The sequence below is a fragment of the Schistocerca americana genome, chromosome X (assembly GCF_021461395.2).
Source record: "Schistocerca americana isolate TAMUIC-IGC-003095 chromosome X, iqSchAmer2.1, whole genome shotgun sequence".
In the NCBI taxonomy this organism is placed as follows: Eukaryota; Metazoa; Arthropoda; class Insecta; order Orthoptera; family Acrididae; genus Schistocerca; species Schistocerca americana.
This window is the reverse complement of record NC_060130.1, coordinates 810,076,564-810,364,921: the sequence shown is the minus strand read 5'-3', so window position 1 is coordinate 810,364,921 and position 288,358 is coordinate 810,076,564. Positions and strand designations below refer to the sequence as shown.

The 288,358-nt window shown below is 42.4% G+C and overlaps 1 protein-coding gene across 1 annotated transcript; it reads left to right on the top strand.

The window, feature by feature from the left end:
* Nucleotides 1-60,737: 60,737 nt before the first annotated feature.
* Nucleotides 60,738-283,809, top strand: LOC124555488 (mothers against decapentaplegic homolog 3-like). Its single transcript, XM_047129411.1, has 7 exons — nt 60,738-61,388; nt 194,847-195,040; nt 217,675-217,935; nt 224,078-224,236; nt 233,666-233,890; nt 239,335-239,479; nt 280,798-283,809. Exons 1-7 carry the CDS (start codon nt 61,192-61,194, stop codon nt 280,919-280,921), a joined length of 1,305 nt encoding a protein of 434 aa, XP_046985367.1. The 5' UTR covers nt 60,738-61,191; the 3' UTR covers nt 280,922-283,809.
* Nucleotides 283,810-288,358: the final 4,549 nt, after the last annotated feature.

Genomic DNA, 288,358 nt, shown 5'->3' with positions numbered 1-288,358 from the left:
TTCTCACGCCAAAATCACCACTTTTGACTTTTTGAACCACTCAAAACACTGTGTTTTCCCAAGAGTTTGTTCTCTGAAGGCTTCGACAATCGTTCGAAGCGATTCTGCAGCACCTGCTGCTTCTTCAAATGTTCATGAAAACCTTTTTCATATTACTGACATCTTTAGGTTCATCAATTGTTACCATTTATAAACTCGCTGGAAATACTAGATGACGATGTATAACGTAAAGCACTTACATTTTATGAGAAGAATCACTTAAAATCATTCCTACATGCAATGCTAACATGTACATTAGATTACTGTTGGTTTATCAGACGATGATTGGAGTCTAAAAGTTCATCCTCATCGTTATCGAATTTCATCACACCATGGCATACCTACAGCAAAAATCACTGTTACTGTCATGTATCAAAAAGAACTGCGATCATTTCAGTACAGCTACATGAAAATGTATGGTATGACTCTGCTACTGCTACTAATATTACTACAGATAGTTGGGAACCTGTTTGAATCTATAGTATGAATCTACTGCTACTACCATACAGAATGAACTTTGGCACCTACTGTTGAAGTCATGGAATTAATGTGCTTCTACAAGTACCAGTAGTGCTCTTTCAGCTGCGCCATATGGACCACATATCTTCATGAACTATTATAGTGCACTTTTCTGCACAAGCACCATTACAATTGACTGGTTTAAGATTCAAATCATGTTACAGTGGTTTCAGGAACACTCAAGTTAATGTCTTAGCCATCAGATTCATCTGATGTGAATGGATCTGGGACATTACTCTATGACAGCTCTACACCTGAAGTTTACGGGAGTTATATGTAAACATACAATGTCAGATACCTCCAAAAACCTAGAAAAATCTGTTGTAGCCTGTTCGATCTACTAGTAGTCTTAAACCGCCACACGTAGTGCAGTGTAAGTCGTAACAGCAGACCCTCACATTCGTGAGCGTTCATAATCTTGCCCAGGAAAATACTTACCACGCAAACAGCCTGGCTGAAGGAAGCCAGCTGTATTTGAAATGATTTAGGAAACGTGTGCGAAGATTCCTAGTCGACAGCACACTTATAGATGTCTACACAGCAAACGACTGCAACTAACACCTGTGCCAGGTGTAGAAGTATGAAACCGGAATTTGGTTGTAATAATTACACATCTGTTGTTTGAAACTGATAAACAATATTTTATTCAAAATAATCTCCATTGTTATTTATACATTTCTCCCACCTCTTCAGCAAACTATGAATGCCACGCCAATAAAACAATTCTTCTTTTGAGGAAAACCGGTCAACGAGCCATTTTCGTACAATCTGAAGCTTTGCTCAGCGAGAGCGTGTCCCAGTGTTTGCAAACAGATGATAATCGGTCGGAGCCAAGTCTGTAGAATAAGCCACATGGCCTAGTATTTCCCAATTGAACGTCTCGGTCGTTTCCCTGATCCGCTTTGCTGTGTATGATGGGGCTTCATCATGGAGCAATATGACTTTGTGCTGTCTTTGTCCATATTCCGGTCGTTTTTCACGCAATGATCGATTTAAATCGATCATTTGCTGTTCGTAGTGATCAATGTTAACTGTTTCACTAGGTTTTAGCAGCTCATATTAGGTGACACCCTTCTGATCCCACCAAACACAGAGCATCGTCTTCTTTCCAAAGCGATTTGGTATTGAAGTGGATGCCGACGGTTTGCCTGGATTCACCCATGATTTACGACGCTTAGGATCCATTTGTCATCACTTGTCACTATTCGATGGAGAAAAGAATTTCTTTCGTACCTGGCGAGCAGCATTTCATATGTGGTCTTTCGAGTTGCTTGCTATCTTTCATTCTGTTCATGTGGAACCAATTTTCCCACTTTCTGCACCTTTCCCATAGCTTTCAGCCGAAGAGAAACGGCTTCCTGCGTCACATTCAATTGTTCCGCGAGTTCTGTTGAGTTTGAGTGTCATCTTCACCTAATAAGGCCTGCAATTCCTTGTCTTCGAACTTTTTTGGTGGTTTCCCGAACTCGTCGTTTCTCACGCTAAAATCACCACTTTTGACTTTTTGAATCACTCAAAACACTGTGTTTTCCCAAGAGCTTGTTCTCCAAAAGCTTCGACAATCATTCGATGCGATTCTGCAGCAGTTTTCTCCAAATGATAACAGAAAACTAATGCCGCAAATCGTAGATCGTAGGCACAATACTCGACATGCTTACAGGTTTGAATCAGATATCGATGGGTAGAACTTGAGTTACTATGTGTTGACTTTCGTCGTCCGCAGTTACAGGAGGAAGATGGCGCTGCAGCCGCGGTCTCACAGGCCCTGCACTAACGGGTAGCACCATCTGTAAGGAAATTCCGGTTTCATGTTTCTACACCTGGTATTTATCAGAAATAATTTATAAATCTCCTGAAAACTTTAAAAGTTTATGTCTGACAATCAACTCATTACACATCTTCTGAGATGCTTCCGAAGGGCATACTGCACTACCATTTATCGTCGATTGTAAACCTGCGATACTTACCACTGTTGGTATATTATAAAGCAAGACAAGACTTTCACCAATCGAAAGGATTAGCCTGCCATGTCTAGAGCTATTTGAAGCGCTTGTGGGTAAAAGACTTTCATAGTACATACTGTATGTTGAGGGTTGTCTTCTAAAGTTTCATTAAGGTGTTTCTGCATTTATTGCAGAGCTTGCTGGGGAATGGCTGGCTTGGCGACAAATTATTCATCTTTTGGATCTTCAGCTCTTGTCTTTCTTTCTATGTTCATAGTTAAATTATTGGATTTAGGTTCTGCCTCTATGTAAACATTACTAAAGAAAATCTACACCTATGAAAAAACAGGAACCTAGAAAACTCTATGGAACTAGTAGAGAATAGGTACATAGACATACCAGACACAGAAAACCTCGTATAATTTGCTGTCGCATCAGAGTACACTTGTATGCCAATAAATGACACAGTCAGCAACACCATACAATGTCTAAAACAACAAGGAGACACACCAGACCCACATATTAGTGAAGTAGCAATAATACTCAAGACCATAACAGCACAAATTTAGAATAGAGTACAAACTTTATCTACTTTCTAATTGTAAGTATACAGAATAATTACAGGTATTTTCTGATTTTAAGTACCAAAAATGATTTAAAAGAATTATGTTCGCAATAAAGTAAAATTAGGAATAAGTATTTACTTAAAGTACTTTTTTAGCATGACGGAATAAAATGTAACATCAGGCACAGTTATTTGTGACAGTTAGTCATAGATTCTTCTACACTGTAATGTAGAGAACAAATTCTTCTGGTTCATAGTTTTAAAATTTTTCACAGATTTTATTTCCCAGGGTTATACCCATATAGTAAGGTGTCCTCTCCAGCAGTTTTAGTCTATGAGTTGGTAACTTATACTGATATTTGTTTCTTATTTCATAATCATGCTTAAACAGATTATCCTCAGAAAGTCGTGGGTTCTGTTTAGAAAACTTAATGTCTCGTAGATATAAAGGCCAGGAACAGTCATAAGATCAAGGGCCTTGAGCAGAGATCTGCACGATTGTCTTTTTTCTGCACCTGCCATGGCTTCAATGACTTTTTTCTGTAGCCTAAAGACTCTCTGTAAGTTTGTTTTCTCTGATTCCCAAAAAATTATACCATATCTAATCACAGATAAAAAATATGCATGATATACAACTTTTTTGACTGTTGTTTCTATTATACTGCTTATAACATTCATTGTAAATATTAGATTATTTAGATGGTGGCACGTGGCATCTACATGGTCTGTCAATGATAAATTCTTGTTCAGCATTACACCTAGAAATTTGGTACAGTTTGTGGTGGCACGGTGATGGTCCTCATCTCATATTTCTAGTATATCCTGTACAGCTTGTTTTTTGGTAAAGTGAATGATTTGTGTCTTTGTTAGATTTAATGCTATCCTATTATTTTTCACCCAGGCCTCAATTTCAGCCAGAGACTACTGAAGATGAGTAATTAAATTTTCACTTTTCTTGCAACAGACTATTGCTGTAGCGTAATCCACATAAAGAATAGTGTCTGATTTTATGTTAGTTGGCAGGTCATTTATATGATACAAGAACAATATTGGCCCAAGAATACATCCTTGTGGCACACCTTGTTCTGTCTTTTCCCAGCTTGAGAAGAATCTCTTACCAGTTTCATCTATTACTATTTTTTTCCTTTTTAATGGGTAAGATGACATCCATCACAGCGAATTTTCACTAAAACGATATGCTTGTAGCTTGAAAAGTATTAGTTTGTGATCTACTGTGTCAAAGGCTTTATTTAGGTCACAAAAGATGCTGGATACAATCATATTTTTATCTAAACTACTACTAATTTTTGTAATAAGTTCATTAATAGCTTGCACAGTGCAGTGTCCTCTTTGGAAACCATGCTGATTTTTCTGGACAATATTATTCAGATTATAATAGTTGACATCTGGTTACATGCAGCTCTTTCAAATATTTTGGAAAATATTGATAACAATGAGATTGGTCGGTAATTACTCACTTCATTGTGTCTGCCTTTTTGTAAATAGGTCGTATTTCAGCATACTTGAGTCTATTGGAAAAAATCCTTCCTTAAAATAATGATTCATTATAAGGGACAGAGGATGTGCATTACTGTGTGTGACTGCCTTTATTATTTTTGTGGGAATTTCATCACAGCCAACAGACTTTAAGTTCTTCAAGGACTTTATGATACCAGCTACTTCAGAACAGAATGTATGGGTGAATTTAAATTTAGTGGGGTTACATAAACTGGAAACAGGGTACACGTTTGGTGGTGAAAGTTCATCAGTTTTACATGGATTTATGAAGTGGCTGTTAAACGCTTCACAGATTTATGTAGGGTCCTGAACAGTCTCACCTTCAACCACCAGTTCAAGTTTCTGTTGTCTGCCTTTTTTAAACCTATTTCATTCTTTACAATGCTCCATATTGCTTTGGAGCTATTTTTAGCGTTTGAAATGTAATTATTATTCGTCAATTTTTTGGCCTGTCTGACAACTTTATCAAAGATTTTCTTATATTGTCTTACATAATTTAAGAATTCTGTGTCTCGATTGACTTTCGCCTCCATATGAAGTTCTCTTTTCCTCATGCTTAAAATCTGAATGCCCTTTGTTACCCATGAACCCTTCTTACGTGTGTCATTTTTTATAGTTATAAAAGGAAAGCAGTCATTGAAACCATCAAGAAGCCTTCCAGAAAGTTATTGAAATTTTCATTTACTGACGACTTAGCAGTAAATGGCTGTGAGACGAGGCTGATTTCATTGACAAACAAAACATTTCTATATTTTCTTGTCTAAAATTTTTGATTTTCTTATTTGTGTGCTTTGACACAGGGTAATGACACTAATAGAGAACTGTGGTCTGAGATCCCTAAGTTTACTATACATTTTTCTGCTACTCTGTAGCTTAAAGTACTAACACTGTTATCTATGTTGGATGCTGACAAAGCAGTTACCCTTGTCATTTCTACAAAATTTAGAGTAAAACCATGTGTACACATCAGCTCCTTCACCTTAAAGGCAAATTTGTCATTTTTTCTCACATCTATATTAAAACAAGCACAAACAACAAATTTTTTACATAACTTTTCAGTTTTGAGTTGGTTGAGTAAATTTTTAAGTTTGATCAGAAAACTGCAGGAGATTGAGTAACCAGGGGTACGATATATGCTGAATATCAACATGTTATAGTCCTTACATTATATGTAACGACTTTCAGATGTACGTTCTTCATTTAAATTATTGAAATTTTGCTTAATTTGGTATTTTACTAATGAATGGACAAGAATACATTAACCACCATACCAATTGTCTCTACAGAAGCTAACTGCTACTTCATAATCTGTAAGTTTGTTCAATAAATTTATATGTTCATCTCCAAGCCGATGTTCACTTTAGCAAATAACCTTTACAGAAAATTTTGTTCTCTCTAGAAATACTTATAAGTCATGAAGCTTACTGATAAGATTACTTAATAAACCTCCAATACTCAAATGCATAATAAGATTATTATTTGCTATTATAATGTGATGTCATCAAAATTATCTACTCTAAACCGGCCAGACACAACTTTTTTAGATTACTTATCTCAATGTTTCTTTCCTCCCAGTTTCTACCAAAAAATCCTTAAGATGGCCTAGTGGTGAAGTTTTTCTCTTGTTATGAGTGGCTCCTATTGATTCTTCTGCTGTTGTTTCTTCTGTTGATGTTGTTGATTCTTCTGTTGTTGCTTCTTTGCATGTTGCTTGTTTATGTGATGATGATAGTCCTGATTTTGGCAATGCTGATGCTACCACTACTTGTGATAGTGGCTCTGTTCTTGTCCCTGATGATGGTAGTTCTGTTGATGATTGAGATGATGCTGCTGCATCTGTAGTTCTTGCCACATCTGATGAGGATTGTCTTGCTTCAGTCGATGCTGGTTTTTCTGCCACTGGTGTGGTCTGTGCTGTATCACCTGATGATGGGGGTTTTGTTTCTGATATTGATAGTGGTTTTTTGTTGCTGTAGTTTTTTATGGTTTCACTGCTGTACTTGGTGGTGGTTGTTGTACTGTTATTTTTTGCTGGCCTGGTAATCTTGGTTCTGCTGTTGCCATCAATGTCTCCATAATTTTAGAGCTGAAAAGTCTCTTTCCATGTCCGTTTAAGTGCATACCATGCCTTGTAAAACTCTCTCTCTCTCTCTCTCTCTCTCTAGGTAGTTAACAGGTAGAAACTGAGCGTTTTCATACATTTTGCATATGTCCTTGAACTGTTTGTTGGCTTTCATGATTTCTTTATTTACACACGAATCGTTTATGAGATCGTGTCTATGCGGAATTCCAGTGATGATCATTGTTTTACTCTAACTGGTATTCAGTATTTCCTTTAAGTTTTCGACGGCATTCGATAATTCATTTTTGCATTCATTTGCATTTGATGAACTTTTTGTGTTTTTTGTAATTTCATGCATAGGTGCCCCTGGTTTCACGTAACTAGATGCGTTTGTACCATGTCCATGACGTAAAATTTTTGCGAGTCCACGCTCATGGCTATCCGAATGTATGTTTACTTTGGAAAATTTCGTTCCTACCTTCTTCATCGCAATTATAGATGCACTTTTAGTTGTGTTTTGATTTACATATAATTCTTCTGGTCTTTCGTCTGTTTCTAAAACACCGAAAATGTTTTTTAATGGCACTTCGAATTTTTTTTCACTTTGTTTTCCACGAGTGAATGGTTCAAACGGCTCTGAGCACTATGGGACTTAACATCTGAGGTCATCAGTCCCCTAGAACTTAGAACTACTTGAAACTAACTAACCTAAGGACATCACACACATCCATGCCCGAGGCAGGATTCGAATTTGCGACCCTAGCGGTCGCGCGGTTCCATACTGAAGCGGCTAGAACCGCTCGACCACAATGACCGGCCACGAGTGAATTGTTTAGGCCTAACAGACTCGGCATAGCTCTTGTTTTACATTACATGCGTCATATTTGCACTTTTACATGACTATAAATATTTCAAGTCTTGTCGTAATTTTATAATATCATCACACATGATGTAAATAATTTTTTGTTTTGTGTTTATTTCACGAAGTATTTCGCCTTTGCTTTTCTGCAAAGGTCCGCATTTTGAGATTTGGTCACTGTCACTTTTACTTAAACAAGGATTTGCTTGTTCTTTTCTTCTAGTGTTTTTGATTAAGATATGATACGGCACACACATATTTTCGTAAACTGCACTATATTTCTCGCACAGCTCACAAATCGTACATCTTCTACGGCCGCCACCTTACTTTATGTCCAACAAAGAATTTTATTCACAACATGAAGGTCAGCCAATGGGATCACCAATTAGTGGCCTCCTAACCAACATATTCTTAAACAACGTTGAGGTCAGATCTTCACACTAATATGACCAAAAAATACAATGTCTTATACCAGTGCCATTATGTCGATGACATAATATGCCTGACTGATAAACCACACACACATATAGAACAGATATACAGTCAAATAAGCAAGTTCCACCCAAAAATTCTCGTCACGTTAGAAACGGAAACAGACAACACACTGAATTTTCTGAACCTCACCATACAAAAAACGTGGCACAGAAGCAAGCAAGTTTCAGATTCACGCTCCACGGATTGAACAGAACACCTGTAAGCAAACAGAATTACATGCAGGAGCTAAATACAGTAAAGCAGATAGCTGAGGTAAATGGTTACAAGCCCATATGACAGATAAATTAGATCAACAAATTTGTAAACAGAAAAGAAATGAACGCACAACACACACATACAAAACCTTACAAAACACGGATCAACACAACATTCAAACAATGATACATCCACACTGGACTCGCATTCGGGAGGACGACGGTTCAATCCCGCGTCCGGCCATCCTGATTTAGGTTTTCCGTGATTTCCCTAAATCGCTCCAGGCAAATGCCGGGATGGTTCCTTTGAAAGGGCACGGCCGACTTCCTTCCCCATCCTCCCCTACTCCAATGAGACCGATGACCTCGCTGTCTGGTCTCCTTCCCCAAAACCAACCAACCAATGATACATCCAAGACACAAGAGTGCAACAACACACACACACACAAAACAAAATGGCACATACACACACAAACACACAAAATTCAAATTCGGTGCCAAACTCTCTCGGGAACAAATGAACCGCGTTTTGCGAAATGAAAAGGCGTTTATAAACAACGAAATTACACAATGTGGATTAATATGTGTTGCAGTGCCCTCAGACCACAAAAGACGAAGGATCAGTCACAACATAACAGTGCAACAACACACACACAAAACAAAATGGCACATACACACACAGACACAGAAAATTCAAATTCGGTGCCAAACTCTCTCGGGAACAAATGATCGCCTATGGGGTTAGGAAACACAACAACATAGTGCTCACCGCGTTTTGCGAAATGAAAAGGCGTTTATAAACAACGAAATTACACAATGTAGATTAATATGTGTTGCAGTGCCCTCAGACCACAAAAGACGAAGGATCAGTCACAACAAAACATGAGTAATGACAAATACATATGCAGTACTGTTACAAAAGCAGAAAGATAGTCTGTATCAGTGGCTTATGAGCGGTAGATAGTATTGTTGTAACGTTAAAAAGTGTTACGAGATAAATGAGGACCACTGGCATTAAAATGAAGGGGATTCTAATATACACAGTCCCGACACATTAAAGTGACCACCGCCTATTTTCGAAATCAATGTGTGATGACCACTACAAACATCTGGTTTCAGCGCTAGCAGTGAAGCGCTTATAAAGCATGTCAGTGGGGACACAGAAGACACTGCAGTCGTTTTCGTAATGTGGAAATGGAGTGATTTACCTGATGTCCAAAAGGGCATTATCTTTGGCTTTCATGTGAAGGGTGGAAGCAGTTGCGAAATGGCTAAGCTTGTAAGCTGTTTGCGAGCTGCCGTGCTTAAAGTGTAATGTGCATGGCAAAATGGCGCTACCTAAAACTGTGGTGCACCTTGGGCCATAAATGACATGGGTAAACGACGGTTGTTGAGATGTGTACGGCCGAATAGACGTGTAACTGTTGAGCAACTAACTGCCCGTTTGAACCAAGGGGTTACCAACTGTGTCCCTTCAATGGCCATCAGCGAACATTGCTGCATATGGGTCTCCACAGCAGGTTCCTAATTCATGGCACTTAGAATTTGTTTTCACTTTGTTTTCCACGAGTGAATGGTTCAAATGGCTCTAAGCGCTGTGGGACTTAACTTCTGAGGTCATCAGTCCCCTAGAACTTAGAAGTACTTAACTCTAACTAACCTAAGGACGTCATACACATCCAGGCTCGAGGCATGTTTGTCAGCGACAAAGGCTGGAATTTGCACTCCGATACCGCAACTGGACGTCCACTGTGTGGCGACAGGTGGAATTTGCAGATGACAATGGCCATTGGCGAGTATGTCAGGAAACATCTGAAAGAAAACACCATGCTGAATCGGCATAAGCATCCAGGCCAGAGGAGGGAGAGTTATGGTTCAGAGAACTCCAAGATGAGTTTGCCATACTCCCCTGGCCAACAAAGTCGCCGGATTTAAACCCAAAGGATCTCTGGGACCATCTCAGTTGGGGCTGTTCACGCTATGAATCCTCAACTGAGAAGTCTAGCGCAGCTGACCACAGTACAGGAGTTGACACGGCTCCGCATCCATGTCGGTACCTTCCAGAACCTTATTGGCCCTCTTCCTCCATGTCTCACAGTAATCCAGGATGCAAATGTGCTTGTTCAGGTTTTTGACGGATGGTCACATTAATGTGATGGAACAGTGTGAAAGTACAGGGTTCTGATGTGAATAGTAAAATGAATGGAATGAAGTCTTAAATAAATGAGTTAAGTTTTGACATTAATAGTCAAATGAATGGACTGACTTCTGGTGTTAACATTTAAATGAATGGACTGTGATATGAACAGAATGGGTTAGTTTCTGAGATTAACCAATGTTTTATTAAGCAGTCAGCAGAATTTGATGCTGAGTTATGGAGTTTTTAAACTGAAATATAAGTGAAAAATGAAATTTCATGTTTAAGAGATTCTATGACAAATGATATGTCACAGTTTAATGATAGCGTGAAAGGAAAAAATCGTCAAATAAAAAATGAATGTAATGGTACTATTGTAACAGTCAACAGTGGCTTAAAAAACCATATAAAGCAAGCTGCTGAAAGGGCAAACAGTTTGTGGGAAAGTTAACTGCTGACTTAAGTATAGCATAGGTACCAGTAAATATGCTGAAAAACAGTGTAATACCGAACATTAAATTTTGGAAAATGAAGTGAAGGAAGAAAAAGATAAATGTGAACTGTGTGCTGTGCAAATGAGCGCAAGAGTTATTAACTTCGAAACTAACTTAACCTAACTTAGTACTACTGTAAGCGATAAATTGCAAGAGCACAATTACCGAGCGAGGTGGCACAGTGGTTAGCACACTGGACTCGCCTTTGGCAGTGCAACAGTTCGAACCCATGTCAGGCCATCTTGATTTAGGTTTTCTGTGATTTCCCTAAATTGTTTCAGGCAAATGCTGGGACGGTTCCTTTGAAAAGGCACAGCCGACTTCCTTCCTCATCCTTCCCTAATCTGATGGGACTGATGACCTCACTGTCTGGTCCCCTCCCTCAAATCAAGCAACCAACTGTGAGCATAATTATAGACTAAAATGAGTAGAACAAAATGTGACTAATGGTTTCATGTCCTAACATAGGACAGAGGTAAAACGAGCTTTCAGATCAGCCTGCAATTCCCGAGCGGTTAGAAGCAATTGCAGAGAGACAAGCTTCCAATCAAGCTGGGTTGTTTTCTTGGATCGTCCCCAAACACTGTCACACGGCACCTACGAGAGGTGTGGATTTTGGAATTCGGTAGGATGCTCGCAGCGGGAGACTCAATGAGCTCAAGTGTCGATTAATGCTATTTCATTACAATCACACTAACTACAACATTGAAGGCTAATTCTAAACATCAGACGCAGCAAATGATGCCCCTGGTTGCACAACAGAAGTCAGTGCCTGACACTGACGGGTGGGAGGTAACAGAAGTGGCAAACACTAACAGCACTGTAAGTACAAAGTTTGACAACAGTACTCCAAGTGAAAAAAAAAAAATAGATTTGTCGGCGCTTACCCAAGTCTGACGACTAACAACACAGAGTTGATGTGCCAAGGGTCTGTTTGAGAACACTGACTGAATACAAAAAACATGGGTTTTTCGAGGCTGTGGCGGTGTACTGTTTCTTCCTATCTGTAGCGGAATATAATTTTCCACCAATCTGCCTGAACTTTACAAGTATCGGCCAATCTGACATGGGGCTCTGGCCAACCACTTTTAGCTCTTTCCCTCCCCCTACTCTGCAGGTGGGAATGTTTCTGGCTTTTACATTAACAAACTCCCAAGTTTGGTGCAACAGCGTTTAGCTGAAAGCTAAACGTCACTACCCTTCCTATTACCGCAAGATACAACAGTGTTTTACGTCGATTGGCCTGGCCTGAGACTTCTCATGACGAGGAACGTTGTCCTAGCAGCTTTACCCATTTCCCATCTCAGTCGAACCTGTGTAAACACACTGAAATTACTGTTCTAAGGAGCAAGTATCAAGTTTGCTGCCAGTGCTAAGACATGCCTGTCTGTGACCATCTTCTACTGTGACGCCTCACAACAGCGTTAGGGGGGTGTAATGAGTAACCAATTAATTCTCTGGCGTGAAATTTCTCCCCTGCATCAGCTACCCAGAGCTTCTGCTATTCACAGGGCTGTAGTGTTACTACTTACATCTAGCAACATAAACACTAACACTTTTGCCTGCTCTCTGTATTGTGACTCTGATTTCCTTTCTTGGAGTGCCCTCTCTGGCTTGTAAAAGCCTTAAGCTTAACAACATACAAGTCAATACATGATCGATAAATGTCATCTCTCACTATAACAAGCCAGGATACTTTGGAATTTCTCGTAATTACGGACGTCTACGATACCATATGGTTTTTATCCATGCTTGCACCTATTTTAGATTTTTGAGTACCTTATTCACGTTTCTGGATATTTACAAAGTTTATTTACACTCTGGCGAAATTTTGGTTTTTACGTGTTTTACCAGTTACAGTACATACCTATAGTTTCATACGCTACCAGCTTGCACGATGAAAATTAGTTTTCCTACAAATGACAATAAGAACTCATAGAACACAGTCCCATTTATTTTTGTTTTCTAAAACTATTTTGACATCATTCATGGGGAATGTCAACTATTTTTATCATCGATTTACCAGTCGATATTTCGAAATGACCTCAAATGAATGACGTGGCACAACATTCGTAATTGAGAGAATGCTGTAAAATGGCGGACGTAGTAGACTAATGTGTTAAATGCGCTCTGTCCTTTTTTTTCCCTTTATTGTGATTTCATTCCTCTACCCAGATGGGCAGGAGAGGGCTGGCAGCCACACAATCCTCCACTCTTCAGCCGAGTCATACATTCAATAAAAAGATGATAACGATACACGTAAAGGGCAATGAAAATGGGGACATAAGAACATAATAATGGGAGTCAGTGGGGTTAAAATGCAGACTTACACTGAGACGTACATCTGGGACAGTTAAAAAACGTCCAAGTGAAGGTAAAAAAACACAGTTCGCAATTCGTGGAGCATGTAAAATACACTGAAGCCTGGGGAGGGAGTGGGGGAGGTGGGGTTAGAGTTTGTAGGAGGGGTAGATATCAGGGCGAAGCTCATCATCTGGGAGGGGTAGGCGTTGGAAGTTGCACTGCGAAAAGAGATTGAGGGTGTGGGGATGGAGGGAGGGCAGGACACCACGGTAAAGGCGCGGCAACAGGCTGGCGGTATGGAGAATAGAAGACACCAGGGGGTGGAGGGATCAAGTCTGTGGATGATGTACAGGTTGCGGATGTGTTTGAGGAAAAGGAGATGATGTGGGAAGCGAATGAGGTTGTGGAGGACCTGTGTGGGGGACAGGAGGTGGAATGAAATACGAGGCGGAGTGCATGGTGTTCAAAGAGTTGGAGGGCTTTGTAGGATCTGGGCAGGGCGGAAATCCAGGCGATGCTGGCATGACCAAGGATGGGACAGATCAAGGATTTGTAGGTGTGACGGATGGTGGAAGGATGCAGTCCTCATGTCTGGCCAGGCAGGGGTTTCAGGAGGTGGAGTCTATTGTGCACTTTATGTTGGATCATAGGGAGAAGGGGAATCTAGTTAAGGTAATGGTCAAGGGTGTGGCCAAGGTATTTCAGGGTAGAGGTGAGAGGGATAGGATAACCATAAATGGTAAGGTAAAAATTGTGGAGCCCAAAGGAGTGGGTTGTATGACCTATGATGATTTCCTGGGTCTTGGAAAGGTTGATGCAAAGGAGCCACTAATTGCACCAGATGATGAACTGGTCTAGGTGGGTTTGAAGGTTATATTGGGACCATTGAAGGGTAGGATAAAGGGCCAGGAAGGTGGTATCATCAGCAAATTGGAGGTGTTGACCAGGTGGGGGAGGTTTGGGCATATCTGCAGTATACAGGAGATAGAGGATAGGGGAAAGGACGGAGCCTTGGGGGCACACTAGTGGTGGGATAGAAAGTTTGGTGGGATAGAAAGTTCAGGAGATGGTATTGTGGATAGTGACATAGGAGGGACGATGGGAGAGGAAGGAAATAACGAGATGGACGAAATTGTTGGGAAGAGTGAAGGTCTGGAGTTTAAAGAGGAGCCGGGATGAGAGACACAGTCATAGGCGTTTTGGAGATCGAGGGAAACAAAGATAGCGGCTCAAAAGGAGTTAAGTTGGAGGGAAAGGAGATTGGTAATGTTAAGGAGCTGGTCGTCAGCTGAGAAGGGAGGCCAGAAGCCATACTGGGTAAAGTGGAGGAAGTGGTGATGGTTAAGGTGGTGATGAATATGGCAGGAGAGGACAGACTCAAAGACTTTACTGAACATGGAGGTGAGGTAGATAGGACCATAGGAAGAGGTATCAGAGGGGGATTTGTTGGATTTAGGGAACAACAAGGCATGGGAAGTCTTCCACAGGTCAGGGTAAAAGCAGGTGGAGAGAAGGACATTATACAGGGTAGCAAGAACGGCCAGAAAAAAGAGGTGGCTTCCTTGAGGTGGTGGGAGGTGACACTGTTGCAACCAGGTGTGGTGTTGCATTTGGAGCGGAGGATGAGTTTGATGTCGTGTGTGGTAATGGGAGTGTTTATGTCTGACGGGGTAGATGATCCAAGTACTGGAAACTGGTGGTGAGTGGTGGGACAGAGGTATTGGAGAGTTCAAGGACTTTGGGGAAGGAGGAGTAATCAAATTGGGGATTGTCAGTAATGGGGAAGACCTCGGAGTGGGTGGAAGCAAAATGGTTAGTCTTACTGAGGTTGTCAGGGAAGGGGCGATTGTCGTGGAGAAGGGAGTAATGCGGGGTGGGACAGTTACCAGTAAGGTGGTGGAAGGCAGACCAATCAGTTGAGGAGTTGACAGGGAGGGCGGAATTGAGGCGTGTACATGTCTGGCGCCAGTCCTGGCGTTTCTTTGCTGTTAGGGGGTTTCAGATGTGGCATTGAAATTGCTGGTGGTGGAGGAGTGTATCCCAGTCATGGTTGCAGAGGAAGGAGCAGTACAGCCTGCGGGATTTACAGAGAAGAAGGACAGCCTGTGGAGGAAGAGTGGGAAGGTGAAAGGGGATACGTTTGGTAGGAATGTGGGCCTTAACGGCATCAGTCATGGTCTTCTGGAGAAAGGACGAGGTACGGGTGATGTCAGCGGGATGGTGAAAGGTAAGTGGGTGGCTTTCGACCTGTGAGGCAATGAATTCCTAGTAGGCATCCGAATCGGTGCAGTGGTAATCATGGATGGACTTCGGAGGGACAGCAGGGCGGTGGGCAGGAGGGGGGAGGGTAATGGGCTGAGGAAATGGTGAGAAGGAGTGGGAAATAATCGCTACCAATGTAGTTGAGGATGTCTGTGGCGATACGACCAAAGGGGCTGGGAGAAGTGAGGACGACATCCAGGGTGGAGATACTTTTGGGATGGCTGTGCTGTGGGAGGGGAACAAGGTCACCATGGAGGGTGGAGAGGAACTGATACCACCGCTGAAGGGTGTCATGGTCACGTCTGTGGATGCTCAGGTCTGCAAAAAGCACATAGGTGGAGAAGACGTGGTCAACATGGGAGATGAAGTCGTAGGGGAGAGGGGCTGTGTGATGGACATAGATAGTGGCACAGGTGTTGGTGTAGGAGGGAAAAAAGCGATGACGATAAGGTGTTCGGTTGGCTCATTGAGCAGGGGCTGTGGCCAGACAGGGATATGCTTGTGGTGGCCAATAGCAACCCCATCTCATGCAAGGGAAGGGGGTTGTTGGTGATGTGACGGAGGTGAGGAGATGTGCAGACAACATGGCGAGGTTGGAGGAAGGTTTTGCTAAGGCTGAAGGAGTCGACCTGGTGCTTGAACAGATTATGCATGGAAAGGTAATCATTGGCAGGGAGGGAGCGAATGTTTAGGTTTAGGAGACATACTATTGGCGCTCCAGGGGGTGGGGGTGGGGGGGAAGGAGCAGAGGGAGGAGGAAATAGGCTTAAGTGAAGGTATCTAGGTGGGTGAAGGTGAAGTGGACCTGGTTTTTGGAGTATGTGGCGTAGGTATTCAAATGGAAGACAGAGCAGGTGGCTAGGGAGATCTGCTGAAGGGTGTGGGGGCGTTGAAAGGAGTAGATATTCCATAGGACGATGGTCAGAAACCTGATGATGTCTTTGGCTGTAGGGAGAGAGTGGAGGGAATTGTTGGAGTGGATGGGCTGATAGATGGGGCAAACAGGGACTGTGAGCTTGGGGTTGGTGGGAGGGGGTTTGGCCTTGTATTCAGAGGGCTATATGGGGTGAGGTTCGTGGCAGGTGTTGCAGGGAGGAGGAGAGGCGAGGTTAGGACACTGTTTGAGGAAGTGGGAGGATTTACGGTGGGGGCTGGTGGGTGTTTTTTGCAGTTTTGGGTGAGGTGGTCATTGCAGAGGAGACAACATTGGGAGCGGTAGGATTGAGGAGGGAAATGGGAGGGGTCAATGGTGTGGTGATGGTTGAAAATCGGGGCTCCCTGAGTCAGGAGGTGATCGATGGAGGAGGCAGACTCTGTGAACACACACATTAGGAAGGTAGGGGCAGAGTTGTGACAGACACATCAGGCAGAGCGGATTTACAGGGTGAGGTGGGCATTCAATTCTGCAAACACCTCTGCCTCCATGAACATATGGCTGAGTTTTGTCATCTCAGCGATGAGGGTTGGCGGACAACCAGGGTGTTGGGGCTGATGGGAAGAGGAGGAGGTAAGGAAAGGTGAGAGACACATGTGGGCCAAAAGCGATGTGGGGAAGTTTCCAAAGATCAGTGTGGAATGAGGGAGAGGGGAATAGGATTCGATGAGGACAGAGTCTATGTGGAGGATAAGATGAGCAATGGTGGCATTAGGGATATACTTGCAGATTTCAAGGGTGAGGGTGTGGGCATCAAGGAATTTAGGATCAGAGTTGGAAAGGAAGAATGTATGCAAGGCAGGAGCTGGAGGAGTAGTGGTGTCCATGGGGGGATCAGAAGGAAGAGGGGCGGTGGTTTTTTGGAGGAGGGAGTGAGGTCGGCACTTGGGCGTTTGGGTTTTTTTTTGGTGGGGGTGGCCTGGGAGGAGGAGTGAGGGATTGGTGGGATAGGGAGGTGGCAGGAGGTAGGCCAATTGTGTGAGATGGAGGCACCTGGATGGGAGGGTGGGTGGTCTGTGGTGGCAACTATGGCGCAGCAGACAGTGACACAGGCGGGAGAAGCAGGGGCGGTCATAGCAGGTTGAGTGAGTAGTGGAAGAAAGTTATCCCAATGGGTGGTAGCAGCAGGAGGGGGGACAGGAGCAGGTGGAGGAGGGGCAGGAGCAAGAGCAGTATACAGGTGGAGATACAGGAGTGGGGAAGAGACAGAATGGAAAGAGGCTGTGAGGAGGGGAGGTGGAGTAGATGGGGGAAGCCCAGAGGAGGTGCTCTAGGAGATAATGGTGGGGGCAGGGGAAGGGAAGGTGTATAGGATAATGGTGGTGGTTGTGCAGGTGGGGGTGTCCATGGTGGACTGTGTGGTCTAAGGGCGACAGCTCTGGCCAAAATAGGGAAGGAGAACAAAGATGGCGCGGCAGCGGCGAGCGCTAGGCGGGGGCGGTGAGCACTGCAGGGCAGTGGTGCAGCGGTGTCGGCGGCGGTGCAGCGGTGTCAGCAGCGGCGGTGACGAGCACTGAGCGGCGGCGTTGGTGAGCATTGGGCGGCAACAGCAGTAAGCGGTAGCGGCGGCGAGTACCGGGCACCAGCGGTGACAGCAGCGCCAGCGGACACCGGACAGCGGTAGTGGCCTTGGTGAACACCGAGTGACAGCAGCGGTGGTAGCGAGCACCGGGCGGCAGCGGCAGTGACAGAGGTGAACACTGAGCCACAGCGGCGAGCACTGAGCAACGGTGGTGGCGAGCACTGAGCACCAGCGGCGGCGAGCACCGGGCGGCGAGCTCCGGGCGGCAGCGGCGGTGGTGAGCTCCGAGCTACAGCCACGCCGAGTCTCGGGAGGTGGATGGATGGACAGAGCAGCAGTGGCTACAGACAGCAGCAGACAGCACGGGGTCTTCCAAAGCTTCCGTTTCGCCATGCACATAGCCCAGGCGGCCTAAATATTCCGATTTGGAAGGTGTGGGACTCTAACCCACAGGATGGTGTGCTCTACAAAGTTGATAAATTTGATGGAATTCGGAGGTTACTTCAAGAAAAAGATGAAAGATGACATCTTAAAAGTGGTGAGTACCTTTAGAGAATGTTCCAATGTTATAAAACTGGTTGTGAGCACGTAAAACGCTAAAAATAAAGACAATGCCGTCTTGGAAAGTGAGGTTAGTAGCCCAGAAACAGATGGAGAGGACTGCAGAGTTGTGGGACAAGTGGCGCTATCAGTTGATCCAATACAAGACTCTGAGAGTGGCAATCGTCACATACCGACACCTATTGGAACAATCTATAACTATGAGAGCCAGTCTCTTGACCATGATGCAATATTAGACGCAAAAATTACTGAAAAATATGCGAAATATATGTCTTATGATGGAAGATTTCACTAACAGTGTAAAGATTTTGATAAAGGAAGGAATTTAAAATACAAGACAAAAGACGCCAAACTGCAAAACCACAACATAGACTGAATCCCATAGAAGAGGGACACAGAAAATTCGTTTTACACAAGTGAAGACAAAACACCTACAACACGAAATATGTCACAAGATCAAGAAATGGAAACAAATGCAAACGAAGAACATTGGATTAAAGCAATTTGTAGAAGGGAGAGGAGACCATTGAAGCAACAAGAGACATTGACTGCTGCTGGACAACAAGACGCAAATCTAAAAGCTGCAGATAAGAGGGCCTGGCTCTACGTAGGACGGCTGAAACCTGAGATAGCACAAGATTCAACAAAACAGTTTTTCAATTGGAAGGGAATCAAAGAAAACGTAAAAGGTGCAAAATTGGCAAACAACAACAATACGAAACTTCCTGGCAGATTGAAACTGTGTGCCCGACCAAGACTCAAACTCAGATGGTAGAGCACTTGCCCGTGAAAGGCAAAGGTCCCGAGTTCGAGTCTCGGTCGGGCACGCAGTTTTAATCTGCCAGGAAGTTTCATATCAGCGCACACTCCGCTGCAGAGTGAAAATCTCATTCTGTGAACAATACGAAATCCTTTAAATTAGGCATTGTGCGAATAAAGCTGAATTCTGGCCAACAGAAATCACTGTCAGACACTTTGGCTTTCCCTGTTCTTTTCGAGAACAGGGAGGGTTGTCCCTTCACTAAGGGACAAGAACACTGCCTAAAAAATGCAAAGAAGTAGAATCAGTAGGAATCTTAAAGGTCCTCTTATGGAGTGTAGAAGGTCTAAAAAGTGTAGTTAATATGGCTCCAAGAGAAGTTCTACAGGGATATGACATAGCAATCCAAACAGAAACATTTTTAACCGAAAACTGGCAACACCTGTAATTTTACTGCGCTTATCTCCAAGCAAAACAAGGCGACAGTGGAACACCCATGGTTGGAATAACTGTCCCCATAAACCGAAATCAGCACCAATGACTAAAACTACTGAACTGCAACATACACTCCTGATTGAAAAAAAAAAACACATTACAATAATATCAGCATACTTCCAACTGAACTAAACAGCTGTTGATATACAATGAAGAGGCAAAAGAACTAGTACACCGGCCTAATATCGTGTAGGGTCCCCACGAGCACGCAGAAGTGCCGTAACACGACGTGGCATGGACTCTACAAATGTCTGAAGTAGTGTTGGAGGGAACTGGCACCACGAATCCTGCAGGGCTGTGCACAAATTGGTAAGAGTACGAGGGGGTGGAGATTTCTTCTGAAGCACACTTTACAAGGCATCCCAAATATGCGCAATAATGTTCATGTCTGGGAAGCCTGGTGGCCAGCGGATGTGTCTACACTCAGAAGAGTTTTCCTGGAGCCATTCTGTAACAATTATGCTGGGTGTCACATTGTCCTGCAGGAACTGCCCAAGTCCATCAGAATGCACACTGTACATGAATGGATACAGGTGATCATGAAGGATGCTTACATACTCATCACCTGCCAGAGTCGTATGTAGACGTATCAGGGGTCCCACATTTATTTATTTATTTATTGTTCTGTGGGACCAAATTAAGGAGAAGTCTCCATGGTCATGGAACGAGTCAATACATGAAATTATAACACGATATTAGAAACAGATAAAATGAAAAATAAAAAAACATATTCAGGTGACAAGTCGTAAGTTTAAATAAAGAAAATCAACAATGTAACACTGGAATTTGCTTAATTTTTTAGCTCTTCCAGGAGCTCCTCGACAGAATAGAAGGAGTGAGCCATGAGGAAACTCTTCAGTTTAGACTTAAAAGAGTTTGGGCTACTGCTAAGATTTTTGAGTTCTTGTGGTAGCTTATTGAAAATGGATGCAGCAGAATACTGCACCCCTATCTGCACAAGAGTCAAGGAAGTGCATTCCACATGCAGATTGGATTTCTGCCTAGTATTAACTGAGTGAAGGCTGCTAACTCTTGGTAATAGGCTAATATTGCTAACAACAAACGACATTAAAGAAAATATATACTGTGAGGGCAATGTCAGAATTCCCAGACTATTGAATAGGGGTCGACAAGAGGTTCTCGAACTTACACCACATATAGCTCGAACAGCCCGTTTTTGAGCCAAAAATGCCCTTTTTGAATCAGAAGAAATACCCCAAAAAATAATACCATAAGACATAAGCATATGAAAATATGCGAAGTAGACTACTTTTCTGTTGAAGTGTCACTTATTTCAGATACTGTTCTAATGGTAAATAAAGCAGCATTTAGTTTCTGAACAAGATCCTGGACATGGGCTTTCCACAACAGCTTACTATCTATCCGAACGCCTAGGAACTTGAACTGTTCCGTCTCTTTTATAATATGCCCATTCTGTCTGATCAAAACATCGGTTCTTGTTGAATTGTGAGTTCGAAACTTTAAAAACTGAGTCTTACTGTGATTTAGCATCAAATTATTTTCCACAAGCCATGAACTTATTTCATGAACTACATTATTTGGTACCATTTCAATATTACCCACAAGATCCTTCACTATCAAGCTGGTGTCATCAGCAAACAGAAATATTTTTGAATCACCTGTAATACTAGAAGGCATATCATTTATAGAAATAAGAAACAGCAGTGGCCCCAGCACTGACCCTTGGGGAATGCCCCACTTAACAGTGCCCCATTGGGACTGAACATCACTACCACTCTCAATATTGCGGAGAATTACCTTCTGCTTTCTTTTCTTAAAGTAAGAGGCGAACCAATTGTAAGCTACTCCCCTTACTCCATAATGGTCCAACTTTTGCAGTAATATTTTGTGGTCAACACAGTCAAAAGCCTTCGTTAAATCAAAGAAAACACCTAGCGTTCTCAACCTCTTATTTAATCCGTCCAAAACCTCACAGAGAAAAGAGAATATAGCACTTTCAGTTGTTAAACCATTTCTAAAACCAAACTGAACATTTTACAGCAAATTATGTCAATTTAAATGCTCCAGTAACCTTGTATATACAACCTTCTCGATAACTTTAGCAAACACCGATGGCATAGAAATAGATCTAAAATTGTCAACATTATCAATGTCTCCCTTTTTATAAAGTGGCTTCACTACCGAGTACTTTAGTCGGTCAGGAAACCGACCACTCCTAAGGGAAAAGTTACAGATATGGCTAAGTACGGGGCTAACATGCATAGAACAATACTTCAGTATTCTGCTAGATACCCCGTCATATCCATGAGAGTTCTTGGTCTTTAGTGATTTAATTATTAACTCAATCTTCCTGTTGTCAGTATCATGGAGGAGCATTTCAGGTAACAGTCTCGGAACACTTTTTTCTAAGAGCGCTATATGATTCCCTGTTGGGACTAGGTTTCTATTTAGTTCACCTGCTATATTCAGAAAGTGATTATTAAATACTGTACATATATGCGACTTATCAGTAACACGGACATTCCCACTACGCACTGATTCTATATCCTCGACCTGTCTCTGCAGACCAGGCACTTCCTTTACGACTGACCATATGGTTTTAATTTTATCCTGAGACTTAGCTATTCTATCTGCATACCACATACTTTTTGCTTTCCTAATAACATTTTTAAGCACCATACAATACTGTTTGTAATGGGCTGCTGCATTTAGATTTTGACTGTTTCTAACGTTTTGATATAATTGCCACTTTGTTCTACAAGATATTCTTATCCCTCTAGTCAGCCACCCAGGATCCCTGTTTGTGTTAGTACCCTGTTTTGAACGTTCTAATGGAAAGCAACTTTCAAAGAGCACGAGAAACGTCTTGAGAAAAGCATTATATTTATCGTCTACTGTTCAGCGCTATAAACATCTTGCCACTCTTGTTTCTTGATAAGGTTTACAAAGGTCTCTACAGCAACTGAATCAGCTTTCCTAAACAGCTGATGACTATATTTAACACTTTCGCTGCACAAAAATCTTTTAGAGTTAAAATTTGTGCATCATGATCTGAAAGGCCATTCACCTTTTTGCTAACAGAATGTCCTTCTAGTAATGAGGAATGAACAAAAATGTTATCTATGGTTGTTCTACTGTTCCCTTGCACTCTCGTTGGAACGAATACGGTTTGCATAAGATTATATGAATTAAGGAGGTCTACCAGAATCCTCTTCCTTGCACAATCACTTATACAATTAATATTGAAGTCATCACATATAACTAACTTTTTGTATTTCCTATAAAGTGAACCAAGAACCTTCTCTAGCTTTAGCAAAAATGTTGTGAAATCGGAGTCTGGGGATCTATAAATAACAACAGTTAGAAGTTTAGCTCCATTAAATTTAACCACACCTGCACAACATTCAAACACCTTTTCAGTGCAGTACTTTGAAACATCAATTGACTCAAATGGGATGCCGTTCTTCACATACATGGCTACTCCCCCACACCGCAAAGAGCTCCTCGAAAAGCTGAGAGCCAACCTGTATCATTCCAACTACACACGCCAAAGAGCCTCCACCAGCTTGAACAGTCCCCTGCTCACATGCAGGGTTCATGGATTCATGAGGTTGTCTCCATACCCGTACACGTCCATCTGCTCGATACAATTTGAAACGACACTCATCTGACCATGCAAAATGTTTCCAGTCATCAACAGTCAATGTCAGTGTTGACGGGCCAAGACGAGGTGTAAAGCTTTGCGTTGTGCAGTCATCAAGGGTACACGAGTGGGCCTTCAGTTCCGAAAGCCCATATCAGTGATGTTTCATTGAATGGTTCGCACACTGACACTCATTGATGACCCAGCATTGAAATCTGCAACAATTTGCGGAAGGATTGCACTTCTGTTACGTTGAACGATTCTCTTCAGTCATCGTCGGCCCATTCTTGCTGGATCTCTTTCTGGCCGCAGTGATGTCAGAGATCTGATATTTTACCGGATTCCTGATATTCATGGTACACTCGTGAAATGGTCATATGGGAGAATCCCCAATTCATCACTACCTCGGAGATGCTGTGTCCCATCGCTCGTGCACCAACTATAACACGATATTCAAACTCACTTAAATCTTGATAATCTGCCATTGTAGCAGTAGTAACTATTATAACAACTGCACCAGACACGTGTTGATTTATATTGATGTTGCTGACCACAGTGCTGTATTCTACCTGTTGACATATCTCTGTAAATGAATGCGCATGCCTATAATAGTTTCTTTGACGCTTCATTGTAATAGATTAAACAGGCCAGCTGATCACCCAGAGTATAATGAACCGCTGATTATTGCCAGAGATTTGTACTACAGAATGGTTATACAAAACTGCAAAGTGAAAGTAATAGTGGAAAAGTAACAGGAAGAAAGCTTTATCCTATTAAACAATTCCAACATACCCACATATATTTCCCAAAATGGCAAAAGCACAATAGACACTGAAATGTAAAACTACACCAGGGGCAATATGACTCCTCTCTGGACTGCAGATCACACACAACTTCTGTTCCAGCGTAACAACAAGCGCCGGCACGAAGATCAAGAACACATGAGCAGAGAGGGCTGTGAAATGACGTCAGACACTGACTACCAGGACGCCACGACTGGAGCGGCATCTACATGAAGAGAATAAAAACGAAATTCCGCCCAGCCACGACCGTACTAGAAGAGAGGCACTAGTAGACCTTCACTAGAAAAGCCACACTAGAAGAGCCGGACTAGAAGACGAGCAGTGACATTAACTTATGAACTTGTGTGATTATCTTACACGGAAATCGTATATTTCGAAAAACACAGATTATTTGCGTGTCGTCAATTGCTTGAAAGTTAAGTATTGTCAATTCCATTAATTGTAATAAACTCAATTAATATGATTTGCTTGTACGTTGTCTAGCTATCCAAGAAAACAGCTTCCTAGGCACACTACGAGAGACGAGTGGGCAGGATCCCACATTGGCGACGAGGGTTTACAAACAGACCTGCGCCTCGTGGCCATGGAATTTTCGTTTATGTTTTGCTGGCGCCTTAACTCTCTCTTGTCTTTTCTTTGCAGGGGCGTTTACTTGGCTTAACAGTCTCTTTTGCTAATCAGTGTTTGCAGATGGGCTTTGCAGACATTTTCTTTGCTTGTGTACTTATTTTTCTTGCTTCCCTTGTCTGTTTGATACATTTGTCTCTTCCAAAATACCCACCCCACCTATCCCGCCCCCTCTCAGGCGCAACAGCCGCCAGTTTCAGATGCAACACAGGTAATTCAGGTGTCAGTTCGAGGCACAGCAAATCTCTACCCTGCTCAACATGGTGCAGAAGCTACTGGCCAACACTCTGCACCCGATGGAACAAGCACCACCTACAGCAACACCTGCAGCAATACTGCCTTTTCGCTAGTTTCGTGAACAAGAAGAGGAAAGACTCGAGTGGTTACAAAAATTCGAAGCCCACATACTAGCCCGCAATGTACCAGGAACTGTGGAACTTCCCTATCTATTATTCACAGTAGGAAATGCAGTCTTCTGATTAACTCAGAAGTTATTTGCTAATGCCAAAAAAAAAAAAAAAAAAAAAAAAAAAAGGGTTCAAATGGCTCTGAGCACTATGGGACTTAACTGCTTAGGTCATCAGTCCCCTAGAACTTAGAACTACTTAAACCTAACTAACCTAAGGACATCACACACATCCATGCCCGACGCAGGATTCAAACCCGCGACCGTAGCGGTCCCGCAGTTCCACACTGTAGCGCCTAGAACCGCACGGCCACACCGGCCGGCTGCTAACGCCACTCCGAATGAACTTCCTTATGAACGGGTTGTAGATTCGCTAACAACTGTTATGACCAACAAGTGAATGTGGTAGCAGCTAGGTATCGATTAAAAAAAAAAAACAACGCTCAGAACATACTTATTGCGAATGGGTAACAGAGTTGCAGGGTATGAAAAGGAAATGCAAATTCAAATGTGCTTGCAGTGCTTTATATTCAAATTTTATGTTGCATGATGCAATTGTGTGCCGGTCGTTGTGGCCAAGGGGTTCTAGGCGCTTCAGTCCGGAACCGCGCTGCTGCTACCGTCGCAGGATCGAATCCTGCCTCGGGCATGGATGTGTGTGATGTCCTTGGGTTGGTTAGGTTTAAGTAGTTCTAAGTCTAGGGGACTGATGACCTCAGATGTTAAGTCCCATAGTGCTCAGAGCCATTTGAACCATTGTTTTTGCAATTGTGTACAGTGTACCTGATGTCCAACTCAGACAACAAATTTTGAAACAGCCCGATCCATCATTTCAGCAGGTAGTGCAAATACTAGATCAGTACAATTCAGGTGCCCTGTCAGCCGATAAATATGAGCAGCCAGCTATTCGTCAGGTGGAGTCCCTTGTTTGCGACTGGCCCATTGAGCGGCGGCTTGCGCTCACCACGCCGAGTAAACAACAATTCACACTGTGTAAGCAGTTCTCTAAAACAGGTGGCTACACAGGCGAACAGAATTAAATCTTGCCTTCAGTGTTATTCACGGCACAAATGCAAAGACTGTCCCTCCCAACAAGCTCAGTGTCACGCTTGTGGTAGAAAAGGACATGTACAATCTGTATGTTTGCAATAGAACTAACATAAGAATTCGGCCCACTCACAAAAGTCTAGTCACAAGGCCCATGTCACTAATGCAGTATATTCCAAGTCTGCAACAGGCATTAGCAAAACTTGCAAGCATGCAGTTTCTTCAGTGATACTCCAGACAAACAAACTTTTTGTTCAATTGCTTATTTGTGGGAAACGTGGTAAATTACAGTTGAACACGGGTGCATCTGTCACATTGCTAAATCGTCACACACATGAACTGTTAGGCTCTCCACACCTGTCTGAAATTAGCACGCAACTGATAGCTTATAATGGACAAGACATCCTGTTCTTGGAAAAAGTACTTTGCCTACCATGTATCGCTTGCATACGCGAACTGTGACTTTTACGGTGCTACAATCACACAATTGTGCGAACATATTTGCTCTTGATTCATTTGGTTTGTTTGGCTTTAACATTCAGGACAATGTGTTGTCAGTGTCTGCATTCCATGCAAAAGGCAGTGTCGCTAGCTTGCTAAAAGGATTCTCGGAACTTTTTTCTGAAGGTTTGGGCGAGGCTAACAATTTTGTTGCACATATTACTCTCAAAGACAATGTTCAGCCGAAATTTTCCTGGGCCAAAACTTCCCACTGCATTACGGAACAAAGTCGCGGCTGAACTTATAGAATTGCAAGATAGCGGAGCTATTGCGCCCATACAAGCTAGTCAATGGGCAATTCCATTAGTTTTGCTCCCCAAACCTTCTGATCGCATTCGCGTCTGTGTTGACTTTAAGTCTACAGTCAACCCGCAAACAGTCATTGATACTTATCCATTGCCACGTCCAGAGGATCTCATGAACAGATTAGGCACTGGACGCTATTTTTCAAAAACTGATTTGCGCGAAGCGTATCTTCAAATACCGCTCTATGAAGAAACTCAAACAGTGTGTGTAGTAAATACTCATTTGGGCTTGTTTCAGTATTTGCGTTTGCCTCGGCAGTGCTTCCGCACCCGCCATTTTCCAACGGTATTTGGAACACCTGACTGCGGAAGTGCCAGACTGTTTAAACTGTTTGGACGATATTATAGTGGCAGGTCGTACACCTGAAGAACGTATTGCAAATTTGCGTTCTTTCTTTCGTGTGTTATCTGATGCAGGATTAAAGCGTAGACTGGACAAGTGTCATTCTTCTAAATCTGAGTTGCAGTATCTTGGTCATGTCTTAAACAGTCAAGGTGTACAACCACTTCAGTCGCATTTGTTAGCCATACGAGATTTGCCAGTTCCTTGCATTGTCACAGAATTGCAGTACGTCTTAGGGAAAATGAACTACACTCCTGGAAATTGAAATAAGAACACCGTGAATTCATTGTCCCAGGAAGGGGAAACTTTATTGACACATTCCTGGTGTCAGATACATCACATGACCACACTGACAGAACCACAGGCACATAGACACAGGCAACAGAGCATGCACAATGTCGGCACTAGTACAGTGTATATCCACCTTTCGCAGCAATGCAGGCTGCTATTCTCCCATGGAGACGATCGTAGAGATGCTGGATGTAGTCCTGTGGAACGGCTTGCCATGCCATTTCCACCTGGCGCCTCAGTTGGACCAGCGTTCGTGCTGGACGTGCAGACCGCGTGAGACGACGCTTCATCCAGTCCCAAACATGCTCAATGGGGGACAGATCCGGAGATCTTGCTGGCCAGGGTAGTTGACTTACACCTTCTAGAGCACGTTGGGTGGCACGAGATACATGCGGACGTGCATTGTCCTGTTGGAACAGCAAGTTCCCTTGCCGGTCTAGGAATGGTAGAACGATGGGTTCGATGACGGTTTGGATGTACCGTGCACTATTCAGTGTCCCCTCGACGATCACCAGTGGTGTACGGCCAGTGTAGGAGATCGCTCCCCACACCATGATGCCGGGTGTTGGCCCTGTGTGCCTCGGTCGTATGCAGTCCTGATTGTGGCGCTCACCTGCACGGCGCCAAACACGCATACGACCATCATTGGCACCAAGGCAGAAGCGACTCTCATCGCTGAAGACGACACGTCTCCATTCGTCCCTCCATTCACGCCTGTCGCGACACCACTGGAGGCGGGCTGCACGATGTTGGGGCGTGAGCGGAAGACGGCCTAACGGTGTGCGGGACCGTAGCCCAGCTTCATGGAGACGGTTGCGAATGGTCCTCGCCGATACCCCAGGAGCAACAGTGTCCCTAATTTGCTGGGAAGTGGCGATGCGGTCCCCTACGGCAATGCGTAGGATCCAACGGTCTTGGCGTGCATCCGTGCGTCGCCGCGGTCCGGTCCCAGGTCGACGGGCACGTGCACCTTCCGCCGACCACTGGCGACAACATCGATGTACTGTGGAGACCTCACGCCCCACGTGTTGAGCAATTCGGCGGTACGTCCACCCGGCCTCCCGCATGGCCACTATACGCCCTCGCTCAAAGTCCGTCAACTGCACATACGGTTCACGTCCACGCTGTCGCGGCATGCTACCAGTGTTAAAGACTGCGATGGAGCTCCGTATGCCACGGCAAACTGGCTGACACTGACGGCGGCGGTGCACAAATGCTGCGCAGCTAGCGCCATTCGACGGCCAACACCGCGGTTCCTGGTGTGTCCGCTGTGCCGTGCGTGTGATCATTGCTTGTACAGCCCTCTCGCAGTGTCCGGAGCAAGTATGGTGGGTCTGACACACCGGTGTCAATGTGTTCTTTTTTCCATTTCCAGGAGTGTATTATATTCGGTTCACACAGAATGCTGCGGAAATAGTGGTTCCATTGCATCGCTTGCGTCGCAACAATGTCTCATTTGTTTGGACAGATGAATGCCAAGTAGCTTTTCAAAAACTTAAAGATGCATTGCTCAGTGATAGATGCTTATTTCACTTCGATCCTGACAAACCAGTTGTATTGCAAGTTGACACTCTCTCTTATGGAATCGGTGCAGTGCTTTCGCACAAAATTGGTGGTAAAGACAGGCCTATCGCTTTCGCATCAAAAGTGTTGTCTAAGGCTCAATGTAACTATTCACACTTTGAGAAAGAGGCTTTGGGTATTGTGTATGGTGTCACCAAATTCCACCACTATCTGTATGGCAGCAAATTCTACTTTGTAACAGATCGCAAACCTTTCCAGTTCTTGTTCCATCCGACGAAACCGGTTCCTTTATGAACTGCCCAAAAATTGCAAAGATGGGCTTTGTTGTTGTCTCAAAACTAGTAAAAGATTGTGTATCGTCAGACAGCTCAACAAAGTAATACGGACGCACTCTCACGTTTTCCAATTGGCCCTGATACAGACTTTGACGCTTCTGCCGCATCTTGTTGTCACATCGATGCTCAGGATTCTTAATTCCTTCAGTCTTTTCCTCTGGACCATAGGATAATTGCTCAGGCCACGGAAGCTGATTCAGATTTGGACATTTTTCTAAAATACATTCTCACATCTAGGCCTCACTCCCTGCATAGCATAACGAACTCTGTAGTGCGCTGGTACTTTGCCCGTCGGCATGGCCTCGCTATATAGAAAAGTGTGATTCCTGTTCAAAATGACAGTGGAAAGTGACGTGCGTTGATCCCTAAAGCTTTGCAAAAATACGTGTTGCAGTTACTTCACCAAGGACACTGGGGAATTGTTCGTACGAAACAGTTTTTTTAGCGCGTCGACACCGCACTTGGTAGGGCATGAACACCCAAAGAGAACAGATGACTTCACAGTGCGGGAAATCAGTCCGCTCCGCCACAAAAATTCTCTGCTTGGCCTAAGTTTCAGCCACCATGGCAACGCGTGCACATAGGGTCCCCTTTTTGGAACACTCGTTGGATGATGGTGGTTGACTCATATAGCAAGCTTCCTTTTGCTATGCCACTGGACTCGACAACGTCACCTAGCACAATTTCGGTGTTGTTCTCTATGTGTTGCCTCGAAGGTTCACCTGAAGTCATAGTGTCAGACAACGGACCTCAGTTCATGGCAAATGAATTTGAAACATTCTGTGAATGCAATGACACACAGCATCTAACTAGTGCTTCGTTCCATCCACAGTCAACCCGCAAAACGGAAGTTTTATCAGAACATTCAAGTAGCAGACGGCCAAATTTCGTTCCGCCCACACCAGAGATCAATCATTACTACTGTTTCTCTCCTCCTATCGCTCGCACCCCCGAGATGGACCATCGCCGGCTGAATTGCTTCGCTGCTCCACCCGCTTCAGCATCTAGCGCCGAAGGAAGGCCGCAACTATCGCTTCGCGCCGCATGATATTGTCTTTTACAGGGTTTTTAGCGGCGGCAGACGGTGGTCACGAGGAAAGATCGAGCGTCCACTTGGCGCTTGCATGTATCTTATTTCAGATCCAGACGGGATGCAGCGCCATCACAATCAGCTTCGCCACTGTCACGTGCACGATGATATTTCAGTGTCTCTTCCTCCAGATTCACGGATAAAGAGGACAGCGTGGCCACAGCAGCTGCCAGAGGTTGTCATCGCGACACCACGGGACGACCCCACGGAGACGGAGCATTCGCCTCCTCTCGTCCTACCGATGGAGCTGGACCCGCCCACACCGCAGCAGTCGTCGCCTTCCACATCTGGTACTTGGCCTCCGGCGGTGGACGCGTACCCTTCTGGTCGCTTTCTGGGGGACATCCCCTGCAGCAACAGCTTCCAGTCCAGCGCAGTGTCCACCCTCCGGCATCCCCCGCCCTTATCGCTCTGTTAAACGACCACGGTCTGTAGCTATGGGGGGAAGAATGTTCCGGCGTAGCGACAAGCGTCGATACGAAGATCAAGAACGCAAGAGCAGAGAGGGCTGTGAGACAACGTCAGCCAATAGTACGCTGACTAGGATTACACCACGACTGGAGTGGCATCTACATGAAGAGAATAAAAGCGACACGCCGCCTAGCCACGGCCGCGCTAGAAGATAGACATTAGTATACCCGCACTACAAGAGCCGGACTAAAACACGAGCAGTGACATGGACGATAGCAGTGACTTATGAACTTGTGTGATCAGCTTGCATCATTCGAAGGACATTGATTATATGCATGTCGTCAATTGCTTCAAAGTTAAGTACTGTCAATTCAATTTATTGTAATAAACTCAATTAATATGATTTGCTTGTATGTTGTTTAGTTATCCGAGAAGACACCTTCCTCTGGCGCCCTATAAGAGACGAGTGGGCAGGATCCCACAACTTCGGGAACATGTTTCTCTAGAAATAAATATCTACGGAAAACGTCGAAAAGCGCAAGAAAACTAATAACTAGCACTTTCTTGAGCAATAGACATCTGAAAAGTGCGAGCAAAATCAGACGATATAAAACAAATCGAAGTGCTAATAGATAATTCGCAATTAGAGGATTTAACAGAAGTGATAGGAGAACTCCTAAGACAGGCCGCCAGTAGCAGGAGCAAATGATTCGACACAGAGTGTTACAGGTTAAGAAAAGATGTGCTGGGAAGCCAACACCAACTAAAACGGTGCACAGATAACCCTACATTTGTCAGCACATACGCCGAAAAACGATATAAGAAAACTCTTAAAGCAAACGAAAGAACATTCTGAGAAAAAAGGAAAGAAACTAGAGGAGGAAACCACGATGCCCCAGAAAAGGAGCAAAACACATTACATCAATATTAAAGAATGGGAGATGCACTTCGATACCATACTGAACAAGGAGAGACCAAAAAGCAGACCAAAGGGCAGACAGGAGGAAAACCACAAACAACTAAAGAACGGGCACCGTTGACTACAGAAAAGGTCAAAAATGCCATTAATAGCATTAGAACAAAAGAGCTGCAGGCCCTAACAGATTGTATAGCGAATATGTAAAAGATACTGCCCAAATACTAACGCCAATGTGGACAAATCTCTACAATAAGTACATAGAAACAGCTTCCATTCCAGAACAGTGGAGATAGTAATAAAAGGGCTATATAAAGGGAAAGGAGACGCCAAGAACCCCAGCAAATACAGAGGCATAGCCCTAGAAAACTTACCTTTCCAAGTACTCACAAAAATAATAATAGAAAAAAATAAACCAAAAAATCGACGAACACCTACCTAAATGCCAAATGGAATTCAGGAAAGGACGATCGACTCTGACTGCACGAGAACTCCTGCTAAAGAGTGTAAGGGGAGCCCTTGAAAAGAGATTAGTTTTGTGTAATATTTATAGATTTCACAAAAGCCTTTGTCTTCATAAACAGAAAGCTAGTGACAAAAAGCTAGAGGAAACCCTAAGTGAAAACAACAAAATGTTCAAATGTGTGTGAAACCTTATGGGACTTAACTGCTAAGGTCATCAGTCCCTAAGCTTACACACTGCTTAACCTAAATCATCCTAAGGACAAATACACACAACCATGCCCGAGGGAGGACTCGAACCTCCACCGGGACCAGCCGCACAGTCCATGACTGATGCGCCTAGACCGCTCGGCTAATCTCGCGCGGCGAAAACAACATACAGACACAAATCATAAGTGTAATATTGTGATGGAACTAAATAAGGATGTCATCCATCCTCTCTCTATCAGAACCTATATATCAATCAAATGGAGTACTTGAGAGTGGCACACTGAATCTTCTGTTATTTATCTTCACAATGAAAGAAACTGTAAGAATATCCCATAGGGAGGGTGTAATCTCGTATGCATACGTAGACAATATTGTAAGAGGCTCAAAGGACATTGAAAAGCTGCAAGAAGCAATAAACGATATGAAAGATTAGAGTGTCGTATACGGCTTCAAAATAAATGGGGCAAAACAGAAATGCTTGTGCACAGAAATCGAGAAAGAAAATTTGTATCAGCTGAAATCTTCATACAGGAGAGAAAACTGAAAATTGTACCAGACTTCAAATGGCTATGGATCACAATACACACAAGCGCAAAATGTTTTACAAAACATTCAACAGAGAAAGCAATGCAAGCAATGATGGCTGTCCATGAAACAAAATGCATTAGATCCATCAGCCTAGAGTCAACAATGGCACTGACGTTTTGGGTTGTTGGGTACCTTGCTGGATATTAGTGTCGTACTTGCACGATATTTCCGTAACGTAGCTCGTAACTTTCATCAGGTGCGACCTGAGACTGCTCCTCTTTTTCTTTTTTTCTTTTTTTTTTTTTTTGTTTTTTTTTTTTTTTTTGTTTTTGCCATCTCTGAGCGGGAACGGTGGGCCTGCAATACCCTTTTCAGCCTTTGTGGATGTAGGATACATTTTATTATTTTAGTACATTTTATTTCTTGCATCAGTGCAAATTTGTCACTGGTGACAATTAATTTTACAATCTTACTTATTCTGTATATTATTCTTATTCTACACTGAAGAAAAAAGAGAAAGAGAAATAAGGGGAGGAAAAGGAAAACAGTGATTGTATTAATTGAAAGTTACATTAATTTGTTTAGGATAATAGATAGTAAATTTAATACAAACATAGCATATTGCATATTGTAACTACGGAACCCTACCCCCATGAACCATGGACCTTGCCGTTGGTGGGGAGACTTGCGTGCCTCAGCGATACAGATGGCCGTACCGTAGGTGCAACCACAATGGAGGGGTATCTGTTGAGAGGCCAGACAAACGTCTGGTTCCTGAAGAGGGGCAGCAGCCTTTTCAGTAGTTGCAGGGGCAACAGTCTGGATGATTGACTGATCTGGCCGTGCAACACTAACCAAAACGGCCTTGCTGTGCTCGTACTGCGAACGGCTGAAAGCAACGGAAAACTACAGCCGTAATTATTCCCGAGGGCATGCAGCTTTACTGTATGGTTAAATGACGATGGCGTCCTCTTGGGTAAAATATTCCGGAGGTAAAATAGCCCCCCATTCGGATCTCCGGGCGGGGACTACTCAAGAGGACGTCGTTATCTGGAGAAAGAAAACTGGCATTCTACGGATCGGAGCGTGGAATGTCAGATCCCTTAATCGGGCAGGTAGGTTAGAAAATTTAAAAAGGGAAATGGATAGGTTGAAGTTAGATATAGTGGGAATTAGTGAAGTTCGGTGGCAGGAGGAACAAGACTTTTGGTCAGGTGAATACAGGGTTATAAATACAAAATCAAATAGAAGTAATGCAAGAGTAGGTTTAATAATGAATATAGAAATAGGAGTGCGGGTAAGCTACTACCAACAGCATAGTGAACGCATTATTGTGGCCAAGATAGACACGAAGCCCATTCCTACTACAGTAGTACAAGTTTATATACCAACTAGCTCTGCATATGATGAAGAAATTGATGAAATGTATGATGAGATAAAAGAAATTATTCAGACGAAAATTTAATAGTCATGGGTGACTGGAATTCTAGAGTAGGAAAAGGGAGAGAAGGAAACATAGTGGGTGAATATGGATTGAGGGAGAGAAATGAAAGAGGAAGCCGTCTGGTAGAATTTTGCACAGAGCATAACTTAATCATAGCTAACACTTGGTTCAAGAATCATAAAAGAAGGTTGTATACATGGAAGAATCCTGGAGATACTAGAAGGTATCAGATAGATTATATAATGGTAAGACAGAGATTTAGGAACCAGGTTTTAAATTGTAAGACATTTCCAGGGGCAGATGAGGACTCTGACCACAATCTATTGGTTATGAACTGTAGATTAAAACTGAAGAAACTGCAAATAGGTGGGAATTTAAGGAGATGGGACCTGGATAAACTGACTAAACCAGAGGTTGTACAGAGTTTCAGGGAGAGCATAAGGGAACAATTGACAGCAATGGAGGAAAGAAATACAGTAGAAGAAGAATGGGTAGCTCTGAGGGATGAAGCAGTGAAGGCAGCAGAGGATCAAGTAGGTAAAAAGACGAAGGCTAGTAGAAATCCTTGGGTAACAGAAGAAATATTGAATTTAATTGATGAAAGGAGAAAATATAAAAACGCAGTAAATGAAGCAGGCAAAAGGGAATACAAACGTCTCAAAAATGAGATCGACAGGAAGTGCGAAATGGCTAAGCAGGGATGGCTAGAGGACAAATGTAAGGATGTAGAGGCTTATCTCACGAGGGGTAAGTAGATACTGCCTACAGGAAAATTAAAGAGACCTTTGGAGAAAGGAGAGCCACTTATATGAATATCAAGAGCTCAAATGGAAACCCAGTTCTAAGCAAAGAAGGGAAAGCAGAAAGGTGTAAGGAGTATGTGGAGGGTCTATACAAGGGCGATGTACTTGAGGACAATATTATGGAAATTGAAGAGGATGTAGACGAGGATCAAATGGGAGATACGATACTGCGTGAAGAGTTTGACAGAGCACTGAAAGACCTGAGTCGAAACAAGGCCCCGGGAGTAGACAACATTCCATTAGAACTACTGACAGCCTTGGGAGAGCCAGTCCTGACAAAACTCTACCATCTGGTGAGCAAGATGTATGAGACAGGCGAAATACCCTCAGACTTCAAGAAGAATATAATAATTCCAATCCCAAAGAGAGCAGGTGTTGAAAGATGTGAAAATTACAGAACTATCAGTTTAATAAGCCACGGCTGCAAAATACTAACGCGAATTCTTTACAGACGAATGGAAAAACTGGTAGAAGCCTACCTCGGCGAAGATCAGTTTGGATTCCGCAGAAATGTTGGAACATGTGAGGCAATACTAACCCTACGACTTATCTTAGAAAATAGATTAAGGAAAGGCAAACCTACATTTCTAGCATTTGTAGACATAGAGAAAGCTTTTGACAATGTTGACTGGAATACTCTCTTTCAAATTCTAAAGGTGGCAGGGGTAAAATACAGGGAGCGAAAGGCCATTTACAATTTGTACAGAAACCAGATGGCAGTTATAACAGTCGAGGGGCATGATAGGGAAACAGCGGTTGGGAAGGGAGTGAGACAGGGTTGTAGCCTGTCCCCGATGTTATTCAATCTATATATTCATCAAGCAGTAAAGGAAACAAAAGAAAAATTTGGAGTAGGTATTAAAGTCCATGGAGAAAAAATAATGACGTTGAGGTTCGCCGATGACATTGTAATTCTGTCAGAGACAGGAAAGGACTTGGAAGAGCAGTTGAACGGAATGGACAGTGTCTTGAAAGGAGGATATAAGATAAACATCAACAAAAGCAAAACGTGGATAATGGAATGTAGTCGAATTAAGTCGGGTGATGCTGAGGGAATTAGATTAGGAAATGAGACACTTAAAGTAGTAAAGGAGTTTTGCAATTTGGGGATAAAAATAACTGATGATGGTCGAAGTAGAGAGGATATAAAATGTAGACTGGCAATGGCAAGGAAAGCGTTTCTGAAGAAGAGAAATTTGTTAACATCACGTATAGATTTAAGTGTCAAGAAGTCGTATCTGAAAGTATTTGTATGGAGTGTAGCCATGTATGGAAGTGAAACATGGACGATAAATAGAGAATAGAAGCTTTCGAAATGTGTTGCTACAGAAGAATGCTGAAGATTAGGTGGGTAGATCACATAACTAATGAGGAGGTATTGAACAGAATTGGGGAGAAGAGGAGTTTGTGGCACAACTTGACAAGAAGAAGGGACCGGTTGGTAGGACATGTTCTGAGGCATCAAGGGATCACAAATTTAGCATTGGAGGGCAGCGTGGAGGGTAAAAATCGTAGAGGGAGACCAAGAGATGAATACACTAAGCAGATTCAGAAGGATGTAGGTTGCACTAAGTACTGGGAGATGAAGAAGCTTGCACAGGATAGAGTAGCATGGAGAGCTGCATCAAACCAGTCTCAGGACTGAAGACAACAACAACAACAACAACAACTATGGAACTTTGAGGTGTGTGTGTCTTTTGGGGACTTAAGTCTTGCGTTGTTTATTTTTTCTGATTGAGCAATTACTGATACACATTAAAATTAAGAGTGATTATAAGGTAAAGTTGGAATTAATGTACTAGAATAACAGAGTTATGGTAGTAAAATAGTTTGGGAGTAGTGGTGGCTATTGCTGACATCTACATCATTTTTTATCATGTCAGATAACTTGGGTCGTCCGGTTGGTCGTGTTCTTGTCGTTAGGATGTCTTCCATGTCTGGCTGTTTCATTAGTATGTGGCTCCTCTAGTTGGCCTGGTCCAGTATTTATGTCTGTGGCCTTCCCCCTCCACCAACAGTTGCAGGCGTTCCCTTTGCGGTCCGCGCCCGATCGCTGCGATCTTCTGCCACGTTGTCGTTCTGTTCTGGGTGTTTCCTCTGCGGTCCATGCCCGTCGGACCCGCTCCTGGACGTTCCATCTTCGGCCTGCTGCTTCTGTCACTCTGTCTGGTGATCGTTTTCCATATACATTCTTCCATTATTCTATTCGTGGACTGCTACAGCCGTCTCTGTTGCTCCTTTAATAATTCCGGAGCAGGAGTCCAGGCTATGCTTACCTCATGTCGCAGTTGATGAGATTGTCAGTCACTTTTAATCTCAATGGATTAACTTGCAATACTGCACCAAATTCTGGGTGTCCCTGCTAGAATCTCGGTTTCCTCATGATCTGGTTCTAGACTGTGTTCAGCAATGGCTGATTCGTCACCTCTCTTAATAAGAGGTGCCTTTGATGTTCTTTGCGCATAATATCCAAGGTATATTATAAATCCCTGGTTTCCGTAACCCCAAGTCGCCTTTAACACACCCCACCAGTCCCCCAATCTTGCTGGATGGACAGAAAACATGCTTGATATTATGTGAGAGCTGATGGCCTGCAAATATAAATCAGTGTGTGTGGGTTTTCGATACACTCTGTGGCCAACTGATCCATCTGCTTCCTTTTGTCTAGTATATCCAGAAACGGCAGCTGGCCATTCTTCTCCAATTCTGTGGTGAACTTGATATTTGGATGACATGAGTTAAGATGCTCAAGAAACTCATTGAGCCTGTCCTTCCCATGAGGGCAGATCATGGAAGTGTCATCCGCATACCTGAAGAAGCATGTGGATTTATATCTCGCTGTCTCTAATGCCGAATCCTCCAATCTCTTCATAAACATGTCAGCAACCACAGGAGACAGTTGGCTGCCCATAGCTACACCTTCAGTTTGCTCATAATATTGGTTCCCATACATGAAATACGTGAATGTCAGTGTATGGCCGAACAGGTCCAACAGAGCGCCGTCAAATTTCTCTGCAATCAGTTCTAGTGAGTCTTTCAGTGGTACCCTAGTGAACAGCGACACCACATCAAAACTGTGCATGATATCTGAATATATGATGTGAAGTTGCTTGAGGCATTGCAGGAAGTCTGAGTTTTGGATGTGGCGAACACATTTCCCCATATATGGAGACAGCAGATTTTTCAAGTACTTGGCTGCTGCATATGAAGGTGCCCCAATATTACTGAAAATTGAGCGTAGAGCCACGCCCTCCTTGTGTATTTTAGTCAGACCACATAGTCTACGTGGTACTGGTACTTTTGCCTGTAGTTGTCTGATGATCTTATCAGGCAGCACTGTTTCCTTCAGGAGAGCCCTGGTCTTCTTGTCCGCAGTGTCAGTGGGGTCACACTCCAAATTTCTGTATGCAAGGTCCCTCAGAAGTTGGTGTACTTTCTCATCATATTCCATCCATTGCAAAATGACTGTAGAGTTCCCTTTGTCTGCTGGTATTACTAGAGTACTGTTGTGTTCCCGGAGCTGCTTTAGTGCAAGCCTCTCCTCATTTGTGAAGTTCGATTTTGGAGGCCTGGCGTTGGTGATAGCCCTGCAAATCTCTCAGCGGATGTATTCTGCCACATTAGGTGGAAGTGTAGCTACAACTTGCTCTACTGTACTGATGAAACCTAAAATGGGCGCATTTATAGGGGTCGTTGCGAAGTTGAGACCCTTGCTGAATACCCTTATGGTTATTTCATCAAACTGTGTGCCACTCAGATTCGTCACAGTGCGAGTCTCCTCCATCTGCAGTGCTTTCTTACACATGCAGTCAAACTTTCCAGATTGGCAAGATGAGGCCACTGGACTCGCATTCGGGAGGACGACGGTTCAATACCGCGTCCGGACATCCTCATTTAGGTTTTCCGTGATTTCCCTAAATCGCTCCAGGCAAATGTCGGGATGCTTCCTTTGAAAGGGCACGGTCGACATCCTTCCCCGTCCTTCCCTAAAAACCGATGAGACCGATGACCTCGCTGTCTGGTCTCCTTGCCCAAAGAGCCTAAAAAAAAGATGAGGCGTTCCTCCTGGCACACTCCATTAAAGACCAGGAGGCACGTTCAACGTTATGAGCAAACTGAAGGTGTAGCTATGGGCAGCCCACTGTCTCCTGTGGTTGCCGACATGTCTATGAAGAGATTGGAGGAGACGGCATTAGAGACAGTCAGATATAAACCCACATACTTGTTCAGGTATGTGGATGACACCTTCGTGATCTGGCCTCATGGGAAGGACAGGCTCAATGAGTTTCTTGAACATCTTAACTCATGTCATCCAAATATCAAGTTCACCATAGAATTGGAGAAGAATGGCCAGCTGCCGTTTCTGGATATACTAGACAAAAGGAAGGCAGATGGATCAGTTGGCCACAGAGTGTATCGAAAACCCACACACACTGATTTATATCTGCAGGCCAGTAGCTGTCACCACCCTGTGCAGAAGAACAGGGTACTTAAGATATAGCTCGACAGAGCATGTTCCCTGTCAGAACGAGAGAGTCTACCGACAGAAACAAAGTATCTTAAAACTGTGTTCTGCAGAAATGGATACACGACCAAACAAACTGAGAGGGCACTCCAACCAGCCATGCTACAGTCGCAGGTTCAAATCCTGCCTCGGGCATGGATGTGTGTGACGTCCTTAGGTTAGTTAGGTTTCAGTAGTTCTAAGTCTAGGGTACTGATGACCTCAGATGTTAAGTCCCATAGTGTTTAGAGCCATTTGAACCAACCAGCCACTACACCACGGGTTCCAGAAGCAGAGGAATATGAAGCAAAGAAGGTGGCGTGTCTGCCCTATGCCGGTTATTTTTCTGCCAGAATCAGTAAGATCCTCCGTAAACATTATATCAAGTGTCTTTTCTGTCGATCCAGCAAGATCAGGGTACTGGTGGGGAGTGTTAAATACGACTTTGGGTTACGGAAACTAGGGATTTATAATATACCTTGCATATTACGTGCAAAGAACATCAGAGGCACACCTTATTAAGAGAGGTGACGAATCAGCCATTGCTGAACACTGTCTAGAACTAGATCATGCCATGTATTACGAGGAAACGGAGATTCTAGCACAGACACCCAGATTTTGGGACAGTGTTGTAAGGGAATCTATTAAAATAAAAGTGACTGACAATCTCAGCAACTGCGACATGGGGTACTAGCTAAGTAGAGCCTGTGCTCCTGCTCTGGATTTGTTAAAGGAGAAACGGGGGCAGCTGCAGTACTTCATAAATAGAAGAATGGAAGGCACGGCTATGGAAAACGATCACCAGACAGAGTGCCAGGAGCGACCGACCGAAGAAGGTACGTCCAGGAGCGGATCCGGACCATAGAGGGAACACCCAGAACCGCAGCTGACGGAAAACGGAACATCAATGTACCAGAAGGTCGCAGCAATCGGGTACGGACCACAGAGGGAACACCTACAACTGATGGTGAAGGGGGAAGGACACAGACATAAATACTGGACCGGGTCCACTCGAGGAGCAGTCTCAGGTCTCACCTGATAAAGGTTTCGAGCTACGTTATCGAAATATTGCGCAAGTACGACGCTGACAACACCCGAGAACCGAAGATGTCATTAGATCACCGGGAGAGCCTGAAGAGTTACAACAACGGCACTTTTCAGAGCCAAAATCTCTCCAGCACTGACATACTGCATAGAAATCATCGGATCACGTCTCACGGTGAAAAATCTAATGGCACTAGAAAGAATAAAGGCAACGTATATAAAGAAAGCAATTGTTGTGTCAAAACAACACGATCCAGCCTTGTATATCTGCTGGCGAGGGAACCCTTCCTCACTGAAGACCTATGGACAAATCTGATACTACTGAACACAAGTGCTTCAGAAAGCCTGCTAAAAACATTGAAAGAAAAAAGGGACGACTTACCTTTAGAATTTTACAGCACAGGCGCCATGGCTGGCTCAACACGGACATAGGTAAACTTCGAGATGAGACGTGATCGCCAGAATGTCAGTCCATTGTTCTCGCCACCTTATTTGCAACAACACGTCATATCATGAACCAAACGCAATGTGTGAGTGTAAAATGTGTCATCGAACATGCAAACGTTACCAGCAACCGATGCTCATACGATGACGAAATCCGATGGATCAACTCTACTTTTAACCGCTTATTGGTGAGGCCACAGGTTACGTTATTACTCAGGAAGACTGCCTGCACTTCGCTGAATCATATGAATGAGTTGTGGGGCCAAAAGGGAGGCTGTCTGACCAGCCACATGTCCAATGCTTGCCGCCACTCCAGCGACAGTAGAAGGCGTCACTGTAGACTTGTTTTTGTGGCCACACTGCCTACAACACCATTCTCCTTCCCCCCCATGGCGACACGTCTCCCACATACACCACCTCAGACGTACAAACTTTACTGTATACTTAATATACAAAACATCCGAGCACAAGAATAATCATAAATATGTTAACAAAATAACTTCTTACACCATCACCACTATGGTGTTCATTTGCTTTATACTTTACCTATACAAACTCACCAATGGATACTTAATACACAATTACATATATGCACAGTACTAATCATAAATAGATGGCAATAAAATAAAGTCTTGCTCTGTCACCACTGTGTGGTTTATCTGCTCTGTACTTCTTCTTTGCTAAATCACCAATGGATACTTAATACACAAATCTGTATATGCACAATAGTAACAGTAAATGCATGAGAAAATAAATAGTCTAGCCCAGGTAAAACACAAGTAGATATTGAACATAAACATTATATCTAACTCTAACTATAAAATAATCAAAGAAGTTTATTTTGGTGGATGTGTTTATCATACTAGGGGGATGTCTCATACAGATCAGATGGAAGCCCCCACTGAGACTAACAGTCTCGCAACAAGATCAAAACAAAGCATGTTTCAAATTTTGCCACCTCTCTTACTTTTCTGTATCAGGTTTACCTTTACCTTAAAGTCAATTATTTGAGATTCATTAGCATAATTCACGACTCTTCAAAACTACTAGTACAAAAACTTTGTTACTTAACATTGACATGGTAAAGAGACATCAGAATACTTTTATTTTCTGAGAATTACTTAACAGCAGTACAAAACTTCATTAGATGTTGAATATTAATTACTTCATTTTATATTCTTAAAATCATTACTGTTTGAATGCCAAAATGTTAAATATTTGCACATGAATGCTATAACTCTATAGAAGAAGAACATTTGGTTGACTTGAACTAAACAGATGTTACTTGTATATGTACTTACTCAGATTTTGATTGTGCCATTAACATATTTCTTTCCATAGCTTCCTTTTAATAAATGTAAATAACTGAAGTGCATTCATACAAAAAAATTGAGTACAACAAAGACAGAGTCCCTAGTGCATTCACTAACAATTATCTCTCTTCATTTGTCAAGTTTCACATTACTTTTTGACGTCTTTTTTGACATCATTATCATGAAAGCTCTCATTATTATTAATTAATCCCCTTCTTTGTCTTCATTAGTCATCAAATTAATTTAAAAGAAAAGCATTCCATAATTACAATCCACTGACACCATTACTTAACAAACAAAACTCCAGTACTGCAAAATTGATAATTCACCGATCATTTAACACTCAATAATGTTAATGTTCAGGCAAACCATTATTCTGAAAAACTTTAAAAACAACATGTTTCAACAAGCAACTATATTTCATTTCAGATAGCACACTGATGACTTTAATAACTTTTCCATATTCTTAGAATTGACACGGAATTCCTCACATGACATAACTTATTACAACTACTGCCATTTGCAAAACTGATGGCTTACAAGACTATGTAAGCGAGTGCTTGTTTAACTATATTTTTAATTTATATTTTTACCCCCAAAGGCTTAGAAGAAATATTTTTTGAACATACAGATTTATTATCCGCATTCACAGTTTTAATCATTACGATGTTTTGAATAATCGGAATAAACATTTCTAATATAACACAATCTTCCATTCTACCACTTCTCAAAATAACAATTCAGGGAATGACACTGTTTATAGAGCAACAAAATTAAATTAATCGACATAATTACTTAAGGACTGTAGAAGACAATTGACTGCACTTGTCAGCTACACAGAACAGTAGACAAGGAAAAGCGAACAGGAAAGGAAGGAAGGCATCATCCAGCTGGAGAGGGAAAAATCGCCATTTGTTGCATCCATTAAAATGGGGTAGATGCCCTGCATACTAATAGGTTCATGACAAATCTGACCCCCATCATACATAATTCTTTTTGCATTATTCTGTGCATAATTGTCATTAATCTTCAAAACACTTTCAGTTCCATTGCAAGACACAATAAAACTTTTAAACTTTTCACTTCCCAGAAACACCTCTTTCTTTAATATAAACCAATTATTAATAATACCTTTTTGCATAATTACATTCAGCTTCACCATCTGCAAATGTGTTTCACACATTTTTTCCTTCAGACAGGTAATATGTCTGCTATGTTTCTGGATTTGTCCAAAGCATTTGACACAATCACCCATACTACACTTATTGAAAAACTTGAAAGCTATAGTATTCGTGGACATGCAGGAAAGTGGATAACATCATACATCAGCAACAGAAAGCAGTATGTAGAAACAGAAACTGGTTGCAGATCTGAAATCAGAAATAGAACAAGAAACAAAGAGACTCATGCAAAACTGTTTTCCATAGTCTAAAAATACTGCCATTTCCATCTCTATACATATACTAAAGAGTAATAACATTAATAAAAGGAAATGCACTACTTGAAAGAAATGCAGGCGTGCATACATATGAAACAAGAAATACAGGCCAGTTGAGTAGCATACAACACTGACTGAGAGTTGCTGATAAATGTCGTCAATACTCAGGTGGCAAACTCATAAAGTGTCTTCCAAAGAGTTTGCAGGACAATGTGAGCAAAAAGACATTCCAAAAACTTTTAAAGGATTATTTAATGGAAAAATAATGTTATGAGAAGGAAAGTTGCTACTCACCACATAGCAAAGATGCTGAGTCACAGATAGGCGCAACAAAATTATAGCTTTCGGCCATTAAGGCCTTCTTCAACAGTAGGTACACACACACACACACACACACACACACACACACACACACACACACACACACACACACACACACACACTCGCAAACGCATCTCACACACACAGCTGCAGTCTCAGGCAACTGAAACCACACTGCAAGCAGCAGCACCACTGCATGATGGGAGTGGCGATTCGGTGGGGGTAAGGAGGAGGCTGGGGCAGGGAGGGGGAGTGATAGTATGGTGGGGGTGACAAACAGTGAAGTGCTGCAGGATAGATGGGGGGCTGGGGCGAGGTGGGGGGGGGGGATGGCGAAAAAGGAGAGAAATAAAAAGAGACTGGGTGTTTTGGTGGAATGATGGCTGTGTAGTGCTGGAATTGGAACAGGGAAGAGGCTGGATAGGTGAGGACAGTAACTAATGAAGGTTAAGGCCAGGAGGGTTACGGGAACATAGGATGTATTGCAGGGAAGGTTCCCACCTGTGCAATGCAGAAGAGCTGGAGTTGGTGGGAAAGATTCATATGGAACAGGCTGTGAAGCAGTCATTGAAATGAAGGATATCATGTTTGGCAACGTGTCCAGCCACAGCGTGGTCCACTTGTTTATTGGGCACAGTTTGTTGGTGGCCACTCATGCAGACAGACAACTTGTTGGTTGTCATGCCAACATAGAATGCATCATAGTGGCTGCAGATTAGCTGGTACATGACATGACTGTTTTCACAGGAAGCCCTGCCTTTGATGGGATAGATGATGTTCATGACCAGACTCCAGTCCTGCCTTTGATGGGATAGGTGATGTTCGTAACTGGACTGTGTGTGCATCCTGACATTCCATGGCTTTGGTCTCCAATTTTTCTTCACAACCTTTTACAATATCCTCATTGTTTAGACAAAACTGGTTATTAATCTGGATTAGTTCAGTGTTTTGAGCCTTCATATTCGCATTTAAATCACGAACTACAGCCATTAAAGTTTCAGTATTTTTGGCCATATAACCATCACCCTCCATACTCCCATTCTGTCAGTTTTATTAAATCACATTACAATATAAATTCTTTTACGTTGGCTGAGTCCTGTTGTTATCTGCAGCTGTCGTTGATTACTGCCAATGAAAGCAGCTGTCATCTGCCACTACTGCTCCTATCTGCCATATTGCACTGCCATGAAGTTCACCCTTGGACACTCTGGGTAGGTTGGCTGATGGCTGAGGAAAATAGTGACAGCTTTCTGCTGTTCCATTGGCCCACACGTTTCTCATTGCATGCCAGTCCGGTACTCAAGATGCCACTACTATGTTCTTGTGTTCTGTTCTTTTCCCATTGCATTTCAGTTAGTCACAATGCAACCACGATGTTCATGTGCTCTAATCACTGTGTATGTCACTTCACTGTACAAAATATTGTTTGCATTCTGCTCTACATAACGTTTTGACGCTTATACAGTTTTAACGCTTTTCTGTCTATTGTTTTATCACCCATAAGTTCACAAATACAGTGTCAGGGTGTAAAAGTATCCTCATACTTTCGTCTGCTCTATGTCACCTTGTCATTCATATTTAAAATTTCTTGAACTGGAACACCGTGCCCAAAACAAGAAGGTGTCCTTACCTGTTCACACAAAATGCCACTTAACTAAACCTACGTATTTTCGTATAAGTCTTCAGTAGCTGCACAGCTTTGCTGGATCACCAGCTGGCTCACCCTACCAGTGTTGACTAGGTTTCTTACAATCTCTAATAATGCTCACAAACAGGTAGTTAGTATGGAAACGTGCAGAGCCTAATAGTTCTTATCTCTTCAGAAGGTAAAAGTCCACACAGTACAAAAGAAATGATCATCAGTTGCTGCACATGCAGTTAAGTACCAAAGGTACAGAACTGTTACTAAAGTCACAAATATTATTCAACTGAACCAACACTCTTACATTTTCATATATACTGGTCGTAACTATAAGATATGTTCTCTCAGCCTGAATTAAATGATCAGCAAAGCAACACAAATGGTTCCCAAGGCTGGGTTAGTTACCTAGACTGAAACTACACTAAATGAAGACTAAGATCAGAATGAATGAAAACTAAAGCAGGCCTGAGGGCAGAATCAGAGAATATTAATAGATTTGGTACCAGTGTTGGCCTTATAAAGATTTGCTCTCTAGTATTAATGAAATTTGTTAATTTAAAATAGTTTATAAATTCTACAGGTTTGACTGCTCATATTTTATCATCTGCCTCTATATTTTGTTTGCATATTATTTATCACAAGTGACCTCTATTAAAATAAGGAGTACTCAGTTGGAATTGTAGGTTTATGACAATTGGAACCAGATTGTATATTAAAATTTATTTATTAAAAATTTAGTAATTTTTAATTAGGGACTCTTGCTCATTAATATTAGTGTAAACTAATTCAGAAAAATAAGGCAATCAAAAGCATATCAACAGATACCAGCAATTTACAGTGGTTTTGCTATTCTTAGGACTCAAGTTTAGACAATTTTAGATCTTTACATGAACTTTCTGCTGAAGCCACAGTGGCTGAATCTCCAGCATCCTGCCACCAGACCTATCAGATAGCAACAATCAACATCAACAACATCGGATCACAGGTGAAAATCCACCTTATGCAGGATATGTTCTGGGCTCCTGAGATTCATTTCGCCCTCCTCCAGGAAGTTCACATGGCCCGTGTCCCAGATATCAATGGCTGTAGTACTCATCCTTCTGCAGGTGATCCCATGGGCCTTGGAATGCCTGTATATGTCTACTAAGGGATTCCTGTCACCAATTCCACTGTCCTTCCATCACCTCAGTGTATGGCAATCACTACCATGGTGACACACTTCATTAACATCTACACCTCACCAGGCACCAACCACTGCCATGAATGGGCCCAGTTTTATTCTAGAGGACATCACCCCCTGTTCTTAGGGCGATATAAACACTAATATCTGGGAGGTGATTTTTGACTGCGTTCTGCACCTGAAAGATAGCAGCCTACTATACTACATGCCAGGAACTACATATAATGATGCAGGATTTCCTGCTCCACAGCGCTATGGAAGAGGGGCAACAGGCAGATTCCCTATTTCTAGATTTCCAGAAGGCATTTGACACAGTACCCCATTGCAGGCAGTTAACAAAGAAAGGAGCATATGGAATAAGTTCACAGATATGAGAGTGGGTTAACAACTTCTTAAGTAATAGAACACAGTACGTTGTCCTCGACAGCCAATGTTCATCAGAGACGAGGGTATCATCAGGAGTTCCCCAGAGAAGTGTGATAGTACCTCTCTTCTTCTCTACATACATAAATGATTTGGCGTACAGGGACGACTATCTGTGGTGGTTTGCTGATGATACTATGATGTACGGTAAGCTGTCGAAGTTGAGCGACTGTAGGAGGACACTACATGATGTAGACAAAATTTCAAGTTGGTGTGATGAATGCCAGCTAACTCCAAATGTGGAAAATTGTAAGTCAATTCAGATGAGTAAGAAGAACAAACTTGTAACGTTCGGATACAGTATTACTAGTGTGCTACCACAGTCAAGACGTTTTAACGTAGTTGTTGTTGTGGACCAAAGACTGGTTTGATGCAGCTCTCCATGCTACTCTATCCTGTGCAAGCGTCTCCCTCTCCAAGTAACTACTGCAACCTACGTCCATCTGAATCTGCTTACTGTATCCATCTTTTGGTCTCCCTCTACGATTTTTACCCCCACCCCCACACTTCCCTCTAGTACTAAATTGGTGATACCTTGATGCTTCAAAATGTGTCACACCAATCGATCCCTTCTTATAGTTAGGTTGTACGACAAATTCCTCTTCTACCAAATTCTATCCAGTACCTCTTCATTAGCTACATCATCTTCCTGTCTAATCTTCAGCATTCTTCTGTAGCACCACATCTCAAAAGCGTCTATTCTCTTCTTGTCTAAACTGTTTATCGTCCCTGTTTCACTTTCATACATGGCTACAATCCACAAAAATACTTTCAGAAAGGACTTCCTGACACTTAAATCTGTATTCAATGTTAACAAATCTCTCTTCTTCAGAAACGCTTTTGTTGCCAGTGCCAGTCTACATTTTACATCCTCCCTACTTCGGCCATCATTAGTTATTCTGCATCCCAAACAGCAAAACCCATCTACTATTTTAAATGTCTCATGTCCTAATCTAATTTTCTCAGCATCACCAGGTTTAGTTCGACTACATTCCATTATCATCGTTTTGCTTTTGTTGATGTTCATCTTATATCCTCCTTTCAAGGCACTGTCCATTCCATTCAACTGCTCTTTCAGGTCCTTTGCTGTCTCTGACAGAATAACAATGTCATCGGCAAATGTCAAAGATTTTGTTTTTTATCCCTGGACTTTAATTCCTACTCCAGTTTTTTCTTTTGTTTCCTTTACTGCTTACTCGTACAGGCTTTTATTTGTTTTGGTTAGTATAGCTTAGTTAGTATAGCTCCAGACGCAAGCGCAAACAAGCAACCGCTCCAAACACTCGCGCGAAACGCAAACTCGGTTGCGACTACAGTGGAGTCATCGCATATCGCATCGCACCACATCACATCGCTCGGCCCAGCCTGCTGTCTAAACGGGCACCGCTCTGTTGCCACTGTTAAACCAAGCCTGCCTATTGTCACGCGATTTCAGCGCCTCATCGCTCCGCTCGGCTCGGCATCGCATCGCATCGCGGGCAGTGTAAATTTAGCCTAACGCACTCATTTTTTCCACGCGCCACTGCCGAACGCTGGCGAGATATAGAACGGCTCGTCATAAAAGAAAAAGAGAAAACGCTGCGCCTGGTTGGCTTCGTGGATTCTGTTGTTGATAGGCTCGTTATCAACGTAGCAGGTTGCACTTCCAGAACTGACATGTATTTCTCGGATTCGGATAAGGAAGGGGCTAAGAGATTACGAGACGACTGACTGTAAGTAATGCCTTAAGTGGCTTCAATAGTTACCTATATGGTGAAATCCTTCAATTCTCTCTTACGCTGCACATAGCTTATGCAGATGAATTTTCATCATTCTTGTTTTTAATTACAATACTAGGTTAGCTAAAAAAAAATAACGTGTTGCGGGTTTCGTCTAGTCGTCTAAGGAGCGTATAGTGGGAGATCTGCAGTGTATTATTTCATCCTGCTTAAAAATTAAATGACATTCGAAGCTGTATTGCTCCTCTGCTCGTCCACTTATACGTGTGAACTGCAGCTGGCCACGTCACTGCAGGCTAGCTGTACCAGCTGACAGGCCAGGCTGCGATTCATTGCCAGAACACTTAGAAGGTGCAACAGGTCTACTAAAGAGACTGCTTACACCACGCTACGCTTGGCCTCCCTATTCTGGACTATTGCTCTGTGGTGTGGGATCCGTATCAGGTGGGAATGACGGATGACATCGAAAAAGTACAAACAAGAGCGGCCCGTTTTGTATTATCACGAAATAGGGAAGATAGTCCCACAGTCATGATACTTGAATTCAAGTGGCAATCATTAAGAAAAAGGCGGTTTTCGTTGCGACAGGATCTTCTCATGAAATTTTAATCACCAAATTTCTCCTCCGATTGCGAAAACATTCTGTTGGCACCCATCTACATAGGGATAAATGATCATCACGATAAAATAAGAGAAATCAGGGCTCGCACAGAAAAATTTAAGTGCTCATTTTTCCAGCGCGCCGTTCGAGAGTGGAATGGTAGAGAGACAGCTTGAAGGTGGTTCATTGAACCCTCCGCCATGCACTTTACTGTGAATAGCAGAGTATACACGTAGATGTAGATGTACATACAGATTGAATAACATCGGGGATAGGCTACAACCCTGTCTCACTCCCTAGTCAACCACTGCTTCCCTTTCATGACCATCGATTCTTATAACTGCCATCTGATTTCAGTACAAATTGAAAATAGCTGTTCACTGTCTGTATTTTACCCCTGCCACCTCTATAATGTGAAAGAAAGTGTTCCAGTCAACATTGTCAAAAGCTTTCTCTAAGTCTACAAAGGCTATAAATGTTGGTTTAACTTTCCTTAAACTATCATCTTTGAGAAGCTGCAGGGTCAGTCTGGCCATAATGTTGCAAAGCAGTATGAAATGAAAGGAGCTTGTGAGAACTGCGATAGGAAAGGCGAATAGTCGACTTCGGTTTACTGAGAGAATTTTAGGAGAGAGTGGTTCACCTGTAATGGAGACCACATTTAGGATGATGGTGCGATCTGTTCTTGAGTATGGCTCGAGTGTTTGGGATCTGCATCAGGTTGGATTGAAGAGAGACACTGAAGCAAATCAGAGGCAGGCTGCTGGATTTGTTACCGGTAGGTTGGAACAACACGTAAGTGTTATAGAGATGCTTCAGGAACTCCGATGGGTATCACAGGAGTGAGGGCGACATTCTTTTCGAGAAACACTATTGGGCAAATTTAGAGAACCGGCATTTGAAGCTGACTGCCTCACGATTCAGCTGCCTCCAACATATATTGCACATAAGGGCCATGAAGATAAGATTCGAGAAATTAGTGCTCATATGGAGGCATATAGACAACAGTTTTTCGAATGGAACAGGAAAGGAAATGATTAGTAGTGGTACAGGGTACCCTCCGCCACGCACCGTAAGGTGGCTTGCTGATTGTCAATGTAGATGTAGATGTAGATGAAGTGCAACATGGCGACTTTTATGGCCATACTTTTCTTACAAGCCATTCTGCAAGCCGTCTAAACAGGATATGTTTCAGAGACTCCAAACGCCAACCGCTGGCTTTTTCCGACCATTGCCCTTAGATCTGCATGGCTCTGCTTCCGGCCCAGCCTCTATGGTGCAGCCGTGGGCTGTGTAAACTGAATACCTCTCACCTGCCCGACCTGACTTGTCACCAGAAAATCACTGCACCTTGGGCAGACAATGCCTTCCCAACTAACGGCGATCCGGAGGGCACTGATGAGATACGCAAAGGACGTGGGCAAATGGCGTCACAACACCCTGAACTTCTACTGTTCGATTCTCTGAGATCTGGACACCTAGCCGCCAACCCCAGACAAGCAGATGGAACCGCACAGAACTAAGACGAGAATAATTGCTCTGGCACACTGCAAATTACAGGAGGTGGTGATATGGATGTGACTCAATGACCAGGCAGGATTGGAAATTCCATTTATGTATCATGTAGTGTCCGACAAACGACGTCGTAGACACCTCATTGACACTCTGGTCATGCCTCGCGATCAGCACGTGGCCAAACATAATGAGATTGTTAGCGCGTTCAGTGCACACTACCTGCGTATTTACAGGGAAGAAGATACTGACGCCAGTGTAGATGGCTCCATCCTGCATTACGTCACGTGCTCCGAATAGTTTAACAGTAGTGGTCACATGAGATGATGTCGACGAAGAAATCGATAAGACTGCAGTGAACAGATTACACGGCACTGGAGGCTTATGGACTGAGTTTTACTGAGCTTTCTGGTGGCTCACAGCAATCTCATGGATGACTATGTTAGAAGAACTGATGCCATCTGACCAAGCAATCCCATCTGCTTTTGCTGAGGCATCATCATTCCAGTCCATAAACCAGCCCATGTTCGATAATCACAAACGCTCACCCTACTCAATGCAGATACATCTTCACCCACTCACTGACAATGTGTCTCTGGACGATACTTCCTCGCGTCCTCTCCCTGGAGCAAACGACGTCTGGGGGACAGGTTGACCTACAGACTGCCATAGGCGAATACTGCGACTTAATTGCGATTACGGCGACTTGCAGACTCCGTGCAGTTGTCGTCGCTACAGATTTCTATAGTGCCTTCCATAAAGTACGCCACTGTTCTCTATTTTTGATGGCAGCCCGCATAGGCATCCCACCTCCGTTCATCGAGATCCTCCAGCACCTTTGCAGTGGTGCCAGTGCACGATTCCAAGTCAATAGACATTTGGCAAGTTCAGTACCCATCAGCCACTTAATTTGGCAAAGGTTTCCCCTCTCTACCCTCCTGGATACTATTGCCATGGAGCCCCTCGTTGAGGGCCTGTCGACCATTGTCTCCGGACTCACCATTCACCATCCCAACTTTCGCTGCCGGGTATATGCTAACGACCTTCTCCTCATCATCATCTCTGGCTCCAAGATACTAGCAGTCCTCGAATTGATTACATATTACAGGGTTGCTGCAGTCAGTCCCATTAACGTGGCCAAATCTTCTGCAATGTACATCTGACCAGGCCTCCAGGAAGGTGAAGTGGCACCCCTGCCACTCGTGACAACATTCCATTACCAGGGCATTATCTTTACCCCCCTATCACATACACAGCTGTGACGAATTTCTGTTTTGCCTGTTACACATCACCTGCAACAACGACCAGCAGAAACTCCTGCATCACCAGGACACACTTTAGTGCACTGAGATCCTTAATCGTTAAGTGGCATCAAAATTTCTCCACTGCACCCCAAGTGCTCTCTCTATCAGCGGTGATTAGGCGCAAGCTGGGGCTATTATCTTATGTCTGGTTCCATGTTTAAAGTTCGTTATAATACTCTTACACTGCATGGGATGGTGACCTCGGACTCATCGACGTCTGGGTGTGAGATGTGGCCTTGTATGAGTACTATGAGGAAACAATGGGCTAGATGGGGCACGTCCCTAACACTCAGTACGCTTGAGGTTCTCTTACTTGCGCCTGCATCACAACCAGTGTCTGTTGGCAACGTCACACCTCCCCTTTATCACTTTTTGGCCTTTTTGTAGATAACAGTTATGCACATACCCGGCTCCCAGACAAGTGTCCACCCAGAAACAAGGATTTTTACAGCCTACTATTGTCCTGTGTTTCCTGTAAAGTTCTGGAGATCAAATATCCTCCCTTTTGTTGCCCTGTAGTGTGGAGTACCATCCACCAGCCCTTCCTCCCTATGGGTGTGTGAGTAATGTGGTGCCACACAGTCAACAGGAAACTTGCCACGAAACAGCGACTGCACAACTTCAGTTTGTCAGATTGTCATCTTTGTCTCCTCTGCCGACAACTTGATACTAATGACCGCCGTATGCCCTGCGGCTCTTCACATGACATCATGCGATTTGTGGAGCAAACGGCTGCCAGCTACATTCGAGTCCCACTGGATGTGATCGAAACGCGAATGTTTCTGTACCCAGAGGACACATATTTTCCTGCCAACAAATATCATGCCTCTATGTGGGTCATGGGGGGTATGTAGTTTCCTGATCCGTGATAACAACCAGATGATTATGTTAGGATTGTCAAAAGAGGTAGAGATGAAAGGAGTTGAAATTCTTAGAATTGATGTAGACTCAAAATTAACTTGGAGAACACACATAAACCATACCTGTGTCCAACTATCTCGAGTTACTTATTTAATGTGGAAACTGAGAGGCGTAGTAACAAAATAATATTTGAAAGTTATTTATTTTGGACTATTTCAGTCACATATAGAGTATGGACTGCCGATATAAGGATATTCTCCTCACGTCAGCGAAATTTAAAAAATTTAAAAGAAGGTGGTATGGGCAATGAGCAATGCAGATAGATTAGAGCCCTGCTGGCCACTTTTCATACAGCTCAAAATATTAACAGAGATTAATCTCCATATCTACGTCTCAGCACTGTATGTAAAAAACGATATAGCGAATTTCGAAATGGGGAAAAACATGCACCACCATAACACTCGATACAAAATAAAATTAGATTCACCTTGTACGGCAAGAAAAAAGGAATAAAAGTGAGATAGTGTTAATACTTTCATCCTTCTTTACTTCCTCTGCATTACTGCAGATGACGTGTCACTGAGCACATTTGTACTGTGCATGCAGTACATGTCAGGTGCCTAGTTGTTTCCACTGCCCTGTGTGGAATACATAAGTTCTTGTACACTTCACTAACCTGCTGTCTTCATGATGATAATGTCCCCAGCGCAGAAAACAGCACGCAGGTCGTGGATTCTTTTTCTTGAGGCTGAAATTAACTTCGCAAGGAACTGCTGCTACGAGTAAACTATAACTCATTTGGGATGCCACTCGCGTTTTTATTGATATAGACACGAGAAACTATTCTTGATCACAACATATTGAACATATCTTTCCAAAGTCATTATATCTGGCTAAAATAACATGAAATACATCCTGCCACAGACAACATGCCTGTCTACTGGAACTGTCAGAACTGGAGAATAAAATTACATGCATCAAATAGTACTATTATAGACAACGTGTCTGTACCTAGCGACGGTCGGAACTGTAGTAAATAAAATTGCATGAAACAAATACTGCTATAACAGACAACATGTCTGTCTACTGGAACGGTCAGAATTGGAGAGCTGGACTGCCCGAGACACTTCGCGCGCCAAGCCAGCAAGGCGTGACCCGAACGCCACCGAAGTGCATCGGCAGTAATATCGTCATTCTTTTGTTTCAGTATTACTTTGATTTTAATAATTTTGAAATGACTGATTGATAGCTGGCTATTGAGAGATGTGTATTTAAAAAAATTAAGTAATTTGGATGACAGGGTTAATTAACAATAGCAACTAAAGTTTAACGTTTTGACGCTCTACTACCGAACACAGCGGCCAATTACAGAGCAGCAGCATCATGCAGGCGGTCTTTCTCACGGGAATGGTACCGAATCTAACATCTGTCACCGGTACCTCATCCCACATTGCGTCATCTCTATGCTTCTTGCATCTCCACTGCCCTGGGAATAGCTTCCTGGAGCCTAATATGATGGCTGAATAAGCCAGAAATATTACACTTGGCACAAGCTGGCAAGAACATGAAATTCCAATCTAATCAATAGCTTAAGAATATTTCATAAATTTCCATTTTCCGCTCAGTCAGCTCAACTAACTAGCTTCAGAAGTAAGTCATTAAACGTGTTAAACAGCCAGTCAGTCAGGAAACAGTAGCCGGCCGCAGTAGCAGCAACAGGGAAGTAACCGATTTTGTGACTTTTACGAGTTCCTAAGCATTAGCGAATTTTATAATATCATCTGTGTGCTTTCATAGTTTAGTTTCTTGAGTTCCTGGTATTTATTTAATATCTAATAGCCACAGTTCTCGCGTTTTCGTTTGCATCGGAAAGTAAACCGATTTTGTGACATTAAAAGTTCCTAATCAGGGACGACTTATTTAGTTTCACCTGAGTGCTTCGGTAGTTAGTTTTTTGAATCTCTGCGTATTAATCTAATTCATTAGACACAGTTCCTGCGTTTTCATCACGGTTTACAGAAGAGTTGAGCGGCACGTGCCAATAGTCTGTTTATCTGCCTAGTTTAGTTTTCCACGGTGTTTAGTATGGACAGAGACTGTGACTGTTGTGTGCGGATGCGAGCCGAGTTGGTGACACTTCGCTCTCAACTGCAGGCTGTGATGGCTTTGGTTGCACAGCTTCAGGCTGTACTGGATAGGCACCACTGTTGTGGGCCAGCCATGGGGATCAAACAGACGTCCAGCATGTCTGAGTCCTCTGATCAGTCCTTACCAGTGGCCAGCTCAGTTACTGCTTGCACTGAGGTTCACCCCTCACCTGTGGTCGAGTGGGAGGTCGCCCAGGGTCATAGCAGGCGGCGAAAGACTTCTCAGGCAGCCACGCATAAGGCCTTCCCTGTTTGTCTGACAAATAGGTTCCAGGTGCTGTCTGTGGCTGACACTGTCACTGAGCCAGATGCTGTCGCCTGTCCTGTTTCAGAGGAAACCTCTCAGCCTGCAAGATCCGGACAATCACAGAGGGTGGGATTATTGATAATTGGGAGCTCCAACGTTAGGTGTGTTATGGGGCCCCTTAGGGACATGGCTGCCAATATGGGAAAGAAAACCAATGTGCACTCCGTGTGCATACCATGTGGAGTCATTCCAGATGAACGGGTCCTCCCACATGCCATAAAGGGCACAGGGTGCAGCCAACTGCAGGTGGTTGATCATGTTGGTACAAATGATGTGTTTCACTTTGGATTGGAAGAGATTCTATCTGGTTTCGAGTGGCTAACAGAAGTATTAAAGGCTGCCAGTCTTGCTTGCAAGATGAAAGCAGAGCTGATCATTTGCAGCATAGTCGACAGGACCGACTGTGGACCCCTGGTAGAGATTCGAGTGGAGGGTCTGAATCAGAAGCTCAGACGGTTCTGCGACACTGTGTAGGCTGCATATTCCTCAAAGGGTGGTTGGGTTTCGGGTTCCGCTGAATAGGTCAGGTGTCCACTATACGAATGAAGTGGCTACAGGGATAGCAGGGGCTGTGTGGCGTGGACTGGGCGTTTTTTCTAGGTTAGAGGGCCTCGGGAAAACACAAGATGGGCTTCAGTCACAAAGTGTGTAGGCCAAACGCAGGAAGAACGTAGATACAGGAACCATCGGTATAACAGTTGTAAATTGTCATAGCTGTGTTGTGAAAGTACCAGAGCTACAAGAGCTAATAGAAAGCACTGATGTTCAAATCATTATAGGCACTGAAAGCTTACTGAAGCCGGAGATAAGCTCAGTCGAAATTTTTACGAAGAACCTAACGGTGTTCCGAAAGGAGAGGCTAAACACGGTTGGTGGTGGCGTGTTTCTTGCTGTTAGAAGTAGTTTATCTTGTCACGTAATTGAAGTACATAGCTCCTGTGAGTTAGTATGGGTAGAGATCGTTGTTGGCAACCGGAATAAAATAATGATTGGATCCTTTTACCGACCTTCCAATTCAGATGTTACAGTTGCAGAAAGGTTCAAAAGAAACTTGAGTTTGATTTCAAACTCATACCCGAGCCATTGTATTGTAGTTGGTGGTCACTTTAATTCACCCTCGATATTCTGGCGAAAATACATGTTTAATTCTGGAGGTACACATAAAACTTCATCCAAAATTGTGCTAAATGCATTCTCTGAAAATTATTTCGAGCAGCATTAGCCCACACGAATAGTAAATGGTTGTTAAAAGACACTTGATCTCTTAGCAACAAATAATCCTGAGTTAATAACGAGCATCAAAACGGATACAGAGATTAGTGAACACAGGTTTGTCATAGCGAGATTGAAAATTGTAACACCCAAGTCTTCCAAAAATAAACGAAAAATGCACCTATTCAATAAAACTTACTGATTTGTCTCTCCCCAAGATTTACAATAAATCTAAGCGCAATGGTAGCTTAACTAAGTTGTTTTAGGAGTTCCAAAATGTGTTTTTCCAATTTTAAATTCTCATGAACACAGGTTTGTCGTAGCGAGATTGAATATTGTAACACCCAAGTCTTCCAAAAATAAACGAAAAATGTACCTATTCAATAAAACTTACTGATTTGTCTCTCCCCAAGATTTACAATGAATCTAAGCACAATGGTGGCTTAACTAGGTTGTTTTAGGAGTTCCAAAATGTGTTTTTCCAATTTTAAATTCTCATAGATATGGACCCAAAGAATTTTTAAGTTTCCACCCTATTTATTAACTCCTCACCATGTGTTACACTTGTCATTGGTGTAGTGCCTGTAGATGTATAGAACTGAATATTTTGTGTCTTTTTATAATTGAGAGTGAGACCATTTTCAGAAAACCAGTCAATGATATTTCTAAGAACTTTGTTTACCATTGCTTCTGTTTCTGTATGTATGCTAGGATTGATTAAAATACGAGTGTCATTTGTAAAAAGAATTACTTCTGCTTCTTGTATACTACACTGAAGATAATTTAATATATGAGGAACAGTAGTGGATCTAAAATTGAGCCTTGGGGAACCCCATATGTGATTTCTCCCTAGTCAGAATTATGTCCCTGAACTATATTGCTTGAATTACTAAGTACAACTTTCTGCTTTCTTTTGGTTAGATATGACATTATCAATTGGTTGGCTGTACCATCAGTTGCATAAAACGTCTACTTATCTGGGAGAATACTGTGATTCACACAGTCAAATGACTTAGAGAAGTCGCATAAAATACCAGCTGGCACTATTTTATTATTTAATGCTTGTAAAATCTAGGGAGAGAAAGTATAAATGGCATTCTCATTAGAGCATCACTCCTGAAACCCAAACTGAGATTTTATATTCATAAATTCAGTTGTATCATAAAAAGGATTAATAAGCAATCATCTACACCTACATCTACATGGTTACTCTGCAAATCGCATTGAAGTGTCTGGCAGAAGGTTCATCGAACCAACTTCACAACTCTCTATTATTCCAATCTTGCATAGTGTGCGGAAAGAACAAACACCTATATCAGGGGTCGGCAAGTAGTTTTCAGTGAGGTACAGATTCGATGTAAAATTTTTTATGGAGGTCCAGAAAAAACTAATAATTAAAAGGTACTGTTTTTTATTGTGTTTTCAAGTCAAGTTAGTTTCCAAGAAAAGGGTAAACCAAGTAAAACAAGAAGTTCTCAGTTAATATTGTAATATATTCAATGTGAGAAATTACATCGATGGTCTTGAGCCAGTTTTTTAAAGATTGATGTATGAGGAGCACAGCAAATTGCAAAGTATGTCTTCGAGGTGGTCATCCGTCAACCTTCACCGATATGTGTTCTTCGAAAAATTCATTTTCAAGAATGACGATTCGCATATATATGTCGAACCAAACATAGTGGCCAGATTGATAGCTACTTTCTTACAATTTTCATATTTTTCAGAAACATGTTTACCCCAAAATTCTTCAGTGGATACAGTTTCATACATTTGCAAAGAAATATCTTCTTGCAAGTCAATTATCTCCACTTGAACTGAAGACTTTGAAATGCTGAACAACTTAGCAGCCACATCAGTCCATTCTTGCGATGCATCAACTTCATAAGGAAATTTTAGGAATTGAGACAGCTTTCCAATTTCCACTGCGCTCTCTTTGACTAAAACGACAGGTTTGGAATGGTTTAACTGTCTGGGTTCTATTGGTCGAGCGTGATTTGTTTTGAACTCCATCAACTTCATGAAGATTCAAAAAATGGTTGGAGGGCACTGTTTTAACAACATTTAAGACTACATCATCTTTGTCAATGTTTGATATAAAATTATCTATACAGGCGTTCTGGCTCTGAGCACTATGGGACTTAACTTCTGAGGTCATCAGTCCCCTAGAACTTAGAACTACTCAAACCTAACTAACCTAAGGACATCACACACATCCATGCCCGAGGCAGCATTCGAACCTGCGATTGTAGCGGTCGCGCGGTTCCAGACTGTAGCCCCTAGAAGCGCTCGGCCACTCTGGCCGGCCAGGCGTTCTGCCTGGTAGGCTTATAGTTAAGGCAATTGTAACTGTATGGATGAGGGTATCTAGCAGTAATCTACTTTTAGAATTTCGCACCATCACATCTATATTAATGTCACCAAATATTAAAATTTTATGATTCTTGTATCTAAGGAAGTACATAAAGAGATTATCTACATGTTTGGCAATAACATTGCACCAGTTTTGGGGACACAGTACATAGATACTACAACAATCTTGCTTTTGGGGAAGTGAACAGCAGCAATTTCAATTTCTCCTTCATGCACTAAATTCTCGAGGTCTATTATCTTAACTGTATGTTTGAGATCACTTTTCATTAGTATCGACACTCCTCCATTTTCCATAACTGATCTAAAACAAGCAGCTAAAAATTTGAAGCCAACAGGAGTATACATCATGGATCCATGTGCTTTAAGTCAGTGGTCATTTAGGCACAGAATATCACAGAGCAAGTCTTCTAGAACTAGTTCAAGTTCATACAGTTTATTTCTCACTGACTGTATGTTTATAAGAAAGAAGAACACATAATCACAGTCTTCTTTTGATTGTAGTACAGGTTTCTCATAATCTAACTTTATAGTTAATGGTAGTGGTGGTTAAGTATTGCACAAACAAAAAATATGTCCGAATGTTAGGCAGACTTTAAGAAATACCTGTATTTCTAGTCGGATGGGGGGTGGGGGAGGATATTTTTTTCTCCGTCGGCATCAGAAGTCCTCTATACCTGTCTGCGTATGCACATAAGAGAATAAGACTAAAACACAGATAGATCTTAGTATTCATATCCTTTACTTAGGGTGTAGCCGAAGCTACAGTAGTGTACTTAAACTATCCTTTGCGGATACTGCTCCGAGAGTTAACCAGTTTTGGAGCTGTTCAGTGAAGAATTATTCACAACATTCAACCTTATATTTTTGATAACGTTTCATAGCCACTAAGTGGGTCTTTTTTTCGTAGTCAATGGATCGCGATAACCGCAAAGCGAGGCAACAATGATTTGTCATACGTCTCTCAAGGTGTATAACGTGACCCATAACGCATTTCTAAATCTGTATGTGAAAACTTCTTTCTTTACGAGGAACTTTAATCACAATGTATTTTTAAATATGGATCATATAACCGAAGTACCGAACTGTTTGTCACAGTGAAAGTTCGTGTTTATGCAAAAACAATTAGGGCCAATTTCAGTTTGTCAATGTTGGCTGTATGTTTTGCTGCCAATCGTCTGTTAGTAAGCTAAGGTAGAAGGTGTAGGCTGTAGTGTATATTTTCGTGTGTTGAGAAGGTGGATGCGTGTTGCTGGAAAAAGAACCAGTGCTGCGAAAGACTTGTTTTTTTTTCTTCTTTTTTTTCGACGGTCGCGTTCACAAGTCGTTTTTGTTGTATCTCTTACGCACTATAAATAAATCACTTGTCGAATTTAGTTTGTGTGACAGTAATGCATTTATTTTATGCAAAAATGTTTCATAAAATAACGTGAATGCAGGATATGCCTGATGACATTTGTTCCGCGGTGTTGATTAGAAACACAAGTTTGGAATTCCGACACCAGGACTGAGTGTGACTATGACGTCTATGCTCCCGTTTACACCTCCAATTGTGAAAAGATTATTAGGGTGGAAGAAAGGGGAAGGCGAGGATAAGTGGAGCGAGAAAGCAGTGAAAAGTTTAGTGAAGAAACTGAAAAAGACAGGAGGATTGGAAGAACTCGAGAAAGCAATTACAACACAAGACATCAATACCAGATGCATCACCATCCCTAGGTAAGTGTAACCGAGAAAGTTTCAGTTACAGAATATGACTTACAAACGACATATAGCTTGTGAAATCTTCAGCAATTGAGAAATTTTCTGTTTTCGGTACTTTTCTCGTCATTTGTTTATAAATGGCAAACAATCTTTCTGAAGCAAAACGTGACTTTTTAACTCCTTCGTCGCCTCTTTGAAGGTACTATTTGATCGCTTGTAGATAGTAAATCTCTAAGCTATCTGCCTCTCAGACTACTTTAAAGGTCCATGTTATTTGTGGACTGTGAAGTGTATTTACAAAATTCACTAGGTGCTGTAAGCCCTCTCCACCCTTACGCTCATAAAACTCGTTGTTTGGACAACATTGTAAAAGAAAAAAAAAAATTATTGATTTTGTTTTATTTTGCAGTTGAACACAATACAGTTTATATTAGTGTTACTACTTGGAACTTGTGCACTATATTATCATGCTGTAACAAAGATCTCTCTAAAATGTTCTTTGACAATTGTACTCAATAACTCTTACTACCGAAAATATCCTTGTATATTAATAGATCCAAGTAAAGAACAGAAGAGCATGCCATCCATAAAGATAGTATAACGTGTATGTATTTGAGTAAACTGTCTATTGTATCATTCAAACACATGTACAATTGTCACAAACGGATTGTAATTACCATGAGGGAAGTGTCATAGGATGTATGCTAGAAATTAGGTAAGCATAATGTACTAATGAAGGTTTTGAATTTTGGTTTAAAAATCTGATATGAGATACTAAAAACTGATCATATGTTGTGTTATTTTGAAATGGAAGATAGCATGTTTCATTGATTACATTAAACACTGTGTTTAGAGAGGCTCCAAAAAGAAATATTCATGCTTTATACATTGTGTCACCTACATGTACTGCATTGGTATCGGAAAGGGATATAGTGATCAATAAGAAATTTATTCTGTTATTGTGCTTCTTAAAATCAAATAAATAATCAAAACTGTGGTAACACAACAAAAATTGTTTGTTTAAGCTTGAACAGTATCTTTATTAAGACATATTTTCCATGTTTGGAAGGATGAAGGAATATCTACTGTATAATAGTGTAGGACCTTTGTGTCTTGTGCATCGTAATGAAGTGTTTATAGTACAGATGCAACAAAGGTTCCATAAATTCATAAACCAGAATTGAGTTTTTGCATACAAGTGTTATGCATCACAAATCTTGTTATACTGGCATGCTGCTATATTACTCTATTTATTTCTAAATGTTTTGTGTTAGTGAATTTCATATTATTTGTTGTTTAAAAACTGAGAGATGTTGCAATTTATTTTATAAAAGGGGCATTTGTGGCTTTGATGTTTTCCGTAAATGTGGTCCTGTAACCTGGAAGACATTTCAAAGTGTAAGACTAAAATAAATTGGTCCAGTAAAGAGTCCCATTATTGCTCATCTATGTCAACTTCAGTGTGGAGTTTTTGAATTGATTGATTATTTATTCATCTTATTGAGTATATCAGTACATTTTTGTACAGTTTGTATGGGATGTGGAAGATGTATCATTGCAAAATAAACATAAATATCAGGGAGAGATCAGCTATTTACAAAATGAACAAACATAACAAAGTTACAATTTGTAATATCTAAAAAATTAGAATGTTTGTAGTCATATGAATTCTGGTTTGTGGGCTACAGCATGCAGACCCTAAATAGCTATGCTTAAGTTACATATACACAAACAAATTATATGAATTTAAAGCATTGGAACTTTGTTTCTAGAAATTCTTTATAGAGTTTATTCATCTTTGAACATTTTACATGATATCGGTGTAAATGTTTACATATAATGCTAAGAGACATAAGGCATGTAAAATTTCATAATATTGACATCAGTGACACATTACTACTGATAATGTGACAATTATGTATGCAGAAACTTTTTAACCAACTATTTGTTACAACTTACTACAACAGTAATTAGTCAGAACTTTGTCACTTAAATGTGATTTCTCATACACTTTTAGCGAGTAGTATGCTTTCTTCGTAAACCACTGCAAAAATAATTTTAAATGTACTGTAGGGGGGTCGACAGAAGCGTCCGATCCCACGCGTCGGCTTTGACCAGTGACGTCATGACGGCGCAGAGTTTGGTTTGAGTGTGGCTGTCTCCAGTTCTGTTTTATCTTACTTTATTTACTTTTCTGATCTGTTCGTTCTATCCCGTGAGATTTTTTTTTTTAAAAGACAAATAACACTAATCAGCTACTGAACCATCTTTATCTTCTATCGGTTGCAGGGGTTACGAACCCTGGGGAAGTGGGTGGGTATTCATGCATGGCTGTCTTCACTTACACATTGTAGCTACGCAAGGCGTCTAAATTTGTTTATATTTAGTTTGCCCCCCACCCCAAACACCCCATTTCCCGTGCTTGTCCCGTTAGTGTCATTAGGCTTCTTGCGGAAAGTGTGTGTGTGTTTGTTTTTGTTTCCGCCATATTTGTGACGTCATGGGTCAAAGCAGACGGGCGGGATCGGACACTTCCCTATTTCCCTGTAGGGAACAGAATGAGCAGCTTTCAGAAGTCTATTGAAAAATCTGGGACCTAGCAAGCAATGGTATAAATAAAGTATTTTTCGATGTAACATTCATTTCTTTCGTTGATCTAATGGAAATCAGGTCTTTTTGGATATAGTTATATGATTTGATATCTGCTTGGTTTTTTTTTTTTGATAATTTTGTTATTGAGTGGGAAGCTCTATAACCAACTTTTGCTTCTTCTGTTATAAAAGTGGCAATTGACATTTTTCTGTAGGAACTCTAAATGATGAATGGTGAAACAAGTTAAGTTGGTGAGACAAGTTGAGACAACTACATATAGGAATGCTTGGGGAATTTTTAAAACTGTTTGAAAAGTAGACTACTATATTAATGTGTGTTTATAAATAAGAATGTTCTCTTTGTTTAATTGTAAGTGACTCAGATCTGTATTCCTAGAAAATCAACAATACCTTATCACAGACTGGGCACACTATATTTGTTACGAGGTGGACAACCTTGTCAAACAATACTCTTAACGAGAATTTTTTTTCTCTTTGGGTGTTGCCAAACAATACCGTTGACAAGAATTTCTTTTCTCTTTGGGTGTTGCCAATCATGTTCATTTCTTGTGGATTGGCTCTAATACAATTAATAAAAAATCACAATTAACTGTTTTTAAAAGCCTGATCTGTCTATTGAGCTGTGTCATAACCTATGCAAGATTCTGTCAATTGCGGTATTGTCTGCACAGTGTGATGGTTAGCGAGTGATATGAAACTAAATTTATGTTGCATATTAGTTCGATTGTGATTTTACACAGAAATTGTAACATTGTTAGGAGTTTCACACAGTGCTTTGTCTATTGAATTTTTGTGCCTCTAAATTGGAATGATCCTTCAAAGCTTAAATCCTTGTACCTATTTTGAACTTCAGTGTTTCTATATTAGGATAGATCTAGAGCAATCGATAAGGTCAGCCATAGTCAAATGTAAGGAAACATACTCTTTATCTGCACCTGTCTTTTCGTGGAGTTCTGTATCAGTTCCATGCTGAATTGTAAATCATGAGATCTGTGACACTGTTCACTCTGCAATCAGATTTTTCTGTTTCCTCCATAGATTATTCATGCTACATTACAATGATTGTTTACAAAAACCACAGCTGCTGATAACACCTTCTTTGAATTCTTGTCAGGTACGAACAGATGGTCAATTTTCAATTCCCTAACAGAGGTAAATAAGAATGTAGAAATAGAAGTGAAAACACTGATGTATATGTAAAATGGCCTCCATTTCCTTGCAACATCAAATTACGATAAAAATTCAAGCTACCAACTATAACCTTTTGAGCTTTGTCAGGATGTTGTCAAAGAAACTGTGTTCTCCAACAATTATGATCGTTGTATCTCTATTACCACCACTGCCAAAACAACAACAACATGAGGTGTTTGTTTTATGTTTCTTTTCTACTGCAAGACTGGATAACTAATGAGGACATATTGAATCAACTTGGAAAGAAAAGAAATTTATGGCACAGCTTGACTGAAGGAAGGGGATTATTCATAGAACATCCTGAGGCATCAAGGGATCACCAGTTTGTCACTAGAAGACAGGATGGAGTTAAAAAAAATGTAGATGGAATCCGAAGCTTGAATACAGCAAGCAGTTGCAAATCGATGTACGCTGCAGCAGGTGCACGAAATGAAGAGACTTGCACAGGAGAGATTAATGATGTGGAGAGCCACATCAGAACAGTCTTAGGACTGAAGACTATGCCAACGGTCAACAACAACAACAACAACATTCTACCAAAGACAATAACTGATCAGGTTTAAAATGGTTCACACCAAATTCAACCTAACCTTAGAAAATACATCTTGTTTAAGTCCACACTACTAGAAGTGAAGAATGGCAGTGTGCTCTAAATGTAGGGAAATGTATGTTAATACAAATAAATTTTGTGTGCTGCACGACACAGTCATGTCGATTAAATATCTGGGCATAGAAAAGGGAATGGGCATACCAGGACAGTTGTAGTGAAAGTGAATGGTTGACTTCAGTTTATTGAGAGAATTTTAGGAAAGTGCAGCTCATCTACATAAGGACCACGTATAGAACGCTAGTGCCACCCATTCTCAGGTACTGCTCTAGTGTGCGGAATCCACACCAGGTTGCATTAAAGGAAGGCATTAAAGCAATTTAGAGGGGTGCTGCTAGATTTGTTACTTGCAGATTCGATCAATGCTTTGTAAAATCACATGGAAGCAGGGACGATGACGCTTGTGTTGTGAGGCACTATTCAGAAAATTTAGATAACTGACATTGAAGCTGACTGCATAACAATTCTACTGCCGCCAATGTAAAGACCCCAAATGTAAGAGAAATTGGCGCTCGTATGGAGGCATATAGACGATGGTTTTTCCTTCCCTCCATTTGCGAGCGGAACAGGAAAGGAAATGACTCGTGGTGGTACAAAATACCTTCTACCATGCACCAGACAGCGGGTTGTGGAGTGTGTATGTAAATGTAGATGATATCCAGGACAGTGACACAAAGAATTTTTGTTGAGAACCTTACGCAATGTCCCTCCTCCATTGCTGGCCAAACACTGGCAGTGAAAATTTCCACCACTAGGATTCTCACTGGCGTACATCAGAGTCAAGTGCCACGGCATGAGTGTGTATTCACGACATCAGCTTTGGAGGTGGGAAGTCGTTACATTACTTGAAAAGCAGCTGAATAACATATTAAGAAAATAAACTTGTTTTTAATAGAGTAGCAGTGTTTCTGTTAATTATGGTACTTTAGGTCACAAATTTGTAAAATTCTTTGATGAGTAAGTTCTTAAATATAGTGTTGTGGTCTTCTTTTGGAAAACTTTTTCTTTTCCAGGATCACAAGGAAGGATAGATTACTGGTTTCAGCCAGTTGTAGGGCCATCTTCAGATCTGAAGAGAAATTAGATTACATTCAGTTCTCATTCTGTAGACCCAAAAATGAGATCATTCTTGTGGGTGTGGAATGTGTCAAAAAGTATAACATAAAAAAGTAGAACATTTGAATATAATATTCACTTCCCTGATCATTTGTTAGCAGCATGTCAAGATACGTGATTACATTACAGTAAACAGGAACTGCTAATATTTACAGAACTAATATACCGACTGAATGAAACATAGTTATGCAGAAGGCTACAGACCAGTGTTCATAAAATGAAGAACAGATAAAATTAATTGTTCCAAAATAGTTGTAAGAGTGCATGCCATGTAATAGAAACCAGTGTCTACATCAGTTAATAGAGCGAAATGCTTTGTCATAGTCATGTTTACAATTCCAAATGGCAAGATAAAATTGAGTAAAGTAGTGGAAATAAACCACAGTCACGGTATATACTAAACAGTTTTGGATACACACGACTCAATGATTGTAGTTACAATATGTATATACACTGTACACCATTTCATTGTGCAGTATAACAGAGTGAATAGTACAAAATTTCTTCCCAATTGTGAATATTTTTGATATCAGCTGTATTAAGTGTGGAAATCATTCCTTGGACATGAACATTTGTGCCAGCACAATTTTTTGTGTATCACCAAAAGGAATTATCTGCATGCCTGATACAGGTTATGTCAAAATTATTTGCAATTGCAGCTAAATTCCATAATATTACTACAGCTGCAGATAGCCACCAGTGTGTGTGCATGTCTGAAAGAACAGAAATTAAGAGTGAATAGTATCGTATGGATAATGGGCCACATATTATTGTACTTCAATTACAAGGTATTAACATAGACATCAAGCTACAAAGAGCATACTTCATAACACAACTTTCTCAGATGGGATCTTCTTAGGTTCAGAATAGGTCCCTCAATGGTTTTACTTTTTTTACGATAAGACTGAAGATTAGATCAGTACTGTAAATTAATATTACACTCCTGGAAATTGAAATAAGAACACCGTGAATTCATTGTCCCGGGAAGGGGAAACTTTATTGACACATTCCTGGGGTCAGATACATCACATGATCACACTGACAGAACCACAGGCACATAGACACAGGCAACAGAGCATGCACAATGTCGGCACTAGTACAGTGTATATCCACCTTTTGCAGCAATGCAGGCTGCTATTCTCCCATGGAGACGATCGTAGAGATGCTGGATGTAGTCCTGTGGAACGGCTTGCCATGCCATTTCCACCTGGCGCCTCAGTTGGACCAGCGTTCGTGCTGGACGTGCAGACCGCGTGAGACGACGCTTCATCCAGTCCCAAACATGCTCAATGGGGGACAGATCCGGAGATCTTGCTGGCCAGGGTAGTTGACTTACACCTTCTAGAGCACGTTGGGTGGCACGGGATACATGCGGACGTGCATTGTCCTGTTGGAACAGCAAGTTCCCTTGCCGGTCTAGGAATGGTAGAACGATGGGTTCGATGACGGTTTGGATGTACCGTGCACTATTCAGTGTCCCCTCGACGATCACCAGTGGTGTACGGCCAGTGTAGGAGATCGCTCCCCACACCATGATGCCGGGCGTTGGCCCTGTGTGCCTCGGTCGTATGCAGTCCTGATTGTGGCGCTCACCTGCACGGCGCCAAACACGCATACGACCATCATTGGCACCAAGGCAGAAGCGACTCTCATCGCTGAAGAAGACACGTCTCTATTCGTCCCTCCATTCACGCCTGTCGCGACACCACTGGAGGCGGGCTGCACGATGTTGGGGTGTGAGCGGAAGACAGCCTAACGGTGTGCGGGACCGTAGCCCAGCTTCATGGAGACGGTTGCGAATGGTCCTCGCCGATACCCCAGGAGCAACAGTGTCCCTAATTTGCTGGGAAGTGGCGGTGCGGTCCCCTACGGCACTGCGTAGGATCCTACGGTCTTGGCGTGCATCCGTGCGTCGCTGCGGTCCGGTCCCAGGTCGACGGGCACGTGCACCTTCCGCCGACCACTGGCGACAACATCGATGTACTGTGGAGACCTCACGCCCCACGTGTTGAGCAATTCGGCGGTACGTCCACCCGGCCTCCCGCATGCCCACTATACGCCCTCGCTCAAAGTCCGTCAACTGCCCATACGGTTCACGTCCACGCTGTCGCGGCATGCTACCAGTGTTAAAGACTGCGATGGAGCTCCGTATGCCACGGCAAACTGGCTGACACTGACGGCGGCGGTGCACAAATGCTGCACAGCTAGCGCCATTCGACGGCCAACACCGCGGTTCCTGGTGTGTCCGCTGTGCCGTGCGTGTGATCATTGCTTGTACAGCCCTCTCGCAGTGTCCGGAGCAAGTATGGTGGGTCTGACACACCGGTGTCAATGTGTTCTTTTTTCCATTTCCGGGAGCGTATATAACCTTTCCATATTTTTTTCACTTAACAGATATCTGCGCCTTGTGTTAATAAATAAATTTTTTGACAATCTCTTAGAATTATGTAGACTCTCGCATTGTGTATGTCCTGAGCATTTGTAATGTGTGGAATTATTGTGGTATACCCATATCTGCCTCCGCCAACATAATAACATAGACTTCGTTCTACGCACACTGTATTATCTGCAACTGTTGTGTTAAATTAGGTTATATTTCTGTTGTTTTGTAAATGGAAAATGTTGTACTTGTAGTGTTTTGACAGCCATTTTTGTTACTTTAATGCATATATACTACATAGAACATGATGGAACACAGCAGTCTCTACATACTGTTCACTTATGTTGCTTTTATCTAAGATGGCACTATAGTTCCCTTCACCTTCTCATTGTACATCTCCACATGTGCTTACGGTACTTGTACCTGGCTACGTAGTGCAGACTTAATAAGAGAACTTCCCCAAATATCATATTTTCAGCCTCAAGATGGGTCTCTCAACCAGTCAACAAGACAGGAGATTAGAACAGTACTTTATAGTAATGAACCCAGCAATGCATCACGATTACTAAATACAAAGGGTATCAGGGAAGTTTTGCAATACAACTTTACGTATTTAATTTTTTCGAAGTAATTTCTGCCACGTTGAATACACCTCTCCATCATCTGAAACCACTGAAAGCTATATTTGTGACAGTCTTTTTTTTGCACCTATTTGTGACTCAGCATCTCCGCTATTTGGCGAGTGGCAACTTCCCTTTTCACAATACTGTTACCTTCCATCCTGGATTTTCCATTGTTTGAAAGGACAAATCTGTGATTTTGATATCTTCAATGGTCAAGGATGATTCAATTGATGTATGTACTGGAGATATAAGGAAACCCAAAATAGCCACTTTTTACAACCAGACAAAAGTTGGTGATGGTCTAGTGGAACAGCTCTGTGTACACTATTCTTTGGTGATGGAGATGGTATGCCGTTATTTTCTTTGATCTTCTGCTGCTGCAGCAGCAAGTCGTATACTCCTAGCTCACTCATTTGTTACATAGTTTAATTCTTAATTTCTTTGCGTGTTTTTGGTACTTGCATTGTTTAATTCATAAATTTCGGGCGTATTATAGTATTTGAGAGTTGTAGCATCGCGTTTTAGTACCTGAATAGTGTAAATTCGCGTAGTCTCCTTCCGCCGCCGAGCAGTGTCAGCAGTGTGCAAGTAGCAGCATTACTGCATTTACTAGGCAATCTTGTATTTTAATAACCATTTAAATTTTGTCGATTTGTTTGCGCTCTCTGTAGATTAGTTCAGACGTTCTTTGCAAAACAGTTTTTAGCATGGATAGGGACTGCAACTGCTGTGTTCGGATGCAGGCTGAATTGGCATCCCTTCGCTCCCAGCTTCAGGCAGTGTTGGCTTCGGTCACACAGCTTGAGGCTGTTGCCAATGGGCATCACTGTGGGGGTCCGGATGGGGGTTTGTCGGGGACGGCCAGCTCGTCCCACGCATCCCCCGATCGGACTACGACTGTGGTTGCCCGGGATACTGCCCGCATTGAGGCTGATCCCTCACCTGTGGTAGAGTGGGAGGTCGTCTCAAGGTGTGGCGAAAGACATTCCGGAGGGCTGAATGGAAGGCCTCTCCAGTTTGTCCGATGAACCGGTTTCAGGCTCTGTCTCAGGCTGATACTGATCTTCGGCCTGACATGGCTGCTTGTCTTGTTCCAGAGGTTGCCCCTCAGTCTGCAAGATCCGGGTGGTCGCAGAGGATGGGCTTACTGGTAGTTGGGAGCTCCAACGTCAGGCGCGTAATGGGGCTCCTTAGGGAAATGGCAGCAAGAGAGGGGAAGAAAACCAATGTGCACTCCGTGTGCATACCGGGGGGAGTCATTCCAGATGTGGAAAGGGTCCTTCCGGATGCCATGAAGGGTACGGGGTGCACCCATCTGCAGGTGGTCGCTCATGTCGGCACCAATGATGTGTGTCGCTATGGATCGGAGGAAATCCTCTCTGGCTTCCGGCGGCTATCTGATTTGGTGAAGACTGCCAGTCTCGCTAGCGGGATGAAAGCAGAGCTCACCATCTGCAGCATCGTCAACAGGACCTTTGGTACAGAGCCGAGTGGAGGGTCTGAATCAGAGGCTGAGACGGTTCTGCGACCGTGTGGGCTGCAGATTCCTCGACTTGCGCCATACGGTGGTGGGGTTTCGGGTTCCGCTGGATAGGTCAGGAGCCCACTACACGCAACAAGCGGCTACACGGGTAGCAGGGGTTGTGTGGTGTGGGCTGGGCGGTTTTTTAGGTTAGATGGCCTTGGGCAAGTACAGAAAGGGCAACAGCCTCAACGGGTGCGGGGCAAAGTCGGGACATGCGGGGACCAAGCAGCAATCAGTATTGTAATTGTCAACTGTCGAAGCTGCGTTGGTAAAGTACCAGAACTTCAAGCGCTGATAGAAAGCACCGAAGCTGAAATCGTTATAGGTACAGGAAGCTGGCTTAAGCCAGAGATAAATTCTTCCAAAATTTTTACAAAGGTACAGACGGTGTTTAGAAAGGATAGATTGCATGCAACCGGTGGTGGAGTGTTCGTTGCTGTTAGTAGTAGTTTATCCTGTAGTGAAGTAGAAGTGGATAGTTCCTGTGAATTATTATGGGTGGAGGTTACACTCAACAACCGAGCTAGGTTAATAATTGGCTCCTTTTACCGACCTCCCGACTCAGCAGCATTAGTGGCAGAACAACTGAGAGAAAACTTGGAATACATTTCATATAAATTTTCTCTGCGTGTTATAGTCTCAGGTGGAGATTTCAATTTACCAGATATAGACTGGGACACTCAGATGTTTAGGACGGGTGGTAGCGACAGAGCATCGAGTGACATTATACTGAGTGCACTATCCGAAAATTACCTCGAGCAATTAAACAGAGAACCGACTCGTGGAGATAACATCTTGGACCTACTGATAACAAACAGACCCGAACTTTTTGACTCTTTAAGTGCAGAACAGGGAATCAGTGATCATAAGGCCCTTGCAGCATCCCTGAATATGGAAGTTAATAGGAATATAAAAAAAGGGAGGAAGGTTTATCTGTTTAGCAAGAGTAATAGAAGGGAGATTTAAGACTACCTAACAGATCAAAACGAAAATTTCTGTTCCGACACTGACAATGTTGAGTGTTTATGGAAAAAGTTCAAGGCAATCGTAAAATGCGTTTTAGACAGGTACGTGCCGAGTAAAACTGTGAGGGACGGGAAAAACCCACCGTGGTACAACAACAAAGTTAGGAAACTACTGCGAAAGCAAAGAGAGCTTCACTCCAAGTTTAAATGCAGCCAAAACCTCTCAGACAAACAGAAGCTAAACGATGTCAAAGTTAGCGTAAGGAGGGCTATGCGTGAAGCGTTCAGTGAATTCGAAAGTAAAATTCTATGTACCGACTTGACAGAAAATCCTAGGAAGTTCTGGTCTTACGTTAAATCAGTAAGTGGCTCGAAACAGCATATCAAGACACTCCGGGATGATGATGGCATTGAAACAGAGGATGATACGCGTAAAGCTGAAATACTAAACACCTTTTTCCAAATCTGTTTCACAGAGGAAGACCGCACTGCAGTTCCTTCTCTAAATCCTCGCACAAACGAAAAAATGGCTGACATCGAAATAAGTGTCCAAGGAATAGAAAAGCAACTGGAATCACTCAATAGAGGAAAGTCCACTGGACCTGACGGGATACCAATTTGATTCTACACAGAGTACGCGAAAGAACTTGCCCCCCTTCTAACAGCCGTGTACCGCAAGTCTCTAGAGGAACGGAGGGTTCCAAATGATTGGAAAAGAGCACAGGTAGTCCCAGTCTTCAAGAAGGGTCATCGAGCAGATGCGCAAAACTATAGACCTATATCTCTGACGTCGATCTGTTGTAGAATTTTATAACAAGTTTTTTGCTCGAGTATCATGTCTTTTTTGGAAACCCAGAATCTACTATGTAGGAATCAACATGGATTCCGGAAACAGCGATTGTGTGAGACCCAACTCGCTTTATTTCTTCATGAGACCCAGAAAATATTAGATACAGGCTCCCAGGTAGATGCTATTTTTCTTGACTTCCGGAAGGCGTTTGATACAGTTCCGCACTGTCGCCTGATAAACAAAGTAAGAGCCTACGGAATATCAGACCAGCTGTGTGGCTGGGTTGAAGAGTTTTTAGCAAACAGAACACAGCATGTTGTTATCAATGGAGAGACGTTAAAGTATCCTCTGGCGTGCCACAGGGGAGTGTTATGGGACCATTGCTTTTCACAATATATATAAATGACCTAGTAGATAGTGTCGGAAGTTCCATGCGGCTTTTCGCGGATGATGCTGTAGTATACAGAGAAGTTGCAGCATTAGAAAATTGTAGCGAAATGCAGGAAGATCTGCAGCGGATAGGCACTTGGTGCAGGGAGTGGCAACTGTCCCTTAACATAGACAAATGTAATGTATTGCGAATACACAGAAAGAAGGATCCTTTATTGTATGATTATATGATAGCGGAACAAACACTGGTAGCAGTTACTTCTGTAAAATATCTGGGAGTATGTGTGCGGAACGATTTGAAGTGGAATGATCATATAAAATTAATTGTTGGTAAGGCGGGTACCAGGTTGAGATTCATTGGGAGAGTGCTTAGAAAATGTAGTCCATCAACAAAAGAGGTGGCTTACAAAACACTCGTTCGACCTATACTTGAGTATTGCTCATCAGTGTGGGATCCGTACCAGATCGGTTTGACGGAGGAGATAGAGAATATCCAAAGAAGAGCGGCGCGTTTCGTCACAGGATTATTTGGTAACCGTGATAGCGTTACGGAGATGTTTAATAAACTCAAGTGGCAGACTCTGCAAGAGAGGCGCTCTGCATCGCTGTGTAGATTGCTCGCGAGGTTTCGAGAGGGTGCGTTTCTGGATGAGATATTGAATATATTGCTCCCCCCTACTTATACCTCCCGAGGAGATCACGAATGTAAAATTAGAGAGATTAGAGCGCGCACGGAGGCTTTCAGACAGTCGTTCTTCCCGCGAACCATACGCGACTGGAACAGGAAAGGGAGGTAATGACAGTGGCACGTAAAGTGCCCTCCGCCACACACCGTTGGGTGGCTTGCGGAGTATAAATGTAGAGGTAGAACTTGTCTGGGATAAGATGCATTGTGCATATACTTAATGAATAGTGGCTATAAAACATTCAAACGAGATAATTTTACACCATCATTTCGATGAGAGCTGGTTTCATCCCAGATTCAAAGGCACATAAAACATTTTAAGGTCACAGTTGAAATTAGGAAAAGCGGTACCCTTATACTCGAGACAGATGTACTAAAATTCAGTCAACCTGAACACTGGCCTGTAGGTTCTAGGGGAAGATGCCAGTTCTGTGGCCAAGTGAAAAACAAAACTACAAGGGAGGTCTTGCTCAAACTGTCTAAAGTGGATATGCTAAGCTCATTGTTTCAATGTGTGGAATGACTGTTTCAAGAGATTGTATTTTCATTTATTAATTTTGTAAAATTCAACTGGTATATCATCAAATTTATGTTTTACTAATATTTTATGTTCCATATCTGTACTCATTTTTATACAAACTAAGATTAATATTTGTTTAACAGTGAAGCATTTTAAGATATAATTTGCTTTTTTTTAAATTACATATTATGGCAGTAGTACAACAATATAAAGATAATAGATTGTAGTCATATAACATTGGAAAAACTCAATGGATGACTATTGTCACGGACATGACCTGTCATGTAACTTTTTAGGCACGACCACTGGAGGGTTAATAATCCCTACCAATTTTCCCATTCATTTTAAATAAGTTCATTATTTCCCAATCAAGGTTTCATGTGCAGTAACAGTAAACAAGGCTCAAGCTCAGAGAGAGAGAGAGAGAGAGAGAGAGAGATGTGAGGAGATGGATGGTGAAAGGGGGAAGAAGAGGAGATGGACAGTGAGTGGGAGGGGGGGGGGGGGGGAGATCAGGGTGTTTATACAATTCCCATAAATACAAAGGGTACTAGGAAAGTTTTGCAATAGGATGCAATTATAAGTCGCAGGAAGCTAATTGCTGTTGTGCTCAGAGAATATTTCATACTTGCGTTGTAGCTGCTGTGCCAAGTCTGTAAGTGCAGTCGTTCACTAGTAGGGTTGGTGTGAAGTGCTTTTTATGGCATCGTCGTCATGAAGTGAGATTCGGGCAGTTTAGCGGTACAACTTTGCGCACGGTCTGAACGTAGACAAGTGCTTTGAAGAAATGACACTTGCACTCGGTGATGTGTTTCCATATTGTACAACTATATTCATGCGGTACACAGAATTCCAAAGAGGAACTTTCACTCTGGAGGATGCCGAGAGGACAGGAAGGCCACAATCATCAGTTACAGAAGAATATGTTGATGCTGTGAGGAAAATGCGAGATGAACACAGGCAAGTGACCTCTAAGCAGATAGAGGATACCTTAGGACTAAATGCACTAGCAATTTGTTCTATGCTGTGTGGTCATTTGCAAGTAAAGAAACTTTGTTGTCTCTGGGTGCTGACATGTGACTTGGTGCCGAGGGATGTTAAAGAAGTTTTCTAGAGGACACTCTTCAGTATGTGTATAACATCATGACAGGTGACGAGACTTGGCTGTACTATTATGATGTGCCGAATAAGACTAAAAAAAAAAGCTTGGGTCTTTGAAGGTGACAACACAGCCAATAACTGCCAGAAAATCATGATCAGTAAAGAAGAAAATGATAACTCTTTTTTTTTTTTTTTTTTCAAATTGAACGGAATTAAGGAACATGTTGTTTTGGACACACAGAACACAGTCATAGCTGAGTGGTACACTGAGCAGTGCCTGCCCAAAGTCATCCAATCTTTGAAGAACCTGCGACTGAAGTCAAGAATGGACATTTGGTTCTTTCATCGTGGTGACGCTTCAGCTCACCACGCCAAAGTGTACACCAAATATTTGTGGGGTAAAGGAATGAAACTTCTTGAACACCTTCCTTACAGTCCAGAACTTGGTCCCTGTAACTTTGCACTATTCCCGCATGTGAAAATGAAGCTGAAAGGATTTGTTCTTCTTTTGGGTTTATGGAGTCTTACTTTTTTGAAGACCAAAAACTGAAGTGTTCAGTAGTTTTTTTTTATTTTGGAAGAAATCTTTTGGCAGTTCCCTCTTATATACATGGTGAAGCAAAATTCACGCACTTGGACTTCCCAGCACGACTCCTCCCATACCAGCTATAAAAAGTCTGCCCCCGGTAGCTGAGTGGACAGCGTGACAGGATGTCAATCCTAATGGCCCAGGTTCGATTCCTGGCTGGGTCGGAGATTTTCTCCGCTTAGGGACTGGCTGTTGTGTTGCCCTAATCATCATCGTCATTTCATCCCCATCGATGCGCAAGTAGCCGAAGTGGCGTCAAATCGAAATATTTGCTTCCGGCGAACGGTCTACCCGATGGGAGGCCCTAGTCACATGACATTTATTTATTTAGCAATAACAAAATTTCTCTCACAAAATTTTGTGTGGCGAGTACATCTGGCAGAAAAAGTATGTTAAAGAGTGGCAATCTGGCAACACTGCACCCACATGTATGGTAACTACCTCTGTCAGCAGGAATTAGTTGGGCTGTACAATTGGCACAGTGGATAAAGTTTTAGGTTGGCATGCAGGAGGTCTGGGGTTCGATCCCAGGTTACACTGCATTTTTTAATTTGCTAATTTCATTCTGACATTTCATACTGTAATGTACACTGTTTCTTAGGTAACATGTATTCTTCATTTACAACATTTTGTAAAGTTGGACGTAACAAATTCTTGGTTAGACAAATAAGAAATAGACAGTTGAAACAAATGACCTGTCATAGGATAGGATAGCTACAAAAACAATATCAGTTTCGAGATGCTAAAGACAGACAGCACAGTACAATAACACACCATCTACTTTTCATTTATACTACATGTAATGTGAGCGCTCAGATGTCGCACATTAGCAGTGAGTGACAATAATAATGTCCCATTTGAATGACAGTATGACCTTCACAACAGATTACGTTGTCCTCAGAACAACAGATGCTCAAAGCGACCTCCCTGCACTTTCAAACATTGCACAATCTGCCAGATCATACAGCTGTATACCTTTTGCAGCAAAGCTGCAAAGTAACAAGAGCAGCACAAACACGTGCTACCAATTCCTCCACAGTCGTCGGCAGAGTAGAGTACATGTGCTCCTTCAGGTGTCCCCACGGGAAGAAATCCAGGGGATTTAGGTCAGGTGAACACGGTAGCCATGCAACTGGACCTCCATGTCCAAGCAATTTCTCTGGAAATGTTCTGTCCAAATACTGTCGCACATTAATTACAGAGTGCAGAGGTGCACCATCATGTTGGAACTGTGTCCTCTGCTGAATGTGTAGTGGAATATCTTCCAGCGCATTGGGCTGATAGTTTTAGAAAAATGCAGGATATCTTTGTGCAGTCAACCGGTCAGGCAACATGTAGGGGCCCTAACACCAGTCGCCCAATATTACGGCCCAGACGTTGATAGCGAAGCGAACGTGATATTCACGGTCGCAGGTGACGTTGTGAGAGTTAACGACACACCAGTGGTGGGCATTGTGCATATTGAAGACACCCTCGTGAGTGAATGCTTCATCCGACCAAATTACGGTGTTCACGTAGTCATCGTTGGCTTCCTGTTGTTGTTGGAACCATTGGATTCTGTCATGGACGTGTTACTCTGCTCGCAACTAGTCCCTGTCTGGTGCGCAGCGAATACAGTATAAACACGCCGTCAATTCTGTGTGCTGTTCCACTTAATGCGCTTTACCCCTCTGACAAATATTGTTCTGAATGATTCATCCCGACACTGCTAACTGTGAAATGTTCGGTTTCGAATTACACTGTTTCCCTAATGGTAACAGACAGGATGTTTCCACAATCCCATCAATAGAATAATAAAAACAATAATCATAATCCATTGAGATACATACCAAACAACATGCAGTTACCCGACTCAGTGCTGAAAGGCGTAATTAGAGGGACCATGGTGATAACACACACAACTAGTAACAGAATTTGGACATTATTCGCAAAGCATGTTGCAAGTCCCACTGGTAACGTAAGGCCCTAGCAAAACATAATGGACCTGAACGAGGCAAGAATAATAATAGTTGGTACTAATCTATGGAACAATTGAAGGAGGGTACAAAGAAAACAGGTTTCGCATCTACATAGTAGATGAAGTGGTGTGAATAAGTTTATGCCCACGACGTGGAAAGGGCTTCTTTCAGAGCTGACCAATCTTCCATTTCTACGATTGTAGGAAGTGAAAATGTTTTCTAGAGGACCCACTGCAATCACTGTTGACGATTAAGATGCCAGATACCATAACACCTGGACTACATTTACCACATAAAAAACATATGCCTCAACCCAGGATCGAGCCATCGACTTCCAGCATGCTAATCCAAAACTCTGTCCACTGCACCAATTGTACAGCAGTACTAACATCTGTGGGCAGAGGTAGTTACCCTACATGTGGTTATAGTGTTGCCAGATTGCCGCTCCTTAACGTCCTTTTTCTGCCGGATGTACCTGCCAGATGAAATTTTGTGAGCGAGATTTTTTTATCGCTGGCATGTGAGAAGTCGCACTGCGAAGCCTGGGTGCATGAATTTTGCTTTACCCTGTATATATTTTTCCAAATAATGCTTTCACCCGAAGAATGCTGGAAAACCAGTTATCACTAGTAATATTCCTATTAGAGCCATAAATTGGTTTTTCAGGGTGAAGGACATCATCTTTTGTGGCTTTGCAGACTAAATTACGTCCAGATTCCTGTTTTCCACAATACACTCAAAATTGATTGAGTACGTCATTTTACATCTACATCTACATCCAAACTCCGCAAGCCACCTGACGGCGTGTGGGGGAGGGTACTTTGAGTACCTCTATCGGTTCTCCCTTCTATTCCAGTCTCGTATTGTTCGTGGAAAGAAAGATTGTTGGTATGCCTCTGTGTGGGCTCTAATCTCTCTGATTTTATCCTCATGGTCTCTTCGCGAGATGTACCTAGGAGGGAGCAATATACTGCTTGACTCCTTGGTGAAGGTATGTTCTCGAAACTTCAACAAAAGCCCATACCAAGCTACTGAGCATCTCTCCTGCAGAGTCTTCCACTGGAGTTTGTGTATCATCTCCGTAACGCTTTTGCGATTACTAAATGATCCTGTAACGAAGCGTGCTGCTCTCCGTTGGATCTTCTCTATCTCATCTATCAACCATATATGGTACGGATTCCACACTGGTGAACAATATTCAAGCAGTGGGCGAACAAGTGTACTGTAATCTACTTCCTTTTTTTTCGGATTGCATTTCCTTAGGATTCTTCCAATGAATCTCAGTCTGGCATCTGCTTTACCGACGATCAACTTTATATGATCATTCCATTTTAAATCACTCCTAATGCCTACTCCCAGATAATTTATGGAATTAACTGCTTCCAGTTGCTGACCTGCTATATTGTAGCTAAATGATAAAGGATCTTTCTTTCTATGTATTCGCAGCACATTACACTTGTCTACATTGAGATTCAATTGCCAGTCCCTGCACCATGCGTCAATTTGTTGCAGATCCTCCTGCATTTCAGTACAATTTTCAATTGTTACAACCTCTCGATATACTACAGCATCATCCACAAAATCCCCCTGCGGGTTCGGGGGTAAGAATAGGCCCGCGGTATTCCTGCCTGTCATAAGAGGCGACTAAAAGGAGTCTCAAACGTTTCGGCCTTCTGTGATGGTCCTCTCTTGGGTTTGACCTCCTTTTTTCCAAATTTCCGTTGTTAGTGCGTGCCATTTGGGGAAGGACACCTTACGTGGTGTTTTTCTATTGGTCCATCATGCACCATCATCTTGCATGTTACCTAATGTTGTGTGGGGGGGATTACACCCAACATCTTCTGGGTTGTCTCCTTCTCGTCTTGTGCGCAATCCTCTTCTTAGCGCCCACGACAACTGTGGACCCTTTCAACACCTAAAATCCAGCACGGTAGCCAGTCCGTTGTGGTGGGGTCATCATGTACCCTCTTGGTGGTAGCCCCCTGACCACGCAGGGATCGCACTACAGATGCCAGAGCTGTTTCCTCCCCATGCATGCCAAGGAGTATGTGCCCGTCTTGTCTAGGGCACGGGGACTCCGGGTAACAGGATATCGGCCAGGTACCTGTTGCTTTGGCTGGGTGGCGCCCTTGGGGAGAGCCTTCGTTCGGAGTAGGTGGCATCTGGGCGGATGTGGCGCAATGAAGCGCAATAAATCACACCAAGCTGGTGGTCGCACGGCCACCAGCGTCTCTAAGCGAGGCAGAGTTGAGTTTGATGCTGCGCAATATGACCCTCAGTCGTTCCCCTCATTGGCTGCGCCATGGGAGGGACGCCGATCTAGTGCCAAGCGGGAGCCTTACGTACCGCAATACCTTGTCTGCAGCAGGACTGATGGTGACTCCTTTCTTACGACGAAGCCTCTGTTTTTTGTGGAACACCTGGAGGATAAGTTTGGGGAAGTGACGGGGTTGTCTAAACTGAGGAATGGGTCCATCCTCCTCAAGACGTCCTCCCCAGCCCAGTCACGAGCGTTGCTCTTGTGTGATAAGCTGGGTGACGTCCCTGTTACCGTCACTCCCCACAGTAGCTTAAATATGGTACAGGGGATTATTTACCATCGTGACCTCTTGTTACAATCCGATGACGAGCTGAGAGCCGACTTGGAACGACGTGGTGTACATTTTGTCCATTGTGTACATAGAGGACCCAAGACTAACAGGGTGGCCACCGGTGCCTTTATCTTGGCCTTCGAGGGTGATGTCGTTCCCGAGAAGGTCAAGGTAATGGTTTACCATTGTGATGTCAAGCCATACGTCCCTCCCCCGATGCGGTGTTTCCAGTGCTGGAAGTTTGGGCACATGTCCTCCCGTTGCCCATCCAGCGCTACATGTCGAGATTGTGGACACCCCTCTCATCCCGATTCTCCATGTGCGCCTCTGCCTTTATGTGTCAACTGTGGGGAGCACCACTCTCCATGCTCGCCGGATTGCCCCGTTCTTCATAAGGAGCGGAAGATAATGGAATTTAAGACCCTGGACCGGCTTACTTATCGAGAAGCAAAACTGAAATATGAAAGGTTGTATCCTGCTTCCATTCGAACATCTTATGCTGCAGCCGCGTTATCGTTGCCCACGTGAGCGACGGTTGTCGCCTCATCTGTGCCGCCTTCAGTGGACCCTCGGGGCCGTGCATCTCTGTCTGCCCCTCTTGTGTCTGGGGGCCAGCCTTCCTCTGTTGCCCCCTTAGCAGTTGGGGGCAAACCCTCTTCTGTCGCTCCCCCCCGCTTACATCGGGAGTGACATCTCCTCCAAAATCGGGGGGCTCGATCCCTCCCCCTCCTTCTCCGCCGGCGTTGCCTCTGCCGGTTCCTCTCTTGCAGAAGGGGTCCCTCGGGGCTCTCCCTTCCTCCGTTACTTCTCCTACCCAGCCGGATGTCAGCCAGTGGCTGAAGGTTCCGCCACCTGCTGGTCGTAGGGCTTCTGCGTCATCGTCAGCCTCCGACGCTCCTTCAAAGAAGCTCTCCCAGCCCTCTTACCCTAAGGGCCGACGTGAGAAGAAGGAACGGAATGTGTCCAAGAAGAAGGACATTCCGGCGGTTTCAGTACCGCCTGCTGTACATAATCCTGGCTCCGGGGATGAGGTGGATATCCTCGCCTCTGCCGCGGATCTCGCCCTCACAGAACCCTCGGGGGCCTTTCCTATGGACACAGCTGACTCTCCCCCGGTGGCGGCAGTTGGCTCTGAGGCGCCGTCTACCTCTTAGTCGCATTCACACCCTCCCTGTCCCTTCCTGCTTCCATTCTCCAGTGGAACTGCGGCGGTTATTTCCGCCACCTGCCTGAGCTCCGGATGCTGCTGAGTGTTTCCCCTGTTCTCTGCATTGCTCTGCAGGAAACTTGGTTTCCAGCAATGCGGACCCCCGCCCTTCGCGGTTATTGGGGATACTATAAGAACCGTGCTGCCTGTCAACGAGCGTCAGATGGGGTTTGCCTCTTTGTTCACCACTCTGTCTGTAGCTCGCCAGTACCCCTTCTGACCCCTTTAGAGGCAGTCGCTGCCAGGGTTGAGCTCTCGGAGGCTATTACTGTTTGCTCTGTTTACATTCCTCCGGATGGGGAGCTCCCCCGACATGTCTTGGCTGCGCTGCTGGCTCAACTCCCGCCACCATTGCTGCTTCTGGGCGATTTCAATGCCCACAACCCTCTATGGGGTGGGTCTGTCTCCGATGACTGCGGTCGGGCCGTGGAGCATGTGTTGGCTCAGCTCGACCTTAGCCTCTTGAATACCGGTGCTCCCACGCATTTCAGTGTGGCCCATGGCTCGTTCTCGGCCATCGATATCTCTTTGCAGCCCCGGACTTGTCCCTTCCCTCCACTGGAGAGTGCATCCTGACCTGTGTGGTAGTGACCATTTTCCCATCTATTTGTCACTGCCCCCGTGTCATTCTTCTGGGCGCCTGCCCCGCAGGGCTCTCAACAGGGCTGACTGGCCGGTGTTTACTTCTGCTGCAACCATTGAGTCTCCCCCGCAGGGTGACATTGATGAGGTGGTCCGTGTCTTAACCACGTCAATCATTTCGGCGGCCGAGGCTGCCATCCCCCGCTCTTCTGGACTCGCTCGGAGGAAGGCTGTACCCTGGTGGTCGCCGGAGATTGCTGAGGCTATTCACGACCGTAGGCGCGCTCTCCAGCGACATAGGCGGCACCCGTCTCTGGAGACCCTCATCGCCTTTAAGAGGCTCTGTGCCTTGGCCCGTCGTCTTATTGCACGGCGTAAGCAGGTGTGCTGGGAGAGGTATGTCTCATCCTTGGGCTCCCGTGTCTCCCCCTCGCTCGTGTGGCCCCGGATCCATCGGATTTATGGATACCAGACCCCTATGGGTGTCCCTGGCATCTCCTTGGATGGCGCTGTCTCCACGGACGCTGCCGCCATTGCTGAACACCTTGCCGCGCACTTTGCTATGAGCTCTGCGACTGCCACTTACCCTCCCCGCCTTTCGCTCTCTAAAGGAGCGAGCCGAGCAGACGCCGTTATCATTCCACACGCGTCGTTCTGAAAAATACAATGCTCCTTTCAGCGAGAGGGAATTCCTCGCTGCCCTCACTGATTGCCCTGATACAGCACCAGGACCGACTGAGCGAGGTGGCGCAGTGGTTAGCACACTGGACTCGCATTCGGGAGGACGACGGTTCAATCCCGTCTCCGGCCATCCTGATTTAGGTTTTCCATGATTTCCCCTAAATCACTTCAGGCAAATGCCGGGATGGTTCCTTTGAAAGGGCACGGCCGTTTTCCTTCCCCATCCTTCCCTTACCCGAGCTTGCGCTCCGTCTCTAATGACCTCGTTGTCGACGGGACGTTAAACACTAATCTCCTCCTCCTCCAGCACCAGGACCGGACTGCATCCACGCGCAGATGCTGAAGCATCTCTCCAGGGACTGCCAGAGACACATCCTCACCATCTTTAACCGCATTTGGAACGAGGGCGTGTTCCCGTCGCAATGGCGAGAGGGTGTTATTGTCCCCATCTTGAAGCCCGGTGCAGACCCACTGGCGGTGGACAGCTATCGTCCCATTACCCTCACCAACGTTTTGTGCAAATTGCTCGAACGTATGGTGGGGCGGCGTTTGTGTTGGGTCCTTGAGTCGCGCGGTCTCCTCATTCCATCCCAGGGTGGCTTCCGTCGGGGCCGGTCTGCAGCGGACAATTTGGTGCGGCTGGAATCTGCTATCCGTATGGCCTTTGCCCCACGTCAGCATCTCGTTGCTGTATTTTTTGATCTGCGGAAGGCGTATGACACCACATGGAGGCATCACATCCTTGCTACGTTGCATGAGTGGGGTGTTCGTGGTCAGCTCCCGGCTTTTCTTCAAACCTTTTTATTGCGCCGCTCTTTCCGGGTGCAAGTCGGTGCCACCTCTAGTTCATCTTATATACAGGAAAATGGGGTCCCGCAGGGCTCGGTGTTGAGCGTCTCCTTATTTCTAGTGGCCATTAATGGTCTGGCTGCAGCCGTGGGGTCGTCGGTGTCTCCTTCTTTGTATGCCGACGACTTCTGCATCTCATTTGGCTCCACGACTACGGGAGTCGCCAAACGCAGGCTGCAAGTAGCCGTTCGCAAGGCAGCATCATGGGCTCTGACTCATGGTTTTCAGTTCTCTGCAGCCAAGACTCGAGTTATGCACTTCTGCAGGCGTCGGACGGTCCACCCTCATCCTGAACTTTACCTCGACGGCCACCTGCTTGAAGTGGTGGACACTTGCCGCTTCTTAGGACTCTTCTTTGATGCCCGGCTCACATGGGTTCCTCATATTACTCAGCTGAAGCAAAAGCGCTGGTGGCACCTCAACGCCCTCAGCTGCCTGAGCCACACATCTTGGGGTGCGGATCGCTGCACGCTGTAGCAATTATACAGGGCCCTTGTGCAGTCCAGGCTTGATTATGGGAGCCTGGCCTATGGGTCTGCATCACCCTCAGTGTTGAAGTTGTTAGACCCCATACACCACTGTGGGGTTCGGCTTGCAACTGGCGCTTTTCGTACGAGCCCCGTGGATAGTCTACTGGTGGAGGCCGGGGTTCCCCCGCTGCGGATTTGCCGCCATTGCCTGCTCGCCGACTATGCTGTCCACGTGCATTGCTCGCCAGGCCATCCCAATTGTCGCCTGCTTTTCCCTGCCATGGTCCTCCATCTGTCCGAACGGCGACCTCGGTCTGGGCTTCCCATAGCTGTCCACGTCCAGTCCCTGCTGTCGGAACTGGGGTCATTCCCTCTTCTGCCTCCCTTCCAGGTCCGTGCACCTACGCCTCCCTGGTGTTTGCCCCAGGCATCCATCCGTCTGGACTTGGCACAGGGACCCAAGGACTCGGTTCCGCCTGTGGCCCTCCGTCGCCGTTTTCTTGCACTCCTCGCCTCATTTTCGGGCTGTGAGGCTGTCTTCACTGATGGTTCCCTGGTTGATGGTCGCACTGCCTACGCTTTTGCTCACGCTGCCCATGTTGAAAAGCGCTCCTTGCCGGCTGGCTGCAGTAGTTTTACTGCAGAGCTGGTGGCCATATTGCGCGCTCTTGAGCATATGCGTTCCTACTCAGGTACGTCCATCGTCATCTGCAGTGACTCCCTGAGCAGCCTCCAGGCCATCGACCACTGCTATCCCTCTTCTCCTGTGGTATCCTCTATTCGGGAGTCTGTTTCCGCCATTACCCGCTCTGGTCGTTCGGTGGTCTTTGTTTGGACGCCAGGTCACGTTGGCATCCCGGGGAACGAACGTGTCGACAAGCTGGCCAAAGGGGCGATCGACGCCCCAGCTTTGGAGATCGACCTCCCAGCTCGGGATCAGCAGTTGGTGTTGCGCCGTAAGGTGCTTGGGATGTGGGCTGCTGAGTGGCGTGGCCTGACATCCCCGAATAAACAGCGGGCTGTCAAGGAGACGACTGATGTGTGGCGCTCCTCCCTGCGGGCTTCTTGCAGGGACTCTGTTATCCTGTGTGGGCTGCGCATCGGCCATACCTACCTGACTCACGGTCATCTTTTGCGTCAGGAGGATCCCCCCCCTGTGTCGGTGTGGGTCCCGGGTGACGGTCGCCCACATTTTCTTGGAGTGTCCCCGACTGCCCACCCTCCGGCAGTCTTTTAATCTCCCGGGCACTTTGCCTTTGATTTTATGTGACGATGCCTCCATAGCTGATGACGTTTTAAATTGTATCCGTGGTAGCCCTTTTTATGGTTCTATTTAGGGAGGTCCTGCACCTTTCCCTTTCTGTGTCTCTTGTCCTCGCGTCTCTCAATATTTGTTGCTGTTTTGGTGTGTCGTCGGATGGTTGACTCTTTCCCTTTTTTTTGTTCTCATGGTCAGTCAACCAGTCTCCGGCCATCTTTTCTTCTTCTGTTTCTTTCTGTCTGGTGTTTATCTGTACTCTTCTTGTCTTTAGTGTTTGTTGCTGCATTTGTGTTCTTTTAGTGCCTGGGGGGGAGTCTCCTCCCCCCTTTGGTTTTTACCTGCTCCGCCGATTTTAGGCTCGCCGGTTTTTGGAATGGGGGACTGATGACCTTCGCTGTTTAGTCCCCCTTAAACATCCCAACAACCACCACCATCCACAAAAAGCCTCACTGAACTTCCGATGTTATCCACAAGGTCATTTATGTATATTGTGAATAGCAACGGTCCTACGACACTCTTACTTCGGAAGACTTCTCTCCATTGAGAATGACATGCTGCATTCTGTTATCTAGGAACTCTTCAATCCAATCACACAATTGGTCTGATAGTCCATATGCTCTTACTTTTTTCATTAAACGACTGTGGGGAACTGTATCGAATGCCTTGCTGAAGTCGAGAAACACGGCATCTACCTGGGAACCCCTGTCTATGGCCCTCTGAGTCTCGTGGACGAATAGCGCGAGCTGGGTTTCACATGATCGTCTTTTTCGAAACCCATGTTGATTCCTACAGAGTAGATTTCTAGTCTCCAGAAAAGTCATTATACTCGAACATATGTGTTCCAAAATTCTACAACTGATCGACGTTAGAGATAGAGGTCTATAGTTCTCCACATCTTTTCGACGTCCGTTCTTGAAAACGGGGATTACCTGTGTCCTTTTCCAATCCTTTGGAATGCTACGCTCTTCTAGAGACCTGCGGTACACCGTTGCAAGAAGGGGGGACAAGTTCCTTCGCATACTCTGTGTAAAATCAAACTGGTATCCCATCAAGTCCAGTGGCCTTTACTCTTTTGAGCAAGTTTAATTGTTTTTCTATTATTATTATTTATTCTATTATTTAATTGTTTTACAATCTATAAGTGCGGATACTTTTACGTTGTATTTTGGAGGTTTGCTTGGAATAAGCTGCCCAAAGGAACACTTCTCCCTAAAAGAAAGCATTGTTCATCAACTGAGAGGCATTCCCTTGGTGTGAAATTGTGCTGAAAATTCTTTATAAATTGTTCCATAATTTACAAATTAGAGCCAGAGTATCTGATTTTCTTCTGTCTGCTGTCTGTCTTGTGCTGTAGTCACCAAAGAAGAGACATCACATCAGAAAACGAGATCTCTTTTCTCTCATTGTTAAGTAGCAAACTTCTATTCCACATCCTTTGGAGTTATCCCACACGTTTTAGCACTTGTACTGCTAAAACAGCAAGAACTGGTAAGAAAAATGAATTGAATCAGGGCGATAATTTCAATTTCAAGTGTCAGATTAGCATTTGTGTGTCTGGAGAAATTATTCTTCATTTTCTGAATATTGATTATTCCATCATCAACAAATAGTCACAGTGTATGTTATTTTTGTTTTAACGTCATTAGCTTTGTCTTTCAGTCTTGGTAAGTAACTTATTATATTATGTGATTGCATTTTCAGATTTTTTTACTCCAATTAGTGGTTCCTTCAATTCCTATGAATTCCTTTAAATCAGTATCCTCACCTTTCTCTTATCATTCACTTGCCCCTATTCTGTCTGAGAGCTATGATTTTCTAATAGTAGATTTTCGCTATCAGTCACTAATGTTATTATCACAGTTGAGAAGTTGTTCTCCTGTATCATATTCCTCTGGCCACTTTATCCAAACATTAGGGTCTGAGCTTCTCTCTGCCGTAATGGAAATTATACATTTTTCTGAAATAAAAAAGAATATAAATAAATAAAATGAAAAACTGATTAATGTATGCATCAAATAGATCCCTCCCAGGGGTCCACAACTCTTTTGTGGATATGTGTGTGATGAACACAGGACCCTGAACTAGTGCCGCTCTCTTTCCTTTCCAGGCTGCATGCCTTCCTTTTCCACATCCCTCCCTATCCCTCCCCCTGTAAACCGAGCGAGGTGGCGCAGTGGTTAGCACACTGGACACACATTCGGGAGGACGACGGTTCAATCCCGTCTACGACCATCCTGATTTAGGTTTTCCGTGATTTCCCTAAATCGCTTCAGGCAAATGCCGGGATGGTTCCTTTGAAAGGGCACGGCCGATTTCCTTCCCCATCTTTCCCTCACCCGAGCTTGCGCACCGTCTCTAATGACCTCGTTGTCGACGGGACGTTAAACACTAATCTCCTCCCTCCTCCCTCCCCCTCCCCCTCCCCCTCCCCTTCCCCCCTGCCCCTATCCCCTAGCAGGTCCGTGTGTTACAAAACGCCCGAGGTATTCCTGCCTGTCATAAGAGGCGACTAAAAGGAGTCTCGCACGTTTTGGCCTTTAAGTGATGGTCCCCTGTTGGGTTTGACCTCCACCCTTCTAAATTTTCCCAAAGAGCAAGCCAACTGGGGAAGGTCGCCTTACATGGTGCATCATGTCCATTGTGCATTGAGATCTTTAGCCCACTTTCTCTTTGTCGCATTGCAGTCCCACTCATTCTCCATCTCTTGGGCAAGGACACCTTCCTGTGTGCTTTTTCCACCATGCACTATGCAGTGTCGCTTTCTGCGCTGACGATGACCATGTACTTCTTAGCACCTCACATCCAGCTTGATAGCCAATCCATTGCGGTGGGGCTGCCATGTACCCTGTTGGTTGTAGCCCCCTGACATCACAGGGATCGCTCTGCTGATGCCTGCGCCACTAACTCCCTAGGTATGCCATGGAGTAGTTGCCCATTGCCCTGGGGCATCGGGACTCCTGGCAATGGCCATTCTGCTAGGTAGCCTTTGCTGAGGCTGAGTGGTGCCCGTTGGAGGGCCCCTGGCCAGAGTGGGTAGCATCAGGGTGGATGACACGCTATAAAGTGTAGTACGTCATCTCTTGCTGGTGGTCTGCCGCCAGCAGTCTCTAAGCGGGCAAAGTCTAACTTCATTGCTAAGAAATATGACCCCAAATCGTTCCCCTCCCTAGCCACACCATGGAAGCAATGCCAGGCTAAGGATGGCAGTGAAGCTTATTCACCCTGGTACCTTTTATGTACGAGAGTTGATGGAAATCTTTCATGTCCACGAAGCATCAATTTTTTGTGGAGCATTTAGAGGACAAGTTAGGGGAGATGGAGTGCTTGTCCAAAATGCGCTCTGCGTCAGTTTTGATAAAAACAGCTTCCCCTGCCCAGTCACGGGCATTACTCACTTATGACAAGTTGGGGAATGTTTCTGTTACCTTCACGCCCCATAAGAGCTTAAATATGGTCCATGGTATTATGTTCCACTGGGACCTTCTTTTGCAGTCTGACAACGAGCTGCGCACCAATTTCGAGTGGTGAGGTGTTCATTTCGTGCGGCGTGCCCATCGGATTCCAAGGGACAATCAGGTTGCCACCGGTACCTTCATCTTGGCCTTCGAGGGTGACACATTGTCCGAGAAGGTCAAGTTCATGGTCTACTGCTGTTATGTCAATCCATATATCCCTCCCCCAGTGCGGTGCTTTAAGTGCTGGAAGTTGGCCATATGTCTTCCCGCTGTACTCCCAGCGTCACGTGTCGAGAATGTAGATGTCCATCACATCCCAATACTGCAAGTGCCCCACCTCCCACCTGTGTCAACTGCGGAGAGCATCGTTCACCTTGCTTGCCAGACTGCAGGATTCTCCAGAAAGAACCTGAACCAACTGACCTACACTGAGGCTAAGAGGAAGTTTTAGCACCTACATCCTGTGGCTTTGACCTTCTCTTACGCCACCGCTCGAGAACAATTGTAGCCCCATCAGTTCCTTGCATTCCTGTCGCCTCTCAGAACCAGAAGACTACACCTTCCCCCTTGATGGTAGGGGGCACTTCCCTCCCTGTTACTCCTGCACCACCTAGTTCTGGAGCAACACCGCCCCAACCATCAGGGATCTCAGTCCCCACTTTTGAGCTGGAGAGCATAACTCTTCTTCGGCTCCTCTCGCCAGGAAGGGGGGCCTTGGGTCCCTCCCTTCCAAGGTTTCTGCTAGTGGGAAAGATGACACCCACCAGGGGCTGAAGAGCCCAAAAAGCAGCTTGTTGTATGGCTTCACTCTCATCCTCAGTCCCGGAGACTGAATCAGTGAAGTCGTCCCAGCCAGGGAAACCCAAGGAGCAGTGGGAGAAATCCAAAAAGAAGATCCCAAAGACCAAGGGAATTGCGGTGGCACCCACACCACTGCTACCTACAAGCTCTGCGTCTGGGAATGAGGTGGAGATTCTGGCGTCCACTGAGGACCTAAATCTCGCCAGACCCTCAGACACAATGGATATAGACTGCTCAGGCAATAAGTCGGTGGCAGCAGGTGACCCTGAGGTGTAAACTGCCTCATTTAGTGTTTCATGCCTTCCCAGTCTCACTGTCACATAATCCTCCGGTGGAATTGCGGCGGTTTTTTCCACCGCCTCTTCAAACCACTCTTGAAGCTGTGGCTGTCAGAATAAGAATGACACAGGAAGTAACTGTCTGCATTGTATATCTTCCTCCAGATGGTGCAGTACCCCTGAATGTATTAACTGCACTGATTGATGAACTCCCTAAACCTTTCCTACTTTTGGGAGATTTTAATGCCCATAACCCTTTGTGGGGTGGCACCGTGCTTACTGGCTGAGGCAGAGATGTCGAAACTTTACTGTCTCAGTTCGACCTCTGCTTCTTAAATACTGGGGCCGCAACACATTTCAGTGTGGCTCATGGAAGTTACTCGGCCATTGATTTATCAATTTGCAGCCCAGAACTTCTCCCATCTATCCACTGGAGAGCACATGACGACCTGTGTGGTGGTGACCGTATCCCCATCTTTCTGTCACTGCCCCCGCATCAGGCACACGGACACCTGCGCAGATAGGCTTTAAACAAGGCGGACTGGGAAACTTTCACCTCTGCTGTCACTGTTGAATCTCCCCCACAAGGGAACATTGATGTGATGGTTGAGCAGGTGACTACAACAATCCTTTCTGTGACAGAAAATGCGATCCCTTGCTCTTTAGGGTGCTCCCGGAGTTAGGCAGTCCCTCTGTGGTCACTGGAAGTTGCTTAGGCAATTAAGGAGCATCGGCGAGCCCTACAGCAGCATAAGCGGCACCCTTCCCTGGAGCACCTCATAGTCTTTAAGCGGCTCTGTGCCCGTGTTCGCCAACTTATCAAACGACGGAAACAGTAGTGTTGGGCAAGGATCAAATGTGTTTTTGGGTACCAGACCCGACAGGTGTTCCTGGTGTTAACGCAAATGGCATGTTTTCTACAGACACAATCGCGGTTGCCAAGCACTTTGCTGACCACTATGCTCGAGCCTCGACATCGGAGAATTACCCCCCAGCCTTTCGCACTCTCAAACAGCGGCTGGAATGGAAAGTCCTCTCGCTCACTAGACTCCACAGTGAATCCTATAATGCCCCATTTACAGAGTGGGAGCTCCTCAGTACCCCTGCACATTGCCGCGACACAGATCTTGGACAAGATCAGATCCAGAGTCAGATGATTAAATATCTCTCATCTGCCTACAAGTGACATCTCCTTGTCGTCTTCAACCGCATCTGGTGCGATGGCGTCTTTCGTCGCAATCACAGGAGAGCGCCATCATTCCAGTGCTCAAACCCGGTAAAAACCCGCTTGATGTGGATAGCTATCATCCCATCAGCCTCACCAACATTCTTTGTAAGCTGCTGGAACATATAGTGTATTGGTGGTTGGGTTTGGTCCTGGAGTCACATGGCCTACTGGCTCCATGTCAGGGCGGCTTCCGCCAGGATCGCTCTACCACTGATAATCTTGTGTCCCTCGAGTCTGCCATCCGAAAGCCTTTTCCAGACTCCAACACCTGGTTGCCGTCTTTTTTGATTTACGAAAAGCGTATGACATGTCCTGGCAACGTCATATCCTTGCCACATTATATGAGTGGCGACTCTGAGGCCCGCTCCTGATTTTTGTCTAAACTTTCCTGTGGCTTCGTACTTTCCATGTCCAAGTTGGTGCCTCCCATAGTTCCCCCCATATACAGGAGAATGGGGTCCCGCAGGGCTCTATATTGAGTGTATCTCTATTTTTAGTGGCCATTAATGGTCTAGCAGCAGCTGTAGGGCCGTCCGTCTCCCCTTCTCCATATGCAGACGACTTCTGCATTTTGTACTGCTCAGCCAGTACTGGTGTTGCTGAGCAGTGCCTACAGGGAGCCATCTAAAAGGCGCAGTCATGGGCTCTAGCCCATGGTTTCCAGTTTTCAGCCGCAAAGTTGTGTGTCATGCATTTGTATCAGCATCGCACCGTTCATCCAGAACCAGAACTTTACCTTATTGATGATCCACTCACTGTAAGTGGATACATATCGATTCTTAGGACTGGTTTTCAACACCTGATTGACTTGGCTTCCTCATCTTCGTCAGCTTAAGCGGAAGTGCTGGCAGTACGTCAATGCCCTCCACTGCCTGAGCAACACCAACTTGGCTGCAGATCGCTCTACACTGGTGCAGCTCTACAGAGCCCTTGTTCAATGCTGCCTTGACTATGGGAGTGTGGTTTATGGTTTGGTGGTGCCCTCAGCATTGCATTTACTCGACCCAGTGCACCACTGTGGCATTCGCCTAGCGACAGGAGCTTTTAGGACGAGCCTGGTGACCAGAGTCCTGGTGGTGGCTGGAGTCCCTCCATTGCAGGTTAGGCATACAGAACTGCTGGCCAGTTACATTGCACATGTTCATAGGTCTCCTACACATCCGAATTACCATCTCCTTTTCTCACCCACGGCAGTTCATCTCCCGCATTGGCGGCCCAGGTCAGGGCTTCCAATTGCAGTTCGTGTCCGATCCCTTCTTTCTAAACTAGAGTCTTTGCCTTTACCACGTATACTTGAGGTCCATTCACGTACACCTCCATGGTGTGCACCTAGGCCGCAGCTTCCTCTGGACCTTTCACATGGCACTAAGGACTCGGTTAACCCCGCAGCTCTCCGCTTCCACTTCCTCTTGATTCTTGACGTGTACCGAGGCCATGAAGTGGTTTACACCAATGGCTCGATGTCTGATGATCACGTTGGCTTCGTGTATGTCCATGGTGGACATATTGAACAGCAGTCCTTGCTCGATGGCTGCAGTGTTTTCACTGCTGAGCTGGTGGTTATATCTCATGCTCTTGAGCACATCCGTTCATGCCCTGGGGAGTCGTTTCTTCTGTGTACCGACTCCTTGAGCAGCCTACAAGCTGTCAACCAGTGCTACCCTCATCACACTTTGGTAGCGACCACCCAGGAGTCCATCTATACCCTGGAATGGTCCGGTCGTTCAATGGTGTTAGTTTGGACCTCAGGTCACGTTGGAATCCCAGACAAGAAACTTGCTGACAGGCTACACAGAAACCGCTTATGGAGATTAGCTTCTCTGCAACTGACCTGCGTTCAGTACTATGCTGCAAGGTTTTGCGGCTTTGGGAGATAGAATGGCATAACCTCAATACGCACAACAAACTGCGTGCCATTAAGGAGACTAAGAATGTGTGGAAGACCTCAACGTGTGCCTCTCGTAGGGATTCTGTGGTTCTCTGTCGGCTCCTCATTGGCCATGCTTGGGTGACACACGCTACCTCCTGCACCATGCTGACTCGTTGCCATAAATTTTAGCTGATAACACCTCATTGGCTAATTTAGTTTTATGTTTTATACGTGATGGTGGGTTTTATCATTCTATATAAGTTTTCGCACATGTCCTTTGTCCCTTTGTGTTCTCCACTCTAATGCTTTTAGGTTGGATGTTTTAATGTGTCGCAGAGTGGCTGGCTTTTCCTTTTTATTCTCGTGGTCGGCCAGCCACGGTCATCTGCTCTCTTGTTTTTATCCTTTCTACCTGTTCCTTGCTTCTCTCTGTGGTTTTCTTTTCCTGTTTCGTCCATAGTAGCATGGTTGTCCTTCCGCCGTTCTTCTGGTTCTTCCATTCTCCTGTTATTGTGTTGTACGTCTCCTTTCTTTTCTTCTTTCCCTTGTGCAATTATTTTACCGCGAACGAAGGACCAGTGACCTCGCAGTTCGGTCCCTTCCTCCTCCCTCCCCCCCCCCCCCCCCTCCTTTAAACCAACCAACCAACCTATGATTATGACTGTAAGATGTAGTTTCTCTTATTTGCTCTCTATGCTGGAAAGTCTGTCCCCACTTTGTCCTTCTCCTTTCCTTTATTCTTCTCTGTGCCTTCTTCTCCGCTGTGGCATTTGAGACCTTTCCTCTTGTTTCCTTTTCTTTCTTCCTCCCTTTCTCTTACTTTCCTCCCTGTGCATGTCTGAAGGTGGACCCAAGCGCTCCCACGTGTAGCCAGTGATGGGGTAACGAGTAATTACCAGCTCTGGGTAGACAAGTAAGACATGTACATACCCCTGGTAAAGGCCAGGCCCAGGGAGGGGTGATTACCCGAGATGGTACCTTCCGAACTTAGTGATTGATCCCTCCGTCCATTTCTCAGGATGTGTGACCTGAGGTGTGGACAATCACCTGTGGCAGGAGTACCCACAGAGAGGGCCCCCACTAGGAAGGAGCACACCGTTGGAGAGGAAGGAGCACATCGTTGGAGATGCCAGTAATCATGTGGGATACTTTTGCAATGGTTTCCTCTACTTCTACAACTTCTACCCACAAGAGAAAGCCAGATGAGTCTCAGCCTCGGACAATTTTTCCATCATTGCCAAAGTTGCTAGTTGTTTCTCAGTCTGACGAAGGTCAAGACTTCTCCACAGTCAACCCTTTCATTATTCAGAAAAGTGTCGACACAATTGCAGGTCCTGTAAAGTCTTGTTCCTGGTTACGAAATTGTACCTTGTTGTTAGAAACAGTCAGTGCCCTCCAGGCACATAAATTGCTTCGAACTACACTATTAAACACCTGTCCGGGTGGAAGCACACTGTACTTTAAATTCGTCATGGGGGGTGGTTTATACATGATCACTTGATGGATTATCCAATGAGGATATCCAAAATTACCTGTCTGACCAGGGCGTAATCGCTGTACATCAAGTCCTGAAAAGGGTTGACAAGAACTTGGTACCAACCCCTACTTTCTTCTTGACGTGTGACAGAGTTCAACTTCCATCGAACATTAAAGCGGGACATTAGATCACTTCAGTTCACCCTTACATCCCAGACCCTATAAGTTGCTGTCATTGTCACGGTTTAATGATACCAGCCAGTCGTGTTCCAATATGGCCAAATGCTTTACATGTGGCAGGGATTCCCGTGAGGGTGATTGTCCACCTCCATCCCCTTGTCGCATCAACTGTGTGGGCGACTATGCTGCTTCCTCTAGAGATTGCCCTATTTTCAAAGATGAACAAATTATTCAGGAAATCCGAGTGAAGGAAAAGGTGTCTACCTTAGTTGCTTGCCAGTAGAAAGCCCTCTGTGCTCCCAGCAGGTAAATATAGCACTGTCCTTGCCTCTCCTCGGCCTACTAAGGAGGTAGCCACGCAGACTTGCGATCTCACCGTTAACATCATGGTCGTCAGATCAGCCATCCTAAAGCTCGCCCATTCAACCTCCACACTATCACCCGCTCACTCAAAGACTCAACGTTCATTGGCTCCTGCTAAATCGCAGGCCCCAAAATCAGATGCCTGGACTTCGAAAAAGAGTCTACTTGCAAAGTTTTTTTATGTACCCCGACCTCACAACCATAGACTCCTCCCTCTTCTCAATGTCCTGCTTGCAAGAAGGTTTGTAAGAAACAAAGTTCCTCTCCCTCTCCGCCATGACATGTCTCATCTACAGTGCCACCCAGTGGCAGCCGCCCTCGGCTGTCTTCCATGTCACCAAGACGCACCACTGGCAGCCGATCAACCGGCCAATCATTGGTGCAGGAGCAGCCCCCGAACATTCTATGGATCAGGATCTTCTGCCTTTGGCTGAATGCCATTCCATGCCATCGGCTGCCGGCTCTCAGCGGTCGTTGAATTGATGGCAACCATCCCTTTTCTGTCCACCCTATGTCAGTTATCCATTGGAATATCTGGGGAATTTGCTCCAGTTTGAATGAATTGTCAATCCTCTTACAATTCTACTCCACACCCATCTTCTTTCTTCAGGAAACAAAGCTACATCCCCATGATCACTTTGTCTTCTCTCATTTCCATTTGGCCCGGTTTGATCTCCCCTCTGTTTATGGCACTCCAGCACATGGGGACTTACAATTCTTCTCCCTGATACTATCCATTATCACCCAATCCCCTTAAACAGTTCCTTCCAAGCTGTCACTGTATATCTTTCGCTTTCTGGATACACCTTCTGTCTTCGTACCATATACATTCCATCATCCACACCAATGGCAAGAGCCGATCTCCCTCATCTCCTTGGCCAGCTCCCACCCTCCCTATTTGCTGATTGGGGACTTCAATGCCCAACGTCTGCTTTGGGGATCTCCACATCCTTGTCCGCGAGGCTCCCTCTTGATTGACCTCTTCCAAGTAGGTCTTGTTTGCCTCAACACTGGTGAACCTACCTTTTTGTCTGTCTCCATGTCAACCTTCTCTCATTTGGACCTTTCGGTTGGTACTGTTCAGCTATCTTGGCGCTTTGAATGGTTCGCTCTTGCTGATACACACTCAAGTGACCATTTTCCATATATCCTTAGATTACAGCCACAACTGCCATATATGCGTCAAAGATGCATTTGGACCTTTCGGTCGGTACTGTTCAGCTATCTTGGCACTTTGAATGGTTCACTCTTGGTGATACACACTCAAGTGACCATTTTCCATATGTCCTTAGATTACAGCCACAACTGCCATATATGCGTCCGAGACGCTGGAAGTTTTCCCAAGCTGATTGGACATTTATCTCCTCTCTAGCAACATTCGATGACCGTCAATGTCTTAGCATCGACGATCGGGTCACTCATGTTATGGAAGTTATTCTTACAGCCGCAGAACATCCAGTACCTTGTACCTCCCCTTCGCCCTGGCGCCCCCCAGTTCCTTGGTGGAACAAGGCATGCCCTGACGCAATACGTGAATGAAGATGTGTTCTTCGCATTTTCCACCACCATCTTAAGTTGGATAACTGTATCCGCTATAAGCAGTTACGTGCACAATTCCATCGCATCAGCTGCAATAGCAAGAAGGCAAACTGGGATTTCTTTACCAGCTCCTTTAACACCTTCACTCCCTCATCTGTAGTTCGGAGTCAAATTTGATGGTTATCCAGCATGTGTAATTTCTCCCTGATCTCTGGGCTAACTGTCGCGCGAGATACCTTAATGGTCTCAGTCACAATTTCTAACTCATAGGGTCAACACTTTGCTGAGATTTTGAGCTCTTCAAATTACCCGCCAGCTTTTCTCCTGAAGAAATGAGCAGCGGAAGTGGGACCTCTTGCTTTCTCCTCTCAAAATCGCGAAAGCTGTAATACCATTTTCTCTATGCGGGAACTCCAACACACACTCTCTTCGTCACGCTCTTCCGCCTCAGGACCATCCTTCGCCTTTATAATCGAATTTGGACCGACAGTGTCTTTCCCAGAACATTGCGGAAAGCTATCATCATTCCTTTTCCGAAACCTGGAAAGGAGAAACATCTCCCCTCTAGCTATCGACCAATCTCTCATACCAGTAGAGTATGTAAGATTTTGGAGTGTGTGGTAAATTGCCGTTTAGGCTGGTGGTTGGAGTCTCGAAACCTTTTAACACCTGCCCAATGCGGTTTCTGAAAGCAGTGTTCTGCAGGTGACCATTGTGTTGCTCTCTCCACTTATATCGTGAACAATTTTCTCAGGAAATGCCAAACGGTAGCAATATTTTTAGATATGGAGAGGGCATACGGAACCTGTTGGAGGACAAGCACTCTCCGCACACTGTTCTCTTGAGGCTTTCAAGGTTGGCTACCCCTTTTCATTCGTGAATTTATGACAGAGCACACATTTAAGGTGCGGGTGAAAACTGCCCTCTCCCATACTTTCTCCGAAGAAAATGGGGTGCCCTACGGCTCCGTGCAGAGTGTTGTACTGTTTGCCATAGCCATAAATCCAATTATGGATTGTCTCCTTCCTGATGTCTCAGGTCCCTCTTTGTCGATGATTTTGCGATCCACTAAAGCTCTCAACGGACCAGCCTTCTTGAACGAAGTCTCCAAGGATGTCTCAATCGCCTCCACTCATGGAGCATCAAAACCGGCTTCTGGTTTTCTCCCAGTAAAACCATCTGTGTAAATATTTGGGGTCCTACGGAGTTTCCTTTGGCTTTCCTACATCTAGGCTCTGTCGATCTTCCGTTTGTAGGCATTGGAAAATTCTTGGGACTTAAGTTTGACAGAAAACTGTGCTGGTCTTCCCACGTTTCATATCTTTCGCCTCGCTCTCTGCAACCCCTGAACACCCCAGAGGGTGTTCAGACTGGTAACTCCTGGGAAGTGGGCTGAGTGGTCCTTATCCCCCTATATCACGTGTTAGTGCGCTCGAATTGGACTATGGAAGCATAATTTACTCCTCTGCATGGCTGTCGATTCTTTGGTGTCTCAACTCTGTCCACGACCGTGGATTGCGTTTAGCATCTGGAGCTTTTGCACCAGCCCTGTGGAGAGACTTTACGCTGAGACTGCTAAACCTCCGCTGTCCAATCGGTGAGCTGTCCTACTGAGTTGTTATGCGAGTCATCTGTCTTCCATCTCATCTGACCTATGCATTTTTTGTCAACGTCTCCTAGGATTTAGGGTTTGCAGGCCACCCTTCCTCTCTACTACCACCAGAAGTCTGCTTCCGTCAACTGCTACATTCCACTTCCTTCCAATTTCCTGAAACTTTCTTGACAAACTGCGATATGGCACCACCTTGGCTTCGCCTCCAGACCTGTATTCTCAATGACCACTGTCAGCTTCACAAGGTTAGTACCCCTCCTATAGTTTATCGACGGGCATTTGTTGCTCTATGTGCACAAATGGAGGATGGCACATTTATTTTACTGATGGATCAAAGACCACATTTGGTGTTGGGAGTGCCTTTATTGTTGGCGACACCCCTATTAGATTTCGGCTTCCCGACCCGGTTTTTACTGTGGAGCTTTACACTGTTCTCCAGGTTGTCCAACACATCTGTTGCCATAAGTGGATACAGTATATTATATACTCTGATTCGCTCAGCTCGCTTCTCAACCTCTAAGCTCTTTATTCCGTCCACCATCTGGTCCACCGGATTCATGACTGCCTCCACTTGCTCGACTTTGGGGCGTCTCTATGGCATTCCCTCCCTGCGGGTCCGGGGTAAGAATAGGCCCGAGGTATTCCTGCCTGTCGTAAGAGGCGACTAAAAGGAGTTTCAACCGTTTCGGCCTTCCATGTACTGGTCCCCCTTGGGGTTTGACCTCCATTTTTCAAAATTCTACAGAAGTACGAGCCTTTTGGGGAAGAACACCTTACGTGGTGTATCACTGGTCCTCCGTGCACTAAGACCGTGGCATTCAGCATTGTAACGGCGTTGTAACCATACCCACTATTCATCAAATTGGGCCTAAATGCCTGATGGGTTGTAAAAGTTACGCCCATAGTGTGTCCCCATCTGCACCTACGATCATGATGGACTTTCCATGGCACCCGAAATCCAGCATGGTAGCCAGCCTGTTGTGGTGGGGTCGTCATGTACCCTCTAGGTTGTAGCCCCCTGACAACACAGGGATCGTACTGCCGATACCTGAGCTGCACCCTCCCCACGTCGGCCAAGGAGTAGATGCCCGTCTCCTTGGGGCATGAGGACTCCCGGCAACGGTCATCCTGCCAGGTGGCCCTTGCTGAGGCTGGGTGGCGCCCGTGGGGAGAGCCCCTGGTCGGAGTGGGTGGTATCGGGGCGGACGTTTCGCAGATGAAACATCAACATGTATCAGTTTGCTCTGTGCCCAAGTCTTTCAAAAATAAAAGTACTGTCTCTGGTTCTGGTTCTCCTGCCCTTTCCCCCTTGGCCACTCCCTGGGAGGAAGGACAGGCCCGCCAGCTTGGGGCGAAGTACTACCCCCGCTATTTGGTCTGTTCTCGGACCGATGGGGGGACGTTTGCCACCTCCAAGCCCATGTGTTTGTTCAGCACATCGAGGACATCTTCGGGGAAATAGAGGCTCTCAGCAAAATGAGTTCGGGGTCCGTTCTTATAAAGACCACCTCCGCCACACAGTCGGCGGCGCTCCAGGTGTGCGACCGACTAGGGGACATCCCAGTGTCCATTGTCCCACATCTGGCACTGAATAGGACGCAGGGGGTTATATTTCATCGGGACCTCCTGCTGCAATCTGATGAGGAGCTCAGGGCCAACCTGGAGCGCCGAGGCGTGCATTTCGTCCGGCGAGTCCAGCGCGGCCCCAAGGACCGTCGCATCGACACCGGGGCCTTTAACCTCGCCTTCGAGGGGGACGTTCGCCCGGAGAAGGTAAAGGTGATGTGCTACCGGTGCGACGTGCGACCTTACGTCCCGCCTCCTATGCGCTGTTTTCGGTGTTTGCGCTTTGGGCACATGTCGTCAGGGTGTGAGGCTGAGCCCCTTTGTGGCGATTGTGGATGTCCTCTTCGTGAGGAACATACATGCACCCCATCACCTTGGTGCGTTAATTGTCCTGGCATCCACTCGCCTAGATCCTTAGACTGCCCCGCGTATCAGAAGGGGAAGAAGATTTGATCGTCTCTCTTATTCTGAGGCCAGGAAGAAGTATGACGGCTCCATCCCGTGCCGTTGACCACTTCGTTTGCCTCAGTCGTGTCCACTCCTTCCACGGTATCCTCATCCCTATCCTGTCCCCCCCTCCACCTCCTCCCCCCATCCGGGGTCTATGCCTCTGCTTCCCAAATCCCTCCCTTCCAAATCCTCCTCCCCGCGGCCCCCGCCCCCTCTGCCCCAGGGGCCACCCTACCTCCTCCTCCCCCCCCGCCTCCTGAGAAGCGATCCTCTTCTCAGGCGTCCATCGGGGAAACGTTCTGGACCCCAGCTTCCGAGGTCCGGCATTGCAAAACGGACCCCGCGCGTGAGGACCTTCTTCGGGTCCAGCCCACCATCCCTGTGCCTCTTCGGACTTCCAAGAAGGCCCCTAAGAAGAAGTCTCTATCCCCCTCTCCACCCCGGCGCGTTTCGTCTGACGCTCCATCCGTGAGTCGCTGCTCCCGGCCATCCTCAGTTTCGCCGGGACACTCTGCTGCCAAGTGCTCAGCTGGCCTCTCGTCGGCAAATGATGCTGCCCCTCCTACACAACCCGGGACAGCGGCTGCAGCTGGCGACGACTCGATGGAACAGGATCTGCTTCCCGCCGGTTGTAGCGTTGTTCCCTCGAAACCTGGCCCTCCGCGGTCGTCGAGGTGACCACCTCTTCCCCCGTCTCGTTCCCCCTCTTTTTTCAATAGCAATGCCCTTTTTACATTGGAACATAAGAGGTATTCGATCTAATCGGGAGGAATTACAACTGCTCCTCTGCCTGCACTGTCCGCTCGTCCTTGGTCTCCAGAAAACCAAGTTGCGCCCGACTGACCGTATTGCCTTTACCCACTATACCTCGGAGCGGTATGACCTCACCCCTGTGGACAGTATCCCAGCTCATGGTGGGGTCATGTTGCTCGTTCGGGGCGATGTCTATTACCGTCCCATCCCATTGACCACCCCACTCCAAGCAATAGCTGTCCGTATTACTCTTTCTGCTTTTACTTTTTCAGTTTGTACCATCTACACTCCATCGTCATCCGCAGTTAGTCGGGCTGACATGATGCACCCGATTGTTCAGCTTCCTCCGCCGTTTTTATTGTTTGGCGACTTCAATGTGCATCATCCCCTTTGGGGCTCTCCTGCATCCTGTCAAAGAGGCTCACTCTTGGCGGATGTCTTCAACCATCTCAATCTTGTCTGCCTCAATACTGACGCCCCGACTTTCCTCTCGGACTCTACTCATACCTACTCCCACTTGGACCTCTTGATCTGTTCTACCACTCTTGCCCGTCGGTTCGAGTGGTATGTCCTTTCTGACACCTATTCGAGTGACCACTTCCCCTGTGTCATTCGTCTCCTGCACCACACCCCATCCCCACGTCCTTTGAGCTGGAACATACCGAAAGCTGACTGGGGACTGTACTCCTCCCTGGCGACCTTTCCGGACCACGATTTTCTCAGTTGTGACAGTCAGGTCGAATACCTCATGGCTGTTATCGTCAATGCTGCCGAACGTTCCATTCCTCATACTACCTCTTCACGTCGCGATTCCGTCCCCTGGTGGAATGAGGCTTGTAGAGACGCTATCCGTGCTCGATGACGTGCTTTACGCACCTTTCGCCGCCATCCTACGTTGGCAAATTGTATTGGATACAAACGACTCCAAGCGCAATGCTGAAGAGTCATCAAAGACAGCAAAAAAGCTTGTTGGGCCTCTTTCACCAGCTCCTTTAACAGTTTTACTCCCTCTTCTGTCGTCTGGGGTGGCCTGCGCCGGCTGTCGGGCATTAAGGCCCACTCCTCGGTACCTGGCCTGACCTCAGGTAATGAGGTCCTTGTTGAACCTGTGGCTGTCTCCAACGCCTTCGGCCGGTTTTTCGCGGAGGTTTCAAGCTCCGCCCATTACCACCCTGCCTTCCTTCCCAGGAAAGAGGCAGAAGAGGCTCGGCGACCTTCCTTCCACTCGCTGAATCTGGAAACTTATAATGCCCCCTTTACTATGCGGGAACTCGAACGTGTGCTTGCACTATCCCGGTCCTCTGCTCCGGGGCCAGATGCCATTCACGTCCAGATGCTGGCACACCTTTCTCCGGCGGGCAAAAGCTTCCTTCTTCGTACCTACAATCGCGTCTGGACCGAAGGTCAGGTCCCCATGCGTTGGCGTGATGCCGTCGTTGTTCCTATACCCAAACCTGGGAAGGATAGACACCTTCCTTCTAGTCACCGCCCCATTTCTCTTACAAGCTGTGTCTGTAAGGTGATGGAGTGCATGGTTAATGCTCGGTTAGTCTGGATTCTTGAATCTCGACGGCTACTTACCAATGTCCAATGCGGCTTTCATCGCCGCCATTCCGCTGTTGACCACCTTGTGACCCTGTCGACATTCATCATGAACAACTTTTTGCGAAGGCGCCAAACGGTAGCCGTGTTCTTCGATTTGGAGAAGGCTTATGATACCTGTTGGAGAGGAGGTATCCTCCGCACTGTGCACAGGTAGGGCCTACGCGGTCGCCTGCCCCTTTTTATTGATTCCTTTTTAACGGATCGAAAGTTTAGGGTACGTGTGGGTTCCGTATTGTCCGGCGTCTTCCTCCAGGAGAACGGAGTGCCTCAGGGCTCCGTCTTGAGCGTAGCTCTTTTTGCCATCGCGATCAATCCAATTATGGATTGCATTCCACCTAATGTCTCAGGCTCTCTCTTTGTCGATGACTTCGCGATCTACTGCAGTGCCCAGAGAACATGCCTCCTGGAGTGCTGCCTTCAGCGTTGTCTAGACAGCCTATACTCATGGAGTGTGGCAAATGGCTTCCGGTTCTCTGAAGAGAAGACGGTTTGTATCAACGTTTGGCGATATAAAGTGTTCCTTCCGCCATCCTTACATCTCGGTCCCGTTGTTCTCCCATTCGTGGAAACAACTAAGTTTCTAGGGCTCACGTTGGACAGGAAACTGTGTTGGTCTCTGCATGTCTCTTATTTGGCGGCCCGTTGTACACGTTCCCTTACTGTCCTCAGAGTTCTTAGTGGTTCATCTTGGGGAGCGGATCGCACTGTCCTGCTTTGCTTGTATCAGTCCATAGTCCGATCGAAGCTGGATTATGGGAGCTTCGTCTACTCGTCTGCTCGGCCATCCCTCTTACGCCGTCTCAACTCCATCCACCATCGGGGGTTACGTCTTGCGACCGGAGCCTTCTACACTAGTCCTGTCGAGAGTCTTTATGCTGAAGCTGCCGAATTACCATTGACCTACCGGCGCGACGTACTGCTGTGTCGGTATGCCTGCCGGCTGTTGTCTATGCCCGACCACCCCTCTTATCAGTCCTCCTTCGCCGATTCTCTCGACCGTCAGTACGGGTTGTATGTGTCTGCCCTGCTGCCCCCCGGAGTCCGCTTCCGTCGCCTGCTTCGACAATTGGATTTTGCCCTCCCTACCACCTTCAGAGAGGGTGAGAGCCTGACACCACCTTGGCTCCAGGCTCCGGTTCATATTTATCTCGACCTCAGCTCACTCCCGAAGGAGGGTACTCCGGCTGCAGTGTATTGCTCACAGTTTGTCGAACTTCGTGCTCGACTTTCCGGTCACACCTTTATTTACACCGATGGCTCCAAAACTGACGATGGTGTCTGCTGTGCCTTTGTCGTCGGGGCCGCCACCTTTAAATACCGGCTCCTCGACCAATGTTCCAGCTTTACGGCCGAGCTTTTTGCTCTCCATCAGGCCGTTCAGCATGCCCCCCGCCACTGCTATTCATCGTATGTACTCTGCTCTGACTCACTCAGTGCTCTTCAGAGCCTTGGAGCTCCCTATCTGGTCCATCCCTTGGTTCAACGGATCCAGCAGTCCCTCCATTCTTTCGCTGATAATGGTTCTCCTGTCAGCTTTCTGTGGGTTCCTGGACATGTAGGAGTGCCTGGGAATGAGGCTGCAGATGCTACAGCCAAGGCTGCAGTCCTCCTGCCTCGGCCAGCCTCCCATTGTGTCCCGTCATCTGATGTTTGTGGGGTTGTTTGTAAGAGGCTTGTGTCGTTGTGGTGGGATGCTTGGTCATCCCTCCAAGGAAACAAGCTCCGGGCAGTAAAACCGCTCCCAACTGCTTGGACAACCTCCTCCCGACCATCTCGGCGAGAAGAGGTCCTTCTGACCAGGTTGCGGATTGGGCATTGCCGGTTTAGCCACCGCTACCTGCTCTCCGGTGACCCAGCCCTGCAGTGCCCTTGTGGTCAGGCATTAACAGTGCGCCATGTTTTATTGTCGTGTCCCCGCTTTAGTCAATCTCGTGTTGTCCTGTCCCTGCCATCTACTTTACCGGATATTTTGGCTGATGACTCTCGAGCAGCTGCTCGTGTTCTGCGTTTTATAACTTTGACTGGCTTGTCCAAAGACATCTAACTTTTTTACTTATTTTATCTGCATCTTTGTCAGGACTTTCTGGTGTCCCCCCCCCCTCCCCTTGAGTTTTACTAGATTCCATGTGCTCTAACAACTGTGACTGGGCGCTAATGACCTCAGTAGTTGAGCACCCTTAAACCCCACCAAAAAAAAAAAAAAAAAAATCTATGGCATTCCTCTGAATCCCAGGGCACGTTGGTATCCGTGGAAACGAGGCAGTAGATATAGCGGCCAAGGCTGCAGTCTCTCTTCTTCGGCCCGCTGTTTGCATAGTTCCCTTTGTCGATCTACAGAGTATTTTATGTCATCGTGTTGCTCCTTAAAGGTGCACACATTAGTCAGCACTTCCTGATAATTAATTACCTGATGTCAAATCTCTTCCCTGTGCGTGGACTTCTTCCTCCCGGCCTTGTCGTAGGGATGAGGTAATTTTAACTAGGGATAGGGCACTGCTTTTGTAGCCATCGATATCTTTTAAGTGGTGATCCTCCCTCACTTTCTCCCCACTGCTCTCAACCGTGGACGGTGAGACATCTTTTATAATTTACATCAGGACTATGTTGGCGGTCCACTACTTTTGTACTGTCCATGGTAAACTATATTGAATTGTAAAAAGTAAACTTTCAGAGTTGGAAATGTCACAATTAATAAAATAATCCATGCTGTTATGCCATGGTCGGATGGCTTTCACGTTAAAGCCCATTTCCTTCCAATCTCCAGAGGACATTTTTAAGGGGTGAGTGTAGCTTCAAGTGTCAAGTTCACACCCTGGCTCACTACTGACTGCAGCAAAATTCTGTTTTACGGGTGCTCCCATGCAGTGGTGTGACGTCACGTGCTTTGAATACCCAAGCACAATTAGCTGTTGTCAGTTGCTGTTGTCCACTATTGCTACCACCTGTGATGGAAGACTAGTACACATCTTCTTCATCAGGGTAGTCTACAGACTCACCCGAAAGATACAGGACCACCTAAAATTATCCAAGGATGCTTGCAAACTGCTGAAAAATGTAGGAATTTATGATTCCTTGCAATTGTAGGGAGGTGTCTGGGTACTATAAAAAGAATGGTCAAAAAACAAGTAGAAGAGCACAAGGGCAACTTGAGATGGGGGAAGATTTGACAGATCAGCTGTTGTGGAACATGCTTTGCATCCAGGAGACCACCACATTCATTTTGATAGGACTCAGGTACTGGCAGCCATAAGCAGTACCATGAAAGGCCATAAAGAGATGCTATAGAGATTGTTAAACATCCCAGAAAGTTTAATAAGAAGGAAGAGGGCATGAAATTGAATATACATCTGGATCCTGGTGCTGAAGATTGTGTACTACTCTCCCATCCTGGGGTGGTAGCAACAGTGGATGACTGCAACCAATAATGGCCAATTGCGCAGGGGTATTCAAAGCATATGCTGTTACACAACTGTGCAGGAGCACACGTAGACAGAATTTTGCTGCAGTCAGTAGCGAGCCAGTGTGTGAATTGGACACTCAAAGTAGCTACGACCACAACACATTGTGTTTTAATGTGAAATCCATCCAACCATGGCATAACAATGAAAGCCAAAGTTTTAAATTTTATGTTTGAGAAATCATTCACACAGGAGAGTCGTACAAACATACCGTATGACCATCGAACAGGCTTCCACATGGACAACATAGTAATAAGCATCGCTGGTATAGAGAAACAACTGAAGGAGTTTGAAAACAAATAAGTCACCAGGTCTGGATGGATTTCCAATTTGGTTTTCGAAAGAGAACTCTACAGTGTTGTCCCCTTACATACCTTGCATTTATCACAAATCTCTCGCCCAGCGCAAAGTCCCTAGCAATGCAAAAAAGTGCAGTTGACTCCTGTGTATAAGAAGGGAAAAAGAACAGATCCTCAAAATTACGGACCAGTATCCCTGACGTCAGTTTGCTGCAGAATCCTTGAACTTATTCTTAGTTTGTACTTTACATGAAATTAACACGTTCACTGTTAAGTTCCTCAAGTTAAATATATGTAACTATTTATGAAATTTAAAAATTGTATTTAAAAAAATAATATATGTACATTTTTCTCAAAAACTGTTAGAGAGATTTTTACAAAATTTTCTCTGTTTAATCTCTTTCCATATAGTAAGCTCCTCTCTTGAGGTTTTTTGAATGTATCAAATAGGTGAATTTTAATATTTTAAAGTTGTAATTCGATAAGCGTAATATAAAATACGTGCAAAATTCCAAGCTTTTTGTCCCATATCTCACCATATGCTCAGAATTTCAAAATTTACTGTTGAAATAACATTTCCTGGCTTCATAGAAATAAGTGTACAAAATTTTATAATTCTAATTTCCTACATTAAAGCTCATTTTCTCTAATACCTTCATCCTCACCTCACTTCTCTCCATAGCTCAGCTCCAGACTCTCAGGACCAGCACATGCATACCCCTCTTTCACCGCAGCCCAGCGAATCCTGCTTTCTGTGTTGCATTCCCATTCTTCCGCCCTTGCCCACCTGTCCACAACCATACAGAATGTTTGGGGCCAGACAGCTTGGGTCCGTAGTACCTACCTTTAGCTGCTGTCACATGCCTTACTGCACTGCTTTCGCCTCCAACTGCCATTAATCAACGGGAAATGTCGCAAACAGCAAACGAGTTTACCTCTTAGTAGTGTTCCGTATTCTGGAGCAGTGTGGTTGTACTCGAGTATTCTTAATGTGATTTTAAAATGAATGAAATAGATTTTTTTACTAAAAATACCCATTAATTTATTGAGTATGAAAGAGAAACTAGAAATCAAGAAGGTAGGCTCTCATCAGCCAAAATATTTCATTATGTCTCAACTTGATGGGAAGAACAGAACTTTTTGCAATACATGTTTCGGCAAAAAGCTGTGGTTAACAGTCTGTGAAGAGAAACAAAAGTTATTTTGTTTCTATTGAGTGTTATTTGGTGGAGAAGGATTATGGACAGCAGCTGGCTGTAAGAATTTAAAGCATTTAAGTGAACGAATTAAGAAATGTGAGAAAAATGGACTATGTTTAGAAAATGTTTGTAAATAAGTGTGTTTGGCATCATTAACATTAGTGCTCAGATTGGTTCAGAATATAAAATGTCAATTCAGAAATATAATTGAGTTAGCTACGAAGAACGGACACATGTTGAACAGAATGGTAGATTGCTTAATGTTTTGTGAAACTCGTGAGGGCTCACAATGAGAAACAGGAGTCGGCAAACCTTGGTGATTTCTTAGATTTGATAACTCTTCTAGGACAGTGTGTTAGCTGACCACAAAAACAGTTCTAGTACTTCTGTCTGTAAATACAGATCACACATTATACAAAACGAATGTATCAAGTTTACATTAAAGAACTGATTAAAGACATTAACGCTGTCACTTTTGTTTCTGTACAGGCAGGCGAAACAACAGATATTACTTGTGAAAGTCAATGTGTCTTTATACTGTGGCATATTAAGGAAAAGAAACCTGTTGTAAGATTCCTCTCTGGCTAAAGTTATGTACTGGATCCCCCCCACCCGAAATCTGGGTTGTGATGATAGACTGATCTGAAGTGGAGCCAGAGGTCTAATTTAGGTTGAAGGTGACAATGTGGTTGTGATTTGGTAAAGCCAGTGAATGTGAAAGCATAAAATATGGTTATGGTAACAAATTGACTGGTACCAAAGCTTAATGTTTACGTCCACACCATATAGAAAAATGCAAGGGGGTCCAATTCGTAAATTTTACCTCCTTTCCTTTGAAAATGTTACTGATAGCACAGCATGTGGATTTAGTGAGGGTCTAAAAAGAAGTTGAAACCTTTTAGTGTTCAAGAAAAACTTGTTGCTCTCGCATACAGTGGTGCCCCAGTAATGAGTGACATTTGTGGTGTACAGTCTCTGATGCAGAGTACTTAGGCATATGCCAAGTACATCACCGTTAGGCACCAAATAAATTTGGTTGCTGGGAAAGCTTGTAGTAAAAACATAAAGGATGTTGGGTTGTTCTTTGCAAATGTTGCTAGATTTAAAATGTTTTTTCTCTTCATCGCCTTAGCAAAGTGATGTGTTAGAACACTCTGCAACAAGGGAATTTCTCTAGTGTTCAAAGTTTACCCTATACGATTGTACATTTGATAATAAGCGTAAGTGTGGTATTGCTGGCCTGTGTGGCCGAGCGCTTCTAGGCGCTTCAGTCTGGAACCGTGCGACCGCAGGTTCGAATCCTGTCTCGGGCATGTTTTTGTGTGATGTCCTTAGGTTAGTTAGGTTTAATTAGTTCTAAGTTCTAGGGGACTGATGACTTCAGATGTTAAGTCCCATAGAGCTCAGAGCCATTTGAACCATAAATGTGGTATTAAGTCAAATGCTTTTCGGAAGTCAAGAAATACTGCGTCTATCTAACTGCCTGATACATGGATTTTGGAATGTCATGCGAAAAGGCTGGGAGTTGAGTTTCACGTGATGAAGGTTTTTAGAATTCATGCTGGTTGGTGTGGGGAGGTCATTTTGTTCTATATCACTCATTACATTTGAGCTCAAAATATGTTCAAAGAATCTACAACAAATGGATGTTAAGGATATTTGATGGTAATTTTGTGAATCACTTCCGCAACCCTTCTTGTTGGCGAGTGTGACCTGTACTTTCTTCTAACAACTAGGCATGGTATTGTGTTCAAGGGATCAGTGGTAGATTATGGTTAAAAGAGGAGCTAGTTCAGCCACAAATTCAGTGTAGAATGTGAAAGGGAGTCCATCGCGCTGTGAAGCTTAGTTCAATTTTAGCAATTTCAGCTTTTTCACAACATTACTGATACTAATATCTATATCAGTTATCATTGCAGTGGTGCGAGAATTAACTTGGGTTCAGTACGCCTACATTGTTAAATATTTTTGCTTTTGCTTTACTCCCTCAATTTTAGTTACTGTTTCGTTCATGAATTTCTGCACACTAACTTTGGTACAAGTAACATTCTAAACATATGACAAGAATTCTTTGGGTTTTTTGAGAGGTCATTCAGTAATACTCTGCTATGGTAGTTACTGAAAGTTTCATGCATTGCCCTCTTGTCAGCCAAAGGCATTTCATTCAGCATCTCCATATCTATAGCCCTATGCTCTGTTTTACACATATTGTGCCATAGACTATGTTTGTTTACGGTGACTGTCCATCCAGGTAGGCCCTTTCCATTATGAACTGCTCTACCTCATGTTTCTCTATCAAGTGCACTGTCAACTATTCTTCTAAATCTAAGTCACAGTTCTACATGCTGTTCTCCAGACCTAAATGTTTTTAAGTTTCCTGTGGAGATACGACAGTACTGCCTCGTTATCTAGTCTACGGAACTTATAAATCTTTCTACTTGTTTTAATTGCTCTTTGTACTTTGGTAATCATTGTTGCTACAATTGTCGTGGTCACATACCGTTTCTATGTGGTGTGGACGTCCTCAAAGAGATCAGATCTGTTTGTTGCTATTATATGTAATTACTTTTTTTTTTTTTAGTGTGTTCTACTACACAAAATTATCAACAAAACTGTGCATCCCCCTCTCCCCACACATGCACACACAAGTTGTAGATCAACCTTTGTATGGCTCCACTCTCTATTGTCGCCAGATTTATTCAAGATGGTGGATCCAAGATGGCGGTGATAGATATGGCAACGTCACTATGACGTCATGGCGAGAAGTTCAAATTTAGGCGGGAAGATAGGTCAATTGGGCTACCTCCACTAACCTAACCCCCTCCCCTCCCCCAGAAAATGGCGGGAAGTTCAAATTCTATCAGGACAATGCAACATGCTATGGCTACCTCCGCAAATCTAAGCAAATGGCAGGAAAATAGGTCACTTGGGCTACCTCCACTAACCTAAGTCATCTGACCACCACCTCTTCATAGGAATTGGTGGGAAAAGGACTCGGCCTCTACTGGATAGGATGGACATAAGTCTTTATTTAAACCATTTGAGGCAGTACCTCCGTCCAGTGTATTCACCGTGGGGTCCAGAGTCCAACTGACAAAGTACACGGTACTACCACCAGAGAGTGCTGTCATCCCTCCCGTGACATAATCCAAGATTGCGGTCTGGGGTGGGAGAAATGGCGGGAACCAATAGGAACCCTCAATCCATTCACGTTTTGGACTTCAGCCAGTAGGATGGCAGTATCTGGTAATGTTAGCAGCTCTGGGACCTCAGTCTTGCTCAGCCAGCCAGCCAGCAAGCCAGCCAGCTGCAGCAGCAACAGAAGAAGAAGAAGAAGAAGAAGAAGAAGAAGAAGAAGAACCATGAAGTGTCAACAGCAGTTGCAATCCAACACAGCCCTGCAGAACAGGAAGAAACAGAAAAGTAAGTATCACATATCACATCTTTCTCTGTGGTTAGCATTATTATTACTATTATTATTATTATTATTGGTTATTTTCGCATCTTGGTTCATATGTAATGCTTCCTCATCTTTGTTCAGCAATTGCCGTCGACGCGTCCAAGCCTGCAGGGTCGAGAGCCAACATTCCAATCTCTGCCGCGTCCAGACCTGTAGCAACCTCAGCTGCCATGTTGTCAAGAACTGCACAGACATCTGGGCTTGCGGCAGCAGCAACCTCCAGCATGTCTCAACCTGTAACGACAACGTGGGATCCTGTAGCGCACATAGCCCACTTGCTGGAGCAGGACAAGGAACTGTGGTTGTCTTTCCCACACATCAATTTGTGTAATGATTTGCTCCCAACACATCAAATGCTGCTGGTGGTCCTAAACAACAGCAAGATGGAGAACAGTACTGGTCACCAACATATGACCCATCCCAGCAGAACATCCCTGTGCTAGTGCAGCCACAGAGTGTAGATGCTGTGGATAAGGAGGCATCGAGTGTACCCATGTTTTTCAGTTCCACACACAATTTAACTCCCAGTGGAACAAAATGTGTAAACGTTGCTATAGAAGCACATCAGGTCTGGGGCTTGCATGCAAGAATAGAAATTGAAAATGCGTTGAAGGGTGTTAAAGTGCTCATTCCAGAGTTCTACTGGGACGAAATATGTCGTGCAGAGCGCTGCATCAATCAGCAGATGACTACAGAGCATTATCCTACCCGTTCTCTCCAAGACATTCGCCTTACTGGTGTGACACTATCTATTACAGTAGTGTATGATGACTGAAATTGGGTGACAACTTTGATTATCTAAGGCACACCTCAGTTATGAAGTTATACGATCTGGATACTATGCTACATCTTGCTTTGGAGAGGTTGAACCGTTGGTTGCCGAGCATAGACTCTGCATACAATGATGATGTAAACTTCCTGTGTGTGCATAGTGTACATGTTGATGGTTTGAAGCAGTGCCTTTGTTTGTACATGAACGCTGAATCGAAAGAGAAACTGTATCGAAAGAGCAACAGATTAAATATACGTGTGAAAAACCTGAGTACTGTGAGGCACCCATTGGCTTGAGGGAGATACGTGCGGAATTTATTGCATGTCAAAAACTTTGTTTGGGAATACTGTTCAGGTGCAAAGAAGAAGATAAAGAAAGAGTCTGATGATTTTCTTGAAATACTGCATCCTATGTATGATAGTTAAATAAATAATGTATGTATATGCAATTTCAAACCGTGTTTGTGTTTTATTCCATATCTCTCTCATTATAGTCAAAGTATTGTGCTTATTAATATCCTTATTTTTTCAATGTTGCACCAGTTATTCACAAAATGAATGATGAAGTTACTCTTCGTGGGTAAAATATGATTTCTCTGTGTAGCCAATATAGCTCAGTCAGTTGAGTGATGGAGCTATAGTTGCTACAAATACTATTACCATCCCTTCAAATGTATCTTCCTATATCTGCCAATTAATTGTCAGTACCTGGCATATTTAGTATCGTGGCAGGGTGGGTAAAACATCCTCATCACAAGGGCTTTGTTGTTAGTGACTGGTCCTGTGAAGATGCAAAAGAAGACTTTAGAAAGAAGAAGAATGGAATTTCCTTCCTGATAATATATGAGCAATTATTGTAAGTCCATCCAATTGTGGAAAGACTAATGTCCTTTTGACCCTGCTTACACATTTAGATGGAGTCCAATTTGAACACGTTTGTATATTCTCAAAAACGCTGTTTCAACCCAAGTATCAGCTATTACATAAGATATTGTGTGGTGTAGATGGTGTTACATACACGACATTCAGTGAAAACGGTGATATCCCCCCACCTGAAAAAGTAAAGCCAAACACTGTCTTCATATTTGACGAAGTTGCTGTGGAAAAGCATGACCAGATTCGAAAATATTTCCATTTTGGTCGTCATATGGGTGCTTACGTATTTTATCTAAACCAAGCATTTTCCAGAGTGCTGAAACAGGTGGTTAGGGATAATTCAAACCTCATTATAGCCTTCAAACAAGACAATCTGAATTAAAAACACATTTACCAGTCACATGTCAGAACTGACATGTCATTCAATGATTTTGTAAAGATATGTGCTGATTGCTGGAATCATTCACAGTATGGGTTTCTCGTTATTGATAAAACAAGAAAACTGAGTGATGGTAGGTACAGGCAAAACTTTCAAGAGTTTCTGCATATATAGCACAGTAAGAGAGGTTAGTACATCAATATACTCTGCACTGTGGACAAATTAGCGCGCATTTCTAGCTCATAACCCGAGATGATGGGTATACACAGACAGAACATTTGCCTGTACATGGATGCGAAAATTCAGGCTATTGTGCATAAAGTTGGAGGTATGCTCAGGGAACTAGGGACGTATTAGCAGACTCTTCTGAGAATGGTGAATGCATTAAATGAGTTAGTTAATGAAGTCAGTAAGAAAATAGTCGACTTAACTGGAAAGGTCGAGGCTATTGAGGGGAAAATAGATGCAGAGTTCATTGTTGTTGAGAAGGGGGAGCAGGCACATAGTAAGAGGACGAAGAAGAAGAAGAAGAGTGGATATGTAAATCCTAACGCTGCGGAGATGTCCGACTAGTATACACCAAGATGTCAACGAAGCAGAAAGTGATTTAAGCACGGAGAGCAGTTTGTGAGAAATTATGGTTGCTGTGGTAAACAAAAATGTCATGTGAGTAGGGCCTCCTGTCGGTTAGACCGTTCGCCGGGTGCAATTCTTTAGATTTGACGCCACTTCGGCAACTTGCGTATCGATGAGGATGAAATGATGATGATTAAGGACAACATAACACCCAGTCCCTGAGCGGAGAAAATCTCTGACGCAGCCAGGAATCGAACCCGGCCCCGTAGGATTGACATTGTCGTGCTGACCACTCAGTTACCAGGGATGAACATGAGGTTAGGGCATATGAATAGGCAGCAAACACTAAGAGAGACGTTTAAGCCAGTTACTGAGTCTCTGACAGCTCTCAGCAAAAACAAAAACATGCTATAACAATGGTGTTGCCTTTGACAAATTCATTATCCGTCACTCTCCCGGTCAGATAGGTAGAACACTGGGCATTAACAGGGGAAGACCGTACATATTACACAATACAGATGGATGATAGGTGATTTTAACACCTAGCTTAATGAATCTTATTTTCTTAAGACCTACCAAAAAACCTACAAATTATTCAGTTCATGATAGGGAAATGTACCGTGAAATACTGCACATGACTGATCTACATAAGATCGGGAAAAGCCTGAGCAACAAGAAATATAAAACCATTGTAAAACCAATACTTAATGGCGAAAACAGCAGCAGCGGTGATGGTATTCACATTGAGCATAAAGCAGTGAACAGTCGAATCCTGCAGTATATATGTTATGACGACACCAACAAGCTAATAGATAGACTATGGGTGCTCATGGCATCAGCTTCTGCAGGTAATACAGCTCATTCGAATGAGGCTGTTTCAATCATCTCTGAGCTTAGAGAGAGAGAGTATGGAGACAGTAGTTTGAGAACTGCACAAACCAGAATGCAAAACATACCCTCGTAGGCATGTTATGATTAAAGGTTTGGGTGCCTTATGGCAAGCTGATCTTGTAGATATGAGGGTATATTCACATGAGAATAAGGGATTCAAATATATTTTAATGGTTATTGATACATACTTCAAATTTGCGTGGGCATTACCTGTTAAAACAAAAACGGGTAGAAATGTCGCAGATGTTTTTGAGCGTTTGCTACAGACAGGGACGAATCGTTGCCTAGACAACCTCCAAACCGATCACAGCAGGGAGTTTTACAATAGGTATTTCAAGACCGTGATGCACCGGTATGGAATACATCACTACTCAACATTCACTCGCCTGAAGGCAAGTATCGTGCAGCATCTGAACAGAACAATAAAAGGTTGAATGTGGGTGTGTTTTAACCTTCGCAGCTCATACAAATGGACAGATATCCTCCCAGAAATAATTGCTCAGTGTAATCGAACCAAACATACCACAATAAAAATGAGACAAATCGACGTTCGTGATAATGGACTCATGGATACGATGTACTATCGCATTAAAATGCTGGATCCACGCAGACAGAAATTTAATGTAGGTGATTTGGTAACTATCTCAAAACACAAGACGGCATTTGAGAATTCATACCTACTGAACTGTTCAACACAGATATTTACAGTTTCAAAGGTGTAAAGAACGAATCGTAGAACTTGTATATTGAAGGATAGTAAAAGTGAAGAAATTGCAGGCTGCTTCTACACTGAGGAGTTGCAGAAAAGCTCAGAACCGGTTGTGTTTCTTGTGGAGAGAGTCATAAGACGTCAGGGAAATAAAGCACTAGTCAAATGGCTTGGTTTTCCTGCTGCACAAAACAGTTGGATTGACGCTAACGATTTGCTATATAACAGGGGCACACAGTCCACAACCACTGTAGTAGCATAACATGCGTACTAGGAGAAGCATTAGAGGAGATGGTGGTATTCTAGTCAAACTGCCAGTGGAATTACACATCCCTGGGTATAACTACTGTGGACTTGGGACACACCTTCAGAAACACTTGGCACAACGTGATACGGGGGTTAATCTGCTCGACGAAGCGTGTATGGAACATCACCGCAAATAAAGATGTATCAAATCGTCACATTGCAGACAGGATTTTAGTTGATAAGGCTAAGGCGATACAGAGAAGAAAGGATATTGGTATAGGTCAGCGCATCGCAGCATTTGCAGTTGATAAAACCGTGCAAGGAAAAATTAAGTTGGGTGTAGGAGTGATGAATTTCAAGCGAGTTATGAATTCTGGACGTTTTGCACTAAACAAGGAGGAGGACAAGGACGGGAAGCAGAGCTGTTTGAAGAACTGTATCCTGACAGCGATGTATGCAGCTAAAACGCACTTAAGCAGAAAGGTGGAGGAAGAAGAAGAGGAGGATCGGTTAAAGCACCTCGAGTTCTACCAATAACCATGACATCTGGCAGTTTTCTTCCATTTCTCATCCCAGCCCTCTCCATGCTCTCGACGGTAGGGTCTCTCGCTGGTGCTGCTGCAGCTGTTACATGAGTGGTTAAGAACGTGCAAAACTACCAAGCGCAGTTAGAAGAGGCAAGAAGGCATAACCATATGACGGAAGCCGCAGCCATCGGAAGAGGACTATTATTGAAACTGTATAGGGAAGGGCTTGGTCTATTCATACATTAAAAAAAGTCCATTTGCGGTCCTACCAGATCGACCACTCACAAATACTGATCTAAAGTGTGTTAGAAACAAATTCAACATTCTGTGGTGTGTTTTTGCAGGATACAGTACTGAAAATTATGCTGAAAACAGGTGAATGTGGCACTGTGAATTTAGATGTTGCTGGAAGCCCCAGCACCCACTGGGTATCATATGTTATGGAGAATGCGGAAACCATCTACTATTTCGACTCATTTGGTGACCTGCAACCACCAGAAGAATTACGACGATACTTCACCTACACAACACTTGTGTTCTATAACTATCAGTGTTATCAGGACTTTAATACGTACCCCTGTAAACATCTATGCATCATGTTTCTCTTGAAATTTACAAAGAAGCAGCAGCATGAGGTTTAAACATTCCTTCATCAGTTCAGGTTCAGATGCAATGTCATACACCTTGACATTAAAAGAACGATCATCTGTATTGCATGCAAATTAGTTCCCGCCAATTGATTTGAGCATTGGTGAATGGAGTATTGCATTGATTGGACTGGAGATCTACAACAGCATCCCAAATATCACTGAGACTAACAACAAACTACATCTGGATATTAATGGTGAGAAAGACATTGTGGAAATAGAACCAGATGCAGGCAATATCGATGATTTAAACGAAGTCTTAAAAAGGTCTGGAAAATGTATTGAGCTACATGCGAACATCAATACACTTAAATCTGAAATAAGGACTGTAAATGCAACGATTGACTTTAACCAGAAAGGTTAAATAGAGCGTCTATTGGGTTTCACAAAAGGGCAGGTTTTGAAGAAGGATCCAAGTAAATTGTACAAGTCAGATAAGACTGTGACATATTTTCCGTCAGCACAATCCGAGTCAAGTGTAACATTGCAACGAACTCCTATCTCAATAATAGTATGATTCATATTATTTACGGATTCTTCTCCTCAGTTGCAACGGGGTATAAGATTCTTGAGACCCCTGCCAGTGCAATATACTTTCCAGTGACAGCTCAGTTATTGGACTATTTGCAGCTGCGTATTGTGGACCAGAGAAATCAGCTTGTCGACTTTCGCGGTGAGGAAATTATTATGCGATTACATCTAAGGCAGGATGGTCGTATGGTATAAAACAAGTGCACGCAGTCCACTGCACGTCACTTCGGTACTGAACCCCAAAGTGATAACACGTGCAAACTACGAGTTTCTTAAATCAGTTAGCTTGGAACCTTGGAATGATGTCTCACTCAATATAACCATTCCAGTAGAGTTTGATGAGAGAATTATATGTCAGGAATACTTCTCTCATAAACCTTATGCTTCAACCACATTTAAAAAGAATGATGAAATTAGCGTTGTCATCCAGCACCAAGACGCACTGATGTTTAGATGCTAGAGTTTCATATATCTAGAGGGGTCATTCAAGAAAACCGACGGCAGCGATACAGTGGGATCCAAGCTAATGCGTAAAGCTTTAGCATTCCTGTTCCAAGAGATAAGCTATGAACTCAGTGGATGTGAAATTGACCGTAAACACAATGTCTGCATAACATCAACCCTGAAAACATATGTCTCTGCATCACCCGCAGATTTGCATAGTTAAGAAAATGTGTGGTGGTTCATTGACGATCAGGAGGATAGAACAGTTGCAGAGTACAAGTGATTTACTGCATGTGTACGTCTAAAAATGCTTATGGGTTATTTTGAGGACATGAGACGGATTATTATGAATACTAAACAGGAACTCGTACATTAAAGGAGCTCAAGAAGAGAATGTGATCACAATTAGCAAGATAATATGGAGAATGCCCCACATCGATGTATCAGATGAGGAACGTTTGAAGCTTTTAAAAGTCCGGATTCTGTTACATTTCTGTCACTGACATTTTGCTCGTGGGAGGTTTTCGAGTACCTAATGTTACTGACTGCTAGCAGACAAACATGGCTATTTAAACCTCCCCACAGCTAGAGACACCTAGATTCATCATACTTTCATTTCAGACTGATAGAAGCAGAAATATAGCAAATCATTCCAGTGTTCAACAATTGCAAGATAACTAATGCCAAAGTCTATGTGAATTCAGACTTCTACCCATATGACATGTATGCAAGGTTACCTGCTTCTTACTATGAAATTGCTGAAGGGGAGGCAGGAGGGTGTCTACTCAGTCCACAGAAGTTCGTGGAGCGTTCACAGATCATCGTAATAGACTGCTTGAAGCAGAATGAGATAATTAAGTCTGGGCCTATAGATGTGAGAATTGAATTTGAATCTTCGACAAATTTCCCAAAGCACACTGCCGTGCATGCTTCAGTTCTACATGACAGTGTGTTCAACTACTGCCTGCTCACCAGTGTTGTACAATGAGCTTTATAAACGAACAGGTGCTGCATCAGCATTTCACAATGGCATCTCAAGGCTTGAACATCATTGCAGACGTGCAGGGTTTCTATGATGGTGAGCGTAGACAGTTCATATTGAAAGATGTTGCATTCGTAGCGTACACACAAGAAGTGGGAATAATAGAGACATTCTCAGGAAACCTAGCATCAATGAGGTCTTTCAAGTATGTGAAGTGTGCTAAGACATGGAAGAGTGTAAACACATTTCTACCATGGAATTCATTGGGAAGATCCTGGCATACCCTATAAAGATATGGTGACGGCACTTAAATTATTCAATCACGAAAAAGATGTTTGAAAATAGTGTTGCTGTGTCTGCTTATAAAAATGTAAAATTACTTTTAAGTTGAATCAGAAATAAATGAATTTTTCAACCCTGTTCTCACTTAAATAGTGTACAGTCTCAACCACATGCTATGTCTGTGGTTTTCTTCAAGCACAAGACATATAATTGTAGACATGTCTGCTATATATCTTTGGAAGTGGACACGATCAAATGCCTCCTGCTTCCATAACCCAATTTGTGCTGCATGATAGGCGTAATTCCCTGCAACCATTCTGTATATTCTGTTATCTTCCATCTTAAACTTCACTTCCAAAATAGCATTCATTTTCAGCAAAACTAATGTCATTTGAGACATGCACAGCCTTTATATACGCGCGTGTGTGTGTGTGTGTGTGTGTGTGTGTGTGTGTGTGGGGTCTTCAGTCCAGAGACTGGTTTGATGCAGCTCTCCATGCTACTGTATCCTGTGCAATCTTCATCTCCCAGTACCTACTGCAACCTACATCCTTCTGAATCTGCTTAGTGTATTCATCTCTTGGTCTCCCTCTACGATTTTTACCTGCCACGCTGCTCTCCAATACTAAATTGGTGATCCCTTGATGTCTCAGAATATGCCCTACCAACTGATCCCTTCTTCTAGTCAAGTTGTGCCACAGATTTCTCTTCTCTCCAATTCTATTCAATACCTCATTAGTTATGTGATCTACGCATCTAATCTTCAGCATTATTCTGTAGCACCACATTTTGAAAGCTCCTATTCTCTGCTTGTCTAAACTCTTTATCATCCACTTTTCACTTCCATACACGGCTACACTATACATATACTTTCAGAAATGACTTCCTGACACTTAAATTTATACTCGATGTTAACAAATTTCTCTTCTTCAGAAACGCTTTCCTTGCCGTTGCCAGTCTACATTTTATATCATCTTTACTTCGACCATCATCAGTTATTTTTCTCCCCAAATAGCAAAACTCATTTACTACTTTAAGCGTCTCATTTTTAAAACTCATTCCGGCAGCATCGCGTGATTTAATTAGACTACATTCAATTATCCTCGTTTTGCTTTTTTGTTGTTCATCTTATATCCTCCTTTCAAGACACTGTCCATTCCGTTCAGCTGCTCTTCCAGGTCCTTTGCTGTCTCTGACAGAATTACAATGTCGTCGGTGAACCTCAAAGTTTTTATTTCTTCTCCATGGATTTTAATTCCTACTCCGAATTTTTCTTTTGTTTCCTTTACTGCTTGCTCATTGTACAGATTGAATAACATCGGTGATAGGCTACAACCCTGTCTCACTCCCTTCCCAACCATTGCTTCCCTTTCATACCCCCACGACTCTTATAACTGCCATCTGGTTTCTGTACAAATTGTAAATAGCCTTTCGCTGCCTGTATTTTGCCCCTGCCACCTTCAGAATTTGAAAGAGAGTATTCCAGTCAACATTGTCAAAAGCTTTCTCTAAGTCTACAAATGCTAGAAACAAAGGTTTGCCTTTCATTAATCTATTTTCTAAGATAAGTCGTAGGGTCAGTATTGCCTCACGTGTTCCAACATTTCTACGGAATCCAAACTGATCTTCCCCGAGGTCAGCGTCTACTAGTTTTTCCATTCGTCTGTAAAGAATTCGTTTTAGTATTTTGCAGCTGTGGCTTATGAGACTGATAGTTTGGTAATTTTCACATCTGTCAACACCTGATTTCTTTGGGATTGGAATTATTATATTCTTCTTGGAGTCTGAGGGTATTTCGCCTGTCTCATACATCTAGCTCACTAGATGGTTTTGTTAGGCCTGGCTCTCCCAAGGCTGTCATTAGTTCTAATGGAATATTGCCTACTCCCGGGGCCTTGTTTCGTCTTAGGTCGTTCAGTGCTCTGTCGAACTCTTCACACAGTATCATGTCTCTTATTTCATCTTCATCTACATCCTCTTCCATTTCCATAATATTGTCCTCAAGAACATCGCCCTTGTATAGACCCTCTATATACTCCTTCCACCTTTCTGCTTTCCCTTCTTTGCTTAGAACTGGGTTTCCATCTTCTGAGCTCTTGATATTCATGCAAGTGGTTCTCTTTTCTCCAAAGGTCTTTTTAATTTTCCTGTAGGCAGTATCTATCTTACCACGAGTGATATGCGCCTCTACATCCTTACATTTGTCCTCTAGCCATCCCTGCTTAGCCATTTTGCACTTCCTGTCGATCTCATTTTTGAGACGTTTGCATTCCTTTCTGCCTGCTTTATTTACTGCATTTTTATATTTTCTCCTTTCATCAATTAAATTCACTATTTCATCTGTTACCCAAGGATTTCTATTAGCCCTCATCTTTTTACCTACTTGATCCTCTGCTACCTTTACTATATCATCTCTCTTCTTTTTCTTCTGTATTTCTTTCCCCCCTTTCTTGTCAATTGTTCCCTTATTCTCTCTCTGAAGCTGTCTACAACCTCTGGTTCTTTAAGATTATCCAGTTCCCATCTTCTCAAATTCCCATCTTTTTGCGGTTTCTTCAGTTTTAATCTACAGTTCATAACCAGTAGATTGTGGTCAGAGTCCACATCTGCCCCTGGAGATCCCTTACAATTTAAAACCTGGTTCCTGAATCTCTACCATTATATAATCTATCTGAGACCTTCCAGTATCTCCACTTCCAGGTATACAACCTTCTTTTATGATTCTTGAACCAAGTGTTAGCTATGATTAAGTTATGCTCTGTGCAGAATTCTACAAGGCGGCTTCCTCTTTCATTCCCTAACCCCATTCCATATTCACCTATTACGTTTCCTTCTCTTCCTTTTCCTACTATTGAGTTCGTCACCCATGACTATGAAATTTTTGTCTCCCTTCACTATCTGAATAATTTCTTTTATCTCATCATACATTTTATCAATCTCTTCGTCATCTGCAGAGCTAGTTGGCATGTAAACATGTACTAGTGTGGTAGGCGTGGGCTTCGTATCTATCTTGGCCACAATAATGCGTTCACTATGCTGTTTGTAGTAGCTTACACGCATTCCTATTTTCCTATTCATTAAGAAACCTACCCCTGCATTACCCCTATTTGATTTTGTATTTATAACCCTGTATTCACCTGACCAGAAGTCTTGTTCCTCCTGCCACCGAACTTCAATAATTCCCACTATATCTAACTTTATGTACATATACATACATAATGCAAGAGGGGATAGGGCTTTTTGTAAATAACAACAACAACGTAGACGTATGGTGAATAATTTTTTCTTTGTTTATTCAGTTCACACAAATACAGTATAGTTCTTGAGGTACAGTAAAATTCTTGAGGTACAATATAGTATTCTTGAGGTATAAATTGACTCTGCTATTCCAATGCAGAAATACTTTTAACTTACTCGCTACAACAGTAACACTGGTAAGCAATTTTTTGTTTATGAATCTACACTAAAAACTAATGCGGAGACACTTTCTTTACTACAACTAAATTCCACAGCCCCCCTAGCATAGCTTTTACGATAATTCTAATGGACCTCGCACGCTTAGAATCTAATTTCAACTGTCCCCAAGAGCATAGGTTTTTACAATAACAATTCTGATTTACTGTGAGCTCATATATATATATATATATATATATATATATATATATATATATATATATATATATATATATATATATGCTACACAAATGTTGTGTATGAACAAATACATCAATGTATAACTTTTTTCTGTTTTTGCTTTTTTTTATACTTTTAAATTGTTCTTTTTCTTCTTATCCGGTCATACTACTACTACTATGCAGACTCTCTCTCTCTCTCTCTCTCTCTCTCTCTCTCTCTCTCTCTGTAACTCAGAGCCCCCACCCCTTCTCTCACTACAAGTGAGTAGTGTGAGTACGGGAGAGTTTCAACCGCATCGTTACAAATGACCTTTTTATCATCATGAGGCGACAGACTGATTTTAGACTGCAGCACAGTGTACACCTTGTGTCCTCTCGGTCAAATACTGGTCTGCTGTACCATGTGCGGTGGCTGCGATAGAGCACCTTGAACACCATTGTACAGACACTACAAGTAGTCTTCAATAGAGAGGGCTCTCACTGCCATATGACACACATCCTTAGCCTGCCTCTGGGTGGCACCTTCCAATGTGCAATACGTGTACAGTTTTGAGCGTAGACCCACAAATTCCAAAATTGACAATCCATTCGTCTCGCCCTTCATAAGACCGGGACCTTCTTGTTCTGTGGAATAATACCGTAAGGATTATCGGCCGTGTATGAGGACATGTCTAATTCATTACCGTGACCCCTCATTACATCATACGGTTCGCAGTTCTTCACCAAATAGATGAAGCTGTCTGTATCCATGTAAGGTAATTTAGGATCTGCGAAATGAATTTTCGCAAACTCATAATGAAAGCAGTACATGTAGAGCTTGGACAGGTTTAGTATGCACATCCCCACATAAATAGGTTTTGTAAACTCTACTGCAGTCTTCGCCATCTCCACAGCAACAAAGTTCAAGGGATGCGTTGAACCTGTCACCCATCTGTGGGTTATTTGCCTTCGCGTGCCTATGGACACATTGACAGAGTCCCCCACAGATCGCTCAGTAATTCAATGCTGCACTTCATTTTCTTGAGCATTGCGTCCCAAGACAAACCAGGTGCCGTATAATAAAAGGCGGGATCCAGAGAATATGTGGTCATGCATATACTCTGGAATTTCTCGAAAACGTCCACAAGCAAGCGCACTTCTGCCGTGCGTATTCTCCTAAAGTTGAAGTATTGAATTACCACCAGACATTCACGGCCTGCTGATACTCTGCATCCATTATGGCATCACCTGTAAGGTTAGTTGAGAATGCAATTATGTGGGGTAGCCTGGTTTCGTTGAGTTTCCCATACTATCTGCATACTTATATGGGGAAAACCCTCTTCCTAGTCACAAGCTGAAACTTTTCCTCGTCGGGAAATGCAGCTCGAGTGATATGCATATCCTCCCGAGGTTGAGTTTCATGAGTGGCACCTGTATAAAATGTAGCGTATCAAGGAAGTGGAGCGTAATTCTTGGCGTCATTCATTTGGAGAATGAAATGTATTTCTTGACACTCTCAGGTAGGACACTGACCTGATTTTTCTCCCAACCGAAATCAGCCAAGTGCTCATCTAGAAAGTGATCGTCATACCCACTTACATTATAAAAGAAAATGGGCATGTGTCGTGGTAGCTGATACTTTAAATTGCGCGCGTTGCGAAATGCGCCACGGAACTTCCCCATAAGATGACAGTGGTCCTGCCAGAACTTTCCGCTTTTCTGTCTAGCGACAGTCCACAAATATGACAATCAACCGCGTTATTATACAAATCTTCATTCTCCTTCGATTTGGTCATGGGCACATTGTTGCCGTAAAGCTTATTAACCTCCCCTGAAAATTTTTATGTCTCAGTGAGCAGCTAAACTGCAGGATTATCCCCGACGTAAGATTTGTAGTGATCCCCGACATAAGATACGTGTTTTTCTCTAAAGGTGGCGTGTGAAGCTGTAGGGTCACCTTCACAACAGGTCACAGGAGCAAGGAGGCATTCAAAGTCAGCGTGCACTACAAACAGGCATCGCTCCTGGTGGTGAGCAGTGTTGAACTTTATGAAATTGTGTTGCTCTGTAGGCATAGTAACATGTAGTGGGTCCTTGGAAGCACAGTTTGCTAGATGCACTGCTAATAAATCGTCTGAGGAGAAATAATTGAGGCACTTTAAGCAAATATGTTTTACACGATGATCAGGTGATAGTTGGGAGGAAAGGAGTCAGGACATGTCTTTGATCCAAACATAGTGATAATTATCACCTTCAGAGAAGAGCAGCACGTTTACATGCAGCTCATGTTTTTTTAGAAATGGAGGGGGCCGACGATAGTATGCTTGCCTTGCTCATTGGACTTGCTTTTCTTCTCCATAAACATGAACTGATATGCCGCTATTCTGCGCCTCAAATTTAGGTATGCCCTGGATCTTGACCCACGAATATTACCACGTACATGGTATGTACTCGGACGCTCAGGATGGTCCCTTCGATCGTACTTTCTTTCGCCAGCCAGGATAGACCACACAAAACAAGCCTGATCGTTTCTTTTTTCTACATTAATGCATACCCTCTTGTCAGCTCTATCTGTTGGACACTTGATATAGCTTGACCCTCCATTTACCGGATCATAGACCTGTGTATGGATGTCCAGGTGTAGTATTCGGCTGAGTGCTTTACCTGCCCCTCTGACCTCCATCTTGGAAAACCGGGCCACTATAGCACTACAGGTGGATTTACGAAACCACTCAGTGATTGACGTGCTCCACGTTATCACGCCATTTTCCCCCCAAATATAATGAAGAGTTGTCTCTTCAACACCAGATTCAACTTTGGGGCAGTGCGATAATTCGATGCAAAGCATCACACTGCATTTAATGGCGGGATATCGTGGATCGTTGACTACCTTGAGGAGCTCTGTTTCCATGACAGGAAGGCACGCCCTTAGAAAACCAACAGGGTTGCGGTACCCTCCTGCCGGCTTCTCGATCCTCATGAACGAGTTTCGCTCCTCAAAAGCGGCTCCAATCACCGAGTATTCTGACTGCGGTATGGTATTGCTGACCTGATGTCCTCCAATTAAAGGACGGGGGATAGAACTGCCACTAGCCACAGGATCACATATAATGCTGTTTTGAATCCACCCCGTTGATGATGGTGTTGGGGAGGGGCAAATCGGTATGCGGTGAGGCACACATACCGTACGTTTACTCCGATTCCAACATGGCTCATACGATGACGACGACGACGATGGAGGAGGATGTTACGGTGCTACCGGGTCAGGCTGCAGCGATGGCTCCAGATGCTGTTGTAGAGCTGACACGGTAACTTGAGGGGTGGTGGTGGTGGTTCGTTGCTCGGCCCACGGACGCCAGAGCGGGGGTACCGGGGCAGCAGCATCCCGCGCAGCGAGTAGCAGTGCCCTTATAGGCGAGGCGCGCCTTACAGGGCGCTTCACATCTTGTTGAGGTTGCTGAGACGCGGCTGCTGTAGAAGAAGAGAGAAAATAAATAATAGTTAAGTACATTGCGTACTGCTGCTGGCACGGTGAAAGAAATAACTCTGACGATCACATGGTTATAAGCAGAGTGAGTAATTACCCTTTTGCGCTCTGGCTCCAGGGCATTAACACTTAATCAGCCAACTCCACTGCACCCTCAAAAAAGTCATCAACAAACAAGATATATAAACCGATTTGTTACAGAAAAAACTTTCTACACTACTACCAGAGACACGTACATACGTAATCTTTTTTTAAGCTTACAAGTATCCTGCTTGGGCATCTCATTATTTACTGGAGGCTGTTCCTGCATCTGCCGTTGAGCAGCCTCCAGCGGCATGTCCAACAAATCTTAACTCCTCTAGAGCTGTTCCTGAAACAGGACGAGACGTAATTTTAGTTATTTTGCATGTCGAATTACACAGAAAGATCACACATGTATATTTTTTCCTATAATTACGTGAGTGTTGTTGCTGGTTATCCACAGCTGCTGCAGTAGATAGATGTTTTCAGCCCCCAACTCTGTCTCCAGCTCAGTTTGCATATGCTTCAAGTGAACTAGAGGAACAAAAGAAAAGTATTAAATAAGAAAATTTTGAATCTCTGCTATACAAGAACAAATTACAATAAAAATTATACTCACACGCCAATTCTGACTGTGAACCCAACACAGGAGGCTGGACTAAGAGTGTCTGCCACGGTCCAGCCCCCTCCTGTTTGTCCTCACACTCCAAGACAAAATCCTGGAGTTGTACTATAACGAGAAGACGGAATTAATAAGGCGAATTTAACATACACACACAAAAATTTATACTCAGACTAGAAATCACTTGGCAATCATGTCTCCAGAACTCTATGCCTCTTGCTGCTACACTCTAAAGCGTTGCTGCAGCTACCTCTCTTCATCTTGCGGAGAGAGAAGAACAAGTACACACATAGAGACGATGGAACGCACACCAAGGCGGTCAGCAGTGGACCGGGGACAATGGAGGTTGGTTGTGGGTTTATATATAGACCAAGGTGACCAATGAGAGAGCTTCATTTGAATGTTCAGCCAATCAGAAGCTATTATCGAACATCACTATTTCTGGAAACGCTCTCTCTCTCTCTCTCTCTCTCTCTCTCTCTCTCTCTCTCTCTCTCGAATTAACAAAAATGATTTTATGATCAACTGTGTTTTCGCAAGCGTGCACGTACATGATGAAGGCTTTTAGTGGTGAGAAGTTTACTGTCTCTGAGACGTATGTTGAAAGCTTGATATTACGATTTCCGGAAAGGGTAACACATGATGCCTCGTTAGGACCATCAGGAAGAATGCAATCGGTGCCATTCTGGACTATTTTCGTTAACAGTTCCTGTTAGGACAAGAATTTCCTTTCAGATAAGCTGAGGCGTCACGAAAGCTACAACAAAAGCGAGGGTTAACTATTTCTGTGAAAGTTTACCAATTCTTAGGAGGGGCTGATAAATAATGGACAGGCTGTACTGTTAGGATCGCAAGGGAGAAAGCAGTTGATGTTATTCTGGGCTGTTTTCGTTAAGAGGTCCTGTTAGGACAAGAATTTACATTCAGACTACCCGAGATGTCACAAAAGCTACAACAAAAGCGACGGTTAACTATTTCTATGACACTTTACCAATTCCGAGAAGGGACTGATAAGTAATGGACGGGGTGTCCCGTTAGGATCGCGAGGGACAAGTAGTCGATGTTATTCTGGGAAGCATTGGAACAGATTTCTATAGCGTGACTTATGACGTCAGTATCCACAGGTAGAGAGGTTTCGCGCCAGCAACAGTAAACATGCACACGCAGCCCAGAGGGTGACTTGGCGCCTATTTACATAGACATACGATGTGAGTATAACTCTCGAAGAACTCTCAGTGTAGTCGCGACTTTCACCTGCCGTCGGCAGCGGTGTGAGAGCGATGGCTCGTGCTCCGGCGCTGGCTTACGTCCGGCTGGTCCTGCAAAGCATGTGCACGCATTGGAACAGTTCGTTGGTATGTTGCGTTTCTTACGCGCACTGAATGTTTGTGCACTGCATTATTTTCGGCTGTTTATGCGTTGTGAGCTTGTCTGCAGAGCGTTTTACATGGAATATTTTGACAATTTACTAGTTCAAAATGTGTTAGATCTTATGGGACTTAACTGCTAAGGTCATCAGCCCCTAAGCTTACACAGTACTTAACCTAAAGTATCGTAAGAACAAACACACCCATGCCCGAGGGAGGACTCAAACCTCCGCCGGGACCAGCCGTACAGTCCATGACTGCAGCCCCTTAGACCGCAATTTACTGGTTGTTTGCTTGTCTGTAGGCTGTGCAATGCATTATTTCGACAGTTTACAATTAGCAAGCATGTTTGCAGAGCGTTATACATGCATTATTTTCGACAATTTGTGAGTTGTTTACGTGTCTCTACATCAGTGTACTGCATTATTTCGGCGATTTACGAGTAGTTTGCGTGTCTGTACATCAGTGTACTGCATTATTTCGACAGTTTACGAGTAGTTTGCCGGTCTGAAGACTATTTACTGTGACCTCTAGCACGTCAGGGCGAGTGTTCTGTATCAGTGTAATAAACTACGTGAAGTTCGTTTCTAAATAAATTGTTCCAAAAATAAATAAAGTACACTTGTTCCTCTCTCCAGCAGCCCAACGCAGGCCTGCCAGTCCACCCCCCCCCCTTCCCCACCCCCGACCGCCATCTTGGTTTACATCATGGGAGGGACGATGGTGCCCTCTGGTCACGCTACTGTGCCCTCTGGTGCCGGTACTGTGTACTAGGTCAGTTGGACTCTGGACCTCGTGGTAAACACACTGGATGAAGGTACTGCCTCTAATTCTTTAAATAAACACTGCCTGCAGAATAAAGACTTATGCACATCCTATCCAGCACAGGCCGAGTCCTTTTCCCACCAATTCCTAGGAACTGGCGGTCGGATGACTTAGGTTTTTGGAGGTAGCCCAATTGACCTTTTTTCCCCGACAAAATTTGAACTTCCCGCCATTTTCTAGGAGAGGGGAGGGGTTAGGTTAGTGGAGGTAGCCCAATTGATCTATCTTCCCACCAAAATTTGAACTTCCCGCCATAACGACATTGCAACCTTGCCATACCTATCGCCACCATCTTGGGTCCACCATATTGAATAAATTTGGCAACAATGGAGAGTGGGGCCATACGAAGGGTGTTGTACTACACACACACACACACACACACACACACACAGAGAGAGAGAGAGAGAGAGAGAGAGAGAGAGAGAGAGAGAGATCTTGATGAGGTTATGTGTGTTTCACAACTGAATGTCCAGTTCTTCACTCCATAGACTCTGATGTTGCTAGCAGGAAATCTTCACTATCGTGATATGCTTGAATCCAGCAATCACTGACGATGTGATGTACAGTCTGGCATGGGGTTCCACAGTCACAGTCTGCATTTGACAGCATGTTCCACTTGTGAACTGCATCTTTGCACATGCCATTGCCCGTTCGGATGCGATTTGGGCAGTCCCAAGTCTTACGTGATAGGTGAGATCCACATGGGAGCTTAGCACGTGTGAATATATTGTGCGGGTGCACATTTGTTACGGTTTCTCGCCGACGTTTCCATTCTTCGAAAGGTTTAAAAGCTCTGGTAAGCGTGTCAAAAGCATCACGCAGAGTAGGTTGTCCTTTTTAAAAGTCCCTCCCTATACATGGATAGAATAGGTTACCTGGAGATCTTGTTGAATTCCCTCATAAGAGCAGTAGATATGTGCAAATCGGGTTGCACAATACCCGTTGGTTGCAGGTGCCAATTAACTGCTCTAGATCTTATAGTTCCACGTGTTATGCACGCAGTGGTAGTATTCAGTTGGGCGTCGACGAGCTTTTTATGATGATAGTTAATTGAAACCCTCAGCTGCCGACAGGTGTTTTTTATATATCTCGATGGGGACATCTGAAAATGTGTGACCCGACCGGGACTCGAACCTGGGATATCCTGCTTACATGCCAGACGCTCTATCCATCTGAGCTACCGAGGACACAGATGAATAGCGCCACTGCAGGGACTTATCCCTTGCACGCTTCCCGTGAGACCCACATTCCCAACTGTCCACAATCCACATACGTAATGTACCTAATAGATATTTGCGTATCCACTCATTACTCGCGCACATTAAGGTGACGATTTTCGTAAGAGTTAGGGCAACCTGTGCGCATTCGCACAGACGAAGGTCAATGGTTGGGTAGCCTTTAACTATATATATGAAGATAGTAACTGTTCTCGAAAGAACAGCTTCTAGAGAAGTTACACGGTCATCAATGGTACCTGTTCTTTCGAGAACAGTTACTATCTTCATATATATAGTTAAAGGCTACCCAACCATTGACCTTCGTCTGTGCGAATCCGCACAGGTTGCCCGAACTCGTACGAAAATCGTCACCTTAGTGTGCGCGAGTAATGAGTGGATGGGCAAATATCTATTAGGTACATTACGTATGTGGATTGTGGATAGTTGGGAATGTGGGTCTCACGGGAAGCGTGCAAGGGAAGTCCCTGCAGTGGCGCTATTCATCTGTGTCCTCGGTAGCTCAGATGGATAGAGCGTCTGGCTTGTAAGCAGAAGATCCCAGGTTCGAGTCCCGGTCGGGTCACACATTTTCAGTTGTCCCCATCGATGTATATAAAAACACCTGTCGGCTGCTGAGGATTTCAATTAGTTATAATTTATTCTAGGGAAGCTGCACGGTCATCAATGGTACCTGCTCTTTCGAGAACAAAAAAAAGAAGAAATGGTTCAAACGGCTCTGAGCACTATGGGACTTAACATGTGAGGTCATCAGTCCCCTAGAACGTAGAACTACTTAGACCTAACTAACCTAAGGACATCACACACATCCATGCCCGAGGCAGGACTCGAATCTGCGACCGTAGCGGTCGCGCGGTTCCAGACTGTAGCGCCTAGAACCGCTCGGCCACTCCGCCCGGCTTTCGAGAACAGTTACTATCTTTATATACACTATGGTCCATTGATTGTGACCGGGCCAAATATCTCACGAAATAAGCATCAAACGAAAAAACTACAAAGAACGAAACTCGTCTAGCTTGAAGGGCGAAACCAGATGGCGCTATGGTTGGCCCGCTAGATGGCGCTGCCATAGGCCAAATGGATATCAACTGCGGTTTTTTAAATAGGAACCCCCATTTTTTATTACATATTATTACAGTATGTAAAGAAATATGAATGTTTTAGTTGGACCACTTTTTCGCTTTGTGATAGATGGCGGTGTAATAGTGACAGACGTATAAGTACGTGGTATCACGTAACATTCCGCCAGTGCGTACGGTATTCGCTTCGTGATACAATACCCGTGTTAAAATTGACCGTTTACCAATTTCGGAAAAGGTCGATATCGTGTTAATGTATGGCTATTGTGATCAGAATGCCCAACGGGCGTGTGCTATGTATGCTGCTCGGTAACCTGGACGACGATATCCAAGTGTCCGGACCGTTCGTCGGATAGTTACGTTATCTAAGGAAACAGGAAGTGTTCAGCCACATGTGAAACGTCAACCACGACCTGCAACAAATGATGATGCCCAAGTAGGTGTTTTAGCTGCTGTCGCCACCGAGCTAGGTGGCGCAGTGGTTAGCACACTGGACTCGCATTTGGGAGGACGACGGTTCAATCCCGTCTCCAGCCACCTGATTTAGGTTTTCCGTGATTTCCCTAATTCGTTTCAGGCAAATGCCGGGATGATTCCTTTGAAAGGGCACGGCCGATTTCCTTCCCAATCCTTCCCTAAGCCGAGCTTGCGCTCCGTCTCTAATGACCTCGTTGTCGACGGGACGTTAAACACTAACCACCACCACCACCAGCTGCTGTCGCCGCTAATCCGCACATCAGTAGCAGACAAACTGCGCGAGAATCGGGAATCTGAAAAACGTCGGTGTTGAGAATGCTACATCAACATCGATTGCACCCGTACCATATTTCTATGCACCAGGAATTGCACGGCGACGACTTTGAACGTCGTGTACAGTTCTGCCACTGGGAACAAGAGAAATTACGGGACGATGACAGATATTTTGCACGCGTTCTATTTAGCGACGAAGCGTCATTCACCAACAGTGGTAACGTAAACCGGCATAATATGCACTATTGGGTAACGGAAAATCCACGATGGCTGTGACAAGTGGAACATCAGCGACCTTGGCGGGTTAATGTATGGTGCGGCGTTATGGAAGGAAGGATAATTGGCCTCCATTTTATCGATGACAATCTAAATGTTGCAACGCATGCTGATTTCCTACGTAATGTTCTCCCGATGTTACTACAAGATGTTTCACTGCATGACAGAATGGCGATGTGCTTCCAACATGATGGATGTTCGGCACATAGCTCGCGTGCTGTTGAAGCGGTATTGAATAGCATATTTAGTGACAGGTGGATTGGTCGTCGAAGCACCGTACCATGGCCCGCACGTTCACCGGATCTGACGTCCCCGGATTTCTTTCTGTGGGGAAAGTTGAAGGATATTTGCTATCTTGATCCACCGACAACGCCTGACAACATGTGTCAGCGCATTGTCAATGCATGTGCGAACATTACGGAAGGCGAACTACTCGCTGTTGAGAGGAATGTCGTTACACGTATTGCCAAATGCATTGAGGTTGACGGACATAATTTTGAGCATTTATTGCATTAATGTGGTATTTACCAGTAATCACGCTGTAACAGCATGCGTTCTCAGAAATGGTAGGTTCACAAAGGTACGTGGATCACATTGGAACAACCGAAATAAAATGTTCGAACCTACCTACGTTCTGTATTTTAATTTAAAAAACCTACCTGTTACCAACTGTTCGTCTAAAATCGTGAGCCATATGTTTGTGACTATTACAGCGCCATCTATCACAAAGCGAAAAAAGTGGTCCAACTGAAACATTCATATTTCTTTACGTTCTACACGAATATCTAATAAAAAATCGGGGTTCCTATTTTAAAAAAAGCAGTTGATTTCCGTTTGACCTATGGCAGCGCCATCTAGCGGGCCAACCATAGCGTCATCTGGTTTACCCCTTCAAGCAAGACAAGTTTCGTTCTTTGTAGTTTTTTCGTTTGACCCTTATATCGTGAGATATTTGACTCGGTCACGATCAGTGGACCAAATGGTTCAAATGGCTCTGAGCGTTATACGACTTAACTTCTGTGGTCATCAGTCGCCTAGAACTTAGAACTAATTAAACCTAACTAACCTAAGGACATCACACACATCCATGCCCGAAGCAGGATTCGAACCTGCGACCGTAGCGGTAGGTCGGTTCCAGACTGTAGCGCCTAGAACCGCACGGCCACTCCGGCCGGCAATCAGTGGACCACCCTGTACATAGCTTGGTATGATGGTTATTCATCCAGACAGGTGCACCATATTCAACACTTGAGTGTACCAAACCCAAGGCTGAAGAACACAGGGTGGTTGCTGAGGATCTCCAGGTAGATCCACATAACTTATGGAGGATACTGTTAAGAGTCTGCAATTTCTGAGCTAGGTTCAGAAGATGTTGCTTGGAGAACAGTATTTGGTCCAAAATGATGGCTAGATATTTTGGGTGCCAATTATGATGAAGAACTCCGTCTCTTCAGTTTCACTTTCCCATATGCTTATACAAATGGAAGAAAATGTTTTGTTCACACTGGGTTGGAGTCTCCAGAATTTGAAACTAGTTCCCAGCATAGACAAGTCTTTGATCAGCATATCTTACATCTGCTCCAGTTCTTTATGTTGCATGGCAGGAACCAAGTTGTCGGCATAGCAGAATTTTTCGATGAAGTTTCGGGAAGGTCAGATATGTACGAGTGAAACAGTAATGGTTAGGGAACTGATTCTTTGGGCAATCCATTGTTGAGCTTCCTCTCCTTGCTTATGTTGGCTCCAGTTATTACCAGGAAACTTCCGATCAGTTAAGATACTGCTAACAAGTCACGCTATCGTTGTGCAGGGTATAATTTAAAGTTAATAGATTACATCTTCCCGCCTCGTACTGTCGAAGCCAGCAGTAAGATCAGAAAATTCTGCTGATGTTTTGCGCTTCATTTACAATACTGCTTCTATGAAGGTTGTAAGAGACAGCACTTTCTCGCAGTAGGTATGCCCTGGTAATATGTTGTAGGATAGTATTATTTATTATTTTATAGGCATGCCTTTCAAATCTTTCAGATAACTTGTAACTGCAGCTAAGAAGGGCTATGGGCAGTAGCTTTCTTCCTGTAGGTTTCAAAATAGAAATTATCTTCGCCTTCTTAAACTCCGATGGTAGGTGACTAGGCAGCAGAATGTCATATTTCTATCATGAGTGGGCTTTCGAACAATCTCTTTTAGGTGTTCTCAGAGAACACATGTAGTAATGTTTCGTAGGACGTCTTGCCACGCCCACTACCTACAGAACTATAATTTTCCCAATTGATTGATGGATGATTAAAGTCTCCTCCAGTGATGACAGTAATATTAGGGAACTTCCATACTAATGAACTTACGTTTTCTATAAAATTTTTGGTTACATGTGGTAGTGAGTCTGGTGATCGATAGGATTTAATTATAAATCTATGCTTGATATTGGTTTTGTTCCTGACAATCTCGCATTCTACATCGATTCATTTGAGTTTCTTGTCTATTGCGCAAATATACTACCTCATTTACCATCAGCATTTCTTTTCGATGTATGCTTGAATTTTCCCCAGAAATCTTACTGCCATCAGTTTTTGTTTTAACCAGCTTTCTGTACTTAGTATTACCTGATGCTTCAGCATCCGCACCATACATTCCACTTTGCCGTTGGAGGATGGGTGAAGTGGCGAACTGGAAAGGTATTTTCTACCATCAGGTGTGCAGAATTGTTCGAAAGCCGTAGCCGTGAATTGGGGCCTATTCTCTGATACTGTAGTTCTAGGAAGCCGTTCGATTGTACTGGCGTGTTTAATGTTATTTCTGTTGTGATCCACATAAGGATATTTAGAGTAGGCGTCCATGACTGTTAGCCACGTTGAGCCCAGAAATAGGCTCCACAAAGTCCAAATGAATGCAGTCCCAAGGGCAACAAGGATTGGGCCAGGAGGCGAGAGATTGGGGTGGCGTTACCTGCTGCCGGGCGCAAGCTGAACAATTGCACGCAGTAGCCTCTATGTCATTGTTGAAGCCTCGCCAGTAAGCATATTGGGCTTTCATCCGTGAGATTCGCCAGTGTCCGTAATTGAGTAATTTTAAAGGTGTGTGTCCACTAGCAAGTAAACTTCGACGAGTCGCTTGCAGAAGCTACTTCTACAAGTTGTTGACGTGGAAACATACCCAGCAAGTCGACTTCCGCAAGATAGTGGGAACAGTTTCTTGCATCCTGCTGTAAGTACTTGTCGAACTTGCAAGTTCCTGGTCGTTTCTCACGAACTAGCAGTTTTGTGTGTTCAATGCCGACATGAAAATGTCAAGTGTCCAGAAGGAGAATGACGCAAAGACAGATGGGCCTAAACAAATGTGCCATTGGCCACCAAAGCCAAGGAAGTGCGAAATTAATTTACAGATTACATGTTTCACCAGAAGGGGAATTAGAATGACAGTACAGACGTGTTTCAATTTTAGCTGATTTTTTTCGTTTTAGCATAAACATAAATGTGTTTCATTTGCAATAACAGTAATAAATAATGTTTGCAAAAATGTAAGTGTAATTATAAGGCCATCTATTATCGGGTAGACAGTAAGGTGGTTTTCTCCGTTCCTGCAGCAGGACAGTCGAGTACAGCGTTCGTTTGTGAATTATTGTTACGAGCTCCAAACAGGAGCGACTTATTTTAAATTACCTGTGTGACTACTAGTTTAATTTATTAATTCCTTGCGTGTTCGTGTGCTGACTACGCACAGTCTAGCGTTTTAATAACTATAGTGTAGATTTCCGCCATCTCGGATAAAGATTGTGATTGCAGTGTTAGGATGCAGACTGAGTTGGTGACGCTTTGCTCACATCTCCAGGCCACGCAGCTTGAGGCCGTTATCATGGGCAACACTGAGGGAAACCAGACTTGGGGATCCAATTCCGAGGGACGTCCAGCACGTCCCACGTATCCCCCGATCGTTCCACTACTGTCGATGACCCGGTTACTGCCTGCGCTGAGGTTGACTCAACGCCAGTTGTCGAGTGGGAGATTGTGCCAAACAGGGGAGATCGAAAGACCTCCCTGGTAGAGATCAGAAATGAGCTCTGTATACTCGCTATAAACTGAAGACGTTAAGCATACAACACACATCTGCTCCAAACGGAAGTGGCTCGATGTGGCCGACGCGCTATTTGTTTTCACATATTTAGCTGCTTTTTCATTATAACTTGAGGTATGCCGTTTGAAGATAATAGCGTCTTGCGCATTTATCTCAAACACGTCACTCTTATCATTAAATATCAGTTAATGGGCATCAGCGATAGAAGCCTTAGAGAGGCACAATGATACCCACGATAAAAACCCGAAATCGATTATAAAACGAAGAATGAAATAAATATTTGGCTGTTTATTTCATCGTAGTCACAAATACACTTAAAAAAAATCGCAACTCCAGGAAGGATTTGTGCGACAAAACGAAAATCGGTAGGCCTGTTTCTACATCTGAAAGATGTCTATTCAAATTTCGCACGAATCGAGTAAGAATGGTGCTAGTAGTGCCACTATGAGTATGCAAACCAGGTTTGCTTTAGATACATACTGTAACGGTCGTGAGCGTTAGTTACCTTTGAGACTGGGCGTGGCGAGTTGATGTTAGTCAAGAATGCCTTTGAGCCATGGTACATGATTGGTGGCAGCGGTGGTCACGGGAATGTACACTACTGGCCATTAAAATTGCTACACCACGAAGATGACCTGCTACAGACGCGAAATTTAACCGACAGGAATAACATGCTGCGATATGCAAATGATTAGCTTTCCAGAGCATTCACACAAGGTTGGCGCCGGTGGCGACACATACAACGTGCTGACATGAGGAAAGTATCCAACCGATTTCTCATACACAAACAGCAGTTGACCGGCGTTGCCTGGTGAAACGTTGTTGTGATGCCTCGCGTGAGGAGGACAAACGCGTACCATCACGTTTCCGACTTTGATAAAGGTCGGATTGTAGCCTGTCGTTATTGCGGTTTATCGTATCGCGACATTGCTGCTCGCGTTGGTAGAGATCCAATGACTGTTAGCATAATATGGAATCGGTGGGTTCAGGAGGGTAATACGGAACGCCGTGCTGGATCCCAACGGCCTCGTATCACTAGCAGTCGAGATGACAGGCATCTTATCCGCATGGCTGTAACGGATTGTGCAGCCACGTCTCGATTCCTGAGTCAACAGATGGGGACGTTCGCAAGACAACAACCATCTGCACGAACAGCTCGACGACGTTTGCAGCAGCATGAACTATCAGCTCGGAGACCATGGCTGCGGTTACCCTTGACGCTGCATCACAGACAGGAGCGCCTGCGATGGTGTACTCAACAACGAACCTGGGTGCACAAATGGCAAAACGTCATGATTTCGGGTGAATCCAGGTTCAGTTTACAGCATGATGCTGGTCGCATCAGTGTTTGGCGACATCGCGGCGAACGCACATTGGAAGCGTGTATTCGTCATCGCCATACTGGCGTATCACCCGGCGTGATGGTATGGGGTGCCATTGGTTACACGTCTCGGTCACCTCTTGTTCACATTGACGGCACTTTGAACAGTGGACGTTACATTTCAGATGTGTTACGACCCGTGGCAGTACGCTTCATTCGATCCCTGCGAAAACCTATATTTCAGCAGGATAATGCACGACCGCATGTTGCAGGTCCTGTACAGGCCTTTCTGGATACAGAAAATGTTCGACTGCTGCCCTGACCAGCACATTCTCCAGATCTCTCACCAACTGAAAACGTCTGGTCAATGGTGGCCGAGCAACTGGCTCGTCACAATACGCCAGTCACTACTCTTGATGAACTGTGGTATCGTGTTGAAGCTGCATGGGCAGCTGTACCTGTACACGCCATCCAAGCTCTGTTTGACTCAATGCCCAGGTTTATCAAGGCCGTTGTTGCGGCCAGAGGTGGTTGTTCTGGGTACTGATTTCTCAGGATCTATGCACCCAAATTGCGTGAAAATGTAATGACATGTCAGATCTAGTATAATATATTTGTCCAATGAATACCCGTTTATCATCTGCATTTCTTCTTAGTGTAGCAATTTTAATGGCCAGTAGTGTACAATTGCAAAAGACCGGGCTCTGGACGCTCATGTGGCACTACCGAGAGGGAAGACCATCGTGTTCGGCGTATGGCTCCATCGCATCGAACCGCATTTGCAGCAGCAGTTTGAATAGCTGTTGGTGCCACAGTGACACAACGAACTGTTAACAAATTGTTGACTTAAAGGACAGCTCCGATCCAGACGCCCTTTAGCGTGCATTCCACCGACCCCAAACTACCGCCATTACCGACTTCAACTTGTGTCAAGCGACATTTCATTGGATGGCCGGGTGTAGTTCTATTGTGTTCTCTGATGAAAACTGGTTCTGCCGCTGTGCCACTGATGGCCGTGTGTTGGTTAGGAGGAGGCCAGTTTAGGACCTGCAATCAACCTGTCTGCATGCTAGACACACTGGACCTACACTTCGAGTTAGGGTTTGGGGTGGGAATTCGTATGACAGCAGGAGCACTCTCGTGATTATCGCACGCACCCTGACTGCAAAATTGTCAGTCTGATGATTCGACTGCTGCCATTCGTGAATGGCATTCCAGAGGATTTTTCCAACAGGATAACGCTCGCCCACATACCGCTGTTGTAACCCAACATGCTCTTCAGAGTGTCGACATGCTACCTTGGCCTGCTCTAACAAGATGCAATCGAGCGCATATGGGACATCATTGGACAACTCCAACTTCATCCACAAACAGCATTAAACGTCCCTGTTTGACCGACCAGTTGCAACAGGCATGGAACTCCAAACTGACATCCGGCACATGTACAACACAATGCATGCACGTTTGCACGATTGTATTCAACAGTCAGGTGGTTACATCGGTTATTAATGTACCAGCATTTCAAATTCGCAATGGCTTATCTCGCGCTTACACTAACCAGTGATCTTGCAATGTTAATGACTTAAATATGTTACCTAGACAGATGTATTCCCAAAATTTCATTACTCTACATTAATTATTATTTTTGTCCATTAGTTGTTTGAGAAGAGGAGGGGAGAGCAGTTTGAGCAGGCGCAAGGTGAGGTGCTTCTTACATCACTTCCATTTGAAGCAGATACGTGTTGCAGACCTAACTGCCGCCCCTCCTGTTTTCTTTTTTTTTCTTTTTTTTTTATGTTTGTGTAATGTTAGAATCTGCCCATCTTTTGATATGTGTAGAAACTTGACTTGAAAAGTTAAGTCACATGATTTAAACAAATCTAGTTCTTAAAAAGAGTTTTAGTAAACCATGCAAATTTACGGTTAACATAATTGAATATTTTTTACGGTTGTCTACCGATAATGTATGCTGCGGAAAACAAATTGTAATTATAGCACAATTTAAAATCACTTGTTAATTTTCTTTGAACTGTAATGTGTACAATAACCATTTATTTTGCGTTAAACAAAATAAAAAATACTGTAAATAAGTAATTCTACATTTTAAAATAAAACTAGACAAATCGAGCCTTCCTGGCTTCCGCTTGTGCCAACTCTCTCTCTCTCGATCCGCGTATTTTTAAGTCCTCTGCAAGCTCGTGGTCAATAGATATCGTTGCAACTTCACTTAAACGAGTTTGGCTCATCGTTGATGCGATAAATGTTTTTATCTATTTCAGCTTTGGGAAACCTCTCTCCACTAGCAGCTGTCACCAGGAGCGTTCGGAGAACTCTTAGAGCAATCTTAACATTGAGGCAAAAATTATGTCTTCCTATAAACTTCGAAGTTACTGTTGAACTTATTCCTGGTTTCTCCAACGTTGAAAGCATTTCTAAGTTCATCCCTCAACCCCAGCGCATCAGCGTCACTTGACTTGTTGTCTTGCAAAACCGCTGCGAGGTTTCTAAACTTTTTGTCCAGGCTACCAGAAGGCGTATTCTTCAGCTGCCGATTAAAATGGTCGCACTGAAATATCAACTGAGAGAATCTCTTGTCCAAAAATGTGGTGAGTACGTCTAAAAGATAATGGCAGGATTCAGTCTCGTAGCGTTTCGTTGGATCCTCTATTGTTTCATCCCTTCCTTCGTAGGTAAAGTATCGTGATTTCTTGCTTTGCTGCCGGGAAACACTTATCTGCAGTAACGTTAGATCTTCTAGCTCTAATTCTCTTGCCAGTTCTTTGGAATCCGTCAAGAAAGACACAAACTTTTCTTCTACAGTTGTCAAAATATGCTTTCGTACTTTCAAGCATTTCCATGGCCTCAGAAACATTTACGTCAGAGCTTTGGAGGACTTACACTGATGTGAAGATGTGCGTCGTACCAGATTATGAAAGAAGTAAGTAGGGGGTAATTCCTTATGTGATTCGCAAGTGCTGTGGCTTCGTGAGCGTTATGCCATAGAATTCTTCTGATACGTGAACGTAAACTCCTTCAGTTTGAAACCGCAAGGGAGTAAGTGCATCGATGGGGCTTTCCCACCTTGTATCGCTCAGCTACTTCAGAGTCAGGGGAGGCAGATACTTGGTACAGACATCCCAACGCCGAACTGAGGACGAAAAGAAATCGTAGAAGCTCTTCATGTCAAAAACATGGAAACAGCATATTGGGAAGACATAGCGGAATCTTTTACAACAAGATTCAATAAGTTACTGCTACACGGCACGTGCAGGGGGTGGGAAACTAATGTGAACACCTGTACTTACGTGGAAATGTTTTATTAATAAGGGGTTGGACCCCCATTTGCCCGTAATACAGCTGCGATTCTTCTTGGAATACTTTCATATAATGATTGTATAGTCTTCAGTAGATTGTTATGCTACTCTTCGATCAGAACCTCTGCTGACTCCTGTAGTGACGAGGGAGGCGGAAGTCTTCTCCGGAGTCTGTGCTCCAATACCGTCCACAAGGGTTTGATCTTTAGTGGCCAATGAAGACGCTGCAGTTCAGTTGCATGCTTCTCATACCACGTTTGTACTGTCCTGGCTTCTTGAATGGGTGCATTATCGTCCTGAACTATGACATCATTGTTGGGGAACAACATTTGAATCATAGGGTGCTCCTGATCACCTAAAATGTTCACATAATCGTTGTCTGTAACACAGTCTTTGAGAGTAATGATGGGACCAGCAGAATACCATGATATGGCTACCAACACCATCTCACTTCCACCTTCATGCTTAATCGTTAGAATCAAGCAATCAGGATTGTATGCTTCTTTTGGCGTTCTCCAGACGTAAACCCGTCCCGATGTTGGAAAACGAAAACGTTGACCCGTCGGATCATATGTGTTTTTCCACTGATCAGCCGTCCATGATTTATGTCCCTGACACCATGTTTTACGCTTCTTTGCCTTGCTTGTCGTCACTAATTATTTCGGTATAGCAGCTCGTCCATGAATATTCGCTTTATGGAGTTCTCGGCGGACAGTGTCGATAGACATGGGATCTTGAAGATGGCTATTAATCTCTGCAGTCAATTTACCCGCCGTAGTTTTGTGTTGTTTTTACTCAATTCGTGTTAGTGTACGACGATCTGTTTCATTTATTTCTGATTTGCGCCCACTATTACGTTGACACGATGATGTCTTTCCATGTCTTGTGTAGGTTGCCATGACTGTTGAAACAGTTGCTCTTGAAACATTCAGTAAGTTGGCTGTGTTGATTAATATTGCTCCAGCTAATCAGGCCCCCACAATCTGCCCTCTTTAGAGTTCTGTAAGGTCTTTCATTACGTCGACCTCAGCTTCTGAATACAAATATGAAGTGTACACTACCTGCTCTGATGCCTAGTCCGTACTGAATACGCACAATACAGCGCGACACGTGCCTTACCTGCGTTGTTGACCATCAAATACAACCATCCCATGTCCGCCCCCGGTAGCTGAGTGGCCTGCGCGACAATATGTTAATCCTAAGGGCCCGGGTTCGATTCCCGGCTGGATCGGGCACCTGGCGAACGGTCTACCCGACGGGAGGCCCTAGTCACACATTTACAACCAACCCATTACTACCACTGTTCACATTATTTTGCCTATCTGCTGTAGATTGCTCTCATGTTGAAATCTAAAATAAAATTGTTTTATGGATATCAGAAAGCTTTCCATTTATGTTCACCCCACTGTCGTACCCTTGACCTTTCACAGTAAACAACGGTTTTTTGTTTTTAGCTTCCAACAACTTCAGTGCGACGTGTGTCAAATTAGAGCTTCAAGAATCGTGCATTTGAAGAAATCCCAAGAAATTCTCTCGCGAATTCGGAATCGTATATCCCTTAGAGTCGTGCAAAGCGTACCATAGTTGTCTGCCCAGCTTCTGAAATATCTGGTGTGCAGTCCAGAATGATACTGTAATACCTTTCAGATTTCATCATTAATAAAATGTTGTCGGTTGTAGATTACCCAATAAGACGCAGTATTTCGTTCTGTGTGCCATTTCCGAGATAATGGTTCAAATGGCTCTGAGCACTGTGGGACTCAACTGCTGTGGTCATAAGTCCCCTAGAACTTAGAACTACTTAAACCTAACCAACCTAAGGACATCACACACATCCATGCCCGAGGCAGGATTCGAACTTGCGACCGTAGCGGTCATGCGGTTCCAGACTGTAGCGCCTTTGACCGCTCGGCCACTCCGGCCGGCTCGGAGATAATGATAACCCTTGTTCTCCCCCTTGCCGCGCGGGATTAGCCGAGCGGTCGGGGCGCTGCAGTCGTGAATTGTGCGGCTGGTCCCGGCGGAGGTTCGAGTCCTCCCTCGGGCATGGGTGTGTGTGTGTGTGTGTGTGTGTGTGTGTGTGTGTGTGTGTGTGTGTGTGTGTGTGTGTTTGTCCTTAGGATAATTTAGGTTAAGTAGTGTGTAAGCTTAGGGACTGATGACTTTAGCAGTTAAGTCCTATAAGATTTCACACACATTTGAACACTTTTGAACATCTCCCCCTTGCCTTGTTCTGTACAGGTGCTCCATCATCACGGCGTCGAACTTTCCGAATAATTCAGCGAGTTTCGAGAAGTTTCCGTTGTCACACCGAAAGAGTGTATTTGTACTTCCTCTCAAAGGATGGCCCAGGAAATTTATTATCGCTGTTAAACATAGAAGAATATTTTTCCAATGTTACAACAAATTGGGACGCGCCTCTATTTTCGCGGTTAGCGAAACCAATAAAAGTGCATCTCATCAGTCTCGACTCCCGCAAAACGAATTCTGTATTTTTCAGTCGTAAAGAACGCAACAGTAGCTACAACGCTTCTTCTAAAAATAAAGAAAACGATTTCCAAACGCGCGCCACGTTTCGCGGCACAGGTGGTCGGGAAGGAGAGTTTGCAAGTATAACCGCGGACTCTCTTTATATACACATTTTTGTAAATGAAACTTTTTCGAAGACTGCTGTAAATTTATTTTAATATTTAATATCTGTTCAGAGAATGTCTAACAATTACATTAACATATACACACACACTTTCCAAGTCTTTAGAGTCATTAACGGCAGTACCAGAAAGCATGACATGAGGATGAAGTGCAGTCTCCAAATGGTGATTAATTATTAAAACAAATTACAGAAGTGAATGATAAGCCACACAACTCGCTATTAGCCCATTAGCAGAAGCTACCACGATTAAATTTAACACAGAATTAGTGCACTTTTTTATCGCAGGGGTATAACGGTGAAGTTATTCTGTGCTCAGTTTTCATTTTACGCAGCACATGTTTTCTCTCGGTGAAGGTGGAATAAACAAGAATACTACCATTTTGTTTGCACTGGACGAACTTTGTATGTTTTTCGTCCGAAGCATGGCCTAAAGCATGAAACTTACTCCAGATAGCGCTCCTTCTCTAATGGAACACATTTGCAATTGTGGATTTTGCATTAATTAATTTTCGTCTTGCACCGTCCACGGTCTCACAAAACACTGCTTCGTTAATGGCCATCTGATAACGACAGTCGGTCATTTCACCTTAGCTGTGTCACTTTAAACAGCAAGATCGTGCACTCCTCTTCCATACTAACGAGAAGGCACCACTAGCCTTACACCCCTGCACGCTTCAGTAAGAGGGAACGGGTCGACTAGTATGAGGCGAGCGCAGTGCCACAATTCTCAGACCTATCATACTCGCGGAACTATAGCAGGAATGAAGCCTGTCAGCAGTGATGTAACAGCGGCACCTTGATTTGTGAAGCTTGGAAGCCGAACATTAGGCTCATACTCCCTGCATTTCTGATCTCTCCTCTCCGGTTCATCTGACAAACTAGAGAGCTAGAGAGAGAGAGAGAGAGAGAGAGAGAGAGAGAGAGAGAGAGAGAGAGGCTAGTGGCCGCATGTTTCTGTCATCAGCCTTCGCGCGGGACATGCAATTAGGTAACGGCGTAAACAGACATGCAGCCACCTAACGAGTAAAATGAGGTATATGTTTGACGTGTGTGACCAAAAGATCCTCTAGCTAAATATTCAGTACTTGCTTAAAATAAATGCCATTTGTCTGTGTTTACGCAGGCTAAATAGACTTGTGAGCAAATGGGTGTCGTGAAGCAGTGTGTAGATGTGCCGAATGTCAGATGTATTTAACGATGATCCGGAAACATCGACAATTGCTGAATAAGAAAAAGAAATTTTATTTGATGCTATTTCAGATTTTTGTGCCTGGATATTCATCACTGAAGTTAGTAAACTCTTATCTCTTTCCATCACCACATCATGCATTTTGAGTGAGTGTCGATGTTATACCAGGTGGAGTCATTCCAGATATGGAAAGAGTCCTTCCGGACGCCACTAAGAGCGCATGGTGCAGCCAGCTGTGGGTGGTGGCTCGTGTCGGTACCAACGATGTGGGTCGTTATGGATCAGAATAGATTCTATGTGGCTTCGGCGGGATAGCTGAATTGGTAATAACCGCCAGTCTTGCTTGGGAGATGAAGGCAGAGCTCACCATCTGCAGCATCGTCAAAAGGACCGACTGTGGACCTTTGGTGCAGAGCCGAGTGGAGGGTCTGAATCAGAGACACAGGCGGTTCTGCGACCGTGTAGGCCGCAGATTTCTCGACTTGCGCGATTGGATGGCGGATTTCCGGTTTCCGCTTCGTAGGCCAGGGACCCTCTTCTGTGTCTTTCCGCCATTTTGCCGATCGTTTCGGTACGCGAGCGCACCGAACGGTCTTGTTTTCGAAACAGAGCCCTAACATTATTCAGTAAGCATTTCGAAAGCGATGCCGAACGGTCCTAGCGAACCGAAACGCTGTTATCAGTTCTCCTCGCGCCAACCAAGCGCCACAGCGGCACGTACTCGAAGCGGCTAGCAACCGACACGGGCATTACCATTTCTCACTGTACCGAAAAGTGTGGTTAGAGTACGTAATACTGTTCAAATTTCGCTGACCACAGGCTTCCATGAATGTATGATAACGATAGATTACTGACTGCGTTCTGGAAACTGTCGTAAATGTTACACTATATCATTTTATTCTCATTCACGTCGACGTCTTGTTTTGGTTTTTACGTTTCGGAATATGAGTTAGGAATGGAGTGTACTACCACATTGTATAAATACATCTATAGAAACACCCGAAAAATTCGTCATTTTTTCTATTTTCCGTCGTTCCTTAGTTGCTTCAAAATTCATGCAGGTACGTTCCGTCTATGCAACTAATTGAAGCCAGTTTGTTTATGGCCGTACGCGTTTCTCTTCCTTTATTCATGATGATACTTAACAAATAAAAGAAGCGAAACACGTATGTGAATAAACTGCCTTCAATTAGTTGCAGCGAAACACGTATGTGAATAAACAGCCTTCAATTAGTTGCATAGACAGAACACATCTCTACGAACCCGAAAAATTGTTTAAGAGAGTGTCAAAGAATAAGATGATGCATATAATGTGGTTGTGGCTCGCTCCTAGAGATCCAAATGATGAAGTAGCCTACTTCCTTATATGATGCATCAAAGATTTGGTTCATAAAAACAAAATTTAAAAAATCGCATTTTCGATAGGATGTGGCGAATGCATCTATAGAAGTTCGTTGCAGTTTATAACATGCATCTGATGAATCAAAATGTTTCATATATGGTGTTAGTCTGAAAATATTGCGGCGGAACCTTTCATATCTCTCTACTGTTGTTAAGGATTCGATCGCAGATATACACTTGTAAAAAGCTAAAGAAGATTGCTGCTAGTTTCATTCGCAGTAATTTACGTTGTGCTCTAAGATTTCTGTCTGACCACACTCTCGGAAAGCGCTACGTATTCCGAAAAAACAAACAAATAAATAGGGTGAATTTTTGTGACAAGAAGTGGTCTAAATGCCACTGTCAGTTGTTTCGCGCGCAGTAATTTTATCTTTCATTTCTTAAACATATGGAAGTCACCAAATCGGAGATACTCGTTACTGAGAAAGCGCGCTCTTACGTGTAAATCACAACGAATATTTCAGAAAAACGCTTAACTTTGACTATTAACGAAGTCTCAGAATGCGTTGCAAACACGAGAGGGGGGGGGGGGGGGAATTTCGCATCTAGCGGTATACGAACCTACGCCCTTTGCCATAGCAATTAGACGCAGGCTGACTTTGTTGCCGAATGATACGGGCGTAAGCCGTAAATGCACGAAATTTTGGAAGTTTCCTCTATCAGACTTCACAAAATTCCTTTGGATTGTTACTTAAAAGTTTTAAACTCGTTTCGATAATTAAGACGTAAACTATTTGCGGAAAAGGGTACTCAAAGTCACTAGTTATTTCAGCTAACACTCATGTAATATACGTAAGCAGAGCCGGTATGTTGATATTTAATGGTCTTTAAACTCTAATTGCATAAAAATAACAGGTATTTTGAGAGAATATTGACCGAAACCTTTTTTTTTAACTTGTAACCATTCATATCGTTAAATCCAAAGCTAAAACCGCTCAATATGTTTAAAATAACAACTTATAGGTGTAAGTAAACCACAGCAAACCGATAGGCAGGGCCATACCAAAATCCAAAACCTCTCGGTACAGTTGTCGAAAAATTGGCGGGAGGACTGTTCGGTAACAAGTCTCAGAAGCTTACTGAATAGGATATTCGGATAAAGAACCAATAATAATGTCACTATCGAGACTAACTTACTGCACTGATCGGTGTGAACGATGTAGAATAAGGTCCCAGGAGTCTACTACACACATGAAGCGGCTACACGGGTAGTGGGAAGCTGCGTGGAAGGGACTAGGCGTTTTTTTTCCCCCCACTTTACGCCAAGTGTCTCGGGAAACTATAGAGAGGATGTCAGTCTAAAAGGGCGCAGGGCAAACACCATAAGGTAGAGGTACCAAAAATTGATATTGTTGTAAATTGTCGTAGCTGTGATGGGGAAGCACTGAAGCTCAAGTACAGAAAGCTGGCTAAAGCCGGATGTAAGTTCGACCGAAATTTTTTCAAAGGACCTAATCGTGTTCAGAAAGGACAGATTAAATACAGTCTGTGATGGAGTGTTTATTGCTGTCAGAAGTAGTTTACCTTGTAGTGAAATTGAAGTAGATAGTTTCTGTCAGTTAATATCGATAGATGTTACACTTTACAACCAGAATAAATTAAGAATTGGTTCGTTTTACCGACCCTCTGACTCAGATGAAGCAGTTGCTGAACAGTTCAAAGAAAATTTGAGTCTCATTTCAAATAGGTACCCCGGTCATATAACTTTGGTTGGTGGTGACTTCAATCTGCTGGGAAAAATACATGTTTGAAGTCGGCGGTAGGCATAAAACGTCGTCTGAAATTGTACTGAATGCTTTCTCAGAAAATTATTTCGAACAATTAGTTCAGGAGGCGACTCGAAGTGTAAATGGTTGCGAAAACATACTTGACGTATTAGGAACAAATAATTCTGAACAGATAGAGAGCATCATGACGGATACAGGGGTTGGTGACCCCAAGACAGTTGAAGCGAGACTGAATACGTTAACATAAAAAAAAAGTTCAAATGTGTGTGAAATCTTACAGGACTTAACTGCTAAGGCCATTGGGTCCCTAAGCTTACACACTACGTAACCTAAATTATCCTAAGGACACACACACACACACACACACACCCATGCCCGAGGGCGGACTCGAACCTCCGCCGAGACCAGCCGCACAGTCCATGACTGCAGCGCCCTAGACCGCTCGGCTAATCCCGCGTGGCACGTTAACATCAAAAACGACCCAAAATAAACGCAAAGTACGTCTGTTTAAAAAAAAAAAACAGTTAAAAATACGCTATACACCTATTTAAGAGACAGTTTCGACTCCTTTCGATCTGACTATGTGAGCATAGACCAGATGTGGTTTGAATTCAGAGAAATTGTGTCGGTCACAGTTGAGAGAGGTATATATACCACATAAAGTAATAAGGGATGATACTGATCATCTCTGGTACACTAAACTGGTCAGAACACTTGCAGAAGCAACGAAAAAATCATGCCAGATTTAAAAGAACGCAAAATCCACAAGATCGACGAAATTGTACAGAAACTCGAAATTTAGCTCGATCTTCAATGCGAGATGCTTTTACGAGTTTCCACAACGAAACTGTATCTCGAAATCTGGCAGAAAATTCAAAGGGATTCTGGTTACGGCAAGACGCGATCACTACCTTCACTGCTCGATAACAATGGTTATGTCACTAATTACAGTACCACTAAATCAGAGTTACTAAACATGGTTTTCCAATACTCGTTCATCAAAGAGGACGAAGTAAATATTCTAGAATTCGAGTGTAGGGTTCCGGAACATATTCTGTGTTCGAACATAATGAATTATCCCGAAGCAAACGATTTATTGACTAATAGCACGGATTCAGGAAAAATCGTTCTTGTGAAACACAACTAGCACCCCGTTCTTACGAAATAATGAGTGCTATCGACAGGGGTTGTCAAATTGATTCCGTATATTTAGATTTCCAGAAGGCTTTCGACACCGTTCCTCATAAGCGTCTTCTAATCAAATATCGTGTCTATAGAGTATCGCCTCAACTGTGCGACTGGATGGCTGGATTCGTGAGTTCCTGTGAGGTAGGTCGCACTTCGTAGTAATCGACCGAAAGTCATCGAGAAAAACAGAAGTAATATCTGGCGTTCCCCAAGGAATTGTTGTAGGCCCTCTGCTGTTCCTGATCTACAAAACGACGTAGGAAACAATCTGAGAAGCCCTCTTAGATTGTTTGCAGATGATCAAAACTAACTGCAAAATGACTTAGACAAGACACAAATCTGAAGGCTCAGAATTCAACTTAAGAGAGATTACAATTACGAATAATTTAAATTGGAACAGTCACATAGATAATGTTGTGGGTAAAGCAAACCAAAGGCTGCGATTTATTGGTAGAATACTTATAAAATGCAACAGATCGACTAAAGAGACTGTGTACACCATACTTGTGCGCCCTCTTCTTGAGTATTGCTGTGCGGTGTGGGATCCACTTCAGGTGGGACTGACGGATGACATCGAAAAACTTCAACGAGGAGCATCTCGTTTTGTATTATTGCGAAATAGAGGAGACAGTGCAGTGGACATGATGCGTGAATTAGGGTGTCAGTCGTTAAAGCATAGGCGTTTTTCGTTGCCGCACAATCTTCTCGTCAAATTTCAATCACCAATTTTCTACTCCGAATGCGAAAATATTCTGTTGGCTCCCCCCTACATAGCTAGAAATGATCATAAAATCTCTCATAAAATGAGAGAAATCAGAGCTCGCGCAGAAAGATATGTGCTCGTTTTTCCCGCGTGCTGTTAGAGAGGGGAACCGTAGAGAAATAGCTTGAAGGTGGGTCGATGAACCCTCTACCTCGCACTTAATTTGAATTGCACAGTAATCATGCAGATGTAACATTTTCTTACCCAGAGAACTGCCAAAAACGTAATTCCGTACGTACTTTCAAGAAAGCTGTACCACAGAAAACCGGGAAAATGTCAATACTTTCTCTACTGAAACAGCAGAAAGTAATTTAACTGAATATCCACATTATATAGACAAACGAGATAACGAGTCGAGAATCCAGTCCCCCTTTTTTTCATGTTACATACGGTAACGATTTATCGGTGTGTGATAGCCAACAATATACAGCCAAATGCGACTCATAGTCTGCTGTGCGTAGACTTAGGGTTCCGTAGACATGCTAAATCATATCATATAGCATGATTTGTCAGAAAACAAAATCATGAACTATTAAAAATCTGGAAAATAATTATCAAAAAGAAAGAAAAATTAGTTGTAGTCCACCGGATTTGAACTCGCGACCCTGGGATCACGAAGTTGGTACTCTCCCTCTAGACTCTGTCACCTCCGGTGTATAGCTGTATTCATTTACTTTTATCATAATGAAGATGTTTCCGTGTTTTTTTCCGTTGTAAGCACTGTAAATATCTATAATGAAGACAACCTGAGCTTTCTAACAGTTGCAACCAGTGAGTAAAATGCATGTGGTATACGGACATGTCAAGACTGGAAGAGTTCCTTGTAATTACTACAGAACGCTAAAAAGCTACGGTACCAATTGCAAACTATACAAAAACATTCTGATCTCTGCAAATTTGGTGTACAACATCATACATGATTTACAAATAGTAATTAACCGATGGAGAACGCTTACTTGCATAACCTGCTTGTATCTGTCAACAGGTATTTGATGAAGTGGTCCTGCCTGCCTTCATACTGTATCCATATAATACAACTTATTGCCCCCATGGGCTACACCTTACTTTACAAATTAAGTTTCAAATGCACATCGGCAAGTGAATATTGCAAATCACGCTTTTAATTCACTCTCTGTACAGCAGTACCTACTGAGTCTGACAATAGCTTCAGACCCCACTCCTTCAGATGGCATCAGAGAATCATCAGCTACAGACACCCACAACATGCCAGGAGCTTAACAGAACTGCTTAATCCAAATAACTTCAGGATTACAGGGGAAGCAAAATTTTTAAACAATGTATTAATATCCAGTTTTGCTGTGTGTTTCATTAATTGGATATTATCTGTCAGCCATGGAATGTGGGGTTCACTGGTGTCATGTCAGTGTTGTTGAACTTTTGTTACTTACATACAGCAGGAAACAAGATTTAGGAGACGTTGTTGTACGTCGAGCCAAATTTTTATTTTTGTTTTCTATAACCTAATTTGTTCAATTATTGGACTTGTTCTGTATTGGAGATTAATATATGCTTGCGTCTGAATAAGATAATGTTCTGAAAACAGATTTATTATAAGTTTGTAAGTTGATACAACACTCTCAGAAGCAGCCTGCAAAGTGGCCCGAGGTACAACTATGTGTTGTACCTTGGCCCAATAAAATATATTTTGAAATAGAACACAAAAATACGGTCTTTCGTTAGATCAACACCATACATTTAATTAGTATGTAGTGGAATACATTATACCACTCTTTTATGCGTTACTTTACATCGTACATTGTGTTGAAATCAATAGGGTAATACAACCATGATCTTTGCCTCCGAGATGTTCCAACAGTGGAAACTTCAGTACATCATCTTCCATAGGTAGACTGTAGGTTTCCGTACCTAGCGTAGAGAATTTATTGGTTTTCCCAATTTTATTTAGGTACTGAACTTCATAGTCATCACCATTGACTTAAGAGTCTCGAGACACAGCATGAAATGCTCTTTTTTTCCGGAAAGATAGGTCACAGCATAATCTCCTTTCAGTTCTGTTCCATTTTCAAAATCATCATAATCAATTTCTATTCCGAGGGACTGTGTTGTTACAGTTTCCAGACCATCATTTGTATCATTCAAATTTATTTCACAGTTTCCTTCCTCTGAGGATAGGTCTGGAAATTCCAGACGACGTGTGACTGAGGCTTTATTCTTTTTCTTGCGTTTTTTCTTGTTTTCAATTTGATTTCGCTCTGGTGTATCCGTTAGGATTCTAGTATTTTCCAGCTCTTCGTCTGCCAGTTTTCTTCCGTGGCCCTGTGCTTTAGGATATGGAAGCAATATTTCGAGAGATAAATGATTATCTTCTGATGTTACCTGAGAGACTGCAGTGTGAGCAGCTTCTTCGTTTTTCTTTGGTTCATCATAATTATAAAGTCTCTTGGTAATACTTGCAGGTAAGAATTCAAAGGCACCAAAAATATTCTCATCTATTGGATGAATTATAGCAACCTTAAAGCTCTTTTTCAATATTTTCCTTGGTGAACACTTTCCTAAATGCCTTTCCAACAATGCCTGAGATATCTTGAATTGAATTGATGCTGGTTTCCAAGATTAGTCAACCTCCACTCATTTATGGCAGTATTATAGAAAGGTTTATATGGTGCAAACACTGTACAGTCAAGTGGTTGCAGTGTTAATAAAACTACCCCACTGGCCTTGCATATATCAATTGTCTTCAAAGAAATGCGAGTCTCGTGTTTGTCCAGGATCAGTAAAACTGGTTCTGTGGCAGTTGGCTTCTCACACGATATGAATTGGTTTAAAAAAAATCTAGAGAGAGTTCATCATTTGACCTCCCTGATGGATTTGCTTGTCCGGTAGTTCCAGCTGGGGCTTCGAATAACATGTGGTCCGTTAAGTGCACACGTGGGAATATTAGTATCGGTGCAACATGATTTCCTATCGCATTGACAGCAACTGTCATCGTAATATCCACTCCCCTGTTTCTCCAGAAGTGATGCTACCAATCTGCTTGGTGCCTGTCTCACACACAACTTTTGATGCAATATGGACAGTTGACTTTTCAGTGTCACGAAGATTATGAATTTTGCTTCATGGAGAATGAGTCCTAGACATAAGTTTCCAAATGCTTATAAAATTCAGAAACATTTGCGAAATTAAAGGCCGTAGCTCGGGACAAGCTTGTTGCTTCCGGTTTTCGTAACAAAAGGGAAGGAAAACGCTTTCACAAACCTCTAAATCACATTAAACCTACGGATTTGTTTTTATCCCATGCATCTGGAACACTTACATAATTGACTACAGCATATTCATAAGCAATTCCAATGCCTTCCCTTTTGTTAGTCACTGGTTCAGTCCTGTTGCTTGCATGAAATATGTTCCATTCCTTGCTTGTCCGAAAACACTCTTTTCACATCGTTACTGGATACGTCTACAAATGTCTTCTTCATTACCTTTCATAGTTAATAAAAGTCTAGTCAAGGTAGTTCTTAAAAGTCCATATTGCTTTGCTGCAGATCTAACCATAGTTTTATTGGATTAAACATCCATTACAGCTTCAGAGAGCGTATCACTATCCACTTTATCCGTGTTTTACTTCTCGGCATTTTCCTACAAATAAAATAAACAAAAATGTTTAGAATGTCATGCTGTATTTGGCCCATGGACCAAGGTACAAGAGGAGGTGTAGCCCAAGGTACAACAACCAGTAGTTCATCAATAAATAATAATCCGTACTTCAAGGTTATAGCTTAGAGTAATGTTACACACTTAATTGAAAATATGATAATATTCACTACTTACCTGGATGATAATCGTCTCGAAAGGTCTTATTTTGTTCTCTCAGTTCACTAAATACGAGGAGGTAGAAAAATACTTTCGCACCAAGAAAATTGACAATTAAAATAAACGAGTGTAGTTTGCTCTTCAAAGATTACAAATGAACTGGTGGGCAAAAAGTATACATAATAGTTAACTTCATGGCAATAGTTCATTTACATCACACCAGATGGCAGAACTACACTTAATCAACCGAAGTGGACCTGGTGCAAGGTACAACACTCTCCCCTATACTGATTCTAAGGAAAATGGGAGTAGTGAGACCATAACTAACACTTGCTGTCTTTTCACTGAAATATGTAATGAGTAACAATCTAAAAAAAATATTGTTATTATTTTAGGTACTGAAATGAATTCAGTAACATAACAACAGTTGATCACATTATTGATTACAAAACTAAAACAGTTGAACTGTTTTTCACCATCAGGGACAGGGAACAGTTTCCTGAATAACAGTTCCATGTGTACAAAAAAAAAAAAAAAAAAACAACTGAAAACGTGTTGGAAGTAGACAGAAGGCTATCTTAGCCCTTCTTATACTATTTCAAATTAACGAAAGTGCAGTGATGAGAGACTGTCTTTCTGTAGAAACTAAATCAGTAAAAAACTTCTCACAAGTTTTGTCATATTTCACGACTCTTCCTATAATGTATCCAGCAGTATTAAAGAGTGCATTGCTCTCCATGCAGGTTAGTTCACCAACTGATCCGTTGTCCTGCTCATTCCAACAGTTTGGAAGTTTTCATATGTATGTATTTATGCGAGATGCAGATGTTTTGCGTCCTGGATGTTCTAAGTATTGTGTCAGATAAAATCCTTCACTCTTTTCATAAGTAGATTTGGATACTTCTGTTAAGTACTGGGCCACACACAATAACATAAGGTTGTTTCTAAATTGTAGTGCAGTAGGCACCCTCTGAAGACCCCTAATCCAAGAAAACAAAATTTCAAGGAAGTCATGAGCAATTCGTCCAGTCCCATGGGGTAATATAACAACAAAAATAATCAGTTTAGTACAATATAATGTAATTGGACAGATAAAAAGACTGTTCAACAAGCAGCGTCAGGAGAACACACACATAAAAGGAGGTTATACTTATGCAAGCTTTTGGAGCCAGTGGCTCTTTCTTGCGGCAGAAGATATTCTTGAGGAAAAAAAAAAAACTATTTCACAAAACGCCTAGTATCCAGCGCACGTTGGACTATAGATTACTCATATTATTTTGAAACGTATCCCTGTTGGTTTTTGAACACATTCTAAGCTGATTTCTGACTGAATCATAAGTTGATTTTTGAATGCGTGCATAGTGTGCGTGATGTCTGTGTCAGAGGAATCCTCGTCGTGTCTAGAAATAAACTTTCCCGCTGGTAAAAGGGGATGGGGCTATACGAGCTGAGCGGAGTAAAGCCGAACGGTTGAATGCCAATCGCTGTCTGATTATGTGGTTGATTGGGTTTGCGAAGAGTGGAAATAAACAACTAACAGCAATAACAGGTAAGAAAGATTACGTATTGTCTCCGTGGTGTATTCAAGAAAATGTAATTTTGACAGAAAATTTTTAGTCAGATCGATACAGTAAAAAAGGGCCAGTTGCACAGTCCCCGGTTAACAGTCGCTTAAGTTCTATTCTGGAAGTAGCGCGGAAGACGCGTTGTACAAAAATGTAAAAACGCCTAACCGGAGAATAATCGCGTGATAACTAAACCGGTGATCTGACAGGGTTAGTGAAGTTAACCGGCTAATAAGTTTTGACAGTGGCAAGAATAGTTCCGGAAATAGTGATGACGAGATTGTTTGTTAGAATGAGGAAAGAGAAGGAACAGGGACATCACACAAATTATGGAAGATAAGACGAGTCCAAATTTATATAAAAATTTCGTACTACTAGGTTTCGATCTCATGCTTGAGAAACTGGAGCGTATGAATGAAATGAAATGTGAAACTAACATAAAGCTTTTTCCTTGTAGTAGGCCTAATAGGCATTTGATATTGGTACTTCGTGAATTATATTCTGTTGTGTTATAAAAATGACCATTTGTGCCAAAACAGCCTGGTTTATTTGATGTGTGTTACAATTGCTGCAATATTAGGAAACCTATTTTGTTTTATTAGCAGACAGTGACAAAATAGAAGTAATCAGTTTGAGAAACCACACCAGTCTTCGGTACTATTTGTATTAACAACTTTTGCTGTATTAGACAACGACAATTCGATTTTTCTTGTAGCAAAACGTTTGACGAACTTTGTTGAGTTAATAGATTCTTTCTCAGAAAGGAAAACACACCATGTAAAGCTGTAGCAAGATTAGAGAGAAAAAATGCTAGGAGATAAGGATTGAAGAAATGTGTTCTGTCTTGCTTGTCTCCTGTGTTTACTGGTTTTATGTATCCTATGTTTAGTTTTATATCAAGCAAAAGAGAAAGTTATTGTCTAATAGTCAATAAAGAGTGCAAATTTTCTGAGCTCTTGTTCTACCGATTAAAAATAATCCCATCAACAATTAATTGCGAGTTTTTTTTTAAAAAAAAAAAAAAAAAAAGAAGAGGTGCAGGATTTCAAACCGGCCGACTGGGAGCAGGAGAGGCACCACAGGACGTTTTAATTTCCACCGTCCTGAATATAGTTTGATGGCATCCAATTTCACAGAGCGAAATACAGTAACGTGCGATAGAAGAATGCTGTGTGAAAAGGCGTGGCACTGCACTTTGGCATACTTAAGACCAAATAACAAGCCTTACATTTCCTCGAGCACATATGTTTTATGTATCAAACTCTTTAGCTATGTGCGCTACAAATGAACATATGTTTGAGTATTTGATTTTTTTTTTTTTTTTTAATTTTTGGCATCCTATTTCAAACGCTCAATGGAGGAGCGCGGGGGGGAGGGGTTGCCCAGGTGCGGAAATATCGTAGATCCGGAGCTGATGCGCAGAGCAGAGTGAGTTATAGTGGGGAAGTGTGTAGTCTCCACGTGACCAGTGTTTACATTTAGTGATTTTGCTGTTTCCTCTTCGTTTACTGCTGTCTCGTAAAATGAAAACAAAGCGGATTTCTGTGGCCGGGAGCTATTGAGTGAAGTAAAATACACTCACATAATTACAGAAGGCTAAAATAAGTTATTAGTTTCAGATTTTATTTTACTTATACCTTTCTGACAAAAAATAGCTCTGAGCACTAGGGGACTTAACATCTGAGGTCATCAGTCCCCTAGAACTTAGAACTACTTAAACCTAACTAACCTAAGGACATCACACACATCCATGCCCAAGGCAGGATTCGAACCTGCGACCGTAGCGGTCGCGCGGCTCCAGACTGAAGCGCCTTTCTGACAGTTAAGCATTAATTGCCTTGCAGAACAATAAGGTTATTTTTGTGGGGTTGCTAAAGAAATTTGGCTTTTATTAATCTTTCCCGCTGGGGCAGTCAATTCATTTGAAACGAAGTGTTTAATTCTACACTATTGGCTAGTTTCAACTGCTCGCTTCATTTAAAGTGCACGTTTTCATCTTCTAGCACGTATGGCATTATGCCATAATAAAAAACCAAACATTAGACAATACAGTACCGTTACTCCAAGAGAATTTACATCCCGAAAACCACACTGAAAAGCTTAAAATCAGGTCGAGGCCTACTTCATTGGGAATCTGGACATACGAATGTGCACTTTTAGTATGCAATTTAAATGTGCACATTTTAGTATGGTTCACGAAATTCCGATGCTTTTGGAGTATCTTCTGAGGTCTTGTTTCTTTTATGACATCATTTAAGATCTTTTAATGTTTTACACGTACGAACATACGGGCTTCCTACGTCATCGTAGCTGTGCAAGCGCTGTGGCGCCAGTTATCTGGCGCTCTCTGGCAACTACTGGAACGAACCCTTTTCTAACATGTCGCGGGAAAATATAGCGAATGGTGGTTTGAAAAGCGTCACTTTAAGAGTAAATTTCCTTTTACACAAGTTGAATTATGTGCGACAATGTACAATGAACTTCTTAAATCCCAGAGCGTTTGACTCTCATTTAAAAATCAACTCTTTGGTGACGAGCCATTTATAGGAATTTCGAACCCAGAAGATCAGACATCTATGTCGTTATTATGAGCAAATTAATGCAGTACTACGGAATGCCCTCTCTCCTCTCTGGTAACTAATTTATTTGTGGAAAACTTCGAGGAAAAGTTACTGGACTCGGCTAAAAGTTTTGCTGGCACATTTGCGTGATATATCTAAAGTGTAACACCCGTAAAAAGTTCAACATTATATATGAAAGCTTAGCGTCTCTTGCAGTATGTGGAAGCAACACTACGTATATTAATTTAAAACATTAACTTTTCCTGTTTGTGCATTCGCACTACTTAACAATGATGTTGCTATTGGCTGAGTACATCACGTGTCTTGTAATCTGAATATCCGCTGTCATCGGCTGGCGAGATCACGTGACATGAGCTATGACTGGCGCACAAAAGCGCATCGCAATCTCGATTTCAATGGTTCGGAAAGTAACATGCGGTGTTTGGTGGAATTCGAATTTATACTTTCGTAATACGAAAATATGCAGCGTACATGTTGCTGCCCATCAAAGATCTTTCCGAAACATGTTTTTTCCCCTGAGTTTCGCTTTCTAAAGTGCCGGGAAAGTCTACGCCCGTGTATTAAAACATAACCATTAAAAAAAATAAAAATGGTTCAAATGGTTCTGAGCACTATGGGACTCAACTGCTGTGGTCACAAGTCCCCTAGAACTTAGAACTACTTAAACCTAACTAACCTAAGGAGGTCACACACATCCATGCCCGAGGCAGGATTCGAACCTGCGACCGTAGCGGTCGTGCGGTTCCAGACTGTAGCGCCTTTAACCGCTCGGCCACTCCGGCCGGCAAAACCATTCAAGGGATTGATAAATTTTACAATTCCGAGGGAAAATCTACTCTCATTTAACATGGAAAAAGTGTGAGTAACGGTATTTTTAACCGGGAAATCCGGAAATTTTTTTCCTTGTCCGTGTATACACCTTGCTATTGTGCGGGTTTATTTTCGTTTTCTTACTAAAAGTAGATTTTGGCCCATTGGAGATTTATCACAAACATATTGCCGTTGGTAGGATTTCATATAATTAAATGTCAGTTAACGACGCATGTGCAGTAAGTCATCAGGAGACTCCAACATGAACAATAACGTTTTCTCTTATGCTCAACGTTCAGTGTGGTTAAAGGCATCGTTTTAGCGTGTGAATGGTCAAAGGCTCGTTGTATCCAACTTATTATTTTTTTTCCATCTCTGCGCTTGTAACGGATCTGAAACTAGCAATGGTACTTGTATTCTTACTTGTCACTAATATTTGACTGTCTTTCGATTATGTCGCGATTTTCGTGGGTGTGGTTAGGGAGGAACCTAAGACTACATCTTAAATAGCTGTGGGTAAACAGGCAGCAATGACATTTTGAGAGGAAAGTGCTTAAAAGCGGACATCTATTTCGTTTTTACTTGACAATTAGAAAGAGCAAAAAATTGTATTTCAAAAGCATGTCATGTTTGCTTTGTAATGTTATGCACCATTTACATTTTTGTAGTAGGAGATAAACGAAAAGTTACTGTGAAAAACATTTTTAAAAATTTTGCAATTAGCTAATTCCAAAAATAGCTGCCTAAATCAGAATAGCACCAAGCAAAATTTGAAGACCTATTAAATCGAAAGAAACATCATCTAGTTGCAAAGTAGGTATAATAGAACATCCACCAGGAAGTTATAGAATTGCTGTGTGTTTTCTTCGCTTAACCAAAGAGTCCCGCTATAAGATATTCCTACAGAATTTATTTCTGACAGTTTGGCTTTATGCCGTTCAAGAACTACCCACATTTCACCAACAATTTCGTCTTTGAAATGGTGTTTAGTGTTATTTCTCTCTAGCCGTACTTCACAAGTCATTGCGAGTAAGCGTGAAGGAAGATGCTTCCATAGCCAGACGGTACAACTAAACCAGCTCCTCTTCAAGACCTTTACCCAAAAGTGTTGGTTTTTTCTGCTTCTTCACGTGTACTGTACTTCTTGTAGGACACCCTCATATGAGTTGTTTTTGCAACATTAAACTGCTCACTAGCCTTCTTCCAACTCACCTCTTTTGAACTACATCAATAGCTATAGTCATTTTAGGCAGACTCCACTTTCTTTGATCAACCCTTACTGTTACCCTTTTGGAATCAGCAAGAGAATAAATGTGTGTAGTAATACAGGGGCAGTTTAAACGTAAAAAAGAAGGGGTTTCAGTTCAAGCAACTTTAGGAGGTCCAGTTTACGTGACTAAAGCCTGCATTTGATAACAGAATAATTTTTTAACCAGACATCTAAATCAAAATGTGGAAAGGTTTGATATAACAAATGCGTCGACGTACGACAGATACACCATGTGTGAATACTGTATCAAACATGAAGACGAAAATACAAGTTTTCCATATAATGCTATGCATTTACAAAAAAATCAAATGGCTCTGAGCACTTCTGAGGTCATCAGTCCCCTAGAACTTAGAACTACTTAAACCTAACTAACCTAAGGAGGTCACACACACCCATGCCCGAGGCAGGATTTGAACCTGCGACCGTAGCGATCGCGCGGTTCCAGATTGTAGCGCCTAGAACCGCTCGTCCACCGCGGCCGGCTCCCCCTGCGGGTCCGGGGTAAGAATAGGCCCGAGGTATTCCTGCCTGTCGTAAGAGGCGCCTGCGTCCGGAGACGGACGGTTCAATGACTTACATTTGTGGTCATTTTGGTTTTTCGATTATTCTGGTTTCTTCCTTCCTTCCTTCCTTTGTTTCCTTTCTGTGTCCTTCTCCCTCTCTCACTGTGTTCCTTACTTTTTACCTTGCCTTCTTCTCCACCCTATGGTCTCCGCCTCGGCGTTTGAGACAGTCTGTCCTTTCTCTCCCTCTCTCCCTTTTTTTCCTATTCTTCTTTCCTCCCTGTGCGTGCCTGAAGGCCGACCCATGCCTAGCCGGTGACGGGGTAAACAAGTAGGGCCCGTGCGTACCCCTAGTAAAGACCAGGCCCGGAGTTGGTGATTGCCCAAGCTGACACCTTCCGACCATGCCGATTGGTCCCTCCGTCCGTTTCTCGGGAGGTGTGACCTGAGATGTAAAAGTTCACCTAAGGCGGGAGCGCCCTCTGAGAGGGTCCCCACAAGGAAGGAGCGCGCCATCGGAGACGCTGGCAATCATGGGGGATTCATCCGCAATGGATTTCTCTTCTTCTCTCTCTCGACTTCTGCCCAAAAACGGAAACTTGACCAGCCACCAGTGACAAAAGCACTACCGCCTGCCCCAAAGTTCCTCGTAGTTTCTAGATCTGAGGACGGAAAGGATTTTTCATCTGTCAACCCATTCGTTATTCCGAAGGGCGTAGATATCATAGCCGGACCTGTCAAGTCTTGTACAAGGATGCGTAACGGTACCTTGTTGTTGGAAACTGAGAGCGCCTTTCAGGCAAAAAAACTCCTTCGGGCCACACTCCTGTACACGTTCCCTGTCCGGGTGGAGGCTCACCGCACTTTGAATTCGTCGCGTGGTGTGGTATCTACTAGATCACTCGACGGATTGACTGACGAGGAGATTCAGTCTTTCCTCGCTGAGCAGGGCGTGACGGCTGTCCATAGGGTCATGAAAAAGGTCGACAATGACTTTGCACCGACCCGGACACTTTTCTTGACCTTTGATAGTGTTCAGCTGCCGTCGTGCATCAAAGCGGGCTACGAGGTTATTTCTGTTCACCCCTATGTCCCGACACCTACGCGCTGCTACCAGTGTCAGCGTTTTAGCCACACCCGCCAGTCTTGTTCTAATGCGGCTAAATGCGTCACTTGTGGCAGGGACCCCCATGAGGGTGACTGTCCACCTCCGTCTCCTCGTCGCGTGAACTGTCAGGGTGACCATGCAGCGTCCTCTCGCGACTGTCCCATCTACAAGGATGAACGCTGTATACAGGAAATTCGGGTCAAAGAGAAAGTGTCCACCTCGGCTGCTCGCAAGCTTTTTACTAGTAGGAAGCCCACGCTACTCCCAGCGGGGAAATACAGTACCGTCCTCGCCTCTCCTCGGCCTACCAGGGAGGTATCGACGCAGACATGCGATCTGACCTTTAGCGTTACGGTCGTCCGTTCGGCCAGTGCCAAGATCGCCCGGTCAAGGTCTCCTCTTCCTCCCGTCACTCCTAAGACACCAGTACCTTCATCAGCTTCTGCCAAGACTAAGACCCAGAAGTCAGATGCACGGGCCTTCAAGAAGGAACCGTCCCGTGAAGACTTCTTATGTACCCCGACCTCCCAGCCATCGACCAGTAGTTCGACTAAACGACCTTCCAAGAAGGCTCATAGGAAGGAAAGTTCTCCGCCACGGCGCGTTTCTTCGCCTGCGCCACCCAGCGGTTGCCGCCCCAGGCCGTCATCCGTTTCGCCTGGCCGCACCGCTGGTAGCCGAACATCTGGCCGTTCACCAGCGGAGGAAGCTCCCCCTCCCGACCATCTTAACATGGTGACCGATGAACCTATTAAAAAATGGACAATGACTCTCCGCCTATTGATAGCGGCAGCGGTGCTCGCTCGAAGCCAGGCCCTCAGCGGCCTTCGAGGTGACCCCTTCTTGCTTCTCCTTTTTCTTTTTCCTCTCACGATGGCACTTCTTCATTGGAATATTCGTGGCATTCGCTCCAACCGAGAGGACTTGAAGTTGCTGCTACGCTTGCACTGTCCGCTCGTAGTAGCTCTCCAGGAAACGAAGCTACGCCCATGCGATCGTATTGACTTGGCACACTATACCTCTGTGCGTTTTGACCTACCCCCTGTGGCAGGTATTCCGGCTCATGGAGGGGTTATGTTGCTGGTCCGGGATGATATCTACTACGATCCCATCACATTGCACACCGATCTGCAGGTAGTGGCCGTCCGAATTACTCTCCCCACTTTCACATTTTCCATTTGTACTGTTTACACTTCATCGTCGTCTGCCGTTACTAGGGCAGACAGGATGCAAATTATTGCTCAGCTACCTGCACCATTTTTGTTGACTGGAGACTTCAATGCCCACCATCCCCTTTGGGGCTCTCCAGCATCCTGCCCGAGAGGCTCCCTGTTAGTAGACCTTTTCAACCACCTCAATCTTGTCTGCCTCAATACTGGCGCCCCTACTTTTCTTTCGGACACAACTCACACCTATTCCCATTTAGACCTCTCTATATGTACTACCCAACTTGCACGTCGATTTGAGTGGTATGCTCTTTCTGATACGTATTCGAGCGACCACTTCCCTTGTGTTATCCATCTCCTGCTTCATACCCCATCTCCATGCTCAACTAGTTAGAACATCTCCAAAGCAGAGTGGGGGCTCTTCCAGGGCGACATTTCAGGATCAAAACTTCGCAAGCTGCGATAGTCAGGTCGCACACCTCACGGAAGTCATTCCCACTGCTGCTGAATATTCCATCCCTCATACTACTTCTTCTCCACATCGCGTACCGGTCCCCTGGTGGACCCCAGCATGTAGAGACGCTATACGTGCTCGTCGACGTTCTTTACGCACCTTTAAACGCCACCCTACGATGGCGAATTGTATTAATTGTAAACGATTACGTGCGCAGTGTCGTAGTGTTATTAAAGACAGCAAGAAAGCCAGCTGGGCTGCTTTCACAAGCTCCATCAACAGTTTTACTCCTTCTGTTGTCTGGGGTAGCCTGCGCCGGCTATCTGGCACTAAGGTCCACTCACCAGTTTCTGGCTTGACGGTCGCGAATGACGTCCTTGTGGCTCCTGAGGACGTCTCCAATGCCTTCGGCCGATTTTTTGCAGAGGTTTCGAGCTCCGCTCGTTACCACCCTGCCTTCATCCCCCGAAAACAGGAAGAGGAGGCAAGGCCACCTAACTTCTGCTCCTCGATTCATGAAAGTTATAATGCCTCATTCACCATGCGGGAACTCGAAAGTGCACTTGCCCGGTCACGGTCCTCCGCTTTGGGGCCTGATTCTATTCATATTCAGATGCTGAAAAACCTTTCTCCTGCGGGTAAAGGTTTTCTTCTTCGTACTTATAATCGCATGTGGATTAAGGGTCATGTTCCCACATGCTGGCGCGAATCTATTGTTGTCCCGGTTCCTAAGCCGGGCAAGGACAAGCACTTGCCTTCCAGTTATCGACCCATTTGCCTTACCAGCTGTGTCTGTTAGGTGATGGAACGAATGGTTAACTCTCGTTTGGTTTGGCTGCTCGAATCTCGACGCCTACTTACCAATGTACAATGTAGATTTCGTAGGCGCCGCTCTGCTGTTGACCATCTGGTTATCTTGTCGACCTTCATTATGAATAACTTCTTGCGGAATCGCCAGACAGTGGCTGTGTTCTTTGATTTGGAGAAGGCTTACGACACCTGTTGTAAGGCGAGCATTCTCCGCACCATGCATACATGGGGCCTTCGCGGTCGCCTCCCTCTTTTTTATTCGTGCATTTTTAATGGATCGCAAGTTCAGGGTACGTGTGGGTTCTGTCCTGTCCGACGCCTTTCGCCTGGAGAATGGGGTGCCACAGGGCTCAGTTTTGAGCGTCGCCCTCTTCGCCATAGCGATCAATCCAGTAATGGATTGCCTCCCTGCTGATGTATCAGGCTCCCATTTCGTGGACGATTTTACCATCTACTGCAGCGCGCAGCGTACATGTTTCCAGGAGCGCTGTCTTCAGCCTTGTGTTGACCGTCTTTACTCCTGGAGTGTTGCCAATGGCTTCCGTTTTTCTGCCGAGAAGACGGTCTGTATTAACTTCTGGCGCTACAAAGAGTTTCTCCCACCGTCCTTACATCTCGGTCCCGTTGCTCTCCCATTCGTGGAGACAACAAAATTTTTAGGTCTCCACATGTGTCATATTTGGCTGCCCGTTGTACCCGTTCCCTAAATGTCCTCCGTGTTCTCAGCGGTACGTCGTGGGGAGCGGATCGAACCGTCCTACTTCGCCTATATCGGTCGATCGTCCGCTCAAAGCTGGATTATGGGAGCTTTGTATACTCCTCTGCACGGACGTCCATCTTACGCCGCCTCAACTCTATACAATATCGGGGGTTACGTCTTGCGATCGGAGCGTTCTATACTAGTCCCATCAAGAGTCTTCATGCTGAAGCCGGTGAATTGCCACTCACCTACCGGCGCGATATACTGCTTTGTCGGTATGCCTGTCTGCTGTTATCAATGCCCGACCACCCGTCTTATCGTTCCTTATTTGACGACTCTCTCGGCCGTCAATACGGGTTGTATGTATCTACCCTGCTACCCCCAGGAGTTCGCTTTCGTCGCCTCCTTCAGCAACATGATTATCCACTCCCTGCAACCTTTAGAGTGGGCGAGAGTCAAACGCCACCTTGGCTCCAGGCTCAGGCTCGCGTTCACCTTGACCTCAGCTCGCTCCCAAAGGAGCTTCGGTATACCGCTCGTGGTTTGTCGAACTTCGTTCGAAGTTCATTAATACGATCTTCATTTATACAGATGGCTCTAAGACCAATGACGGTGTCGGGTGTTCTTTTATTTTCGGGGCACACAGTTTCAAATACCGGCTCCATGGCCATCGTTCGGTCTTCACAGCTGAGCTATTTGCCCTCTATCGGGCTGTTCTTTACATCCGCCGCCACCGACATTCTGCTTATGTCATCTGCTCTGATTACCTGAGCGCCATCCAGAGCCTCAGTGATCCATATCCGGTTCACCCTTTCGTGCACCGGATCCAACGCTCTCTTCAGCATCTGGCGGACGACGGTTCTCCGGTTACCTTTATGTGGGTTCCTGGCCATGTCGGTATCCCTGGAAACGAAGCTGCAGATGCCGCGGCCAAGGCTGCGGTCCTCCAGCCCGGACAGCTTTTTGTTGTGTGCCTTCATCTGATTTTAGCAGGGTCATTTGCAGCGCATTTTATCGCTGTGGCATGCCGATTGGTCTACACTTACTGGAAACAAGCTTCGGGCCTTGAAACCTCTCCCCACGGCTTGGACGACCTCTTCACGCCCTTTTCGGCGGGAGGAGATCGTTTTGGCCCGGTTACGGATTGGACACTGCCGGTTCAGCCACCGCCATCTGCTGACGGCTGCGCCGGCGCCGTTCTGCCCATGAGGGCAATTGCTGACGGTACGCCACATTTTAACGTCCTGTCCGAATTTTAATACGCTGCACATTGATCTTTGCCTGCCATGTACTCTGGATGAAATTTTAGCGGATGACCCAGGAGCAGCTGCTCGCGTTCTTCGTTTATCCACTTGACAAACCTGTCTAAGGACATTTGATTTTGCTGTTTTCTTTTAATCCCTTGCCTGTTAATGTGCCTTTTATAGTGTTGTCCTTTTTAATTGGTATTTTAACATTGTGCCTCGCAGTGCATTCATAATTTAGTCTGGCGCTAATGACCACTGTAGTTGTGCGCCCTGAAACCACAAAAAAAAGGCTGACATGCATTTACACCCTGTAGGAAATAGCTGCACTTCATGTTGTATATTTGGTGTCCATTTGATTAGCATTCACGATATTGGGCTTGTTTCTACCAGTGCAGTGTAAAGTAAACCGAACATTTCTGGTAGAAACCATTCTAGAAGCTGCAAATTTCACCCCCCTACGCGCTCAGGTTCATCTGATTTCACTGTATAAAACAATACGAAAAAGACACTGAACTTTCAGAGAAAACATTTTTCGTACATAAGTAGGCAAATTTTCAAAGAAGCAGCAGTGCTTTAGATGGTCAACAGAAATGAGCTATTTCCAATCTGGAGTTTGCATGCACGCTGTTGAAACATAGCGCTTTCCCGTTCTGACCTTTCATTGGTCGCTTGATTAGAGCTGGGACCGACGTGATGGGGTTAGTGCAAAACTCTGTGTCGTTTCCGTTCTCGCGAGCTCTCAGCCAATCAGCAACGCTACCGCCAGCAGTGCACCCCCTCCCCACCCCCACCCCCACATCTCTCTAACTCTCTTTAAGACATTATCTGTGGCTGATAAAGATTAAAGATCCTGACCCAAATGAAATTGCTTTTCCCGTTTTAGAGGAAGCCTCTTAGCCTGCAGTCACAGAGGGTGGGATGATTGGTAGTTGGGAGCTCCAACATTATGCGTGTAATGAGGCTCTTTAGGCATATGGCTACCAAGGAGGCGAAGAAGTACAGTGTACGCTCTGTGTGCATATCAGGGGGAGTCACCAGAGTTGTGCAACGAATTCTTCCAGATGCCATAAAGAGCACAGGGTACAGCCAGCTGTAGTTCGTTACCGGTACTAAAGATGTGTGCAGCTTTGAATTGAAAGAGATCCTCCTTGGTTTCAGACGGGTAGCTGAGTTAGTGAAGACTTGCAAGATGAAAGCAGAGCTTACCATCTGTAGCATCGTCGACAGGACCAATTAGACCTTCGGTACGGAGCTGAGTGGAGTGCCTGACCCACACGCGTCTGCGACCGTCTAGGCTGCAGATTCCTCGACTTGCGCCATAGGGTGGAGGAGTATCGGGTCCTGCTTAATAGGGTTGACCTAAGAACCATAGTTGCTATAGTAGTAAATTTTTGTAGCTGTGTTGTGAAATAACCAAGCTCCAGATGCTAATAGAAAGCACTGAAGCGCAAATAGTTACACTATGTGATCAAAATTATCCGGACACCCCCTAAAACATACTTTTTTCATGTTAGATGCACTGTGCTGCCACCTACTGCCAGGTACTTCATTTCAGCGACCTCAGTAGTTATTAGACATCGTGAGAGAGCAGAATGGGGCGCTCCACGGAACTCAGACTTCGAACGTGGTCAGGTGATTGGGTGTCACTTGTGTCATACATCTGTACGCGAGATTTCCACACTCCTAAACATCACTAGGTCCACTGTTTCCGATGTGATAGTGAAGTGGAAACGTGAAGGGACACGTACAGCACAAAAGCGTACAGGCCGATCTCGTCTGTTGGCTGACAGAGACCGCCGACAGTTGAAGAGGGTCATAATGTGTAATAGGCAGACATCTATCCAGACCATCACACAGGAATTCCAAACTGCTTCAGGGTCCACTGCGAGTACTATGACAGTTAGGCGAGACGTGAGAAAACTTGGATATCATGGTCGAGCATCTGCTCATAAGCCACAAATCACACGGGTAAATGCCAAACGACGCCTCGCTTGGTGTAAGGAGCGTAAACAGTGGACGATTGAACAGTGGAAAAACGTTGTGTGGAGTGATGAATCACGGTACACAATGTGGCGATCCGATGGCAGGGTGTGGGTATGGCGAATGCCCGGTCAGCGTCATCTGCCAGCGTGTGTAGTGCCAACAGTAAAATTGGGAGGCGGTTGTGTAGGCTGCGTTCACACTGCCGGCCGGGCCGAGCCGAGCCTGGCCGGGCCGCGCCGCCGCCCGCTTTGATATCAAACACATGGTTTTGAATTGCGATGTTCACACCTGCGGCCGGGCCGCGCCGGCACGGCGTGAGCCTCCCGGAGCCGAGCCGGCGACATCCCGAGTGTTTAATATTGCCGGCGCGAGCCGACCGCAGGCGCGAGCCTATGGAGCAGCACTACAGCTTCTGCAGTACACGCATCACACGTCTTCCTTCTGCTTTCATCACATGTGTGACTGCACATGTCTTTTATTTTAAGCCCGCATCTCGTGGTCGTGCGGTAGCGTTCGCGCTTCCCACGCCCGGGTTCCCGGGTTCGATTCCCGGCGGGGTCAGGGATTTTCTCTGCCTCGTGATGGCTGGGTGTTGTGTGCTGTCCTTAGGTTAGTTAGGTTTAAGTAGTTCTAAGTTCTAGGGGACTTATGACCACAGCAGTTGAGTCCCATAGTGCTCAGAGCCATTTGAACCATTTTTATTTTAAGATGTTACCTCACATTTCACAATCAGTGAGGAAAAATTACGTTTATTATAATGATACACGCGAAATTACTTTTATTTCTTTTATTTAATCTACCGTATTTACATGCATTTACAACAATAGCTTGCCAGCGATCGCGGTATTGCCGCCACTGAATAGTTCGCATTTACTTGTAAACGGAGACAGATACGAGTGTCACTGAGGGACGGAAATGTGTCCCTACCAGATGACAATGCATTGTAAAGTCACACTATGGCACGTTACTGTAAGCTGTTGTCTATGACATCTTTTTGCGATGTTCTTACTTTAATGAATGCAGAATAACATATACATGACATTCACTTGTGTCCATCAATTTGGTATCAGAAATTCGGCTAGTATGACAGTAATGATGCAGTTTCCAGATTATGGAACGAAGTAACCAAGGAGTGTGTTTCAGACAATACACACAAATATAAATTATTTTCCTTTATAATTTTATTTGTTTTATTTACAGTGAAATGAGATACACAAAAATACAGTAAGTAGCTAAGTACTTTCAATTCCAAAATTTATTTTTGAAAGGTTTTTAATTATTTTAAGTTGCATTTTTAACGAAATATTCAACAAAAGTGTTCCTGACAGTTTTCGAAAGTAATGTGGAATTTCTGTTGAATGTGGCACCAGCTGTCTGCATATCAGCATTGCTACAAAATTTTTCAGCTTCAACATTGCATCCTTCTGTGTCAATGACAATATTATGAAGCAGACAAATGCACTCGACTATGTGATCAGCTACGTAAATGGATGTTTCAGTTTCCTACCTCAGTAGTCTCCATTTATTGGTCATTATACCAAATGCACAATCAACAACTTTTCTTGCTCCGGAATGCATATCATTGTATAGAATCTTCTTCTTGTCCAAATTTCTGCGAGGAAAAGGTGTCATCAAATTCTCTAATAAGGGGTAAGCTTCATCTCCCAAAATGACGTACTGTAGTTCCTGACACATTCCTTCAAGTCTTGTTGGTGGCGGTAATAACAGCTCCCCATTTGTAAGTTTCTTATATAAGATACTTTCTTTAAACACGCCTGCATCAGACTGTTTACCATAGGCACCAACATCTACAGCTATAAATTTGTAATTTGCACCAGCAACTGCTTGGAGTACAATCGAATAATACTGTTTGTAATTGTAAAACATGCTGCCAGAAAGTTTAGGACATTGGACACGTATGTGATTCCCGTCTATCCATTCAACACAGTTTGGAAATCCCCACCTCGTATGCATTTCACTGGCAATTTCTTTAAATCGAGGAACAGTTGGCGTTGGTAAATGAATGGGAGCAAGTGACTCCCATATGGCCATACAAACGTCTTTCACCACCACTAATACGGTGGACACTCCTAATCGGAATGACGATGCTAGTGCATGAAAGGAAATGCCAGTGGACAGATACATGAGAAAAAAAATCGTAAAATGTGTTACTCAAGTGTGGTGTTGGGCGAAGTTTTTACAGTTTTGTTTGCACAGTAGATATTTACTTAGTCCATGTCATTTCGCAGTTATACAACAATAAATAATTAAAGAGACATTTTCTTGTACCCTTCTATATTCTTTCAATTAAAATAATGAAATCGAAATGCAAAGACCTGAGAAACAGTTACAGAGAATAACTTGTGTAACTTGGCAAAATAAGGTCATGTGATCCAGGGAATAGTATATTAAAATGCAATTCCACTCGGGCTTTGTTCTGTCATATGATTTTCCTAAGTTCCAAGAGCTATGCACAGTTCCTTATCAGTGGAAATAGAACCACTGAGTCAAAGGGCATTATCTCAAAACTCTTCGCAATCTGTCTATCTTACAAGGTAATGAAAAGAATTTTGTGAGGTCATCAGTGGCTCCACTTGATGGACCATCACCACTGCCAAGCGCTGCATCATGAAGAAAAAAGAAGGAAAAAGTTGGAACATTCTGAAGGAGTATTTCTGCGATTCTTCGTTGAAGGCACAGCAAGACGTTACCCAAAATGACGAAGCTAATTACTTCCTAATGATTCTCAGGAGTCCCATAAACTCTCTTCCCCTCAGAGGTAGCGTTTGTGAAATTTAAAATACAAAAGCATGACTACAATTATTTGGGGTAGTGAATGCTGTACGAAGTTCTACTGCAAGCCAAAAAGTGTGTACTAACGAATCTTACCTTATCGTTATACACAATGTTTCTTCTGCTGTTATACTTCTGCGAAAATTTATGTTCTGTTTCGAAATTTTGTCTTGAATGTTCTGCAGCACATACTGAAATGTATTATGATTCATTCTGTAATATGAATAAAAATTTTCAGGATAGTTTTTAAGCTCTTCATGTAAAGAAAAAACCTCTCCTAAATGTCTGTCGCTATTTATGGGATGAATCCATAACCTCCTAGTTCATCTGTACTTCAAAACTCGACGAGTTACTGCAGAGTCAAAACAATACCTATTAAAGGGGGAAGACATTGTTCTACAAGACAGCACAGACTAGCTAAAGGCGAGCAACTGTTGACTGCAGTTGCGTTTTCTACTGACTTGCTTGTCAGCTATCGAAGGGTAGGGATTTTTTTAAATTTATTTATTTGGCCTCCAGGCAGCTAACAGCCATTTAGCCAAAGAGTGGGGATTACCTTGACAGTGCAGCGCAGCCCGCCAAGGAGGGAAAAAAAAAACAAAAAAAAAGGTGATCAATGAAACGCACATCTGTGTCATCTACAGTAGTTTCATTAACTCTTCATTATTTTTTCTGTCAAAGTAGACAACGAGACTACAGAATTGCGCTTCAGTTTCTGCAGTAAACGTTTCACAAATCTCCAGTTTGTTTTTGTGATTAGTTTTACATCATATTTTAGTTGCGGACGCGGCACTGACGCCACTGAATAGCTCGCATTACTTGTGACCAGAGACAGATATCAGTATCATTTCAAAACTTTTTGGTACTTTTAGCTACATTTCATTCCCAACAATGTATGGTCTAAAACGGATCTAACAGTAAGGTACCCGCTACATAACTTTTTCACTACAAGATTTGTAAATCAAGTGCACAACGTTGACAAATAGCATCATTTCACGATGACTGCTAAGAAATATGGAAAGATAAATGATTCAATACGAAGCTAAGATGTTACACTACCACGTGTACAAAAATCAGATTTTTTAGCCGCATACTTTCTTCAAAATCGGTTGGGAAGCGTTACGAAACTAAGAAATAACGCGGAACGAAAAGTAGACTTTTTCTTTTTTCACGACGTAAGTAACGCTTTTAAGGAAAAAATAAGTTCATAAAACTATGTGGCGAAGTCTTATATACCGCTAAGAATTTTTAAAACATGAAAATCGGAGAAGTGGGTTTTCTTCTCATTTCGCCGTCCCGGCTCGGCGCGGCGCGCAATGTGAATGCACTACACGTCGGCCTGAGCTGGCTAGGCACGAGCCGACCCAGTACGCGTCATCCCGGCCCGGCCCGGCCGGCAGTGTGAACGCAGCCTTATGGTGTGGTCGTGTTTTTCTTGGAGGGGGCTTGTAACTCTTGTTTTGCGTGGCACTATCACAGCACAAACCTACATTGATGTTTTAAGCACCTTGTTGCTTCCCACTGTTGAAGAGTAATTTGGGCATGGCGATTGCATTTTTCAACACGATCGAGCCCCTGTTCATAATGAACGGCCTGTGGCGGAGTGGTTACACGATAACAATATCCCTGTAGTGGACTGGTCTGCACAGAGTCCTGACCTGGATCCTATAGAACATCTTACGGATGTTTTGGAACGCCGACTTCGTGCCAGGCCTCACTGACTGACATCGATACCTATCCTCCGTGCAGCACTCCGTGGAGAATGGGCTGCCATTCCCCAAGAAACCTTCCAGCACCTAACTGAACGTATGCCTGCGGGAGTGGAAACTGTCATCAAGGCTAAGGGTGGGCCAACACCATATCGAATTCCAGCATTACCGATGGAGGGCGCCACTAACTTGGAAGTCATTTTCAGCCAGGTGTCGGGATACTTTTGGTCACATAGAACACACATCAAAAAACGTTTTGCATCACCCCGGTTCCGAGAATTCCGGAACCTGTACTGAAAATTGGAATAGAGATCAACATAAGCATCATTTCCGCCCTTTTTAATGCTCATGAAAACCACACATTGCATGTTGTACCTCCATACAGCGAGGCCTGTCAGGGTTCCTCCGAGCCATAATCCGTAGGTAGCGGGCAGCCAGTGCAGTAGTAACCTTTGGGCGGCCTGAGCGAGGCATGTCCAGATTGCTGTACACACCGGTACCTCTAATACCCAGCAGCATGTGCTCTTGCGTTGATGCATGCCTGTATTCGTCGTGACATACTAGCCACAAGTTCATCAAAGCGCTGTTGGTCCAGATTGTCCTACTCCTCAACGACGATTTGGCTTAGATCCCTTAGAGTGGTTGGTGGGTCACGTCGTCCATGAACAGCCCTTTCAATCCATCCCAGGCATGTTCGATGGGGTTCATGTCAGGAGAACAGGCTAGCCTCTGTAGTCGAGCGATGTCGTTATCCTGAAGGAAGTCATTCACAAGATGGGCACGATGGGGGCGCAAATTGTCGTCCATGAAGACGAATGCCTCGCCAATATGCTGCCGATATGGTTGCACTTTCGGTCTGATGATGGCATTCACGTATCGTACAGTCCATGATCACCAGCAGCGTAGGTCGGCCCCACATAATGCCATCCCAAAACAGCAGGGAACCTCCACCTTGCTGCACTCTCTGGACAGTGTGTCTAAGGCGTTCAGCCTGACCGGGTTGCTTCCAAACACGTCTCCGACGATTGTCTGGTTGAAGGCATGTGCGACACTCATCGGTGAAAATAACGTGATGCCAATCCTGAGCGGTCCATTCGGTATGTTGTTGGGCCCATCTGTACCGTGCTGCATTTTGTCGTGGTTGGAAAGATGGACGTCGGGAGTGAAGTTGCGCATCATGCAGCCTTTTGCGCACAGTTTGAGTCGTAACACGACGTTCTGTGGCTGCGCGAAAAGCATTATTCAACATGGTGGAGTTGCTGTCAGGGTTCCTCCGAGCCATAATCCGTAGGTAGCGGGCAGCCAGTGCAGTAGTAACCTTTGGGCGGCCTGAGCGAAGCATGTCATGGACAGTTCCTGTCTCTCTGTATCTCCTCCATGTCCGAACAACATCGCTTTGGTTCACTCCGATACGCCTGGACACTTCCCTTGTTGAGAGCCCTTCCTGGCACAAAGTAACTATGCGGACGCCATCGAACTGCGGCATTGACCGTCTAGGCATGGTTGAACTACAGACAACAAGAGCCGGTTACCTCCTTCCTGGTGGAATGACTGGAACTGATCGCGTGTCGGACCCCCTCCGTTTAATAGGCGCTGCTCATGCTTGGTTGTTTGGGCGGGTTTAGTGACATTTCTGAACAGTGAAAGGGACTGTGTCTGTGATACAATATCCACAGTCAACGTCTATCTTCAGGAGTTCTGGGAACCTGGGTGATGAATAACTTTTTTTGATGCGTGTATATATTGGTACTGAAAGCTGGCTGCAGCCGAAATTTTTACAGAAGGCCATATGGTATTCAGAAAAAAGGGATAGTTTAGATACAGTTGGCGGTGACGTGTTTGTTGCTATTAGAAGTAGTCTATCTTGTAGCAAAATTGAGATAGTTCCTGTGAGTCAGTAGGGGTGGAGGTCATACTTGACAACCGAATTAAATTAATTACTGGTGTCTTTTACCGACCTCCCGACTCAGATGTTAGAGTTACTGAATAGTTCAAAGAAGACTAGAGTGTCTTTTCAGATAGATACCCACTCATACAATTACCAGCGGAAAAATGCTTCTGTCGGAGCACAAAGAAGGCGGATATGTTGCTCTTTCTCAGGGTACCTCCTGCCTTTTTCTGCTTTCCTCAGCACCTTCAAAGCTTTTCGCAAAATTATTGGCATGCGAACATATTCGCGCTCTTTTTAACATGCAAGTCACCTCCCACTACCACAAGCTGCTCTAATTGCAACTTGCTCACACTCACTAGTCCATCGCTGTAAGTCTCTCGTGCCCGTTCACTCCCAATTGCCCAATCTCACTCACTCATGTACCCCAATTCATTGTCATTATCTCTTTTTGGCTCACCGACCGGCACTGTAATTTGTCTCACAACCGCTGTCGCTTTCGTTCTGTCCTGCTACTGCTGTTTCCTCTCTCTGTAACTGTTTCCCCTCTGGCGTTCTCTTACTGCTACAGTCCCGTTCATTCCTTCCCACTGCTTGTGTCTCTTGTCATTGTCACTCTCTCTTGCTCGCTTTCATTTGTCATAGACTCTGTCTCCCATTATCACTGGCGCTCGCCCACATCCACTTTCTCCTTGACTTTATTCCTCCCACTGCCACGGTCTCCATCACACTTTTCCTAGCACTGATCTCTCACGTCTGCCACTCTGTCCCTCTGTTTCTCACACACTGCCTGTCTCCTTCCCTCTTCCTATGCCACAACCCTGTTTACTATCTTCCAGTATTTATTACTTCTCCTTCTCTATCCCACTGCCACTGTCTCAACAGCTCTTTGCAGTTAAAAGCTGTTTGAACGCAGTTGAGATCGGTACTGGGCCGGACTGTGAAATAGTCTGGATAAAGCTGCCAATCAGACAAAGATTGACCGTTGTATTAGGATGTTTTTATAGACCACCGGCATCCGCAACGAACGTATCAGAACGTTTCAGGGAAAGTCTTGAGTACATAGGAAATAAATATCCAAATTATCCATTAGTTATAGGTGGAGACTTTAATCTGACATCCATTGACTGGGAAAATTACACGTTTATCATCGGGGGCAGAAGCAAAGTTTCGTGTGAAGTTATTCTAGGAGCACTCGCAACATACAACCTTCAGCAATTGGTTAGAAAACCAACTCAAAAAAAAAGAGAGAGTTTTCTTGTTTGGGAAAGCAAGTAAAAGTGTCATTAATGAATATCTTCATAGTCAGCTCCAAGCATTCACCGCGGGACACAGATATTGAACGTCTTTGGTCGGAATTTAAGGATATTGTCCATAATGTGCTAGAGAAGTATATGCCTAGCAAAAATATAGGGGACGGAAAAGACCCACCTTGATACAACAAACATATTAGGAAGTTGCTAAGAAAACAGAGAATTTTGCACAGTCATTTTAAACGTAGTCACTGCCCCACTGACAATCAGAAATTAGCGAAATGAAAGCAGCTGTCGAAAGGTCAATGAGAGATTCTTTTAACGAATTTGAAAGCAATATTTTATCTGCAGATTCTAAAAATAACCACAAAAAATTTTGGTCGTACGTAAAATCTATGAACGCTACAAATAATTCAATACCTTCTCTTGCTGACAGTACGGGTAATGTAACTGGTGATGATAAACAGAAGGCAGAAATTCTAATCCCAGCTTTCAAAAACTCGTTTACGGTAGAGGGGAGCACCATTCCCCTTTTCAATTATCGAACAAACGCAAGGATGGCTGATATAATGTTTAGTGTATCTGGGATTGTAAAACAGTTAAGATCCTTAGACGCCAGGAAGGCATCTGGCCCAGATTGTATCCCCGTAAGATTATATGTTGACTATGCTACAAATATAGCACCATTCTTATCCATCATCTATCAGAGAGCACTGGAACAGCGGAAAGTTCCACGGGACTGGAAGAAGGGCTAGGTCATAGCAACCTATAAAAAGGGTAGAAAATCGGATGCACATAATTACCGGCCAATTGCACCGACGTCGATTTGTTGTAGAATCATGGAACATATTTTGTGTTCAGACATAATGACCTTTCTAGACTCTGAGAAGCTCATCTGCAGAAACCAGCATGGATTTAGGAAACAGCGGTATGCGAAACACAGCTGGCCCTCTTTGTGCATGATATACAACAGGCTCTAGATACCGGCTCCCAGAGTGATGCCATATTTTTCGACTTTCGAAAGGCGTTCGACTCAGTTCCGCACTGGCGCTTACGGTCTATCCGATGACATGCGGTTGGATAGAAATTTTTCTAACAGACAGGGAGCAGTACGTCGTCCTGAACGGGGTGACTTCAACAGAAACAAGTGGAACTTCTGGTGTGCCCCAGGGCAGCGTAATAGGTCCGCTGCTTTTTACGATTTGCATAAACGATCTGGTTGATGGTACTGACAGCGGTATGAGACTGTTCACCGATGATGCTGTAGTCTACAGGAAAGTAGTATCACACGAAAGTTGAGAACAAATCAATGAGGATATGCAGAAAATAAATGCGTGGTGTAATGACTGGCAGTTATCTCTTAATATTAGTAAGTGTAACCTACTGCGTATGACAAGGCGAAAATCCCCATTAATGTACGAGTACAAAATAAATGCCCAGTCTTTGGAGGCGGTAACATCCGTCAAGTATCTGGGTGTGACTATTCGCAATGATCTCAAATGGAATGATCAGATTACACAAGTAATGGGTAAGGCAAACTCTAGATTGCGGTTTGTTGGTAGAATCCTGAAGCGATGCAGACCTTCAACAAAGGAAATTGCTTACAATATGTTAGTTCGTCCAGTCTTAGAGTATTGTTCATCTGTATGGGACCCTTACAGGTTGGGTCTGATTAAAGAGAAGAGCGCATATTATTACCACCAACTTTCAAATCGCGCAATGATTACCATTCAGAGATAAGGGAAATTAGAGCTCGTACTGACGCGTTCAGACAGTCGTTTTTCCCTCGCGCGATCCGCGAGTGGAACAGAGGTTGGGGGGGGGGGGGGGGGGGTATGACTTTGGAGCGAATTGTGCCCTCCGCCACACACCGCTTGGTGTATATATGTAGATATGTAGATGTAGATTTAAAAAAAGCCGCAAATATGTTCGCGTGCCAATATTTTTGCGAAAATTTTTAAAGGTGCTCAGGAAGGTAGAATGAGGCAGCGGGTACCATATGTGAAATTGAAATAACGCAAAACTACTTTTACACCTCAGACCGGATTTTACGTGCACAGAAATTTTACGTGTCCTTCATTACTACAATGTGGAATTCGCAGAAGCTTCTGGTAGTAACGGAGACACTCTACATCATATGACTCGATGCTACGTCACATTATAAACTACGTTTTCGACTCACGCCGTATTTTGCATGTACAAGTAGGGTAAGTTTGAACCTCTGTATCTGGGAAAGAGATAAAGATACCGAGAAAATTTTCAAAGTAAGTAGAGAGCGGTATCTTAGGTATAAATTGTAAAAATTTCAGCCATTTGCTATGCATAGCCATCTTGGAATCTTCGGCTGGGTTTCGGTTGGCTAGTGACGGCGAAAATACAGCAAAAAAAACCTTTTTTGGATTTTCCGAGGAATAGGCCACGAATGAATGGTGCCTCTGTAAGTCGCATCAAGTCCACTCTAGACCACAGCGAGTGGAAAAAGAACCAACCGATTTTCTCCATTTGCCTAAGCAAAAGAAAGTGCGTAATATCCTGTATCGTAGGATAGTGACACTAAGACGATCATTCTATTGGGTATACAAATCGTCCCCAGCCCAAGGGCTATCCAAGACACTTGACCTTACATTTTTATTACTAATAGAACCCGAGGTATGAGCACCGTAAGATTCCGTTTGTAAGCACGGCGTTTTGGAAATTATTAGTAACCATGCTGTCGCATGCATACCTCGTAGTGACTTCAATGTACCCTCGATATGTTGGTGAAAATATATATTTAAAGTCGGTGGTAAGCATAAAACTACGTCCAAAATCGTACTTCATGGTTTTCGGAAAATTATTTTGAACAGTTAGTTCAGGAGCCCACTCGAAGTGTAAGTGGTTGCAAAAACATACTCTACCTCGTAGCAATAAATAATCCCGAGAAAATTGGGAGCATTGTGACGGATGCCGGAGTTGGTGACTAAAAGGTCGTTGCAGCGAGACTGAATACCGTAGCATACAAACTCACCAAAAATAAAAGCAAGACATATGTCTAAAAAAAAAAGCAGAACAAATTTTCGTGACGCCTTCTTAAGGGACAGCCTCCGTTTCTGCCGAACTATAGTGCGTTTAAAATTAGTTACAACTCGTGACAGTTCAGCGCGGAACTAGTGGAGGGCAGTTGAGTGGAGAGGAGCCTTTTCTAGTTGCAGATGTAGGGAACATGCAGCAGACCACAGCTGTTAGGAGGCCTAGGATAGTTACAAAGTCAAACAAAAAGAAGAAGGTTTTGCTGCTAGGCTGTTCGCATGGTGGAAATGTGGGCTAGCAGTTACAGGAAGTGTTGAGGAGTAAGTGCCAGGTCACCAGCATTATGGAGCCTAGTGCAGGGTTGGATCAGATGACTGACAGCATAGGAGAGATGCAGGAATTTTACAAAGGACGTTCAGGTAGTGATAGTGGTTGGAGCAGGGAACAGTCTTGATAGGGACAGGGAATATGATGTAGGCGGTTTCCTGGTACAGATAGCTACTCAAACTGGTGGCACTAATGTGTATTTCGTGCAACTGTTTCAGCATCATGGTCGGCGTCATCTTAATACGACTGCTAGGCCCGTTAACTTGGGGCTAGGGAGGGCACTGATGGCAGAGGGCATGGGTCACATTTCAGTGGTCCCAGTTGGGTCTAGAAGTAGATTGGGTTTCACTAGTCATGGCCTGCACCTCAATAGGTATGGGAAGGGGGAGCTGGCAAAGCTTATAGGTGACAGTGTAGTGGGTGGTGGTGGGATCACTCATGGAAAAATTCCTGTAGTAGTTGGTGTTAGAGCTGCACCTTTTTTAGACTGAAGTCAGCTGATAGGTACATCTGCTCAAAGGAAATCCGTCTGACTAAGAGCTCGCCTTCAGAGGACGCCATGATTCAAAGTAGAGAAGGAGTTAGTATATTTCATCAAAATATAAACGGCATTAGAGATAAAGTTAGTGAACTGCTTATACATTTTGACTCTGAAATTATTGGTATGTCGGAGCACCACTTAAATAAATTGACAAAATGGTTCAAATGGCTCTGAGCACTATGGGACTTAACATCTTAGGTCATCAGTCCCCTAGAACTTAGAACTACTTAAACCTAACTAACCTAAGGACATCACACACATCCATGCCCGAAGCAGGATTCGAACCTGCGACCATAGCAGTCCCGCGGTTCCGGACTGCAGCGCCTAGAACCGCACGGCCACCGCGGCCGGCAAATAAATTGACAATTCAAAGGTTTCCTGTACCAGGATGCAGATTAGCTGGCTGTTTTTCAAGGAGTTCCTTGTGGGGTGGGGGAGTGGCTATGTATGTAAAAACAGTATTCCATTTGAGTCCAAAGACGTATCACGGCACTGCACTGAACAGATATTTGAATGTTGTGCAGGGGCAGTTGAAATTACTGAAACTTAACTTCTAATTGTTATTGTTTATAGGCCCTGTAACTCTGACTTCAGAGCATTTCTGCTCAAGCTAGAGATGGCTCCTGATACACTTTGTAGGAAGTACCAGAAATTAGTTATATGTGGTGACTTCAATATATATTTTGTGTACGATGGTGCAAGAAAAAGGATTTTGGTAGATCTCCTAAATTCATATGATTTGATGTAGATTGTGTTTTTTCCAGCTAGGGTGCAGGGGAACAGTAGCCCAGCCATAGACAGTTTTTTTATTCATTCTTCATTACTAGATGGGCATTCTGTTAGTAAAAGGATAAATGGCCTTTCAGACCATGACGCACAAATTTTAACACTAAAAGGCTTTTGTACTCGAACAAATGTGACTTGTAGTTTAGGTAGCTCGGGTGCCTTGCTTGTGGGATAAGGGTATCATGTAGAACAAAGCAGGAATTATATCAAAATGTTAGAAGTAGTCACAATCAAGCTGCAGTAGCCCATTACAAACAGTATTGCAAGGCGCTCAAAAATGTTATTAGGAAGGCAAAGAGTATGTGGTATGCAAAGTAGAATTGCTAATTCACAGGATAAAATTAAAAGCATATGGTCAGTTGTGAAGGAAGCGTCTGGTCAGCAGCACAAGGTCGGCGATATAAAATCAATTCATTGTAAAAATGTTTTTGTTGCTGATAAATCAGATATATGTACAGTATTTAACAATCTTTTTCTGAGCATTGCTGGTGAATTAAATAAAAATTTATTTTCAACAGGGAATCATATAACTTTCTTGGCAAATGCCTTTCCGAGATTGATGTCTGAAATACCCTCTGTGATACAGACAAGGGGGAGATTGAGTCAATAATTAAATCACTGAAGACTAAGGACTCTCATGGATATGATGGAGTGCCTAGCAGAATATTAAAGTACTGTGCTGCACATGTTAGCCCTGTATTTACCCATATTTGTAATTTTTCCTTTAGGAATGGTCAGTTTCCAGAATGATTAAAGTACTCAATAGTAAAGCCGCTTTATAAAAAGGGAGAAAGAGATAATGTAGACAATTTTAGACCTATTTCAATGCCATCAGTGTTTGCTAAAGTTATTGAAATGGTTGTGTATGTAAGGATGATTGATCCTTTTATATCACACGCTTTGCTACCAAAAGTACAGTTCGGCTTTAGAAGTTGTTTAACAACTGAAAATGCTATATCCTGTTTTCTTTGTGAGGTACTGGTTGGGTTAAACAAAAGGTTTCGAACGATAGGCGTTGGACCATTATGGAATAAGGGGAGTACCTAACAATTGGTTCACCTCTTACTTTAGCAACAGACAGCAAAAGGTCATTATTCACGATGTAGAGAATGGCTGTGACGTGAGGTCTGTGTGGGGTACAGTCAAGCGGGGGGGGGGGGGGGGGGGGGGGGGTGCCCCAGGGATCAGTGTTGGGTGTTGGGGCCACGCCTTTTCCTTATTTGTATAAATGATATGTCCTCTTAGTATTATGGGTAACTCTAAAATATTTCTGTTTGCCGAGGACAGTATTAGCTTGGTAGTAAAGGATGTTGTGTGCGACATTGGCTCGGATTGAAATAGTGCAGTACATGACTTAAGTCCATGGCTTGTAGAAAATAAACTAACGCTAAATCACAGTAAGACTCCGTTTTTACAGTTTCTAACAGACAGTGCAACAAAACCTGACGTTTTAATTTCACAGAATGGGGATATGATCAGGGAAACTGAACAGTTCAAATTTCTAGGTGTTCAGATAGATTGTAAACTGTCGTGGAAAGCCCACGTTCAGGATCTTGTTCAAAGACTTAATGCTGCAATTTTTACTCTTCGAACGTTATCTGAAGTGGGTGACAAGAAAATTAGTCTACTTTGCTTATTTTCATTCGCTTATGTCGTATGGTATTATGTTTTGGGGTAACTCTTCCCATTCTAAAAGGATATTTTTGGCTCAGAAACTTGCGGTTCGGGCAATAAGTGTTGTAAGTTTACGAACCCCTGGTTGACCCCAGTTCACGAGTCTGGGTATTTTGACATTGGCCTCTCAATATATATATATTCCTTACTGTCATTTCTTGTTAGCAATATTAGCTTATTCCCAAGAATTAGCAACTTTCACTCAGTTAATACTCGGCAGAAATCAAACCTGCATTTGGATTGGACTTCCTTAACTCTTGTGCGAAAAGGTGTGCAGTATAGTATTGCATCCATTTTCAATAAGCTACCACTCGAATTCAAAAATCTTAGCAGTAATCCACGCGCTTTTAATCGAAACTGAAGTTTCCTCATAGGTCACTCCTCCTATTCTGTCGAGGAGTTCCTTGAAAAAAGTAAGCTGATTCTTGTTGTATTGTTGATTGCGTTTTTTTCGGGTTCGTAATCATTTTATTTTTATCTGTTATTCCTTTTATGTTGTAATTTCATGTACTGAGACGTTCCATGTCCTTAGGGATTTGCTCCTCAGTTTGGTCCTACGGAACTTGACGTGTAAGTAAAAGAAATAAATAAAAACATCATCGATGTGTGCTTTTGGAGCCGAAGGCCCGTTCGTGTACCGTTGATGACTGCACGACGCAGTTTTACGTCTCGCCTGGGCCATTCATCACCTATATTGGACTGTTGATGACTGGAAACATGTTGCCTGTCAGACGAGTCTCGTTTCAAATTTATCGAGCAGATGGACGTGTACGGGTATGGAGACAAGCTCATGAATCCGTGGACCCTGCATGTCAGCAGGGGGCTGTTCAAGCTGGTGGAGGCTCTGTAATTGTGAAGGGCGTGTGTTATTGGTGTGATATGGGACTCCTGATACGTCTAGATACGACTCTGACAGGTGACACGTACGTAAGTATCCTGTCTGATCCGCTACTGTTCATTGTGCATTCCGACGTACTTTGGCAATTCCAACAGGACAGTGTGACACTCCACACGTCCAGAATTGCTACAGAGTGGCTCCAGGAACACTCTTCTGTGTTTAAACACTTCCGCTGGCCACCAAACTCGCCAGATATGCACATTATTGACCATAACCGGAATGCCCTGCAACGTGCTGTTCAGAAGAGATCTCCACCCCCTCGTACTCTTACGGATTTATGGATAGCCCTCTATGATTCATAGTGTCAATTCCCTCCTGCACTACTTCAGACATTAGTCGAGTCCATGCCACGTCGTGTTGCGGCACTTCTGCGTGCCCGCGGGAGCCCTACACGATTTTAGGCAGTTGTACCAGTTTCTTTGGCTCTGCAGTGTAAATACCCTCAATGCGCAACAGCGGTCGTAATGTTACCAGTGACAGCGGATTTACTAAATACGGTTTTCCGAAATTCTGTCTCCAAAGATGGCGAAGTAAATATTCTAGAATTCAAATCAAGAACTCCTGTCAATATGACAACTTAAATCGCTTAATAAAGGCAGGTCCTCCGGTCCAGATCGTATACCAATTACTTCAACAACATATACAAACGACCGTTCAACGAAAGGCCTGTACCTAAGGACTTAAAAGTTGCACAGGTCACACCAATACTCAAGAAAGCAAATAGGAGTAATCCGATGAATGACAGATCCATATCACTGACGTCGATTTGCTGTTGGATTTTGGAACATACACGCTGTTCGAACATTATGAATTACCACGATGAAAACGATCCGTTGTCACACAGTCAGTACGAATTCAGAAAATATTGTTCTTATGAAACACAAATAGTTCCTTATTCTCACGAAGTAATGAGTGCTTTCGACAGAGGATCACAAATTGATTCTATATTTCTAGATTTTCAAGAGGCTTTCGATACCATTCCTCACAAGAGACTTCTAATCGGATTACGTGCCTATGGAATATCGTCTCAGTTTGTGCGACTGGATTCGTAATTTCCTGTCAGAAAGGCCACAGTCCATAGTAATTGACAGGAAGTCATTGACTAAAATAGAACTGATATTTGGCGTTCCCCAAGGAACTGTTATAAGCACTCTGTCTCCCACATCATTTATAAAGATTAGGAACAGCAATCTGAGCAGCCTCCTTAGATTGTTTGCAGCTAATGCTGTCATTTACCTTCTGTAAAGTCATCAGAAGATCAAAACCAATTACAAAATGATTTAGACAAGATATCTGTATTGTGCGAAAAGTGCCAGTTGACCTTAAATGATAAAAAGTGTGAGGCCATCCACATGAATACTAAAAGGAATACTTTAAATTTTGGATACACGATAAATCACACAAATCTAAACTAAATACCTAAGAATTACAATTACAAGCAACTTAAATGGAACGGTCACATAGATAGCGTTGCGGGAAAAGCATACAGAAGACTGCGTTACATTGGCATAACTCTTAAAAGATGCAACAGGTCTACTAAAAAGAGTGCCTACACTACGCTTGTCTGTTCTCTGCTAGAGTACTGCTGTGCCGTGCGAGCCTTACCAGACAGGATTGATGGAGGATATCTAAAAAGTCCAAATAAGGGCAGCTCATTTTGTATTATCGTGAAATAGGTGACAGTGTGTCATGACTACAATAAGTATGTTGGGACCACAGCATGCTTTTCCATCTTCCAAGTGATTCTCTGACATCCCCCGTCGAGCTGTGCACGTCGAGTCTGTGGGGTGAGTGGAAGACGGTCTAGAGATGTGCATGCCCATAGTCCCACTACTAATAACCATTTTGCAACAGTTCGTGTTGACACATCTGGACTCACAAGCCCTCTTGTCTGTGCTGTGGAGCCCTCTTGTCTGTGCTGTGGTAGCTGTACGATCTGCCACTGCAACTGAGCTGTTACAGTATGATGACCCTAGCAGACGTCTGTGCTGTGTGGATGTCCAGAATCTCAGGTATGGGTGTGAGAATATTCACAATATTCATATTTTAAGAATTTTGCCGATTGTGATAGGGTGTCAGGTGGAGTTTGCACCTGTGTTCTGAACTCTGTATATAGCGAACTTGTACCTCTTCATACAACTTTGGAGGCTGTGGATGTTCTGGCAAGGGCATTTCATGGTCTTGCCGTCCCTCCTGATGGTGGAGTGTCTCAATGCATTGTCTGCAATGATTCTCAGCTCCCTCCATCTTTCCTGGGCGACTTCAATGGCCATAACCCTTTGTGGGGTGGAACCATGATCACTGGCTGCGGTAACAACATCAGAACTTACTGGCAGATTTTGACCTTTGTCTCTTGAATACTGGTGCCTCCACACACTTCATTGTGGCACGTGTAACTTACTCGGCTATTGATCTTTCCATTTGCAGCCCTGGTCTTCTCCCATCCATCCACTGGAGGGTCCACAATGACCTGTGTGGTAGTGACCACTTCACGATCTTTCAGTCCCTTCTTCAGTTCCACTCCCCTGGACACACACCCAGATGGGCTCTCCACAATGCTGACTGGGATGCTTTCACCTCCACTGTCATTCTTAGCTCCCCACTACATTGAGGCATTGACATGGCTGTCCAGATTGCAACAGCAACCATTCTGTCAGGAGCCAACATACCGATCCTCTATTCTTCGGGATCTTCCCATCAGGATAGTACCGGGGTGGACCTCGGAAACTGCTGAGGCCATTAGAGATCTCTGGTGAGCTCTTCAACACCATAGGTGGCATCCATCCGTCAAGTGCCTTATTGCCTTGAAACGGCTTCATGCTCAATTGTGTCACTTAATAAAACGATGGAAGTAAGAATGCTGGAAACGGTATGTTTTAACCATTGGACCATGTACACAGCCTTTGCAGGTTTGGATGAAGATCACATGCCTCTGTGGATATCTGTCCGCAGCAGGTGTACTTGGTATTTCCTTGAAAGGTGCTGTTTTCGCTGACCCAGATGCCATAACGGAACTTTTCGATCCGCATTATGCTCTAGCCTCTGCATCTGAGAACTATCATCCTACCTTTCATGTCCTTACACAGCAGGTGGAGCAGTTGCACTTATCTTTCTCTACTTGCCACCTGGAGGCCTATAATGCTCCATTCAGTGAGTGTAAATTCTTCAGTGCCCTAGCCCTTTGACCTGATACAGCCCCAGGGCCAGACTTTATCCATAACCAAATGCTCAAACATCTGTCAGTGGATTGTCAGCATCATCTCATTACCATCTTCAACCATATCAGGAGCAAGGACGAGTTTCCATCTCAGTGGCGAGAACATCATTATTGTCCTGGTACTGAAACCAGGTAAGCATCCCCTAGAGATGGACAGCTATCGGCCAGTTAGCCATACAAATGTTCTCTGGAAGTTACTTCAGTGCATGGTGAGCTGGCAGCTGTGTTGGCTCCTTCGGTCTCAGGGCTTTCTGGATCCATCCCAGGGAAGTTTTCGCCAAAGCTGTTCCACTGCTGTTAATTTGATTTTCCTGGAATCTGCTATCCGGACAGCTTTTGACCGACATAAACACCTTATTGCTATCTTCTTCAACTTGCAAAAGGCTAACAACATCACATAGCGACACCACATCTTAACTACCTTATATGAGTGGGATCTCAGAGGCCCGATTCCGACTTTTGTCCAGAGCGTCTTGTTGCACCATACTTTTCAGGTTCAAGTTGGTGTTTCCCAACCCCATATGCAAGAGAATGGGGTCCCACACGGCTGTATATTGAGTGTCCCTGCTCTTTCTAGTGGCCTTCAACAGTCTAGCAGCTGTGGGGTATTCAGTATCAACCTCCTTGTATGCCAACGATTTTTGCTTTCACTATTGCTCCTCTAGTGAGGGTGTTGCTGAACACCAACCACAGGGTGCCATTCGAAAGGCTCAGTCATGGGCCCTCACCCACTTCTTTCCGTTTTCAGCTGCCAAGACTCACGTCATACACTTCTGTTGCTGTTGTACTGTCCATCCACAACCAGAACTTTACCTTGATGGTCAGTTACTCAGTGTGGTGGAGACTTATTGCTTTTTGGGACTGGTCTTCGATGCCCACCTGACATGCCTTCCCCATCTTCACCAACTTCAGCAAAGGTGCGGGCTACACCTTAATATGCTTTCACAGCCTCAGTAACACCAGCTGGGGTGCGGACCACACTACCCTTACGTTCCTTTACGAAGCCCTGATCCTATCCCCTCCCCCCCCCCCTTGATTATGGAAGTCTGGCATATGGTTTGGCATAGCCCTTAGCACTATGGTCACTGGACCCGATACATCACTGTGGGGTCCGACTTGCTACAGGAGCCTTTCAGACTAGTCCTGCGAATAGCCTCCACTAAGGATCAGGTGCCAACAACAGCTACTCAGTTATGCTGCACAAGTTTGCAGCTCCCCAAATCATCCAAACGACTACATCCTTTTTCCTATTAGGGAGATCCACTTCCCACAACAGAGACCCAGAACTGGGGTCACAGGTGCGGTTGGACTAGTGTCTGTGCTCTGAACTTGAACTTCCCCCACTGTTGCCTGTTGTCAGGGAGCAATCCCTTATGACCCTACGGCATGTACCCTGACCTCAGTTCTGTCTCAGTTTATCCTTTGAACTGAATGATTCAGTTGACCCCATGGTGTTTTGCCACCTGTTCCTGGCTGTCCTTGATGCATTTCTGGTTTCGGCAGTGGTATATACTGATGGTTCAACAGTCAATGGATATACCGGTTTTGCATACATACAGACAAGGTGCTGTGAACTACGCTCCCTGCCAGATGGATGCAGCTGAATTGGTGGCCATCAAATGAGCCCTCAGCCATGCTTGTTCTTTCTCTGGCAACCTGCTTCTAGTCTGCTGCAACTCCCTGAGCGCCCTTCAGGCTCTAGACCAGTGCTACCCTTGTCACCCATTAGTCACGACTACCCAGGATCTTCTTTCTGACCTCCATCAAGATGACTGGCCAGTTGTGTTTGTTTGGAACCTTGGACATGTTGGGATCTCAGGGAATGAACATGCCAACCACTTGGCAAAGTTGACTACCACAGTGATGATTTTGGAAATAGGGGTCTCGGAACTGGACCTTTGCTTGACTCTACACCATCAATTGTTGTAGGTATGGAACTGGATTTTACATTTCAACCACAAAAAATTTTTTTTACTTGTCTCTGTAAGCCACTGTGACCTCATTGACCACCTGAAGGGTTGGAGGGGCACTCCTTGCGTGCTCTGACCCAGGTGTCTCATGCAAGCCCTTGCTCAGTGATCTGACCTTGCCCCTACCCTTTCCATCTTTTTGTTTTCCTTATTCTTTTATGTTTACCATTTTTAATGATTTGTCTTGCCTCCATATGCATTCTGGGCAGAGCAGCTCACCCACCTTACCTGCCTCTCTCACTCCCCTCTTACTTCTCCTTGATTTTCTCTCTGTTTTATTGTATCTTGGTTACAGTCTGGCTTCCGTTGGCGTTTGTATCCTTCCTCTAAGGATTATTCCTTGTTCAATACATGTAGGATGACCTCGTAATTTGGTCCCTTTAAAACCAACCAACCAGCCAACCTTGTCTGTTAATGAACATTCGCCATCTGACACAATGAACTGGGTTCTATTACTCAAGAAGTCTTCGAACCACTCGCATATCGAGAACCTATTCCATATGCTGGGACCTGTGTTAACAGTCTGTCATTGGGCACAGTGTCGAACACTTTCTGGAAATGTAGGAATATGGAGTCTGTCTGTTGCCTTTCATCCACCGTTCCCAGGATGTCATGTCAGAAAAGGGCAAACTGAGTTTTACCTGAGTGATGCTTTCTAAATTCATGTTGATTTGTCTACAGATGTTTTCCTGTCTCAAAGAAGTTTATTATATTTGAACTTGAAATATGCTCAGTAATTCTGCAGCATACCAGCATTATATTGGTCTGTAATTTTACAATTTTTTTCTTTTACTCTTCTTATTTATGGAAGTCGCCTGTGCTTTTTTCCAGTCACTTGGGACTTTGCACTAAGTGAAAGATTCATGATAAATGTAAGCTAAGTACGGGGCCAGTGGCAGTGAGTACTCTTTGTAAAAGCTAATTTAGATTCCATCTGGATCTGAGAAGTAATTTGTTTTCAACTCTTTTAGTTGCTTTTCAATACCAGGGCTTCCCATTACTATGGCTTCCATACAGGAGTCTGTGCAACAGTCAATGATTTGATGTCTGTACAATCCTCCCGTGTGAATAATTTTTTTAAACACAAAATTTAAAATTTCATCTTTCCTTTTGCTGTCATCTACTGTCTCCCCAGCATAGGTGGCAAGTGACTAAATAGAAGCCCTTGACCCACTTAGCAAATTTACGTACGATCTTAATTCTCTAAGGTTTGTGGCAAGATCTTTCACTGACATATGATGGTGGAAGTTGTTGTGTGCTCCAGCCGTCAGTCTTTTTTGTATGCAAACAAACATCTTGTGACTCTTATCTGTGACTGTTTCCTCAGTGTTTCCGGAATGTGGTTATTAAACCATGGTGGCTCTTTTCTGTCATAATCCACTTACTTGGCACATACTTCTGCAGATCGCAATTTTCATTCAGTTTAAACTTTGCTCATAATTATTCTGTGTCCATCATATTGGAACCAAATGATGTCCATTCATTGTCTAAGTAGGGTGCTAACAACTGCTTATCTGCTCTTTCCAGCATAAAAACTCTCCTGCCCTTATTGATGAATTTATTAACTTTAGTAACCATTGTCACTATGATGAGATCACGATTACTAATCACTGTCTCTGTTATGACACTGTTGAAAAGATCCAGCCTGTCTGTGGCTACAGATTCTAAAATATTTTCATTGTGTGTGGGTTGTCAAAGTAGTTACTACCTTATACAGGGTGTTACAAAAAGGTACGGCCAAACTTTCAGGAAACATTCCTCACACACAAATAAAGAAAAGATGTTATGTGGACATGTGTCCGGAAACGCTTAATTTCCATGTTAGAGCTCATTTTAGTTTCGTCAGTATGTACTGTACTTCCTCGATTCACCGCCAGTTGGCCCAATTGGAGGAAGGTAATGTTGACTTCGGTGCTTGGTTGACATGCGACTCATTGCTCTACAGTACTAGCATCAAGCACATCAGTACGTAGCATCAACAGGTTAGTGTTCATCACAAACGTGCTTTTGCAGTCAGTGCAATGTTTAGAAATGCGGAGTTGGCAGGTGCCCATTTGATGTATGGATTAGCACGGGGCAATAGCCATGGCGCGGTACGTTTGTATCGAGACAGATTTCCAGAACGAAGGTGTCCCGACAGGAAGACGTTCGAAGCAATTGATCAGCGTCTTAGGGAGCACGGAACATTCCGGCCTATGACTCGCGACTGTGGAAGACCTAGAACGACGAGGACACCTGCAATGGACGAGGCAATTCTTCATGCAGTTGACGATAACCCTAATGTCAGCGTTGCTGCTGTACAAGGTAACGTTAACCACGTCACTGTATGGAGAGTGCTACGGGAGAACCAGTTGTTTCCGTACCCTGTACAGCGTGTGCAGGCAGTATCAGCAGCTGATTGGCCTCCACGGGTACACTTCTGCAAATGGTTGATCCAACAGTGTGTCAATCCTCAATTCAGTGCAAATGTTCTCTTTATGGATGAGGCTTCATTCCAACGTGATCAAATTGTAAATTTTCACAATCAGCATGTGTGGGCTGACGAGAATTTGCACGCAATTGTGCAATCACGTTATCAACACAGATTTTCTGTGAACGTTTGGGCAGGAATTGTTGGTGATTTCTTGATTGGGCCCCATGTTCTTCCACCTACGCTCAATGGAGCACGTTGTCATGATTTCATACGGGATACTCTACCTGTGCTGCTAGAACATGTGCCTTTACAAGTACGACACAACATATGGTTCATGCATGATGGAGCTCCTGCACATTTCAGTCGAAGTGTTTGTACGCTTCTCAACAACAGATTCGGTGACTGATGGATTGATAGAGGCGGACCAATTCCATGGCCTCCACGCTCTCCTGACCTCAACCCTCTTGACTTTCATTTATGGGGGCATTGGAAAGCTCTTGTCTACGCAACCCCGGTACCAAATGTAGAGACTCTTCGTGCTCATATTGTGGACGGCTGTGATAACATACGCCATTCTCCAGGGCTGCATCAGCGCATTAGGGATTCCATGCGACAGAGAGTGGATGCATGTATCCTCGCTAACGGAGGACATTTTGAACATTTCCTGTAACAAAGTGTTTGAAGTTATGCTGGTACGTTCTGTTGCTGTGTTTTTCCATTCCATGATTAATGTGATTTGAAGACAAGTAATAAAATGAGCTCTAACATGGAAAGTAAGCGTTTCCGGACACATGTCCACATAACATATTTTTTTTCTTTGTGTGGGAGGAATGTTTTCTGAAAGTTTGTCCGTACCTTTTTGTAACACTCTGTAGGGGAAAGCAAAACTTTATAACCAGTGGCTAAACTAAAATGTGAAGTAACTCCTTTTTAAACAAAGCTGTTAAAGATGGTACTGCAGTTTTAGTTATTTATGAGGAGGAACATATTTGCAAAACGATTATTTAAAAATGTTTTGTAAAGTTTAAAAAGGACTACAGATAATTCCACAGTGGGTCAAAGAAGAAAATGGGTAATTCCAACTTTCTGTATTCCCAACAGAGAGAAATTTTCGGGCACAAGTAAAAGTGCACAAGGATGATAAATTCATCAGAGCAGTTGTGAACAGCATAAAATTAGGCACTGAATTTAAGGAAGGAAAAACTGGTTGAATGCTTCACACATCTAATATATTTAAACATTAAAAATAGTGCCAGCTTTGCTTATGAAAATAAAAACATTGAAATCCCTAACAATGCCATCTTAATCTCACTAAACATAGAAAACCAATACCATGTACACTAGTATTCACTAAAGGAGGGTATCAAGGCAATAAGAAAAAAATGTAATTACTAGGTGAATATCGAATTGCAAAGCTCTTCAACATATGGCTATGTTCGATTTCCTGTTGGTGTATAATTACTTCACATCTATTGCAGGAGGCAAATTATTAGTTATGATGGCAAAAATTGTATCAATTGATTAGAAACAAGATTCTTTGAAGAAGTAAGTGAAAATTAATGTATTATAAGTGATATATAGACGAGTTCATCATATTGCTTCAAGGAGACTGAGGTGTTATTTCACTAGTGCAGAAAATGAATACATCCTACTCAAAAATATTATTCACCGCATTACTCTAGTAGGAAAAAACAGTTATCTTCGTGGAGCTTATGATTTCAGGAAGGGTGGGAAATATGTGTCCAAGACTTGCGAAAACACACATGCCAGAATGTTGTTGTAATTGCAAGGTCCAGTCATCCATTGAGCTACATTTACCTCTACTTAGTGCTGCATAGGCTCCTGCATCTTCTGTCACAACATTTAGAAATTCAGGAAGAGCTTCAAATTTTAAATAAGATTGGAACACAAATGCCTGTGAGCCACGATATATGAAATGAATGTTTAATAAAATAAGATATAAAAATTAAAAATCTTTGCACAAGATTGTCAACTGTAGGAAATACCTCACTATGACTTAGAAGTGTAGTATATTATAAGATTGGGCATAGTCTTTGACATATGCTAGTATTACAGTGAGTGTTCTACTTGTTACTGATGCAATGAGGAACAAACTTACTAGCTCCAGAATGGAAGCAGAACTCCCACAATTATTCACAGAAGGAGTATAAGATAATGATACCAGATAGATGAATTTCTAATCTGCAAAATGGCAACATGGAAGATGTGAAGAACTACATGCCCTTTCATCTTTTGTTAGCAGTATACAAGACTTTTACAAAAATCCTTATAGTATTAACTTTGAACTTTAACCAGGCACGAGGAGAAGCTGGCTTTGGAAGTGTATGTAATGCGATGGACTGTCTACTGGTTGCAGGTTGTCAAAGGAGTTGCAGAAAGAAGCAGTGTTATGTACTGTGAGACTGTTTGATGGTGTTAGTCTCTTCTGGAAATCCTATAGTACCAAGGAATAAAATCTAGCTTCATCAGTGTGCTGAAGAATATGTACAACAAGGCATCACATTCCATCTGATTACATCAAGAAAGTGAAAATTTTGGAAATAAGAAAGGAGTTAAACAAGGCTATTTTCTGAAACCTCGGAAGGGATCTTCAAATCATTAAACTGGGATGAAGAAGGAACATGCATAAACAAATGTTATTTGAACCACCACCAGTTGCCAGATGACAGTGTTTTGCTTTCTGTGGATCCAGAAGTACTTGAGCAAAGGGTTGTGGAACAGAGCAGAGCAGGCAGAACACTAGGCCTGACGATTAATTACAGTATGACTAAAATAATGTAAGATCAGTATGCTCATAGGAAAACAGTGTGAGCTAATAATAAAACTATAGAAACAATTGACAGATTTCAGTGCTTAGGAAAACAACAAATGAATGGACATTTGAAGGAGTAAGCATGAAGGTAAAAATGACTCGAAGTTAATTTGTGAAACTGAATGTGGTATTTACAAGTAAATTACAAATGTAGTTTGAACTGAAAGTGTATACTGCCAGTACTAACTGCCAGAAATGAAACACAACATTAAATGCACAGAAAGTTCAAAAATTTGGGTGTTTCCCAACAAGCAGTGGATAGATACATGTTGGGCATAACAAGAAGAGGGTTAAAAATGGATAAAAGAAAATACAGAAGTTGAGAACATGATAGTGATCATTACGAAACACAAATTGAGGTGGGCAGGGCATTCAGTGAGACGGAACAATGGAAATGGACAAAGATGATTGCGTGGTGGACTTCTTGAAATAAGAAAACACCTAGAGGACAACCCAACTGAAGATGGACTGATAACAGCGAAACAAACTGGACGAACTTGGATGCGAAAAATTGAAGAGTGTAATGTATGGAGAAGAGGCTTATGACAATGTATGTGCCTCTGTGTTACAATGCTTCTTTTGTTGCAATGTTGGTAGGGCACTTTTAATATTTTCCTCCTACATTATTATATGTAGTTGATTTTGTTTTCTTATTTATAGACTTGAAGATGGTGGTAGAACACAACAAAAACTGGCAATTGTAAAAGTTAATGAGTAGTAGTCATCCACGAAATAAAATGATAAAAAAAGATATGTGAATTATATTCTCCCCCTGTGAAATACACATCCAGGTGCCCAACTACTACATTCTGCATTATATATGTAACAATTAGCGGCAGTTGCTTCAGTCTTCAAATTTAGGTTCAAAACTTAGAAGATGCTATGATATGAAACTCTTATTAAGTTTTCAATTTCAGTTACCTTCATGAGGACCTTGAATGTAGATAAACTTGAGAACTTGGCTGTGGTAAATAGTTACCTGCCATTCATACACTGTTCCAGATGTGATGCCGTTATAGTAAACTGTGAAGATAAAGTTCTATAGTATTTTTTCTGCAAATTTTCATTTATACTCATTTATTTATGGAATGCAGTGATTGATATCGTAATTTTGAAACTGTTGTAGGTCATTGGATGGAAGACTGCAAGTATCACATAGAAAAGGTTTACCTCACGTTATCTATTGCCGACTGTGGCGCTGGCCGGAGTTACAGTCGCATCATGAGCTCAGAGCAATTGAATCGTGTGAATATGCCTTCAACTTAAAACGTGATGAGGTCTGTGTTAATCCTTATCACTATCAGCGAGTGGAGTCACCAGGTAATGTAAACTTATTTTAACACTGTAAAAGAATTTTTAAACATTTTAGTCTAATGGATTAATGTACACAAAGATAGATTTGTTACAGGTAGTTCTATCAAAATTCTCTAGAAGTTGGTAACAAACTGAAACTCAGTGATCAGATACCATTCATATTCCGTTCTCTGTGTTACAAAGTCAAATAAAACTGAACTTTCCCGTACAAAAATGTGTTAAGGGTATTTCTTTATATGAGGGGGCTACTCAAAAAACTGGAATTGTTTTTTAAAAGCTATCTATTTTCAAAATGTTTACAAAACAACCCTATTCCCTTCAAAATATTCTCCTTTACAACTAATATATTTGTCCCACCGGTGCTTCCACTGTTGGAAACATTTTCTGTCGTCATATGGCTGACAGCTCCTCCCTCATTTTTTTCGTTACTTCTTCAATGTTATCAAATCGGTGTCCTTTCATGCCCCTTTTCATGTGTGTAAATAAGAAAAAAATCAAATGGAGTCAGGTCAGGTAAGTAAGGTGTGTGGGGCAGTGGAGCCATGCCATTTTTAGCCAAAAACTGTCAAACAGAGATGGCTGTGTGTGCAGGTGCGTTGTCGTGGTGGAAGAACCAGTCTCCTGTCTACCACTAATTGGGTCTTTTTTGATGAACACTGGTGCGCAATCTTCTTAAAACTCACGAATAAAAGGTTTGAATCATGATCTGATCCGGGTGAACAAACTCTGAATGAACTACGCTCTTGTTGGACATCCAGAACAAGGTTTTTCATAAGTCGACACTTTACCTTTTCTAAATCAAGCAAACCACTTGTACACTTGTGAGTATTTAGGATCATCTTGTTAAACTGTTTTCAATATTAAAACAGTTTCAGCAGCATTTTTGCTGAGTAGAAAACAAAATAATTTTGCAGATGCATGTTGTTCACTTAAACTTGAAATCATAAAGAATGAAACAACAACAAAATAGTGCTAGGAAAAACAATCACTGCAGACAAACAGAAAAAGCCAGGTTGACAACAGAGGCGGCACTGAACTGACAATGAGTTGTCCTGTATACGCCTAGTGGCAGAAATGTGTACTACACAAGCTCCACCCATGGCAATCTTATTACAGCTTTTTTTAGGTACCTCCTTCTACACTTGTAAGTTGATAAATCACTCCCTTAATAATGAAGTTAAAAACAGGACTTGTAGCCAGAACCTTGACATCACGGGCAGTGTTCTAAGTGGCTGAGCCATCCATGAATGTCTCATGACCCATCACCACAGCTTCACTTCTGTGTACTGGCCTGTTTTCCTAACTTCACAAACTTGTCGCAAAATATTGTTTGCAATATTAAAAGGCCTTTGACTAAGGAAACACTGATCAGGCTCATAATAAAATAAGGAAAATAAGAGCTCACATGGAAAGATATAGGTGTTCATTTTTTCCGCACACTGTTCAAGAGTGAAATAATAGAGACTTATTGTGAAGGTGGTTCGATGAACTCTCTGCAAGGCACTTAAGTGTGATTTAGAGAGTATCCATATAGATGTAGACGCAGATTTTTTGCATAATTTTGTGCATGTTAATTCTAGAGCTCTATGGCTGTTATATCTACAAGGAGATCAAAGTTTCATTGAAACCATCTCAGCTGCATCATGTACATATTTATTTAATTCCATGGCCCATTTTAGGACCTCCTCTTATTATCAAGTGCCTCATAAATATATTAGCAACAGTGTAAGCAGAAAGATAAATGAAAGCCAGTGCAGTTACACACACAAATATTTCGTCAAACATATTTCTAACTAGTATGAAACATCAAAATGTAGCATAAACACATACCATGCACATATAACATACAATTTCAATTAAGTGTATTATACAGATCATCTTCATGCTGTTGTATTATGCTTGTAGTACAACTATCGACATCTACATGCATACTCTGCAAACCACTGTGAAGTGCATGGCACAGAGCACACCCCATTGTACCAGTTACTAGGGTTTCTTTCCATTTCATTCACATATGGAGCATTAAAAGAATGCTTGTTTAAAAGCCTCAGTGCATGCTGTAATTACTCTAATCTTGTCATCACCATCACTATGTGAGCAATATGTTGTGGGTCGTAGTATATTCCTAGATTCATCATTCAAAGCTGACTCGTGAAACTTCGTTAGTTGACTTCCTTGGTATGGCCTACATCTATCTTCAAGAGTCTGTGAGTTCAATTTCTTCAGCATCTCTGTGACACTCTCACACAGGTCAAACAAACCTTTGACCATTCTTGCTGACCTTCTCTGTATATGTTCAGTATCCTCTGTTAGTCCTATTTGGTTACATGTTCCACACACTTGACCAATATTGTAGTTTGGGTTGCATGAGTGATTTGTAAGCTATCTCCATTTTAGACTGATTGCACCAATAACCCAATGTCTACCACTTGCTTTAGGCTTGTGATCATTCCATTTCATATCTGTACACAATGTTTGTTACACCCAGGTACTTGTATGAGTTGGGCAGTTCCAACTGTGACTCATCGATATTATAATCACAGATTAACTTATTTTTTATTCATTTTTTTTAAATGCACAATTTTACATTTCTGAACATTTAAAGCAAATTGCCACTCTTTACATGATTCTGAAATCTTATCAAGATCTGACTGAATATTTATGCAGTTTCTTTCAGACAGTATTTCATAATAGATAACTCCATCATCTGCAAAAATTCTGAGCTTACTATTAATATTGTCCGCGAGGTCAGTGGTATACAACATGTACAGCTAGCGTCCCAAAACACTTCCCTGGGGCACACCTGCAGTTACTTCTACACCTGACGATGACTACCCAAGATAACACTCTGTGTCCTCCCTACAAAATAGTCCTCAATCCAGTCACTAATTTAATTTGATACCCCATAAGACCATACTTTTGACAGTAAGCTAGGTGTGGTACTGGATCAGATGCTTTTTGGAAATCAAAAAATACTGCATCTACTTGTCTGCTTGGATCCAAAGCTTTCAATATGTCATGTGAGAAAAGTGTGAGTTGGGCTTCACAATATCAATGTTTTTGAAATCAATGCTGTTTGAAATGGAGGAAGTCTTTCTGTTAAAGATACTTCATAATGTTTGAGATCTGAATATGTTCTAAAATTCTACAACAAATTGGTGTCAACCCAATATTGGACAGTAGTTTTGTGATCGAGAGTGCTATAATAGATTATACTTAAAAGAGGGGCTGTCTCTGTTGCAAATTCAGTGTAAAATCTAAAAAGGATTCCATCAGGCACTGGGGCTTTGTTCAGTTTTAACAATTTTGCTATTTCTCAACACCACTGACATTAATGTCCATTTCACTCAGCTTTTTAGTGGTACAAGAATTAAATTTAGGTAAAACTCGTAGGTTTTTCTTGGTAAAGGAACATTTGAAAACCGAGTACTTCATTTCCGCTTTTGCTTTGCTGCCCTCAATTTTAGTTCCTGTCTCACCTGTTTAGTGACTCAATGTTAATTTTGTTGCCACTAACTGCCTTTACATACAACCAGAATTTCTTTGGGTTTTGTGAAAGATTATTAGACAATATTCAGCTGTGGTCATCACTGAAAACCTCATGCATTGCTCTCTTGATAAACAAATGCTTTTCATTCACAATGTCTCTGTATACTGCTTTTTACCTTACCTTGCATCTATTATTGAGTAGTCTATTTCTTTGGGAGTTTCTGTAAGTGACTCTATACCATGTAGGGTCCATAACTATCAAGTGAATGGTCAACTGTTCTTTTGAATTTTATGTATAATTCCGCTACTTGCTTCTGTTCTGAGCTAAAAGTTTCAAATTTCTCATTGAGATATGATATTACTGCTTCTTTATCGAGTTTACCAAACATATAAATCTTTATCCTCATTTTAGTTGCCCTTTGTACTACGAATGTTCATGGTCAGCTTTGATATGCCCACCCTCAAAGAGGTCAGGTCTGTTTGTTGTCATTAGATTTAATATATTTCCATCATGAGTGGGGTTTCTAACTATCTGTTCTAGGTTTCTTTCAGAGAGGGCATTTAGTAATGTTTCACAGATGTCTTATCACATCCAGCACTAACAAAACTGTAATTTCTCCATGTGATTGATGGATGATTAAAGTCTCCAATGATGATTACAGTATGACTGGGGAACTTACCTACAAGTGAACTGAAGTTTTCTCTAAAGTTTCTGGTTACGTCAGAAGATGATTCTGGTGGACAGTAGAAGTATTCAGTAACCATTTTATGCCCACACTTCATACTGAGTCTTATCCGAACAGTCTCACATGTAACTTCAGTTTCTATCATGTTGGATTTGAGTTTCTTGTCTGCTGTGACAAATACACCATCTCCATTTCCCATTAGCATATCCCTTCAATATACACTTAAATTTCCCCCAAAATTCTCACTGCCATCAGTTTTAGGTTTCAACCAGCTTTCTGTACCAAGTATAATGTGAGCTTCACTGCTTTTCAGGAGCACTTTGAACTTTGGGACTTTGTTGTGAATACTTCAATAGTTGACCACTAGGATCTTAATACTCTAAGCTGTGGGAGGCATTTCTTTTGATCTTACACTGATACTTCTGGGTTTCCTACAGCTATCATAATCTGGATTGGATGGAGAGTCACCTAATATAAAAGCCCTGTGTGTACCCCGCATGAAGTCAGCAACCTGAGTAGCAGCCTCTGGTCTGTAGTGCACATTTGATCTATTTGTGGGGACCCTACAATTCTCAACCCTATGGTGCAAGTCCAGGAAGTCACAGCTTAACTTGTCACAGAACCTTCAAAGTCTCTGATTGTCCTTCCAGTTAACTCAGAACCAAGGGGCCACGATCAGTTCTGGGGACAGTGCTGCAAATTGTGAGCCTCATTGATACTCCAAGTGCGAGGCTGGCCTTCTCAACCTTCCCTGTCAGTCACTGGAATGACCCAAGTATGACCTTGGAGCCCACACGACAGGCATAATTTGTTCTGATGTGCACTACAATCTGCAGTTGGTTGCACCATATTTCCTCAATTGTTGCTGGAATAGCCTCTTCAACATGTTGAATGAGGCTCCCAGGCATCCACACTGAATGCAAGTGGTGCCTTTTCCTGTCTCTTGCTGCCATTTCCCTAAAGGGTGCCATCATTTGCCATACATTTGAACTGCTGATGATTAATAGATCCCTACCCTTTTGCGTTTGCCACCTCTTGACGCTGGACATATCAGGTTTCCCAAAACAGTTGAAAGTGAGTCCCACTGGCTCAGTTTCAGTGAAGGACAGCACCTCCAACTTGGTCATTGGTGTTCATTGGGGGGATCATAATAACACTGAGTCCTCCGTGGTCTCTGTCCACACTGTACAGGACACTTAGATCTACCATTGAAACACCACTCGCAGTCAAGTGGGCAAGTAATGACAGATTCCGTAGTTCCTGCAGAGGAGCAGAATCCACAGCAGAGGATAGTACTTGAGGTACCTTTGGTACCATACCACAGATATACAATTCTCGTGAACTCTTCGAACACATCAATTCTCAGCAGCCAACAATGTTTTGACAGTAGTCATTGTGATTTCCAGCTACTTACAAACGTCAACCAACTCGCACCAAGTCCGAGAACAATGTACACAGTGGGGCTGGATTTTGGCAGGTGCTATGTATACATAACAGTGAACAAATAACTTTAAACTAAGCTTGCTGATTAAAAATTAATAATTCACCATAAGACTTGAAGCAAATACACAAAATCAGATTTCTATTAAGGCAACAGAAAAACCTTTGGTAAAAGTTACTAGTTTCATAAAATCTTCTGAGGTTTACTTTAATTGTTAGCAAAGTAAAAAATAGAGTTAATTTGCAATAAATGTAGATAATATGTTCTCCTCTTTAAGAGAAAACTAGATGTAACACAATATGTTTGTTACAATATCTGCTACAGTGACTAAATCACAAATGCTGATTTACTAAAAATTAGGATTTGCACAGGCCAACAGTAACTTCCGAAAATTCTCAAAAATGCACATTTATTTGTGTTAATATACAGTGAAATTTGAGATCTATTCTTTGGCAGTAACTGTGAACCACAAATGCTGACATGCTACAATATGAGTTATCCAAAACACTCGTACAGATAAACATCTGTAAACATCTGAAAATTCTAAAAAATAAACCTATTTCTCACGTAATTATGTTATGAAATTAGAGAATGATTGTTTTGAATGAGGATAAACACACTGTTCTCAAAAATTTTAAAGGAACACAAAGAAGATTAATTCTACATTTGATGATAACAAACAGTACGGGTTTATTGCGTCACTCACAAATTTTTTAAATTTCACTATATATCACAATACAGTCTGTGAAAGATTATGCGGAAGCGATGCAAACAGTAAAATATGTGAATCTAGAATTTTGAATCAGTTTATGAATCTTGCATACCTCGTCACATGCAATGGTAAATTCCAAAGTCTGCTTTAAATAAACTTGTTAATTTCATGGATTTTTTACTTGACTGTTTCCGTGCCAACTTCTACACTTGCTTGCCGAAGATGAACACTGCAGCATGAGTTTATGTAGGTCAAAATCGAGTAAATGTGCAACACCAACAAAACACATCTTCTGCCTGTTGCAAATAACAGTGCAAAATCTCCTACGTAAAGAACATCAAGATATCCACAGATATTCTAAAAACTGATGTGCATATGTATAATCCACATCTCCTCCAAACCACAGGACCAATTTCAGGCAAACTTTATACGTGGGGTCTTGCCCACTCATCCATAATAGGGTGCCTACGGCGTGTTACAGTCTTGGAATGCTATACAACAATTCAAACAAATAACATTAGTAGTTTTATGTCTATAAAGAAATTGACAATACTTAACTTTGAAGATTTACAAGTAGTAATCGCAAACGAGGGGCGACATGCAATATAATTTACAGTCCTTGATATGTGAAATGTTCAGGCAAGTTGACACACGTCACTGATAACTAATGTCCGCAATCCAGTGCTGACCCGAGCAGCCGAGGCTAGCAGCAGTGTCGTTTATATTCCCTTCTTCCAGGTGTCACTCTTGGCGCGGTGCAGTCCAATTCCGTGCACCATCGGCCGCCGTTTCCTCACCGTCTTCTCTGCTCTGGCATTCTGCATCTTCATTCCGGTGCTTGTGGTTACGCCAGAACATTACTCCCCCCCCCAAAGCGACGGAGCATGATCATGTATGGAGTGCGACTGTGGTGGGGCATGCAGGAGCATGGACACTCTGATGGACCAGAAGTTTTGGTTGCAGAGGACATCCAGCTTCTGGCCGTACCCCGCCATCCAAGCTTCCAGCCGTACCCCGCCATCCAGCCTGCACTCTGGCAAAAACGTCCCCCAGAAAATGAGCAGGGGGGCACACATCCACCTCTTGCTGCCATGAACCAGATGAAGAGGGTGGCGACTGCTGCGGTGTGGGCGGGTCCAGCTCCATCGGTAGGGCGAGTGGAGGCAGAGGCCCCATCTCCATGGGGTTGTCCTGTGATGTTGTGATAACACTGTCTGGCGGCTGCTGTGGCCACACTGTCCTCTGGATCCGTGAATCTGGGGGGAAAAGAGACTGAAAGATCATCGTGTACATGACACAGGCGAAGTTGATTTTGATGGTGGCACTGCAAACCATTGGAATCTGAAATAAGATACATGCAAGCACCAAGTCGATGGATGAGCTCTCCTCACGCCCATTGTCTGCTGCCGCTAAAAACCCTGTAGACGACAATATCGTGCAGCACGACATGATACTTGTGGCCTTCATGTCATGCTGGATGCTGAGGGGGGTGGAGCAATGTGCGATGGTGGTGGCTGTGAAGCAATTCCGCTGGCAATGTTCCATCTCGTGGGTGTGAGTGAAACAAGGCAAGAAACAGTTGCAAGGCTTGATTCCTGGTGTTGTCAGAGCGAAGTTTGGCCATCTGCTGCTTGAATGTTCTGACAAAACATTCTGCTTCACTGTTTGACTCTGGATGGAATGGTGCACTAGTTAGATGCAGTGTGCCATTGTATTCACAAAATGTTTCAAACTCATGGGATGTGAACTGACGGCCGTTGTCTGGCACTATTACTTCATTTAAACCTTCTAGGCAAAAGATCGATGACAACACCTGAATCGTGCTATGTGACATCGTTGAGTTCATTGGCACAGCTATAGGAAACGTGCTATGTGAGGGAGACATAGCTTCCGTTCTGCTGAATTTAACTTTTGTCTGTAGAAAAAAAATTCAATTGTGCAGGCAATAGTACTGGGCTGCCTTAGGATAACTGGGATCCCCTAAATGAGTTTTCATTAGCTTCAGTATATCGTCATCACTTTGCCCTCTCCTTAAGTTCTCAAAGACTTTCTTCGAGGCAGTTTCCTGTTCGACTTCACGCATAGCAAAGGTATGTACTTCATATTAAAAAACTAGAAACCCGCCCCGTTTGCGAAAAAAGCACCTAGTGTTAACCTAGGTTTCGGCGTAGATAACTACACCGTCTTCAGAACAGTAAAACCCACAAGTGCCTAAGAAGACCTTCATCAATGAATAAAAGAACACCATAGCTATACATTTATAAACGAAAGAAAGGAAAACACAAACAGTACATATGTACAAAGTCAAAACCACTACTTAACTTAATGGTGTAAGCTCCACCTCACACCGGCCTATGTTCGATGGGCCATGACCCGCCATAAATTTTGGCAGTTTATGGTGGGTCATGGCCCATCGAACATAGGCCGGTGTGAGGTGGAGCTTACACCATTAAGTTAAGTAGTGGTTTTGATGGGCCATGGCCCACCATAAACTTTGGCAGTTTTTGGCGGGTCATGGCCCATCGAACATAGGCCGGTGTGAGGTGGAGCGTACACCATTAAGTTAAGTAGTGGTTTTGACTTTTTACATATGTGCTGTTTGTGTATTCTTTTTTTACATTTATAATTATATAGCTATGGTGTTCTTTTAATCATTGACAAAGGTCTTCTTAGGCACTTGTGGGTTTTATTGTTCTGAAGAAGGTGCAGTTATCTACGCCGAAACCTAGGTTAACACTAGGTGCTTTTTTCGCAATTGAGGCGGGTTTCTAGTTTTTTAATATATTAACCAACAATTGCTGACGCGCTGCGATGTTGAAAGTATGTACTTCATCCTTCTCCATTAAAGGAATTCCCGATTCTTTGCACAGTTTTACACTTCTCGGCACCTTGTGAGTCTCGCGTGCCTTAATTTGCAAGTTTTTAAGACTGTCACTTTATATTATCACTTTGTGACCTAGCAAGTAAGGTTCGAGCTTCTGCACACCGAGTACTATGGCTAAAGCCTCTAATTCTGAAATACCATAATTATAGTCTGCAGGTTGTAGCAAATGACTCACAAACACTATCGTTTTATGTGCCTCTTCATCTCATTCTGTTTCCATTCAAAGCAATTCTGCTGCTGTTCCGTACCCACTTGCATCAACCGAGTGTGGAAGAGTTTAAAAAGGCAGCAAAAATTATAGTAACTGGATATGACTGGGATACACTGGCCAATTGACCAAGGATGTTGATAGTGAGTCACCGAAAATTAGAGAAAGGCAACAAAAGTGATGAATGAATGATGAAGATGACACGACAGAATGACAAGCCTGGAGATTGAACCAAATAGAGCGCCTAGATGTAGCAATATTGCAAAGTGAGCGGTTGGAACACAACTGAGGTTCGGGCCCCTGTGCTGTCGTGGATGGGGTCCGGGTACTTTTGAAAATTTGTATCGAGGTCAAAAAGAAAAAAAGAGAAAGAAAAAAGGCAACTCATGTTCCTTACTAATATTATTTTAATTTTCACCCAGAGAATAACATGAATAACTATAGGTAGGCATAATTGTATTCAGAAATCAATGGGAGAAAATTCATTTGCAGTCTTGTGGCACTTTTATGGCTGGTTCAACAGTAAATAGACCATGTACAACAGACACTGGAGAACACAAAGTTCACAGGCATATGTGGAGACAAACACAATAGCAGGTAAATTTTTTGCAATTTCCTTATTTTTCTGGAAAATGTTTCCTCCAAAATTCTTCGATGAACACAGTTTTACATGTTTGAAGGAGATATCTTCCTTCAAGACCATTATGTCCATTTGGAGGAAAAGCTTTGATTGGCAGAACAATTTCACAGCCACATCAGTCCATTCTGCCATTGGACAAACTTCAAAAGGCGATTTTAAGAATCGCATTAACTTCTCTATCTCAGCGAAGTCTTGGAATCTTGCTGCAAATTCCTTCCTAAGATCAGACATAAAATTTGAAAATGCTGCAATGTCTGTTTCAGAAAAATTTTTATATTCAAGAACTGTTGGAAAGTGAAAATACTTTTGAATTACATTTCTTTTTCAAAGATATTCAGCTTGTGACGGGAAGAAGACATGCTTTGTATCAGATCACATATTAATTTCCCATTTCTGTGTAGCTTGGTACTTCAGTGAATTTCAACATTTCAGAATGTCTTTCAGGAAAGCCACAGTTAGAATCTTGCATTCAATTTATTTATTTAACCATCCTTAGACATTTTAGGACGCCATCATCATTTAACCATACAGTAAAGCTGCATGCCCTCGGGAAAAATTACGGCCGTAGTTTCCCCTTGCTTTCAGCCATTCACAGTACCTTCACAGCAAGGCCGTTTTGGTTAGTGAGACCACGAGATGAATACACTAAGCAGATTCAGAAGGATGTAGGTTGCAGTAAGTACTGGGAGATGAAGCAGCTTGCACAGGATAGGGTAGCATGGAGAGCTGCATCAAACCCGTCTCAGGACTGAAGACCACAACAACAACATAGACATTTTAAAATGTATGGACATTGTCAGTTTGTGTACAGTCACATATTTGAACAGTTTTTTGTTACATGTTGTTAAACATTATGAGACAAAAGTTATTTACAATCATTTTTACTAAGGAATTCACTTATAGTGTGAAAACAGTGTTCCTGCAAATACAATTTAAGATTTTTCCTAAAGCAGTACATGTTATCTGTTTCTTTCATTTTCTGCAGTAGTTTATTATACTGTTTTATACCTTCATACAAGAAACTATTTTGAGTCTTATGTGGATTTTTTTCTGTCTAGGTGAAGACAGTGACTTGTTATTGTACTATAGTTATGAAAACTGCTATTTGTGCTATAATTTACCATATTTTTCTTAATATACATTATGGTTTGGAATATAAATTCACAAGGTACAGTTAGAATTTCTAACATTTTGAAAAATTGTCTACAGTGGGCCCACTTACTGCTTTTCTCAATAAATTCTTACTGCTCTCTTTTGCATTTTAAATTCTGTTTGTAAATTCTGAGCACTGTTTCTCCAGAAAATTATACCATCACTGATTACTGAATGAACATAACTAAAGTATACAGTTCTCAGACAGTCATCAGTGCATGCGGATGCAAGGACTATAAGTGAGTAACATGTTGTGGATATCTTTTTCGAGAGTTTCATAGCACGCTCATTCCACTTCATTTGGTTGTCAGTGTGCAACCCGAATAATTTTGTTGTAGGACCATCATCTATGGAGAAGTTATCTAGTTTTAAATTTAAGGGAATCTGTTTCATATTAATTCTAAAGCATATTGTATTTGTTTTCTTTATCTTGAGGGTTACTTTGTTTTCCTGCAACCATTTGTAGACATTCCTCAGCACGTCAGTAGAATTTTCCAGCATTTGTGCTGGTGTGTTCCTGGTGATTAATATGTTGCTGTCATCAGCAAACAATATCTTCTCTCCATGGCTGATGTTTTGTGGGAAATCATTTATATATACCAGGAACAATACTGGGCCCAGTGGACATCCTTGAGGGACCCCAATACTGATATGTTGTGGATCCAATATATGTTTCTGAGTGTACTTTGATCCACTGGAGACGTGTGATCTCTACTGACTGTACTCTGTTTTCTAGATATAAACGAAACTATTTGCTAACCACTCCTCTTACTCTTAGTGCCTCTAACTAGTGTTACGCAATCATTGATAAACTATTGATCAATCGATAGTATCTGCACTATCGTTTCTATCAGTAATCTGGTTTAACTTTCGGTATTCATATCATTTACAATGTAATTCTTTTTGAACTGACGCCTGAAAAATTGTTGGTTGCTATTACCTCCATGGAGCGCTGACTGAAAGTGGATTGTGTGGAGGTATTTAATCAACAACAAATATGCTGGCACCTTAGCCAGTCTAAGTTGTTTATAAACTAAGTGGTTAATAGATTAGTCACTGTGGGGGAGGGGTGGTGAAAGAAGGAATTTTCTTGTGTGTCTTTCAGTGATGACAACTCATGGTTGTGCATATCTCATACCAATCAGATGATTATGGTAAAAAGCACACACTTAAATAACATAGATTTGTGAATGTACGTTATACTGATTTTAATCTTCAAATGTGTGAGCTTGCTTATTTGTAACACAGTGCAGTTATTAGCGAAAAAAATGACATTTTAAAGATTTGTTAAGTGTTTCTGATTGTACTGTATAACGCATTTTAAAATAAATACATTTATTGTTGTTATTAATTAATCACACTTTCTGTTTCTGTGTCCTCATTGTGCTTACAAGTGTTTTCAGTTTTACATTGTTAATGTGTAAAGTGATTCGAAAACACCAAACACTGACAAAGTCCTAATGCCCCTCCGTCACTTCTGCTTTTGCAGAAGCACAAATATCATTCATATGTTGGTTGCACATGTTGTGGTCGATTAGCGGTGCATGTTCCTTCAAGAATATACCAGCTCCCACAAAACTGAATAAAGTAAAAGCACAACCCGTTGAGTGTCAAGTATTTAATTTGTATGGTTGCTGGACATAATCATTAAAATATACAGTTGTATTTACATGCTGTCTGCTTTCACAGCATTGGAGTGTATATTCATAAGTAATTCGAGAGAAATGTGAATGTTTCGGTGGATGTGAGACAAGCCTAATCTCTTCTTGCCAAGAGTTGACTGTGAATGTCCAGGAATGTTTTTGCAAAACTTCAACTCCTGTAGATATTTCTTAAGCTCTTGCCCGTTAATGCTGTAACCCCTTGCTTGAAACTTGTGCGACAGGTGAATAAGCTCACCATTATTATTTTCTTTTTCATTTCTTCGAGTTTACATCATTCTGCAACCTGGTTAGTAATTTTTTGAGCCTCACGGGGAGTAATTCTACCTCTAAAGCTTCTGGCTCCACAGGTATCATAGGATGTGACCTCAGTGTACCAACAATGGCTTCTTTGTCACTTTATTTCATTATTTAAGCGCCACACAACAACAGGATTATTCATCACACAACACTAGTGCCACAACTGTTGTATTGCTGGCACTAGCAGCCGTGAGACAAACAGCACAGTAGCGAAGAAGTGTTCAGAATGGTACTGACATAAAGCGATCAGTACCTTTTTGCACACAACCGATAGTATCTATTGGCTGAGGAATTCCACCCTTCCAAGATTATTTTGTTCGTGTAAGACACACATAAATAAGTTTTTGTTGTTGTTTTTAAAATGAACCATAAAAATCAAACGTGTGTGGAATTTTTTCAAGAAAGTGGGGGATAATAGTCAGGCTGTAAAGCATTATTTCTGCGTTAAAGATTATGAACATTATCAGGTAATAGCAATAATTTAAGAGACCACTAAAAAGAAAGCGTGGTGAAAAACTAGGAACCACGAATTAATAATAGAATTGAAAGGTGAGGGATCAACTTGTGAGCTAGATCAAGTGCAAAAGGTGCAACCAAAAGAATCGAGAAGCTCCATAAAAAACTATTTTAACAGAACACAGTTGTATGATGCCAGTTCAAAAGTAAAAAAGAATGTCTTTATTAAAAAATGATTGCTATCGGTATGCTACCGTATGTAACTTCCAACCATCAAAGTTTGAAAAAAACTGTTTATGCCTTAGACAGCAGATATGAGTTGCCAGATAAAACCACATTTAAATATCTACTGGCCTCAAAACTATAGGAAGAGATAAAAAATAAATTAGAGAAAGCCCTCAGAAAATGTAATTTTTTTACTTTTACAACGGACATGTGGAAAAGCAACATGAATGAAAGCATGCTGACATAGACTTGCCACTTGATTATAGGTGAAAAATTAGTTTCACCCATATTAAAAGTATCAAAAACTGCAGGTCATCACAACACAGAATCTATGCACATGTAACTAACATTTTTAAAATGTTTCTTTCTTTAGCTCGTCAATGCCATGCTGAGTTTCGTTTCATTCTTGTGATCGGTACATGCCGGTGTTAGTCAATTCTTGGCAGTTTCACCGCTCCCCTCCCCACCCCCATTCCCCCTCATCCCTCTTGTCGATAGAAATCTGAAGCCATCATGCCATTTGTGTTCTGTTTATGGACACTGCCAACTTTAACAAATCAGTGAATAATTGCGTTACAACAGGCTTAATATATTTTCTTATTCATTACTACAAATAAGCAACACATTTGAACATAGATGTCTCTATAATGTGCTTTCTCAAAACATTGTTACTTCCGCGCCCGAAGTTTTCACTTGATAGTTTGTGCAATAGCATACTAATATGTGAGAAACTAACACAAATCCCAACAGCACTTGAACCAAACTTAATGCAACATTGCAAAATCAGCTGGCATTGGCGTTACAGTTACTATATAAACAACTTGCTTTTGTGGTGATTTATATGGACTTCTTCAATTGTGTTAGCAAATAAGAAAAGAATTAAAACTTTCGGTACTTATAAAACAGTGTCGGTATTAATGCATATATTTGCCAAAAAGGACTAACTACAGCAAGTTGTAAATATAGGCTTTACTAACTGAATCAGAACTTTCCAGTGGTAATGGAAAATTTTCAGTTATTGTGTAATGAAAGCTTTTGTATCACTGCTACAGTGAAGCCGACGAAACACTATCAGGTTGTGTCAAGTGCAAACTTTGAGCGGCGCTGGTATATTATAGGAATCGGTATGGTGGGCGAAGGTGCCAGCACTGCTGTCTCTTGCCGCACCTTTCCTTATCCTTCGTTAATACCATATTGTGCTCTTTATACCACTCCGTGCGCTTCCCCCAGTGAAATGCAAAACACCCAACAGTACTTCTACAAGCTACACACTTTATGTTGAGTGCAGTAAAATCACAAGTGCTGCCGATCTCAGCGATGTAGCAGCTGTAGCACTGCAGTAGAGTGATGGCCCTTTTGTTTTGTACTTAGTGTCAACTCAACTGAGAAAAAACATAATGAGTGAAGAAGCCACCCTTCATCTCTTCAACACAGTTTCAATCTTGTTATTCCCATGTGCAGTTTATACCATATCTACTGCAGTTTGTCAGCAAGTATGCACACCTAAGGTAACAGCATTGCGTGGCAGACCAGTAAACAATTCCCCTCTCGCATCCCTATTCCTTATGATGACCCTCTTCTTCTGCTTCCTCTTCCCGCATTCCCCTTGATTCTAAGACACTGAAGCTCAACATAACATCGACAAGTAATATATTGACCCAATTTCTATGAGAATTACATTTTTATGTAGAAAAGTAATTTTTCGTATAACAAGACATTGAAAAAAAAAAATTTTTTTTTTGACAATTTTATGCAAAATTTCAGACATACTGGCAGGTTACTTTAACATTACATTTTTTTCAGGTCATCAATCAAATCTTACTAGAATATAATATCCATGATAAGACAGTGGTAGTGGTTGCAGACAACGCTGCCTAAATTTTAAGGATTCAACATTCACCTTGTTTTGCCCACTGCATCAACTTAACAGTACAAGACTGTTTCAAAACAGAAACATTTTCCAAACTTTTATTGAGAACAAAAGCTACTGTGACTTTCTTTCATAACTTTACACTAGCCCGTGACAAACTGCGCAGTATTCGAAAAACAGCAATCAATCAATAACTGAGACTGATACAAGAGGCGCCGACTCGATGGAACAGCTCGTGCCGCACATTCAAAAGAAGAGCTTGAGGTTACGATCAATGAAAGTTCAAATGCACTGCCTACCCTCACAGATAATAGATCATCGGGAACCTTTTGACGTAGCAACAACAATCTCAGAGGGGTCATTATACCTCTTACACAAGCACCTTGACAACTAATGAAGGAGGAAGTCTTGTGGATTCCTTCATTAAATCAGGCAATGAAAGAGTTAAACCATTTAACACATTGACTGTTAATATGATTGTGACATTATTAGATCCTAGGTTTAAAAAACTTCGTTTCAGGACGTTTCAAGAGGCAGACCTCGCTGCAAAATTACTTCAGAAAGAGTATGCTGCTATCGTCACATCAACACCAAGAACAATACCTGAAACAGAAACATCCATGAGCAATGCTAATATGTCTACTGATAGTCCAACAGTTTAAAATCGGATGTTCATAATTTTTTTTTTTTTCCCCCCAAATTAGCAACAGCATAACGTCGATATCGTTACACCAGTCAGTGATTCCATAATGGACCTACGTCAATATTTTGAAAAACCTGTAATAGACAAGTATGCTTGTGTATTAGAATATTGTGCAAAATCTAACATTATGTTCCGTGTAATGGCCTGTAAATTTTCGTGGTGTCCAGCGACTTCAGTTCCTGCATAGAGGGTTTTCTCCAAGGCAAGATAAACAATTACTTAAAAACGCAATATACTAAAGGAGAAGAATTTAAACACCTTACATATATCTTACATAGTTGTATTTTAAACAACAGACTAAAGGACAAGAATTTAAATACCGTACTTTTTATACAACAAAATATGCATATCTAGTAGTATTGTATTTTAAGCAATAAAATTTTTAGAAAGCTATTTTTCATTTGAAATACCTGCCCAAAACAATCGATAGTTAATCAATACATCAATAACTTTTAAAAATACTGTTGATAATAGGATGTGTCAACTATCGATGTTTGAGTAACACTACCTCTAACTTGTGCAACATTTTCTGATCATCAACTGTATCAAATGCTTTAGACAGGTCTTGGAAAAGGCCAGTTACATAACTGTTCTCATCTAGTGCTTCTAAAACTGTATTTGTGAATTGTGCTATTGTGGATTCTGTGCCTCTGCGAGGCCTGAAACCATACTGGTCATTACAAAGGAATTTGAATTTGCTTAAGTAGCTCATAAACCTGTTTTTCATTATTGTCTCTATCACTTTGGAAAAGGATGACAATAGGGCTGTTGGTCTGTAGTTCTCAGTGTTTTCTACACCACCTTTCTTGTGAACTGTAAAAATTTTTGCATGCCTCAGATAGTCAGGGAAGCAACCAGTTTTTAAGGATTCATTTATGATTTCTGTTAGTGGAGGTTTGTACCTTTTATGCATTTTTTTTCAGCACATGCACTGGAATTTCATGTAAACCTGCAGAGGTTTGGTTCTTTAATTGCCTTACAACATTCCATTCTTCCTTGTCAGTAGCTGGAAGCAATACCATCAAGTTAGCTATATGCTACTGTGTTGGTTGATTAACACTTTTGCAAAATTTTTCTCTAACTTTATTGCAATGCTGCTAAAGTAGGTATTCACATCATTTGCTAGTTCTTTCGGGTTACTTGCTCGGTTTCCTTGTTCTTGATTTGTGTGTTTGTACACCTCTGCTTCACAGTTCCTGTTTCTTGTTTCACTACAGCCCATGTAGCTTTACTTTCATTATTGGGGAAATTTATCAACCAATTATTGGCTGATTTTTTTTTTTTTTTTTTTTGCAGTATTGAGTACCTTCCTGTAGATTCTTTTGTAGTTTTTGTAGTAGTGCAAAAAATCTGGATCGCTATTGTCCTTTTTAATGGAGTTTAGGTATTTACAAGTTTGAGCAGATTTTTAATTCCTTTACAAATCCATTTATTTTTGGTGGGTGTAGCCAGCCAGTGTGGCCAAGCGGCTGTAGGCGCTTCAGTCTGGAACCGCCTGACTGCTACAGTCGCAGGTTCGAATCCTGCCTCGGGCATGGATGTGTGTGATGTCCTTAGGTTAGTTAGGTTTAAGTAGTTCTAAGTTCTAGGGGACTGATGACCTCAGATGTTAAGTCCCATAGTGCTCAGAGCCATTTGAACCATTTTTTTAGTGGGTGTTCCAATAGGAATTAATGCTTTGGGGAATGTTTCTTCAAATTTTACTTTAAACTCAGACATGAAATGGAGAATTTCCTATTCACTTCTATTTCTGTATAGACTTCTTCCTAACTTTCATGTGTTAACTGTATGTGTTGTATTCTCTTTAGCCACTTTTATGTCACCTTGTTGTTTCTGTAGAGCTGCACCATGGGAAGCAAGGAGAGGATGTTAGTTGGTGGCTGGTATCCTCGTTCTATAACACAAACTGCACACAATTAATAACTGGTTCTATATTCATAAAGAAAGAGCTACTTAGGTTTCCATGTGCTGTGGTACAAGCTCTCTTCTGCATAGTCCACGTAGCCTTAATGCTGTTTAAGTAGAAGTCCACTATGTTCACTATAAGGTTGCTATGTGCTGCCTGTCTCTGTGCTAGAGGCTAAGTCTGCAGCTCCGTCTTGGTGACATGCCGGAACTCCACAGTGTACTGACTCGAACTAACTGGCGTAACAGGCTCTAACTAACTGGCTATACTAACTGACCCTCTGGGCCATGGCGGCGATCCTAAATACTGGTTGCTGAGAGGGCCTTGGCAGCACATTTCCAGCGAGACTTGTTGTTGGCCTCTATTGATACTCTCGTAATCTCTGTGCCGCATGGTGTGCTGGTGCCAGCACAGTAAGGAAAATTCTTGCAAAGCTGATGGAGAGTAGACTTTTATATACATGCAGTTTGGATTCTTGTCAACAACATCCTTTTTTTGTCTTCAAAAAGTGCCAGAGCCACTTCCAACATTATTACCCCCCACCCTATTGCAGTGTCATAAAATGGCTTCTGCTGCTTATTAAGCGCCTAACACACGTGCAACACTTTTTCGGCAGATTTTTGCTTGCCCGCTCATAGATCGATTTTGTAAGGTCGTGCTCTTTTTGTGAGAAGGAATATGTGCCTAGAGATTATTTTGATGAGCTTCGCTACCCAGAGGAAAATTTTATGGAATTGTTGATGATATGTTGGCTAATGTTGCTTTAAATTGACGCGTCTAACACAGGCAGCAGTTTCATTGTGTATGAGGCAAACTTGGAACAACTCCAGGCCTATCACGTAATGTAATGTAAAAAGAAAAAGAAAGAAAAAAGAAATCGATGCAAAGAAAAATTATAAGCTTCTTGTTATTACAAGACAAATTAATGACAGCTCCATACATGGTTGCAACGATTCTTGATGGAGTATCGACAACATTTTTCTATTTTATTTATATTTGTTCTTCATAAAGATACCGACACCCAGCACAAAGCACTTACCAGTGCACCAGAAAGAAGCCCCTTCCATGTCACAGGTCGCTGCCGCCCTGTACACCTACCCGAAAGATTTATCATTTCACATCGAAGTTTCATAAAGCAGCATTGAGCTTTCGTTCAAGTAGCGTTAAAATGAATATGCCTGCTCCAATTAAAAGAGGCCTTTGAGGTTGCCAGAGTCATAAATCAATTTATAAAATTTCATATTTCAATAAATAAAATTCTTGTATTGCCATCAGGTGTGCAGAACTTTTGTGTGAATCAATGCAACAGACTGTGACAGCTGGCCAGCGTGCTCTCCAGGGCACCCTCCTGTGCTACGCAGCATAGCGACTGTGTATTTAATATACCTGCTAACCATTAACAACTCAAACCAAATGAGTCACTCAGTTACTTGTAAAATACTGTTATAAGTGGTAAGGGTGGCACTCAAATGTATTGTTATCTACAAAAAATTAATTTTTTAAATAATTTTCTTGAATACACTTTAAAAATATTGTTGGCTGTCCAATTTTCTGGACCGCTGTCTGCCAGTTGCCGACCGCTCACCTGGCGGCTCTCGTCTAGGTCCGTGTCCCCTCCAGCCCCAAAAACTACACAGAGACTGCCAGTTAAACGTTTCCTAATGCTGACTCGATTTGAAAAAAATATAATATTACCTCACAGAGATGCTACATTTTGGCAGCCCGAATACTAGTCAAAGACTGTCTATGTAAACATCTTGAAAGTTCATTCTAAATTGCCTACTAAGCTAGCTTTAGTGTTTTGTACCACCTTCACAGCGATTCTATGAAATAAAATTCTAATTAAAAAAGTGAGTTTTATCTCGAAGTTACTGAAATCGTGATTAAGAAGCTGTCAGTGTGGATAATGTCGACTGTCTAGTTGGAGTCGTACACTAACATTTAAACAGTTAATATTAATAAACGAAGTTGTGCGTTTTCCGCCGAGCTTCACAACGTGAATCACCGTATTCTGTGTCTCGTCTGGTACAGTATGGCTCCTGCTTGCACCTACATTCATGTGCTAAGTGACTATCTGTGCTTTATGGCACGGGGATTGCTACCGATCCTAACTGCTTGCTGGCGTATAGCGGCATAAAACTTTGGATTGAGGTCGAGACCTGCAGTCTTCAATGCACGTCGACACGGTTGTCTAGCAGCTTAGATCTTCTTGAAATGTCTGGAAAAAAAAAAAGTGACTGTATCATCCAGAGAGCAAAGACATCATCCATTTAAGGTGTCTGAGCAGGTTGTCCGTAGTCTAAATAGCATAACTGCAAACATAAGTCCGTAGCTGAGAAATACTTTACTCCTTTCGAGCTGTCTAGGATGCCATTGCTGTACGGCCAGCAGTAGATATCTTTTTCATGATTTTGTTCAGTCGTCAGCAGTTGAAACAGAAATGTCATGTGCCATTCTTATCCTTCACGAGGATCCCAGCAGAGGACCGAGGACTCTTTGAAGGTTCAATAATGTCATCTAGCAGCATCTTCTCTAATTTATGAAAGATTACCTGTAGTTCAGCCGGCAACACTCTGTGTGAACACTGGCTAATCAGCAGATGATCTCCATTACTGATATGGTTGCTGACCCTGGGTCACTTGGTGTGTGTTTTCTCCACTCTGGATTTGAAAGCATTCGAAAATGGGCGCAGAATGGCTAACACTTGCTTCAGTTCTTCCTCAGTCAGGCCAGATGCTATTGGCAGTTCGATAGTAGCTTCCTTCACTGCATTGTGTATAGTGGTACCAGAACATGATTATACATCGATGGCATTTAGCTGACTGTCCTAGACTGGTTCAGCTGGTCCTACACTCATACCTTTAGGGTAGAGTTGTCTGTTCATGACAAATAATGATCCAAAGTTTTCCTTGATCACCCCAATCTTTTTTGAGCCTAAGTAGCTTTTGGGCATTGACAAATGCATCATAGTTAAACTGAGCACCCGGATTGATGACAGGAACTCGCCTCACTGATGATGGCAGGGTAACAATGTCTTCAACAACAAGCAACCACCCAGAGCAATCTGTATTATGTGTGCTTGTTGAAATAGCTTAGTCAGTCTGGTCTTTCACTGTCTATGACTACTTGTTATGCATACAAGAAGTCCCGTCTAAGAATGACATTATGACTATATTCTGATAAAAATACAAATCAAAGGACTGTTTTCTGTCATTGATGTTGAGAAAAGTTTAAGAACCAGCATTTAGAAGTGATGGCAAAACGTTTCTACTGCCACCAATATACATCTTGTGTAGGGACCATGTAGGGAAGATGAAAGGAATTAGGGTTCATATGGAAGCATATAGAAAGCTATTTTTCCATTGCTCCATTTGCGAGTGGAACAGGAAAGGTAATGACCATTAATGGTATAAGGTACCCTCTGCCATGTACCATATAGTGAATTGCAGAATATGTATGTAGAATGTAGAATTGTACAGGTATTCCATTTGATCCAGTCACCTTGCCTCTGTTAAGAGATTCTTAGGTCTCCAGTGGCTTAGAAAAAGAGATAAACAATAGAATTGACCATTCATGATTAAAATTTGCCTTGCTACATTTCTTCAGTCTTCCTATGACAGCTAAGATTTCTTTGGAAGGGAGTGGAATAACTGCGATTTATTATGTGCATATGAGTTTACTTTATACAGGCACTCAAACCCTTTCTCTCTTGAGGTAACAGTGTATTGTTCATCACTGTGACTGGTCGTTACACATGAAAAAAAACTTATGACACTATGTAGAAAGTCAGTTACCATGCTGAAAACAAGTACAGTTCAGTTGTAACACATACTCTATGAATATTACCATAGTTTTGGTTGAAATAAAACACATTATGATGTAAATTATTATTTTGTTATGTTTCTGATCAGAACTTATTGATCATGTATTAATAAGGTGTTTGTATTCAGAAATGCTTTCAGTTTGAGTGTGATAAAATTTGACTCCTGAGAATAATGTGTTGCACACTAATTTTTATTGAACTGATTGATGCATGTCCAGTGTCACTATTTGCAGAAATTACAGCTTCTGAACTTCCTGCTATATTCATTGGACATGGTACTGTCAATATGAAATGTAGATAGTTTGATGATGTTATAATCTTTTTTCTAAAAACAAAATGACACAATAAGTAAGACATGAATAACAGTTGTTTAAGGCTAATTTTCTTGTAGCACTACACAATTCATTGTGGAATCATCACATAGCAATAATATTCTTTTTAAAGTAGCATTGTGAGTAAATCATAACTAATTATCTCTTTTTAGCACTACCAGCTATCTTGGTACCACGTCATCCGACACCACCAGATGAATTATTTTCAGTTTCTACACCACTGTCGGTAACTAGTCCAGAAAATGACCATGGTGAGATGTGTTCATCAGTACCCGAGAATACATCGTTCACACCATCACCTCCACCATCACATCCTGGTCTGCCCGCTACACCAACTCTACCAGCAACTGAAACACCACCACCTGGCTACATGTCCGAGGATGGTGACAATATTGACCGAAGTGATAATATGAGTGAGTATTTACAAATAAGTGTTTTTTCATATGTCTTATCTGTTATACTGTATTGTTCACAAACTATTAAATGAGCAAACATAACATCTCACAGTACAGTGAGAGCATTGAGCTGTCAATACACATAAAAAAGAACATAAATTTGGTAACGCAGCTTATGAACTTGCATACTTTTTCACAGAGCACAAAGTGCCCACCCCCCCATCCACCTCCCCTACACACACACACACACACACACACACACACACACACACACACACACACTATTAGAGTTCTGTTGGCTTTCGGATGGATACAAAGTTCTGATTTAAGATACTTTTAATCTCCCTCTTACTAATCAGTTAATGCAAATTTATCAACAGTGTAAGAAATTCTTATAAAGCAATTATTTCCAAAGACAGTTAGCAGTTAGGGGAGAAGTGGACAAGTTACTCTTACAAGCAAGTTACTTCACTTCCGTCCTGCTTACCTGAAATGTGATTAATATACTTAAAAATGCAAGTCACATAAACTAAAGTACAAAACAAAAAGGAGTATCATGAAATTTGAATATTACACAACAAAACTTAAATGAAATAATTTAGAAGTAATTAAACAACTGCCAGTTCTACTGAACAATCTGTTCACCACCTAAATGACAATTAGAACAACAGTGATTATGTATCTATTTAGCCAAGCATGTGTCAACAGAAGATACACACACAGTTCCAACAGCACAAAATGGTGCAAAGTAATAATGGGAAATGCAAACAGTGGTTTTCAGTTGCCAGTAAAATCTCAAGTGATAAATTGGCGTAAGTAATGAACACTCAGTACTAAAAAGTACTGAGTAGTGAATGCCATTTTTGTTTTAGTAATAATTATGTAAACTGACAATAGCAACTACTCACATGCACAGAACTCGTGTAATTTGCACAAGAATTTCATTTTGGGTTTTCTATCTCACCTGATCTAGAATTCACTTTCATGTATAAACCACAGTTAAGCTTCAACACAATTGCAACATCAAAATACAAATCAAATCAACACAAAATAATAGTTTGACAGTCAATACAAAATGAAGTGTGCAAAATGAATATACCCATTTACTTGAATCTTTAATTGCTCTGGACTACTTTAATTGAAGTTAATTGAATTTATTTCACTCCTAATGTGGATTGCAAGAATTAACTTTGCCTCTAATTATTATTGAACAGAAGAATTAACTTATTAAGGCATATTTAATAATTGCTCGGCATCTATAATAATTAATCTCAGTAATACTTTCAACAAGAAACAAACTGGTGTTATTGTTCTTTCTTACAAATGTCCCTTTAGCTTTAAACAATTACTCTAGAATAATTGATAATAGGAAAGGATTTGGACCCTATTAAGGTGACAATGTCATGGGATAATAAGTAGATTGAGAATCTAAAGTTTTGACAATTATCACATATTATTGAACTAAAAGGTCACTCATAGTCACTGCGTAATGCCTCACAATGTTTAAAATGTGAATGAAACTAATATGAACTTATAATTCCATTGAGGCACTGTCTTGACTGTCATTGACAGTACTCGTGTTGCTCCATATAACACGGGCACGCTTTGATCAACTACGACCAATTATGGGGCAGGATCTTTATGTTCTTAGACCCTCATTAATCTGCCCACACTTATTATGCCTTTGTGCCTCACAATTAACAACGTGGCCTTGCATAGGCCTAATTTTCCACAATATGTACTGCTCACATGTCCACTCACCCTCGTGTCTCACTCTGCAGTAGTTGTGCTGCACACTCGCTCTGACGTAACACACTGCGTTGAGAGACGGTGCTAGCTGTTATAACTTCACTCTTTCACAAATGATATGACATTTAATAATTTTTTAGAACATTTTGCTTGGAGTACGGTGGTTTTCTTATTGCATAAAAATGAACATGGAGAGTCACAACTGCAAGAAACTTCTTTTTTTATGAAGTCACCGGTTTTGGTCTGTTTTAGACCATCTACAGACCCTGATGGTGGCCACCATCTACCATCGTGGTTGTAAGTCTGAAGATGGTCTTAACGGACTGAAAATGGTAACCTCATAAAGAAGAAGTTTCTTGCAGTTGTGACTGTTAATGTTCATTTTTATGATACGACATTTCACTAAAGACTTTTATTGGTATTGACCCAGTACAAAATATATTATATTACACAAATTATTTACATAGGCATCACATTATTTGCATTGATTAATAAACATATTCCATTTTCAATTTATGTATGACAGTGTAAGATCTACAGAAAAAAATAATCAAATTATATTTACCATATACACTACTGGCAAAAAAAAAGGGGTGGCACATCTGTATTAGTGTCACAACTTCCTGTGTCTAATTAATTTTAATTTTATCCTCAGCTATATGTACTGCATTAGGTATCATATGTAGCCTCTGTGTTTCAAGGGTTCTCGGAGCACAGCATGGAATAAAATATGCAAGAAGCCTCAGATTGCACATTTTTCTTTATGGCAGCTATTTACCTTTTTTATGTGTGACATTTAATTAGTGTCAGTTGACGTGTAGTGCATTATGGCATTTACCTGACTATAATAACATATCCATAACAGAAAATGTAGGGTCACATTTATAGATTACTCCACATGAACAAAACTGAGCTCCTAAGGCAGGAAAATCAAACATAGCATCATCCAAGGTTTAGTGCTGGGCCTGCTCCTGTTTCTTGCCTACATTGATAACCAATTGGGGTGGTGCAGTGGTTAGCACACTGGATTCGCATTCAGGAGGAGAACAGTTCAAACCTGCATCTGGCCATCTTGATTCAGGTTTTCTGTGATTTCCCTAAATCGCTTCTGGCAAATGCTGGGATTGTTCCTTTGAAAGGACACGGCTTATTTCCTTCCCCAGCTCTCAGCCCTGATCCGAATTGTCCCGCTCTTCAGTGGTCCCAAAACAGCTTGTTTCAGTCAATCCCATACATGTTCAATTTGGTTCATATCTGTGGACCAGACAAGCCATTCCAGTCTGGTGATCCTAGCATGCTGAAGGAACATGTTCACGAGACCAACACAATGAGCACCTGAGTCCGTAAAGACCAAACGGCCTCCAAAATGTTAGCTATATGGTCTCACTATTGGTTGCAAGATCCCATCCTTGTACCATAGAGCAGGTAGAGTGCCGTCAGCAACACAAGAGGTGTATGGTGGCCCCACGTATGCCGTGCCAGAACATCAGTCCACCACCACCATCTTCACATGTGAGATGCATTGTCGGAGGTGGTTGATATTACCGAGTTGTTTCCAGTATGTCATCTGTAATTATCGCAGTACAGACATATTGGAGGTTCATCCGTAACAATGCCTGATGCCAGTCCTAGGGTGTCCATTATGCACGATTTATTGCCTATCTGTAACAGAGCCCATGTTCTTGTAGTGTATGGTGTGGTGGTTGCCACTGTTGTCGGTGGTGGAGATTCCTGTGACACAAACATCTCCTAACAATTTGACCCAATATGAGATGTCTTGTAGGCTTTTCAAATGCCAGAATTCAGTTCTGGAACATTCAGCACAGGGTTCCTTTGACTCGAAAGTAAGCAATACGTCATCCTGTGCACCTGTCATATGTGGACAGCCTGTGCGGTGTAAGTCCTCGACACTACCTGTCAATTGGAACCAGTTCCACATCTGCACCTCATTAGTTTGACTCCTGCGTACATGTCCAGCAACTTCCCTGGTTGACAAGCCTTCTGTGTGTAATGTGACGATATGGGCCCAATTGTTGGTCACGATTGTCCTTTGCTGCACAATTGATGCTCACGCTATTATTCTGCAGACGTCGCTAATGCATTCCCACTGTTGCCTTTCTTTCAACTGAAATGCTGCAATCCATTAGCATGTATTGTTTCTCCCATAGATAGTGCTCGTGGTAAGTATGTATACGCCAACAAACAATGTCAGTGGTGACCTTATGATCAGTACCTGCATGTCATATCAGGGTGATGGAAAACTTTTTTTGATGTGTGTATAATCTTTACATTTACTATTGAATGTTGCTCATATAGACTCTGTAGCTCTTGTCTGTGGTAGTAGATGGAGTTTATTGTGTTAGTGTAAAAACAACACATTTCCATAGGATAAAAAATGTTAATTTTCCGAAATTCAAAGCTACATTAAAAGCGTATTACTAACCATTCCTTCCATAAAATATTGGGATTCTAGATTTGCAAACCCACATTAGTTCTGCTAGAACTATTTTCATTATTAAAAAAAAAAGGCACATTCATATATTACAATTATTCTTCAACATTATTCAGTATAGTCTCATAATTGTTAGTTGTAGAAGCACAACAACTGACTGTTATGATCAAAAGAGGTCACATATTTTAAGTAGTGCTATTTTTGCTAATTTAGCAAAACATTGTGTGACTGTAGACTTTCCTGAGCTATATTTCTGGTAATCAAAATATCCACGGGTGTACTGCTGGTCTATAGTGTCCAACGGGCACAATATTTCGGCGATCATACATGTCGCCATCGTCAGGTGAACTGACGGACTGAGCTCCTGTGAATGTGCCAGCATGGAGATCCGTACGCTATGGCTGCTCAGAGGGAACTGGGTTCGGTCGCGGCGGCGGCCAATTTAAATACCCTCCGCCCGCGGCGTGTTCCCTCCACCGTCCGCGCCCCGCGCCACGGTCGTGCAGTGGAACAGATTGCGACGGCGTCTGAGATGACGTCGGAGTGATGGCTTCGTCCGCCATGGTCGTCACAACTATACGTTTGCTCAATTTACTCTTGATTAACCCAATTGCTGGTTCCCAAGCCTTGCTAAGATTATAGCCACAGTCACGGTTTATGAGGTCGTCATTGGTGTGAATTTCGATGGCCTCTCTAACAATGCTGTCCCAGTATCTCGACGTCTGTACCAGAATCCTCGTGCGGTCATACTCCATAGCGTGATTTTCCGACAAACAATGTTCAGCGACTGCCGACTTGCTCGGATACATCAGTCGAGTGTGCCTCTGGTGTTCATGGCATCGATCCTCGACGGTATGCATCGTCTGACCAATGTACGACTTGCTACATTGACACGGAATCTGGTACACGCCGGCCTTCCTCAAACCGAGGTCATCTTTGGCACTCCCCACCAGTGCACGAGTTTTATTCGGAGGACAAAACACAGTTCCGACCCGGTGTTTCTTCAGAATGCAGGCGATTTTCCCCAAGAGTGCGCCTGTGTATGGAATAAACGCAGTGCCTACCTCCTCCCTCGTGATTTCATCCATCTCAACAGGTTGTGCTGTAGTGGTTGGGCGGAGAGCATGTTGAATCTGCCACTCTGAGTACCCATTTTTTCGAAATACAGTTCTCAGATGTTCCAATTCCTGGGGTAGACTCTCTGCGTCAGAGATAGTGCGCGCCCTATGTACTAGAGTTTTAAGTACCCCATTCCTCTGTGAAGGGTGGTGGCAGCTGTCTGCGTGCAAGCATGACATGGCTGCTTTCACAGGTGGCCCGGCCCCTGGTGGGGTAGAATAAGCGTCTGACAGGACTGGAGTAGAAGGTGCCTGGTGGCTGGATAGAGCAGGTCTGGCAACTTGATCTGCTGTAGAGATATGATTCCCGTGGCAAGGGGATGGGAATGGAAGTGGCTTAGGGATGGATTAGGATGTTCTGTAGATTGGGTGAGCAATGGAACACCTCTTTAAGAGGGGTAGGAAAATGCCCTGATAAGCCACTAGCTACTTACCCCCTGTCCATTTACCTCCTACCTCCCTGTCCCTCTACCAACCCCATCCAACACTACTACTGTCGCAAGCAGTTCACCTGCCAAAAAAAAACAGCATTGCCACTGTTGGTCACACCGGTAGGATGTGTGTGTGTGTGTGTGTGTGTGTGTTTGTTTGTTTTTGTTTTTGTGTTTGTTGATTATTTGTTTTACTCTAGCTCATCGAAGGATAGCTGCAAAGCTAGCATGTTTTCTTTCTTTTATGTGCACCTATTGACATCTCAGTACCTTTTGTTGAGTGGCTTCCATTAGTTCATGTGAAGTATGTTCTTTTGTGACTGCTGTATCTTTTGTGTTCACTCTCATTACTTTGTTAGAGACATTTAATTTTTAAGCTTAGTAGCCCCTATGGAAATTAATGTTTTTAGGTTTACCACGTCTCTCGCCCACCCCTCCTGTTGATGCACAGCCTGTGATGTATTGCGAGCCAGCATTCTGGTGCTCCATAAGTTACTATGAATTGAACACTCGTGTTGGTGAGACTTTCCATGCATCTCAGCCATCCATTACAGTTGATGGTTTCACAGGTGAGTGTGAAAACTTTTTCTCAGATGAAAATGTGTGAGTCTATAGCTGTACACTTTGCTTGTGGCTGCCTACATGGAAATTTGTTAAGTGATATGTTTTGAATGAACAGTATATTAATTTTACAGACTCAGTTTTTCAGCTCTGTGTGTTTATCTTTTGCAGAAGTTCAAATTTAGTAATCATGACAGAAATATAATTTTAACCTCTGCTTATTGCAGAGATAATTTATTGTGACTCAGATTTTCACTTCAACAATAACTCCATGACTAAGTGTGTCCAAGTATCAAGACTACAAATCCAAAGCTTTAGGTTTAAATCTTCAGTTTCTTCTGCAATTTTTTTCTTCCATTTATTGCTTCTTTTACTTTTGGCAAAATGTGTAATTATGTTAAGTTCTGAGAATTATTTATGATTTGTGGTCTATAAAAACGTTACTTTTCTGCTCTGAGTTGCATGTATCAGGCAACGTAATATTTAACGACAATAAACAAGTAGTAGAAAATATTAAATAGTCTGAAGGACTGTAGTTTGTCATATGCCTACCTACAGAAGAAGGTTCTGTCAGAAATGTTGTCATGTAAAAAGAGTGCCAATTGTCAGTGCAACATGACCAATGCACAAGATCAATATTGGATATTTAATTTTATATTCCATCAATCAGTTGCATGATGAGTTGTAATGATTTGGAATGAATCATTTTACAAACATATCATTTTTAAATATGACTACATGCTGAACATTTATAGAGGGGTAGGAATTATTAACTCTCTCTCTCTCTCTCTCTCTCTCTCTCTCTGTCTCCCCCCACCACCTTTTACACATTACAGCAATAGAAATTCTTCTACAGAATAGGAGGAGTTGCAAGGTGAAACATTTTTAGCTTTTTTAAAATTTTACTTTGGTATCTGTCAGACATTTTATATCACTGGGTAAGGTATCAAAAATTTTTGTTGCAGCATTGTGCAACCCTTTTTATGCTAAAATCAGCCTTAATGTGGCGTAATAAATGTGATTTTTTCCTTCTGGTATTGTAATTATGCACATCTTTTTTTTCTGCAGTGGATTATTTGCATCAAATTTCATGAGGGAATAAATATACTGTGAAGGAAGTAGTAGTTAGAATTCCCAACTGCTTAAACAGATGTCTACAAAATAATCATGGGTGTGCACCACATATTACTCTAACAGCACATTTTTGAGCAATGAAAACTCTCTTTCTTAAAGATGTGTTACGCCAGAACATTATTCCCTATGACATTATTAACTGGAAATATGTAAAACATGTCAACTTACTGATTTATCTTTTGCCAAGATTTGCAGTGGTTCTTAGTGCAAATTTGGCTGAACTAAGTTGTTTTAGGAGTTCCAAAATGTGCCTTCTCCAGTTTAAATCCTCATCAATAGGAACAATTATGAATTTTGAAGTTTACAGCCTATTTATTATTTCCTCACCGTGTGTTACACTTATCGTTGATGTAGTGCCTCTAGATGTGCGGAACTGAATATGTTATCTCTTTTTAAAATGGAGTGTGAGACCATTTTCAGAAAACCAGGCAATGATATTTTTGAGAACATTGTTTACTATTTCTTGTGTTTCTGTATAAATGCTTGGACTGATTACAATTCTAATTTCATCTGCAAAAAGAATTAATTGTGCTTGTTGTACGTTAGACAGAAGATTGTTTACATATATGAGGAACAATAGTGGACCTAAGACTGAAACTTCGGGAACCCCATATGTGATTTCTCCCTAGTCAGAATAATGTCTCCAAACTACATTGGTTGATTTACTAAGTACAACTTTCTGATATTGTTGTCAAGGAACAACTACACTACTCAGAATTGCCAATTAGGGTCCATTATGACGATGATTTCTTTTGTGTAAGTATTCATAAACATAGTAGGCACATGTTTTGTGCACCGGAAGTCATTTGCAGATGTGCATTGTGCGTCGGAAGTGAACTATTTGTAATTTATTGATGATTACACAAAATTACAAGTTTGACGTGTCTTTAAGTATGTTTGAAAGACTGTGAAATGTAAACAAATATATAACGTGCTATAATAAATAGCTGAGTTGGCAATTGCAACGTCATCACACATAGGACAGATTACATTATTAGTGTACCATGATTGAAAATGCCTGACTATTGTAATACTGCAAGTATCTAGGATGCATATGAGTGCAAACGAACAGTAGACATCAAGCTTACACAGAGGAGGGCTGTAAGAGTGTTGGCAGGCTTATTTGACTGGTGAGAGTATGTAAGAGAAAAGCTGAAAAATCTTATCTGGCAGAAATTTCAAGAATGACTCCTAATATCTCATGAATATATATGAATGTTCTTCAGGTCCTTCAGGTATTGTTTCTGTAAAAGTGGTGAAGATGAATTTAGTTGAAAAATATTTTTCGTAGAGCCATATAAGCAGTTACTCTTACTGTGGAGAAACATTGTATGGTGCAATAAAAAGGACTCTACCATGCACTTCAATGTGCATTTCCCAAGGTGTGGCTGTGACCTGCAACTGTGGTGATATCTGCCTGGCAGCTGTCCCTCAGCTGTACTGTGATGTGAGCCCCACTACCAAGGCAGTACCAATGTCTCCGAATTACTACACTGTGTCCATATTACTACATAGGGAGAATGGCAGTGTGCACATGGTACCTGCTTTGCAAATTTCCTCAAACAATGTTTTTTTCCCGTTTGTTTTAATTTATTCTTTTGCATTTTATAGCCCCACATGACAGAAACACACATTGCAAAATTGAAATAGTTTACAATGGTAAATAGGAATCACCATGAGTTTATGTTTGGTGCATGCTTGTCATACATTGCTATGTATGAAACATATCCAACATACTGTTATTATCTTGATAGGAGACAGATATATATCTCCAGTCTTGAGAAAATGCATTGCAAATAATGCACCCAGTCCCATGTACACTCACCACAGTATAGCAGGAATGAACTATCCACAACATCCATTGTATTTCAAAGGGTAGTTCAAGATATCGAAGTGAGTTTTTGGCAAATAACAACATACAAAGTGGCACGTATTTTGCATTACGGTTAATGTGCAAACCTTCGTAATCTACAGAAATACAGAAGTAACTGTAGTTTTTTCACTTGAGTAATGTAATGTTAAGGGCAACCAACAGCTGGTGAAAAGAGAATTTGTGTTGGTATGCAACAACATAAATGAATAAATTTCATGTGGAATTTCATACCAACAGTGAGCTGTTTTAATAAACACTCTTTTTCGGTATCCCAGTGCAATTGCGACTGTAATAGCATGTCAGTAAGGTAAAGTTGCACAAACTGTGTTATATTTTGGTAAAACAACCAAAAGAGGAATGTAGGTGTTACTCAAAATTCGCCTCTGCTTCTTCTGTGTAGAAAACAGAAAAGGTAAGAAGTCTGAGGACAAGAAGTTGACACTTCTGCTGCAATTTCAATGGAACCCTGTAACCCATTAACCCTGACACCATTGACAGCTTCACAGTAATAGACATAGGAACCTTGAAGTAGTTTATATATGAACAAGTACTATCTATGATAATTGAAAACAGTTATTCAAATTTGAAAGTTTAACTATCTTGTTTTACTTAGCAAGTTAATTTCATAAAATACTTGTCTTTTCCATTTTATACTGTCACAAACAAAACAATACTGTGAAATAGACTAGATTAGATTAGATTTACTTTCATTCCAGTTCACCCATAGTGAGGAGGCCCTCCACGATGTGGAACATGTCAGAAAAACAATAATACATGACAAATATTTACAACTGAAACAAATAAGCTAATGTACCTTCCACAGATCCAAGTGGAATGGAATGATCGTCATTTTTTTATAAGAATACTACATAAAAGAATCATTTTACAAACACTGATGCACTGAATTTTAAAAAAAAACTTTTTTTATTTTAATTTATGAGGTAATAAACATGTAATAGAACTGCTACAATACTTACTTACAATGAACACATTACTGCACTGAAATGGTGCAGAAGTTATATTGTACTTACACACACACACACACACACACACACACACACACACACACACACACACACACACACAAAAAAAAATCAGTTGGTCCTACTGAGAAATTCGTCAATTGAGTAGGAGGAGTTGGCCACCGATAAATCCTTTAGGCTTCTCGTAAACTGAATTTCATTGGTTGTTATGCTTTTTATGACTGCTGGCAAGTTATTGAAAATGTGTGTTCCTGAATGATGGACACCTTTTTGTACAAGATTAAGTGACTTGAAATCCTTGTGAAGATTATTCTTATTTCTAGTATTGATTCCGTGAATTGAGCTGTTGGTTTGAAAAAGTGATATATATTTAATGACAAATTTCATTAAGGAGAAATATATTGGGAAGCAGTAGTTAATATCCCTAGTTCCCTAAGCAGGCTTCTGCAGGATGTTCTTGAGTTCACACCACATATAACTCTTACTGCACGTTTTTGTGCCCGGAAAACTTTAGCTTGGCTTGATGAATTACCCCAAAAAATAATCCCACATGACATTATGGAATGAAAGTAAGCATAGTATGCCAGCTTTTTCATTTTTATATCCCCTTTGTCTGACACAATTCGCATTACAAATAGGGATTTGTTAAGACGCTTCAGCAGTTCTGTGGTGTGCTCCTCCCAGTTGAATTTATTATCAAGCTGTAATCCGAAGAATTTAACACTGTCCACTTCTTCTATCTGCTTGTCATTGTATGTTAGGCATATACTCGTGGGACACCCCTTACAAGTTCTGAACTGCATGTAGTGTGTTTTTTCAAAGTTTAGTGACAGAGTTGGCTAGGAACCAGTGATTAATGTCCACAAATGTTTTACTAGCTGATCTTTCTAGGACTACACTTGATTTGCTATTTATTGCAATGTTTGTATCATTGGCAAACAAAACGAACTTGGCATCTGATAATGTTACTGATGAAAGGTCATTGATATACACAAGAAAAAGTAAGGGCCCTAAAATGGAACCTTGTGAGACCCCACATGTAATTAGTTCCCAGTTGGATGATGCCTGATAGCTTAATACATGTCTGTTTCCTAATAACACCCTTTGTTTCCTGCCAGAGATACAAGATTTGAACCATTCTGCAGTATTTCCTGTTGCACCATAATATTCTAATTTACTTAAAAGGATATTGTGATTTACACAGTCAAATGCCTTTGACAGATCACAAAATATACCAGTTGCCTGCAATTTTTTGTCTAATGAATTAAGCACATTTTCACTGTAAGTGTAGATAGCCTTCTCAATATCGGAACCCTTTACAAATCTGAACTGCGACTGTGACAGTATGTTATTTCAGATAAGGTGGTTATAAAGCCGATTGTACATTACTTTTTCTAAAATTTTTGAGAGTGCTGGCAAAAGTGAAATTGGAGGGAAATTTGATGCTATTTCTTTATCTCCCTTCTGAAACAGTGGCTTAACTTCAGCATATTTCAACCATTCAGGAAATATTCCACTGATAAATGACTGGTTACACAGATAGCTTAATATGTTACTTAACTCAGAACCACATTCTTTAATTAACTTTGTTGATATTTCATCATACCCACTAGATGTCTTTGATTTTAAAGATTTTATGATGGACATTATTTCTGCTGGGGTAGTGAGGGTCAAATTCATATTATGGAAGTTACTTGAAATGTCTGGTCTAAGGTATACTGTAGCAGCATCTACAGCACCTGACAACCCCATCTTTTCAGTAACAGTTATAAAATGTTTGTTGAAAAGTTCTGCAACATTATACACATATGTCACCAATGTATCATTTACTCTCAATGCTATTTGTCCCTCTTCATGTCTGGTTCTATCGGTCTCCTCCTTCACTATATCCCGTATTTCTTTATTTTGTTATCTGATATGACTATCTTTTCCTTGTAATATATTTGCTTTGATGTTCATATTACAGTCTTTAATATTTTGCAGTATTTCTTGTGATGTGCTATAGCATCAACATCAGAACTGTTTCGGATTGACAGATGCAGTATTCTTTTTGTTTTACAAGATCTCTCTATTCCTTGAGTAATCCATGGCTTCTTTGTAGACTTTGCTCTAACCTTGGTTAGTTTTGGGGGAAAAGAGTGTTCAAATAAGGTAAGCACTTTATTACAAAAAGTATTATATTTTTCATTCATGCCATGAGCACTGTAAACATCAGTCCAGTGAATGTCTCTGAGGGGTGTCCTAAAATAATCAATTTTTGGCTTATTAATTACCCTCTTGAGCTCAGATTTAACACATTTTATATCCTGTTCAGTATTAACATTTAACAGAAGGAACGACATGTCATGGTCTGAGAGGCCACTGACTATTGCTTTTGTAATATAATTTTGTTCATTGGACTTTTCTATAAAAATATTATCACTGGCTGTTTGTGAGCAATTGGCTACCCTAGTGGGGAACCTTACACTGGGAATTAAGTTGAGTGATAGTGTTACTAGCTCAAATAAGTTCTTATTGGGAGAGTCTTTAAGGAAATCTACATTGAAATCACCAGCAACCACTATTTCTTTGTTTTTGGTTGTTAATTGGGCCAGTACAGCTTCAAGGTGGTTTATGAACAGATTAAAGTTACCTGCAGGTGCTCGATATACGCTTAATATTATGAAGGATTTTTTGTGAAATTCTACTTCTGTTGCACATGCTTCCATATGCTGTTCTAAGCAAAATTTATGAATGTCTGTGTTCTTAAATTTACGACAGTTCCTGGTGAATGTGGCAACTCCTCCTTCCTCCATTTCTGCTCGACAAAAGTGAGATGTTAACCTAAACCCTGTAACACTTGAAAGTTCTATACCAGTGGTCACATGATGTTCAGAGAGGCAGATTATGTCAGCTAGGTTTGAAGACTCTAATTCATCTATGCAGATAATTAATTGATTAATTTTATTTCTCAGTCCTCGAATATTTTGATCCAGTAAAGATAGCTGACATTTCACATTGACTGAGTTAAAATTGTATAGAGTGGAAATACCTGCTGACTGTTGAAAATTATTAATCAATAGCTGTTTATGCTGATGTAATAAGCTAGAATTATGTTTTTTGGTTTCTTTCTCAAACTGAAGGTTTGTCTCAGTCCTAACCCCTCTTAAAATTTGGTTTATTTCTGTCCTCCTTACCCTAAAAAAGGGTCTTTTCTGAACCCTATAACCACTGGTATTTTATCACTCATGACAGTGCCTCCCGCCTTTAACTTTCCTGCTATTTTCCCAGCCAGTTTAACCTTCCATTTTCTGTTGAGGTGAAGGCCATGCCTAGTATAATCCCACCTATTGAGACAATCAACAGGAACCACATCATCCTGCACCTGACATAAGCAGCTGTTCCAACTCCAAATTAACTCTCTTGACAGAAGAGTTCAAATAAGGTCAGTCATGGCACCCAAGAGCAGATACAAACTCAACACTAGTATGCTTTGATACTGATGCAATCTTTGCCAGGTCACACTCTATACTGTACCCAGGATCTCTGTCAATACTATTATCTGGCCCACTCACTATAACCACGGTGTCTTCCTTACTGAAATCTTTGCAAAGTGATCCTAAATCGTCTGTCACCTGCTCCAGACCAGCACTAGGTGTAAAAAAAATTGGTGACATGGTATTCTGATCCTAATTCATCGTGCAAAAGTTAGCCAACACCTCTTCCATGTGAACTACCTAACAACAACACTTTCTTTCTCTTTACTGATTTCCCTACATTCTTACTTTTCAATTTGCTGCTGAAAGGTTGTTGTACCCTGTCTACACCTGCAACTGCTTGAGGCTCACCAGCTCAAAAATAGGATGTGTGTGTTATCTTTCTTTAAGTTTACTGTATTTTTTGCCAGTATAACTCATTCCTGTTGTGTTCTGCTTTGAATACAGATATAAGTGAACAAATGAAACAGTTAGGTAATGAACAGTCAAATCACATAACACTTTATTGACTCAAAGAATACACCTACCTTTAGCTCTGCACTGCTTTGGCTGTGTGAAAACTAGTGGAATTATTTATCCTATTAAATGACTTGCTATTCAGGTACACAAGAGACAGCTGTGTTAAACTAAAAGTCTGCAATGTTTACTATTGCTACAATGAATATGTGTCCATTGATAGCACTCAATACATCATACATTTTAATGCTGAACTAGACTCGACTGAATAAAAGTATGATGACACTGTCCTCTAGAGGCGGAAGTAGAATGTTGACACGTGACTGCCCTCAGGGCCAAACTGTAGGCACAAGTTGTAGACAAAACACAACTGGCCACCCATGTCCCATGCAGTGGTATTTGAAGAGTGTGATGTGGAAGCAGTGGCACCTCTTAATTATGGGAGACGTGGCTTATTGCTTCTTCGTGATTGACACCCAAAGATGCTGCTTGGGCATGCAACATCTCTTCAGTGGTCGACTGCTGATTTGCCATGGTCAGTTGTTAGCAACATCGCAATTCCAATTTTCCTGAACTGCATTAAAGCTAAATTTGGATAACTTAAGTCATAATAAAGGCACTGTTGATGCAAGAGTAACTCACAAAGCGTTACATGCAACAAGTGACTCATTGTCACTCCTTCTTATTTCTTGTGGCTACACTTCTCATGGCAACACTACATTCAGAATCTGAATTGCACCATTGTGGCACTGCTTGTTGGTATGCTGCTGTGACAGGAGCTGCATCAACTGTGTTACAGTCCAAACTCAAACTGTGTACTCGTAGACAGAGGGCACGTGTCAGATTGGCCCATTGTTGTCACAGACAAGGATTACACCTTGTGAAATGTGCCTTTATAGTGACTCACTCATTACAGATATAGATGCTTGAGCTTTTATGTGGATATGGAAAAACTGACAAACTTATTTTAATTTTTGATCAATTTGTGAACAAACTTAAAAACCAGTTATGGCAGGAAAAAGTTGCGTAGAATCTGTTTTAGACCAGAAAGTTTAACCCCAAATTATATGAAAATGTAAACTAAATAATTTCTTTTTAACTTTAATTTTATTTCAAAATGATGGAGTACAGCAATCAGTCATCCTTTCCTTTCAGGCTTTATTAAAGCACATCTAGATTTTGGCTAGTAACTAGCCATTAGCAGTGCAGTCTTTCAAAGTTTTAATACATGCCCTAGTATGTCAATCAACAGGAGATTGATGTACTAGTGCACATATTAAAACTTTGAAAGATTGTATTGATAATGGCTAGTTACTAGCTGAAATCTAGATGTGCTTTAATAAAGCCTAAAAGGAAAGGACGACTGACTTCTGCTCTCCATCATTTTTAAAGTCATATCACAGTCCTTGAGTGCATTCCACATTCCTAATGGAAGTTAAATTCATTTAATTTTATGTGTGAAAATTTGGTTTTTGCTGTATGTGTTGTACATTCTGGGTTTTTTCCTTTCTGCAGATCCCAGCAATTCGGAGCGATTTTGCCTTGGTCTGCTTTCAAATGTGAATCGAAACACTGTGGTGGAGCAGACACGTCGCCACATTGGCAAGGGTGTGCGACTTTATTACATTGGAGGAGAGGTATTTGCTGAATGTCTGAGTGATTCTTCAATCTTCGTGCAGTCCCCAAATTGCAATCAGCGCTATGGTTGGCACCCAGCTACTGTATGCAAAATCCCACCAGGTATGAATTGCAAAGCATATTTATACTAAAGTAATTATATCTGTATTCACAGAAATGTTAAAACTATTATTATTGTCTTTGTATGTGTTACTGTACACACAGTGTAATGTGGCACATGACACATTAGACACCAGAGGTGGGTGTAAGTGATGGCTGCTTCTCACAGGACAGTAGCATATGAAACAAAGTGCATCATCATTTCTGCGAAAACAGAGGTAAATGTCATTGAAATGATTCTGTGTAGGTGAAGGTGAAATCTTGTTATAAAGTGTTGGTGCAAACAGTATTGTTGGTAAGTCTGGCACTGAGAAGAAACTAGTTGATACTGGTCAGCTTCTACCAATATCTCTACTCCATAGCAAACTATGTTGTGTGTATAGTACCAGTATATATCTGGAAGTTTTGTTGGTAGCAAATATGTAAATTTTATATAAATGTAGCAGTATTGTGATTTTGGTGGTGGTGGTGGTGATTTACATTGGCAGTATTATTTTCACTATCTTTCTATCATACTAAAGTGATCTTTGTTTGCACTAAAATTATCTTGCCTCTTCGTAACCAGGGAATGTAAGAGGCTAGTAATATCTATTTTTAGTGTTATATATAATTTTGTGTATTTGAGAGTTAAAAAATTTTGTATTTTCCTCAACATTTGATATGATAAATCCATCTAAATTTCTCTTTAAGAATTTGAAGATGGAATTTCATGCCATAACATCATCAGTGATAAAGTCAATCATGGGAAGCAGAACAACTGAGCACGAATGCAAAACCAGCCACATAGAATTGTGTGTTATGTAAAGAAGTGGGATTGGTTGGAGGGATTCTTGCCGACATTGTACAATTGTTATTTGAAATAGTATCATGGTCTCTCTGCTCAGATAGAAACTTAGTTGAAGCCAATCAAGAATATTATTTGTTCACTAAGAACTTCAAAGAAACACACACAGGAAGAATCATGTGCCGAAGATTGCTAGTTAAACCGTTATCCTATGGGTCGGAAATGTGATTGTGAACATGGAGCGTAATTATTTTTGTGATGTCATACACAGGTTTTAATAGTGCCGAGCATTGAAGTGTGAAGAGCAGGATCTAGTATATGAGATTTTCTTAACGTAAGTCAAGCTTGGACTAATACAGTAGTTCTATGTCACGGGCAGACCACAGCAGATACCAAGTTGGATTTACACCTCTTAGAAGTCAAAGTACTGTGTTACAGGAGGTGAAATATTTAGTACTGCTGATAGATCAGTTATAAATTTGTACAGTGGGTGAGCATTGATTGTAGCCAGATGCAGAATGTTATAGGAGTAAGTACTGACCAGTACCTCGTCATGGCTCTAGAACCATATTTGATGGCATTTGATATAATTCACGTATGCCAGATTTGGTGGTGTTAAAAAAATCATCTGTTTCTAGAGTATTCATTTCTGTAGCTTCATCGTTACACTGGAGTGCATCAAACTAAGAATAAGCAAATTTTTCTCACTGTTTCCTTGATAAGATGTTAGAGTAATGTCACCATCCTTATAAACAACACTTGAATGAAGTACATCTTAAGTAAACAAGACAGAAAGGCATTATGATGTTTTAAAGACTTATTTCTTGTGTAAGAAGTTATTTTGTCTGCATGAACAATATCAAAATGCATATTTTGTATCGTTATTTGAACTCGGTAAATTTTCGTACTGTGTTGCATAATATTTCAGTTTTCAATACAGCATACCAGACTACAGTAACAAAACATTTTTGCACATTTACATCAACATAAATGCTCTGCAAGCCACTGAACAGAGCATGGCAGTGGGTACATCATACCCATATTATCAGTTTTATTTCCTATTCCTTTCACATATTGAATGAGGAAAAAATGAATGTCTAAATGCCTCTGTACACACCATAGTCTCTATTATCTATTTCTCATGATCCCTAGGTGAGATGTATGTTGGTGGCAGTCATATTTGAATACAAGTTCTCTAAATTTACCAAACAACATTCTGTTAGAACTACATAGTCTTACTTCAAAGCATCCCCATTTTTCTCTGACCATTTCTGTTACACATTTGTATGGGGTATTCTGAGCTGTTACGTTTGTAGCAACAAGTCCCAGAGTTCATTCAGTATTGGATGTTGTGCCTATCTGGTAAGGACCCCAAACACTGGAATGATATTCTAAAATTAGTCACACTGCCATCTTCTATATGATTTCCATTACAGATGCACCGCACTTGCCCAGAACCCTTCCAACAAATCTAAGTCTTCCATTCGGATGCCCTAATATTGATTTTACATGATTGTCCCATTTTATATTGCTTTTTAGTATTGCCCTAAATATTCATACAGTGTGACGTGCTCAAGGCTGTCTCCATTAATCTTGTATTCAGATACTGTACTGTTCATTCACTTTGTTACAGGCATTAGTTGGAACAGCTGCCATTCATTACACCAAGCAAAAATTTTGACCAATGTCTTTTTACAATTCTTTGCAGTCATCCAACGATGGTACTGTCCTGTAACCAAAAGCATTGTCAGTGAAGGCTCTTACACCATTCATAATGCTATGTTATATATTATGTATGTGTATTGAGAATAATACAGGTCCTATTATGCTTTCTCTGGGCACACCCTATATTACTTCTGTTTCTGGTGAACATTCACTGTCCAGTATAATGAACTGAGTTCCTCCAGGCGATCACATATTTGTGAAGATATTCTGTACACTCGTATCTCAATTATTAGTTGATGATGTAGCTCATTGTTGATGAACAACAGAAATCTGGGAAGATGCAGTCTACCTGTTCTTCTGCGTCTCTTGTTTGCAAGATGCGTGTGAATAAAGCAAGATTTTTTCATATTAGTGACGTTTTTTCTGAATTTGTGCTGAGTGTTTGAAAGAAGCTTATTTTCCTCCAAGAACATCTTAATGTGTGAGCTTAGATAATGCTCCAGGATCCTGTAACAGATAGATGTTAGAAGTTTTGGTGTATAGTTCTGTGTATTTGATTTATTACCCCTTCTGCAAACAAGAATAACCTGTGTAGGTTTCCAATCACATGGACCTATACGCCGTGCGAGTGATCCTTGATAAATATGAGCTAGGAAATGAGCTAATTCCATGGTGTCTTCAATGTAAAACGTAGCTGAAATTCTTTCAGCGCCTGTTGCTTTGTGTGCTTGAATAGTTTCAATTGTTTTTCAGTACCTGTGGTGCTGATATCAATATTGCTCATGTGAGGGTTTGGTGGTGATCAGACATGGGTACAGTGGTATCCTCTTGAGTGAATACATTTATAAACATATAATTTAAAATTCCTAGTTCCTGTCTGCTGTTTTCAATTTCCGACATCAGATGGAACCATAAAAGACTGAATGGAAATGCCCAGAACATCCTAGTGTTTTCTGATAAATTTTTTGCCGGGATCTGACTGTGAAAATTTTGTATGCTTCAGTACCTGTGGTGCTGATATCAATATTGCTCATGTGAGGGTTTGGTAGTGATCAGACATGGGTACAGTGGTATCCTCTTGAGTGAATACATTTATAAACATATAATTTAAAATTCCTAGTTCCTGTCTGCTGTTTTCAATTTCCGACATCAGATGGAACCATAAAAGACTGAATGGAAATGCCCAGAACATCCTAGTGTTTTCTGATAATTTTTTTGCCGGGATCTGACTGTGAAAATTTTGTATGCTTCAGTACCTGTGGTGCTGATATCAATATTGCTCTTGTGAGGGTTTGGTAGTGATCAGACATGGGTACAGTGGTATCCTCTTGAGTGAATACATTTATAAACATATAATTTAAAATTCCTAGTTCCTGTCTGCTGTTTTCAATTTCCGACATCAGATGGAACCATAAAAGACTGAATGGAAATTCCCAGAACATCCTAGTGTTTTCTGATAAATTTTTTGCCGGGATCTGACTGTGAAAATTTTGTATGCTTCAGGTATAACCCTTCTTACAGGTGCCTGAGTTGCTATTAATTTTTCTCTGCCAGCAATCCTGCAATCTCCCTTGGGGCGGTAGTCTAGTAATTTCTGTTTTAGCAACAGTCTGTGAATGATACCATTTAGCCCAGATGGGTCTTTGCTGTCTTCTATTACTTTACTTTGACACACCCATCCAGACTGCAGTTTATAACGTCTTTCAACTTTAATCACAATTTTTCAACATTTTCCAGTTCTAAACTAACCCTTAATGGATCAACAAAGACTTTATGCCTTTGGTGACCATTGTTCCAGTAATCCTCCCATTGGTGGCTCTCTCAAAAAGATAGGCTGTTTTTAACTAGACGGCCTAGACTATTGCTTTCGCATATGGATTATTGGACTTGTCGTTTGAGGCAGTTGTATTTTCAGTTTCTCCCAGGATACCCAGTGGGTGTATATTTGATTTGTTTCCTCTTCTGACATCATTTCCCTAAGAAGGCCACAAACCACCTAGGATTCAAACTGCCTACCACTGACACCACCTTCTGTCCCTTCCGTATGTACCCTGATTGTGACAGAGGCAACCACTGTACAAGCAGGAGAGGCGACATCACAGGCACTGTCTAGTTATCAGCAGGAAACATTACATTGTGCTTATTCGTTACAAGTACAAGGTTAGCCGTGCAGCCATTAGCCTTTCAAAACAGCTCCAGGTCTGCATATGTCCTACTAGCCACCACCAGATGAACATTCGGTGCCAGATCAAGGTTTTCCATAGATGAACTCATTTCTTTTGAGGACATAAAGAAGTAGAGGAATTGGATGCGAGATTAGATTGTGCTTACGTATAAACAGAACTAGGAGCAATACATAGACTCGGGCTGCTGCCAATGTGAGAGCCACCTCATCTGATGGCGATAGCATGAGAGCTGAGGTATATGAACTACAGGCATGTGTTTGTGTCGTACGTGAAACGTTCTGTATGGACTGATCCCTACATCTTGTAATCTACAAAATGCCTCACTGCATAGTATGTATTATTAAAGAGCTATGCTTTAACTGACTGTTTAAATGAGTTTGTTTTAGTTCTCTTTTTGGGCAATTTATTGTATAGAGTAATTTCCTAATGAAAGATGCTATTTAGAGATTTCTGTTTATTGTTTGTCAAGAAAGTAATGCTACTGATTAGTTTGCTGGTACATATCTGCATTGAAATCCGTATGCCACAGTACTGTAGCTAAACAAAAGGGTGCTGTCAGTCTCCACCTTATCCGCTGTCAGCATTCTACGCTGCTGTGACACAGGCATTTTGATATGTCTCTGCAAGCAAATAAAAAAATGACTGTCTGCCTTTATATTTTTGAGGTGATAATTGAAACTTTGACTATCCCCATAAGTGACATGGCTCTTATTTGGCGATTGTGAATAGAGAGAGCAGTTTGTATGGTTGAACTTGAACTATTGCTATTTCTCAATATTAAATAAGTTACAAATGATGTGTGTGTTTTTTAGGTTGCAACTTGAAGATCTTCAATAATCAAGAATTTGCGGCACTTCTTTCCCAGTCAGTGAGCCAGGGCTTTGAGGCAGTTTACCAACTGACTCGAATGTGCACTATACGCATGAGTTTTGTCAAAGGATGGGGAGCAGAATACAGGTTTGTTCTTTTCACAGATCCACATTAAGTTGTTCGTAATTCTGGTAAACGTGTAGAAATGGTGGTGATATAATAGCTGTGACAGTTGCTTGCGGAAGTCAGTGATAAGGCAACTTTATTTTGATAATATATTGCATCACTCATTGATAAAAGAAATGATTAGCAAATCCTTAAATCTGTCACATTTAATTTGCAGACTCCCCACTGTAGGAAGTGTAACTCCATTATTCTCTTAGATTTTGATAGTTAATATTGCAAGTTGTGAAGTCATCTAAGACTGAGAAAGCCCCAGCAAGGAAGATAATTTGCTAATAATGTTTGTAAAGTAAAACCTTTAAGTGTTATATGTATTGTGAATATCTTGCCTAGTCACGCAGTAGAAATGCCAGTGTTATATGTTGTTTATTTGTGAACTCTGTCATATGTGTTGAGACTTTGCTGGTGTTATGGGATATGTCAGCAAGAATTATGCCCTCATCCCTCAAGCTCACATTTTGTAGTTGGAAGGCATTGTTATTCCAGGAAATGGGAGCTTTTTGCTCCTGACTTGTGTATTAGCACAAACTGAATCTGTCGGTAGGTGCATTTCTGGTTAACTTCTGCTTTCGAAATTTTAGTGGGATACCAGTGTCTAAAATCCTGGATTCAGCCTCAATGTCTACACACGGTTGAGCTACTTTGCTGCATAAATAGTTCCTTTTTTAAAGTTTATTTTACATTGTTGTTCCATAGGAGTGCTGTAAATTAATCACGCAATTGTGAAGCATGAAATTACATTAATGAAATATATTTAAATTGAGTAAATCAACACAAGGAAAGTAAGTAAGATGTGAATACAGGGGTAGATTGAATAACTAATGAGAAGCTACTGGATCAAATAGGAAAAAAAAGAAATTTGCGTCACAGCTTGTCAAAAAGAAGGGAGCTTAGCCGTCAAGGAATTGTCAATATGGTACCTGGAAGTGTGGAGAACTGCATCAAACCAGTCTTTGGACTGAGGAAGATTCCGGCAATAACAACATTGACTACAACAATAACTTCTGAATTTCAGATGACAAACAATGGGCATGGAATGGGGCAGATGATGGCCTTGGGCTGTTGCCAGAAATCACTTATCATTATGTTAGAGAGATTTGGAAAAAAACTAAATCAAGATGACTGGACCAGTTAACAATCCAGAGACATTAAAAATAAATCAGTATATCCAAAATTTCTCTTGGGTAGTGTGTGCAAGTCTGCTGTAGGCATTCAGGATGGTGGAAATTTAACATTTCATCACGGTTTATATATTTCGCAATATATGGGTAATCTTATCATTTCTGTGACATGATTCCAGAGGAATGACTATTTTTCCTTTTCTTTTTATTTTGTACTGTGCTTTCCAGTAGTTAATCTGCAATTAAACTATTTTTAACAATTTTTTACCACCTTAAGTACACTCCTGGAAATGGAAAAAAGAACACATTGACACCGGTGTGTCAGACCCACCATACTTGCTCCGGACACTGCGAGAGGGCTGTACAAGCAATTATCACACGCACGGCACAGCGGACACACCAGGAACCGCGGTGTTGGCCGTCGAATGGCGCTAGCTGCGCAGCATTTGTGCACCGCCGCCATCAGTGTCAGCCAGTTTGCCGTGGCATACGGAGCTCCATCGCAGTCTTTAACACTGGTAGCATGCCGCGACAGCGTGGACGTGAACCGTATGTGCAGTTGACGGACTTTGAGCGAGGGCGTATAGTGGGCATGCGGGAGGCCGGGTGGACGTACCGCCGAATTGCTCAACACGTGGGGCGTGAGGTCTCCACAGTACATCGATGTTGTCGCCAGTGGTCGGCGGAAGGTGCACGTGCCCGTCGACCTGGGACCGGACCGCAGCGACGTACGGATGCACGCCAAGACCGTAGGATCCTACGCAGTGCCGTAGGGGACCGCACCGCCACTTCCCAGCAAATTAGGGACACTGTTGCTCCTGGGGTATCGGCGAGGACCATTCGCAACCGTCTCCATGAAGCTGGGCTATGGTCCCACACACCGTTAGGCCGTCTTCCGCTCACGCCCCAACATCGTGCAGCCCGCCTCCAGTGGTGTCGCGACAGGCGTGAATGGAGGGACGAATGGAGACGTGTCGTCTTCAGCGATGAGAGTCGCTTCTGCCTTGGTGCCAATGATGGTCGTATGCGTGTTTGGCGCCGTGCAGGTGAGCGCCACAATCAGGACTGCATACGACCGAGGCACACAGGGCCAACACCCGGCATCATGGTGTGGGGAGCGATCTCCTACACTGGCCGTACACCACTGGTGATCGTCGAGGGGACACTGAATAGTGCACGGTACATCCAAACCGTCATCGAACCCATCGTTCTACCATTCCTAGACCGGCAAGGGAACTTGCTGTTCCAACAGGACAATGCACGTCCGCATGTATCCCGTGCCACCCAACGTGCTCTAGAAGGTGTAAGTCAACTACCCTGGCCAGCAAGATCTCCGGATCTGTCCCCCATTGAGCATGTTTGGGACTGGATGAAGCGTCGTCTCACGCGGTCTGCACGTCCAGCACGAACGCTGGTCCAACTGAGGCGCCAGGTGGAAATGGCATGGCAAGCCGTTCCACAGGACTACATCCAGCATCTCTACGATCGTCTCCATGGGAGAATAGCAGCCTGCATTGCTGCGAAAGGTGGATATACACTGTACTAGTGCCGACATTGTGCATGCTCTGTTGCCTGTGTCTATGTGCCTGTGGTTCTGTCAGTGTGATCATGTGATGTATCTGACCCCAGGAATGTGTCAATAAAGTTTCCCCTTCTTGGGACAATGAATTCACGGTGTTCTTATTTCAATTTCCAGGAGTGTATTTTCTGTAATGGCTTGTCATTGTATAAGCTGTAAAAGTAAAATATGGCTTTGAAATTTTTGCGTAAAGGGACAACACTGTTGTACACTGTTGTACATCTACATCTACAGTTACATGACTACTGTACAATTCACACTCAAAGTGTTTGGCGGAGTGTCCATCGAACCACGTTAAGACTATTTTTCAGTTGTTTCACTCTTGAATAGCATGTGGAAAATATGAACGTGACTTTCAGATGAGGCATATTATTTTAGTCTGAACAGCCTGTTAATTCACTGCAAATTCCATTTCCACATGTTTGTAAAAGTTCTCAAATTATGGAGATTTACTCATAAAAATCATTTCTAGGTAAATCAGTTAGGCTATAAGCATCAGTAATTATTGGTAAATTACACTGTGAATAATAAAACATTAAGAGTCTCTTGCTTCAATTAGGAAGTAGCTAATTTGTGTAACAGTTGTGCAATGCATGAGATATTCATACAACTAAATCAAATTAACAAAATATATATTACTGTCAAGAATGGTAAGGACAAGTGGATGGTTCCAACTTTCACTGTTAGATGGTAATTTATTCCTGGAAATTCATCCTTTTCTTTGACAAAAACTATTTTTTCACAAAATTTTTTTTCTAAATGTATAGCTTTGTACTTGATTAATAGGAAATCTTAATTTCACAGAACAACAGAACCATCACATACAACTTCTAACAGCTATTTGGTGTGCAATTATTGTTAACAATTTACATGGAACTTGTCCTGCATGGCCATGCAAATCATGTAATATTCCTGCAGCAGAAGTTACCAGAATCATTAGATGATTTTTTTATATTTGTATGAAAATGTGGTTCATGTCTCCCATGTTAATACTTGTTCTGACATAGTTAGATGAGTGTTATTAGACACCAAGATCCAAACCCATTTGATTACCTTTTTGGAGACATAGAAAATCTGTTTGCACAGGATAGAAATGAGCTATTCCTTTGAGTGTATCCATATATCAGGAGAAAATGTAAACCTGTCTTCAGGCTGAAGGGAAACAGTTCATATGAATGTTTACATTTCTTGTAAGAGTATTGTTTCAGTACTGGCTTTATGAATATACTTTTAACCTGATGTCCGGAATCACAGTTGTTTTTGATTGTATTTCATGTTTGAGACACCAAGGAAAAGAGAAAATAGCCAATCTGTTTCCAGTGCCTTTCTAAGGAATGAAAGCCAACCACATGTTATACTGACAACATGGCATCATTCAGTTTATTATGTAGGTTTTTGCATTATATATATAATAATAAAAAAAAAAAAGACTCAATCAAAGTGTGCCATATTAATACTATAGTTTTGATATTGGTAATATTTGCAGCCATTCTTGTTCAGCTACTTCTTCATTTATGTTTGGCAAGTAGATAAAAACAAATGTTATTCATCATTTACAACGCAATTTTTATTTTGTTTTAAACCAAACATGTTTCACTTTGAAAGGCCAAGACCTTATTAAAGATACATTTAATAGATTTCTGTCATGTAGTAGTTTCTAAGTTATCACCACTCATAGTTTTCAAGGGCTAATTTTTACATAGGAAAAGCTGTTAAAACCATCAATTGCAGGAGTTACTTGTTTCAAATTTTTGGTACATGACTAAAATGTAGGTCAGTGCTGCAGTTCAGGTCACAGAAGTGATATTTTAAATTGTCACTTAATCAGCAAAGTGTGTAGTTTAGATCTTGTAGGTGACAGAATGTCTGTTCTCTCCTGTCATTGTTTAAATATGAGATAAATGTGAACTGAATGTAGAAATACTTACTTTCTAAACAAATTTGAAAAATAACTAAAGTTATCCAGGTTCAACACCCTCAACAAACTGACATAAAAACAAAAATGATAAAAAGAGAAAGTTTATGTTGAATTGAATGTGAGCACTGGCTGAACACTAAAGAAACAAGTGTTTTTGGCAATTTAACCCCTATGAGGATGAAATAGTGGGTAAAAAGGTTTTTTTTAAATATAAATGAGTGTTAAAAAACTACTAAAGTTTTTGAAAGCTACATCTATGAAAATTGGTTTCCGACTTCTTTGTTGTAAATGAAGGAATACGTGTTTGTGTTGTTGGACATTCAACCCCTAAAGGTGCATCATCCAGGGTGTGAAAGTGGCTTATAGCAGTGAGAGAAACACTCCCCCCCCCCCCCCCCCCCCCCCCCCCCCCCCCCCCCCCCAGCAAAATGAGCTGCCTGCTCACCTGTGCGCTTTTTGAGTTAGAGATGGTGTCAACAGTACAGTGCTGCGGCGAAAGCCATGTGACTGAGGTGCTCTACCTAGTGTGCTGCATGATGTCTAGCCAAAGAAAACTGCAATGAGACACTCACACAAAGTAATATTCTCTGAGTTAATCTCTCAACATCAATGTCTTTAGATTTGAAGCATCACAAGTACAAGGGTGTTCTCTTCTAGCACTGTCACAGTTGGAAAACTGCCGTTTGGCTGAAAATTCCTTTGCTTTATCCAAAAGTTTTTCTGTTCAAGTAACTGGGAAATAAATGGAAGACAGTTTGTAGACAAATGCAAACAGTACTTCTGCAGATCATCTGACGTATTGTGTAGAGATTCAGAAGGAAAATACTATGGGTGGGTGAGATTCTCCTGTTGGTAAAAACCTGAAAAAATATAATTAAATAGTATACTTTTTTAACAAACTTATATTGCATGGCATTTTAAGTGATATTTTGAAGAACATTTGAAAAAAAAAAAACATTAAGGACACATCTACGGTCGCAGGTTCGAATCCTGCCTCGGACATGGATGTGTGTGATGTCCTTAGGTTAGTTAGGTTTAAGTAGTTCTAAGTTCTAGGGGACTGATGACCACAGATGTTAAGTCCCATAGTGCTCAGAGCCATTTGAACCATTAAGGACACATGTCAGAGAAATAGAAGAGGAAGAGAAAGAGTGCTTGGAACAGGATCAAATGTCTTAACGAAACCAAATAAATAGGTTCTGTGTGACCACTAGGCTTTCCTTGATACAGTTGAACATGAAAAACAATAAGTCAATTTGTTGATTTTAAGTATACTACTTTCATCTGCAAGTAGTTTCCGCTTCTTTGCATTTGGGGCAGTTGCAAAAAATTTAAGGTCAGGCCTAAATTTCTTTGAATATGCATGTGCCCCTAAAGTAACAGCATTTCGGTCAGTGTTTTACATGATGTTATTAGACATCCTAATTACGGGTTTTCAATTGAAATTTCACTGTTGCAGCTCTAATGCCATGGGAGATGGAATGTTTTACCGTTTTGTAAACAGAACTAAAAGGTTAGAATATAATAGAGGGAAACATTCCACGTGGGAAAAATATATCTAAAAACAAAGATGATGTAACTTACCAAACGAAAGCATTGGTATGTTGATAGACACACAAATAAACACAAAACACACACACACAAAATTCAAGCTTTCGCAACCCACGGCTGCTTCATCAGGAAAGAGGGAAGGAGAGGGAAAGACGAAAGGATGTGGGTTTTAAGGGAGAGGGTAAGGAGTCATTACAATCCCGGGAGCGGAAAGACTTACCTTAGGGGGAAAAAAGGACAGGTATACACACACACATATCCATCCGCACATATACAGACACAAGCAGACATTTGTAAAGGCAAAGAGTTTCAGAACTAAAAGGTTCTGTTTTTCTGACTAAAATGTTCCCTTTCTCAACCAAGTGTTCCCTTTCTCAACATTTGCTACTGTTACAGCAATGAAATTTTTACTGTTGTTTTATTACGGCATAGAAATCATACAAATACTTATGAAATGTGTGAAAAAACTTCCTATTTGTTTTGTTACTTCTCAGGCAAATTTTTCCCTGATAAATTCTGTGGCAGAGTGGTTAGTTTCATTCCATGGTAACTCGTGATTGGAAACATTTAGACCCATTTTGATTGCGGATCCCTCACAAACAAAACATGGAGAAAACAATTGAGTGGTCAGAATTCACCTGAGTGTTGCCAGTTGGTAGTTATCACAGAACAAAACAAAATTCGACCACTAATAGGGTGAAATAGTAGGTAAAAGTGTTTTTGAAAGAACTACTAAAACATTTTTAAAGATACCGCTATGAAAGTTGGTGTTTGACGCCTCACTTAGAAATAAAAATAGATGTGTGTGTCAGTGTTTTTGGAAATTCAGCACCCTAAGGGAGAGAAATATGGAATGAAAACTTTTATGAAATTATTTCCCTATTAAGCATTTTCAGAGCTAAATCTGTGAAAATTTACATTTCATTTCTTGGCTACATATAAATAAATATGTGTTAGGGAATGAAAGTTGGCATGGAAAAATCACTGCAAGAATACAAAAGACACGATTAAAGTAAACCTTGGACTCCAGCTACCAGAATCACGTTTCGGCCAGAAGTACATTGGGAAAAGATCATGCTTCTATGGCCTTAATTAGCGTGAAAAGTTTAGAAGGTGAGGCAATTTGCAAACAACATAAAAATTCCATTAAAGAAAACAAAAAAAAAATGTTTGTAAGCTGTACAGTCTATGCGTGCAAAGCAGTAGGCGATAAGGTTGTTGTGATGTAAATGAGTCATTGGTTTGTGTGTTTATATTTCCACTTCATTTAATGGCTCTTCACTGAATGAGATTTGTGTGAAGCTAATCTGCCGCTAACCCAAGTGAGGACACTGTTGGGCCTACATGTACACCATCTCTCTGCAATCTGAATCACTTACTGCCGATACATTATTGGACATATCTTCCAAATTTGCTTTCATTCTTCCCATTTCCTTTGAGGGATTCCAATTTTAGCAAGAATGTTTGTGGCAGCCTCTATTTACTTCTGTAGTCAAGCAACATGTAATATTTTTGCCTTCACTTGAGCAAAACATGAAAGAATCACGCAATCCATGCCAGACATTAAGTGAAACATGTTATTTAAAAATATGAAAGGAAACCTGCTGCATCTCAAATCAAATTATATTTTGTGTTATAGCCTGGCACACATTAGACAGATCTCAGCCGTAAGCCCCATACCATGTGGAAACAGAAATTTACACTGTGTAAGTGGCCAAAACCAAAGTAGAAAGGAACATACTGACTGCAAGTAACATGAGCTCAAATCTGTATATATGCAGAAAGCCAGAAAGTCTGAAACAGCAACACACAATCACATATACTTCTGAATCAAAGCCCAATTACAGAAAGCGAGATACTAATTGTATTCCAGAATCATCATACAGAAACTTCAGGAAGAAGATTCAAGGAGATTCAAACTTCCAATGTGGCCAATGATCTGCTTATTTTGTGTGTGTAGAGGGTTAACGACCATCCACACATGATGCTGAAGGTGAAACTATGCACTAGGGGATGGGGGATGGTCACAAGCCATAGTACATGCAGTCTGCTTGGTGGTTAACATTGCTGGCTTGCATGCTGTGGTCATCAGCTCAGATCCAACCACCAGCAATTATTTATTATCTCATATTTATCATTTATGGGAAGTATTTTAAATAAATAAGAGGCAGTCAAGTGAAAATGAGACAGATGGGAGAAAAGTAAATAAACTTTATTATTTCGAAAGGAATAGCCCTAAATGTCTGATGGGCGGCCAGCATTTAGGAGATGGTTGCAGGGTGTGGAATTAGAAATGCCAGAACTCACTACTGAAACTGAATCATGGCAGAATTTATTGCCTGTCTCTAAGGGATACAGAAATGAAGTCTGAAATCTCTCGTACAAGATGGAGGTCTCATGGGCAGAGAGGAGCAGAAGGTAAGTCATAACAGTCCAAAAGCTGGCTGATAAGAGGGTGATTGAGCTTCAATTGCTCACATTCCTCAGCCCACTCCCAGCCCCCACGTGACCAATTCCATTCCTGCGATTGGCTTCTCCCAGTGCAGTTTGTTGTCTCACAGTGTCAGCACTTCCATCATGTGAACAGAGCTTGAAATGGCTGGCATCCAGCTAATATCTGGTATCAGCAAGCCCAAGTGCTGGTGTAGCTTAGAAAAAAATTTACAATCTATCCATGAATAAAAATTTAAAGAAATAAATCGGTTTTATGCCTATTATGCTTGTCCACCTTGTACGTTCCACCCCCTACCACAGGAGCAGAGTATCTGGTCCAAAACATTTTTAAAGTGGCCCCTTTAAGATGGATAATATCTAATGGAACCTAATTTGGTAAGAAAGTTGAAAGTGGAAATTTCATGGTTCGTAACAGAAGTAATTCAAATGGAGTGTAAAACGTTAGTAAGAATGACAGTAATCATGTAGAGGATGGTTGCGGCTGTAGTTCAGGTTGAGGTTTACAATGGCAGCCCTGTAGCTCATGCGGCTGTGGTGATGCAGCAGTGCAGGGGCAGGGCAAGGATGCCCTGTGCAGTGACGGAGTACTGGCACAGCCAGTGACAGTGCCAGCTGGCAGATGTGGGAGGCAGGCATGGCAGCCAAGCCTCACAGTTCCGTGACAGGTAAAGCTGTAACACTCTGTCGAAGGAGCACATTAGTTGAGGCTCAGGGGTATATTTCAGCAGTGGAATGGGGATGGAATTATTTCAATAATATTTCTATGGGGTCACTATACGTACTAGTAACTAATTTCGTTGGCTGCCTAACAATAAAATAGGATCATAATGAGATGTAAAAATATTAGTGAATTTTAATGTAATTACTATTACCTGAACAGATATCACAGTGAATCATTCTTCATTTAAATTACACATTATCGTGAACAATGCCAGCAGTGTAAGTGGTGTATTGAGCTACCGTATTTTTATTACAAATTGGTTTTAGGAAAAGTGGTGTCTCAAATCACGATATATTAAGTTACAATTGAGAGAGCAGCCATGAATGCTGTATTTTTAAGACTTAAAATTAGGGGAGAGCCACGCATATACAGCGACATATTCTTTGTGCTATCACGGCACAGGTTAGGCGCAATATTCGCCGGGTGGTTGCCACTTGGTGATGACAGGTGTGGGCGACTTTAGTCGTTTGCAGTATCCTTTTTTATACCCAAACCATGTGGCTATTCCCTATAGGAACAAGGCAAAGGGAACAGAGAAGGTACTCAGTATAACCATGTCATTTACATATTCTTTCATATGCCACTAGCCATATGGGAGGCAGCACAATCAATAGTGACGTGACCCTTCTTACAAGCCATTAGCTTATGGATTGATCAAATTAGGTGGGTGTTCAACTGACTGGGCAGTGAAGGCCAGCTGTCAGGTCGTGGTAGCACAGTGGGTAATTCTGGTAGATACAGTAAGAAGGATTTAGTACTGGCATTTTGCACATATGATAAATGAGCTGGTAATTTGACACTAGGTGTCATTAACTCACAGTCAGAACTGTTGTGTAGGATCATAGCAGAGGAGAGCTATTGTAGTTGGATGTGGCACATTGTACAAGAGGCTGTTGCCGACAGGCAGAAACCCTGGATTGTGTGAGTGCAGGAGGTGGTGTAGCCAGTAGGAATAGAGGCATTTCACACTCAGGAGATGCCACTGCATGATATTAGAGATGGGCATGAGTAAACATTCGTGTGTGTACATTATTGTAACTCACTGAATTGTGTGGCCATGTAAGAGGAGGCGGAGATTAGTGTTTAACGTCCCGTCGACAACGAGGTCATTAGAGACGGAGCACAAGCTCGGGTGAGGGAAGGATGGGGAAGGAAATCGGCCGTGCCCTTTCAAAGGAACCATCCCGGCATTTGCCTGAAGCGATTTAGGGAAATCACGGAAAACCTAAATCAGGATGGCCGGAGACGGGATTGAACCGTCATCCTCCCGAATGCGAGTCCAGTGTTCTAACCACTGCGCCACCTCGCTCGGTGCCATGTAAGACTGACAATCTTTACTGACAACTAAAATCGCTTGGTTGCCACCTGACATGTTTGCGCACTGCAGTCCAGGCTACAGGAAATGGGTGGAGGCGATAGCACTCAAATTCACAATTTGCGTAGGTAACAGTTAAACAAATTTGTGCATTTGTAGCGTCAGAGAGACGAGATAATTGTACCTTAGGGGTAGCGTAATAGTGTAGTAAACTGGCCTCTCTCATAGGGTAAACTATTTGTGTGGGTGTGGGTAGGTAAAATGGAAATATTTATTAGGACACTCAAGGAGGACTCAGCTGGTGGCAGATTTGGACTGCTGATACCCCGGTTGTACTATGGCGTGTAGCATACTGATGTGTAATTGCGTTGCATAGATGCTATATGATAAAATTTGCAATGTCATTATTATTTCTAAAGTAGCAGTCAAGTTAGTTCTTTCTTTACGATTGACCAGTAAATCATGCTGAACTAGGTTCCTAATCTTCCCTTATTGTGCTAGCTCAGAGGGTTCCTAGCCTTCTCTTATTGTTGTGCAAACTCAGAGGCTACACTGCAGACCTTCTTAGTGGTAGCGAGGAAGTTGTCCTCTGTGTGTAAGTCCCTCACATTGACAGATGAGGGTGTCACAGTTTTCGATAGTAGATGAGGTAGCGCAATGTGAGGCCTCATTCCACCAATTGGGATCTGCCTGATCTGGGGTACCAAGTACTCTTTAATAATGGTCCTCCAGTAGTAAACAGAACACACACAACACAGCAGATTGGCACAATATCACAACGACTTTATAGGAGAAGAAACAAGTCAGCATAGCGGAGGGAGCATTGTCACACCGGATAGGCATTTGGTCTGTAAGAGTCAGCACTTGCGCAGTGGTATTGCAACAGGATACTGTGATCCAGTTAAGTCTTGACTTTGGAAACAGACCACCAGAATTACTGGTATTGTGGAGGAGTGTCAAAATTATGCACATAGAAGGTGGTTCATGTGGGTTCATGGAAGTTGTTGAAAGTACACATAAATTAGGTTACCTTCCATTAGGAACACAGGTGCACTCAGTGACTGTTATATGATTTACAAATGATAGACCACAGCAATCAGTCATCCTTTTTTGCAGATTTTGTTTGGCATATCTAGATTCCGGCTAATGCCTCTCAGTGTTAAAAAATACAAGAAGTACATGGTCAGGTGATACTATAAAAGTTACAACTCATGGTGTAACCTGTACGGCATATACATTACATTACATACCACTATTTCATAGTGTCAGTGCATGTCAGTTCCCTGTTGTTCAGGCATCTGTCACAGTTCTTTCAAGACTACTGTATAATGAAGGTAGACTTTGTGGAGAATACATTGATTGGCTGTATGGTGCCCTCGATATGAACTATGTAATATAGAGCACTCAAAGGGAAGCAGTTATGGTCTCTAGCAAAAATTCAAATTTGCATGGGAATAACATAAAATAAAGTACAAGTAAAATTATTTACATTTGCTGCCAGACTTATTTCCAATTTTAACAGTAAACATAGAAAATATTAAAAAAATTCCAGTCACTTGTTTTGTTATGCTTTAAAACATGCATGTGATGTCAGATTGGTAAAACTTTTTTTAAAAAATATTTACAAGGCACAAGGAGGCAAATGCTATTGATTTGATTTAAATGTTTGTATCTTTTGTACTATTTTTCTCTTTATTTAATGATTGTGACGGGTATGTTGTTCCTCTTATTTACTGAATAGTTCATAGATGGCGCCAAATGTCAGCAAGATGGATAGTTGGTGTGATTTGGCATTCTGTTACAGATGTAGAGAGTCACTTCAGACAGATTTTAATTATAGATACCAATAAAACCAATGTTCTTAATTGCTGTTATTAACAATGTACATGCGTCTAAACTAACATACCATGGAGAAAGTTATGTATGTTCAATGTTATAACCATCGTTCTCGTATAGTATTATGTTAATGTCTGCTACCTATTGTCAAGACGGCAGGAGCTAATTCATTCCCCCTGATTCCCAGCAACAAGTTTTCAAATGATTCTGGAACTGTGTAGTTTTCACAATGACCTGATCATTAGAAGAGAAAGAAGCTCCTCGAAGAGCTGGAGTTCTTTTGTCATCACAAAAATGTCAACTGCAACCTGATTAATGATCAGGTCATTATGAAAAACATGCAGTTCTTGGAACTGTTTGAAACCTTGTTGCTGGAAAAGAGTGAAGGGTCTGACCCAGGGGGGATGAATTAGCTCTGCCATCTTGTAAATATGTAGCAGCCATTAACATAATACCGTACAAGTACAATGGTTATAACATTGAACTTACATAACTTTCTCCATGGTATGTTAGTTTAGATGCATGTACATTGTTAATAACAGCAATTCAGTACATTGGTTTTATTGTATCTATAATTAAAATCTGTTTGAAGTGACAAAGAGACATGTACTCTCTACATCTGTAACAGAGTGCCAGATCACACCAACTATCTGTCTTGCTGACATTTGGTGCCATCTGTGAACTATTCAGTAAATAAGAGGAACAAAATACCTGTCATGATGATTAAATAAAGAGAAAAATAGTACAAAAGATATAAATATTTAAATTAAATCAATTATAATTGTTGCAGCATATAGTATGTGCCTTCTTGTGCCTTGTAAGTATTTTTTTAAAAAAGTTTAAGCAATCTGACATTTACATATGTGATTTAAAGAATAACAAAACAATTGACTCATAAGGAGTGAATCTGGAATTTTTTTTTGTGATACCTGCAGCCTCCCCCACCCCACCTACTCCCAAAAATGTAAAGCCCGACCTCCTCCTACCACTCCTGAACTCACCGTCCCTGTCCGTCCCCTGGACGCCCCCACCCCTCCTGGCAATTCCCTTCGTCCCCCCCCCACTGCTGAGGACATCATCAGGTTCCTCACCATTGTCCTCCAAAACGTCCATCCCTTTCAGCGCCCCCACACCTTACAACAGATCTCCCTCGCCGCCCGTTCCATATTCCACCTTAAAATGTACGCCACCTTTTCCAATAACCAGGCCCATTTCACCTTCTCCCGCCTTGACACCCTCGTCTAAGTCCTTATCATGGCGCGACAGCATCGTATCCTTTTCAACAATATCCGCTCCCTTCCCGCCAACAAGAACCTCTTCCTGCACACCCTTGCTACCCACCGTGTGGATGCCTTCCTCCTTAATGAAACATTCCTCCAACCCCACCACTCCATCCACACCTCCCCCTATCTCCTCCACCGCTCCGATAATCCCCTCCCAGTTGCGCGTGGCGGAGTTGCCATTGGCCACCACCGCCAGATCCCCGTTCGGCTCCAGCCTCTCCTTCCCGACCCCACCGAACACCTGATCCTTAGTCTCTTCTTCCCCGGCCTTACCATTACCTGTGCCACCATCTATGTCCGCCCCAACGCCCCTCTTCCTTTCGACTTCCTCTCCCACATCGACCGTACCTTCTCCTCCTATGTGATCGCCGCCGACCTCAACATCCATAGTCGCTCCGCTGCCCAGTTACGGCGGTGGCATCGGTTCCTCTCCTCCCTTCAAGGCGACCTCATCCCCATCCCCCAGCACACCCGTCCCGAATCCCACTCCACTCCCGATGTTATCCTCTCCTCCCCCAACCTCCTTGGTCGCATTACGGTGGATGTCCTGGAGCCTATTGGTAGCGACCATCTCCCTGTCCTCCTCACCGTGTCAGACGGCCGTCGCCCCCGCCCCGACCCTCGTCATGATCCTCCCCCTAAGTACATCCATGACTATTCCCGTGCCAACTGGAATGCCTACCGGGATACCCTCTCCACTCAGGTCGATAGCCACCCTCTCGCCTACCACCGTCCCGATGATGTCACCCATGCCGCCTCCTTTCTCCAGCAGACCTTGTCTGAGGCCGTGGAGGCCCACGTCCCTACTGTTGCCATCCACCCCCACCGTCCTACCTTACCACCACAGGCCGTCCTCCTCCTCCGTGAATCCCGTCGTCTCTACCGTGCCTTCCTCCGCACGCGTGACCCGGACACCCTACGACGCCACCGGCAACTACAGCGACACATTCGAAATTTGCTCGCGGCCAAGAAACGCCGGGACTGGCGACAGACATGCACCCGTTTAAATGCTACCCTCCCTATAAACTCGTCCAAGTTCTGGACCGCCTTCCGTCGCCTTACCGGAACTAAACCCTCCCCCTACTATCCTCTTCTCCACGATGATCACCCCTTACCTGACGCCCTTAGTAAGGCCAATCACTTTGCCTCCTACCTGTCCGATGTGTTTTCCATCCCTGATGATCCCCAGTTCGATTACTCCCTCTTCCCAGATATCCGCGATCGAACTGACACCTCTGTCCCTCCCCTCGCTCCTGGTTTCCAGTACTTGGACAACATTCCACACACGGACCTTAATGCCCCCATCACCACACAGGATCTCATCACTACACTCCGCACCAAACGCAACACCGCTCCTGGTCACGATCGTGTTACCTACCGTCACCTTCGTGAAGCTCCTGTCTCTTTTCTCTGCACCCTGGCCAGGCTCTACAATGTAGTCCTGTCCACCGGTTACTACCCCGACCTGTGGAAAACCTCCCGTATCCTCATGTTCCTCAAACCTGGCAAACCGCCGTCCGCCGTCTCCTCCTACCGTCCCATCAGCCTTACCTCGGTCTTCAGCAAGGTCCTGGAATCTATCCTCACCCGCCGCATCCACCAGCATCTCCGCCAGCACCGCCTCCTCCCCGTTACCCAGTGTGGCTTTCGGCCGTCCTTCTCTTCCGACGATCTTCTCCTTCACCTCACTCATCTCCTTTCCGAACAGCTCAATTCCCGTCGCTCCGCAATCTTCCTCTCTCTTGACCTCGAACGCGCATATGACCGCGTATGGCATTCCGGTCTCCTCTTCAAGCTCCAAACCTTCGCCCTTCCCATTAACTACGTTCGTCAGATCGGTTCCTTTCTCTCCCGCCGTCCTTCCCATGTCACCATCCATAACACCGATTCCTACACCTTTTTCCCCTCCGCCGGTGTGCCCCAAGGCTCCGTCCTATCCCCCCTTCTGTACTTGTTGTACACGGCGGACATGCCGCCGCCGTCACCCCCTGTCCACCTTCTCCAGTTTGCCGATGACACCGCCTTCCTTGCCCTTGCCCCCACCCTGCGACGCTCCCAACGCCTTCTCCAATCCCATCTTGACCGGTTCACCGCTTGGTGCAACCAGTGGTTGCTCAAGGTCAATCCTTCCAAAACCCAGGCGACCATTGTAGGCAAAACCACTCCCTCCTTCCGCCTCCTTGATTTCTATCTCACCATTTATGGCCGTCCCATCGCTCTCACCCCCACCCTTAAGTACCTTGGCGTCACCCTCGACCGTCGCCTCTCCTGGACTCCCCATCTCCAGACAATCCAAGCCAAGGCACGTTCCCGACTCCGTCTCCTCAAGCTCCTTTCCGGCCGAACGTGGGGTTTGGACCCCTCCACCATCCTCCACACCTATAAGTCCCTCATCCGCCCTATCCTCTGTTACGCCCATCCAGCCTGGATCTCCGCCCCCCCTTCCTTTTATAAATCCCTCCAAATCCTTGAACGCCATGCTCTCCGCCTTGCCTATCGCATCCGTCTCCCTTCCCCCACGCGGATCCTGTATGACCTTATCCCCTTCCCCCACCTCCTCCTCTTCCTCGAAAGGATACGAATCCTCTACACCTCCCATAAACTCGATCCTCCTCACCCGCTCGTCTCCCCGATCCTCTCCCACCCCCGCCCGCTGCCGCGCCTGTACTCCCATGTCCCACCCGGTCTCCATCTCTCCACCCTCCTTACCCTCTCCCAAGGTGGTTTCCGCCAGCTCCCTCTCCCTGATGATGTCCTCGTCCCCTCCATCTACCCCTCCTATCAACTTTGACCCTGCCCCCCCTCCCTCCTGGTGTCCTTTCCCTGCGGCACCCTCCCTCCTTTCTCTTCCCTTCCCTTCTCTCTCCTTTTCCCCCATCCCCTCCCTCCACCCCTCTTCTTCCGGGCTTCCCCTCCCCCTTCCTCTCTCCCCCCTCTTTCCCCTGCCCGTGGCGTCCCTGCTCTCCCCTCTCGCTTTCCCTCTCCCCCTCCTCCTCCTCCTCCTCCTCCTCCTCCTCCTCCTCCTCTCTTGGCAGGTCCCCGGACTCGCACACGCATCGTGAACTTTCGCGCGCCGGAGATCATCGCCCTCGGTTTAGTGTCTGTGCCGTCGTGTCTGTGCCTCAGTGTTTTTCGCCGTCCACGCTCCTTCGTTCACGTGTGTCATCTACCTCGTCAGTGTTTGTGCCCAGTGCCGACGGTTTTTCTTGTTTGTTTCGTCAAGTGTGAACGGCTTCATGTTTTTTTTTAACTATTGTATCTCCTGTTTTTTAACCGCCATTCTGTTACTTGTCTGTCTCCCTTTCTTTTTTCTTGTACTGCTTATGGCTGAAGAGCGGAGTACACTGTTCCGCTGCCAGCCCACCTTGTATGGGGTGTCCAAATTACAATAAAGGAAAAAAAAAAAAAAATTTTTTTTTGTATTTTGTATGTTTACTGTTAAAATTGGAAATAAGGCGGACAGCAACGTAAATGATTTTACTTTTGTTTATTTTATGTTATTCCCATTCCCATGCAAATTTGAATTTTTTTACGAGACTGTATAGGTTATACCACAAGTTGTAACTTTTTTAGTAATGCCTGACCATGTACTACTTGTATTTGTTAGCATCGATAATGGCTAGGCACTAGCCGAAATCTACATTTGCCAAATAAAACCTGCAAAAAAGATGACTGATTGCTGAGCTCTATCATTTGTAATTCACGTACATTGACGAAAATGTGTGTGTTAATGTTGGTGTAAGGGGACATAATTGAGTATAAGACTTTATGAACGTGATGAACAAATTGAAAGTTGAAATGAGTATCTGAAGGCACACTAAGGTAACAGTCTTGATAACCTGCTTGAGCTTACCTCACCTCAGCTGAGTTAGCCTACGTATTGCGCACCCCATCATGTTATCCATCACATGACAAACTGGAAACAGATATTCACAACAGAAAATAATGTGGAAGCTGATCTCTTCAGCACTGTCTAAATCGGATGAAGAGAACCTCTGAGAGAACACAATATTGAAAAGGTATTAGTACAATGATAGGCACAGAAATATAAAAAAATAGAATTTACAGGGAGATTATGATGTGGCAGGAGAAGAGCAGAAGTAGTTTGGCTTCCAGTGTTCTTTTAATTCACTGGAGAAGAGTGTGTAGTGTGTTGTACGTGTAAAAAGTAATGTTTCTGTAAACAGGTCACCACACAAATCAATAAGGTTAATATTCTGGCACCAGAAGGGGCCAAAGCGTGGGGGCCTGTAGCAGCAGTATAGTATCATCTATTGAGTGACACACATGAACGAATTAACAAGATTAATGCAGTTCCTAGTCACTGTTGTGGCACAACATTGCCAGGAATGTGGGCTTGGAAAAATTAGTGGAGAAAGAAGATCCTGTTAAGCTTGACTCTACTCTGGCACTGTGAGGTGACATGAGAACTGTAGCATAATATCTACATCTACATCTATACTCTGCAAACCACCTTGAGCTGTAGGACAGAGGGTACATTCTATTGTACCAGTTATTAGGGCTTTTTCCAGTTTCATTCACATATGGAACATGGGAAGAATATTGTTTCAATGCCTCTATGCATGCAGTAATTGTTCTAATCATGTCCTCATGAGCCCTATATGAGCAATACATAGGGGATTGTAATATATTCTGAGAGTCATCATTTAAAACCGGTTCTTGAAACTTTGTTAATCAACTTTCTCGGGATAGTTTACACCTGTCTTCAAGAGTCTTCCAATTCAATTCCTTCTGTATCTCTGTGACCCTCTCCCACAGATCAAACAAACCTGTGACTATTTGTGCTTCCCTTCTCTGTATACGTTGAATATCCCCTGTTAGTCCTATTTGGTACAGGTTGCACACACTTGAGCAGTATTCTAGAACCAGTCGCGTGAGTGATTTGTAAAAAATCTCCTTAGTAGGAAGGAAGTCTACCCCCTGCTTTACCCATGACTTAGTCTCTGTGATCATTCCATTTCATACCCCTACAAAGTGTTACACACAGGTATTTGTATGAGTTGACCTATACCACCAGTGACTCATTGATATTATAGTCATAGGATACTGCGTTTTTTGATTTTGTGAAGTGCACAGTTTTACATTTCTGAACATTTAAAGCAAGTTGCCAATCTTTGCACCACTTTGAAACCTTATCAAGATATGACTGAATATTTATGCACCTTCTTTCAGATAGTTCTTCATTATAGACAACTACATCATCTGCAAAAAGTCTGAGGTTACTATTAATATTGTCTGCGAGGTCATTAATATACAGGGTGAGACAAATACAAGTGGCCCAGATGAGTGGATAAAATTGGACGTGAATGTATGCATGCATATAACCACACCCCAGTGACATGCACACCACATGTATGCCAACCAAGTGATCCATACTACGGGCTGTGTCAGTATTGGAGCAATGCAAAGGGGATGATGGTACTCACAGTAGAGCATAAGGTGCTCATTGTGGAAATTTTTGTGACAGCAAAGTAATGGAAATGGTGTGGTAAGTTGTTTGCTGAGAAATTTAATGGTTTGAAAGTGGCAGCAAAGAGAACCATGCAATGCTTAGTTCAAAAATGGTGTCACACAGGCTCTATTTTGAAGAAGTTGAAAACATTCTGAAACATCCCCACGCACCAGAAAATGTAGCTGTAGTTCACCAGAAAATGCTTCTGAGTCCTAGCAAATGAGCCCGATGCCTGTGTTTCTTTGTACCCTGGAACCCTGTTGTCCAGGCCACTTTTATTTGCCCCACCCCATACACCATGAATAGCAAGGGTCCCCTGGGGCACACCTGAAATTACTTCCATATCTGACGATGACTCTTCATCCGAGGTAACACACTGCGTCCTCCCTACCAAAATGTCTTCAGTCAAGCCACAAGTTTCACTTGGTATACCATATGATCATACTGTTGACAGTTAGTGTGGTTGTGGTACTGAGTCAAATGCTGTTCAGAAATCAAGAAATACTGCATCTGCCTGACTGCCTTCATTCAGAGCTTTCAGTATATAAACTGAGAAAAGTGTGAATTGGGTTTCACATGACTAATGTTTTCGGAATCCACACTGGTTGGCATTGAGGAGGTCATTCTGTTCAAGATACGTCATTATGTTTTAGCTCAGAATATGTTCTAAGATTCTACAATAAATCGATGTCAGGGATATTGGATGGTAGTTTTGTGGATCACTTCTACTGCCCTTCTTGTAGATAGGTCTAACCTGTGCTTTTTTCCAAGAACTGGGCACAGTTTTTTGTTTGAGGGATCTATGATAGATTGTAGTTAGAAGAGGGGTTAACTCAGCCGCAAATTCAGTATGGAATCTGATGGGTATTCCATCAGGTTCTGGAGCTTTGTTCAATTTCAATGTTTTCAGTTGTTGCTCAAGACCACTGACACTAATAATTACTTTGTTCATGTTTTCAGTGGTACAACCGGATTAAATTGGGGCAGTTCTCTTGGGTTTTCCTTTGTAAAGGAACATTTGAGAAATGGAGTTAAGCATTTCAGTTTTTGTCTCATTCACTAGGGCTGGACACTAACTTTGGTGCCACTAACTGTCCTTGCCTACAACGAGAATGGCCCTACACTTCCTTTTACACTTATGCCGTAATCTGTTTCTTTAGAAATTTTGTAACAGCGACTATATCATGGATGTTCCCTCTTATTATCAACTGTTCTACTGGGTACATATCTGTCCAGTGCATGGTCAACTATTCTTTTGAACTTGAGCCATAGTTACTCTATGTGCTCCTGCCCTGTGCTGAATGTTTAGAGTTTCTCATTGAGATATGACACCACTGATTTGTTATCTAGTTTACTAAACATATATATCTTTCTGCTTGTTTTATTTGCCCTTTGTACTTTGATAATCATTGTTGCCTCAGTCAGATCAAGGTCACTGATTCTAGTTTCAATGTTGACATCCTCAGAGAGGTCAGGTCTATTTGTTCCCATTAAATCCAATATATTTCCATCAGGAGTGAGGTTCCTAACTATTTGTTCTAGGTACTTTCCTGAGAAGGCAGTTAGTAATGTTAAACGAGATGTCTTGTCACTCCCACCATTAACAAAACTAATTTTCTCAATTAATTGTTGGATGTTTAGAGTGTCCAATGATGATTACGGTATGATTGGGGAACTTATGTACAAGCAAATTTAGGTTTTCTCTAAGGTTTTCAATTACATCAGGAGATGAGTCTGGTGGGCGATAGGATTCGGTTATCATTTTATGCCCACACTTCATACTGAATCTTGCCCAAACAATCTCACATGCAGCTTCAATTTCTATCTCAGGGGATTTGAGTTTCTTGTCTACTGATACAGATGCACCACCTCCATTTCCCATTTGCCTGTCCTCATGATGTGCGCTTAAATTCTTCCAAAAATCTCACTGCTGTCAATTTCAGGTATCGACCAGCCTTTTGTACCTAGTGTGAGCTTCACTGTTTTTCATGAACGCTTCAAACTCTGGCACTTTGTTGCAAATGCTTCAGCATTTTAGCAATAGGATTTTAATACTCTCACATGTTGGAGGCATTTCTTTCAATCTTACACTGATACTTTTGGGTTTCCTACAGCTATCATAATCTGGATTGGATGGAGAGTCACCTAATCTAAAAGCCCTATGTGTACTCTAATGTGTAGTGCACACCCGATTCATTTAGAGAGGCACTACAGTTCTCAACCCTAGGGCGCAGTTCTAGGAAGTTGCAGCCTAGGTCGTCACAGAACCTTCAAGGTCTGTGGTTCAGTCTTTCTACTCGACTCAGAACCAAAGGGCCACAATCAGTTCTGGGGACAATGATACAAATTGTGAGCTTTGTTGAAACTGCAGGCTGGTCTTCCCAACCTTCTCTGCCAGTCTCTGGAATGACCCAAGTATGACCTCAGAATCCAGATAATAGGCATCATTTGTGCCAACATGCAGCGAAATCTGCAGTTGGTTCCTAAGGGTTGCTGGAATAGCCTCTCTGTTATGTTGAATGAGGTCCCCAGACATACACATTTGAGTGCAGCTGATGTCCTTTCCTCTTCCTTGCCACAACTTCCCTAAGGGGTACCTTCATTCGGCATATGTTTGAACTGCCGACAGTTATTAGACCCCAACCATTTTGCGTTTGCCTCCTGGACAAAACAAGTTCCCGCAAAACAGATGAAGTAAGTCCCACTGGCTCAGTTTCAGTTTCAGTGAAAGACAGCACCTCACTCTTATTGGTTAAGGGGATAGGTAGATCACCCTGAGTCCTTCCTGGTCCCCGTCCACCCTGTACAGGATGCCCAGATCTACCATTGAAACACCACTTACGGTGAAGTGGACGAATGATGACAGATCCTGTACTCCCTGCAGTGGAGACAGGATCCACAGGAGATGGTGGTGGTTGTGGTTAGTGTTTAACGTCCCGTCGACAACGAGGTCATTAGAGATGGAGCGCAAGCTCGGGTTAGGGAAGGATTGGGAAGGACATCGGCTGTGCCCTTTCAAAGGAACCATCCCGGCATTAGCCTGAAACAATTTAGGGAAATCACGGAAAACCTAAATCGGGATCCACAGGAGAGAATAGTACTTGAGGTACCTGTGGTACCAGTATCACAGGTACATGACTCTCGGGAGCTTGTGCAACACACCGATTCACAGTAGTTGCCAATTCTTTGACAGTTGCTAGGGCGATTTCCAGCTGCTTACGAACATCAACCAACTCGTCCTTTGTTCAAGAACGCCATTCACAGTGGGGCTGCATTTTGGCTGGTGCAATCTATTACAAGGCAGTGAACAAATACCTTTAAATTAAGCCTGCTGATCATCTGTTGAGAAAAAAAATTTGCTAATTTCCTGTAAGAATTGAAGCAAATACACAAAACGAGATATCTATTAAAGCAACACAAAAACCTGTGGTAACAATTACTAGTTTCCTAAAACGTTTTGAGGTTAATTATAGTTGTTAGCGAACTCGAAAACTTAGTTAATTTACAATAAATTCAGATTAGAGGGCTACTCCTCTTTAAGGGAAAACTAGATGTAACAATATGTTAGTTTGAATATCTGCTACAGTAACCAAATCACAAGCTCCGATTGCCTACTAATTGCTCGTAGATTATGAAAAGGTCAATGGTAGCTTCTGATAATTCTCACAAATGCACATTTATTTGCGTTGATATACGATGAAATTCAGGAGTGATGTATTCTTTGGCAGACCAGTGAACCACAAACACTGATTTCCTGTGGAATAGGTTATGTCTCCAAAATACTTGAACTGGTAACTTATGAAAATATGGTTTTTAAGTGCCTGAAAATTCTAAAAAATAAACGATTTCTCACGTAATTGTATGGAGATGGCGACAGTGAAACTGTCCTGAACAGAGAATTTGTGGAAGGGTACTTCAGATAGTGACAGTAGTACATTTTGACCATGAAGTAGATCGTGGGCCATTGTAGAAGGTCCGTCCCATATTACTTTCCTGCGTTTATCGTTGTGTCCACTAACGTGTGAGGTAGAGCACCAGGCATTCCAGGGAGTATCTACCTAGGCTTGATGGTTTTAATGTAATGTAACAAATCCAGGGACACAAAGGCGGTATTGTAGATAATTTTCACGATTTGCAAGAGGGGTAAAACTGTACGTAGTGATGGCAGGAAACATTACGTTGGTATTTGTTAAGTCATATGCAAGTGGGTAGCCTTGTGTAACTTGTATAAAGTGACATGATCACATCAGTCTTGCCGACAGCTCAAGTGGCAATCAAGCTGAAGAAGTTCTAGAGTCACGTGTCGAGGGGTAGGGGTCGACCCTTGCACGAGGTGAAGAACACAGTGCAAACTGACAATAAAGGACAGTGCCTGATGTAGACTTGTAACAGGTGTAGTGTGACACTGGTGTAAAAATGATTGCGTTCACAACATGCGATACATAGATTGTATAATGTAGAGTAATAGTGATTATAGCCAACAATTAAGTGAGTGTTTCCCGGGGCATAGGAGCAGAGACAGGCAGAGCATTATTGCATGTGCTAGGCAGCAGTAAAATAATGAGCTTACAGGAAGAGGAAGGCAGTGACTGGAAAAGTGGCAGTTATCAAAGTGACTGGAAAAGTGGTGTTATCAAAGAGACTTGAGTTTTGACCCAGTGTTGGGTACAAGTGGATATTAACTCAGCCAAGCACTGTGGCTTTATATTACAGAAGATGTGGAAACAATGATGTTCATCCTGTTGTGCAGGATAACATGAAACAGTCGAGTACTCAGTAGGGCATAGGACAAATAAGTATATGGTGAGAGAATATGTTGGTGGAGGAAGTGTGATTGATAAACAGTAGGGAGGGGTTTCCACACTAATAACCAGTATAGCTTTGACAGTAATGACCTAGGAGTAGGCGTGCGGAACGATTTGAAGTGGAATGATCATATAAAATTAATTGTTGGTAAGGCAGGTACCAGGTTGAGATTCATTGGGAGAGTCCTTGGAAAATGTAGTCCATCAACAAAAGAGGTGGCTTACAAAACACTCGTTCGACCTACACTTGAGTATTGCTCATCAGTGTGGGATCCGTACCAGCTCGGGTTGACGGAGGAGATAGAGAAGATCCGAAGAAGAGCGGCGCGTTTTGTCACAGGGTTATTTGGTAAGCGTGATAGCATTACGGAGATGTTTAGCAAACTCAAGTGTCAGACTCTGCAAGAGAGGCGCTCTGCATCGCGGTGTAGCTTGCTGTCCAGGTTTCGAGAGGGTGCGTTTCTGGATGAGGTATCGAATATATTGCTTCCCCCTACTTACTCCTCCCGAGGAGATCATGAATGTAAAATTAGAGAGATTCGAGTGCGCACGGAGGCTTTCCAGCAGTCGTTCTTCCCGCGAACCATACGCAAGTGGAACAGGAAAGGGAGGTAATGACAGTGGCATGTAAAGTGCCCTCCGCCACACACCATTGGGTGGCTTGCGGGGTATAAATATAGATGTAGATAGAACAACGAGCACTTGTTATTTGGGCAGAAAAAGGTGCAGAACCAAGAGAACATTTACTGCGTTGTTAACATAGGTGTTGGCATTGTTGTGTATGGAGCCATGGCATCCGATTGAGGCAGTAGTGCACTCATAATTCATGTGAGATGTGTGTGTACCTGTATATAGAGGAAAGGTACCACGACAGCTCAGGGCACGAAGATGAAAATCAAATAAATGCCCCGAACAACTGAGGGGTCTCTGTGGTCGCTATTCACATTGTGCTAGGTGCACACTCTGGAGGAGAGTTAACGGTAAAAGTGAAAATGGTATGTGGTCACAGTTTTCAAGGAGTAACATATCAGAGTGACCTTCACATACTTGACTGAGAGGGCGGTCAGTGACATTGACTGATAGAAACAGCCCTGAGTCGTGATGTTTAGATTAGTTTGTGGCAAACCTTAGTGTGGACTGGAAGGTAGAGGTTTTCTCTCTAATGTTATGCAATGTAACACTGACCACCTATCTAGCTAGTTGTTTAAGATGATGTTCATACCTACTGATCTCATAGGTCCTCAGAGAATAGTTAGGTAAATGCTGTGGCAAGGGAGAAGTGATACCTCATTGTGTAGACTAGGATAGAGAGATAGAACTGGTACTGTCGGAATGGTGGTGTCAATTGTTTGCTCTGTGACAGAAAAGGAAAAATAGAATAGAAGCAAAAAATACAGTGGTAGGCTAAGGAATAAAAGGGGAGGCCTTAAAAATTGACTGTGGTGGCATGCAATTACAAACGCCCACCATGGTTGCACTCTCAGACTAGGTGAATGTACATTGTGCCTCATCAGTAGCGTGTCATTGCAAAACTGTTCCTGTATCTCTGGGTTTACCACGGGCAAGAACAAACTTCTCAACACTCACTAGCTGGCCGGTTATCAGGTTAAAGAGCTAGGGTGGTATTTTCTCTATGGAACAAATATAATAATCTTTCAAATGCAAAAGATCAAGGTACTAAAATGTAGACTTTCACGGCCGGAAATATCACGTCCATTATAATTATCCGGGCTGTTATGCTGTGGTCGGTTGATGAATTCTGTGTCGATTCCCAACGTTGCTCTATGACAGACTGTCAGTAGCGAGCCAGTGGGTGTGTTGGACCTTCCATTGAGCTACGGACCACCTTGAAGATGTCTCCCGCAGTCAGAGACGAAACGTTGGGAATCGACACAGAATTCATCAACCGACCATGGCATAACAGCCCGGATAATTATAATGGACAAAAGAGCAAGGTACCATCTCACTTTTCACACGTAGTTCACAAGGTAATATTAACATACATGTTCACTGGTTGGATGGAAGTTTATGTTCAGGCAATCTCTGCCAGTTCTTGTGGGAACTGTAGTGGTATTAGCACTTGAAGGGGCAGATGCAGCAATAGCGTAACCACAATTATGGAAGCAATACCCATATAACCTTTCACAATAAACAGACATAGGGGCTCTAGTTCATATCGCATAAGGATTTCTAGGCTTATAGAACGATAACAGATGTAAACAGAAGAGATACATCAATATTAACTTGAATAACTTGTTCAAACCTTTAACCTAATCAACTATAGAAGGGGGATACCCTAATAACCTATGCAACATTGTTAACTTCCCCAAGAGAACATTATTTCCAACATGGTTTACACCTCACAAATGAAGTATGGGGGAAAACCTACAGGAAATTAATAGACTTTCTGCTACCAGTCATATAAGTTACTTAACTTGGGTTGGCTGCCCTCAGTTATCTTCCATTTAGCTTTAACTAACCTCAAGGGACACAAAAGGAGGGAGCTGTCATGAACTTGGAGACTAACATGAAGTTGATGCATCATTAACGGATTCAATAACTTTATTGTTGGAAATCTTCCATTCGGTCTGTGTTTGCATAGAAAAACAATAATATGGGAATTGTGAGTTGGCCTTGATGCAAAACACTTTTTTATTTGTTTACTTATTTATCCCCAAACTAGTTTCAGTGACAAATACCGTCATCATCAGTGGGTTCTTTAAATGTTATGGCATGTTTTTAGCATTGTTGTCGTTCTTTGCAGCATATTTTCTGTCCCTTTTCTGTTGCCGTTTTCCTCAGTGTACATCACGTCATCTGAAAGTTCGTTGGATGGCTTGCAGCTAATTCTATACACAGAAAAACAAAAGTTTCACATTTCGTTTATAATCCAAAACATTACACCATGACATCAGAGTGGAAGTGAGTTGCGATGGAGACAGTCACAGGCAGGTGAGAGTGTTTTGTGTTGCAAAGCAAAACATGGTTGATTGGCATTGCAAAGCAGAGCCAGCTTGGCGCAGTATAGCAACAGTCAGTGCTGCAGGATGCTAGTGGAAGGACAGAAAGCCTTTCCTCACATGCCACCGCTATGGAAGTGTTAAAGAGTATGTGCATTAAGCCCTAAACAAACGTAGTCTGAAGAGTATATGTACCCAGCCATTCATGTACTAGATAATTCATGTCTTGTCTTAGTATCATGGCCTATACACCATGTGGCACTGGAATGACATCCCAGGATGCAGCACGGGGTCCACTATTTGACCACGAGACAGGGAAGCCTCTCCTGAGTCACAAGGGAGCTGCCTGCTTGTTGGAGGAATTCACAGCCATCGTCAGCTGCACTACCACGGTGTCATGACAGTCGCAGATGTCACTGACAGCAGCATTCTAATGATGCCATGCTTAGCAATGGTTTTTGCGCTGTCAGCAGTGCCACATGTCGCCTGTTTTGCATGAGAGGCAACTGGACACCTCCACCAAGCTGTTCCTGATGTCCTACGGCTGAGGTCTGGAATAAAGAAATTGATTGAACAGATCTACTGTCATCTTGACATCTCATCGCACACTCCACGGATGCCTACCCAAGGGTCATTTAACAGTGTGTAGGACACACATTTGCCATATTTAAGTCTGTTGGGTGCACATTGAGCTACTGATGAGTCAGTGTTGAATTCACGTGTCACAAAAGCAATTTCAAATGACTTATCTATGTGAAGAACCTAGCTTAAATTAAGATCGGACTTTGTGATTAGTATTAATATCGTTGAGCCTCATCTTCTTGGTATTGCCTCTAATTTGTTATCTTCACGATGAAAACTTTGTATGTGTTTTTTAAATTATAACAGATGCAACATCACTGTTTTTAGTTTCACATGGTCATGCATGTATTAACTTTAAACTCATCAGTTGCACAGTGACCTGCTTCCTAATTGTGGTGTTAACATAGCACAAAAATCAGGCTAGCCCACACATTCAGTGACTCTTGTCATGAACTTCCTCCTTTCATAAAATCACAGTTTACAGAAGGACAGACAGTTCAGCACCATTCAGTTTTAGTCAGTAGTTATACTGAAGAGCCAAAGAAACTGGTACATCTGCCTAATATAGTGTAGGGCCCCCGCGAGCGAGCATGCAGAAGTGCCGCAACACAACGTGGCATGGACTCTGCTAATGTCCGAGGTAGTGCTGGAGGGAATTGACACCATGAATGCTGCAGGGCTGTTCATAAATCCGTAAGATCTCTTGTGAACAGGACGTTCAAGGCATCCCAGAAATGCTTGTTTATGTTCATGTCTGGGGAGTTTGGATTCCAGCAGAAGTGTCTAAACTCAAAAAAGTGTTCCCGGACCCACCCTGTAGCAATTCTGGGCGTGTGTCGTGTTGCATTGTCCTGCTGGAATTGCCAAAGTCCCCCGGAATGCACAATGGACATGAATGTATGCAGGTGATCAGACAGGTGTCACCTGTCAGTTGTATCTAGATATATCAAGTGTCCCATATCATTCCAGCTGCACATGCCCCATACCACTACAGAGCCTCCACAAGCTTGAACAGACTCCAGCTGACATGCAGGGTCCATGGATTCATGAGGTTGCTTAAATACCCGTACATGTCCATCCACTTGATACAATTTGAAACGAGACTTGTCCGATCACGCAACATGCTTCCAGTCATCAACAGTCATGTGTCGATGTTGACGGGCCCAGACGAGGCGTAAAGCTTTGTTTCGTGCAGTCATCAAGGGCACATGACTGGGCCTTCGGCTTCAAAAGCCCATATCGATGATGTTTCATTGACAGATTCACATCCGACAGTTGTTGATGGTCCAGCATTGAAATCTGCAGCAATTTGTGGAAGGTTGCACTTCTGTCATGCTGAACAATTCTTTTCAGTCATCATTGGTCTCATTCTTGCAGGATCTTTTTCCAGCAACAGCAATGTCAGAGATTTGATGTTTTACCAGATTCCTGATATTCACGGTACACTTGTGAAATGGTCATACAGGAAAATCCGCACTTCATCGTTACCTCGGAAATGCTTGTCTCATCGAATAAGCATGCCTATACCAGTTTCTTTGGCGCTTCAGTGTATATCCTGTGTGACACAAATCAAAACACTTACGAACTGGAGTCTGGTCGTACTCGCAACAACCAAATTGTAGGTGCAGTAGTTTCACACAGCCACTTCATTAACAAGCTAAACAACACACAAATGTTAATTGTTCCATATATGATGGCAGATGGACTTTTATATCTTTCACTACTTACCTTGATCTGATAGAGCACAAAGATGCATTGAAAGGTTAAATGAACACTTTCTAGGCACCAACTTTACTACACAATTGTGGATACCAACCCAATGATGTTAGTATGGTCATATTCTAGCATGAACTTTACTACAATAATTTGATTCACGTAATGAGTAGTTAGAAAAATACAAAAAGTTATGGAAATATTTTGTATGTCGATACTAGAAATTATCTGTTTACAAGTTTGGTTTCCATATTTGAAATTATGATAAATTATGCAAATTTTTAATTAGTGGCTTAATTTATTAACAAAGGCAACAAAAGTATAATGATAAACTTGGGAATTAAATGGATATAATGGCACAAAAGACAACAGTAATTTTAGGAGTGTCTAAACTTTAATTCTAATAATCTTTTAAACTAGTTAGTTTCCTGAAAATTAAAATGTATCACTGTGAAGTCTGGATTCCTGGCTGCCTAATGATAAATGATAAGTGCCAATAATCTCAAAAATGCTAATTAGCTCAGTGAAAATCTACCATTAAACACCATTAAAGATACTGCCTACAGGAAAATAAGAGACCTTTGGAGGAAAGAGAACCACTTGTATGAATATCAAGAGCTCAGATGGAAACCCAGTTCTAACCAAAGAAGGGAAAGCAGAAAAGTGGGAGTATATAGAGGGTCTATACAAGGGTGATGTACTTGAGGACAATATTATGGAAATGGAAGAGGATGTAGATGAAGATGAAATGGGAGATATGATACTGCGTGAAGAGTTTGACAGAGCACTGAAAGACCTAAGTCGAAACAAGGCCCCGGGAGTAGACAACATTCCATTAGAACTACTGACAGCCTTGGGAGAGCCAGTCCTGACAAAACTCTACCATCTGGTGAGCAAGATGTATGAGACAGGCGAAATACCCTCAGACTTCAAGAAGAATATAATAATTCCAATCCCAAAGAAGGCAGGTGTTGACAGATGTGAAAATTACTGAACTATCAGTTTAATATAAGTCATAGCTGCAAAATACTAACGCGAATTCTTTACAGACGAATGGAAAAACGTGTAGAAGCCGACCTCAGCGAAGATCAGTTTGGATTCCGTAGAGATATGGGAACATGTGAGGCTATACTGACCCTACGACTTATCTTAGAAGCTAGATTAAGGAAAGGCAAACCTACTTTTCTAGAATTTGTAGACTTAGAGAAAGCTTTTGACAATGTTGACTGGAATACTCTCTTTCAAATCCTGAAGGTGGCAGGGGTAAAATACAGGGAGCGAAAAGCTATTTACAATTTGTACAGAAACCAGATGGTGGCTATAAGAGTCGAGGGACATGAAAGGGAAGCAGTGGTTGGGAAGGGAGTGAGACAGGGTTGTAGGCTCTCCCCGATGTTATTCAATCTGTATATTGAGTAAGCAGTAAAGGAAACAAAAGAAAAATTTGGAGTAGGTATTAAAATCCAGGGAGAAGAAATAAAAACTTTGTGGTTCGCCGATGGCATTGTAATTCTGTCGGAGACAGCAAAGGACTTGGAAGAGCAGTTGAACGGAATGGACAGTGTCTTGAAAGGAGGATATAAGATGAACATCAACAAAAGCAAAACAAGTATAATGGAATGTAGTCGAATTATGTCGGGTGATGCTGAGGGAATTAGATTAGGAAATGAGACACTTGAAGTAGTAAAGGAGTTTTGCTATTTGGGGAGCAAAATAACTGATGATGGTCGAAGTAGAGAGGATGTAAAATGTAGACTGGCAATGGCAAGGAAAACATTTCTGAAGAAGAGAAATTTGTTAACATCGAGTATAGGTTTAAGTGTCAGGAAGTTGTTTCTGAAAGTATTTGTATGGAATGTAGCCATGTATGGAAGTGAAACATGGACGATAAATAGTTTGGACAAGAAGAGAATAGAAGCTTTTGAAATGTGGTGCTACGGAAGAATGCTGAAGACTAGATGGGTAGATCACATAACTAATGAGGAAGTATTGAATAGCATTGGGGAGAAGAGAAGTTTGTGGCACAACTTGACTAGAAGAAGGGATTGGTTGGTAGGACATGTTCTGAGGCATCAAGGGATCACCAGTTTAGTATTGGAGGGCAGCGTGGAGGGTAAAAATCATAGAGGGAGACCAAGAGATGAATACACTAAGCAGATTTAGAAGGATGTAGGTTGCAGTGGGTACTGGGAGATGAAGAAGCTTGCACAGGATAGAGTAGCATGGAGAGCTGCATCAAACCAGTCTCAGGACTGATGACCACAACAACAACAACAACAACATGAGAATTTCAGTTATTCATTACTATTAATGCTGTTTCCATAAAAACTAAATACATCACTATAATCTTTCTATTAAGTTATCATCTGAATAATGAATTTGCATGATACACTACATATGTATGATGTGTTGGTTCAATTAATACATGTGAACTCAAATAGGAGGAAAGATGACGTTCTTTTTGTAGTAAACAACTGCAAAAATTTAGAGAACCAACATTTGAAACTGGCTGCAGAATGATTCTACTGCCGCCAATGTATATAGGACCACAAAGATCAGATAAGATAAATTAGGGTCATATGGAGGCATGTAAACACTATAATCTTTCTATTAAGTTATCATCTGAATAATGAATTTGCATGATACACTACATATGTATGATGCGTTGGTTCAATTAATACATGTGAACTCAAATAGGAGGAAAGATGACGTTCTTTTTGTAGTAAACAACTGCAAAAATTTAGAGAACCAACATTTGAAACTGGCTGCAGAATGATTCTACTGCCGCCAATGTATATAGGACCACAAAGATCAGATAAGATAAATTAGGGTCATATGGAGGCATGTAAACAGTTGTTTTTCCTGCTTTGTTTGTGAATGGAACAGGAATGGAAGTGACGTAGTAGTAGTAGTAGTAGTAGTAGTACAAGATACCCTCTGCCATGCACCATGCTGTGGCTTATGGAGTCTGTACTTAGCTGTAGATGTATAACTAGACTCAAAATGAAAAATGAGGTAAAACATTAATTATTAATAAGAGTGCAACAGTTGTAGGTGGGATAGTTCTAGCTTGTTCTGTTTCAGCTTGCCAAAAGCATTAGCTCCAAACCTTCTGCTCAGGAACTAGATGCGCAACTGTATTGCAAATCAAAGATTGCAGAAATTTCCACTGCCATCTAATATCCTGTTGGTTGGCCAAACAGAATTTATACGACCTTTCCACATTCTTACGACACTGGTTGAAATTTAGTGTAATAGCAACTATATGAATTTGCATCTCGAAATGAGTGAACAATCAATCTAACAAGATGTCAAATGACAAGCTAAAAAGTTCTACTAGTGCGCATAATTCGTGAACCAACTCAGAAATGGAACTACTAGAAGACAGTAACAAAGCAGATTGTACATGAGTATCAGAAATGCTATTATCCTTGCAGTACACCATAAATTAGTGGAGCCATGTGTTCTAAGTTATTTTTGAATCATCAAACTCTGGAAACACTGATGCTGACAACGTAAGTATGAACAGTGTTAGTGCTGTAGGTGGAACATCGTTCTGTTCTGCTACACACTTCAGCTGATCCATCTGCTGTTTCTGTAGTGTCTCAAACTATCTCTGAATATGCTGTTCTCGTTGCAGAATCAGATGCTGCTGCCACATTTCTGTAAACTTTGCATCATCTTAATTCAAGTCCAGTTTGTTTACCTTAGTGCCACCTCATTCAGTAGTCAGCTGAGATGATAGTATGGTCCCAAATTGAGAGTGCTGGGCTTCATCTGATAGCTATACTCACTATAGAAACTTGGGGAGCTAACGCCTTTCATGCTGAGGAAAGTTGCATAGCGATCAAGTGCTGGACGTGTTTGGAAGCAACATATTTTCAATTCTACTGTTCAAACACTTTAGGATGGTCTCCTCAATCACGAACATAGTTGATTCCCTGCTCCACCTTAGCTCAGTGAAGTTAATACTGCATCCAGGGATGTTGTCAACATTTAACCATGTCAGTAGAATGGGGAAAAATCAAAACACCATATTGCTAGTGCTATAAAAGTCCACAAAATTCAAATGATTATTAAGCAAATTAACTGTATTTAACATTATTTCTGTGTGTTTTTATGATAAATGATGTGTTGGTAAATGTGCCAACACCTTGTAGATAGAGGCGGCCTAAATGCACGCTATCTAACGCAGACGGGCGTGAATTCTGGAACAGGATACGTTATGACTGCTATAAAGAAAATACGTAGCTTTGGAATATACTTAACTTTTAATCACTCCTTGTGATACATCTCTCTTGACTATACAAATGAGACTCGTAAGATACATGCACTGTTACAATTGGCGCCTTGCTAGGTCGTAGCCATTAACTTAGCTGAAGGCTATTCTAACTGTCTCTCGGCAAATGAGAGAAAGGCTTCGTCAGTGTAGTCGCTAGCAACGTCGTCGTACAACTGGGGCGAGTGCTAGTCCGTATCTCGAGACCTGCCTTGTGGTGGCGCTCGGTCTGCGATCACACAGTGGCGACACGCGGGTCCGACATGTACTAAATGGACCGCGGCCGATTTAAGCTACCACCTAGCAAGTGTGGTGTCTGGCGGTGACACCACAATAAATAATGCTGAAAATGTACAGTAAGCATGCACTAAAAACATCTGCTGCTAAGATGCTGATTTACAACTAGTTATTATTATCATCCTTCCACTCATCTATCTGATGTATCAATTTCCACGTGAAAGACAGGGAAAAAAGTCTGTTTTATAAATACAGTCAAAGACAAAAAAAAAAAAAATAGATGTGCTGAGGAGGAGTTACCTGAATTGGACAGAAATTAGTAGACGTGATGTACAAGTGCAGACAAACAAATGATTACAATTTCAGAAAAATTGGATGATTTATTCAAGAGAGAGAGCTTCACAAATTGAGCAAGTCCATAATGCATTGGTCCATCTGTGGACCTTTTGCAAACAGTTATTAAGATTGACATTGACTGATAGAGTTGTTGGATGTTCTCCTGAGGGATATCGTGCCAAATTCCAAATTCTGTTCAATTGTCACATTGGATCATTAGAATACTGAGCTGGTTGGAGGGCCCTGCCCATAATGTTCCAAAGTCTCTCTGTTGGGGAGAGATCCAACAAAGCTGTTGGCCAAGGTAGGGTTTGGCAAGCATGAGGGCAAGCAGTAGAAACTCTCGCTCTGGGTGAGCAGTCATTATCTTGCTGAAATGTAAGCACAGGATGGCTTGCCTTGAAGGTCAACAAAATGGGCCTAGAATATCGTCAACATACCACTGTGCCGTAAGGGCTGCAGACGACAACCAGAAGGGTCCTACTATGAAATGAAATGGCTCTCCAGGCCATAACTCCTGGTTTTCAGGCTGTATGGCAAGCGACTGCTATCTGGGGCACCTACAGATATGTCTTCGCTGGTCATTGGGGTTCAGTTCTAGGCAGGATTCATCACTGAAGAAAATTTTAATTCGGTCAGTGAGGGTCTAGTCCTGATGTGTCAGACACCACTGCAGACAAGTTTGTTTGTGTACAGAGGTCAATGGTAGTTGGTGCAAGGGACACTGTGAGCTTGGTCCCCTTTCTGTGAGTGGCCTAATAATATTCATTGTAGTCACTGAAGCACCTTTTGCATGTCAGATTGATGACAATGGTGAATTTAGGGCTCCAGGTGCCTCTCTGATGATTCCTCATTCCTCACGGTCTGCCGTCTCTCTAGGTCAACCGCTTCCTTCTTGGCACTGTGTTTGGCCACAGTTCACCCATTCCCACCAACATCGGCGAATAATGGCATTGCTCCTATTCAAATGTTGAGCGCTTCTACAACTCCTCCAACCGGCTTCTTTGAGCCCAACCACAAATCCTCTCTCAAATGCTGACACCTGCACATATTCTTCATGTGCCTGTCTGTGAGGCATAATTACTGTCCATCTGAGTACAGGGAATAAAATTCTCAAAGACTTTACACCCTGACATCAACATGTCCCCTGTTTACTATCCTTGGCAGCTGCATGGTGAAATTGGGCTGCAGCATCATACAGTAAACTCTGTATGATGCTGCATCATTTATATACCACTCTTATGATTTTACAACAAATTTATAACTATTTATTCATGACATGGACACTTGCACTTAAAAAGACTTACCATATACAAGATGTTTCTGGAAGGTACACATTGAACAAACTAATATACACTCTAAGACAAATAAATGAAAATTATGCACCTTGAAGAAGTTATGCAAATCGGTCAGAGATTGATATTCATACAGGTATCAATGTAAAATTGTAAACTCTGGCGGCCAATGGATACATTGATACCTGTATGAATATCAATCTCTGACCAATTTGCATAACTTCTTCATGGTGCATCATTTTTGTTTATTTGTCTTAGATTGTATATTAGTTTTTTGGGTGTGTACCTTCCAGAAACATCTTGTATATGGTAAGTCTTTTTAAGTGCAAGTGTCCATGTCATGAATAAATAGTTATAAATTTGTTGTAAAATCATAAGAGTGGTATATAAATGACATAATCAAAAATCATCCAAGTTTGTGGGCTGATGACATCATCATCATCATCATCATCATCAGATGCTTGTAATTTGTCTTGTGCAGTCATGTTTTTTTTTCTTTCTTTTTTTTTTTTTTTTTTAACTTGTTTGGTCCACCTGTGGACTATGGTGATTGTGTTTTTGCTGTCCTGTTGTCATCTGCTACTTGGCAGGTGTTCTTGGTTAAGTTTAGCAGCTGTTTCCTGGTCAGTACCTTCAGTTTTTCTGTTGCTCCTGTATTCCTTCATTTTCATACTGAGTTCTGTCTTGCATTCCTTGTACCATGTCCTGGTTCCATTCCAATTAACTTGTCTAAGGGATGTTATGAAGGTTCTCAACAGCTACATGATAGTCACCTCAGTTAGTTACTGTGCCTTGCCTGATATGAAGTTCTGCAACATTTTTCTCTATTTGCTTGATCCACAGGGATCCAGTGGCTTTACCCTTGTTGTTTACTGTGAAGATCTGTCAAGACAGTCAGTGGGGGTCCATTCTGTACAGGTGGCCATGGAAAGCTAGTCATCTTCTTCTGGTGGCAACAGTGATGTTTTCTTGGTGTTAGTAGAGTTCATGATTGGTTTGCATCATCATTTCCCATCTTGCAATATCCTTGGTTCCACTATCTTTCACAGAAATTTCCTTTCCTGTAATTCAAGGATTCTTATTGGAGGTCTTCTTGCTTACAGATAGACACTGTGCTGCATAGCACTGATGGTGTGACTGTTATGTTTTAGTGTCTTATTTTTATATTCTTCAGTAGATGTCTGGTATACCAGCCCAGATAGTCCGAGAGCCTGCCAGAAAGCACAGACCTCGATGACAGCCACGAGGCTGCACTGTTACAACCTGAGAATGCTGGTGCACCCATTGCAGCACTGGCTACAGAGCCATGCCTGTCTTGCCGGTGTGTCACCACTTGTGGCTGCTCTCTAAAGCCAGCAGCGCAGCAGTCAAGTTGGTGTCATTATTTCACCACGCTCTTGTATTGATCTCGCTGCACATCATTCTTGGTTCTGAATTCGCTTCATCGTGGGTTTTCAATCTTGGTGTACTCATTGGACGTGATATTCCACTGTACCATCTACATTGTGTGCCTTTCTTTTGTTGTGCCGTCTTGTGTACACTCGACAAATCTCTGTTGATGCCCTCGGCCAGTCAGTCAGTTTTCACTGGTTCTTGAGTTGTTCCCAGTCTTGTCAGAATCCGGTCACCATAAGATGTTGCGAGTCATACATTTTTCTGCAAGCATAGCATGCCTTATGAAGCTTTATTTTCGTGTGTTCAAGAGCTACCGTGTCACTGAAATCCAGTGTCCAAGGTACTTTATGGTTTAATCTCCTTCACCATGCTTGGCAGCACTGACTGTGATATTTCTAGGAGTGTCTTTAATACTGGTAATGAATTCATTCTCTCCAGTGTTGATCAAGATACTGGTTTTCCCTGCTATTAAATGCAGTGCTTGGATTTGCATAAAAGGCTCTTGCATGTTGTTTGGCAGTAAGACCAGTCCATCAGCAAAAGTCGGCCACTGAATCCTTAGGTAGTCTGCTTTGATTCCAACCATAATCTGGTATTTAATAATAGATCTTGTCCATTCTGTCACAATTTTTTCCAGGCGACAGTTAAATGAAATACCGTTTCCTTGCCTCACGTCTCTGTTGATTGGGAAGCTTGTAACATTCCCTAGGCTGATGTACCACTTTGTAACATCCCCTCTGCGGAATGACAAACACTAACTTATAATGCACTGGAACCCTTGCACTGTCTGGTATGGTGAGCAGTAGGTTTACAGGGTTGCGTGGCAGGTTCTCTCTGTGACTTACCTGTCCGGTGGCAGCAGTCTCGACTTGTAATTTCACCTGCCCTTATCTGCATTTCAGCCACTCGTACATTATTCGGCACCCTGCAGATTCTGGACTTAGCAAATACGTAGAATTAAGGTTTTGGGGAGGAATTCTGGTGATACTAAATAATGCAATGCAGCTCTGATAAAAACAGTTATATTCTAGAAACAAGTTGGCCTCAAAGTCCTTTGATACAATTTATTACAATCCAATTGCAAATTCATAGTTTGCACACCAGAATCCAGCCAGATAGCAGTCAGGTGGATGTGCCTCTCTAAGTGGGTTTAAGACCACTGTGGATACCAATTGCATTTGGTTGTCGTCTCAATCAGTCTAATCCTAATTGTGGTTGTGTTAATATAATTTACTCAACTGTCACACGGGTCTTTTAATGCACAAGGCCAGGATCTTGTGTTACCGGATGGCACAAAATTCAGTCTTTACTTACACTTGATACCTCACATAAAAATAAGCATAATCATAACCAATTGGTCCTAATGGTCATCGGCAGAAAACAAAAACAGAATTGCAACAGCAGGAGTGTGCACAGCAGCTGACTTACCGTGTTCAATGACTGTTGTATTGTTGCATGCAGTAAGCTTTGCTCTATTAACTACTTGCACCTATGCCTCAGTAATTGTCACATATTAAGATAAACATTCATTCACAGTCAAAATAACTTCACCACCCATGCAAGTGTTACTTTGTCATGGTCTTATTCAGATTTAGCCAAAAAGCAAAGCTTGGTTGGTAATCTTGCAGGAGCACAACTGCCAGCCATCCGTACTGCTCCCTGGTCGAACAGCTAGGCCTCAACAGTGGAGTGTTGTGTGCCCTTCTCCCCCACTAAACTGCTTGTGACATCAGCCACCATCTCTTCCCTGAAAACAGACACATTTTACCATATACTTTCCCTGTTGCTTTCTGCGCATACACGCTTTTGACTTACATTCTTCTGCAAATTTTACTCTGGCCCTCTGCACTAATTTAAAGTTTTTTCAAATGAACTTTTTTTTTTACCGCTCAGCAGCCTCTGGCTGGAACAGTCCACCTTCTCCATCGCCAAGGGGTGTCCACCTGTGAATGCTGTGTCGTATTTCTAAGTGACCCATGGCTTTTTTGTGTCATTCCGCCTTCACATTCTTGCAAGTCACTGTGTTGGCCTACAGAGCCTGACTCGGCACTTATCATAACCATTCGGCACACTACCTCTGCTGTGGCCATCCATTTGTGTTCCATTCCACTGCCTTCTAATTGGCACTCACTTAGTTAAAAAAGGCTAGAACTTTAGCTTCATTGCCCGTACAACAACCAGTTTTCTTTCTGAAGCCACCTCATATTCTTAGCTATTGAATTAAGTTCTTAATACTATTGCTTATCTGAAGCGTGGTAATTCATGCACAGCACTTTGCCACATTTCAAGCTCTCTGAGAATTGTTCTCTAAACTTTTATCTTGGATTTGGTGTTGTACTGGGTGCTCTGCACCAACCTATCGAGTTTTTAGTTGAGTCGTAGTTCTCTTAATATTCCAACGAGAGTGGTTCTATCCACAAAACCAGGAGCAATATTCCCTGTAGTTACATGGGTCTGTTTTGCTTCCTTTTTTGTGACTTGGGGGAAGGCCAGCCATCTGGGAGTTTCTTGCCAGACCATATCTCCACAGTTGCTATATGTATGTATGTATGTGTTATTATTATTATTGGTTTTGTTGAACACTTGATGTAATGACTCAGTATGTTGGTGTGTGACAATATTACAGTGATTCTGTTGAATAAAAAACTAGATGAATAAAATAAAATTGTTAATAAATAGTGGAAAGATCCATTATAATATGATTAAAAAATTGCTGAACAATCACGGGCAGCAGTCACTTTCATTAAATATCTGGGAATATGTTTATGGAGCAATTGGAAGTGGAACAGCAGCATAAAACAAATTGTAGCTTATTGCCACGTTTCAGGCTATCTGAGTATTGTTCTCTAAACTTTTATGTTGGATTTGGTGTTGTACTGGGTGCCCTGCACCAACCTACTGAGTTTTTAGTTGAGTCTTAATTCTATTAATATTCCAACGAGAGTGGTTCTATCCACAAAATCAGGAGCGATATTCCCTGTAGTTACCCAGGTCTGTTCTGTTACCTTTTTTGTGGCTTGGGGGTAACAGATAGGACCAGCCATCTTGGAGTTTGGGAGTTTCTTGCCAGCCCATATCTTCACAGTTGCTATATGTATGTATGTGTTATTATTATTATTATTGGTATTGTTGAACAATTGATGCAATGATGCAGTACGTGGGTATGGGACAATATTACAGTGATTGTGTTGAATAAAAAACAAGTTGAATAAAATAAAGTTGTCCATAAATAGTGGAAAGATCCATTATAATATCATTACAAAATTGTTGAACAATCACTGGAAGCAGTCACATGCATTAAATATCTGGGAGCATGTTTATGGAGCAATTAAAAGTGGAACAACAGCATAAAACAAATTGCAGGAAAGGGGGTGACAAATTGTGATTCTTTTGAAGGATCCTCAGGAAAAGTTGTCCACGCACAAAGATGACTTACAAGACCCTTGTTTGACCAATACTTGACCATTACTCATCTGTCTGAGACTCTTATCAATTGGGATTGATAGAGGAAATAGAGAAGATCCAAATAAGATAGCATGTTTCATCATAGGTTCATTTAATAAACGCAAAAACACCACAATGATGCTCGTTCAACTGCAGTGGCAGAGGCTACAAGAGGGGCACTGTGCCTCATGCTGTAGTTGACTGTTAAAATTCCAAGAATGCGTGTTCCAATAAGAGTCATTCAGTATATTGCTCCTCCTATGTATATCTCTTAGAAACAAGCCAAAATTAAAGAGATTCGAGACCACACACGGATTTATCAACAATCTTTCTTCCTGCACATTGTTGATGACTGGAACAGAATGTGGAGGAAATGCCTGTGGTAAAAAAGTACCCCTGCCACACATCGTAAGGTGTAGACGTAGATGTTGAGGTGGTTATAAAAATGGAAGATACTGAAAATAATATGCACTACACTAATTATTTTCAAAATTATTGTAATGGAAACTAAAAACTGATACATAATTGTGTTTTTAATCAAATGATAGACCATAATAAAAATTTTAATTTTGAACAGTACTGGTATATTACCCAGTGATGAAATTTGTCAATCTTTATACCGTTTTGAATCTGAGGCATTTTAACCATTTTAGAAGATTATATTTCATGATAGGATCTATTGCACATGAGTTGTCAATGAAAAAGCAATGACTTTTTTCCCTGTATTTCTTTTAGGTTTAATTATGATTGAAGTTTCAGTGTTTTATTAGTGTGTTTTGTCACAGTTGTTCATAAACAGTAATATTGTTCTTAAACTTGCTGAACATCACATTTTTCAGCATCTATTTGCATTTGTTGCAACTATTTATTGTGAGTCATTGTAAAGAATATATAGAACATTTAAAACATAGAAATGCTAACAATATCGTCACACATCATATTTAAGTAGTATCACTTACTAAGAATAAAATTACTATTTTGACAGACGCCAAACAGTGACGTCAACACCGTGCTGGATTGAACTCCATTTGAATGGACCACTGCAGTGGCTTGACAGGGTGCTGACACAGATGGGGTCACCACGATTACCGTGCAGTTCAATGTCCTGAAAAGGAACAGATGCTACTGTCTGCCCATTGACAGCCTGAGATTTAAGCATCTGTGCTGCATCCTACCATATGAGCTGTGTAGTTGTTTGTGCTTTTCACTTGTCTGTGTTCCTTAGTACTTGATGCTCAAGTGTTTTGTTTCTCATCAGGTGCTAAACCAAGTTTGTTGTCAAATTTATCTGTCAGTGATGATTGCTTCAGGAAATATGCATATAACAATTTGTTTTTGTTTTTACTGTTTTGTGCTTAGCTTTTGCAAATATGTAAATATATATTTCTCTGTTTCATATCTTTGTGTGCGGCATTTTATATTAAAGCCTGCAAAGATATACTATCCTTTCGTGCACATGTATAGTAAACATTACTCTTGTGTAACTGTTAATGGAACAGAATAGAAAGATAGACTGATTTTTCATAGTGGCAAAGTTTTGCTGTGTCTTAATGTAGCTTGTTTCAGGAATTATTACTTGTTTAGAGTTAAGAGTTTGAGATCACTGTGTTTTGTTACAATTATTTTTTATATTTGAGTGTCTCATGTTGGTTGACTGTACTACTTCTTCCTATTTATACCAAATACTACAAGTACTCATTAGCTGTCCAGGAAGCTGTAAAAGTAGCTTAATACATATGGACATTAAAGGTAACTAACTTTGTTATCAGTATTTGATAGAACTCTTGGAGGGATAAGTACTGAATGTATTGCTTCATGTGTTTATTGCATACCTTGAACACACTGTTCTCAGCAAGTGTTCTGTGCTGTATTGCACAATTTTATTTACTGCATTTTTGCTATTTATTTGACATAAGTATATTAGGAATAATTTGAGAGACTGTATGAATAATTTCAAGTATGCTTCTGCCTAATGGAAAAACAAGTACAGTGTATACTTAAAGAAGTGTGTAACTTTTAATACAGATAAGCTTTTTCTGAATGTACTCAACATCTAACTGGTGCTGTATTTTTGAAGAAGAGTATCTTTTTCTGCTGTGAAATATTGTGAAGTATGTCATATGGAATGGTATTCTGTAATTAAATGTAAACAAAAAGTATGCAGCTTCCTACAGAGTTGTTTATACATCATCTCTGCTGTTATTTCCTCACTGTGTGATAAGTTTTGGAAAGATGCTGGACAGGTAGTCAGCAGAAGCTAGTTACGTTCTCAAAGATTCAAAGATGATGATCTCATCCCTACTTTTATGTGTTTCTAATAGGGCCAGGGAATATTACTCATGGCAAATGGAGTTAATCCTGTCAGTTTTCTTATGCATGTGTGTGTACTTTATTGTATTTCTTTATGTTTATTTTTCTGTTTTCCTTCTCAATTTAATTGAAAACTTTCTTCTTCTTCTTCTTCTTCTTCTTTTCTTATTCTTCTTACAGATGAACCAGTACTTCTCAACATCCTTTACCATTAAGAAAAATGACAAAATGGACATAATTATTTTTGAGTGTTCTGCTCTGAAATTTAGTTTCATATTCTTCATTACTCACCATCTCCAATTTTTTCTTCTTTTTATTGTTCACTAAATTTCAACTGTTTAATTCACATAATAGTGGAGCACTTTAATTTCCTTTCTATCCTCCCATTTTTGTTGATTCAGGTAGAATTCTTATTTTGAAAGTAACTTCAGTCTGCTGTGAGTTGAACAAAACTCACTGAAATGTGGCTGGTCTGTTGTATACTCTGTCTTCCATTACTGTTTAAGTGTGGCCCTTTTAGTACACTATAAAGTACCAACAACAGTCACACTATTCTGCATTGAGGTAAGATGTACATACAAGTCCCTTTCTGCCACTTAAATTACGTTTGAGTTCTCTGTTTGCCAAAACCAATATTTTCAGGGTCATTTACGGTCATCATCTATAATTTCTCAAGTCAGTATTATTAATTGATTGGAGAAATGGCATATGCCCTAAACAGTTCTATTGGACATGTGCTGAAAAGATTGCATCACTTTTACACTAGACTCTCATCTTCATTTCACTTGTATCCAGCATCAAGTTGAGTTGACACATTTATGGTACTTCTCCACTTCACTTGGTTTTCCACCATTCTTCTTGTATAAGTGTTGTTCCAATCCAGGTTCCTTCTTCTTAAACTGGATCTCGATTGAGTCGATTCCTCTTGCTCCTGGCCTCCAGCATTCATTTTTGATATTCTTCAACCTTCCATTCCCTTTACCTGTCTGAACCATTTTAACCTACTCTTCTCTATTCTAATATTCGACTTGTGCACTCCATTTCATTCCTAACATCTACAGTTCTCAATCTCTCTGCCCCTTCGTTTTTCCCTAACATAATTGCTAGGAATTTCATTCCTGTGGCGTGGATTCAACTTCAACTCTCTTCTCTTCTTGTCCTTGTCCAGGACTTCAGTGCATATTTCAGTGTGGGTGTAAATTATGTCTTGTACAGCACTTCCTTACACTTCATGGCCACCTCTCTTCCCCAGACCAAGCCCATATACACTAGTAAAATGCATTGCTATGTTGTACCCATTTGCTGATTTCTGCCTCCATCCTTGGAATGCTTTCCCACTGGAATGGGTATTAAAATATGACATGGTAGCTGAAGCGTAGGGGAAAGAATCTAATTATGAAATATTACAAAAAAGTATTTTGCAGTTGAATGTATTCTGCTCAGAGAACTGGACTCAATACTGTGTTGTTATATGACCCCTTTTTTTCCATGACTATATTTAAAAATCCCTTAAGGTACATGTAGCAGTTCATTCATTGCATTCTGCGTGTATAATTTGAATCTTGAGTGTAGTCCTTGTACGAAGCAGAAGTTGCATTGATCAAATAAGACTGTCAAGTGTATACCATATTTGGCTAAAATTGTTGTATAAGGTATGCAAAATAAACAACCATTTTGCATTGACTAAGTTTCATGTATCCACTTTGTTAGCTCTCATTTCAGAAATTCTATATTGTAGATCAACATATTTGACACATCTTGTAACTATCCCAGTGTCAGTTTTCATTTATTTTTTATGTGTAGTCTTCATAATCATTTTATATGAAATTTAACAAAAATTTAAGTTTATGCAATCTACATACATTATGGAAAGAGGGTCATGCTCTTGCACCTATAAGGCATTTACTTTGTTAACAATTTTCATCTGTGGCATTTGAAGAGTTTCTTGAGTACCCCCTAGCAACTAATTCAATTTCCTAGAGATCTTTCCACATGTGGTACACATTAAAGAAAAGTTCTGTAACCAGCAGAGAAGGATATCGGAACTGAAAAGATCAATAAGTGATATTACACTCAAAAAGTGGACCCAAAAATTGTGTTGTTTGCAAATTTCTTAAGTATCTTTGCTTTTTGCTCCAGCAGATTCTCAGTTGAAAGACATGTTAATGTAGTGTTCTGGTATGTTCTGGAGTGAAAAGTATGTGCACTGATTTGAGACATATTTTTATTTCTTCCAGAATTCAGAACCTTGTCAGTTATATTAGTGATGCACCATTCATGGTGAAACCAATTTCAGTTGCAGTTTTTAAAGTGCATACCTGGTGTTTGTTTCTGTTGTTTCATAGTTGCGGTTAAATGAAAATATGATAGAACTTGAGTTTTGGTTTTCTGTGGATGTACATGGCAGACAAGCGCCAAAAAATATTCTTATGGCTTCTGACCGAAGAATGCTTAAGATTCCTGTGTGTGTGGAGTGACTATGATTTTATGTACCTTGTAGGGTACTTCTCGTTACATTAATTCATCATTGGAAAATTATCATTGAATTTTAAAAAGTGACTTCCATCATGGCTTGAGTCAAGCTTAAGTATGACAGCTTGTGCTTTTATAACTAAAAGTACATACCATTTTTAACAAAAACAAACTTACAAGAAATTCTGCCCTCGTGGGAGGCACGTGAGTATAGCTGTGTTCACATTTCATGTCCTCAGCATTGACTGACCATTTTGGTATAGTAGCAAATAAGTGTGTGTGTGTGTGTGTGTGTGTGTGTGTGTGTGTGTGTGTGTGAGAGGGTTTTGGAAGAAGAAAGGCAGATATATAATGTCTGTGTAGTTTTGCTAAATTTTTTATTTCATTATAATCTGTCAGTACAAGATAAGACATGAAATTCAGTATAACTTTTCCCTAGTCATGAAACTACACTGTCTAATGACATTAATGTGACCACCTGTCAAAAGCCTGAATAATCATCTTTTGCAAAGTGGACCACTGTGAGACATGCAGGAAGAGTGTCAGTGAGATTCTGGAAGGTACCAACAAGGATGGAGCCATGCCGACTCCAGTACTGTGCCCAGCTGTGCAAGGTTTCTCAGTTGAGGATCTCTGGCACATACAGCCTGATTGAGGTAGTCCCACAAATTCTCAATTTGCTTTAAATCCAAAGAGTTTGGTGGCCAGGGGAATACAGCAAAGTCAGCTGGTGCTCTCTGAGCCACATACGTACACTGAGAGCTGTGTGTGACATTGCATTGTCTTGCTGGTAGATGCCATAATGCTGAGGGAAAAAAATTGCACAGGGGGTGGACATGGTCCTTAAGAATAGATGTGTACTTGTATCAACCCACTGTGCCTTCGAGAATGATGAGATCACGCAGGGAATGTCATGAGAACATTCCCCAGACCATAATGCTCCCTCCTCCGGCCCCTTCTGATGATCTTATGGCCTTCTGTCCGGTGGAGCATAAAACAAAATTCATCTGAAAAGGCCATCTGTTGCCAGTCATTGGGTGTCCAGTTGTAGCATTGGCACGCAAATTCCAGCCTCGGTCATCAGTGGACGGCAGTCAGTACAGGTGCGTGAACCAGACGCCTGCTGCGGAGGCCTGTCGCGACATTTGCTGAACAATCGTTGAGGAGGCACAGTGGGTAGCCCCTTGGTTCATCTGAGTGGTCAGGTACTCAAAAGTTGCACATCTACTTGTCCAAACACATCTCCATAGCCATCATTCACCCCGTCATCTACGGCCCGTGGTGCACCACAGTTGCTTCGGTGCCAGTTTTGGGTAGGGCCATTTTGCCTTGAACTTTAACCATGGTGGCACACAAATATTTAACAAACGTAGCTGTTTCAGAAATGCTTTCACCCTTGACCTGTAAGCAAATGGTCATGCCCTTTCAGACTTCAGATAAATCGGACCTTTCCTGCATTATGACAGCAGCTACACTGTTTTCTGTACCCCAATCCCTTCCCCTCTCCGCACTGTCAGTACTGCCACCTGGCATCTCTGGCATCTGTGAGTGGTTAATGCACATTGATATCAAACATGACTGGACCGTTTATGTACCAGATATTGTTAGACAATAGTGATATTCATTTCAGAATCATGTATATTATGTAGATGGTCATGGTATAATGTTATGAAATCGTCTCTGCTAACTGAGTTCTTAGAGATGTTTATCATATTTATAAACATATAAACAGTTGCTCATCCTCACATTAAATACTGAAATCAAACTAGAAAAATTCATTGAAGGATATTATCTAAATTTTGTTCAGATATTTATGGGCCATTGAAAATAAATGGATCAGTTCTGTTTGGTCCTTAATAGTAAATTACTCTCTTCTACTAGCATTGTGCAAATGAAACAGTGGATGAATTTGAGAAACATACTTTTCTGAAAAATAGGAGCATATACTGCAGTTTGCAGGGTGTTGTATAGAGTTACTTTCAGAATTTTTAAATCTAGTAATTTTCTCAGAGTTGTGTAAATATTGAACTTTTCATAATGGTGCCATACCATCGCTTAGAACTGGTTTATATATTTATTAAAAAGAGTGTAAGTGCTGTAGCTAACTGAGACTGACTGGGTGCACTCTTGGCCTACTTTTGATCTGACTGTCTGTGTAATAGGTGTGCTTTTCAGTCAGTTTTTTTCTAACTTATTTAGTCAGTAATGAGCAGTTCCCCAACTCTGCTTAAAATACACATTTTACTAATGAATTAGTTAACAATCGTAAAACATAAAGATTACACAAATGTTCCATTTAAAGTACCAATGTGGTGCAAGTTTGCTGGTGGGAAGCAGTGATAAGTTAGGGAGGAAATTAAAGTATGTTAATATTACTCTGTTTGAAATCAGGTGATGTTTAACAATTTCTGTTAAATTATGCGCACAAATTTATACCAGCTGACAAAGAAACTAATGGTGCAGATACCATTTGGAGCATATATGCAACAGGGCAAAGGAATATAAACATGGAACCTGTAGTGAGAGGCTCCTTAATAAAGCCTCCAGGCTTGTTCAGAAGTATCATTCCACTCTGTGCTTTACTTCCCAACATCTTACATTTCTAGGTTACTATTACAGGATTGCTTTTGTAAACATTCAGTCTTTGGTTGTAGGTCCCAGTCAACACATTTGCCTTTGTGCTCTTCATTTCAGTGGTTGATAAGGTATTGAGATTTTTCTTAGTCTCTCATTTTAGATCGAACCTTGTATTTTATGGCCGCTTATTCCTCTCTGGCATCACGGTTCCATAATACAGAACTGGCTTCAACTCAGTGATTTTGTTATGTGCAAAAGACTTGAAATATTCATTCACAATTTCCTCTGGGTCTGAATATTGTAAGGTTTCCAAGTACTCCTTTATATGCCTCATGACAATTTGAAATTTTATGTCCTATGGCTCATTATCTTGAAATGCAACACTGTGTTAAATATAATGTATTGGTTATTTGTAGCAGGTACCACCTAAGCATAGTTTTTACTTTTCTGTTGAAGTTTGTATCTTTGCATTTAAGATTATCAATTATTCTTTTTGTTTAATTTTTATGCTTATACATTCTTTCCATGTTGTCTTGAAAGGAATTGTTAAAATTGCTTTGTTTTAATTGTTCTTGCTATGTTTAGGTGTTCAGGTTTTCTACTGCTTTACATCTCAGTTTGGTATCGTATAATTGTACTAGGAACTTGCAGCATCTTCATATGAACCCAACTTCTTTATTGGATCATTATTTGAATTTTATAAAGCAACTAGTTCATTTATGCAGAATTTTAATAACAATGTCCTAGTGTTCTAAAATGCCTTGTTATTCAGATACATATGATGCCTTGCTTTGTATCACTTGTTCCACTGCAGTGCAGTAAATAATGTATACAGTATGCATTACAAGATTGTGTGATCCTTCTCTTCTGATGTTGTCATCTGAAGAAAACCACATCTCTAACAAAATAAAATGTAAACAGTACATTTCTTCTCCTAACCATCTACTGTGTTCTGAATATTTATATTAGTTATTGGAGGATTAGCATGATTTGCAGCTGACTATGTCAAATATATGCACTTACCACCTTCGGTTGCTAACCCCGGACGTCAATAACTAAATAAATATTTGCTGTTGCACTATGCTACTTGCAGCACCCAGAGAAGGCTCCCTCCTTACTTCAATAAGGTGGCATAAAGCCAGAATAATTTTCCAATTAGGAGTAGTGGGCAGCTAAATGTTGTAGAA

What these genes read in the sequence shown, in the direction of transcription:
- LOC124555488 (XM_047129411.1), top strand. Translation starts at nt 61,192, where the DNA reads ATGACGTCTATGCTCCCGTTTACACCTCCAATTGTGAAAAGATTATTA. An exon ending in TGTATGCAAAATCCCACCAG is followed by an intron (nt 233,891 to 239,334) that starts GTATGAATTGCA and finishes TGTGTTTTTTAG; the next exon opens with GTTGCAACTTGAAGATCTTC. An exon ending in GGATGGGGAGCAGAATACAG is followed by an intron (nt 239,480 to 280,797) that starts GTTTGTTCTTTT and finishes CTATTTTGACAG; the next exon opens with ACGCCAAACAGTGACGTCAA.